Below are 226,437 nucleotides of genomic sequence, written 5' to 3'. Positions count from 1 at the left end.
CTATGGAACACGTTAGTCTGAAATTAAAGCAATAACATGTTTCCAAATTCAATGTTCAAACCATCAGATAACTGGAACTTCTGGGCTTCTTCCCTTGTAAAATAGCATGCAAGTTAAATCTGAAATGCCTGTATTTTATATAGACCACGTTTAAAATGCAAACATGTATAAAAATGCTATGATGTACAAGACTCTAGACAGCTATCCTTATGCTATGCATCAATTCCAGAAAACAACTGGAAATCCCTTGGAAAGTTTGATGTAATTACATCTGACTGTAAATCTTTGACTGTTTTAATATACTCAGGTGACCTAAATAACATTACATAGAAAAAAGAATGAATTTAAAGTAATTAAGAAAGACTATTTGTCTCAAGATCAGTTTCTCTGAGAAATTACTGCTCTGAAAAGTCCTGTATGCCTTGTTCTACAGCCATAATCTTTGTATTTCCACATTGTAAATACTCCATGGTAAATTGCAATGGAAGCTCGGCTTGGCTCAAGTTCTCCTGGCTCTGTGGTACTGCTTCTTGGTTAAGGAAATGGATTTCATTCTGTTTTTGTCATTCTATGCTTTAATTTACAGGTGATTTATGTGTCCTCTGCTAATTTAATGGTGACTTTTCTTCAATGTGAATTTCTGTCATGCTCAAACAACTAATTTACCTACACAAGAGATATGTTGCCAATTGTCCTTTCAAATGTCTCAACCAAACACTCTTTCAAGAGGTGTAAACGAAGATGGTGGAAAATCCTGTCAGCAATTCAAATGAGGTTTGCTTGAACTGAGTTGCTCCTTTCCTCTGGTGTTGTGCCAAGCAAGTTGTCTGAGCATGGCCTGAAGCTGCCCTTCCTAGATTGGCTGGCATTGACATGTGTTAGCTGGCTTCATGTGCTTTAGATGGGAGGTGAGAGCTCATTAAAGCGTTGAATTTATGATGCAGTAGTGATACAGCAGTGCAGATCAGCCATTATGTTCACGTGCAATAGTTGCCTATTCCTTTGCTATTTTCTCAGGGCTTCTGGAAGCAAGGGCACGTAGGAGTTAGTAACAGCCTGGATGAATTGTGGCCAGTTGCACTGATGTGCTTGAAAAGTGCCATTTGGTATATTATGGCCCAAATAAATCTGCCACTCAGTTTGTGAATTGCTCATGCAGAAATACATGTGGGACCTGCTTTTTGAAAGTAAAATTGTCGTGCCTCAAAATAATGCCCTGAGGCATGGGTTATTTGTGAAAATTGCTTGTAGAGGGTGTTCCTGAAGTTAGAGTTTAGATTCAATCTTTTGAAGTCACCCTTAATTCAAAATAGTTCTAAAAAACTGTAGAGGTGCTTTGTGGAATTAGGTAGCTACAGCAATATGAGTCTCCACCAAAACTGGGCAATCATTGTCCTCAAAATAGGTGTGTAAAAAAAGTACAGGCAGCAAGGTGAAGCTGGGGAATTATGACAAGGGGAGATGAAGAAGGCAGGACAGGGGCACTAACAGTTTGATCTTGAGAAACAGCACAGAGAAAAATCTGAAAGCCAGAAGAGGCCTGGGATTATGATAAAATTGACCATCTCAAATTCTTTGATTCTTTGTATATGAGGAAATACGATTCTATGCTTTTCTTAATAAATAAAAACATGCACTTGTATTCTCAATTTCTTCCTTTAACAAAGCATTCCATACACCAGCAAATTTTCTTTAAACTCTGAAATCAAAAAAGGTATGAGTTGCAGAAGCAGTCTTGTGGCAACTGCATTCAACAGCAGTGCTGGACTGACAAGCAGAGATAACATCTTAGCTAACCTCCAGATTCAGTCAGCCATAAGCACATTGTGAACCTTTTTTTTCTAACTACCAAGTTGATGCTATTTTTAAAAAAACCCACATACAGATTATTTTCAAATGAAGACATTTAAGTGTAGCATTTCATTAAAGAAAAAAGTGACAACATATACTTTAGCTTTCTATTTAATCTTAAATCACATAACTAGATTATTGCAATATTCTTTAAATTCAGAAGTCCCTTTCTCAAATGGCAGCGAAAATAGCTTTTCTCGTGACTGCTTAACTTCTAAGAAAGCTACTTTTTTTTGCTCTTTTATGTCAATCCTTCCCATGCACTGTCATCATTTTACCAGGGTAATAGTCTATTTTCTTTCCTTCTCTTTCCCTTTCTTCAGTATCTTCTGTAATTTTCTTCACTAAGGGAAAAGTTCTTGATTCTGCTGATCAGGGCACAACTGCTTGAGCAGAATAAGTTTTGGGAGACAGTTGTAAACTAAGACTAAAGAAATGATGGACAAATCCCACATACTTAAATTTCTATTTAGAGTGCGTAGGTATTGAAGTTGGGTTTTACTGTGCAGAGCAGTGGACAAATCCTTTGTCTATATTTACAGATACTTGCATTTGAGTAAGGTTGTGTAAAAAAAGGATAATATGAAAAAAAATTCAAAAATAGTTTGAAGGCTGGAGAAAAAAACCTTTTTGGCTCAAAAGTTCAATCATCGTAACTTAGAGGTGACATCATTACAGAATAAGCACATTTATGCAGGTATTCAAAGCAGTCTGTTACCATACATGGTGATCTAATGATCTCTTCTGGTGTGGAAAACACGACCTTACAGGAAAAGAGCTCAGCTTGAAGAGCGTGGGCCACCTTGCCTGTTTATTGCCAAGGAGTTCAGTATGGTCAGGGTCCCTGTGCAGTCTGCCCTACACCGAGTCTGGATGGACATTCATGAAAATAAAGAACTGGAAACAATCCCGAGAAAAAACATTTGTGGCTGCTTTCTTGCCTGAAGCTTTGGGTTTCTGAAGAGGCATAATAACCACTCCAGGAAGGTTAACTGTTTGGAGTTCAGGGAAAACTGTAGGATGTCTAACCTGCAACCCCAGACGTCAGGCTTGTCATCAGTTCAGAGCCAAGCTTCTGGGAGTTGTTCAGGAGGAAGGCAAACTGCCAGCTGGAAGGGGAGCTCAAGCCAATCAAGGGAGCTCTGTAGCACCTTAGACTTCACCATGCTGAACTTATCCTCTTGTAAGACAATGGGTTGAAATAATGAATAATAAAAATGTGCCTCTGCCAAAATTTTTCAGCATCCTTTAAATGTCTTTTTTTTTTGTACTTTTGTGAGATTCATTCCTGCTTCCAAAGTTTTCCTGCTGCTCTAGAATTGACAGCTGATGAAAAGCATAATTAGTATTAATTACTAAAGAAACACAAAGGAAGAAAGAATGAATCTCATCCTTACTGGACAGAATCAGCTCTGGTGGTTCAAGAGCCAAGGCACACAGAACAAGAACAGAGCTGCTGTTATTGAAAAGCTTCACTTAAGACCAAAGATGCCTTGTGTTCAGGCTGTCTTCAGCTGCTGTGTGGCAGTCTGAGGGCAGAATTAAAAACACAGCTATGCTTCAGGCAAGAGCTGCATCCCTCCTGATCTGTTCTGAAGCTGATGATGTGATGGAGGTGTAATGTTAGTTGCAAAGAAGCAAAGTGAGCATTAGCAACAGAGGAAAACTGTGAAAGGGAGAGCTTGAAAGACAAAGATGATGAATTGAAAACCAGTCAGTTTTATAAAACATTGTGCAAACTTTGCTTCATGTATGTTCCATATCCTCTGTGTTTTCTTCTGACCCCTTTGTCTGCCTTGCCTCTGTGTACTACAGTGCTAAGATAGCCAGTTTCTTCTCAGCCTGGAACCTCTGACACTGAGTTTGATGTAATTTCATTAAACACTGTTCCTGTGATTCTCTATAAACTTTGCATCTTCCATTCTAAGGTTCAGTGAGATGGCTGTAGCAGTGTTGTCGCTGTGGAGACAGGAGCACCAAGGTTTGAACAGAATTAGTAACCAGAAATATTGTGAAGATATGTGAGTAGTGCTGCTTCATATCTATGTTTGAGTATTACTCCTTTGTCTTCGGTTGCATTTCACCCATGGCCATCTACACATACTAGAATAGCTTCATTTCAGGAGTGTCCTTTTCCACAAAAATATCTCTTTCAATTAATCCTGTTTTATAAAGGTAGTGATAAAATCTTGCAGGATTTGAAATGTTCAGCCATATTAGCTCCTCCAGTGAGCATAATTGTCCCTCTTTCATTCATCAGAGCATCTCTCCTTACTGTAAGTTACTTTTTCTCAGTTGGTGGCATTATTTCTCTAGGACAGATTAAATGAAACAGTTGGTAGGTTGCAACATGGGGAAAAAAATAGCCAGCCTCACTATTGCTTCTATTTGATTTCAACAATGACATTTTTATACCTTTCACAATGGCTACTAGTTTGTTGTTTTTGTTTTTGTTTTTTTTTGTATGCTAATTAAATCAAGGCAGTAGAACTATTGTGTTAAAAATAGAGTAAATAGAAACATAAAAAACTATTCATTGTATATAAAGAGTAAATATAAGCTCTCAGAATTTCACAGCAGGTATCTTGCTGGGCTCTTTGTTATTTAATGTAACTTATGTACATATGAATAGGATTAGGACAGTCACATGCAGATTTAACAAATGATGGCTCTGAGCTGAATTAAAGGCATGAATTAATTTTCTTTTATCTCATGCATCATCAAATATTGCTGTCTACTGATTATCTATATAATACCTGTCACCTGATAGCAACCACGGTCGTTATGGTAATGTCAAGATTATAATTATAGTCCCTTCTGCAATGTAGTCATACTATGCTAAAAAAATCCTTGAGATGATAGTGTCCCATGCTTGGTATCAGCCCAAACACAAATACATTTTGAGACTGAGGGGAAGATATTTTGTTACTAAGTTATTAACGTTCAAGAATTATGTACTTACATGTACATACATGTGTATTTAATTACAAAATATGTAGCCTTTTGAACTATGGCTTTATTTCATTTCAGATAGACAAAACTTGTCAGAACTTCATATCCCTTCAGGAGCATCCCTTTAGCTGAGTTTGGGAATTTAGGAATGTTTTAAAAATGGAGTTATTGCTCAGAGAAATCTTCTTTGTTTGGCAGCATGTGTCAGAGCGGTAGATGAGCCCATACTCTTTTGTAGTAGAGCACGTGGTGCCCCAGGTGTTCTGGCTGCTCCTCCCAAAGTCTCTGTAGTGCCAGGAGCTGGTGAGCCCTAATGCGCAGAAGCTGATCTGGAGATCAGGACTCCTGGGAGACACAAGACTCCACAAGGTTGTGGGTGGAAGAGAGAATGTGGCTTCCCAGAGAATAAAATATGTCTGATTTCTGTAGAATGTATGGCACAACTCTGAGAAAAAAAAAAATTAAGTCATTATCTGATAGCTTATGCAAATTTTATTAATTCAGTTGGCCTAATTTATTTTCGATTTCAGAGACAATTTTAATTTAATTATAAAGAAAAAGTATTGACTCATAAGTATACAAATGTATAAACAATCTATTCCCAAATGTAAAAAAGGTTCTAGGAAAAGCATATTGAGGAATCTGTGTGAAAGCAAATTGTGGAGCAAATAATTCAGAATAAAAACGCACTACATGTAAAACTAAGAGTAATGTAGTCATTATCTCATTTAGTGCCATCTAACACTATAAATATTATGTTAACCTAATGAATAAAAAAGGTGATTATATGTTATTCTTATCTGTAATCTGAAAGCAATTGTGATCAACTTAATCAGGGTTGAATGGCCCATATAAGTTTATATCTGTAAATGAGATATCTATAGAAATACTGAAGTGTTCTTTTGTTTCTTATTCTTATCACTTACACAGTACTATACTGAAATACTATATTGAAATTTCTGTTAATTTATTTTGGGAACAAAGTTGGTGAACAGTTGTCATATAAATATTTGGTAATATTTTTACATCAATATTTGGTTTCAAACAGAAGTGTACAAAGCTGTTTATGTGCCAGCCATTCTTGGGCTGGCATAGGTACCTATTGTATAAATAATTTTATTCAGATAGTCTATGGACAAGCTTTTGGCAAGAATGTCCATAAAAACATTCAGTGATGCCAAGGCTGTCTGTAGCTGTTAACCAAGGGTGTCTGATGCTGGTGGAAGCTGTCACAGTACAGACAGCTGTGTCTGTCAGCTCTTTGGGAACAGGAAGGCAGCTGAGCTACAGCTGCTCTTTTACAGGGGCCAGCCAACATTCTGAGTTGTTCTCCCTTATACAAGGCCATTGCAAAAGGCCCCATCTCCTGCATCTCTCTAAGAGCTGCACATTTATACCATCTTTACATTCAGTAGCTCATTTATCCTCATCTCTTTGCAGACTTAAGGTGGTTTATGTGGAAAGGAATAAGACCAATGGAATCTTAATGAATTTGTTAATTATTTAGGGATTAAGGCCTTAATATACCCTGATCATTTAAGAAGTTTGGTTGATTAGTAGGATATAATGAAAAATCTTTATCTTGACATTAATTCTGAAATTAATATTTGAAGATTTAGCTGTTTTCCTGTTAGGTATTAACAGCATTAAACACTTGGCATTCCAGTAGCAAGAAGTTCATGTAATGGTGCCACTGGAGGAGCAAACCATACTCATGGGACACAGCAGGAAATATCTATCCATCCCTCCTGGTAGTAACAAGCACAGCAGTGAATTAGAAAGAAAGATTAAGCAAACTAGATTGGATCTTGTGTAGTCCAGCAGAAACTACCAAGGATAGGAGTCAGACCCAGACCTGCAAAAGACTTTTCCTGTTCTACCACTGCAGCTCTTGTTCTGAAGTTATACTCTATTTAAAGGGACTGGATTTGTTTTATGCTTGCATAGAGTTAGGTCCTGCATATATTGCAAAGGCAAATGAAACCCAGGCATCTTTGAGTGGATCTCAGATTACATGTGTGTGCAAGAAAGTCCATTACCCTCCCACCACATCATGTGAAGGGAAAGATACTTTTTCTAGCCTTTTTCCTTTCTAGTCATCTCAAGGAATGTTCCAAGTCTCTTCAAATTTTGCTCCTTTGAAAGCAGAGATTTTTCTGTAAGAAACAAATGCCTTCAGCAATGTGCAAGGATTTAGCCACGTTGTCTTTGCTGTCCTGTGAAGTGTGTATTAGTATTGGTATGGTGCCAGAGCTTTTCCAAAGGCATTGGTAGCTTGTCTAGAGCATCAGTAAGGATCTTGATTTTCCCATTTTGAAGGGAAGCAATAAGACCTTTGCCAAAGGAAAATACATGCTTTTTTCTCACTTTTGGATTATCAAAGAGGGGTTTATTGTCAGGCTGCCATAATTCAGCTGTATATCTAGATAAATAGCCAACTAACTTGACAATTCTATTAAGATTGCTCCCTGGCCCTTCTTTTGCTTCATCACTCAACTGTGTTCCACACATGGAATTACTGAGGTCAGGAAAAGAGAAGCTAGATGGCACTATGGTCCAAAGGGTCATGCGCTGCTGGTGAGCAGGGTGAAGCTGTGCGAGTTATCTGGTCTAAAAAGCCTCTAGAATTCAATAAATATCAGCAAAAACAGGGTCAGAATTTTTGGAGTGGAATTAGGGAGAGAACAATTACTTACCTTTTGTGTTTTATAGCACAAACAGACCTAAGCATATAAATATGAAAAAGAAAGCAGATGTAAAATGGCTTTAAGATTGCCTACACAGATAAAGCTGTGAGAAGTAGTTTATGCATCATTGCCTTAACATAACTGAAACATATTTGTGATTTTTAAACATATGCTCAGATATTTCTGTTTATATACATTATTATTTATGGAAGTAGATAAGCTATGTACCACATGTGTGCAATTACAGAAAATCAACATACTCATCTGATTTGGTCCAGCAACCTAGCAGGGAAAAATAATGCACCCTGAAGCACTCATTAAACCTTCCTTTAATGACTTTAAGGGTAGAGATAAAGGGGCCTACACTACCAAAGTATACATTTCATTCAAGCAAATATCTGGGCTAGTTATTGTAAGACACTAGTTAAGTTGTCTTTATATACATATATTTTCACTATTATATGTCAGTTTCTATAATCTCTACTTTTTACTATTTTTTAGTTAACAAATATATGTAATTCATCCATTTGAAACAAAAATCAGATAAGAATATATTAATATAGTTTTTATTAAAATTGCAAGGCAAACTAAAGCCTTTACCTAACCAGTAATTGCTACTTAAGAGCACAAGTAGGCAGTTTAAGCTTAAGAACTCCTTAGAAAAACATCAACGTTATTAAAACACAAAACAAATAAACAAAAACATCTGGAAGCTCTGGAAGTCTGCTCAAGTAGACAGTTTAAGCTTAAGAATTGCATAGGAGAATGTCAAAGTTGTTAAAACACAAAACAAATAAACAAAACATCTGTGAGCTTTGGAAATCTGGGGAGGTCTTAATTTATAATTACTTTAAAGTCTCAACATTTGAAAGTAAATAGAACCCTGTCAGAGAAACAACTTTGCATCTGTAGTAAAGCCAGCCTCTAGGCTTTTTCATTTATATCTTTTGCTTATGCAGTGAAGGGGTCTGCACTGCAGCATGCCATGTTTGAACCAAGGTCTTTTACTAAAGAAATAGTCCCTTTTTTTAGAGGAGTTCAATAGTTGAGGTGAGGTAGTGCTGTACAAATTACACAAATGTGCATCTGTCACGAAAGAGATACAAAAATTAACTGATTTAGTAGGATTTTATCATGGCAGAAGGTAGCAAAAAAATACCATATTGTTCCTTCAGAGTTCAGTATATCATTAATGTGACAGGAAAAGGTATGGATGAGCATGAAAATAATTTGGAAATGCTAGGAAAGCTTCAAGGTTAGTAGTTGCTAGGAAAACACTTGCAGAACTTCTGCAAGCAAAATCCAGCAAAGAAAGGATGAGCAAGATGACTTTAAAAGCTTAATATAATTACAGAATTTTAATGCTTACAAATTTGCAAGCCAGCATATGAACGTCAGCAAAGCAAATTCATAGAACTGTAAGCCTACAAGGACAGTGTTAAGGAACAAGCAGGTAAACAAATAGGGCAAAGAAGTTGGAACAAAGAGGAGAAAATGGGATCAGAAGAAATGGGAGAGCAAGACACCTCCTTGGAAGTGAAAATGAGATAATGGACATAGTCAACACTGTCAAGAAAACAGGAAGTTTATTGAAGAAGTTTCAGGAGAGGCTAGAAGAGAAGGAATCATCTGTGGACAGATGGGCACAGTGGACAGAGGGCACAGTGGAGGAAGTTCAGAAGTTTGTAGAAAGTGTGCAGAGAGGTAGGTGTGTATTAATTTGGGAAGTGGGATTGCAAATTTGAAGAACCTAGTGGAAGGCTATTAGAACAACCAGTAGTAGCAAAACAAATATCCTTTAGGTTAGCAAATAGCAAAAAAAATCAGTTACTTTTAACATGGCAATCTGTTTAAAAATAAGAAAAAAAAAGAAATTAATTTCACAGCAGTTTTTTTTTACATCTTCCTCCCATTTCAAAAAATACTGAATCTGCCAGCTCCTGCTTTATTGTGTATTTGGTGATTCTAAAGTCCTTTTTAACTCCTGTACTTAGTATTAGTATACTAGAAGGACGTACTTGAAGTTTAAATGGGGAAAATGATGCTTCCCAAGAGATGGAAAACATAAAGGGCCTCCATCAACAAAATGGTGAAGAGGTGGGATGTAGGAATAAAATTCAGAGGAAATGATAACCAAGTCTTTCCCTTCTATCACCAACATGTGAAAAATTCTCATTTCTGTTAACACCTTTCAGAGACAACACCTACTTGCTGCTCTGCCCATTTGCATTGAATACAGAGATTCTGTAGATTACCCAGGAAGGGGAGCACCATCCAGTGAGTGCTACCATTCCTCCAACTTATATTCAGACATGGCAGATCATGAGCCTTGTCCTAAGTTAACCATAGATTTCTGCTGCTTCATTTAAAAATGCCTTAATTTGTAATGTCTTTAGGAATCACACTTTTTTTCCTTAGTGGGGACTGGACCATGCAGTTTACCATTTGGTTCTGGAGAACTGACTACAGGTTTTGGCATTCAAAAACCTAAGAAATACAGGCGGGCTGATATAGTACTTGTAGAGCTGGGAGTTTTGCTTTGTGCTGCTTCAGCAACAAGGAGCAGGACTGTCTGACCTGGCAATGTTTCTGTGCTTTTCTTTTTTTTCTTTTTGTCATTCAAGTGCTTTCCCCCTAGAATTCAAGGAAACTCATATTTTGTTTTTTCTGATGATGTGTCAAATCCTTTTAAAATAGTGTGGATGTTGGCTGAACCTTCTGCAGGTTCAGTCTATAGTGGCTAAACTGAATGGAAGCCAAGGAGTTCTCTAATGTCTATTATAAGTCAAGGGTCATGTTGTATATGGAGCAAAATACATCTATAGTGACAGGAAGCAGAGTTTTCCCTATGTTTTAAATAAACAATAGCAAGTCCAAATTCTAGTTATTGGTGATAGGAAGATCTTTTTGTTCTGTGAGATTTCTGTTTCCTGTGACACTCTATAAGGTACATCTCCTTCACGTTTGCTGGCATTATTTGTGTTTTCTAAATGTGTGATACAGCACATTCTTAAAAATAACTGTCAACTTTGTATTTGTTTTCAAGAAAGTGCTGATACTAAATAAAGTACTAATTTTGGATTGCAGCAATAGCCATTCAATAGGCACAGTCAGCAAGAAATCCAGCATGACTGTTTTTGGATTTAGTGTCATAGGTTAACTGAAGATAGCATGAGTTGATAAATTTAATGTACTTTGAATCTGTGAATGTGTTTAAAAATATGTTCTAAACATTAATATTTTTAAGCTGCTTATCACTCATTGAAACTGCTTATTTTACTTCACTATCCTTGTATTAATTTATTCACAAGATGGTTCATCAAAGCAGTGTATTTTAAGGGCCATATGTTTATAAAATACTAAAAGTACCAGGATAGTTAAATTTTGGCTGGTGACTGTTCACAGGAAGTCCAAGCAGGGTCTATGAAATAGGCCTAGAGCCTTGTGAGACTTCTAGCAGAAGACAGACAGTACATGGAAGCATTAACATTTCTTAAAGTTGTTAATTGCTCTGAATAAATCAACAGTTATTTATTACAATTAAGATAATTTCTTGTAAATACCAGGAGTGCATTAGAAATATACAGCATTCTAATGGGATGTTGAATAGGCTCTTTTTTTTTACAGTGTATTGATTTGAAGAACAGATCAGAATTTCAGATGATTATTATGAATACATTTATACTGCAATAGTCACTTGAAAATCACTCCTCTGCCATAAAAATTACTTTCTGGTAAATTAATTTGTTTAACATCCTTGGAAGGTGCCAAGTCAGTTATGTTTATTTCAATCATCTGTAAGTATATGCTGCTGTATAGCATTGCAAAGTGCATGACAAACTCCCAGTGCTGGTTCAGCGTTTCCAGAGACACCCGAAGCTGGTTGCCCTAATTCAGGTGCACGGTGTCTCCCCAGCTGCCTGCTGAGGAAGGCAGGTGGAGCACACAGTAAGAGCTGAGGCTGAAAGACCATTTCTCTGCTTACCTCAGTTCGGGATTCAAACCCAAACCTGCGACTGCATTTGCAGTTAAGGGACAGATTGTGGAAAGACACACATCCTCCTTTTCATCTCCTGTTGCAACTGCTAATATTGCTGTAATAGTTTATGTGGAGTGACCCCTGTCTGCCTGCCCAAGCACTGAATGCAGCTTTCCCAAAGTTCCTCACCCACGAGCTGCCTTCCTTCCAGGACCCACGGTGTGGGGGAAGGACAGAGATTCCAGCTTGCCCCTCACTTTTTTTTTGCTTTTCTTCTCTCTGTTTTCTCTCTGAGTGTAAGGTTTGACTGGTACTGAAGTTCTAAGCTGCAGTATTTTTATTATCAGCAGGAATGTCTAAAAGCAACTTGCTCCAGCACAGGTGAGGACTAAAGAAAAAGATGAGAACGTTCATAACTGGTGTAACAAGCCAGAGGAAAGAGCCCTGCCTCCCTGTGCCTGGTCTGGCTGCAGCATTTGCTTGAAGCAGGAGTTAATTTGACCATGTACATTCCTTTTCTTTTTCCTTCAGTTCTAGTCAAGTCTTGTGAAATACAAGAGTTATTCCAACATAAGTTAAAGAAGGGACTAATATCTAACAGAGATTAAGTTTTTGCTGAGAAAGAATAGTTATAAGCAGGAAATTCTGGAACCATAAGGACCCCTACAGATCCTCACAAAATATGCAGAATGCAAGAAGATTTTTTCCATATTCATAAACATTGAACTCCATCCATGACTATGATATTAATTTTATATAAAATATTTTTAAGTAATAATGGTTGTGAAGGGGATTTCCACTTCCTCTTTTGCAAGGGTATTTCCACAGATTTCAAACCCTCATTAAACAGTGTCTGCTTTAGTACATACATACAAAACATGTTCAGAACTATTAAGATGTGATTGCTGTAGTAAAAGTTTGTTAGAGATTTTTTACACAAAACCTGTAAGCCTCTGGGTTCATTGCTGAATGATCTGCCAACTACAGGGATGGTTTCTTGCATTTTTATGCCGTCATTTACAATTCTTATTTAATGACAGTAAGGATTCTTTTAGCAAAACATTTAAACATGTATGAGGCTTCTATTACGTAGTTAACTGGAACTAATACCCTCTACTGATGTTATGTATATATTTCAGTATTTTGCACAACTAATAATCAGAAATACATACCTGTGAAGTAACATCTTTTTTTTTTTTTCAGTTTTGAGATTGTGTGATGTTCTGAGAGCCTGCGCTGAACTTTGTATCAAGAGTATTTTTTTAATCCTATCTTGTTTTGTTTCATTTCACGAATTCTACGTTTTATCCAATTTTTTTCTTTTTCCTTTATTCTCCTGGAGTAGGTTTCAGTTTCGATATATCAGAAATTTTTTTCTGAGTCCTAAGTAGGTGGGGGCATTCCAACAGATAACTGAAAGAAAGAATAGTAGGAAATCTTAATTAATTGTACTGATTTTGTACAAATGAAATAACTGAGTGACAGAGCAGGAACTAGGTGGGAAAAGAACAATAGTGTGAGCACACAATACTAAGTATTTGGAAGAAAGGAGTTGGAGAATTTAGCTAGTACTGGAAGTTACAGGACATGAAAGAGGTTAAATGCCTGCAAATATGTCTGTTATAAAATATCTTACAGTTCAAGTAGTTTTAATTATCAGGGCAACTGCAGACTACATTCAGTAGTTCCTGGAAGCATTAAGGGCTTGTGAAAATGTAGTCACCTGAGTGATCTTGCTAACTTTTTCCAGGTGCTGGTGAGGAAATGTTTGCAAAGGCATAAGAGAGGTGTTCAGCATACTGAATGAGAGATTGGCTGTAATTCAAAGTGTAAGAAACGGACTTTTGGAAAGGCATATTGGAAAGGAAATAAGAACATTTAGCATGTGATTTTGAGAGGACTGGAAAAAGTCCCAAGAGCAAGTATGGTGATAGGAAATGTGAGAACTGTCAGTGTAGAAGAGAGTCTTTAAAGAAAATAAAAGCAGTTTTGAGGTTACCCTCTGATTGACTGGGAAGACAAAATAAATATGCAAAGGAAAAGTGGGTGTGCTGAAACTAGTGTATAAAGATGCAGGTGATTTCATAATGAAGAAGATAGTCAATCTGAACTACTGAAAATACGATGAAAAACTAATGACCAGAAAGCAGAATTTCAAAATAACTCCTAATTTACTGATAGCTGAAAAGATGTTGAAAGAGGAGAGCGCAGGTACTTAAGAGATGATACTGCAAGAGAGGTTCAGAAATTTTATATACTTGCTGTGACTTTAAATGCTAGCATTTGTAATTGTTCTACCACGGGAGAATAGTCAGAGTTTTGTATTTTACATGTTTGTAAAGACAGAATGTCAGAACAAGTTACCTTATTCAGCACATTGTCTTCACCATTCTAGGTTATTGTTGTTTGCATGGACAAAAGTGCCCAACAGTTGCAGAGAACCAGAGGATGCTGGGCCCATGATAACCAAGAAGGAATTATAGACGTGTGATAGTGAAGGAGGAAATATTTTAAGTTCCTTTGAGTTGGAGAACAGTTTTGTCTATCTGGAGATCTAGATGCTTGTGAGAATATTGTGTAGATACTTTTCAAACAGTAGAATGTAAATTGTTTCAGTGCTTTGCACAGCTGTGCTTCCCCAGTTTTGACCTCACCAAAGAAACTTGGGGCATTTGCCATTGCAGTACTGCAAAACTTCTTGGCAGAGAGGGAGCTTCCTAAGGGTGCACTTGTCTTTGTAGCTATCTTCTCATAAGGTACAGAGGTTTTACATGTTTGTGCTCATTAGATATTTATACTGTGACTTCCTATTCTCCACTGCATCAGTGGAGACCACTGCCATACTTGGAAGGAATTTGCACAACATCAGACTGTCCAAGAGGAGAAGAACAAAAGGAAATTATTGTACATAAAATCATGTATATTGTAAACATGGTAAAAGGTAGGCTCTTATTTTTGTCACTGTATAATGTAGCCTATTGTTCATGGGACATCTAGCTGGCAATGATTGGTATCACAACTTGTTGCAGCAGAAGAGTCTAACGTGAGCTAAGTTTTGCCTCATAGCATAGATTCATCTGAGTTTGAACATGGAGATAACAGTAATCACAGAGTCATGAAGGTTGGAAAATATCTCCAAGATGAAATCTAACCTTTGGATATTCTGAAGCTTTTGAAATCTCCAGAGCATATACTTTTGTGTATTTATTGTAATCTTTTTATGGTGAAAAATATAAAGTTATCTGATATTAAAGAGGCCAAATATCAGTACTTTTTCCCTGTTGTAACTCCATACTACAGGTGTTACATCACACAAAATCCCCCACAGTTAGGAATCACTGTTGAATCTAAATTCTGCAGGAGGTTTTTCTCTCCATGGTCCAATTGTTGTTCTTTACTTGATGAGCTCTCTGGATGGATTTTTAATGGTTAATTTTAAGATTTTCTTTCAGGAGCCCAGAGGAGCCTGTGCTGTAGAGGGGCTCACAGCAGGCACTGCTGGCTGCTTGGGTTCAGGCACCTGGGTTCTCCACAGGTGCTGGGCTGTTAGCTGTGAGTCCCTCCTCATCCAAGCTTCATTATTCTCAGATTTATTGTTTTATAAGATGGCCTGTAACAGAACAGTTCTTTATCAGGCCCGTTTCTAAAAAATGAGTGCTTTCTTTGTGTAACCAAAGGACTCCACAGCTGTGCTGTTCCAGTTGCAGTCTCTGCTCAGGGGTGTCATTTCCCTTGAGCTGTCTGGAATTTAGGTTCACTTAGTATAGCAAAACATGGGAACTGCTGTCAAGGGAAATTGCTGTGAGGATCTTGGTCTTGCTTGGTGTTCTTTCCTTGTAGAAGTGGTTGTGGATGTGGAAAATGGCACAAAATGGATGTTACTTCTCATGTAAAAAAAAGTTTAGAAGCTGGGTATGGCCTAAGGCTGTTTTTTTCTGTAGCTCTGTTATTATGTCTTCTTTTTTTAGTCTGTAATCTCAAAGCATTTCCTCACAATCATGAGGATATTATAGCAATTCCTATTAGTAACAGGATTTAAAAACCTTCTCCTCCCTTGCAGCTTATTCAGAGGATAATAGATGTACTGAATTCAGTATGTGTTTATATTGTACCTAGGCCAACATACTTGACGTAGATCATCTGCAAGACAACTGCCACTGATTAATTTATTGCTGTTTTCTACCCACTTCTCTGGAGCACCTCAACTCTATTAACTTCGATTGCCTAAGTTAAGCACCTGAATTTTCAGAGTAATGAACATTCCTTACTACTTTAATTAGGCAAATGACAGTGTTCAGTAACTTTAGGTGAGACAAAATGGAGGTACAAAGAGTCTCCTTTACAGTCCAACGCCTCACTTGTTAACACAATCAATTTATCTCTTCTAGTATAGAAACAGAAGGTTTCCTGGGGGAAAAAATGTATGTGGGAACATACTAATATTCATATTCATATATTATATATAAATATAAATGTATATATATACATATATTAATATGCATATAACATATTCAGTTATATTCTTTCCCATTTTATAGCTTGTGGATTTGCAACCTTAATAGCAATTTTAAATAAAATATCTCATTGCAAAAACTTCTTTATAGCATGTCATACTGACAGAGACCATGTGAATGCAGCTCCAGCAGACCAGCTGTGCTGTTGAGCTGCAATGCAGATGCATTTAGGACTATCCTGGTGCAAGCAAGAGGTGAGACAGGTTTATTTGTTCTGAAGGATTGATGGAGGGTGTGTGTGGTATATACACCATACTTGGCTAATAATTCCATTTGGAAATAACTGAAGTTTTTGGTAAAAAAAAAAATTAAAAGTAAAAGATCACAGAGTTGTGAGTATTTTAAGGAACATCTTAAAATAAGGAATGTCAACTATATGTTTTTGGATACAGGATATTAAAAATTATTTTGTAAGGGTAGCATTTATACCATGACATCTACTGGGGACTTTGCTATGACCAGTCTGTTTTTCATGAAATTTGCTAAAATACTGGTGATAAAGTTTTCAAACTTTTCAAAGGTTGAATGGGCAAGAACTGTAAAATACATTTTCTGCTGTATTTGTCAAATATGGATGTACACAGGCATTAATGTGTGTAGTAAATAATCATGACTCAAAGCTTAACAGATTGAAAAAAAAATTAAAATATCAAAAGGGATGTCAAGTATTTTCAGATTTTATCTAGGACATGATCCTGTAGTGATTTTTAAGGATGTTAGTAGTATGGAAAATTTACACAATCAAGTGAAGTTAAGAGTGCAGACAATTTCAAAATAATCTAAATTGCCAGAGGTTATCTCAAAGCCAAAAACCCAAAAGCCAAAAAGCCTTTATGGGAAAAATACAATAATTCCCATCAATGTGCTTTATTTCATGAACTGTAAAGATAATGAGTGAGGACTGGTGAGGCTTTGTATTTTCTGATCAATTTTTTTTTAAATTTTTATTTTTTTTAGGAAGTGTGGAGGCTTCATGAATGTCTGAAAATTGGATCAGTGCAGTAATGTAGGAGTGCAGGTCTAAGTGGATTTCATGCTGTTGCAGCCTGGACTTTGAAAACTATTGCTTGAGATTTCAGGGAAGAACTAATACACTAAGCAAATGAAGAGATTCTAGAGAAATTCTAATTTTACATCTTTATTTAGAGAATTCGTATTTTACAAGAAAAAAAAAATCTGAGGTAATTTGAAAGTCTTCTAAGATCTTTGGCATAACCTGGAAGGGCAGTACTTCCTAAACATCTATTCTCCAGGTTTCTTAGAAACGTGATTCAGTCTCTTTTTATCCAAGAGAGAAAATGGGCTGGAACAGAGATATGCCTTGGAAGGGACCCTGAGATGGATTTTGTTTAATCAAATGATGTCAATACAGATTTGACTATGTAATTTTTTTTTGTTTCTACATATAGCTATTGATGTGGGAGTTTCTAAGAAAGTGTTTTGATCAATAGTCATCTTCTCTAGAACAAGTTTGGAAGTACAAAGCACTTCCATTTTATTAACAGTATTTGATCCGTGACTAATTGCTTTTATCCTGTGAAGCTGTGTTTCTGTAAATGTATCTTTATGGTTTTAATGAGTGCTTTTAAAGTCTATAACTAACCCTATAGCTATACGAACAAATTCTTCAAGAACTAAAAAATGAGTTTAGTTCAGTGGTTCAATTTTCCTTTTTTTGTGTGTGATTTTAAGGCTTTTAATTATTCCTGTAGGATCTCAGAAACATGAGGTATCCCACAGTGAAAATGAGAAGACAGGTTCTTATCTCAAGAAAGTTGACGCCAGGTTCTAGTTTGGCTTGTAACAGTGGTCAGTTTGGACAGACTTCACAGCTGGATGAAAGCTTAATTTCATTGACAGATTTACAAACAGGATGTAGGGGCTGTTATGAGATGAGCTGCATTAAAGCAAATCTTTTAGCATTTAGCATCAGTAGCTAGATTTTAAAAAACAGGAAACCATTTCAGGGTGGAGACTGCAGAAGCACCTAATGTTCTTTAACATAATTGTGTGAATGCCTGTGTTTCTGTAACCATAGGTTTCTGTAACGGAGTTGGAGTTTATTATTTCAGATGGAAGGTCCTCCCTCCCTTTGCTCCCTAAAAGGCTGCATGTAAAAAAATTTAGAGGGGAACTTCCACTGACCTATTGCATTGTATTGTTTTTTCCTAGCAAAGGCTGCTTTTCTCGGCAGTCATTCATAATTTTGAAGTCCTTCCAAAGGAAGGCAAGGCTCTTTGAATTGGTCTAAAAGAATCAAAATTCAATAGCTAGTGCTAATCCTTGCCAATAATTTTCTGAAGTTATTTGAAATTATGAACTTTGAATACCTATTTGGCACAATTTACAGGGCCCTCATTAAGAAAGACTGATGGATGTTGTATGGCCAAATCATTCTGGTCACACATTTCTCCACAGAGAAGCAAATAAGAAATTTCAGTGCCTCTCAACTGCCTCGATTTTCCCCTGAAATTAATACGATCTCTATTATTATTATCATTATTATTATTATTATTATTATCTCTGATGCTTTACTACATGACAATGCTGATAGACATTTATAAAAATATGACTAGAATATAAACTAAAAGACCCCAGCTATAATAATATTATAAGAAATTGAATGTTTTACACAAGGAGAAAAGTCAGCCAGGATATTGAAAGCAATTGGGTACCTGGATCAGGGAGATTAATTCTGTGTTCTGTTGGAGAACACACATGACAGTTATGTCAAAATCAAAAAAAGAAATGGGTGAATATTTATTGGTTTTCAATTAAAAATATTTTTCAACCATTTCTTAAAGAGAACTGAAATTGGGAATGACTTCCCTAATTGTTGGAATATGGATTTTATGTGCCCTGTAGGGAATACAGTACTTTTGAAGATTCATGTATGTTGTAGATGTCAGTGAACCCAATGGGAAGAATGATGATGTCTGACTCCAGTTCAGAAGGCTGAATGATTTCTTTATTATAATTATGTTATAATACATTAATATAGTATATAAAAGAGGATACTAAAAACTACATGCTACTTTCTCTAACTAGCCTATCTAACTAACTCACAACTTGTGACCTTCTCTCGACAGTCCAGACACAGGAGGATCTGATTGGCCATCAGGGCCAAACAATCCACCATGATCCAACCAAGCATTTGCTCTAGTTAAGCAATTCTCCAAACACATTGCACAAGAGAAAAAACAAGGACCAGAAATAGAAATTGTTTTCTCTTTCATTTCTCTCTGTGCACCTCAATGAAAAATCCTGAGAGAGAGAGAGAGAAATGTGCTTGGCACAGATGTAGTTCAGTATATAGATACATTTGAGTTGCCTAGAAGGATTCCAATAGAAGGAAGTCTTTTCTCTCCTTTTGCTACTACAGATAAGTCTTAAACTTTCCTGTGTAGTTCAATCACAATGTTTCAATTTCCTTTGAGCTTATTAGACAAGTCAAATGACAGTTTCCATCAGAAAGAGTAGTCCTCAGCCTCTACTTGTATGCATGCAAACAACTTGGTGATATTGGCATGCACCTGCAAATTGAGAAAAACATTTTTAAGTTAACTGAGATTTAAAAATATCTGAGATTATTTAAGCTATAAATTGCCTGTTGTGTGGAGAATAGGACTAATAAATTAATTGTTAAAATGAGTCTTAATCATGACAAAATAGATGCAGATATAGCATTTTTGTGGCACCAGAAAACAAATTTGTGTTTATGTACCTTTAATAAAGGTAGCGTACAGAAGACATTTTCAAGAGTAATCTGCAGTATATACATAAATCACTAAATAAGCCTTAAATTCCTTTTTTAAAAAAATGTCTTTTTATCTGCCTTTCTATAACTTATTTCAATTTAGGGTCAAATGTAAAGGTCACAGACTAAATACAGGCAGTTCAAATGCTATAAATATCACAGCATGGATGAAATGAGGAAGATTATTTTTTTAATTTGAAGATTAGCATGAACTGTGATTTAATAAGTAAGAATTCCTCTCATTTCCAGTTAATGTTTTGTATTTCCTTGATTTAAGTATGTTGTGATTCCGGAAACTGATACGGTCTGATTATATGATAATTTGTAGGTGGGAAACTTTTGTAAAGTTTCTTCCTGTCTTCAGAGATAAAATGTTCAAATTAGACAAATTTATATGCACCAGTATTTACCAGTGTTTATATGCATTGTTCATTCTGAATGGACATTGACTTCTAAAACAATTCTGTGGTTTTTCACTGTAGAAGGAATAATTGCAGAAAAGTGAGACAAGCTAAAGAAGGAAGTCATGCCTCAAATAAGGAGACATAATCTCAGCAAATAAGGACATTATTTAAAGAACTGCATGGTGAACTTTGCCAGTTATGAACAGTCTTCATCTTCTGCTGAAGCCACTGCTGTTGACTATTGCTGTAAGTTAGACATTGGGCCTACAGTAAAGGCAAATGTGGGAAATGATCTGTTCCTCAGGCAGATTTTGCCAGAGCACACTCTAGTCTTGCATTTCTGTTGTGAGAATGATGGGTATCTGTCCAGGTGGCCAGCTTTGGCAGGATAATAAATCGATGTTCTTTCTTTTCTGTCCCAGAGGAAGTGTGGAGGAGGGAAAACATCTTCCTTCCAGAGGATATTTGCCTTTGCCATAGTGATAGAAAAAGCTGATGAATAAATCAGCCAGAAAAAAAACAAAAACAAAACAAAAAAACAGAAGGGTCAGAAAACTTATGGCAAAGGAAAAAACAGTGAAAATACTGTATATGTCAGGATTCTGGTTGCCATTTCATAAACAACCTTCTTCCTATTTTTGTGTAATTTACTTTAACATCCTGTTTCTTTCTTTATCCCATGTGTGACTTTGGGATTTTGAAAAGGGCTGAAGCCTTAGAAAGGTTTTGTTTATTGTGTATTGGGAGAAGGTGGAGTTTTCTCTGCTAAAATCGAGAAATGTTTAAAGAGAGATAATAGATGCTACTATAATAAAAATGCCAACTTCCTGCCAAGAGGAGAATGGAAAGAAACATCACAGAAAGAAAAGTGATTTTGATTATATGTATTTACTATTTAATATATTTCATTTGAAACAACTTTGCATTTTGAGATCAATTTTGACATGATTTCCAAGCTGTTTTACAAAGCCAACCTCCACTCTTCAAGTAAGGATATGTATTCTTGTGATAAAGTTTGCAAAATTTTGTGCTGTGGCACAGACAGCCTTCTGAACTACATCCATGCTTTGCCCTTGAACCCTGGGCTGAGTGGCCCAGCATAGCAGGAGCTCTATAAGTTGTCCTGTTCCTCATGACTTCAGTTACACCAATCTGTGCTTGCAAAGAAGCAAGCAAAGCAGCTTCCTAGCCTTTCAGTCATTCCAGTTTGCAGTGTTAGTAAATGTGGTGCTTTCAGGGTTAAAAATCATTGAGTAAGTCATTACACAGCTGAAGAGGACAGTGCAAAATCTAATAGGGTATCTTGAAGATTCTCTGTTTGAGTCCCTTGAGCTTTAGACTAGGCCAGAAAGCAAACCTAAGAAGGTGATATGATTAATTTGGGGAAGTCTTATGGTTTACAGGTGGGTGCCAACAGGCAGCTCTGTGCCACTTGTAGTGCAAAGTCAGCCGGTGGTGACACAGCCAAACTGTGGTAACGGGACTGGCCTGGGAGCAGTGCACTGGCAGGCAGCAACAGCTGTGGGACAGTTCCAAACTTTGACAGAGGCTCTGTGCAATGCTGGGATGCTAAGAAGAGCTCAGTTGATAAAGTTCAGTGGCATTCTCGATTCATAAATGACAGAGATTATTTTGAAGTTGCAGGAGAAAAAGGTTTTGCAATAGTAGTGTGAGAGGAGAGTAAAGCCGCAGAGCTGGTTTTAGAGAGGCAGAACAGGTGATTCCTAGTTCTAATTGAAATAGTGTTAATACTATTCATTTCTATTTTTCTATGCTGTTTAGGCTGCAAGCTTTAGAAATACATCTGTAAACTTGTACTTCCAAATCTCAAATTTCTCAAATTTCATTTGCTCATCGGATTTTTCTTGTATTGAATTATGCTCCCAAATACACAGACCCAATGCAGAGACCATTTCTCTCTGAGTGATGTGTAAGCAATTGTATGACTTGTGCTTCCACCATTCTCAAGATTTTAACTTTTAATCTGCTTTTAGCCTGTGTCAGGGATGGGACCCTGGCTTGCAAAATTCTGACTCACCCACTGTAGGTATATTCTGTCCATCTCCATCTCTTTGTAACAACACACTCATGAGCACATCCAAACAGTATTTCAGTCCCAAAAGACTGGAAATGGGAAAATAGGAGTGAGATCTCAGGTACTAGCCAGCTTCTGGACTACTTTCCATGATTCCTACCCAGGTTTAGAGGAATATTGAATTAACTAGAAAAACATTCTTTGTCCTGCAAAAGCAGACCATTCTGTCAAATACTTTGGTGTACAGTTGTGTTTCTTTTAATATACGCTGGAAAAGATAATAAGCAAATAGTTCTAAATGTAAGGGAGAAACAGCAGCAGCACTTAATTATGAAAAAGTTTCCTTTTGGCAAAAGTAGTTAAAAAGTATAACCTCCAATGCAAAACATGTAATGTGTTTTGTAATATGTGGAAATAATAAGAGAATAGGAATATTCTCTATAATATTTTTTATCTTAACTCTATGTGCTACCACCACTTGTCCTTTTATTTGAGCTACTTCATAAGAAAAAATTTCTTGAAATACTTGAGATACTAAAGCAAGACTATTTAATAATGTTTTTCAGAATTTTCCTTAATACCTACTTCCCATATACCATTTTTTCTGGTTTTTGTTCTTTTATCTATTTGCATTAATTATTGTGTTTTGTGGAGCAATTGTGATTCCTGTTTTTTAAAGAAAGATTTTAAGTTTTAACATAGAAAGAACTTATGATATTTAAAAGAGATTGTTTTAATATTCTTTCAAATAGCCTCTTAATATGTGGACCTGGAAATTTTACAAATGAATTTGTGACAGAGTCTGACATTCATGCACACCTTGACTAGTAAGTTTCTCAGAGAAGAACCTGTGAAATTTATCTCTGTATAAAGCACCGTTACATTGGCAGGAATGGCAGATTTCATTTCTCTTTAACAGCACGAATTTAAAGCTGCCTTGGGCTCCTGGGTAGTTCCTGCATATTCATATGGGAAGCATCAAGCTGCTCTCACTGTTCCTGAACACTTCTGTGTGTTGTAAACCCAGACGTGACAATCCAGGCTACACTCGCTTTCCCTGCAGGCTCTTGACATTCCATGAGCTCCGAAGAGCTCTTTGAATAATGCAGAGATCTTGCTTTTGAGACACAGCCAGCAATTACAGCCAAGGTGAAACTGAAGTTCCAATCACATATCAAGTTAGGCTTGCACTGTGTTTAACCCTCAGTGACTTTAAGGAGTTACTATGAAATTGTTGCAACTGATGTTACTCCATAATCATGAGATTACCAAGAAGTCACAGATGACGTCTCACTTGGTTTTATGCCCTATTTCTTCTAATTAGATCCTGACAGGATTTCCAGTTATTCACAATGGTTTGCTTTACAGCTATGTGCCAGAAAAGTGCTATTTACACTCAAGTCCCATAGGTAACTGTGTTTGCCAGTCAAAACACTAATGTGGTTGTCTGAGTTTTTGCTTTAATTTTCTGTCTAAAACAGACCTGGAAGGATAAACTGAATCTTAAATGGCACATTATAGAAATCCTTATGAAAATGGCTTAGTGCCATGATATGAAATGCATTCATTGAAACATTAGATTTTGTTAGGAAGAGTAAGAAAATGAAAGATCAAGGTAAGTTTACAGGTGATTCACAAAACCAAAACTAACTTCACAAGGAATGTTGTGCAGGATTGTCATCTCCTCAATTATTCATCTTTATAACTGTCTGCAGCTTTAGTCTAAATTAGTAGCATTTATCAACTGTACAATCCTTTAAAAAACTTAGAAAGTAGTTGTTTCTTTTATTAAAAAAGGAATATAGTGAGCTAGTAGGAACTAGTAAAAAGTGCAGATTAATTTAGTAATTGCTTTCTTCCTGGGTAGGTATGGCGTTTTGAACATATACACTGCTTACTTTTCAATCTTGTGATAAATTTCTCTTCATTCTTGTAATCATTCTGTACTATAGACTTGACCTGAAAATATATCCTCCTTTAAGTTAAATGTGCAAATCTTGTAGTAATCTTTAAATATAATTTTTATTTATTAATTTTCCAATTAATGAATTAGAAAAATAAATTTAAAATAAATATTCCCATTAATAAATACAATATGCAGGATAAAGTGAAACAATTTTTATTAAATTGTCTGAGATCCTAAATTGTTGATAGACTATATTTGCTATGTAACAGCATATTTTGTGAAACCATGAGCTACAGCAGGATCCATATGCTGCCCTTAGAGGTAAAATTAAAATCTCTTCATGCCACAAAAATTCAATAGTCATGGCACAAGAGAGCTGAGAGTGCAAGAAAGCAAAGTCAGCAGCTGGATCTTGGTGCCATAGCAGGTGAATCAGTATAATAAATCACTTACAGGCTGATGGGTTTATATCAAACACTTTGAATCAATAAGAGAGAATTCCTAGAGTGCATTTCTTTTTAGTGGGAGATGTTTGTATTACATTCAGTCAAATAATCTAGGAGACTCGGTGTAAGATGATTTGCTTAAAATCTTAATGAATTCATCCGCATACATCTTGGGAAGTTCCTGTGCCTGGACCCTGATGGTCTTGCAGATCCACGTCACCATGCTGCTGAGATCCTGAGTACTGAAAGGCACTACAGAGGTAAGATTAATCTTGAGCTCATGAGCCTATGAGAACTTAACTGGTTGATCCTTGATCCACAGAAGGATTCAACACTACTTTTGAAACATTTATGTCTTCTTTATCTGTTGAAAATTGTGGATTGCACAGGATTGTTCCCTTTCCCATGCGGATGTCCCAGCTTCCAAGTGAAAGTCCTGGCAGTAGGTGCACGATCATCCCACTTAGTCAATGGTGATTTCATTCAGCTCCAGGTTTGCCTGGAGCTGAGCTCTTGAAAGAGAGCTGCCAATATCCATTCCTCATGGCATGGAGCTGACTATAGTAAGAAATTAAGTCAAACAATGCAACATTTTTCCCACCAAGAGGGTCATTAAGCCATCAGTTACTTATAATTTGGTATTCACATACAGTTCTTGGGAAATTTCAGGAGAGATCCTTGGCTAAGAAGTATCAGAATGTTGGAAGTCAGGTATTTCTCAAACTAATTCAGTACAGACTTTTATCCTGCCTGAGAGCAATTTCAAACATGTGACACATTTCTCAAGTTGTCTCTCTTATCACGAGAGAGTAACATGGTCTGTGATAAAAGGTGACACAGCTATGAAAGTCATTCTTGCTCAGTTGTCTATATCGGACTACAGGGACCGAGGCTTTGATGCCTAGCCAAGTAATTGTCTGGGAAGGGGAAATAAATTCCAGTAACTCTCATCTTTCTTACCCTTGCTTATTGAGAAAAATTCAGCTGCTTTTGGTTTTTATCACTTAGCCACTCCTACTTTGTCATATTCCTTTTGTGGAAGTGTTAATAAACAAAGCAGTTAAGATGATACCTAATTGTTTGGGGAAAAAAAAAGAAAAGAGAGAAATAGTCCAAGTGACAAAATAGCATGTTTTTTATTTAGGGTAGAGCACATTCAAGAGACCAAAGTGGGGTGCTAGGCCCTTAATAGAGTTGCAGCTGGTTTCAAGCATTACTTGATTTATCAGTATGTGTACAGGCACACAAACATACATATTTTGCTACTGAAAAATGCTTTCTCTTGAATACATGTCTTTTTGGCTTGATGGAAGTAAAAATTGGTTCATTCCCAGTTGTTTCTATTTGGAAGGTCAGTTTCTTCAGGACTTCAGTCCACTTCCAGAGAGGGGAAGGTGACAAAATCTAGGTAAAAGAGAGATTTCATTTGTGTGTATCTTTAAAAAAAAAAAAATAAACGGAGTGATCCCTGTAATTCTTACCTATATGAAAGATTTAAAAATTATGAATATTGAATCCTGCAAAGTTAATTCATTTAATTACTTTCTGACATCTGTGTAATACTTCTACCTGTTAGTGAGCCAGTCCACTCTGGGACAACAAAGATAACATTTCTATAACACAAGGCAGCAAAAACACCCAGCCAAGCACAGTATTTCTGAATATAAACCATTGTAAGAGAATAAAAAAGAATATATTCTGGAAGATAAATTGAAGGGTAGTCCATTAGTAGCAGGGCAGTTTTCAGTAGCCTGTGTAGGAGAATCCAAGTTCTGCATTTCTTGCAGGTGGAACGGTCTGGTTTAGATCTTGCTTTCATCATTCACCTTTTTCTTTCTTGGTCCATAGGGACATGCATGTACCTCATCACTGAAGAGCAGGAAGGATGCGGGAAAGAGGGAAGTGACTGATGAACAAGTGTATTGCAGAGCTGCTGTTGGTGAGTAACAAGAAAGCTTGGTCAAAAAGTTCTCCACCACTGTCTTGATAAACTTCTTCTGACCATATGAAATACAGGCTTTAATAAAGGACACAAGAAGATTTAATTGTATTAGAATTTCCTGTGGAATGTTGGGGGAATTTCCTCATATTCCTTCTTAAATGTTTTCATCTGACTTTACCTTGCCATATCCTAAATTCTAGCTATCATCTGCATTTTGACCCAAAGCCCACTCTATTTTTTCACTCTGTCCATTTTGAATGAGTTTTGTTTGGGGGTTTTTTGTTGTTTTCTCCAGTGAGAACAAATTATTTTTATATGCCTTGGTATATTCAGATCAAAATAAAAGTGAATCTGAAGTCTTACCTCAGAATTCCCAAAGAGATTTTGAATTCTCCAAAGCTTATATTTGAATTTTACTCTTGTTATACACTAGATAATATTTCAGGAGGGAAACTTCTTTTTACCTATGTCACTATGAAGACAACAGGAGCTCAGCTATCCAAACTAATAGTTTGGCTTCGAATACAGAATTTGGTACTTGAATTATGTGGATTTCAAGGCTATCCAACAGTTTCATTTTTAGATCCAGCACTATTAAAATCATACTTTCAGTTATTTAGAAATAAAGTTTGGAATTTCCACAGCATGTTTTTTGCCAGTAACAGAAGACTAAGATAAAAAGTAGGGACTTTTTTCTCTAGTGGCTTTTATTTATTATTAGATGAAATTTTTGTTCTTTCTGTGAAGTGGCCAATGCTTCTGAATAGAAGAAAATAAGAGAATAGCTATTCTGTAGTCTACTCAAGTTATCACACTTCTCTATTATTTTATCTGGCACCTTTGTGGATTCTGGTTGCCTTCAGACTAACCAGACAGGAAGTGTCCTAACTGAGAAGCTGGTGCCTGAGAAAGATAATGGAGGATGTAGATGCATTTCTTTTTGCATATGGTATTTAAGAAATTCCAGAAAAGGAAAAGAAGCAGATGATAAAACTTTCTTAAGATGTTTCTTTTTCTTTTTCTTCTTGCAATAGATGACAAGTTAGATGTGGAGTACAATTGTGAGGTGTGATGTGGGTTACAGGGTAATGCGTTGGTGTTCTTTTTGTAGTTAGGTACAAAGTTACAATTCCTGAAACAGACACAACCCTTTAAATAGATATGCATGTAGATCTCATCCTTCCCATCCGGAGATGAAAATTATAGGGAGTCAGTGATGCTCTCCTCCCCCTCTTGGCGCTATACAGAGGTTGTATTATTGTCAGGTGGTGAGAAAGCAGGTGGAGGGGGCCAGGAGAAGCAAAGTTTTGGGGAAGCTTTGGGAACCAAAAATGCAGGTGCTCTGAGGAAGAAGACAGTGCATAACCCATAGAGCAGGCTATTGAAGTTGCTGAGAACTGAAAATGTTGAGGCTGGCAGATAATTTTCTGCTTTATTAGCCATGTAATCAGCAGCCTTCATACATGACCTCCAGCTTCATGCTTTTTCAATTACTTTATCAAGATATGGCCATATTAAAGGCACTACCTTGCATGTGGTGCCTGAAGGGCATTCCTTCTTTGCTGATGTGAGTTTTGCCTCTGAGATTAGTTCTCATTTGAGTTACAGCACAGTCCTCTGTCTCTTTTTCTTGAGGCATGATCATCCTGCAGAGGTATCAGACACTCTTTGCGTGGGGTGGAAGTTTTTCATCCCAGCTGCTTCTGTAAAGCATCTGAAACTCTGAGGCTTTCTTTACTCAGAGCCCCAGTGCAAATCCCAAGAATATCTTTCCTGAGATGTGTGAGGGCTGCAGTTTGAATGGGGGACCTAAGTATGGACTTGCTGTAACACCTCTTTGATATGAGGCTAAAGAACTGTTGAGTCAGACTTTGCTGCATCCTATCACCGGAATGTCAGATCAGATGAGTTTCTTTGTACCTTCTTTTTTCTTGTATTTCTTCTGCCAAAAGGACAGAGGAGATTTCTCTCTCTTCACCATAGGTCCTTAGCCAAAAATCACAAAACCAGTGGTGAAGGTTTTAAGAATCCAGATTCTGCAAAAGGTTAGGTTTCCAGTTTCTCCTAATAGCCTCCATGAGACAGGAGGAAAAAATGCAGGAAAAAGTATATAAACATTGGATAACTAACATGTTGAATAACGTGCATTTTGTTCAAATAATTCATTAAGATTTCAATAACTTGTTATCTCTTTTGCTTAGAGGAAGCTAATATAGGTATTTAATAGGATTGCAGAAGTAGGAGTTAAAGCAAATGATTAGCAGAGTTCTGAAATGGTATCTTTTCTTAAATTCCAGACAAGTCTGATGTAAACTTTAGTTTCCTGAAGGACACTTGTATTTTCTTATGCCAGGCCGAAAATTGCATTCAGTATTTCCAAACTCCATTTTACAACACATAATGGTTTTATCTTTGTTTGTCCATCAAAGCCTTAGAAGTCTCTTTTGATTACTAGATGTACTGAAAAACATGTAGTTACATCCCAGTGCTTAATTCTTTCATTTTTTTTGCCTTTAGTAATATTCTTGTAATACTTGTTTCATTCCAGTCCTCATTACACTCTGCATGTGTCAAGATTTCTTCCAGTTGGTACTATAATACTTACCTCACTGTGGATGTAGATGCATCCTCTATTTTTACCTCCAGCATCCTCCTCTGTGCTGTTTGAATAAAAAATCAGATTATCTGAACTCTCAAGGTCAAGTGCTAAAACTTCTCAGCTGATCTCTGTTTGTTTACAGACAGAACAGACAGTTGTGAAAATAACCCTACTTGGTGCCCATCTTCCTATTTTGAGGTTGATGCTGAGGGTAGTAGGAGCAACAGAAATGTACATATTCTATTTAAAATACATAGAAGGTTTACACTTGAAGTTGTTTAAAGAGAAAGTTTTTTAAAACTTTTCAAATTTTTGGCAGATTTGTACTTCCTTTAGTAATATTTATTGGCTAACTCTGCTCTTACCTGCACCGTCTGAGTTGAATCTGTCTGATCACTCAGTATAGTAATCCCTCTGGTAAGGATCCAGCTCCAGTGAAGTTAATGGCAGCTGCCCAGTTTAATTTACTGAGACCAGGATCAGAGTTATTTCCTATTTCATGTTATCTGATGAAGGACTTGATTAAAACTTTTCCAGTATGCAGATATAGCCTCCTATGTTTAATTTTTTTCCGTTTAGAAACTGATTTCCCAGAAACAAGGAAATACTGCCCTTTCTCCTTCAGCTTAGCTTCTGATGATTATTTAAGCAGTCCAAGCAAAGAGTTTCATTTCTTGCTTTTCTCCGACTAGGATTTAAAAGTAATTATTTGCAACTTAAGTGAGAGAGTACACTTTCTGCAACAAGACCATTTTCTATGCATTAAAATCACATTGTGTAGATGTGTTATTTCCTATCCTGGATAGCTCTTGGATTTTTGGATTTGATAGCAGTACTTCCAGAACAGTACTCTGCTTGCATTTTGTGTGTTTTGTTCTTCCTCCTCCTTCTCCACCTCCTTCTCTGCCTTCTCCTTCTTCTCCTTTTCCTCCTCCTCTAACAAAAAAAAAAAACTTATGATGGTGATAATAAAAAAAAATATTATGGTAGAATCCACTGTAGCAATTTCATTGAATTTTAGTTTTAGTGACTTTTGGTTAGGCATTTCTAGATGCTTCAGATTTCCCTGTTTTATTGCCTTCCGGGTAATTCTTGGATTGTCTTGGGGTGGTTTTTTTAATTTGTTGTTGTTTTTGTTGTTGTTGTTGTTGTTGTTGTTGTTATCCCCAGCTCCCTCAGTGGCTCCTGGTGAGACCTGTGCTCCAGCCCCTTCCCCAGCTCCGCTGCCCTTCCCCGGCCTGGCTCCAGCCCCTCAGTGTCTCCCCTGAGGTGATGGGCCCACAGCTGGGCACAGCTCTCGAGGTGTGGCCTCACCAGTGCCGAGTACAGGGGCACAATCACTGCCCTGCTCCTGCTGGCCACACTATTCCTGATACAGGCCACGATGCCCCTGGCCTTCTTGGCCACCTGGGCACACGCTGGGTCACGTTCAGCTGCTGTCAACCAGCATCCCCAGGTCCTTTTGCCCTGGGCAGCTTTCCAGCCACTCTTCCCCAAGCCTGTAGTGCTGTAGCCTGTTGTGAGCTGAGAGCAGGACCTGACACCTCACTGTACTGAACCTCATCCAATTGGCCTCAGTGAATTTATCCAGCCTGTCCAGCCCCCTCTGTACTCTGTACCGGAGTTACTTAAGTAGTTGAATGAATAAAAAACTGAGATTTAGAAACCTTTATCCATTCTTTGCATTCACAGCATTTTCCAACTGAAAATTAAACACTGAAAACATTATTTTACTTTTTTTCCTAACATCGCTGCCATATTAGCCAGCAAGAGTTGTCCTCAGAAATATTCCAAACTGGATTTGTATATCCACTGTAAAGTGGCATTGGGAATATGAATTCATTCCATTAATTTGAAGAGTATGAGCCTGATTCAAGCTGATGAACTCAGATCTCCAGACTTCTGTTATCTGATCTTATTCTTCATTTTTAGAGATCAAAAATACTTAGGAACATGAGTAACAACACCTCTTAAACTGGTAGCACAGTTTTCAAAGGAAATACTGAGTCATGTAATGTTATTTACAGAGCTGAGCATTGTTAGAACTGTTCTGAAGACTCAATCCCAACAAAAATATTTTCACTAAAAGCAAAATTGAATAACTTTTTGTCTGAGATATAGTTGCATTCAATTACTTGAACTTACACACATTCTTTCATTTTATCAGTTGTTTGCAGGATCAGATGTGAAACAGATTTTTTCAAATGTAGTAGGCACTGTATTTACAAGTGTTACTATTAATTTTCCTGAGCTATCACAACAGCAGCAGAGGGCGCTGAGCCAACGGACACCGCCCAATATGGGTTTCTTCCTCCCTGCTCTGGACGGGGAAGTCCAGGGATTTCCCACTCTGCACCAAGGAGAGAGAGCCTTTATAAAGAGCAAGCTGGAGCTCTTGTAATAAACTGTTGCAGAGCAGCAAGATCTCACAGCGCTTCTTCACAGAAAACAGAAAGCAAACTTTTGAATTTACTTTCTTTACCCAGTAACAGCCATTACAAATGTTTAAAGAGATGGGAAGAACAAGCCAGGCTGTGCTAGTAATTCTGTGTGTGTTAAGGACTGGTAAGTTGGGGAAGGTGGGGGTTGGTGGTGCTTTTTTTATTTTTTTTAACTTTGTTAAGTGTAAACTGACCTAAAATTTGCTGTTTGATCTTTATTTCTCTTTTCTCCAATTACCTTTTCATTTCAGTGAATGCAACTGTCAATTAAGTAGCTCTGTCAAAATGTCAGGAAGCTTTTTTTTTGACATTTACTTTGAGCTTTTCTGTGCTCTGCAATGACTCAGTCGTTTTCCCCTACTGAGTTTGCTAAAAGACAGTCTAGGAGACAACTGCAGTATATCACTGGATGCTTGATTTTTTTACTCACTCCTGACAGTAGTAGGCAAGTTTGGTACTAAATGTCCTGTTGAAAGTGTTTCTGCTGTTGTCTTTGCTATCTACCTGCTACCTCTCCCCTCAAATGTTACAAAGTTTTAGAACCAGATCCACCTGACAAAAAAAATTATATTGTGTCAATGCATTTATTTAAATTTGGTTGATGCCATTTTATACATGAAAACTGTCAATCATCTGAGTCTGTATTGTCTTTGACAAAAATAGCAATGTTTATGGGGTGTTTTGAATATGTAAACCACTGTATGAGCTTTATTAGTTTAACTTCCACACAACCATAAAGTAAAGAAATGAAGCATAAAGACCCTCATGTCACAGTAGAACATGAGAAGAAATAGGAAGATAAAAGTTGAGAAAGCTGCTGATTTTATGTGTGTTTTCTCTTTTGTAGTTAAAGCTTTTGAAATGGAAATTATACCTGCTGAAAGAATTGTGGCACAGATTGGAAGCACACTCATGCTCACATGCAATACTACTGGCTGTGCATCACCAAGTTTTTCCTGGAGAACACAGATGGACAGCCCCCTTGGAGGAAAAGTCAGGAACCACAGGACATATTCTACATTGACTATGAATCCAGTTAGCATTGTGAATTCTCATTCTTATCTTTGTACTGTCATATGTGATGACAGAGAGAAAAAGGAGAAGAGTGTCAAAGTAGAACTTTACTGTAAGTAAAAATGTAAAATTCTCTTTAAATAGTACATATTGATAGAAAACCCGAGAGTTGTTTTAGATATTGTGGTTACCAGTTAACTTTTAATTCTAGGATAATGAGTGTTATAGCTCAACATATACTTCCTTTTGAGATTCCTTTATATGTCTGTTCAGGACACTTTCTTAGACCTTTTCTGCTTAGCTTTCTGCATTGAAGATTGTATGTACTAGTATTATTTATTCTTATTTTGGTAATTCTTGAAAGCCAAAACATACACTGCCTGAATGCATTCCCAGAGCTGGGGGAATAAAAATCAAAACTTTTGTAGTTTGCAGGAGAATAATTCAGATGTCTAAACCTACCAGCACAGAAAACAGGATAGCACTAGTGTATGGATTGCTCTGAATGCCTATAGTTAAGCAGCTGTATCACTGCCTAGGTGCCATGCTGAATCTTACTAATCTTTTGTGGTCATGTTTCAAAAATTGTAGAAATAAACTTCCTGTTAGTATATGAACTGCTTATAAAGGACCTGTAGGTCTTCAGATCAAGATATGTCTTGTAATAATGTTGATAGAATGTCATGTTCTGAGCACCTCTAAACTCAAGATATTTGGTGTCTGGATCTTGCTGTTATGTTGACCCTACTGTTCATGTCTGCTAGTCTAAAGAAATTGATTTTATTCTTTTAGCTTTCCCCAGTGATCCTATCATTGAGATCAGCCCATCCTTAGTTGCTGGAGAACCAGCCACTGTCATCTGTAAAATTCCTGATGTGTATCCTTCTGATCACCTGGAAGTTTTCCTAAAGAAAGATGAACATGTTCTTCATGAGAAATATTTTTTGGAAGATGACAGCACAAATACAGAGACAAAAACTGTGACATATACATTTCATCCCATGGCTGAAGATGCTGGGAAAGAGATCACCTGTGTGGCCAGGCTACCAATTGATGATATGGATTTTGAGCCCAAAGAAAGAACATCTTCTCAGAAACTTAATGCAAATTGTAAGTATTTTTGTACAAGGGCTTTGGCTAGTTTAGCTTTCAAAGTTGCAAGCAAAACACCTTACTAAGTCTGGAAAAATTGTCCCACTGTGCTACTGGGATACATATTTTTCATTTTCTTCTTGGTATTCTGTGACATGTACCTCTAGAAAAGCTAGTGTTAGATAGAGATGTGCATGTCATTCTTCATTTACATACTGATCTTGTCTTCTTTTTGTTCTCTTACAGTTGGTCCACAAAATACTGTCATTACTGCATCTCCAGGCAACTCAGCAATGGAAGGAGAATCTCTGAACCTCACTTGTGTGACTCAGAGTAACCCACCAGCACAAATAGTTTGGAGTAAATATTTGGCTGAAGAAAGCATTCAGCATCTGATAAAAAACAATGTTCTTTCTATTCCCCATGTCCATTTCAATGATTCAGGACTGTACATCTGTGAAGTAATTAATCTGGTAACTAATAAAACAGAGAAAGCAACTGTGGACATTATTATACAAGGTACAAATCTGTTTGAGTTTCACTTGTATTATCCAGTTCCTAACTGGCTGACCTCTGTTAGGTTGGAGGATGCTGAAACACTGAAAATTAGGAAAATACGGGGCTTTCCTTGCTACATATTCAGGATTCAGCTTCAGTTTAAGGCTGTTCCTCATGCACTGTAATTTTTCTTTCTATATTTAATTTTCAGCTAATTCTCTCAGTACTGCTGTTGTATGTGCACATTTCAATACATTTCCCCACAATGCAACACTAAAAGTCACAAAAGAGTCTGAGAAAGTGGTGGGGACACACACTGTTATTTCTGTAACACGCATACCAGTTTCACAGGGACATCAGTCTCCTCTTTGAACTAGTAGTTTTAGTCATTAGTATTAAATTTAATAGGCATTTAATGGTAAAACTGTTTTGGACATAATAATATTGTTGTAATATTTTGTGATTGATTGACTGCTACTGTTTTGACTGAGCCAAAAGTCTTAGATTGAGTCTGAGATCAAAACCAAAATAAACAGATTCTTGAGCTAGCAATTCCTGCTTTCTTAAAACCTTCTCCATCTTTTGTACCTTTGCATTACTCTAACAGCCTTTTCTTTTGTCATGCAGGTGCTCCAGTCATTACAAAACTCTCCATTGAACCTTCTACAACAGTTCAGGAAGGAGAAAATGTTTCCATACAATGTTCCGCTGAAAGTAACCCTCCTCCCAAGATTATTTTAAGGAGAAAATCTGACAATGCAGACATAGAGTCTTACAGTGCCAGGAGTATTCTTCATCTTCCATCTGTGATGTTCCAAAATGGAGGAGACTATGAATGTGTAGCAGAAAATAAGTTTGGGAACAGTAAAAGTGAAATCACACTTAATGTGAAATGTAAGTATGTGTAAAGTTTTCCTAGTCATTAAAAATAATTAGTTAGTTCTTCAGTGATAAATATAACCAAATTAAACAAAACCCTCTGAGAACAAAGAATCATCATAGTCCTCTGCTTTTCCCTAAGAAAGGAGCAGTGCTGATGAACAAAACAAAGTCATGAAATCTTTAATGTAATGACAGTCTTTAGTTCAGATTTGAATGAGTGAGAAACTGATCTACATGGTTAGAAGTATTTGGTTAGAATGTCTAGGCCATGGAGGGTTTGTACAGAAACTCTGATAACATGTGCTTTACTTTTGTTTTGAGAATGAAAACGAGATTAGCTTTGGGAGGGTGACAATCTGGTATCCAATAAGACATGTTGGATCCATCTCTAAAAAAATTCAGTGATGATTAACTATAGGACTCTTCCTTTCAGATGGACCAAAGAATACAATGATCACTGTTTTCCCTACTGCTGCTCTTAAAGAAGGAGAAACTGTGACAATGAAATGTACTAGTTCTGGTAATCCAGCTCCTGTGATCTCCTGGAAGAAAAAGAAGGCCACCGGAGAGTCTGAGAAAATTTCTAAAAATGCAACTATAACTATAGAGAACTTGAAAAGTCAAGATCTGGGGCTTTATGAATGTGAAGCTTATAATCAATTTGGCAAGGAAGAAAAAGCTGTGAAATTATATATTCAAGGTTTGTAGAACAAGACGGAAAACAAGTTTTTTGGTTTATGTATTTTAGGTCCAGATCTTCTTCTTGAAGAATGAGGTAATTGTGTCTTTGATGTCAATGGAGTTAAAAGGTGGCTCTAATGTCACTAAGTGATTTAGGAAGCTTTAAACAATGAAGCGTGAAGTCTGCCTGAATACAGATAGATTGTGAAAAGTTCTTTAGTCGATGGGGCTTCCATCACTCCTTCCAACTGCCAAGTGAATGCGTGAGGGAAAGAAGGCATGCAGTGCCTGGAAGGAAATATCCTTCTAAGCAGGCCTCAGTGGATATCTGCATAGGAAAGATTCAAGGAGACAGTACATGCTGAAGCTCCTCTATGGAAGCAGCTCCTTACTTCTTCCCTAAGCTTCAACTCTGTTTCCTGCTCTTACAAGCTGCATTTAAGCTACAAGAAATGCTGATTCCTCAGCTTAGATGGAATGATAGCAAAGTTTCATTTTCAATAGTAATAAGACTTCTCTGCTTTAGCTCTGCTGCTTCTGCCTATTGCATAGCAACAGTGTCTTGCTTAGGGATTGCTTCTGCCACCAATTCAGCTCTCTTCCCTGTTCTTTACTATTTTTATAGCTGCACCAAAGAATACACTTTTGATTTCCCCCTCAAGCAAAGCGAAACAAGGACAAAGTGTTACTATTCCTTGCATATCTGCAGATGTTGCATCTCTTAGGACTAGTCTGTAAAAGAAAGTTGGTGATGCGTTCACAACCCTTGAAACAGTAGATAGCAAATATACAACAGGCAGGGTTCAGCTAAGGGATACAGGAAAATACCATTAATGAACTGGGGGAGCAGTCTCAGCACATAGTACTTATGTCAAAGGTTAGTTAATATAACTGCTGTGCAGAGTTCATACTAGGATTTGTTTTACACAGAGTGACATCTTCAGTTTCATTAAGAATGAATTGTCTTTAAAAAACCTGACATGAGTTGCACAGGTTCTTGTCAAAGTGATAGGGTCTTAATGCTAATGAAAACTCCAAAATAGCAGATGCATAAAATAATTGCTTCTTCAAATTTTTCGTATTTCCACTTCATCTTTTGAAAACAGGATATAAAATTGAGGAACCTTGTGAAAAAGAAATAGAGTTCTAGGACTCCTTTCTTTACCTTTTCTATTTCTTTTCTGTTGAAAGGGGACATCAGCCTCTGGGTTTGTTGGTCTGTGCCCTTTCATGAACTCAAACAAACAAACCATGAATTTGAAATAAGAAAAGGAGTCTCCATATAATGTAAAACTTATGCAACATACTCTATCAATTGATAAAATGTTCTTTTTGCCAGCTGCTGTTGGCTTCAGTGGATAGCTGGTGACAGAGCAGTGTCTAAAGCTACAGGCTCAACTACTACAGTGGGCCCATTAACTGGATTAGAATTTTGCATGTAAAAGCTGCTGATGCCTCATGTGTTTTGCTTCTGTTTGTTGCTAAATCCTACCTTGAATTTCTTTTCAGTTCCTCTCCAAAATATTACTGTGTTAGTATATCCATCAGAAAATGTTCAAGAAGTAGAAAATACCACTGTTACATGTAGCACATACACTCTCAGAGATGGTCCTGAAAAAAAAAGCCCTTCAGGAGAAATTATTCTGCTGTCAGTGAATGGAAATTTTATACTCTGCAGTGTCACCAAAAATTTTACATGCATATATGTCCTTCATATTTTCATTAAGGTTGGAACATTACAGAGATTGAGACAGCTGTTGTATGTAGCTGGGTCTATTGCCTTAAACATATTTTGTTTGTAATTTTTAGTGAAATTTGTGTCAAGGTGAGCGCAACTAGTTAATAGCTGTGCCTTGCATGACAGTACTGTGGTTAACCTGAAAAAAAAAGCCTCACCCAAAATCAAACCAAACAACCTGGTCAGAATAAGCTGTATTTTAACCTCCTTTCAGTGTGCCTGTCATTGTCTCTCTTACCTGAGTTGGTGTGGTAGCTTTAAGGATAGGGCCACAAAAAGGTGATTCCCAGCTGCATTTCTGTCCACATGCATGGACAGTGAGACTAATCCAGGGAAGGTTGTGTTTCACAAAAAATATAAATATTTAGCTTTTAAAACATGGTCTTCCCCTTGAAGGATGAATTTCAGGAGGTTGAAACATACCCAACTGTTTGCTGGGTATAAGATGTGGTATTCCTCTTGCATTCTTGGTGAATTTCATGGTATTCTTCATTGTAGATGATATCAGATAGGTTTGAACTTGCATGGACCAATTCAAGACCAAGATAGTGGCTAGGAATTAAAGTATGTAATATGAAGTTCTAAAGAAAAAAATGTAAGGAAAACATAAAAAGTATTCTTGGTGCATGAAAATAGAAATATGTTTCAAATGAAGGTCATTAATAACACTGCTTTTACAGTGATGCCCATGTATCTGTTTCAAACAATATTAACACTTCTTTTTCTCCTTTTGTCTCTGTTTTCAGCAAGATTGGAAGAACCAGATCAGATGATACCATTGATTATTGCATTCTCATCTGTAGCAGCAGTAGCGGTACCTGCAGTTGCAATTTTGATCTATGTGTCAAGACAAGCAAAGATCAATGGATCCTACAGTCTTGTAAAAGCACTCAGGTTGAAAGTGTGATCATGTGAATACAAGTCTTTAGTTGATAATAAGCACATTTATTTATTGCTGTGACTGGTTCTACTCTTCAGTAACATATGGTAACAAACAAGTGACTTAAGAACAGCACAACGTGATAGCAAATGGGCTTATTTTCATGTTTTGATAAGTGTTTTGGTATTTAAATTAAAGGAAGAGCTAGAATCCTGAACTAGAAATTGGTAAATCATTTCTGTGTTGAAGCATTCTGAACGAAGAGTTCTGTGGAGAACTAGGTTTGTACATAGTGTATAATTTGTGTTATGAATATGTTCAACTAAATACCAGTTTGTAAAACTGAAGTCTAATTGCAACTGTACAGAGAAATTTTGTTAATTCAAATATATAAATCAATATTGCTTGAGCTGATCAGATGATTTTTATTTTGTATTATTCTGCAGCATGAATGTTTTTTAATATAATTTGTCTGGTTGTGGTAATGTTTGGAAAACATTCTCTTTTGACTGATATTGCCATAAATTCTGTACCTTCAGTGAAGTTACACAATCACTGGGCTATGCATTTCTAACAAATTTAAACTAATTTAAACCTTTCAGGCTCATTTGTAAAACATTTTATTTTAAATATTATTCAAAAAATGTCTGGGGTTATAATCTAGTAAGTTCTAGGAATGCTAACGTATTCTTGCTGGCTTCAATCATTCTCAGATCCATGTCAGAATTCCGTTATTTTGTGATGAGCCAAATCAGACCTTTCTTGTAAAATATAAACAGATTGTAAAAATGCTTTACAGATATCCACTGCAAAATAAAACTATGAGTAGATTTCTTTGACTAAATCCCCCTAGTGATGCATGTTTAAGATTATGCCAGAATACACATTACTGTGGAAGGAAGTTGTCCTTGGCAGCAGCAGTTGTGGGTGTCATGGGAAAGACACAAACAAGGCCAGCAGCCACAAGGCATAGGCAGGGGGCACAGGCAAAATCTGTGCACCTCAGCGAGTGAGTTGGTTCCTGAAGAAATGCCCTTCCCAAGCTTCTCACTGGAAATCTAAACCACATGCTTGACAATTTTCCTTTTAACAGAGAGCCGGTGTTTGCATGCTTTGCTCTGGTTAGTGCCTCTTTCACCACACACTTTCCAGAGCTGGCAAAATGGCTGTGAAAAAAGTGAACTTCTGGTGCAGAAGCAAAGATGGAGGGAAGGAGAGGTGGAATTTGATATTTTTCCTCCTTACCTCCCTTCTCCTGACGAGCAGTGGTGCTTTGACTGATCTGGGTGCTGATGTTCAGCACCAAAGGCAAAGTTGTGGGAGATGCAGGCTCTGTGGCTGAGATGTTGAATGCTGATGCACTGTGGCCTGATCCACTGTGCTAGGCAAGGAAGGTGGGCCTGGCTCCTCCAAGCTTGCACACAAGAAGCTCAAGCAGAGATATGTGAAAAGAATATGTTTTTACATTATACACATGGTGACAACTGCTGCCAACAGCAGTGCAAATGCAGGTGCTAGCTCTGGGATGAGGCTAGTTCTGGGATGAGGCAGTGGTGCACATCTTCCATATTTTTTCATAGTGTGTTCAGCAGTGTTTTGTGCACAGTAAATCAGTTCATCCAGTCTATCTAGATTGGAAAGGGAGGCTTGGAAAGTGGGGGTGTAGCAGAAAAATGGGAGAGCAGTGTGGACTTGGCTTGGAGAAATGTGAGCATGCAGTAGGAGGGTGAAGAAAAGATTGAAGACAGAGGAGGAGGAGAGCTTTGACAGGCCCATGACATAAATTTCTTGGAGGTGGTGCCAGGCATATTTATTCAGAATAATGTCAGGCCTGTCTCAGTGCTGTCTTGTGAATAAACCAGAAAGTATGATTTTTTTCCACTGTGCAAAACTTTGGTGCACACACATTTTGCCTAATCAGTGAGGTTCTGGTGTCTGTATTGCAGGAAGGACAGCTAGGAAAGATACAGGGAAGGAGGATTGGAAAACAGGGCAAATGAAAATGCCTGGGACTTTCCAGTTTGGAGAGAGAATGCTGAAGGAGGAGGGGTTCTGACTGATGTTTTCCAAATTGTGAAAGCAGTTGATAGCAAACAACAGATGCAAAACTGTTTGCTAAATTATGCAATACCAGAACTACAGGAAAAACTAAGGAGAAAGTGTTGTAATAAAAATAATAGAACGTTACTTTTTTACAGGGTGAATATTAATCTACTGAAAGCTGCTGCAGAAGGGTCAGGGGGATAACAGTATCAATTGGTTCAAAAGCAGAATGGAAAAAATAATGGGCTAAAGGTCTATAAAAAAAACCCAAAAGGGAGTAGACAGAAATGTACTGTACAACATTCCTTATTCAATGGCCATTGATGCTGAGCAATCCTCAGGATATATACCAGAGAAAGTGGCCAGTATATGACATCCTGAAATAGTGTCTTTCACTGCTGTAGACATCCTGGGGTTGGTGTGTTACTGGTGAGACCCACCAAGGTATGCCTTGCCTTCTTACTCCTCCTGTGAGCAGCCTTGGGCCAGATCTTGCAGAAGGGGCATAAAAGTGTGCTGGTTTTCCCCCTCCTGTGGATTGAAAAGATGAAAGATGAGTGGGAGAGAAATAGGAGCTACCTTGCAACAGAGCTTTGGTGCTTGAGTAGTCTTTACTGGAAATTCCTCCACAAGTTTCCAGTATTCTTGCAGCTGTTGGTTTTGTCAGTATTTCTGATACAGATAGAGATGTTAATGTCCACATGGCTTGTCTGCCCTCTCAGGACCTCCATTAAGGTATTAAGTGACTTAAGTCAATAGGAATTGCCCCTTGATTTCAACAGGGCCAACCTTCCCCCCAGAAATATTAAGTGAATGGATAGAATTTCTAGTGCCCCTTTTAGGAGAGGTTGCTCTTGTGTTGGCAGTGAGCTTCCCAGCAGTGAAATCACACAGGAGGTCTTGCCAGGGGATTTCCTGCCCTACAGTCTGACTCTCGGTATTTTCCAGGGAACTTCATGATATCAGTACAAGCTTGTCCTATGAAGGTTTAAAGTTCACAGTCAAATAACTTCTCTTTTTATTTAAAACTACAGAAGGAATATTGCTTCTCCTTATACAGTTTCTCATCAAGAAACTTGCAGAGCCTCTGCCCTGGCAAAAAGTCATGAACAGCAGCTCCAGCCCAGCAAGTGTTTTCAGAGCTGCCTGGAGGTCTAGGTAAGAATCCCTGCCACAGGGCTGTCTTTATGATTAAGAAAGTGGTCTGTAAAGCAAAGAGCTGACAGGCCCTCTCAGGCTTTCTCTATAAAGTCACTTCACATGTTATAGATTTGCATTTTCCCCTGTCAGATCTTTTCTCAAGCATAGCTTTGTCTTTTCCTCTTCAGGAGTTTAGCCCAAAAATAAAACTGGGCAATGCTCACATGAGTCCAGATTTTAACAGGTGGTTGCAAATTCTCACTCCCTGAAGTCAGTTCAGGATGTATTCTTTCATGAAAAGCTCAAACAGGAAAAGATATATATCTTAAATATCTCCATGAATGCTTTCAAATAATTTTTTAGGTATACTGTAGGGGACAGTTAATATATGCCATGAGAGAGGTGCTGTTATCTGCTGGAGGTAACACTGGTGGTTCTGCATTTGAAGGGGCAGGCTCCTCCCTGTTTTCTGGGACTAGCAGGGCCTGATCATGATATTTAAGGCCAAATGATGATCTGGTGTCTCTGAATGGGGCAGGCCATTCAGCTCCATGGACTTACTGCTGTGCTGGACCACATGATTTCTTTAATCAGTGTGTGCTCCCTGTAAGGGATCTGATCTGGAAGTTCCTCACAGACAGTATGCAATTGTCCTTGGTTATCAGTGGTGTATACATGGCCTACTTCCTAATCCAATTTTTCTCTCCTTTTACACCATTCTCCCCAAATGAAAATTGCATGCTGTAATCAAATCATCTCTTATTTCTTTGATAAACTAAAGACATAGGGCTGTTGGAAGCCTACATTTATCAGGCCTTTTCTACAGCAGTAAATAATCCTTGTAGTTTCTACTAAATCCCCTCTAGAACTACAAATACCTTTTAACATGAGGCAAAAAAACTTTGTTAAAGCAACTAGTCTGACTTTTACCTAGACCATTCAACTTAGCAATCAAAACCTGACAGAGTTTTTGACACTATACTCAGTTTGAAGATCACTTCACATTTAAGAAAGAAGTGAGAGAAGTGGTTATATCAGGGAAACTCCCTCTCTTGTTCCATTGTCTGTTGTGAAGCTCAACAGTCTTTAAGCCTCACAGTCTTTTGGGATCCACATGCTACATGAATATTATGTTACCAGAAATATGGAAATTCTTGTGAAAAGAGTGATGCTCCCAGGCATCTTAGTAGTATTTTGTTCCAAGTACCCACCAGGCACAAAAGCGGGGGACCTCCTGCCTGTCCCCTCTACCTGAGGATTCCTTCTGGTGCTGCTGAAGTACACAGAATAGCCAAATGTGTGGCTGTGAGATACAGGGCTGGGAAGTTCCCCTTGTTTATGAAGTCCTTGGTTCCTCTCAGTGGTTCTGCTATGTTTAAAGTTCGTTGCAAATGAAACAAGAAAAACAGTTTTTTGACAGGTTGAAAATTTACCCTTTAAGGGCACCTTTTACTTTTTACAATGCAAATAAATTGGGATATTTAAATCTGAAGATTATTTTTTTAAAAAGGCAAACATATATTTTATAAATAAATGTGATAGGGGGGTCTGGGACTCAGTGCTTATGTGACTTGAAGGAGGGCAACAATTACTTCTTTTTAATTGGAGTAATAAACACTACATCCATGTGTTAAAAGAGACAGGAGCATATGAAGAAAGTAAGATCATTTACTGTAATCCTCTTTGTTATGCGTGACTGTAAAAACTAAAATGTTCTGTCCTAATGCTGCTGGATTTTTCCTCTTAAATATTTTTCCTTTCCTTTTTGAATGAGAGGCATATATGGGACATCTGCTCTCAGCAGCTGAAATAAATGGTAGCATATGATGTTCCAACACAGATGTCATGTCTTGAACACTCCCACGTATTTCCAACTGTTATATTTCATGTTGTTCTTTCGTATTTATTGGAGATTTCCAGTGATGGAGACTATCAGTTTTTACAGTGATGTAACTTTGAGACACTGTTACTAGTTGAGCCACAGAGCCTCTTTGCTAGTCAAACCTGGTTAAACTAGCTTTTTGCTAGTCAAACCCAGATTAAACTACCTTTTTACATTCCCAGGCACTTGGTGTACAGGGCAGAAAACAGCACTTGAGCCTTTGGCACCACTGCTAACATGCAGCTGAATAGAGAACTTCAGAGCATAGGGCTGTGATATTTACTTGATTTTCAACTAATGTGCTCAAACAACAAAATATTACCACAAATGGTGCATTTATTTGCTTGTTTCAATATCAAAAATACATATAAAATGGAGTCAAAACACAACTGCATTCAGTTTTTTAAATGACATTGAAAATATATCTACTATTTCTTCTGTTGATTTCCTGTTCAACTAAAACTGAATATTTTATCTCTTCATTTATATCCAAGCATCAAAACAGATGAGTGAGGTAAGACAGCATGATTCTTCACTGTTGAATAATCATTCAGGCACTCATATCTGAAAACCATGCAGAAATAAATATTTTAGTGAGCTAATTTAGATTTTTGTAGATAAGCTCTGGGAAAAAGGAAAGAAAATTTCCTTCTTACAAACAAAATGAAGTTCCAGCACCACATTGTTGTTGAGGCTTTTGTTCTAGTTCATAATCACAATGGTCTTGGTGCTGATAACAGAGCAGGGATGGAGCAGATAGCAAGATTTTGTTTGTATTGATTAAAGATCACTTCTTTTGGGAAATTGTGACAATGGTGGCATAAGTCACTTTTCCCAAGTTGTCTGAGGGGAACTAAAAAGCAAGAACATAGCAGAATCAGGCTCTGCTTGCTTTGTCTGACAGCCAAAAAAGTGGTGTATGTGTAGAAGCAGATGAAGAAATTAAAAGAGTGCAGGATAATGTATTTCCACATCTAAAGGTAATTTTCTAGGCTAAAATTCTGTGTTCAAAACACAAATGTACTGAAATATCCCATTTATTTTATTGTATGTATAAACCTTTTGCCAGAACTTAATTCTTCCCTCTCTTGTTTTCTGTTTAGTAGTGTTTGTAATAGCAAGCAGTTGAAGATCACTCTTTACCTGTAGACTGTATGTGTGATTATTCCTGTTTTCCTTACTGTGTCTAGCTCACTGTTAATTCAATAAAATGAGAAGCTGTAAACCTCCAATATTCTCTTCTTCAAACATGAAAATCTACTTCATAAAAGCTGTTGTGCTTTTTAATTAGCAAAGTCCTCTTGCTGCAAAAATGAGAGACAGGTGAGTAGATGTGAGTTATGATCAAGGCACCTGTTCAGGCTTGGGCTTGATTTAATAGGGAAGAGCAGATAAATTCTTTGTGAGATTACTGCTGAATCACCCACAAGGTTTCTGCAGTCTTTTATGGATGCATATGCATAATTTTTGAATGAGACCAAATTAAGAAGGTAACAAGATAATTGTAGAAAGACTCAGTGAAAGGGAAATGATGTTCATTATGATGTAGAGCATAAGAATGACCACACTATGTCAAGCCAAGGCTTTTAACCAGCAGCAGGTAAAACTGAATGCCTAAAAATGCTGTAAAATCAACAAGCATGGTAATATGCTCTCTAAATGCACTCCCAGCCTCTAGCTCCTTTGAAGCTCAGAGTTTCCTGAGTCACAGTTTTCTTCACTGCATTTAGTAACATGCAAGGGGGTTGTTTTCTGTTCATTTTGTCACTTGAAATTATGTAAATCCATAGCATGCACAATATCCTTGTTTTCAAGAGAAGAAGTACTGCTTTGCTGATTTTGATATTTATGCTGTTATGTTTGGGAGCTTTTGAAATTTCTGCCTTACACTGTTTTGGTTTGTATCCTTTTCAAAATGGAAGAAAGTGGGAGAAAGTTTGAGCCATCTTTCAACACTGAGCTATCTAGATTTCTAGATAATGTCTGGGACACGAGAGAATGCAGTGTGAAGAACTCTGCACAGCATTGCCACAAGCTGTCAACAGCAGGAGAGAGGGATCTGGCAGTGATCCCACAACCTAGCTGGAGAGCTGAATGTTCAAGACATATTAAGAAGTAATTCTGCATACAATTTATATTGCCAATTACTGTATTTAACATGGTACAGGTGAGTAATAAATTGCTTTCATATTTGATGAACTCTCACTTAGATATTTAATATTCAAATACAATGAAGCAGGGGATGGCTGTGACAGCTATGTTCAGGACTAGCAGGAGCAAGGCCAGCCACCACACCTGCTCTTGTTCTTTGCAAACAAAGTGAAAGCCTTTCCAATCCACAAAAACCCTGGGAAAAATTTTGAGGTAGGTAGCTGGGATAGGAGAGACTAATGTTTTTGGTATGTAAAAAATCTGGACCAGAGAGTACTAATGAATTGCTGATGAATTGTTAAATGTCCACTCTTATTTTAATAAGAGTAATAATAAAGCATGGTAAAGACTATAAAACAGGTGAGAGAAATATTTGGATTCTTACTGAATTGGTAGAAAAGTTTTAAAAACTTCTAGAATTTTGTAAAAGAATGTTTACATAGGTATTGTTTCACTGTTAATGACAAAAAATTAATTTCAAGGTAGCATTTTGTGCGATTTATCAAAATGAATATGTGAAACAATAGGCCAATAGCATGAAGCACAGATGAAACAAGAGATTCTTTTGTTGGAGCCTCTGAAGAGTGTGTAATCAGAGCTCAAGTCTATGACACTTGAAAAGAAAAACTGTCAGTTCTGAACCACCAGATTAACATCCTTGCCTGTACTTAAAAGATGAATACCTCTTTTCAGTTATCTTTCCTGCAGTTGAACTGTCAAGAACAGACATCTTGAAAGCATGTTTTTTGAGTGTCTTAAAAGAGCCATCCTCGGGATGGAAGGAGTCAGAAGTCTGCAGTCTAAAGGAATGTAGCGCGGTGCACCTTCTAGGTCACCCTGAAATTATGGCCCAAATACAAATTGTACAAACAAGTATCTTAAATTTCATTTAATATGCTTGGCCAACCTAATTCTTGATAATTTGATTTCCAAACATTCAAGAGGTCACAAATAGACTGAGTTAAAGCATGACTTTTTCAAAAATACGTTGATGGCAGGTTTAAAAAGCAACGTATGAGAAATTTTGTGGCAAATGCAGTCCTATTTTTCTGTGCCATTTAATCTGTTTTGCAATTTGAAGTTTTTAAGATGCAGATATATCTAAGTACTGAGGCTAGGTAGAAGGGAGAAGTGTGTTTCTGGACTGACTGAAGCCTTTCAATATCCCTCCAGTCATCAGAGATTAGAGAGAACACAGAGCCGGTTCCTTCTCACAGGTGAACAGTAAAAAGACAAGGGGATATGGCCAAACATGTGACAAGGGAAGTTCCAGTTGTACGTGAGCAATGAATACATGGTGAGGGTGGTTCAGCAGCCAAAACAGGACCTCAGCAACTGTAGGACCTCTGCCCTTGGGGGTTTTTGCAATTCAGCTAGAAAAGACCATGATCAGTCTAACTGTAAAGTTTGCCCTGCTTTCAGTGAAACACAGGACTTGATGATCTCCTGTGATCATCCCTGCCTGAATTTTTCTGTAACTATCCATGATAGAGGCTTCTATGAGATACCATTGTTTTTTTGATAAGGAGCAATGTAATTCCTATACAAGATCAGATGAAATATGTTCAGACACTGATCTTTGGCAATAAGCAGCAACCAAAGTTTCACTGGAGGATGCAAGAAACATCCCTGAAGACAGATTTAGGATCAGCTGCTTCTACAGTATTAAGGTGGGTTTTTTTTCACCTGATATATATTGCCTAAATGCAGGTATAAGATTCAGTCTATCTTCCAAATCATGTCATAGTCATAAGTCTAAAAGTCCAGTCATTTCATGACTTCTTTTTAAGTGCTCTCCCAATTACTTCCTGTAGACAAGAGTTGCAAAGTTTAATAAGACACTTTGTAAACAGTATTTCCTTTGATAGGTTTAAAATACTTCTCCTTTTTGTCCTTTTGTTTCTGAATAATGTCATCCTCTCTAAAACCTCTAGTGTAGTGTCACCTTTCATAAGCATATATCAATGTAGTACTTTATATTCCAAATGAAGCTTCATCATTTACTTACCTTAAAGGAGCTATAATGTTTCTTGGATTGTTCTGCATCTCATTCCTTGCATTGCAATATTTTTGGGATATTGTTGTCTGAAGCTGACATGGCCTGGCTGATATTCATAGTTTCCAATCCTAATCACTCACAGCCAAAAAGAGGGTCTGCTTACAGAAAACTAATTTCTCACCCACCTCTCCCTTTTTTCTTTTCTTCTGGGTTCGTTTTTGATTGGATCAGATCCTGAATTGAAATTGCTATATGAACTTGTATTTATTTAGGCTAGTGCAGCCAAGGCAGAGGTGGTGACTATCAGGATGGAGACAGAGCCATCTCTTCCGCTCTTGCATCAGTTGAAAGTGTCTGTGACCAGTTGCTCCTGCTAGCTGACCTTTTTTAACCATAGAAGCACACTCAGCAGAGACTTCTACTGCACCTAGAGCAGTGATTTTTAATTGCCTGCTTATTAATAACTTCATCTAAATGGTCATTGTTCAACACGTCGGCAAAAACTTCCTGTGGAAAGGAAGTGGAAAGCAGTTGGCTGCTCTCTGGAAGTCTTTGATATTTATAAAGCCTGACCTGGATTTTCCAACTAAGTTGACTGAAAAATATTTTCCATTTCCCAGAGGAGTTTCAGTGTATTTGATAACCACATTTAGGATTTCCTTTAGAGTATCCTTGATTGAAAAGCATATGCAAGTAAACCTGTATCCCCAGAAAGAGTTTAAGATTTCCTTAACATTCTTTTAAGTGCAAAGACCTGCACTAAAGATTAATGAGACTGTCAGAGATCACACAGGATACAGCATTCAGCCCCTACAAAGGAAGATGTGATGATGGACTAGATCTCTCCCACAATTGCCCTGCAGTGCTTTGCAGCCATATCCCTTTTCAGCTTGTTGCAAATGGCATTTAGGATCAGCCATCCATAGATCACCAATATCACCAAAAGCCCATGAAAGCATAGATTTGCTCACCATGAAAAGTTCTAAGAAGCTTTGCTGTAAGGCAAGGTCAGAATGTTCTGATTTTAATAAATAAGCATTGAGTAAAAGAGGTTTTCACTTCTTGTTCAGTATTAGTTACAGAAAATACCTCTTCTGCTCCTTTCCTGTTTGAAAATTCTCACTTGTACATCTGCTCTGAATTACAGTTGTGTGACCATTTCAGTCACATCCCATGAACTCCAGTGCTTCCCTGTGTTACTGGTGTAACACCTCTTCAGTGACTTCCACGTCAGCAACTGTATTAGCCAAGAGCCCAGTTGGGTGAAACAACAGGACACCAGCACAAACCCAGGGCTTGTGAACCACCCACCACGGTGGTTCAGTGTCCACTGCCCCTGGAGAAGGGCTGCAGTCTGCAACCAGGACCTTTTGCTGAGGAACCCAGGGAGCAGATACAGTGCTGCAGGTGAATGGGTGCTCTGAGCTGCTTTCAGCAGTTTTGCTGTACAAGTGATATATATTGGTATGTCAGCATCTTTCCAGCATTGTTTTGAAACAGCAAGTTGGTTAAGAACACATTTTGTTCCTGTTGTCTTGTATTATCACTCACTTGCTCAACAACAAAAAAAATGCCAAAACCCCCAAAACTTTATGTCAAAATCTATGAGTTGAGCACATAAATCTGCAAATAGTTGCTGTTTATCTTCCTACTTTTCTTGTCATAAAGAAATTGCTTAGGAAATAACTTCCCATGATAGTCTAGACTCAGCTGCTTTACACACATATCTGTGTAACATCAACATTCGTGTTGGCCAACAGCAGTGCCTTTTTAGAGGAGCATAACTACAATGTGTTCTGCCAGCCATCCATGCAGCTTTTCATCCCCTGACCTGAATGTGGGTGTTTGTCACCACCACGGACACTACTGCTATTTGCTTCTAAGATGAAAGGGGAAATAATGTCTCTATCTGCATGCAGTTGTAAAGCTGTGCCAGAGTAGGTTTTGCTCTGCTTATTACTTCAGCTGAGGCAGAAGAGTGCTCTTCCTCATATGGTGGTAATTTTAGTGCGGGCTAGATAAAGCATACGTAGAAGTAAAATCCTGGGAAAGAGACTATTCTGAACTTTGAACACATTTTCTTTAATCTCTTATTTCTGGGCTTTTTGTGGATATTACGTATCTTGGTTTAACTGAAGGTCAGTTTATGCATTATGCATTATTGCATTTATGTGAGAAATTATGCATTATTTATGCATTATTGCATTTATGTGAGAAAAATCAGTCTTGTTCTTTTCCTGGATGAAGTTGGGAAACCTCAGGAATCTCATGCAAGCAATTTTGTGAAATTTCCATCCCAGCCTCCCAGCAGTTTAGATGAAGTCTTAGTCATATTCTGAAGAATATTCTGCCACTTAAACAAGGAGTACTAAAAGAAAAACACCCTTCTTTCAAGGATGTCTGTTGTCTATGGGCCAATAACTTATTTTGCTAAGGACTGAAAGGTAACTGCAAGCCCTCACAAATGTCCGTGTATACAATGGGGATCCATTTTTGCTAGAATGGTATTTGACTGACTTCACTTTTTAGCTTCCTTGAGCCAGAACTCCCAGATAATTCATGCTGCCTACACATTAAATCTCACTTTGTCTAAGTTGGGTGAGCCAAGAACTTACCAGGAGGAGTGACTCAGACATGGGGATAGCCTGGTTCCCATGAAAGTCTATCCCTCTAGGCTCTGAGAGTGCAGCTGGCTCCAGGAACTTGACCATAAACATAGGCTCAGCTACAACATTATATGCACGAGCTTAATTTGCCTCAGTTTCATGTGATTTAAATAACAAATTGTTTGATGCACAAAACCCCAACCGAGCTCTGTAGGAGCATGTGTCTCTCTTCTATTTATGCAGAAAAACCGTGAATCTGATAATCCAGCATTCCTTCTATTTCATAAGATGTCACGAACCACCATTTCTGCAGCTGTCTCTGCAGGCAGAGGCTGGTGCTGCATTTACTGGAACTGAGCCTCTGCACATTTGCACTGTAGGAGGGGCTTCCACACGTGGCCTTGAATGTTTTCTGCATCTCCAATTGTGCTTCTCAGGAAGTAAAGTGGTTTCACAAGGACCAAGGTTAGCTGGTGCCAGACTGTGCTGCTAATTCTGTAGTTTAACAATACTTTAACATTGTAATGCTTCTCTAAGTAGATGTGAATGTGAGAGGAAGGGGGGAAAGGGAAATGAGGAAACTGGAAAGCAAGAGAGAAGGTGAGAAATACACATAAAACAGGAAAGAAATTAACTTGAAAGCAGAACATGGAAAATAAAAATAGAAGCAGAAAGGGAAATTAAGAAAAAAAAAAGAAGCAAAAAAGACAATTTTAAAAAAACCCTGATTCTATTTGTCATAAGTACTTGGCTCAGCTGCAACTGAGTCTGCAAGATGGAGACACTGATAGCCTGCAGTGCAGGAAATGGGCATTGCTCACTTCTTCACAGGCTCACATGCTACAACGAATGAACGAAAGAAAGAAAGAGAAGCTTAGATAATTAGGGTAATTTAAACCTGCTAGGTGTCAGAAAATTTGTAATATGTCGTGAGATCCTATGGAAAATTGTGCACTTTTTGATGAGGTTTTCTTACTTTCTTCTGCTGAATTTTGTCCTTATTTCTCTTACCCATATTACACATCCAGGGAAGCAGTGGATCTCAGAAACAGCTTGTTTGTGATTTACTGGAAACACGAATTTCATGCACTCACATGTGGGAGAAGAAGCTTTAAGCAAAAATTGTTAGATTGTGGTGTCTGGCTCTGAGACAAATTTCTGGACAATGGGAGCCTTGGCTTGTGCTCCCAGGCTCACTGTGCAGCCCATGAGTAGTGGGGCAGGGAACCATCCAAACTGAGCCTAAGTGGTATGTGGGCAAGTTCAAACTTCTGTTCACCCTTCAGGAATGTCATTCCTTCTGTTTGTGATCCTGTATTGTGGGGGACCAACAGCCTTTTGATCAGAATGCTACAGTAGTCATTTAACAGTCAGAACAAGAGGTGTTTTCTTCTTTTCACAATATGTGTATTAAAGCATCTCCCAGGAAGTAAAAGACTCACATGTTAACTTCTTCCTCTGCCAGAATGGATCTAACTACCTTTCCCTCCAAACTGCAACATCACTAGCTGTCCAATTTGCTGTGGGACAGAGCCTCTCCTTTTATCATGCATGATAACCAGGATGACTGGGGTGTTCATATGGGAGAAACTTTCACTGGTTCTGTTTCAGGATCATTAAATAATCATTGGATAAAACACCTACTTTCTGTCTAAATATGAGCTTGGGCTTGACTCTTGACTAAATGGCAAAGCATTCTTTTACAGAGTACATATTAAATAATAAACAGGATACAGGAATCTGGCTTGCACTCAGAGGACATAAATCTTGTCCTGGAGGTCAACATCCTATGAGACGGAAGCAAACAAATCTATCTAAAAGCACAGTTTAAAAACTTTTTGTGCTGACTGACCAAACTATGTTAAAAGGAAGTTAGTTCACCATCACATTGACCTTTTCCTCTGTGAAGGTGGCTATCATTGATTCTGTTACATTAATTTCTCACTGCAAGCACAAAGGGTTAATATAGAAAGTATTTTAGTTTAGTATTTGGCTTTTGTACTATCTTAACCCATTCTAAAATAGTCTATTTCATTTTTACTAATTAAAGCTGTCTTCATCTATGCAGGTTTTACAACTGATTAAAAAAAAGGCAAGAAAAATAGATCCTCAATTTCAGAGGAGCTGAGCACACTGGGAAAATTGTACACTTCAGTGGGAATACAAAGAGCCACTTCTGGAATCAAGACTTCATACAGGTATGTAAATATTCTCAACTTTACCTGGCAGGAGGCTCTGTCCTATTGAAAGAGATAAACTTCTAAACCAGTTAACTGTTTTTCTCCAGAAGTCCATCAAGTTTGAAAATATTTTTCCAGTTGTAATTAATAAGGTGAAAGAAATCAGCACATTTAAATGTTTCCATGAGATGGCTGCATAGGTATTTTCCTTTCCCTTCAACAAAATCAGCAGCTTAAATGGATTTTTTGTAGTTGTTTTTTGAAATAATTCCATTTTAGAACTGAAAAAGAGATAAAGGAAAAAAAAAAACCACCAGAATTAAGAGGTATTTTCAAATGCTTTTGAAAGCAGAGACTTCTACATTTTGGAATGGAAAGAGGAAAAAAACCCAGCAATGGTAATATTAAGAATGTTTCAGCCAAGTACTCAACAGTGTGTAGCAAGACCACTGGTAAAACGGAGGAGCTGAAGTTCAAAGCCCAGAGCTATGATGTGGGGAATATGTGGGGATAAAAAGATGAAAAGTTTCAATATACAGAAGGCCCATGATTTGCTGGTCTTTACAAAATGTAATTAATTTTTAAGTCCTATTTTGAGTTCATCCAGTTCAGCTTAGTTTACAGAGTCTTTCTTTATAGTTTTACATCTGATAATTTGATTATGAAAATGAACTCTCCCACATAGCAGAGAATGCTAGCAATCCTATTCTGATAAGAGATATATATACAGCACCACCAAGTCACTTTAACATAAGGGGGCCATGTGCTTATCCTCATTTCTGATGACGAGTCCACTGTAGCTATCTAAGATTTGTCAGCACTTGTTGATATTCCCTGTTCTGTCAGGGTGAGTGCTTTCCAGTGCTGCTTCAGAGCACAACTTTGACTTACTTGGATATTCTGTGAATTTAATTGCTGTGAATTGAGACTCTTTCTTTGTGCTTGCAGCTTAGAATAGAGAGGTGCTGATAGAGGACCTTAATTTTAACCTATCTTTGATCAGGGAGAAAAGAAAAATCTAAGGAATCTTGAGAAACAGAGCAGGGGAAGAAAGGACGAACTTGTGTAAAAAGCAATGTAGATGGTAAATTTTCATGGCCAAAAGGTATATTGAGTGAGCATAAAACATTTGCTGTAAAGTATTTCTTAGCAAGCCATTTCAGCAAAGTAGAATTCAAAATCATAGTTGTCTGTGGAGAATTTGGGGGAGATGATGGTAGAACAAAAGTTATGGAAATTACATTTAGACTCACTGCTTACTCTCCCTTCCTTTCTTTCCAAATGATATAATCTAATAACCATTTTAATTTATGTCTATAGCCCAAGTTCCGTCTTCAGTTAAAAAATGTAAATTCCCATAGTCATGGTTTCATCATTATAAAAGCAAATGTTTCCTATTATATTACAATGAAGCCTTGATTGCTGTTTCTAAAACCCAGTATACTGGAATTTGTCTTAGTCTGCACAGACGTTTTCTGTACCATTCTGTTAAAAAGTGAATGCTTTACTCATCAGATTTTTTTAATGGAATGCAATACCAATATAAGAAAGAAGGAACAGAAGCCTGACTTTGTTCTGATGCTACAAACATTAATAGCTGAGAAAACATCATCTACTAGAGCATTTCTGGATTACAAGAGTTGGATAAACTTCAAGTCAGTTGGCGTTGTATAAATTAGAGGAGTGCAATGCATGTAGAATTCCATTTATAGAATGATTTTCATATGAAAAAAATCATTAAACCCTCTCAGAAATTGTCTTTTTATATAGGAATCATTTATCTGGTAATGAAAGTCTAAAGTAGCTAGAAAGATATTTCTGGAAGGAGAGAAAGAAAAATAACATTAGATGTTTACTGAGCTAATATTTGTTCTTTTAATGGATCTTTGAAAATTTTTATGGTGTGACATAAAATGTCTAAAATTCAATCCTAAAAAAGTTTTATGTGAAAAAAAAGATTCAGTTATTATTTGAAAGTGTGATTTTCAGATAAGAGTTCCTTGTTCTAGCAGATGTCCTATCATTATGGGATCCCAAATACTTTGGATTTGGAAAGCATTGCACAGAAAGCCTCCTGGCCAGAGAGACAGTTGGGTGGGACAAAAATTCAAAGTCACACAGCCTGCACTGGGACGTTCTCCATATGTGCACTCCACAAGAGCTTTTAGCTTTTAAGTGCACTTATCAGTAGGCTTCCTAAGCCTTGAACTTTGGTCTTCTGGGCAATAGAAAATCTGGGATTAAAAAAAAAATCTGGTTCTGCCCAAGTTTACGCAGGACTGCGTTCTCACTTGTTTTACCTGCCTTTATTGACTTTTCTGCAGTCAAATATTAGGGAAGCACTTTTCAGCTGACCTATTTTAATTCATTATTAGACAATGGTATTTCTATTCTCTCCAATCACCAACAGATTTGATGTCTGTTTTTGCAGTCACTTCTTTTGAATTAAAGATGTAGCTCTAATTCAAAATTTTCTTCATTGTTCCCATTCTAAAAATTTTGTGTTGGCAATTTTTTCCTGCACCTTTGTTTAGTGTCGTGTTTTATTTAACCTCTGGTTGATTTCAGCATTGTCACTTATAGATAACCTGTGCTGGAATATTTTAGAGAATTCTTCCACACTATGTTTGGATAATCATTAGTTGCTGGATAGGGATTTCAGGATCATAGGATGAGGTGGGAAGGGATCACAGGTGGGCTCTTCTCAAAACTGCTGCACAATGCAGGGTGAGGCCTGAGCTCAAGCTGGGTTAGTCAGGGCTCTGGCCAGCCTGAGCATCTCTCATTTCTGTTCCTTACCCTCTGCCACACACCATGGGCCTGACTCCATCTCCTCCCTCACCCCTGTGCTGGCCTTTTTCTGGTAGGTCTGAGCCCATTCCCTCCCCAGGCTGAGCGAGTCCCCTTCTCTCAGCCCCTCCTCACAGAGCTCCAGCCCCAGAGCAGCTTCACCACTGGTGTTCCCCTTGGATGGAGGGGCTCGAAACTGGATGCAGTGGTCCCAACATGGGCTAGAAAATAGTGAATATGTCACTAACATTTCAGTGACCAGAATGAAACGCCCAGGATCAGAAGAGGAACAGTCACCAGACAATCTAAGGGCATGAAAGGAGAAAAGGTTCAAAAATATCCTTTTTGAAAGGAACAGAATTCAGTCAGAACCAGAGTGCAGTATTTCCTGGAGAAAGTTTTGTAGCTGGCTGCATATGATGCCTGTATTATTTGTCTTGCAACTCCAGTCCCCACATACCTGAGTGCAGTGCCTCTGATCATTGCATTCATCCAAACACAATTCTCTTTCATGCAAGTACACCAGAGACACACAGTTGGAGAGGATTTATCCCATTTCCTTGGTACATAGAACTTCTGAGTCATTGCCACTGCTTGTTTGAGCAGTACTAAATGTAAGCATCTTAGTTGTATCTGTACACCCACACAGAAGTTTTTATATAAGATTCAAATGTGCCTCATTAACATAAGAAAACCCAGTGCATATTTGTGGAGCAGGTGCAAGCAATGTCTCATCTCTTCCTGAACAAAAGGTTAATACATTCTCACAAGTGACTTAATCCAGCCTTATAGTTAAAAAATTTGTGATTGTAAATGGATAAAAATGAAAGCTAAAAAGCTTCAAGTAATGCCCTGTAAATATCAGTTAATATTCAAAAAGGACAGGATGATTAAAAAAAAGAGAAGTTACACCAGTAACTACCAACAATAAATTTGCACACACTGTAATAATTTTAAGAATTATTTATGCTGTAAAATTTAAGCTTAAATACATACAGCATGTGCAATGTAGGAGTGTGAAGTAACAAGGTCTGCAGCTCGTGTTTTGACTTGTAGATTTAAAATCAAGTGAATTGAAAGTAAATGTAAGCCTGGAGGATTTAAGTTTTATGGTGCAGAACTCCATTGAAAAGGGAAGGCAGGAATCTGGTAGAATATGAATTATACCAGTAGTCCCAAATTAATTTTATGGTTTTTTATCATCTCAGTTCAAATTTGTTTGAGTATATAGGTAATGAAGATTAATTACGACATATAGAAAAAGAAGAGGAATTACAATAAGCATTTCCTGGTAAGAGGTTACCATGAGGTGACAGGATGTGAACTGGGCCTGGGTAACAAAATTCTGTGTGTGTGTATGTGTGTAGCAATGGGTAACAATTATATGGGGAATTTAATCCCATTGAGGAGTAAAACCTCCTAGTGGGTGATTCTCATCTAAAGATTTTCTAATCCCGAGGAGAAAAAGGTTGCATGTAAATCCTTGTCAAATCAGCTCCAGCTTCCTCCAGTGCAGGAAGCAAAGCAGGGATGGCTTAGGGGACAGCCCTCACAGTGACAAGGCAAGCAAGGAAGGGGCAGCTCTGCAACCTCTCCCCTGCCCACTGCTGGCCCTGAGGTTGGGTCACAAGGAGCAAGGGATGGGTGCTTGACCAGGCCTGCCAGAAAACCAGCAAGGACTGCCAGTTAGTAATGACAGCTGCTCTTTGTAACAGACCTCAAGAGCGGAGCTCAGGGAGCAGCAGCAAGAGGTGTCAGGGCTGCTGAGCTGTTCTTTATTGCATATTTACCAACAGGAGGTTTATTTCTGGTGATGCCTTAAGTTTTAGCTTTCATGTTTTCCAGATTCAGTACTGCATTAGTATATAACTCTAAACTTCATATGAAGTGTCAGCAAGTTCTCTTCAGAGTTTAGTGAAACAAAACAATCCTTTTCCAGCCTGAGAACCAAGGACAGCGCTGGAGCTTCAGGTCCAAAAGTATAAACAACAATGAATTGAGGAGAGCAGTGTGGGAGGATGGGACTTCATAACCTGAACTGTAATTGGACAATTAACCCCAATACATAAATGGACCAAAACATAAAAGTGTGAAAACTCATGGTCCATCTTGAGTGGAGCCACAGCTGGGCTCTTGTACTGCTGAAGGTGTAGCCTTTTTAATGAACACCTACTTTAATTCCTTTAACTCTGGCTAGCCTCTGTTCTAGGTATCCTCTCAAGGCATCGCTGGTAACCTGGGTTTGTCAATCTTTGTTAAATGTGTTGGCTGAGCATTTATCTGTTTTTCTATGTCTGGAAGACAAATTGCACTTCAATTTTTCATGGTATTGTTTTGTTCAACTGAATTTTGTTTTATTTAGTGACTTTTAAATTTTTTTTTTTAAACTTTCATTGGTAACAAAGTCTGCACATCTAAAAACCAAGTCAAGTATATTAATCTTTTGAATACTGAAAACAGGTAAAGGTCCATTCAAATGTGGTTTATAAGAGCTTCTTTTTCTTAAGCACAGATAGCAACTTCTTTGGGATTTTCTTTCAAGGTTTTTTTTTTAATACATTCAAAATTCTTCAAAAAGGAAACAGTGATATTCATTAACAGCACATACACAGCACAGCTGAGTAACTCAGAGAAGTGCTCTTCCAAGGATGTCGAGTCTGTGTCCCAAAAATACTTCAGCGGGTAACTATTGCCCCCTTCAGACTACTCCCAGTACCAGAGAAAAATAATTAGTTAGAAGTTAATAGCATTCCTTTGCACTAAGGGAAAAACCCTAAGAAGAAAGATATTGTTAAGTAGATAGTTGGTGAACTTTTTTGGATATTACCAAAGGTTTTTCCTGGTATTAGAAATGTACAGTAATGCATTAAGTAAGTAATTATCTTAATTAGTACAGCGAACAATACCTCAAGTTACATCTTTAGCAGTTAGATTCAGTAGTCACAACTGAGGAAAAAAAATCTTAGAGCAATGACTGCAGGATGGGCTGAGAAACTTGAAAATCAGTTCAAGCTTCCAGAGTGCATTTATACACTTTTGGTTAAGTGATTCCAACTCCGTGATTGGAGCCCATATGCAAACCAAATTGTGCCCTATTTCCCCTTTCACCTTCCTTCTACTCCAGAGAATGTTTTTGGAGCACAATCAACACCAGCCTGGTAGAAGTTCTTCTTTACTTAATCCCAAGATAGTGGATAACACACCTGGATTTTATATGCCTACATAAATTGTGTGTATTTACAGTGCTCCATGTCCATACACATAGGTACTGTGTGTCTATATGTGTGTTCAACAGCACCCTAATCTCAGCTGAAATTAAGTACTCCCTTCAAAAAGAACACCACCTCAGTGAAAATGTAGCCTCAGTTAGTATGCTAAGTGACAAGGACAGCTGTAGCTAGAAAATAAAATCATATCATGGACTTAATTCTTGGTGTCTGGGCTGTAATGTGGTACATTGATTTAGCTTGCCTGAGCATTGATTATAAAATAGATGAAAAAAAGAAGATTTAAAAGATTATCTTATGCATTGAGTCTTCTTTCTGTAGAGAGAAAAAAAAACTATGCTGCTGAAAAGTTATTTTGTATCCACCTTTCCCAAGCACAATCTGCTGAGATAACAGCAAATATGAATACCAGCCTGTTACAGCATGATACTGCTTTATTATTTAGCAAATGGCTAAGGAATAACAGCAATACAGATTTCATGGCGCATTTCATTCCATGTACCTCATAACATAAAGGTTTCCAGAGAACAAAACTTACAGTTTTTAAAAGTGAAAGAAATACTGAACTAAAATAGTTATTTTCTACTTAGGTAAACTTCAAAGCCTCTAACTGAAGCTCTTGCATACATACAGTATATGCTATTCGCTGTCCTGTTGCTACTCATTTTGCTGCAAATAGTAAAAAAAACCAAAATAAAGTTTTCATTTTTCACATGACAGATTTTCACCATACCAAGGAAAAGCTTGACATCAATCTTCAAGTTAAATCACTCTGATGTGACAGAAGGCTCCTCCTCTTCAGGCAGATTGTACATCCAATGAAGTGTAGTGCAATATATCACTGAGGTATGTTGAGTGTTGCTTTTGGCAGCTTGCTGCCTTTTCTTTCCTTTTGTTTTTTTTAACACTATAAGTTTGGGTTTATCATCCCCATTCCTTGGCACTCAATGATATAGGTATCATTACCAGGGTCTTCCTCTTCTGATTTTGTCACAGTAAATTTGGCCTAAAAGAGGATTAGAAATATATCACTAATTAAATTATCACATACAGTGGTTTAAATATTGAATATCTGATGTACAATAATTGTATTGCCACATGTTTATGTTTATTACAGCTTTGACAGATTTAATTCAAAAAACCATTTAAATAAACGTGGTAAAAATATCTAACCATTCTAAAAACCTCTAACTCTAGAGTATGCTCACTTTCTACAGGAAAACTCACAGGTAAATACTATAGCAATTGTTTTATCAGTGCCTGTCCTCCATGATCAAATTAAGCTCACACTGTCTGATGAACTGTACATTGCTAAGTTACTGGAAGAAAACTGAAAGGTAAAACTTCCTGAATGTTTGGACTCACCTTTGTTAGCTGCTCTGCAAAGTGTATAGCTGTTTGAGTATGAAGTGTAATTGGTCCACTTTTCACTCTAGACACTCCCTTTGCTAATGCCATAAAAATGATCAGCTGAAAGGGAGGGAAAGTAATTAAGTCATTCTTCAGATTCTAGGAACTTATTGATTTTAAAAAACCCAACTAAAACATGCAAAATGTCTGCAAATACAAAAATTTTGTCTTCCAAGTTTCATAAAAGTTCATGAAGCTGAGTTTGAAGAGTGATCCATGGCTCCAGAAATTTGGAGATTGCTACTGTAATGCCTATTACAGGAGGGCTACTTTTCCACAGTAGCCCCTGAATTCCTTGCCCTGAATTCCTGTTTAACTACATTTAACTTTGCTCTCCCCCACTGTATTGCCCCAAAATTCCCCCAAGTCATGTTAGACTCCAGATTAGTAGTTTACCTATATGGAGAGAAACTCAAGAAGAGGTACTTCAATTCTAACACTTCCTGATCACATATTCACCAGACAGACATCCAAAAACCTTTGACTTAAAAATATCACTATAATAAGAATACTGCAAGGTGTGATTAACTCTGTGCAGTTCCCATACACAGTGACTCTGGTTGTGGCTTGTTCCCATCAATGGTACTTGCATGCTTTGAAAAAAGTAGGCTGAGTCCTAGACCCAAACACTTATTATACTACATAATATTAATGTGTGCACATAATATTAATGTGTGCTAAGAGCTAGCATCATCCTAGCCCAAGATTCTTATCAGGCTAAGATAAGGCAGTGGAGGGCCTTCATTCTCAAAAGAAATTAGGGGAGCAAGATAAGTGGGAGCATGTCCTAGATATTCTCTACTATTCCCTTAGTATCATTCTATACATGTAAGGAGGGAGCTATTATCTCTGCACTACATGGAATGCCAAATAGAAACAAATTCCTGCCTCTTTCTTCCATACTTACTGAGTCTTAGAGAAAGGCAAAATCTGAGGGTGTTGGTGCAATGCTAAAATCATTCATGGTTCCTAAAAACAGTGTGTAATTTGCTAATTCTAGTGATGTTGTGACTACACATCTCTGAGATTACTAACATCTTGTTCCTTCCCTACTCAGATCTATATTGTTTACAAGTAGTGCATGCCTGTTCTTGCTACTTCAACTTCATGTAAACACATGTAGGAACCTTACTTGGTCTTGGAGAGAATCATCCACAGTTCCACCATGTTTAAGATTCTGAAGCAGCCTCTCAGCTGCTTCAATGCCAACCTTGTCAGCATTCTTTCCTAAGAGAGAAATCAGAAAGCTGAAAATTACTATTTAAAGTTTTAAAAGTACAAAAAAAAAAAAACAACCCAGAAAACAACCCTAGAAATCGTCAACTTTTCAGATCTTATTTTCTTTAAACCTAATGCTCTTGACTCAAATGTCTGCTTAAAAAACCCTTCCTATCTTATGCACATTTATAGTTCATACTTCCTAAGCAGTGGAAAGAAAGTAGCCTCATTTAATCATAAAAACATTTGATTCAAATAATTTAAAGTCAAGATCACTTCCATTCATTTTAATATAGACTCACTCTTGAGCAAAAACTTCAAATGTAAAACACAAAGTCTATGTTCCTAAAGTTCAGAAATACTTCCAGTGATTCTCCGTTCTGATACAAGTTAACAGTTCCGTAATTTTTGTAAATTTCCATTCACTATGTTTTAAATCTGCTAATTTCTGTTGTCCTTTATTTCTAAGAGCATATATTTAAACATTAAACATCAGAGCATCAGATCGTTAAACAGATGATACTTCAGATTCCTATTTGTTATTGGTATATTAAGTCTCAAAGAATTCATGGAATTCTTACCTCTCTTGCCAAGTGATGACCCAGCTAACAAACAACCTGTTGAGGTCTCTGCAACAATACTAAGCAGAAAAGCAAAAATAATTAAAATCAAAATCACTCATATTACAGTTTATTTTCCAGATATGTAATCAAGATCTAGCTAATTCACCTACAAGATTAGAGGTAACAATAGAAAGCTTGGACTCATCTTACATTATTCCACTTCCAGTCCCAACAGCTTGATCATCAGGTTCTCTGACAGGTTGAATGTTAATGTAAAGGTCTCTGATTTCTCTTCTGATGCATCTCACTGCTGCTGCTGACATGTCTTTTGCCAGCTAACAAGACAAGACATAAACCCAGTAACTAAATTATGTAATATAGCAATACTTTTTCTTCATAAATTCAATTATTACAGTTAATCCCTGAATAAAGGGGCTACTTTATTAATTAGAAAAACAAAGGATTGTTATAAACCCCTACAAGCAAGAACTGAATGTGATTTTTTTCTGAAAGTTTTTCTACAAACTTAAGGTAACATTAAATCCTGTACAAATGACAGTTATAGAAATGTATGTAGAAACTTCCATATCAATAGAAATTCAAGAACTTTTCTTCATTCATAAAGGAAAAAGATTTTATTTCAGTCTTCTTGCAAAACATTTGATTCTAAAAATAATGCACCTCAAAACCAAGTGCAAACCCCCCCACACAATTATTATGTACAGAATGTACTCTGTAAGAGAGAATACATAAAGTAACAATTTTACCTTACAAGCAAAGGGGGACATATGAAGTTTACCCCATTCCTGTGATCTAATCATAGCTATATTCATGGGTTTGGAGATTTTAAGACAAAAACAAACAGTCCACAGCTTTTCAAAAAGTAACTCAGCTTCTCCTCTTCCTTCCTCTACTAATTCCTAGCCTGTATGTGAGGAGGAACCTTAAGGAGATCCCAGCACTCAGAACAGGAAGAATAGAAGAAGGAGATATAAAGGAGCAAATTTCTCTCCTTTTTATTTTTGGCTAAACCTACCCTTAACTTGTTCTAATACCCTTAGTAATGGTTGAAAAACTTGTTGTAGACTGGCCTCCACCTATTACAGTGCTCATAAATTTATGAACAAGGGCCCTGATTTCAGATTTAAAATAATCCACATGAATATGAAAAATATGTAATTCAGATATAAGATATCCTTCAATATATGCCGAAGACTTTTGAATTGTCCTATGAAAGATGAGTATTGGTTCTCATTTCCTGTTTTAGCTTTACCCTGCTGTGCAATGAATGAATTTTAGGTATGTCCAATATAATATTCTACAGCCTGAATAATTAAAACCATTTAATAAGGTTACTTAGGTTGTGTAAGACTGCAAAAGACAGGAGAGTAGAGGAATGTTGAGCAGATTGCATGCAATTTTCTATAGCTATATAAAGTTGGATGCTACCAGAGCCATAATAAGCACTTACTTTGATAGGCAGTGCTCCAGCAACAAATGCCCTTCCATGAATCTTTGTCACTGTGCCACGTTCTGTTAAGTTTATTGGGCTCAGCTCTTTGACTGGAGACATCTGGACTACAACTTCACCACCCCCTTGAGGATAGTAGCCCCTGTTTAGAAACAGTCATTGGATATAATTAAATGCAATGATCACAAGGAGACCAAGAAAAGGGCCAGGGGGCTCTTCATATATTTCACTATACATTTTTATGTTCCTTGTTACTGTACATACAAATTTTCTTGATGTGTGCCTTAGAAACCCTTATAATGGAATTAGGCTCTTTAACAGTAATCCTTTGTAATTCACATCTTATTAACTTCCTAACCCCAACCTAACTGGCTCCTTGGAAAAAGCTCCGTGATGCACTGCCTGTTCAGCATGCGCTCCCCTCACGGGAGCCAACAGGAAACATTACACAGCAGCTGTAGACTCAGCAACGAAAAAAAAAGACAGCAAAGAATCCTATCCCATTCATCATATGGTGACAGTACACACAGGGGCAGCTAATGCAGATTAGTTCATGTATTATAAATTCACTGCTCAGTTTGATTGAGAGCCCCTTGTGTGTGCCTCTGCTCACACACAGCTTCAGTAAGGCCCAGTTCTGCTGCACGGCTCCACAACTCACCTCCTTTTTATGTCACAATTAAATGTGAAATTGAACTTTTCAACTATTGGCTTGAAAACCTGAAAAACAAACATATAAGAATTAATTCATTTTGCATGGATAATTTTCCACTATTTAATGAATTCTTAGAATAAAAAAAGAAAGCTCAACACAAAAATTTCAGTTGCATTATTAAAAAAAAAATAGCCAGTCTCATCCATATAGCTTATTTGACATTCCTTAAACTTCATTCTCAATGTCACTTTGTGTAAAAGGATTTTCTTACAGAAAAAGAAGAGTAATTCACAGCACTTCTAAAAAAAGAATACATTTTAAGTGAAATTTTCTGTAGTAACTAAAACCAAAGAGACTATTTGCCTTTTGGGAAATTCCATGAAACACTGGTTTCTCTCTACATGCACTTCACTAATAGTGTTATATTCCATGCCTAATTCCATAATCACAAATAGACTTGCAGTAAGAGCAACAGAGAACAGCAGTTACATTGCATGCATATTGAAGGAAGATGCACCAAGGCAAAGGAATTTCTCCCTACCATGACTGTGTAGTCTATCTGAGGAGCCATCTCCGCATTAGTCCCCCCTTTTAAATGAAGCTCTGATGGGGAGGCAGCAAACAGCACACAGGGCATTGCTACCTGCATCAGTAGGCACACACTCCTAAAAGCAATTGTAAGATACTCAAATGTCATCCATTCATAATCCACAGAATTGCATAGAATCATTATATATCAAAGGCAAATGACTCTCTAGAACATTTACTTTTGTATTTTATTTTTAAAATTATCTATAAACTTATTAGTCTTAAAAGATACTACTTTAAAACTTCATGTCCTTAGCAAGCCTAAGTATGAACATTTTCATTTCACAATAATTGCATCTTTAATAGTTCTGTTTGAAATAAAGTTATTTCTCTTCCTTAGTATATTGATGGGACCATGAAAACTGTGTTTAGGCAGCAGTAACACTTTAACACAAGGATGGAATATGTTCCCATTTCCAAAAGACCAATATGACATACTGTGCTACTATGAATATAAGTAAAACGTCAAAATTTACCTTATTATATGGCAATTATTTCAGACCTCATGCATGTGAGATACTTATCTCATTTAATGCATTTGGTCAGGTATGTAACGCACTAATCTGAGGAAATTGCACCTGAAGTTTTAAAGACATGGCCAACTGCTTTTTTCATAACATGAACCAAGCATTCAGTTTTTATGTAAATCATACTTTTAAACTCCACATATACTTCATGCATATCCTGCCTATACTATAGGTTCTTTGGTCACATAAATCTGGCTCAGGCCGCACATATCCTGAGTCATAAATGTTCTTTCCACTCCCCCCACCCGCAATCTATTGTGGTAATTTTAAAGTTATCAGAAGCTGGTGTACAAAGACATACCCTGCTGTTTTTGTATCTGCTATGTGGGTTCCACCTTTGATCTTCCCAGGAGTGAAGGTTATTTCTGTTGAGCCAATTTCTCCACCATTCAGCTTCCCATCACACAAATCTCGAATGATCTCCAATCCAGACAGATGTTGAGGTCTTAGAGTGACAATACACAGTTAAAGACACATACAAGTAGACTACATGCTCATGTTACATTAAAACAACCACTAAACACCAACTAAAAAACTACAACTCCAAATTTCGTATCAGACATGGATCAGAAATTCACTCTGGTTGCTACAGTACTTCTGAGTTCACAGGAGCCAAAGGAGCAGCATTCAGGCCATACTGGGATATGCAGGATTCTGGTATCCTTTCCACTAGAGTGGGCCCAAGAGATAGCTGAGATGCAAGAGCAGCCGCTTGTCCTAATGTGATAAATGCTTGGACAGAAATGCAGTGGGATAACGATGGCAATACTGGCTGAGCCAGAACCGGTTGCAGTGCTACAAGAGAGTTAACAGGTTTGCTATGTACTTGCCTTATGCTTGTTTCCATTTGTTAGGGTAATTTAAATAGGAAATACACCAACTGGTCTTAACAGTGGAAATACACTACACTGTAGCAACACTAGGATAAGCACTAACTGTTCTTAACACCGTACGCTCGGTAAGCTGTGTTTTGCTCAGGCATTACATGAGTGTGTTCCCTGTTTCAAACCGTGCTCCACTCAGCACCTGTGGAACCATTTCCGAGGCAGCGCCCGGGCCGCGCCCTCACCCGCCCCGCCTGCGGCCCGGGGCGGGACCCACGCTGGGGGAACCGGCGAGAGAACCGAGCCCGCTTCATGCCTTAGCGTTCCCCTCGCTCCTTGTGAGCCACAGACGGGATTTTCCAGTAAAAAGGCTCTTTTAAAGCAATGGAAACACAAATGTTTCAGACGAGAGCAGCCAAGGCCTTGCGCGGCCGTGCCCCAGCCCGGGAGGGCCCCACACGCCGTAAGTGACGGCTGAGCGCCCCGGGACCGCCCGGAGAGGGTCTCACCTGAGGCCGGGCTGGCTCCGCCCGGCGCGGATCCGGCGCACCCGCAGCGGCAGCCCCAGCAGGCAGCTCAGCGCCGTGGACACCCGCAGGATCTGCCCGCCCTGCACGGAGAAACGGCGCTCGTCAGGCGCTACGGCACTTCCCGGCCAGCCCGTACAGCTGACCGGGGCCAGGTAAGGCGCGGCCCGCTGGCGCTCACCCCCTCCATGATCCCGCCGTCTATCTCCACCCTGTCCCCGTCCATGGCTGGCGATGAGCGGTGTCTCCCGCAGAGGCCGCGCCAATGGGATCCCGCCGGGGCCCTAAACACGGCGAGCCCTCGGCGAAGCAGCCCCGGGGCCAGGAGCGCTTGACGGCGGCGGCGCGCCCGGGATGCTGCGGTACCGGTGCGGGGGGCGGGCGGCGGTGCCGGGCAGGCGCAGAGCGGAGGCGCCGCCCTGCCCGCCCGCCGGGGGTTGGTCGGGGCGGCTCCGCTGCGGGGAGGAGCAGCCGGCGGGCCCGGCACTCAGGCAGGGGGCCGGAGTAGGTCCATTGTCCCTGCGGTACTGACCGCGTCCCGCTGGAGGCAATGCCTTTCCCCTGTCCTGAGGGCTGGAGCGGTAACAACCGCGGCACCTGGGAGATCAGAGCTATGGCTACAGCGCTGCGGCCGGACTGCTGCCCTCCTAGTTACGAGCTAGTTTCCTCAGAATCACAGAATGAATTAGGTTGTAAAAGACCTCTGAGATTATCAAGCCTAGTCTATAAGCGAATACCACCATGCCAACCAGACCATGGCACTAATTACCATGTCCAGTCTTTTCCTTAAACACGTCTATTGTTGGTATAACCACCGCCTTCCTGGGCAGCCCGTTCCAATGTCTAATCACCCTTTCTGTGAAGAGAGTCTTCCTAATGTTCAACGTAAACCTTCCATGGTGAATCTTAAGACTATGCCCTGTCACTCGTCACCTGGGAGAAGAGGTCGACCCGCAGCTGGCTACAATCACCTTTCACGCAGAACCACAGACACGGGCGTGTTAGTCTGGCAGGCGCGCTCGGTACTTTATTACACGTGTATGGGGAACGGCCGGGCTCTTCGCGCTGCCCTTCCCGCTACTGCGGCCCGGGGAAGCCGCATGCCGCGCACCGCCACCCGCGGCTCTGGCCCGGGAGCCCCCGCACAGGGAGCGCTCTCGCCGGGCCCTCCCGTGGCTGTGTGGGCTCCGAGCGCCGCCCGCGCCCCGCCGCCCCCGCCCGCTCCTGGTTGGCTGTGGCGGCGCGGCCGCCGCCGGTTGGCTGTGCCGGGGGTGTGTGCGGGGCCGTTCCGCCCGGGGTAAGATGGCGGCCGTGACCGCGCTGAGGAGCAGCTGCCGAGCCGCGGGGCGCCTGGTAAGGGGAGCGGGGACCCCGCGGGCGGCGGCGCTCCCGGCCGGCCGGGGAGGGAGCGATAACTCGTGGCATCCCCGAGCCCTGTTCCAGCCGTCCGGCGGGCACACAGCGCGCACCGCGCCTCTGCAAACGCGACGCGCTCCCGGACCCGTCGCCTCGGCGGTGTCCGGGGCCGGGCAGCGCCTCAGCTCCCTCCCCGCCGTGCGCTCCCCGTGCTCCGCGCAGGTGACCGAGTCCCCGGCCGTGCCTGGGACCGCCCGCCCCGCGCTGCACAGGGACCCCCAGAAGTGGCACCCTCTGCCCCGCGCTGCCCGTGCCCATGCTCCCTGTGAAAGAAACGTCTGCCTTTCTGTAACAAGACAGTGACATCCTCCTCTTCTTTTGTTTCTAAGTCATCCCGTTATTGCTTTACCTATGCGTTGCTCTGCCATCACCGCTTCTCCGCCCACGCATCAGCTCCCTTTGCATACCGCATCTGCACGGAGACGGTGTGGATACACGCACAAAAAAAGGGAAACGTATTTCTTTGAATCCTAGGAGCCTTGATACTTGAAAAGTAGTTGAGATACCTTACCATAAGAAGTGAATCTACTTGGTTGCCTTTTTGAGATACTTACAATTTCATGGCCATAGACTTAGCTCATGCTTTCTTCTGTCTTGTACTATAGTCTTCTTGCTATTGTGAAGAGCGTTGGTTTCCTATTATGTCACCCCTATTTTGTGGGATGTTAGAGAAGAAATAATTTTTGAAATTTAGAGACAAAATTAAGGATCAGTTCCAGTTTCTAGTATGTTTTTCTCTTAATAATTCGTATTGTAATTTTAAAGCATAATGATGAGGAAGTTTTAAATGATACTTTTGTAATCCAGTTTTCAGCCAGTAACTTAGAAATATTTATAAATAATTTTACTAATTAAGAGCATTGAAAATAGCACTTTCTTTTGAGTTGTATTTCTAACCTTCTACTCTTAAATCCAGAGGGAGATTCTGGTAAGATGAAAACACTCATCTTATCTATGTGCATGCTGAACTACGAATTGGCTGGTTTATAGTGTGTGTTTCCTGCAAGCACGTTTTGAATCTGAGCCAGGGGCCTTTGTGTGAAGTGGCGGGAAAATGGCAGTTACCTGGACACTGGGACATGTGCCAGGTATTTAGATGAGGGATAGCATCGGATTAAAACACATTACCAGGGATGTTGCTTTAGTACATAGGTAACTATATACTTGGAAATATAGAATATGTATGCAAAACACATCCAGTGTGGGGAAATGTTCATTAAAATGACTCAGTGGGACAGATGTCAAGAGAGTTCAGCAGGGCAATATCCTTTAATGCAAAGTCATTGCCTGTGAGCATGAACTGTTCAATTTGACTTGGAAATTTAGTGTTACTCCATCAGGTAATCAGTTCTCTGCAGGCTGCTTAAAAATATTTTGGTTTGAGGCCAGCATACATTTTCATCAGTGGTAATTTAGAAAACTGGAGTTGGCTTGTTCTTAAGGAAACAACCAAAGCTGAACCAGAGAGGGAAGGCAGTTCTCCCCTGAGTGCACTCGGCTCCCCCCTTGGCTGGGGTCAGACCACGGCTCTGTCAGCCAGGCTGGTGTGGCCTCAGTCCCAGCGAGGGATTGAGTGGGCCCCCAGCTCCTTTTTGCCAGAGTCACTCTGCACACTGGAGACTTGCACAGGAAAGGTGTTACCTTGCTGTGGCAGTGTTGCCTTTAAATTGCTGTTTAGTTTAACAGTAGCTACATTAACAAGCTTAGTACTAGCAGTTATGTTTGGGGTTTACTGATAGATTTTTCCAGACATCAAAATATGGAGATGGGTATGCTATGGATATTAGAGCTAATTTTGGTTTTTATGTGCCATTTTTATTTCCTTGTTTGGCATTACACAAGTATTATGGTGATTAAATGCTGAAATTGTAAGCACAGTCTCCTTGTTTAATGGATTATAATTTTTTCCTTGTTGGTAAGGAACACTGCTCTGTGAAGAGATTGTGTTCTGTATTATTACTTTAACATACTAGCACGCAAGCTTTTTGGTAGAGAATGTGCAAAACTGAAAACCAGAAAGATTTTGGTTTAAAAAATGCAGTAGTTTTGAATTATTCCTTCAGATATAATATGAAGCAGCATGGTAACTCTTCAATAACAACACCAGTCTCTTTTTTTGGCAGTGACATTACTAATTCATTACCTGCATTGGTAACCAAAGGTTAAAAGTCACATGGAAATCATTGTGAAACTTCACATTTAGAAATAGTTCAGAGATTTGATGTGCTCCTTGTGATCATCTTCACAGGTAAATACTGAATGTTTTTCATTTAGGGTCATATAAAGAGAAGAGAGTTTTCGCAAGTTTGTGATAAAAAAGTTTAGTTTAACAATTTTTTTTCAGTAACATTTCAGTAGCCTTCAACTGGGAAGAAACCCAGAATTAAAAATAGAAGAAAAATAGGATTGTGAAGATGTACAGTGTATAACAGTTTTGTAATTAAATGTGAACTTTAAATGCATTCCTAAAGTACAACTTTTCATAGCTTAAAATTGCCATGTTACCTGATTGTTAAATATGGAAAATTGTTTAGAGGACTAATGAAAAGATTTTTCTATTTGCTTGTTATAGGAATTAGAAAAAATATTCTAGATCAGTAGGTACCATCTTAGTGGCAGGCAACTGAAAGGTAACTCAAATTATATAACTTTGTTGTGTCCATCATGATAGACTGTGTTGTATAAATATTTGTTCCTTAAAGAAGGAGGATATTGAATATAACTTGCAGTGCTGGGTTAAATAATACAGAAAATGAGTACATTGTCAGGTCAGAATAGTATGGCCTGCTGAATAATGTACTTTTTAAAAAGCGAAAAGTGATAGCAAATAGTTGAACAGTTTGGGGTGTGGGGAGGGAAACAAGAAGTTTCATATGCTCTGTAATTACTGAAAGGATTTTTTAAACAAGAAGTTAAAATGAACTTTCCCATGCAGGTATGCTGTTTTCTGGCTCCTCTAAGAAGATAATTTCTAAATTTTACAGTTTTGAGCTACTTGAGGTACTTTGAGCTACTTGAGGTACATTGTAGCACCTGAATTTTTTTCATATCTCTAAATTAGTTAGAGATAGTATCTACAGAGAAATTGTTATTTTTATAAATTTTACAGCACTCTTAAGGCAACATAACACCAGAATTACATGAAATTTAATAAATTTTACTGGATAAGAATGTGTCTGAACTAACTTTTGTTGAGATTAATAAAATACCTGTTTATGTCAATGCAAGCACTACCAGCTTTGCTTATGATCACAATCATGACTGATTACAAGAGGCTTTAAAGTTTAAAGTTTTGTCTAAAGAATCTTTCAGAAAATTCTGTAGACCCTTTAAAGTTGATTTCTGGATAAATACAATTGTAACCATAAAAGAAAACCATCTCATGGCCAGTTCTTACAAAATATCATTGAAGCTGATTTGAGATTACGTTTACTTGAAGATGATTGCCTCCTATATAGGAACAAAAATGAAAGGGCAACTCTGGGCCCTCTGGTGTGAATTTCCTTTCTGATTAGTACTTCAGATCAACCTCTGTTGGGATAAATATGCTGGTTTTCCATGCAGTCTAGGGAAACCTTCCAGCGTTCATCCTGGATAGGAATATTTCAGATGTCTGATATGGTTGATAGTGTGTGTGCTTTTTGTGTGCCTGTCCTGATTAAGCTAGCTCCTGAGAGAAACAATAGCAATGAATCACTCACCAAATCCTGTCATGATTTCTGTTAATTGGTTATGTCACTGTGGCTTTGATCTCCCCATGTGTTGTGTTAGTGAAAGAAGCTAAAAACTGGCGAAGCTTTGGCTAATGTAAAGGTTACTGTATGTTCAAGAATGTATTCAGGGTAATTGTGTTCCATAAGAACTTCTCTTCTATGGACTAGAATGAAACTATTTTAGTATGACTGTTACATGGGGAATATTAAATGAGCTCTCCCTCCATTGTATTAACCCTTGAGATTTTCTCCCCAGGTTTGCATTCATCGCGTTAGATCGTGCAGCAGCATTCGCTTTATAAAATCAAAGTATGTGTGCGTGTTTGACAAATCTGCCCTCAAGTTTAGTCATCAACAACGATTACTCAGAACATCTGCTGGTAATCCTTTTCATAATAAAATAATTTCTTTTATTTTGCTATTTTATGAGTGTTATGTTAGAGGTTTGCATATGGCTGGTATATAGATTATTTCTGATGCATTCAGATTTTTCTGTCTGGTAGCTTGTATTTAATATTAAACATGCTGTATTTTCTTATTGTCTGTTTCAAGTTTCATGTGGCCAAATTGTCCAGTTTAAGCTTTCTGACATTGGAGAAGGAATTACAGAGGTGACTGTAAAAGAATGGTAAGCTCTGCTTTCCTGGAAATACACTAAGAAATCAGCAGGTAGTTTAGCAGCTTTATCTGTATGATCAATGAGTTATGTGAGAATACTTTTTGGGTTACTAGTGAAGTTTCTCAGGTTTCATTTTGCACATTTTAAAACCTTGTACATACTGAGCTTTTTATTTTGTTTGTTTGCAGTCTCATATATTTGTGAGTGGAAAAATTGGAAGGAATGGGATGCACCTGTATATAGGCTTCTCCTTCACTGATTGATGTTTTTTGAGTTCAGGAGGCCTGTCTTTTGTTATGTTTACTTAGACTTACTTAGCTTTAGAAACTTTACTTAGCTTTAGAAACAAGTGGCTAGTCTAAAGAATCCACATAATTTTATCCTGAACCCCTCCTCTATTGCTTTTAGTAAAGGATTTGAACTTCTAAATTGTTTGTAAAAAGCCAGTGATGAAATCAAAGTGTACCATGAAGGAAGGCAGTGTTGAAAGGCCCTTTTTCTTTGTACAAATAACTCTCTTTGCATGGAAGACAGTGTTCCCTACTATCCATTTCCTTTCTGAAACTGATAGTGTATTGACAAGTTGAAACCAACAACTTCCTTGCATTCAGATTAAGCTGGGTTCATTCTTATTTTTAGGTGCTTTATAATCTGACAGGAAAACTCTGCTTCACTGAAATAAATGTAATATATGTGTCATGATATTCATAAACATTTTGTCATTTCACCCAACAAAGTGTTCTGTGGCAGTCAGACAAAATAGCAAACATATCCAGTATGTAGAATTTGTTTTCTCATCTGGAATGCACTTCCGTGTTGTGGGACGTATATTACTGAACTTACCAAAGGAATACACAGAACAGGTTTTTACACTGACTGTCTTTCCTCCCAGGTACATAAAGGAAGGTGACAGTGTGTCTCAGTTTGACAGCATCTGTGAGGTGCAGAGTGATAAAGCCTCTGTTACTATCACCAGTCGTTACGATGGCGTCATCAGAAAACTCCATTACAGCATAGATGATATTGCTTTTGTTGGAAAACCACTAGTGGACATTGAAATTGATGCTTCAAAAGGTATTGTAAGCCATTTTTTTTCTCATGCATATTTTATGTTTGTTGTCATAAAACAATCAGTGGCAGAGAAGCTTACTTTTTCCTCCTGAAAATCTTCAAAGATTTTTTCCCTTTATAAAGTCAAGAAATTTGAATAGAGAAAGCTATGATATTTATTAAAGTTTAAAATCTCTTAGACATTTCCTCTTGAATATTTAGCTTAAGCAGCAGCCTTTAGGAAGCTGTATTCCCATCCACATTATCTCAAAGTAAATTGTAAAAACTTCAGCTGTCACAGAATGGTTGAGGTTGGAATTTAACAAATGCCTATAATGTAGTAAAGTTAATTTTTTCTTTTTGTTTACAGGTGTTGCCTCAGAAGAAGATGTTGTTGAAACACCTCCTATGTCTCATGAAGAGCACACTCACCAAGAGATAAAAGGTCACAAAACATTAGCAACCCCTGCAGTTCGTCGCTTGGCCATGGAGAACAATGTAGGTTTGCTGAATAAGGTCCTGCTGCATTTTACCCAGCTTTTAGATGGCAGTTTGACTGACTAGAAGAGCACTGATGTAGAGGAAACACTTGTTTTCAAATACATTTTCTATGTGTGAGAACTGCTGTAAAAATGAAGAGGGTTGTGCTTTCTGATGATTATGGTGGATAGAAAAAGAATTACTGGGCTGAAAAGAGAGCTAGGAGGCTTTGGGCTGAAGACTGAGAAAACCTTTCTAGAATGAAAATAAGAAACTGTCAGAGGAGATTCCTGAGACTCTCTACAGAGAAAGTAGGAGGGAAAAATAAAAAAAACCACCTTGCTTTGCTTTTCAGATTTGTATTAGAGCAGGGGATACTAGGTGATGTTTTACATGCTTTTTTTCCCTATGAATATTCCATTGGTTTTGAAAGCTCATGATGCATTTTTAGGAGAGAATTAAGTGACAAATAGCTTTTCTCAAATTAATATTTTACTATTGATCCTGTGAGGTAATTAGGAGGTTAATGCTATTCATAATTCCTCCTTGAAGTATGCATTCAGATACCTAGTGGGACTTTTGGATGATTTGAACTATGTTGAATACCTAATGAACTATAGAAAGGAGCAGAAAACTGCAAATATGTTGGATCAGAAATGGGAATAATTTTTAACCATAGCTTGCAATATAAGGTATTTTTATGTTGCTGTAAAACTAAAGTGTCACTGCTTGTTATGTGATTTTCAGATTAAATTGAGTGAAGTTGTTGGGACAGGAAAGGATAATAGAATCCTTAAAGAAGATATACTCAACTACTTGGCCAAACAAACAGGAGCTATTTTGCCTCCATCACCAAAGGCTGAAATTGTCCCACCTCAGCGGAAAGCAGAGGCTGTGCCAGCTGCTCCAAAGGACAAAGCACGCAAAATCCCTGTACCTATTTCCAGACCCATTGCTTTTGCAGGAAAAGATAAAACTGAACCTGTAACAGGTAAATCATGAAATACAAAGTCTTGAGACCATGGTCACAGTAGACTACCAGTACCTGTTGCTCTGTGCTCTGTTAGTAGCTGGTTCCTTTTGATGGGAGTGTGTGTTTCATGTGGTTGTTATTCAGGTGAGCATTTAGGAAAACACTCTCTGTAAGAAGCATCTCTGCTGAAATTATTTTATGAAATATTTGCTCATGTTTTGGTTGGATGGAGTTGGGCTGCAAGTTGTACTTGCTCATTCTTCAAGTGTATGTTGAAACAGGTAGGAATTCTAAACATGGATTTGTCACGGGAGGAATCATTATGCAATTAGTGAATTAAATTCACTGCAAAAAGTGCAGTGAATTTAAGGGTTTATCAGTGCTGAGTAAAAGCATACTGCACTATTATGTGAGTAGCATTCACACCTGTTCTGGAGAACAGTGCCATAAAAGACACTGAGGTAACAAAAAATCACATTAAAAGGGGAAGATTAAAAGTTTTTTGCTTGTCTTCCAAGCAGTGTTTATTTGGAGAGGCTGGAAAGTGTAATGCAGATTATCATATTATGATTTCAAATTTATACATACATAGGAGAGAGATGCAGTAATATAATCTGAAATATTACAGTCATCGAAATTGAGTTCTATGAACTGAATAATTCAGCTCTTCACCCTGTTGTTCTTTGGTTATGCTTTGGTTTGGTGTTTGTATGTTGTGTCATTTGGTTAATGGAAACAGATGAAATTTCTATTAATATACTGTCCATAATTTCACAGAAGCTCATTTTGTTGGTTTAAGAAGGCAATGAATATTTTCCAGGTTTTCAGAAGGCTATGGTAAAGACTATGAGTGCAGCCCTAAAGATCCCCCACTTTGGTTATTCTGATGAGATTGATTTGACTCAACTCGTTCAGCTGCGAGAAGAGCTGAAACCTCTAGCTGAAATCCGTGGAGTTAAACTTTCCTTTATGCCTTTCTTCATAAAGGTGAGGCATGCAGCAGAGCCTTGTGTGGAGTACTTACAGAGGTTTTGCCAAAATCTGTTAAATGATTGTTTTAAGTTTGGAGCACCTCTCTTATCATCTGAGTTATGGCAGATCACAGGAAAACTCTTTTTTTGTTTATTGAGCCACTTATCAATTTACAATTGGAATTGCAGCTAGACTTATGTAATGTCATTGAAATTTTTTGAAATATTAATGGGAAAGGATAGAGTGCCTTCAGCATAATTTAATATGGAGGCTAATTTAAATAAAATTATATCCTTTTCTCCCCTCAAAGTTGTATGCAGGAGTTGCTTACTAAATACAGCACTTTCCATGTAAAAAAGATAAATAGGGAAAATGTGACTGAAGTGGCATTTTACGTAAAATACGTTTTATGTTGACAGCTTATATTAATGTCTGGTTAATGGTGTTTGAATTGCACAAAACAAGTTTTCAAAATTGTCTGTGTTTTTTGAGCTCATATGAAATGCATCATTGTTCTTGTTGGTGTTATTATTATAATTTTTGTATTGCTGATGAATCCCTTAGGTCACTGACTGTGTTCCCTTCTGTTGTTCAGAAAAGCAGGCACTTGCACTCATGTGCAGTGAATGTACAGACTAATCTGGTAATGCTATTGCACTCAGAGTGCTACCTCAACACTCATTCCATATTGTTATTAATCTAAATTTTCTCTTACTATTAGTTCTTTTCCATGGAGCTCTCTGCTTATAAAATATAAAGATCTATTTTGTTTTCTTTTGTTATATTTAACAGGCAGCCTCTCTGGGATTGCTGCAGTATCCCATTCTTAATGCTTCTTTGGATGAGAACTGTCAAAATGTCACATATAAGGTTTGTAAACGATGGATGAATGTTGTGAGCAGAAAGTGAAAAGTAATGTCTAACAGGGGCCTTTTAGAATGTCTGAGCTAATTATAAGAACTAAAATTATGGTGTTGTGCAGGATAATAATTTGTGTGTTCAGATTCTGAGATCTAGATTTGATTTATTGTTGATCTTATTTCAATAGTTTGTTAGGTAAGAGTCACTTTATTGTTCAGACTTGCCTCAAAAATGCATATTAATATATTAATTTCCTATTTTTCACCTGAATATGGGCCAAGCTTTTAAAATGAGAATATTTCAAATATAATACAACAATTTTTGGGTTTTTTTGTGCACAGTTGTTCAACTGTTCCAACACTCAAGCCTAATATATTAAAGTACAGTCTTGATAAAAGTTATATAGTTTTTATACAAGCTGCTGGATTGGTAATTCTGGGAAGCAAGTATCTATTTTCTTAAGTGATGTGTACTTGCACCTTGCAGTACATACTTTTTTTATGCTGTTTTATAAATATCTCTCAGAATCCTTATATTCCTTTCAAAAAATGAAAAGCAAGTGATCTCAGTGATAAGAGTGTTAGCTAAGGTCATCTGTAATGGAAATGGAACATGGGAGTCTCCCTTTGCAGAGAAACTGCATAGTTCATGATTGAAAATTTGTGGTGTTTTTAGATGACTATACACACACCAAATACCTTTGTTTCTTCTTTTTAATTTCTGTGTTCTCTTCAAAATATGCTATTTATGTTTTGTTACACATATGGCCATTCTAAAGTGCAGTGTTTTCAATGTGAAGTTGATTCCAGGACTTTGTATTCTCTGAAGGTGGAATTGTCAACATCAAGTTACAGTTTGCAGATGTGAGGCTAATTTAAATAAAATTATATCCTTTTCTCCCCTCAAAGTTGTATGCAGGAGTTGCTTACTAAATACAGCACTTTCCATGTAAAAAAGATAAATAGGGAAAATGTGACTGAAGTGGCTTTTTATGTAAAATACATTTTATGTTGACAGCTTATATTAATGTCTGGTTAATGGCACTTGCTACAGGCTTCACACAACATTGGAGTTGCAATGGACACAGAGCAAGGTTTAATTGTCCCAAATGTGAAAAATGTTCAAGTCTGCAGTGTGTTTGATATTGCTGTGGAATTAAATCGCCTCCAGTCCTTGGGCTCTGCAGGCCAACTGGGAACAAGTGACCTGACTGGGGGAACATTCACCCTTTCAAACATTGGCACAGTAAGTACAGGGAAAATGACAGCTGCTTCTGAAATGCAGCTTTACTGAAGTTTAATATGTGAAGAACAAAGTCTGTAGCAATTAATTCAAGAGGCAATCTGCTTAAAAAAAGTTGTTAAATAATATCCCTGCCTTTTTGTTTTCTAGATTGGTGGCACTTATGCCAAACCAGTGATACTACCTCCTGAAGTAGCTATTGGAGCACTTGGAAAGATACAGGTATATTAACTTTATCTCAGTGATGAGAGTGTTAGCTAAGGTCATCTTAATGGAAATGGAAAATGGAGTCTGCCTTTGTTGCAGAGAAAATGCATAGCTCATGACTGAAAAGTTTGTGGTGTTTTTAAATGACTATGCACACACCAAATGTTTAATTAGAAGTCTCTTACACCAAAGGTTCATATTTGTTTTCTAGAATCCTGTTATATTTCTCTCACATCTGTTTTTAGCCTTCAGGTTAGTAAGAAACAATATAAATACAGTTTTACAAGTTTTGCAACATGGTGATAGCAATTTTGCTATCAGCAGGGAGAAAACTTGAGAAATATTATGAAAATGAATTTTAATTTCATAAGCCAGGTAGCTGAATCCATACAGAATTTTGGATGCAAAGGCATTTTTATATTTTCTGAATCTCAGGCTTTAATTCTTTAGTACAGACGTTGGAGCTCAGTGCTGGAAATAAAATTAGTATTAAATGAAATTACTTCAATGTTCTTCCTCTGAGCATTTTTTAGAGGTGCTTTAAGGAAACTGCCACTTTGAGAACTAAGAGTGCAATAAACTATTCAGGAAGAAACTTTAGAGTCAGGAAAAGCTTTTACTACTTCAGTATTTCCATGATGGTGGAAATAGGCTCTGACTGTTTATTATGCAGGCTTGCAATATATTCTACTCCACAGCACAAACAGTAATGGAAAGGTCTTGATTTTTAGCATGGTGCTGCTGCTGTCTGTCTAATTCAGCAAAATGTTTTAATTTAGATCAACAAATTAGCAAGAACAAAAAAAGCAGATTTGCTAATATAAGTATTTAATTTAATTTGTCCTTCCTCTGATTTTTAGGTTCTTCCTCGGTTTAATAGCAAAGGTGAAGTAGTTAAAGCACAAATAATGAATGTGAGTTGGTCAGCTGATCATCGCATCATTGATGGAGCTACCATGGCCCGGTTTTCTAACTTGTGGAAATCTTACTTGGAGAACCCTGCTTTGATGCTGCTGGACCTTAAATAAATGAAACCATGGCTAGAATATGCCTTTAAACTGTGGATTGGACTGAATAGTTATAAAAGCTGTCTCTGCTAACATGTGCCCTTTGCTACGTGCATTATATAATAATGTTATGTGGTTGAAAGTTCTCAACAGCTGATATCAGTCTCAATTAGTTGTTGCTTCTTTCATTTTGTATTGCTGTAATTTCATCTACAGCAGACTGTCAAACTGAGTAGGTCACATATTCTGAATATGGTGGTGGTGGAATGTCTTTATTTTGCCTTTTATAATAAGAATGATTGTCAGGCTGGTGTGACTGAGTGCCACTGCTCTACACCTGCAGTATTTAGAATCTGAAGGGAAATATTGGAGGGGACTACTCATAGTTCTTCTATTTTGGACACATAAATTTATTTTAACAAATAATATCTGAATTCATAAAAGGGATTATGCAGAAATCATATACAAATAAAATGCCTTTAATGCTTCTTCCGTAAGATGTCCAGAGAGCTTTTTGTTGTTTAACTGAGTAAACCTCTTAAGTCTTTTGCTAGTCCACTTTTTCTGGCAATTACTTGCACAGGTACTCTTTATCAAACTATAAATGAAGAGGCCATATTTATTCAAATGCTTACTGACAACACTGATTGATAACTATCAAGGCCTTAATTCTCTCTAGAATATCCTATATTTTTAAAGGCTAAAAGTAGTTTCAGCCCTTAACGCTTTCCAGTTGTTTTTGATGCTTTCTGCATCTGTCTGTTAAAACGAAAGGAGAAAGAAAGAAAGAGAAAACAAAATAAAAAAGAAGGATCTTGTTTTATTATTCTGTCATTAGGTAAGCCTGACAGTAAGCTGCTGATGATCTAAAAGCTTGGATTCTGTTATTGATAATCAGATCCTAGAATCTGATAGATTTATCAGATTCTACAAAGAATGGATGTTAAAATATACTGTGAGATAAGGACTTCTTAAACTCAGATACAAGGCACATAATGAATAGGTTCAAGTTAATGCCTTTAGAACAGGAAACTTATGTGGCTTTAAGGTAAAATAAACAGATCATGAAGATTGCACTGCTGATTTAATGGGAGATATGAAGAAGACTGTTGGATACAAATACCTTCTAAACACATAAGTTTCACACAGACATGAGAAAAAACAGTTACATAGCCTTAAAAATGAATTTGCAATGCACAAAATGGACATTTTCTCCTTTTTTTAGATATGTCAAAAACAGGAGCATTCTTCAAAATGGTAGACCAAAGTTGTCTATTGCACTTAGCTGTGAAGATGTGAGACAGGCTACCAGAGGTAGAATCCCTGCTATCCATGATGCTGAGACTGAATAAGAGAAAAGCTGGTAATGTACAAAGGGGAGCGTGGTGCATCCATGTAAGGTGCTATTAATATTTCTATTGTGGTATAAGGGTCTTTTATATAAAAGTCATTTCTTGCAAAGTTTGACTGTTATATCATGCTTATCACTTATTTCATTTTTATCAGATTTATTTATTCCTAATAAAAAATGTAAAGCCACAAAATACTGGTTTTTCTATTTGTGAATTTTATGCAGGCAATCCTATATGGGTGACTCAAACTCTTTCTTCTTGCCTTAAAAAACCTCCTGTACTCAAGGCTACCAGAAGAACACAGCCTAATGCCTACTTTCCTACACGTATATTGTTGTGGTAAGGGTTTAGTCTAAAGGCTTAGGATATTTTTAAATGTGATGATCATTGAGGAAATAGAAGTGTATGAAAGAAAGCAATAAAATTACTTTGAAATACTTAAGACAGAATCAAGAAGACTGAAAGCTAAAGTACTTAGTGTCTTTTTAAGTAGGTAATGGTATTCATGTATTTAGTTGTTTGGGGATTGGAGAGGGTTCTTTGCTATAAAGTTCTGTGTGGTAGAGTTATAACCAAATTAATGATACTTTAAAAATTTCACCTTCACATTTTATACTCCAGTTCAATTGGTTAGAACTATCCAGTTTTATGGCTTCTGCCTCAAATAGTGACCTTGTAGCTATTGTTGTCTCTGTTCCCATTTGTTTGAAGTAAAAGATTCTGACAGACTTGTTCTCCTTTTATCTTCTCCAAAGGCTATTTGAAGAAATAGAATGTTAAATATGTTACATAATTGGAACCATGAGAAGGGGTGAGTAATAACCCCTCTGCACATCCTGGTAAAGATTACTTTTCTGTCTGAACTTTGAAAATTTGCAGTAAAATTCTTCAGCAAGAGAATTCTTCAGCATTGGCAAAAGTAATGAGTATAGTACTCAGTGATGTAATACCTTTTCTCATCTGTTTAGTAAGTGTTGCTGTTTAATAGCACTTTAAAGCTCAGTTAAAGAGAAACATTACTAAAGAAAGCAGTCATTTTTAATTCAATACTGGCCTTTATTTCTAATTGTCATTTTTAATTCAAAACAAACTTATTGTGTAGCATAACAATATTCCTTTGTTCTTCTTTGTTCACAATTTCTGATAATGGGAGTCCAGTTTAGGGGAGCCCAGTCACACTCAGCAAACTGGGAAGACTTCAACAGGGGTAAATGCTTAGGGGGGGTTGCAAAAGTGCCTCATGTGATGCCTTCTATTCTCAGCATAGGTTAAAATTAGAACTAGACTGACATTGCATTGGAGTCTGAGTGAGAGTTTTAAATGGCTTTGGTAATGCAGACAAGATTCATAATTTATCTCTGCTCTTGTCCAGAAAGCAATGAGTCACAGAAAATCCTTGGAAACACCAAATAATTAAGGTAAGTTGTTAAACTCTGATGCTTGGAGGTGAAGTTGGGAGAGCTGATTACTTGGGAGTGAATTTGCAGTTGTTTTACAGCTACGCTTGGGAATTCACTTCTGAATTGTTGGCTGTGATGGCAAGATTATTATGGTTTTTATTTTCTTGATGAATAACAAGATCTAAGAACAAGACCTTTTTGAGGGAATCCTGTTATATAATGAAATCCTGAAAATAGCCATATTTTTAGGTCCTTTGATATTTCATGGTTCTAAGGCAGTATTTGTTGAATGATATGCAAAAGAGAGTTGTCCAGAGTAAGCTTTACTAGAAATAAGTATTGGTTTGACTGTATAGTATGATACTGGGTTTGGTAGTACAACTATTAACAAATGTCTCTTTTCTGCATAATTTATATAAAAAAGATTTCTAGTTTTCTACCTAAAAGGTCCTGTAGTTCAAAAAATACCTTTAAACAACAAGAAATGATAGATTATTTAATCACTTGATCTCAACAGAAATATAATCTTGGAAAAAATCAGGCGATTTGAATTGTAACCACTAACTGGAGCAAAGAACCTCATGCATACATAGCATTACTGTTGCATGTTGAGATGGGGACTGGGAAGGGTAGTTACTGTGACCACTGAAAGAGAAGCTAATCCTTCAGACTAGTAAATGTGATCACATTTATGTGGGGGAGGGAAAAAGTATACAGTGCTATCTTTACAGGAAAAAATCCAGTTCCTCTGTAGGAGCCCAAAGGCCAGACTGCACTGCCACGCTGGGGTTAGTTACCATTTGTGTCACTTGTCAAATCCTGCCATTTATCCTTAACAAACAGAGAACACATAAGAGTCATAAATATTAATGTATTAGACCAGATTCTTCTTTATTGAAGCTTTATAATTTGATTTTGTGCTGTCTTTACAACAGGTGGCAATCCTGATGTTTTACATTTTATTCGCCTACACATTTTAACTTGATTTCAGTATAAGCAGACTTTACAAGTAAGTATATTAGCAAAAGACATAGTAAACATAAAATAGAATGATTGACAGTTTGAACACAAAAATAGTCACTAAGCAATTGTGGCTTATCCATGCCACACAAAATTATAACAGAAAAAAATTTGAAAGTAAAGATTGGTTCTAAAAGACAGACCTGCAGCAATTATTGTAGGGAAATATATGTATGAAAAGACATGAAATTCCTCTTTTGTTGTAACCTACTTGCTTGTTTGGAAGAAAGTTATCCTTACTTTCTTTAGTTTAAGGCATATATAGGACATGCCACTACAAGTATCAGTAAAAAGTTAGAAGGGGAGCATTCAGATCATCAGTGTTCAGAGTACACTGCTGCTGGTTTGAAGTTTAGCCCTGTAAGCTTATCTGAATATCAGTATCTTGGCTCCTGTAATGGCAATAAAAATGATTTTTAGAGGGATGCAGTTATTAGCATGAGTGAGTATCCTATTTTGCCTCTCTTCAGGACAATATGTATTAATTATCTCACTAAAGGATACACTATTTCTAAACTTTAGACTGAGTTTAATTTCACATGTGAATTCTGACACTCAGTAGGGATACACAAACATTCAAAGAGAAATCAGAAGAATTTAAATGCATTTTCCTAAAGGTAATGCATTGCTAACTATAAAATGCATTGTAATGAGTTAAGCTATGAAGAAAATGAATGCAAATAAAGTATACTAATTAATTCCCAGGAACAGTTCAGTTTCTATAAAGTGCAAAACTCCTTTTGTGACAAGTATTTCTATCAGGTAGGTGTCAGAATGCAGCTATCAGAATTGAACTGCCTTAGATTGCAGGTGACAGTTTAATGCCTTCCTGGGATGGGAACAAATGCTCAAATCTGCTTTTAATAATTATGGTCAACACTTAGCCTACCATTGAAGGAACTGAGAGAAGTTCACTGAATAAGTTGTTCACTGAATAAGAATGCAGAGATTGCAAAAATACCATTTCTTGCTATAATAAAATTTAACTAGGTGCAATGATCTATTCTTATAAAGAGAAAGCAGTGGATAAAATCCTGTCAGTTCTTTATATTAAGTCATTTGATAACATAGTGAAGTGGGTATTGCAGTATGTTATTTTACATGTCACTGTCTTCATCTGGTAACCCATACCTGAAGTGGTGCATTGAGCCTGAAATTCAGTCAGATTCCTGCAAGCAAATCTGAACATGTAAAGGATCATGGCTGAAACTGCAGTTTGCCTGGGAACATTCTCTGCTGTGAAGACACTCTGGGAAGTGAGAATACACAAGATAAATGAAGAATTACAGAAAGAAAAGGAATTCAGGCAGAGGTCTGCAGGAAGGTAGGTAAATTGTAACTCCTTAAGTGTGTGTAAAGCTAGTCGTATGTTACATTTCATTGGACTGTAATTGGTTTCTTCAAACTCATGCAGACTCTAATTCCTTAGTTGTTACTCCAGCAGGATTCCCAGTGATTAGAATTTTTCTAGTGTCTGTGATAAAAATATTAGTATATAGATTAAATTCCCTAAACTCAGATACTAAAATCCTCTGCTCTGTAAATATTCTAACCAGTGAAGATTTGTTATGCTTTCTTCTCCATTGAGGTATTAACAGGGTTGCTTGGTCTTCTGTCTGGCCAGCAATTTTATGAAATTTTAAGTGATTTAGGATTCTATTTTTGGTACTCTTAATTTATCAGATGTATTTGAAGTGGAACAACAAATTCAAAAGTTACTCATGGAGAATATAAGCAGAAAGAAAGAGAATGACCTTGTCATAATTCTTGTTTAAGTCCCCTTTGGAAAGCAAGCTAAAAGAAGCTGATTGATCTATTTTCTTGCACTTATATGAGGTAGACTGGAAGGCTTTCATTTTAGGAATCTGCTTGAAAATGTGCTTTAGAACTTAATTCCATATGACTTTATATTCTGTGGCCCTGCTGCAACATGGTGAAAGTGAATGATGTTCTCCTTCTGAATGTAAATTTGAAGATCCGTAAAATAGAATTCCTGTAAATTACCTCAGCCAAACATTAAGGGCTTTTCTTCTCTCCAACTGATAGTATGTTAACATCCAGATAAAATTAATGTTCTTTGACAATAAGGTGTTTGTCTCTTTTTCCAGAAAATAGATAGGATAGTAATTATTGGTTATATTCATTGTGGCAGCACTGGCAGATCTTTTTTCTCTTGTAGGCTACTGCTTGTCTGGGAGGAGAGAGCTGCTTTAGCAAAGCTCAAAGAAAAAGTTATTAATGAAGGTGGAAGAGCAATTTTAAGGATAGAGGAAGAAGAATGGAAGGTAGTGTTGATAGGAATGAATGCTGCTTGTGTTGAATGACTGATGCATTAGAAAACTAATATTTACAACTTTACGCTTACAGTGTATTTGTGTTTACTATTTGTGTTCTATTAACTGCTCACTGTGCTTTGCTAACAGTGAATTAGGACACACTGTTGTGAGTGTAAAAGAAAGCTGGGTGTTTTTTAGTCCTGAATATTAAGCATTACTCTGCAAAAGCAAAGCCCAAAAGACTTTTCTGCATTAGAAATTATTTTCTATAATAGAGTATTGCAGAGTATGATTTTCAGTATGTAAATTCTCATTTAACATTCACACACCAGAACTACTGAAATGTATCAAGATGAAAACCCTCTGTGTTTGGGTGCATGTTTATTTATTGTTTATTTTCTCTTTCTAAGAGTGAAAATGAGCCAGTAGATTCCCAGACACTATTACTGTTGTTTCTCATGTGCAGAGCTAATCTGCTGTTAATACTGGCAGAGTGAAATCAGTGCTCAGAGCCATGCAGAAATGCACTGACTAGCTCCTAGAAAGGGATGAGAATTAGTTTGTGTTGAGGTCAGTGAGAACATGGCAGCCAGACCCAGCCATACTCTGGTGGTCTGCAGGCCAGTGGTCCTTGTTCAGAGCTCTTTGCATAGAGACATTGTCGTCTTTTATCCCTCAGCTCTTCTGTTCTCAGCTGCTCACTGTTTTTATTAACAGAATAGGAAATAGAATTTAGATCGCCCTTTCTGTGCAACAGTCTGTTTAGAGCAGTTCCATCTTCACTTATATGGATTTTTTTTTTTTAAGAAAGAAATAAACAAAAACAAGCCTGAAACTTGTCAATGACAGTAGTGCAGGTATCTAAATCCTGGGAGCCAAAAGAGGGCAGGTTCAATCTGTGATCAGAATGACAACCCACACTGGTGTTCCCTTCAGGATCATGGAATCATGGACTATGCTGAGTTCATTGAGTTGAACTCCTGGCTTTGCACAGCACCATCTCTAAGAGTCACACCATGTGCCTGAGAACATTGTCCAAACACTTCTTGAACTCTGTCAGGCTTGGTGCTGTGACCACTGCCCTGGGGAGCCTGTTCCACTGCCCAACCACCCCCTGGGGGAAGAACCTTTTCCTAATATATTGATGTAAACCTTTATAAAATGTAAACCTTTTCCTAATATGTATGATATTAAAATCATATCAGTTATGCTTGCTACTTCTAGCATATTTTAGAAAACAGTTATCAGGATTCATTTTGTAACCTACATGTTACAGTATAGCTTAAGAAAAAGGACAGACTGTTAGTGTTTCAAATCAAACTTCTGCCTCAGCCCATATTCTAAGCTGAATTTCTTCTGGTTTGTATTTCCTGTTGTAGACATTACCTTCATGCTTATTGAAACTAATCCATCTCCAGGAATGGCAGCTTCACAGAACTAGTTTGCAGAAAATTCCTCAGTTTATTGGAAGATTTCACAGCCTTGTTGTTCTGGATCTATCCCGGAACTCAATTGAAAGTGTACCTAAAGAAATTGGTGAGCTGTGCTTTCTTTTATTTTAAGCTGCTTTTCTAAAAAAATTGATCTCGCACAAAAGTACCATTTTTGTGCCCTTTGCTTGTCTAACAATCCTATTGGGTAGTAAAAAAACAGATTATTTAAATCTCACAGTGAGATAGAGATCTCCAAACTGTAAATTCCCTGTAAACTAAATATGGGGCTGGATGGAAGAGACCTATCTCTATGAAAGGTCCCCATGACAAAAAAAGGACCTGCTTGTACAGCAGACATCAGAATGCAGCTAGCAAAGTGATACTGGAAAACAGACTTCATGTTCTGAGTCCATGGCAGGAGTAGCCTAGTCACAATTTTTTGGTTTTGGGTTTTTCCTTGGAGCACTCAACTAGATTGCAGTCCTGTACCAAAGAGTCCTGAGATGCTGGTATTTGCAGTTTGGTAATTTGCTTGTTTTGTTTTGTGAGAACACAGAGCATTTTTCTAACAGTAAAAGGATAAGGCAAAACAAATAATATTGTGCTTCAAGTAGAATAAACATGAACATTTCTCCTTTGTGCTCTCTGCAGGCCAGCTGACCAGCCTCCAAGAGCTGCTTCTCAGTTACAACAGAATAAAATCTATTCCTAAGGAAATAAGTAACTGCATCAGTCTGGAAAGATTGGAACTGGCTGTCAACAGAAGTATCTGTGATCTTCCTCCTCAGGTTTTGGCAGACTGTTTAGTTTTGTTTAATGCATATTTTGAATTTATCCAAAGCCAATTATCATTACGTGTTGCATTTCTGTTTTCAGATTTGCTGTGAAGCTGTGATTTCACAGTACTCCACACTGATGTGAACAACCTTTCCATGACTGGTCAAACTGAAGCCACATGTGAAGCACATACATACACCTGAGTTGCTGAAGCAGCCAGTCTTTATTTTGGCCAGATAAATGACTTGGCAGTGCATAGAGGGCAGTGACACACTCCATATCAATTTGTTTAGGCTTGATATCATCACTGATTTACCCCCCTAAGAATCTGATGCCTCAGCACAGAGAGGTTCCCTTTTATGGTTGAGAGTACAAATTCATACCATATGCCAGGAGACAGCTGTAAGCATCTTTACCAGAACAGATAGATCTGAAAAGGGGTTGTGTGATTTATACAACTGCCTTTGCAGAGGTGAACAATTGTTGTTCTCAAATGTTTAAAACAATTATGAGAGAATGAAAACAACTACTCACCTACTATTGAACTTCAATTGGAACAGACCAGAATGTGAGAGACCTGCATCTGTAACTATTAGTCTCTTAGATAGAGATGACAAGTATGTAACTATATTTACTTGTTTTAATTTATTTTAAAAAACCAGTCATGGCAATAGTTGACACCAATCAGTGTCTTGAAAACTGAGTGAGTCCAAATAGCAATAACATTGAATCTTCAAATGGAAATATACACTATTAACTGAAATGCAGAATTTACAAAATCTATGTGGATCCAGGTTGCAGGGTGTAATGTAGAAAGTCCATAGTTATGTCTGATGGAGACTGTGGTGATGTGAACATTGGGAAGCTTTGAGTACACTTGAGTGGCACTCAGTGTTTAAACAACTGCACCAGATCTGCTGTAAAACATCTTTGTACCACTTGAACATTGCAAAAGCACCTAAAGGCATGATTCATTCAAAGGACTTAGGTGCTGTGATACTGTGTTGCTTTTTTAGAATGTCTTTCCAGGGTAGTAGATGTCACAGGTATGGAAGGTGTCATGGTTCACTGTAAAATACAGTCCTTGCAATTTGATACATAAAAATCTAAATATTTTACTAACAAAAAATGGCATATTGCATGGAGTATGAAATTCTAAGGACAGTGCTGTCTTTAACATTCTCTTCCTTGAGGCTTGGGGCATATCTGTATTGTAGTCAGCAGTTATGGCACTCATTACTGGGTGGTAGGTAAAGTTCTGCTGCCTTATCAGTTCCCAACCTATCTACCTTCCAGGCAAAACTGTTACTGTCAGGTACGATCAGCTACTGGAACTCAAAACCATTCTGTGTTTACTGGCTCCAAAATGTGTTGTAATGTTTCTCAACATTACTAAATTACTGCTGTGCAGCTGCAGCAGCTACACCAAGTTGCATTAAATCTCCCCTTCTTTTCAGCTCAGTGATTTAAAGAAGCTGTCACACATAGATTTGTGCATGAATCAGTTTACTGCCATCCCTTCAGCTCTCCTCAACATGCCAAATCTAGAATGGTTAGATATGGGGGGAAACAAACTCCAGGAGCTTCCTGATGCAATTGACAGGTAAATACAGCTCAAAGCTCATCTTAGTCTCAATTCCACTGCATTGAAATTCTAATTAATAAACACTACTTCAAAAGATAATTTTTATGTTAACCTCACTCCAAAGTCAAGATTTTATCAGCCCTAATGTGATGTTTTGGATAAGCTGGAATAATCCATTTAATTAACAATAAATTCAGTATCAACTATAAGGTTAAATATTTATTGTCAATCACATTTTTGAACAGCGATTAGGTGATTATCTTGGATATGGGGTTTCCTTTGAGATTTGTTGCATTATGAGTCCTTTATGTGGCTGAAAAAATATTTTATAGTAACGACTAAGAGGATTATTTCTATCAATCTTGATTTACTGCACAAATACCTGTTTTTCAGAATGGAAAACCTCCACACTTTATGGCTCCAAAGGAATGAAATAAACTCTTTGCCAGAAACCATTGGTAATATGAAAAATCTTAGTACTCTTGTTCTTAGCAACAACAAACTTAAGGATATTCCAGCTTGTATGAAGGACATGACAAATCTGAGGTAAGAAAAAGCACCAGTAATATAATTGAAAATAACTAGAAAATACTTTTTCAAGCCCCCCTTGAGTTGTAGATCATAGAGTGATACTAAGGGTGAGGAAAAGGCATTACCACAGTTGTACAGATGGATACAATAAATCAGCATAATTACACAGATTCACAGCAGTTAAGGATCTGGTGAAGTAAGCTTGGTGTAGTGAAACTTAGTTAAAGAAGTAAATTATGATAGCTACAATCTCACATGAAAAGTAGACCATAATACATTTTCCCATTTCATAGCCCTCCCACTGTAAGTGCCCTTTGATATCACCCTCTAAAGGCAAGAGCTCGCAGAAAAATGTGGCAGGCGTTAAAATGACAAAAAGTAGAACTTTGCCATTGAGAATTCGAGCATTCAGAATTAAACAAAATTTATTAGGTTTAAGGACAGGGATGAAACTGTCATGTACTTGATATGAAAAATAAAAAATAATGTAAATTCTTAATTGGTAGAATTTGAATTACTTCTCAGTATACTGTGACAGAAACTTCCCTGTTGTTAGCATTTTCATTTGGATGATTGGATGCTGGCTGTTTTAGAGAAAGAATTCTAGTCTGCATAAACCATGCCTAGCCCAGGAAGACAATTCCTGTTCTCAGCTCTTTTGGAAGAACTTCCTTAACTAAATATGTACAAGCATAGGCCTAAGGATGGAACAAGAATAGAGACTGGCTCCTGCCTTGCAAAGCTGGGAGGAGCCACTTGCACTGTTCTCATCCGCTCACCTGTTTGTGAAAGCTCAATACATCTGACACTGGGGTCAGAAACTGAAGACAAAATGATGAGGACCACAATGTTTTTTCCCACCACAATCAGTTACTATTTTAAAGCATCTTCTTAGCTTACTTAATACTACTGATAGAGTGGTGAGTTTAGTATAACAAGAACTTTTAATTTCCTTTTGCTTAAAATAGCATTTGAGAAATCTTAATTCAGTTTCAAAAGAATTATTTTCTCTGGGCAAAACTTACTGCAAGATTAACTTTTTCTGGTGAATTCCTAGATTTGTCAACTTCAGAGACAACCCACTGGAGCTAGAGGTAACACTCCCTCCGTGTGAGAACACAGACGAGGAGGAGCAACAGGAAATGTTTGGCATTGACTTCATGCACATGTATATCCAGGAATCACTCAAGAAAGCAGGTATGGCTTTTTTATTAATTCTGGTCTCTCCACAATACAGCAAGGAAGAGAAGGATAAACTGGATAAATAAAATCGAGGATATGTATAAAAATGAAACATGAATAACCTTCTTAATAAATGAGTAACATGTAAAAAAAAAATCTGTAAATAGGGGCACTTTTAACAGGAGTTGGCACCGAAGGTTTCCAACAAACAGCATAGATTTTGGTAGGAACATACTGGAACCATGGAGCACTGTATTAAATGTGCCTGAGTTACCTACACCATGGATAAAAAGAAGCTGATGGCTGTCTTTTGTATTTGCAATTTAATCAGTTTACACAGTGAAGGTCTTCTAGCATCCTTTAATTTATGAAGCTCAACTTTTCCTATTTTTGGATGTTGTCCAGATGGTAGTTCCAGAGGAAGATTAAGGGGGAAATGTCTATGTTCCCAAGATACATCTTTTAGCAATGAACTATCAAAACCTGATAAACAGATGTTTCTCACAACTTGCTTTCCCTGACACAAAATACAGTCACTTAAACAAAACACCCCCAGTTTAATCCCATTTCTAAAACATGACAAAAATTTGCTGCTGTCTCCGGGGCAACAGTTTTAATGTTGCAGTAAGAGACCCAAATAAGCACTTTGGAACTGATTTTCAGTTGGCAGCTGTTACTTGCAGTGAGCGCTTCACTGCAGATATAAAATGTTCTCTCTGATCTTCATTCTATGTTTTGTGAAGGCTTAAAAAAATGAATGTAATGTTCTTGATTTAGAACACTAAGACAGTTTTTTTCTTATCAATATTTCATGAATGAATTATCAAATTATCAAAAATATATCAAGATGACACTTCAGACATAAGTTTTCTTTCTGAGTAGATTCTCTAGCAGCACAGGCTGATCAAAGTACTTAGGCCTACTTAAATATTTTAAGAAGAAATACAAAGCTATTCTGAACTTCGAAGTGAGAATAAAGTGTGTCAACTTCTCTTATTTTAACCTATTGTCTTTCAGGAAATGTGGAAAGTTGTACTTCTGATTCTCCTCCTGTCATGAATCCTAATGAATAAAGAATGTAACTGTGAATGGAAGAAAATATCAAGTACATTTCTTCACAGCAAAGAGGCTACAACAGGTTTCAAATATTCTTAGGGATTTTATTTTTCCACTGATGAAAACTGATTTGCGTATTTGTAATTCCCAGTGAAACTGGAAAGTATAAGACCTTTTCTTGGGTACAGGAAAGATGCTAAAAGTTTTTTTTTTTTTTTGTAAGAAATTAATTAGTTTTTTAAAAAAAAACCCAGATGAGTTTTAGAGAGTTTGGTTTTTTCCCTACCAATTCCAAATCTATCTCCTGTCATATAGTTGGCTCTGGTATCAAAGAAGGCTTTGGGACAGCTGTCAACAGGACATTCTCCAAGGACACAGCAGACTCTGTATAATACTGCAGTGCAGCCTTGTATCCTTGCTGCTGTAAATACTCCATCCGTCCGTGATCAATCAGCCGTTTGCAGAGGCAACCGATCTCCTTCCGCTCCTCAGCACTCAGTATCCTGCTTCCAGATAAAGGAAGGAAGCAATGACAAGCTGTCAGAAAACAGTTTTGGTAATTAACATTAGTAGTTAAGCTTAGAAAAATCACCAAAATCATTTTAAGTTCATTTCAGTCAGGTAAGAATGACTATTGAAATATTTTGAAATGTACATCCATGAAAATCCTATTTTTAAAGTAAAATATCTCTATAAGTTTAGTAATTAAATGTTTCTGCAAAATTAGTCCTTTTGAGGACCCAAAACAATTTGATGTGCCACTATACATAGCTTTTCTGCTGGAGTCCATTTGCTAGGAAAAAAAATCTACATACCCTTGTAAAGTATCAGAACCACTTGCTGTCCTGCTGAGTGTGTGCTCATGTTCTTCTGTGTCATTAGTTTGATCTTCACTGTCTTCACTTGTAGAAGTTTTGCTTGTGGTTTCTTGCATGCCACAAGTGGCCCAACTACTCATTCTCTGAAAATAATGGAATTCTACTGGTCCCAGTCCTACTGATTTAAAGAACTCTCTGCCTACATAATGTGTCCAGTCACACTTGTGATGGCAACACAGAGCAATAACAATTCCAGCTACAGGTTTACGGTCTTCTGTGGTGCTTTCATTACCAGCAGATTTGTGGGGAGCCAGCTCTGTCTGAGCAGCCCTGCAGCGTTTTGGTGCAGGCTCTTCATCTTCTCCATCACAGCAAGTGGTGTAACTTTCAACCAAGCATCTCAAAGCAAGATCTGAGAAGGAACAAATACATCCCCCACAACAAAAAATATCCATGACATTATTTATACAGGCTGTATCGTGGTTGGGAATATGCTTCCCACAAAGAAAAATAAAATTACACATCACAAAGTAAGCCAAAAAAGCAAGTTCAATGATAACTAAAAATTACAAACATGCTTTGAAAACATGAAAACCCTAAATGTGGTTTCCCTGGAGCTTCTAAGAGCTTATCCTCTGAAATATTTGTTCTGCAAAAGTGAATTTAAAATAGTTTGGTTAAAAAATTGGCATATTGTAGGAGAATCTCCTCTCTGTAAAACACGTGAGTATTTGCTCTAAAAGTTTGATATTTAGGACACAATCTATTAAATATGCACATGTACTTTTTAAATGCTTAACTTTGTCATCTTTGTCATGCTACATATAAAGGTGCCATATTTGAGATATCTTTCTCTACACAGTAGCCATATAACATTAGAAAAACTGTATTAGTTTAAAGTTATCAGGACAGAAACACAATCTTATTTGTGTTTGAGTTACATATTCAGACAGCCAATAAAATTTTAGAAAGAAAATTGTTTCAAAGAAGAAGCAAGTTTGCTAAAAAAGTACTCTCAAATATATGACCCATGCCACCACACACTGTTCTCTGTTCTAATCTATTAAAGCCAAGAAGGGCTTCACTTCTGCCTAAAGTATCCTTACATCTATTATCCTTTTACTATTCCACTGGAGTCTAGAGATATTTAGAATATAATTACTGTGTTCACCAAAAAAGGTTTAGAGGGCAAGAACAGCTTAAAAGGACAATTTGAAAGATCAGTGCATTCACAGTGTAAGGTTTATATCCTGACTTTCTGCAGTTCACACATCTGTAATTCATACCTGTTGCAGCACCACATAAATGCTTCCCAATTCCTACCACTGGTAGTTTTTTCTTCTCCAAAATAGGTACCTTATCTGGAGGGAAAAAAAAAAACAACCAACAAACCCCCATCCAATCCACAACTACCCCAGCACCTCTGTTTTTTCTGAATCATATAATTACAGCACACCTAGAAATAAATGTTTGCCATAACTAAAAATACATTGATTGGCACATTTTGTTAAGACAAATTAAAAGAATAGGATGCAGTGGCTGGGAAGCACATTTAACCATTTCAGCCTTTCTATACTGCCTGTAAAAGGTAAATATGACATTAATACATCTCCTGCTGACAGGTGCTCCCACGAATTCTGTAGTATTGATGGTGCATCACTTATGTGTAGAATTAAGCAAAACAAACAATGCAAGCATGTTTAATTCTGTAAGTGCTAAAAAACATTCAAAATGTATGTTTTGGTACTTTCTCACCTATAATGATATCCTATGAGTGTATAAAAAGTAGAAAACTTGAAGACTCCACTTGAGTATGTGTGTATCTATGTATATTCACACATGCCTGTGTGTACATATGTGTATACATACAGCATCAACATGTCCAAGCAACCACTGAGAATAATCTTCAGAACCAAGTACATTTAAGCATGTTACACACAAACTGACTGGAACCCCAATTCAAAATTTAAAAATAAGCCTCTATTTCAGAATGACATAGGCCAAGAAGGAACTTACTTAAACATAAGTGCTGAATGTCTACTTGAAGCCTCTCAAATATAGAATCTCTCCTTTTGTGTTTTCCATCCACCTGTTTAAACAGAACAAGAGATTGCATAGGGCTGGCCACTAATAACTGTAATTTTGCTCCAGGTATTAATGTTAGACTTTTTTTCTTGTGAAATCGACATCTGTGCATTTCCAACATTAAACATCAGGATTTTTTTCTAATAAATTTGCTATTGGTGAAGTATGGAATGTATAACTTGTAAAATTTAAATGTATTGAGGATAAAAAGTAAACACTAACAGCTTCAATGGCAATGGTTTAAAAATTATACTTTACTAATGTAACAATATCCTCTTACCTTGAATCTTGTGGTTGCCCTTTCCACAAGCAAAAACTGAACATTTTCAACATTCTCTAAGGCAATATCAACCCAATGAGACAGCTTTCCTCGCCCAGCTCCAAACTCAACAAAACACCTTCCTGGACCAAGTAAATGCAATTTTTCCATGTTACCTAAAATAGAAGCCTACAAACATCAAAAGATTATTTGTGAACCAAGAAAAATATATACCATGTGTTTTGTAAAGCCTTATAGAAAAATTATTCCTTCACTGAACTGCAGAAGACTTTTTTAAGCTTTCCTTTTATTTAGGGATTAGGGAGAAGATGATGTGTGTACAGAGGAAAGGGATTATATCTTCTGTTTTACCATATCAGATTTCCTCTGTGGGAAGCAACTGGAATTATGCACCCAGTCACTCAAATTTACAGCAGAACAATTCCATGTCCAAACTCCTCTATAGTTATTAGTAAATCAGATCAAACCTGTTGTTTCAGGTGTTTGAAAGCAGATTCCCCATTCTTTGGGTCACTTAAGGCTTCTTGTAAAGCTTGGTGGGAGAGTATTTGTTCCTTAAGATGAAGTTCCAGGCCTGGAGGCAAATGCAAAACTTTTAGGTATAGCTTTGAGTTTCCAAGGGTTCCTAGTTTGTAACAGATATAATTACAATTGTGCCATGAGCTCAGTTTGTAGCACTAATAAAACAGTCTGCTGGTAGTGCAAATCTATCATCATATGTTTATAACAGATATATTACCTGTAGTGATATCTGAGTGAGAAAAAAAAAAAGAAAAACAAAAGGAAGGAACACAGGATTGGAGTTTTATCATTCTTTCAATCTAGTTTACTTTTTGGAGTAAAATTTAGCTATTGGAGATCTGCCTGATAATTATTTTAGATGTATTTTATGGCACCTATCTCACATTTTTAAAGGTATCTAACAACAAAAATAACAATGAAATATTTAATCAATTCAATTTAAAACATCTTATTTTTAATATTTAGTATTAAGCTCACCATTGCTTGCTTTTTTCAGCTTGATAATTAAATTCTGCAGCTCTTCAAGAGATAAAGAAGATAGAGGACCCTTTTTAAGGAAAAAAAGTGACACCAATAAATGTGAGACCTTTGAAATTTTCTGTATCTTTGTAGTCATAAATTGCAACATGTAATGTAAGGACTGAACCTAAAACCAAATAATGTACTCACTTGTTTTTCTGGTATTTCTGCTACATCTTTTAAACCAGCATTAATATCTTGAACAAAGTAGACCTTAAAAAAAAAAAAGACAACCAAAAGAAAATAAGTTTTATTCAGTTAATTACCAGGCATCAAATAGCTAAATTCTTTAGTATTCTTATGGTAAGGTATGTAGCAATGGGAATCCACTGCAAAGTAAGAATTTCCAAGTAATTTTCCTTCCTATAGTCTGATCCTGAATCCCAGCCAGGAATGACTCTTCCGACACAGTGTTGCAAGATTGAACATGTTCATAAGAGTTAAGCAGCCAGGGCTTACTAGACAGATTCCAGAGACCATTTTCAGGTTTCCCAGGGAATACTAAAGGTGCAATTCTAATAAGACAGAGAGGCAGGCAACAAAGAAGCCATCCTCTGCTTTCTTGGAAGAGCTGTTTAAACACATGTCCTGTTGCTTCTCTCAGCAGCTGTCAGCCAAGCTTTCTGTGGCTCACTGCCAGCCTGACTGGAGTGGGCATTTGGCTGGGATACCCAGAGCAGGTTTTGCTTTCCCAGGACAAGCTCTCACCCAGCCTCTGAAATGAATGGCATTGTGAGAGCCTCTTCCCTGGCTGTGCTTCTGAGAAAAATGAATTCAACATTTTTATTTGTAACCAAGAACTGAGAAAGTGTACCAAATTACAATGAGAAGGGGCAGAGAATATGAGGGGACTGGAATGTGAGTTGCATTTCAGCAGTAGTGCTTTGCTAGACCTGCTGCCCTGCAGCTCACAGCTGCTGTCAGCACAGAAAATTCTCTGCAGGACTGTAATGTTTTAGGTCTTAAATCCGAGAGGGAGTGCTGAAATGACACTGCACTTACAGGCTTTGGCTTCTCTCTTGAGTTACATTTTTTTAAATGCTTTTGTAGTTGGTCTTCATATACAGTGCTAAAAGCCAAATGGAGAGAAAAGTAAGTATCATATGAATACTGACAAAGAAGGGGAAAAGCATTTACATACTCACTGTTTTGGATCAAGAGGGCACGGAATTCTTTTTCTGTCATTTTGTTCCTAGTTAGAAAAGTTTAAGAAAACACTTCAGCGTGCATTCAGTGTTGTGTTTTAAATAAGCTGTTTTGAGGGGCATCAGCTTCATAAAACATCTATTCAGAATGAGTTAGTTAATCGGAACAGAGAAACAGAGACGAGAACTGAATACTTGACTGGATCCTAAAATAATAAACCCCTAATGAAGGTCAGGGCTACTGCTGGGCTGAAGCGAGTGCCCGGCACAGAGGCTCAAGGGAGGCACAGGCGCTGCCACGAGAGCGGGGCCACCCCGCGCCCGCCCGCCCTCCCGGCCCGAGAAGGGTCCCTGCACCTCCTCGTGCCCGTGCTCGCCGCAGAAGCGCCTGCCGGGCGCCGGGATCATCCTGCAGAAGCGCCTCTTCCTCAGCACGAAGTGAGCGCAGCGCCCCGGCTCCGGCTCCGGCGCCGCCATCGCCGCTGCCGGCGGCCCCCGCGCCGCCATATTGCGGCCCCTCCCCGCGGGCCGGAGCAAGATGGCGGCGGAGCGGATCTTCGACCGGGCGGTGTCGGTGCGAGTGCGGGGCTGCGGCTGCGAGGAGCGGTGAGTGCGGGCCGGCTGCGCGGGAGCCTCTCTGCGCTCCTCAGAGGGGCGGCGAGCCACAGGCGCTTTCCTCCTGCCTGCTCTCAGCGCCGCTGGGCAGCGCTCTGCGGCGCTGCGCTTTGGCGTTGCTGGCCTCGGCACCCTCGGGGTGAGGGAGGGACCGGGTCTGGCGAGGCCTGGGGCAGCCGGCGAGGGCCGGGCGGTTGCCGTGGGTGCCTCGCCGAGGGAGTGAAGCCGGCGGGGTGCCGGCAGCGGGGCGAACTCGCACCGGGGGCGGAGGCGACCGGAGGGCCGGGCGGCTGCCGGGCCCGCGCGGTGTTTGGCGTCTCCCGGGCCTCAGCGTTGCCCTCCCGCCGCTCCCTCCGCACCGCGGCCTCAGGCCAGGGACCCGCGGGTTTGAGCCACCTGCGCGAGGGTGCGCACGGCGGTGGTGTCTGGGAAAGCCCAGACATTCCCTGTGTGAAGCGTCTCTTCAAAATAGGATGAATTTCGGCACTACGGATCCTGTCTGAGTTAGACAGTGTGAGAAGGCACGGAAAGGCTGATGTCTGTGGTGTGCGTTGTAATATAAGTGACTTAGTACTCGATAAGAAATCATTGAAGGCAAGGTAGCACTGTATAAATGATTATCAGGAGTTTGAGCAGTCGTTAATAAATTTCAACAGGCTTCTACAAAAGCTCTAGTTTCTGGACAAAATTTCAAAACTTCTGCCTCGCTATTTAAAGTCTGGTGGATAACAAGCAAGCAGTAAAAAAAAAAAACAGCTCTGCCTGAGGAGCTGCAGTGACTGAAACTCTTAATTTTAAGTGTAGTCATTGGTGGGAACTTTCTTAATGTTTCTGCCTAAATTTTTATTTTTGAGATGTCATTGATTCCTTTAATGAAGCTGTGAACACATGTTACTTGGAGAATGTTTTCTTGATTTATTACTTAGCTTCATGTTTTTGTACACAGGAGATTAAATGTTCGAGTGAATATTGAACTACTGTCAACTTCTAATCCTGTTCATAAAAAGGTTTGTAAATTAATCATATTTCTGTCATTCATTAGGTATTATCTGAATTTCATTTTATGCAAGTATAAGTAGAAAAAGGAAAAGCAAAGTGGGATTTTAGTGTTTGCTGTTTGACCTTTATTTTTTATACAATTTTTGGAGTAACTTAGTTGGTTTGGTATTGTGGTTTTCCACCCTTTCCCCCCATCCCCCCAGCCTTTTTTAGCCCTCTATTTTAGTTTGGCTGTTGATGGGTCTTAGCAAGCTTGCATATTAAATGTATTTGGAGATGCTCAGGGGAACATGAGTTGGAGCTTAGGAGTACCTTTAGTTCAAGGTTCTAAATTGGGAGTAAAAAAAAAATCTTTCTCAAGGAAAATGACAATGAGACCATTACTGGTCTCATTATTGGTCATACAACATCTCTTCTGTTGTATGTCTGATTTGTCACCAAAGTGTTCATCCTCCCAGCATGATGTTAAGATAGGTCATGGGTTGGTTATGGTGTTGTTGGGTAAAGATTTGTTTGTATAGGACCACAGCAGGTTTTGGTCAGATTCTGCTGCTGGTGGCAGTGAAAATGGTGTTTCCCTCTGAGCAGAAGCAGCTCAGTTAGAAGTGTGTGCTGACCTGTGTCAGGAGGAGCCTGCAAACTGGAAATGCAGTTGAGTCCATCAGGGAGTGAGCAGATCTTCCAATGCTTCATCAGCTAATGGGACATCACACCAAGCAGGCATTTTACCCCACCCATCAATCCACCCCAGCTTGGGCTAGCATTCATTTTAACTGTCTGTGTGTGTAAATCCCTGAGTTTGTGCATTTCCAGTTGAGAGTTTTGTTGTTGTTACTGGCACCTGAATTACTGAAAAAAGTTTCAGTTATGTTTGTGTACAGTGCAGTGTCACACTTCATTATGTTGGAACAGCTGACACATTTCTACTTTACTTTTGTACCTTTGCTAGGGGATATCCTTGCCACAGGGGTGAGCCTTGTTCCAGGAGCAGCTGCCTGAGCCCAGTGTACTGCAGAACCCCATCCCTGGAATTGAAGGCTTAATGCTTATGGAGAGGGCAGGTTTTCCAAAACACTGTGTACACCTCCAGTGAACAAATGAGTGTCTGTTTCAAAGCTAAGCAGCATAATCCTGCTGTTTGCCAGATGGGATTCAGCTGTATCCAGTCTGCACAGCTCTGTATTCAAGTGTAGAAAAGCAGCTGGTGGTTTCATAAACTTCAGGAGCAGTGTGCTCTGAAAGACTTCCAGTTATGGGAGTGATGTATTACTAAACCATGACAGTGGACTGCTAGTGCTACACTTATTTCATGAGGGGAAAAACAGAGCTAATAGCTTTTTCTCTGAAAAATGATGGCTACACACTGAATTTCAAAACCTTTGCTGCTCAAAGTTTAAGGTTTTAACTTGGTTTGTTTTCGTGAAAGAGTTTTCCTTGTTTTCCTGGTGTAATATTTGAAGTTGTGTTAAATGGTAATGTTTTGCATGTTCTGAATCAGTTCCACAATTATGTTGTATTTTTGACTAAACAATGAAAGCATTCAATACTGTTTGCAATGCTGGTTTAAAATATTTATAGTATTTTAATCTTATTTAAATGTACATCTTTTCAGGACTTAGCTGTTCAATTGACTGATGATACTGATCCTTTTTTCCTTTATAATCTTGTCATATCAGAGGAAGATTTTCAAAGGTAAGTGAAATTACAGTATTTTCTCTGTGAAACATTTCTAAATGGCAAAAAAAGAAAAAGGGAATATTTGCAGCTTCTAGTGGTCTATGTTATTAGAGTTGAGGTTTTGGCAGTTTTCACTTGTGGGGTTTTGGCAGTGTTTTGTCAATGTTGTTCTCTGACCAGTCACCAACCTGGTGAAACAGCCATGTTTCATGGAGGGTGACCAGCTCAGGTTACACAGAGGAACGCTGCAGGTATCTTCTGTTTATCCTAACTGCTTCTTACAGACTATTGTGTGTGTGGGCTAGTTCAGGAAATAATTACAAGAAGAAAGTCTTGTTTGCATGGACATGGTTTTACAGACCTGAGCTGTATCTTAGGGGTTTCTTGCATAATTGTACTGTTGGGTGTCATTTACTTGCTCAGAATTTGAGCAAATCATCAAATTTGGATTGCAGGCATGAAAATATGAACAGTTTGGTTTTCTGCTTTCTTTGGGTATTTATTTATTTTATTTTGCTTTGTTTTGGTGTGGTTTCTTTGTGTGGTTTTTTTTTTTGTTTGGGGTTTTGGTGGGGGGCAGGGGAGCGGTGGCTTTGGTGGTGTTTTTACAGAGGGAGGTGTGATCAGTGTGTGGATCAAAAGGCAAAAGCAAAGTAGTGCTTGCAGGAGTGTTTTGTTGCATGGAGGCACAGCTTTGTGCGTGCACTGCGGGATATTTCTGTCCGAGTTTGCTGTGGCTGTGGAGAAGGGGGCAGAGATGGGCGAGTGGGGGATCGAGGTCAGGGCAGGGGCTCCCCTCCTTGTCCTGTGCGTGTTCCCTGTGCCTGTCCCATCACTGCTCCACACTGTGCTGTCAGGGTGATGCCTACTCAAAGAATACATTTGTTCCACAGCAACTTCTGGTTTTTAATTAGTGGAGCCCATTTGCAAGAACTGTTGTGATCAGAAGTATCCTCTGGGGGTTATTATCCAAGATGTGCTCTAGGATGACCCTGCTCAAGCAGGGAGGTTGGACCAGCTGACCCACTGTGGTCCCTTCCAGCCTGACCACTTCTGTGATTTTGTGATATGAGGACATACTTCTGGTTGAAAATAATCAGAATTGGTTCTTTCTACTAGTGTAAACAAAATATTTCATAGGAAATAAATTACAGTTCTCTATATCGTTAATGTTTTTTTTCCTGTCTGTTCATATAGTTTGAAATCCCAGCAAGGTCTCTTGGTAGACTTCTCTGCCTTCCCGCAAAAATTTATAGATCTGCTTCAGCAATGCATTCAGGAGCAGAACAAAGATATCCCAAGGTAGGTCACAAGTGTGTGCCACGTTACTCTGTGTGTACCTGCTGAGTTCTTAAAATGCTTGTCAGTCACTCAGACTGAGAAGAGTCAGCAGAAAAGGATAATCTGACCTGCCCCGACCTGAATATGTTGGTGGATGTGGCAAAACCTGAATCTTCGGAGGAGAATTCTTACTTGAGCAAAAACTGGACAGCCTTTTATTGCACATATAAAAATATATTTTATTGAGAAATAGATTAGGATCTACAGGTAGTTTCAGGAAAAAAAAATGCTAAACATTTGATTATCTTGGTTTTTCCCTAGGTTTTTGCTGCAGTTAGTTTCCTCAGCACCTGCTCTAGATCACACACCTGTCTCTTTAAATATAGTGGAGACCAACCCTTTCAAACACCTTACTCATCTGTCTCTAAAATTCCTGCCAGGAACTGATGCAGAAATAAAGAAGTTTTTGGCCAACTGTTTGAAATGCCTTAAGGTAAAATGGAAGTTTATTGTAACTGCAACTAAGCCTCAATGCTGTATGTACTTAAGCATTTTTTTCATTCTGGGAAATTCAGAAGTATGTACCAAATAGGTAATTGCATGCAGCTACTTGGGTGCATGTTGTAAAGTCTGAATTGTTCCCATCACCCTGGCAATGAAAATGTGTTCTGTATATTCAGGCAGGCAGTGCCATTGGAGATGTTTTACACGCAGTGCACGTGGTGTGCAGCTGCTGAGTGCTCTGCTGCTGCACTCCCCTGCTCACAGCCTGTGCTGGTGGCCAGAGCAGCTGCAGGACTTACTGGAACCTTCAGTCTCTGTTCTGCACTTGGCTGTAGGCAAGCACAGGCTCCTGGTAATTGTGAGCCTTGTTGGGCTTCAAAGGACTAACAGCTGTAAAAAGCCAATTAAAATTGGAATGTTGATGCAGTTTGGTAGCATGCTAGGTTTCATTTTGTGAGAAATTAATGGTCTCATAGTTTGACTGTTGTCTGTTTCAGTTTCATTGCTTGACATTTGTCTCTCCTATTGTGCTGTCATGTTTCTAGGCAACTAATAAGCAATTTTAATAACATGGATTTACAGTATTTCAGTTGATCTCTTGTTTAGGTAACTCCTTTGTAAATATATCATGTAAATAAGGTACTATTTCCTTGCAGAAATTTAGTAAGAATTTAATTTGGGGTTTTTACATTGTGGGCTAATACCTTTTCTTTTGAATTTACTAATTATATCTTACTCAGTATGACACTTATTTAATAAGGTGATCTTTTCACAAATACAGTGAGTATATGGGTGCTTAGGCAGGCTGTGCTGATTAAATGGGAGCTAAATGCTACTTGTATTTTGGGAGCTAAGGATTTGACTTGATGTCAATTTGTACATAGGAGGATAAAATGATGTTGGAAGAAAAGCTTAAAAAAACTGAAGAGGATCTTACCAGGCAACTGAGCTACACTCAACAGGTAACAGAAAATTTTAACTTTTGTGTGTTGCACTTTTTTGATTTATGGAAAATGTCCCTTTTTGTAGGCTGGTTGATGAGTCACTACCTAGCCAAGATAACTGACTTGAGACTGAGTGAAGAGAATAGTGTACTGTAGCTTTTCAAGAGAGTGAGTAAAGCCTGCAGCTGAAGAATTAAATTGAAATCTTGCAGTACTCAAGCAGAATTTTACTTTATTTTGTGCAGAGGTCTGTGTATGCACACACAAATTGAATACTAAATATATGGTCATGTGAGGATAAATGATAAATATACTTCATATATTCCATGAATTGTTGGAAATTGTTTTATTTGGAAAAATTGTGAAACTATGGTAAATAAATTGGAAGTCTTGGACTTTAATTACTCCATTTTGGATTTTGCAGTCAGCAGTAGTAATTCTGTATTTCAAGAGAATGATTTGGGTCAGATTCTGCAATTATCAAGGTGACTTTTTTGACCATAATGAAACAGAATAATTCCATTAAAACTGTTAAGAATTATTTTTGGAATAGAATATTTGTTTGCCTCATGTCTGCAACTTCAGTTTGAGTTACTGGAATGTGTTTGCTGAATTGGAATGCAGAATTACAAATCAAAAAAAAAGGAAAAGATGCTGCTGAAGAACTTTATTTCTTTTTTTCCCCCTAACAGAGTGCTCTGTGTTACAAGGGTAGAGAGCATCAGCAGACTGTTTTTTCACTCTTAAATAGTGGTTGGAGAAAAAATGCAATTGGAAATTAAGATTCTTTTATCCACAGCATTAGAACAGTGCTGTTCAGCTTCTCAGTGCCTTACTTTTCTTGCTTACAAAATTAACATATTTCAGCATCTAGTGCTGAAATTTAGACTTTTAAAAATAATTCCATGTCCTTTTAGTAAGTAACAGTGAAGAGTCACTCGGTATTGGCTGAAATGCTTACATTTTTAAACTCTATGTGCTTTGTCAAACTTAAACAGAGCTTGTCAGAGAAGAGCCGGGAACTTGACAAACTGAAAAATGAATGGACATCCTACACTACAGCTCTGAGCAACAAACACTCGCAGGAGCTGACCAGTGAGAAGGAAAGAGCTCTCCAGGTACAATGGTTGGAAAGAATGAACAGGATTCTTGTATGGGAATAGTCAGAGTCATCAAATAACTGCTTCATTTCTTTGTTTCTCACAGGCACAAACTCAGTACCAACAACAGCATGAACAACAGAAAAAGGAATTGGAAAATTTGCATCAGAAAAGTATTCAGCAATTGCAGAACAGGCTCTCGGAACTCGAGGTCATCAATAAAGACCTAACAGAGAGGAGATACAAAGGAGACTCCACAGTCAGAGAACTGAAAGCAAAGCTTTCTGGATTAGAAGATGTACGGCTTCCCAATACCCAAAATTAAGCTTACTACTGCTAGAGCATTAACTGTGCCTGCCTGGGCACGTCATAGGAAATACAGCATATTAAGTTCATTTATTTCCTCTTTATTCCATATTATGCTTACTATTTAAATATGTCTGTTTAAATTACTGTTACGGTTTTCTTGAAGAATAAAAATCAATTCCTTCCCAACATTTAGGAATGTCAAAGAGCAAAGCAGGAGGTGCTGTCCCTGCGCCGGGAGAACACAACTCTGGATGCTGAGTGTCATGAAAAAGAGAAGCTCATTAATCAGCTGCAGACACGAGTTGCTGTCTTGGAACAGGAGATCAAAGATAAAGATCAGCTTGTCACCAGAACAAAAGAAGTCTTAGATGCAACACAGGAGCAAAAGGTTTTTTCACTATTTTTTTTAAACTTTCCTAATTGTGGTTTCCATAGAGTAGCTGCTGACCAGTTTTTATGAATACAGCCAGTCAACTTTCAAATGTAGTCAAGATTCCAAATTATGGCATCAAAAGTATATTGGGTTCAGATTTAATCCTGTGGTACTGGAGTAATAGTTCATGGTATTTTTGGTAGGGAAAAAAAGGATTAATCCAGATCCTATAAAATTTGACTGAAAAGCAGTGGCTGGTTCCTTTGTAAGGATAGTGCTCTAAGAATTATGAACATTCTACTTGAAATCATAAACAATGTGTATCCCAGCCTTATTATATTTTGTAACATTCTTTTCAAGGTGATACTGGAAGAGAGTATGGAGGAAAAACAGAGGCATGTTGAGAAACTGGAGACAACAATTAAGTCACTGTCAGCTGAGCTCCTTAAGGTTTGTTTGAACATGGTGTTTCCCTTGTCCAACATCTCCCTTCTTCTTAGGTGTTTATTTTTGTAATATATGCCTTGGGTTTTTTTAATAGGCTAATGAAATTATCAAGAAGTTACAAGGAGATTTGAAAACACTAATGAGTAAATTAAAATTGAAAAATACAGTAACAATTCAGCAAGAAAAACTGTTGGCAGAAAAAGAAGAGAAACTTCAAAAAGAGCAGAGGGAATCGCAGGAGATGGGACAATCCCTTCGAATGAAAGAGCAGGAGGTATTGATGGGTTAACCTTGTGTGCTGGAAATGCTATTGTATGGACTTTGCTGAGTTTTGTGGGCTTAACTTAATTACAGAAGTAAGGTCTTAAATCTTTCCATGCAATAGAATATACTGTTTTGCTTATTTAACATATTTATTTAAATGTGTCATAAACTTTCAGATTTTTAAATGTTAACCTCATTTGTAAAAGCCATCCATTTATAGAGAAAGCAACCAAAATTGTTTTAAGAGAACAAAGCAATGTAATGGATGAATCAGCACCTTTTAGAAGGCACATTCATGTGTAAGTTGGTGAAGGGAATAAGAGCAGGAACAGAGTGAACCTTTTTCTTCCATCCCATTAAACAGGACATTCTCCTGTTTAGAGTCCTTGCACTATTTAATCATAGAAAAATAAAGGTCAGAAAGGATACTGGCTGTCACTTTGTCAAAATCCTAGCTGAAAGTAGGGCTTCCTTTAAAAGAATTACTATGTTGCTTTTGTGACGAACTGAGTTCAAACTTCTTTAATTTTAGAATAACTTCATAAATGCTTTTTTTGTTGTTGTTTGTAGTTAGTAGTATAACACTCCTGATAGTGTTGCAATTATTATGGGAATTACAGGTTGGCAAGCTACAAGAGCAGCTAGAAAGCACAATACAAAAACTCGAAGAAAGTAAGCAGTTACTGAAAACCAATGAAAATGGTAAGTTTATACAGCTTGATTTCTCCCTCTGTAAAAATGACCCAGTGATCTCACTACTGCTGAAATTGATAGAAGCAATTTTTGGGGTTTTTCTGAAGAGCTGCCATTATTGTCATGAGTGGAAAACAAGCCTCTGGCTGTGTGGCCATGCAACAGCCAAGAGCTGCACATAGGGAAGCCTTCCCTTGGGGCTGGTGCATGGGGCTGTGGGGTGCTCAGAGGCCTGGAGGGGGAGGAAGGTTCATCAAATGGCTTTGCATGGTACTAGGGAGGAAAAACCCAGTGAGCTGTCACTTTTTGTGAGGAAGGGCTACTGGCCATTTCAAGCAGCTTGTAAGAGGGAGCAAATGGCTTGAGCTTTTTTTTCCTCTTTGCAGTTATCACATGGCTGAACAGACAGCTCAGTGAAGTTCAGATGGCAAAGAAGCTGGACAGTCCTGCCAGTGCACATGCTGGTGGGAAGGCTGCTGTTTCACCTCTCAGCATGGTAAGGTAGAGCTGTAAATAACAGGCTGAGGTGGGCATCAACTGCTAAAATGCAGGGCCTTCAAAGAGGAAAAAAAAAGTGCTTTCATCTTCTTCTGGCCTTACAGTTTTGGGTGGGTGTGGTTTGGCTTTGTTTGTTTGTTTGTTTTTCAACAATATAAAACCCTGTTTGGTGCTTCTTCTTGCCCTGGGCCTTGTAGGTGAGACTCTTCTAAGCTCTTGTTTACATAAAATACACAAAGCAATAACAGAATTAATTTTTGAAAAGATGAAGTGCAGAGTGAAGACAAAAAAAGAAGGCTTTTTTATGTTGAGAGGTTAAGTTAATAATTCCCTTTGTAAATGTTAAAACCCAAAGTGTACTATTTCAATACTCTAACTAGTGATTTTTAGAAACAGGAAAGTCAGGGGCTAAGGAGCGCTGCCTGCAGTCATTATTCATTGTTGAATACTGTAACTTGCTGCTTCTCAGCCTGTGCTGTACAGATCTCTGCTGTCACAGTGACAGCAGGCATTGATTGGCTGCTTGTTCACAGTGGAAGGACTGCTCATACAAAGAGGTCTCTGGATTTGTAGCTGGATATATTAAGTGCTTTAATCAATGACAGGGGGTGTGGCTTATTATGACCTGAGAGTGCTCACCTAATTGACTTTTTTAAAGTTATGTTTTCCTTAAGCATGTGAATCTTGGAAAAATGATATTTTCTTCCCATCAGGAAGACTCACATAAGTGTTGGCTTTGTAATGGCAGTTAGTTCTTCATTTTGGAATTTTTAATCTCTAGAGTTACTTATAAAGTTATGTTTCTCATTTATGGATGAGTTTCTATTTCTTTTACAGCCTGACCGACCAGCCTTTCATAGCTCAGGAATCAGTCATCCCATTTCTCCTCTCTATGCCTTCCAGAACTTTCTGGAACCAATACACAGCAAAAATGGAAATTCCCAATGTCCAGTATCAAAGGCAGGCACTTTTTTTTTGTTTGCTTAAGAATGTATAAAATTGTATAAAAAATTATTTTTGTATAAGATTTTATTTAAGTTGTATAAAATATCAAAGCACAACATTTTGACTATTTCTTAAAGTGCATAAATATTTCCTGTATTTACTCTTAGGCTCTCTGCCTTGAGCATTATGACTGTTACTCATAGCTAATGCTTGTCTTTAGGCTGTTTCTCACAGGCTTTGCTGCACAGCAGGGCCAGTGAGATGTAGAAAGAGGAATCTCTGGGAAATTGGCTCTGTGAATGCCCTCGGGAGAGGGGAATCTCAGATCTGGAGTAACTCTTAACCTGCAGCTCTTTATCTCTGCAGGTTCAGTTGAACTCACAGCTTTTGAAACCCAGTCGATGTTCGGATGCTCGCACAGTGCCTGCAGCAGGTCACACAGCAAACAAGGAGAAGTGAGTGTCAGCTACTGCAATTTAGTATTTTTGTTTTTTCATTTTATAAAGCCCTTTGTCATCTTGGTGTGTTTAGAACTGACTAAAGGTTCTAGTATTAGGCAGATCACAGAACCAGGCTTTCTTCATTACCATGATAATCAATTTTGTGTTGGTTTGTTGAAACCAAAGGAAGAGCTGTGCTTGCAGGAGTGGGCCCCAAGGAACAACAGTTCAGTGTTGCTCCTGCTGACAGATCTAAGCCATCAGTGCTGGGTCACTGAAAAAATTAGTTCTAGGCTGTTCTTAACCTGCTCAGTGATGGTTTAACTTTACATGCTAAAGGTCATGAAACACAGTAGTGCCACTTCTAGTGAAGGTCTTCCTGAGCAAGTCTGTAGCTGCCCTCATTGTAATGCACTGATGACAAACTGCATTTGCTTTAAATTTTAATTTGCCTTTCTGTTTCTAGTGGTGATCAGCTGGGGCTGGAATCAAAGTATTTAAAGAAAAAAGATGACAGCATTCCTTTACGAGGGCTTAGTCAAAACACACTTAACTCAGGTAAGTAGGAAACAGGTGTTTGAAATGTACTTGAAGGGCAGTGACAGCCATGGCTCAATGCAGTGTCCTGTGCTGTTTGCAGAGTACCTGAGACCGTACTTACCAGCCAAAGCACAGCCACCGCCAAAGGCTGCTGGAACACCAACCTCGGCCTATTTTCCTGGATCATAGACAGGGTTCTTACAGTAAGAGTCCTCTTTTAACCATTGGAGGGGAATTTTAAATGTCCTGCAATAGTGTGTTAGTGAAGTATCAATGTGAACTGACATACTTTTATGAGCCAGTTTTCTTTGAGGAAGGGACCTTGACTGACTTGGATGATGTGTCAAGGTGCTTGAGCCTAAGGAGAAGATAAAGCCTTAAGGAGCCCTAGTGGGAACAACACTGACATCACCAGGGCTGCGCAGAATTTTCTTAGTATATTGTTGACCTGTAAATCCTCCTAAAAACTCACCAAAGTGCTCTTTTTTGTAACTGGTGAAGTGTACATTCCCTGAGTGAGAGAATTACCTGAATTTCTATTTCTTGACTCCTTTTCAGAGAACAGATGAGGTGAAGGGAAAGCACACAAGAACTGTGCTGTGCTGTCCATTTTAGTAATGGTCAAGCTCACTAACTCTCCCTTACAGTTTAGCTTTAAAAACTTGCTTAATTTTGGAACCAGCTTATTTGAACTGCATATAGACTTACAAATAATCTCATACTAAAAATGCTAAATTGTTTCACTGAAGGTAGAAAATTAAAATTCTCAGTCTCGGTTCCCCTAACTTTTCTGTGAATCTCTCAGTATTACATTCCACAGGCCACCATGCAAAAAACATTAAAAGGTGAAGTAGCTGACTAGTTAACTGTTGACAAGTATCAACATCTTAAAGTTACTTTATTTTTATAAATCATACTTTACAACTTGTAAGACTATACAGAAATTTTAGATACTCTTACATCTACGTAGCTTGTTCTACTGTCTGGGTTCAACTGCTAGGATCATGTAATAACCCCTTGGGACTTGGTGTCCCCTGCAGAATGAGCATGCATGGACTTATGCCAGGCAAAGTACCCTTACAATGACTATTCCTTACTTTTGGTAAAGATATTTCAGTCCTTTTACCTTAGTTACTCAAGTGCACCCAGAGGATTGTACATTTCAGTGGTTGTTTTGCTGTGTGAGATGTGTACATTTGTTTATAAATTAGCACCCTGTTAATGTATAGTGTTTGGTTTTGTCATGTATACGTTTTTGTAGAAATATTAAATATTTTTTATCAAAAGCTCTGATTAGTTACTGCTTCAGGAGTAGTACTAACCAACATCTCCACTGTACTGAATTCCCAGCTGAGGTAAGCACCAGACCAGCTCTATTTTATTTACCTTTTTCTGCAGTTTTCCATGTTGCTCGTTGTTCCCCAGCCCAGCCCCGCAGAGCTCCTCTCTCCTGCTGTCCTTAGGTGCCAGTGCCTTCATCTCGAAGTGCAGAGGAGCTGCTGGCACAGGAGTGTGGCAGCATCTCCCAGGCCACTTAAATCCAAAGGAAGCCACATGTGCTGTGGGCCTGGGCAGCCCTGGCCAGGCTGGCTGTGCGCAACTGACTCGTTCCTTGGAGCCTGGATCTGTGCTTGTCCTGTTCCACTGGGTCCCCAGGAAACAAGGAGCAGCTGCAGGCAGCCTGTGCTGCTGGACAGCAGGGACCCTTCCACTGTGCTCAGGGCTGCTTTAGCTAATACACAAAGCTCCATGCTGGATCACTACTCCAGATGACTTTTTCCACCTGCTGAAGTATAACACACATGCAACTACTGAACTTCACTTAAGGTTTGAAGAGACATTCACAGTTATTTAAAAATTCATTAAAATAGTCAACTTTATTAACAGTATATTTACATTTTTTTTTCCTGTTCTTGGTCAACCATGGTGAATGTTCAAAGGTAAAAAAGCATTAAGCAATAACCACAAGATGAAAACATTTTAAACCTATACAATACTTTATACACAAATTTATACAAAGAAACACTTAAATAATACAACTGGACACAAAAATATACACTTTTAGAGAAATTCACATCAGTAATTGTATAAAGCTCTCTTCTGTACTAAGGGTCCTGAAAATTTAGGACTAAAACTTTAGCTCTGTAATGCAAAAGGGTTCTTGTGACAGTCCTCAAAGGCCACTATATAGCACATGACAGATTCAAGGCTATCAGCTTATAGAGTTCAGTCTGTGTATTCAAGTTTTGAGGTCCTTTATGATTACGCAAACATCAGAAATAGAGTGGTTTAATAAACGGTACAGAGGAAAGCAGAGGTTTAGAGCCAGTATTAAAATTTGTAGGCCCAAAACACCCACTTCGTATTTCAACAAATGTTTGATACGACTGTTTCTTCAAAAATAGAAAGAGTAAATGCACTTACATAAAAATAACTTTTACTGTTCAGCAAGCGTGCTCGTGTGATTTTTATATTAGTACAAACTTAAAAAAAACCTGCCATGTGACTTTTAAAAGAAATGATACCAATTCACCTCCCTACTTAAGTACATTTACATTAAGGCTTTGAATCAGCTGACCCAAGATTTTACAACATTAAAACGAATGGGTCCACATGGATGCCAGTCTGTCTCATTGAGACGTAGCATGACTAGAATTAAAGCTCACCACCGTAAGGAAACAGAAGGACACATGCTCATGCCTTGACTCTATTGTTTGTCTCTGAACTAAGAATGTAAGGTTTAGCAGTAACAGTATTTCATGGCAAGAGACAAGTATGTAACAGATTGTTTATAAAAGCAAGTAAGTTTTTAGTTCAATGGCAACATCTTTGGACAAAGTTCCTGTTTCAATTCCTACAGATTTCATGCAGAAAGATGCTTCTTAAGATTACCTTAAGAAATTACATTTTGATGGAGTTGGAATGTGTATCCCAGACTGCTGATGAAAGAAGAGTCCAAACAGTCTTCCTGGATTTTTGTCATACATTTGTATCTTGCAGTAATGGTTCTTTAGCTTCACCAGGAGCTTGTGGGCTGTGGGGATGGCCGTGGCTGCCACAGTGTTTCTTCCAGTTGCTGGATCTTACATTTAGGTTTGTGTGTTCAGGAATAAACAAGGCAACAAGTAGTGCCAACAGCACAGAGCATGCTCCAAATAAGAATGGGGGTCCAGGAATTATGGAGTTCTGAAAACAACAACAAAGCGTTAACGAGCCTTTCAACACACCGTAACAGCCTACAATTGCTAATTACCCACTTTCAAGAGCTGTTGCCTGACACACTAGTGAATACAGTGCAGGCTTTGAGAAGGAATGTGAAAGAACATTAATCTTAGGACAAGGGAGCACATGATTCTTATTAATCCTTGCCAACTTCCTTTTCTAGTACAAGTTCTTCCTACTGAGTTTCCCCAAAAACTTAATAAAAAAAAGCTCAGTAAAGGACAACAAAACAAAATAAAACATTCACCATTGCTATCCGTCCATCCTTCCCTCAAGGTATTCTCCTCACAAAGGTCACAGTTGTCTATGACTGTCAGCTGTAGCTATTTGAAAATTAAGCTGAACTAGTGCATGCAATTAAACAGATCAGTTGAACAGCCCTCCCGTAGAGGGACTTAGAAACCTCTTTCTACACCCTCCATTTACCATCAGCACAACAGAAAGTACCACTGCATCAAACTGGACAACTGATGAGCACAGGAGCCCTTCCTAACTTCTTTTGGAAGCAGTAAGTACAAAAGAAACGTACCTGTTGTAAATGGTATTGCGCAACCACACTACCTCCTGACGATGATTCGGGCATGGGCAGTTCATTCAGTTCAACGTGAAATATATAGAAAATAAAACCATAAAGCGCTGGTCCCAAACCGTTACACAGTCCTCGAATTCCTGTAATCATCCCTTGAACAACACCTGGGAAAAGTAAATCACATGTTCTTCTCTATTGATAGCTATATAATTAACTATTTCTAATGCCTTAATTGACTTGAAACTAATGCAGGCAGGAAAGTCCTAAAGGGTGTTGCACTATGGGTAGCAGTAAACAAGGGGCACAAAGAGCCTGTCATTATCATATATTCGAGTGGTTTTTCCATCAGCCTCTAGCAGAGGGCAGTGCCTGCCATGCTAAGCTAGTTCAGAGGCCAGGCTGTGCACACTGTCTCACACAGGAGAGAGAGCACTGTGTGCAACAGTAAGGAACAGTGCATTGAGTTTGCTGAATGTTCTGCAACTGTAAGACCTTGCTGAGTTTTCCCTCTGCAGCAGAAGTAATGGTACACACACAGTGCAACTCCCAAGCAACCTGGATTTAATGTGGTGCCCTAAGCTCAGGTATCTGGGCTGTCCTGCCAAGACTCAGCCTCGCTGATGAGCACTAAGCCTAGACCCCAGTATGTCTGTCTGCACAGTACTCCTCAACTAGAATTCCAAGAACCAGGAGCAAACCTACCCTGCTGGTCGGCATCAGCAGTTCGTGAGACCAGGGCGCTGACAGCTGGGAAAGTGATGCTGGACATGGCGGCCACAGCGCCGGCTGCCCACATCATCCTGCAAAACACACCCTGCAGTGACTGCTCTGGGGCTGCAGCTCTGCCCTGGGAGCGCAGGGACGCTGGATTGGCTATCCTGCACTCCCACCCTTCCAGAAGGGATTAAATGCAGACCAACCCTGCATCAGTCAAAGCAAAGTGAAATGTGCATACCATGGCTCTGACCCAAAGCCGTACCAGGCCAGCTGTAGGATTTGGAACCCCAGGCCCAGCAGGATGGTGTTCTTATTTCCAATGGACCGCATCAGTAAACTCAACACTATTGTCTAACAGAGAGGGCAAAAGTAAAATGTCAGAAAAATAACATTCTAAAGGTTAAACACAAGTAAGCCGATGAGTTAATGAATTAAAAAAAGCAATGCCTGAAAACATTTTATTCTCAAATTCAAATACATGCAGAGATATTATTTTAAAGTAGTGTTCTTCAAAAGCAGTATTTGCCTCTACCAAAAAAAAAAAAAAAACCCAAAAAAAACCCAGCAGTCATTTAGCAAGTTATAGGACTAAACCATCATCTCTTTTTTGATGCACAAAGGATTTAGTTTTCCCTTAATGAACCAAACACTTATTGTCAAGTGTTTTCATCTAAGTTAGAGTCTTAACCAATTTCTAGAGATCTAGAAAAAAAACAGACACAGAAAAGCTGAGTTGCATTTATGGGACCACAGAGTTCTCCATTCTCCACAGTGCTTCCTTCTTTTCAGCTTGCCAAATCAATGACACACAGAGCAATAACTCACCTGTGCAATAATGGAAAGAATCCCAAGAACTGCTATAAATGCTGCAACACTTTCAGATGAAAATCCCATTATCTATATTAAAAAAAGGCAATTTGATTATTAACCATAAACCATCTGTCATGATGTTACAAACCCCCGTGAGGGAACACACAATGCAGAAGACCAGTATTATTCACTTCCTCATCTTTCTTGCATTACATCAAACAAATAAATGAAAAAAAAAGGGGCATAAATAAAAAACAATTAAATTGTTCCCTAAAAAATAATACCAGTTTAAGATATTGAACCTCACAGTTCAAGAATAATGCAAATAATTACAAAACACAAGAAAATGTTTTATAACTCATTCATCACTTTCTTCTCTTTTTGTCTAAAGAGATAAACAGAACAACAAGGGAACTTACATCAGTTGCTGGGAGCTTCTAAATTACATGAGTTATCTGTATTTTCCATAGTAGTTCAATAATACTGAAAACTTTCTTAAATCCTGTAAATTTACTTTTGTTCAAATTCACACCAAAATGTTACGTTACCTGTCTGAGGTATAGGAAGAAGCTGGAATATTGGCCTGCCTCTGGGAGGTAGGAAAGAAAGACTGTTATGCAGATTAGCAGCACAATGGAGTCCTGGCCGACTTTCTTCAGGGACTACGGCAAGAAAAAAGAATTACAAAACATTCCACCTTCATTTCCAAAAAGCATCCCTAGCTGGGCTCTGAGAAGCCTGACAATTAAGGAAGTTGTTATGTGGCACCACCAAAGAACTCCCTGTAAGTTTAGCAAGATTGTCAGCAAAAGGATCACCAATGAAGCAAGGTCAAACTTGAAGAAATTAAAGGCTTTGTTTTGCAAGCCTGAACTATTGTAAATTCAGTCTCTTCCCTGTGTCCAAAGCTCAGTATCTACAAAGAACAAAATATTCCCTATTTAAGTAGCTTACTGCAAAGGGGTCGGCCTGTTCCCATGAAATGGGTGCTCCCCAGGACGCTGGCCTCATCTTCTCTGGCAGCGATTCGGGTACAGCAACAAGGATAAAACAAATGTCCAACAAGGCTATTGCTGTAGCCAGCACCACCACCAGGCTGTCGCCGTACGCTCGGCCAAGGTAGGCACCGATAGCAGGGCTGGTGACTAAACTTGCTGCAAAAGTTGCTGAAACCTGAAATAAATAACAGCTGGTAAGATTTTCAGTGAGACAAGTCAGCAGTGTTATTACCCACATTTCCTCTTTTTCAGAAACCTAAACATTATAATCACACAGTGATTAACAGCAACCTTTATCCTATGCCTATGTGGTAGCAGCTGTGTATTTTAGACAATCACAATTTTTTAAGAAAGATTTTCTGATAACTGGACAGCAATGTGAGGCTCACAGCACTCTTGCATGTACTGACATAATTATGAATAATTAACTGTAGATTCTGCTGATAGCTGTGGGAAGCAATGACCTGTATTTAACCTTCATATTAGTGAAATAGGCAATGTCATAGAGGGCATATTAAATGTAATATACTGGTTAATCCAACTCAGTAGTTGTCAGTTAATCAGCTGGCCTTGTGAAAGATACTAACTTAAACTGAAAGAACTTTCTCAACATATCTCAATCGCTGATGTGTACAGGCACAAAGAAACTATTTAGGTCTATATCCATTGCTTTCAGCTCTTCCTGCTAAATGGTAATGGATTCTGTAACTTAAGCACAACAAATAATTCTGCTAATCCCTAATAACACGAGGCTGTCAAGGCTCCTGGGACCCGGCAGGAGATAACAGAGAAACAGAGGTGAGTTGTAAGAACTTCAAACAGACAGGTAACTCAGCTATGTCCGTTCTGAACAGCAGCTGAGAAGAGTGACTGGAGACACAGGCAGGGGCAGTCAAGTATCACACAATGGCAGTTCCAGAACAAAAGGTGAGATTTCTGAAACGATGACAGAGTAGTACCAGTGTGGGCAACAATGCAGGAATAACTAAAGCTCCTCAAATTACATCATTAAGACTGTCAACAGCCGTTAAGACAGGCACAACAGCTTTTAACATGGTCATACTTTGTTTCATTTAGGAGCAGAATATTCAAGAGATACAAGACTGGATGACAGGAACAATTAAACAGAAAAAAACTGACTCCAAATTAAAATCAACTTGCCACAGAGGAAATAAAACCACAGCTTTGAAAAGCCTTACAAACTGAAGGGCTTAGTACTGAATACCACAGGAAGAGAGCCCAAACAATACATACCAAACCATAGGCCATGCTCCTCTCATGTTCTTGGGTTATGTCTGCTACATATGCAAAAACTACAGAAAATGTCACTGCAAAAACTCCAGACACAGAGATTACAGCGAAGTACCACCTAAGAACATGATAAAAAAAGATTAGAACAGCTAAATAGAAACAAAAAATCTATTCAATCCAAGTGCAGTTAAACAGTAAATCACCTTGTCCAACTTATCTTGACAATTTATTGAGATAATCTTGGATAAAGCCAATGTGACTGTGGCTTGATAGAACTCTTTAACACATATGTACACCAAGTACAAGCAGCATGATTTTGTAACACCTACAAAAAGCTGCTGTGATTAAGTACTACTGAGAAATGAGGTACTCAGCTAATAAACTTAACTGGTCTATGACCCAAAGCAAATTAGGAACCTCAGTATTTTGAGAACTTGGTCATTGAAAGGCCTCCACATTAGCCATATCTGTATGCTATAGACACTAGCACTTGGCATTTGAAACCTTAATGTACTCTTAGAAAACAAGCTCCTTCTGAAGAGAGATGAGCAGCCTGTGTGACCAGGGAGGAAACAGGAAAGACTGATGGAGCTGCCTGAGCAGCTGGCACTGGCCTGTGTCAGTGCAGGCTGTGCCACTGCTCCACCCTCAGGAGCAGCATGGGTCAGGAGTGAGCCCAGGTCTCTGACTCCTGCCCTAGGCGGGCAATGTTCCAGCCAGTTAATAGGTCACTAAGGTGCACCCAGCAGGAAAGCTGGTCGATTTTAGAAATTGAGAAACAAAAGTGTAAAAGTGCTGCAACATTGTACCTTACAAATGGTTACCTCATGCACCCACATTAGGTAAGGTTTTGATTTCAGTGTCGCTGGCTGGTAGCTGAGTGAGAAGTGTGGCCACAATCCAGACCAATACAGCTCACTGAACAGTGTTCTCCAGCTTTGGCAGATGTGCTGAACATAGGGCTTACAGCACACAGATCAAAATCAGCAGCTACTGAAATTCTGACCAAGGCCTTTGGCCTCATGGCAGCTGCATCAGGTTGACTGCACCCCCAGCTTTGCATAGAAATAATACAAAACCCTCAAACTTCCATGAAGCACAAAGAGCGTTTTATCAACAGTGCTACACACATAAGCATTAGATAGCAAACCACAGCCAATCTGGCATGAAACAACTTACTAACCATGGGCTGATCTTCATTAGTGGTATTGGTGCACAGGTGAAAAATACTGTTAGCAGCAAGAAGGACTTCCGTCCCCACACGTCAGACAGGGCACCTATGAGTGGGGCACTGAGGAACGACAATAAGCCCTAATGGAACAAAACGTGCAGTTAGAACGAAGGGGTCAGACTCGTGCTGACCACAGCACGGTCTGAGAGCAGCCCGGGCTCTGGTTTCATTCAAGCCAACGGCTACAGTGCAATGCACCAAAGGCAATGTGGCCAAGCATCACTGATCTTCTATCCCACGTCTGACTACATCAAACTTGAGATCTGTCGTCTCAGAGCTACACAAAATTCAAAATGCAGATGGATCCAGTCATACAAGCAGTTTCATGAACTGTGTTTTATAGTCTACTGCAGCAACAAACTCCAAGTGAAAAATTATCCACTTTCAGCACCGTATGCATCGTTTGGGATTAAGGAACTACTTTTTTATTTGATGAACCCAAACAGTAGATACAGATCTTACTAAAAGTAAAAAGATGCACATCTGCACTTTCAGCAGTAATTTATTCCCATTTTATTCATAATGTGAAAGCCATATTGAAAAACCTCTCAACTGTTTCTCTCAGTTGGCAGTTATTTCTACATTTCTCCCACCATTCACTTTAAATTGCACTTGTGATTAACTTCTGTCAACTTACCTTTACTCCTTGAATTAGACCATTCATTAGAAATGTATGTTTTGGGAAGGTTTCATGCAAAACCTGGAGAGGAAATATGAATACAGTCATTTACACAATATGAACTACAAATATTGCTCATGATACATCCAACTTTATGATGCACAGCAGGGTTTTTTTTTTTTTATTTTCATAGAATACAGAGGAAAAAATAGAAGAAAAAAGGGCAAACCACAAATAATGTGACTAATAATTAATTTGCATGGAAGGCATGTTGAGATTTCAGTGCCTGAAATATAAATAAACCACAAAGAACCTAGAAAATTATCTCTGACCAGATTCTCCAAATGCTACTGCTGGGGACTGGGGAGAGATAGAGGAGAGATGTCACCATCCTGAAGGGGCTCTCAAGTTTGGTGAGCAGAATCCAGAAATGCAGCTGTCTCAGTTTGATTTGTGTTTAGGTGAGAGGGATTCCATTCAGACGACGTGCAGTTCATACCCAAGACACTGTTGATGGGTAACATCAGCTTTTAGAGAAGCACCAAGACTGCTTTTAAAGTTGGAGTTGGAGATTTTTAAACCTTCACTCCTTTTAGTTTGTCATCATGTATCACTCACAAATTAAATCCAAATTAAAAGCAACCAACTATATGAAAAAGTACCTTGGTACAAACACATTGGTATGACTGTTTCACTAATCATGGGGATGCTTTGACTGGTGTAGCAGACTGGTGGAACTGGCTACTACATTTCAAGTATATTTTTGTCCTTACATTTGTAATATGCCAATGTCTTGAAAGAAAAGATAATTTCCTTACCACCTTACTGGTTCCAATCAGAAACTATTTACATGTAAGCTTGAGTGTTAGCAGACCTGCATGTAAACAGTTGTGCTACACCATTACACTGCTATAATGAAATAAATGAAATTTCTGATACCATCTAAAAATATAGAACTTTTCACTTGCACAAGAGAGCAGCTCAGTGATATGTAATTTTCATTTAATGTAATTTAGAAGATGCTCAGGGCCTTTGCAGTAATTGTCCCACCTCCCATACAGCGAGAAAAAGCTCCCGAGGATCACCTACCCCTAATGTGGGAGCTGTCAGGAGTCCCCAGGCAAAAAACTCCAAGAAGATCACAATAACAGCGTGGTAGACACTGGGTGAACCTATTCCTTGAGGCTGAAATAGGAGAAAAGACAGGTGATTAAAACATCTGATCATCTGTCAGAGTCATGAGAAATGCATCTGAACACTATAAACAGAACAATTAATAATGAAACAGAACTCAAAACTTGGGAATAGTTACCCAACTAACTGGTATGGAATTAAACTCTTTTTTTTTTAACCCTTTGATGCTAATGTCCTGAAGGGTCCTACTCTTACTCTGCAGAATCCTTCGCTGCCATCTCAAAAAATAAACCATTTACACTGCCAATCTGGGAAACAAGGATGCTACAGGGAAAAGACTCTTCTTCAGACAACTAGTTTATTTTCCTTGAGAAAAGTGATTAAATGTACACAAAGCCACATGGAACCAAGTTTCCATGCAGTGCTCACACTCAGCTATCCCCAAGTCTCACTGCCCAGCCTATCAAACAGCTCTTCTGTTACTAAAAGGCACCACTGCTCCATTCAAAACATAGCTCTAAACCAGGAAAGAAACTAAAATAGCGGACACCAGAAGCAAATCTCAGGAACAGCACTGATCACTTCCCAAATACTGAGTGCAGGCCTATCAGTTACAGTGTGCTTCAAATGCAGGAAGAGATGCAGATAAAAGATTTGACAAAAGGAACTTGAAATTCTCAGTGATTTGGTAGAATCAGAAGTAGCTTTTGAAGAGAACAAAAAGAGAATGGGTAGGAAAACCTGCTCATCTCGTAGACTCTCTAAATGCTGTCAAACAACATGCCACAGTTCAACATTTGCAAATTAAGGACAGGGTTCACTGATTATTCTCACATGAAAGCAGCATGAATAACTCCTCAGAAATTTCCTATGTGTTCTTTCAACTTAGAAGCGTTGCATTAACATCTACTTTGCTGGTTTTGTGCAAAGGTGAGTTACTAACAGAGTGGCCCTGATGTGACCAGACCTGGCATTTACACTGAGCACGCACACAGGCTAAGGACCTCAGCTGCTTCCCAAGAAGACTCACTGGGATTTATCAATGTGTGTAAGTAGCTGATGGAGGAGTAAACACAAGAGCCGGTCTCTTCTCAGAGGTGTCAGTGACAGGACTGCAGGCACATACTGAAATACAAGAAATTATACTTGAACCTCAAGAAAGCAACCCTTCTTGAAAAAGGCTGCTCAGTGAAGTGTGGAGTTGCCAACCTCCAAACCCCACTAGACACAGCCCTGAGCAAGCTGCTCCAGCTGACCCTGCCTGGGGTAAGAGACTGGAGTAGTTGGATTTGTGATGTTGGAGGTGCCTTCTAGCCTCAAATACTACACACTTTTAAGTTGCAGTTAGGTAATACTAGAGTCTTTCTTTTATTAGCGGATTTATGCAAGTCATACCTAGCTTTTCTTTCCAGATTCCAATATTTCCAACATAGAGAAAAGTCTTACTGAACAAATGTAGGAAATAAATACAGAAAACCTGACTGCCTACTCACTCCTATTGCTAAATAAGACCATAATTTTCAAAAGTAACCATAAAAGTCTGTAAAAGGTGAAATACAAAAGTACCTCAGCACTGTGCTATTTTTCTTTCCCAAGCCCTCTTCAGTAAATACAGACATACCATACTGATATTTCTGCTATTTTTTCTGCCTACTCTCCCAAGGATGTAAATTAACAGTCTTTGTAGGTATAGAGAGTGGCTATAATTATCCTCTCTTCCCACAATTCCTTTCCCTTTCCACCCACAATCCTTATTTTAGCTTTGGGTTAAAAATTTATCCAGTTCTGCACAAACTGCAAGTATCAATGTTAGCTGTTTGACTCAGTCTCATGAAATCAGGTTCACTCTGATAGCCCCAGATTCCTGTCACATTGCTGGCTCGTGACCCCCCGAGGCCTGACAGACAGTGAGGGAGGTGTCACAAACCATCCCACCCCTCCCAGCATGGCAGTCAAGAGCACCTCCATTGACAGCAAACACGAGTGACTCCAAGGCCATCTGTGCCTGTGCTGCCTTCATCCAGCTCTGGACAGCACCGAGACCGCCTGCACAAAGTGAAACAGCAGAATGAAAGCAGTGGCTGTTCTGCACAGGGGAACTGCTGCTGACTTCAGAGGCCTCAGATGGGTCACTACTGCCCTCTGCCATGTCACCCAGCTGTAAGGAACACCAACAGAGCTTTCCAACACACTGACAGAAGCAGAAGTGACATTTAGATCCCTACGATGCAACTTCCCTGCTTTCTTGTTGCTAGTGCTCACTTATCACAGGTACGGTTATTTGTTCTTATCTATGAAAAAAGAAGTCATTTAGTCACATTTAGATCATCACCTCTGTAGTCATTTTTAAAGGTGGTGGCTACTATCAAGTAGCAAGGATGCTTCTGAGGTGAGGTGAGAGAGCAAGGGAAGGATAAGCAGTTACACCGCAGCGTATTAAGGCACATTACAAGCATTTAGCCCACAAGGTTTCAGTCCCAGCCTGACACACTCTCGGAGCCCACAGGTGCAGTGCAGGTGCTGGGTGTCAAGCCCTGCCCCACCCTACAAACTGCCCCCTGTGCTTTCCTAACGGGCTAACACAGTGTAATGCAATGGCCTAAGTGCAACTGAAGCAGAAGGCCCCAGAACTGGAAAGAAAAGACACAGAGCCCTTGTGTGAACAAGCTGCAACTGAGATGTTCCAATCAGAGTAACAGCAACCCTCCTCTGTTACCAGCAGCCAGAGCAGAGTGTATTTGTGCTGCACAAACAGAGCTCCAAGAATGCCTTTTCCTCTGGTTATAGAGAAAATGCCTTTAATCGAACATTTTGTACTGCCAGTCATGCCAGTGATAAAAAGCCTACATGCCAGGAAAGCCTAAGAACACACATCTGACAGCAACAGAATAACCATCAAAGCAACAAAGATATCGCGTGTAAGACCACAGCTGCTGCTCCTCTGCTGGAAAGGAAAAAAGTACCAGATGAAGTCCTAATCTCTAGGTAATTTTATGACTGCTTCAAAAATGCATCATCGTACATAAGATGAATACATAAAGGAAGGAAAAATTTAAATTGTTGGGGAAAAAGTGCTGAAACAAAAGTTGTGGCTGCCCCACCTCTCCAAGTGTCCAGTGGCAGGCTAGATGAGATTTTGAGCAACCTGGTCTGTGGAAGGTATCCTTGCGATGGCAGGGGGTTGGAAATAGATGATGTTTAAGGTCTCTTCCAACCCCAAACCATTTGTGATTCTGTGAAACCACATCACTGGTGTTACTGCCTCTCCTTTGGTGAAATCTGACAACACACACTTGAGTACAACACACCATTACACATTCTTTCTGTGATACTAAAGCTACAAATAGAAAAACACAAAAATACCACCAAGCACCAACCCAAGCTCCTGCGCCACCCACTGCTTTGCCAAAGAGACCCAGACTGCAGTGGGAAGAGAGGCTTTGCAGAAACAATGGATGGGTTTTCCTTTTTGCTTGTTTGGTTTTTTTTTTTTTTTGTTTTCAATCAGAAACTCCTTCTGCCTGTGCCACTGCTTCATTAACCATCTGTACATTGATCCTAACTCACACAATTTTTTCTGATGTCAAACAGTTCCAAAATAAACCAATCAGGCTGGAAAGTTTGCACAAAGACGTTTAATTAATTACTGGTTTGCCAGTGGGAAACACTGAAGACACGGGGCCATTTTCAGATACCTGTTTCCCACAATGTCACACAGCACGCTGGGTAATGAATGAAGCAGCTGAGGACACTGAGCACTGAAGGCCAACTTAACATTCCAGCAAATATAAAAAAAAAAAAAAAATCTATGTATGAAGTTTCTGCTGTTGTTATAAAGAATACTCATATCAAACTTCATAACTTAAAAATATGTATTAAAACAAATAATTTCCCAAACATTTATTTGAAGGCAGAAAGTATCACAAGTGGAAGCCTTTGCTGCCTAACAACAATCTACATACCTTCATCTAATGTTTATGGCTCATTTTTACGTGTTTTCCAAAAATTAAATTAATACAGAACTCACGGGAGCTGGCACTCAGCTTTTGAAACTGGTGGCAGGCACCGAATGATGTACTAAAAGTATCACGGAATGCAGTTAATTGTAACATACTTTCTCCTCTCTCGGCGAAAGGAAGTTAAACTTGAGAGGTTAGGGACGCTTGGAAACACACTGTATCTTAATCAATGATACTCCTGAGAGAAATTATGAAGCACCATGTTCCCTGAGTAACAACATTTACTCTGCTTGTACTACTCAATCTAAAATACTTGCATTAAACATTTGTACAAGGTAATCTCATACATTTCTATCTTTACAAACAGCAGGAACACATCCTGGAAAACACCAACAACCAATACCAGATTTCATTTTGCTTCCTAACACTTCAGTAATCCACCCAGTTGGCCACTTCGATGAACAAGTATAGTGACTCTCACACCTGTCTCTTCTCCATTTTTGTTCCAAAAAGACAAACTGAAGGGCCATCAGCAATTTAGTCTGTCAAGATGTCTCTTTATTTGAAATAAAGGCACTCTATTTAGAACAGGGCACATCGAAGTTATATAGTGGAAAAAATCCAGGGGCAATGATACATTGGAAATAATGGCACTCATCAACAGAAAAAATAACCAACCAAAAACCACACCCAAACCAACTCCAAGCTCCAGCAGCCAAAACGGTTGACAACTTCCTTTCTTCTTCGAATTTATGCATTTACGAGGAAGCAAAACAGTGGGAAGAACTGCAAAACCTTTCTCCCAGGAGCCCTTTGCGGAACTGCTCAGGCGCTGGCGCCTGTCCCCGTCTCGGGCCCGTTCAGGCTGACCACGGGCACCGCGGGGACAGCGGTCCCTGCCCCGCCGGCAGCCCCGCACCCGCGCCGCGCTCCGCGGCCCTGGCCTTGCGCTGCCCCCGTAGCCGCCGCTCACGGGAGCCACGCTCGGCGAGGGTGGGCTCGCAGACGCTCCGCTCACCTCGGGCGGCCGTAACGACCCGCCGTGCCCCAGGCCGGGCGCCTGAGGCCGCACTCGCTCTCGCGACCCAAAACCCGGCCCACACGAGCAACAGACTGCGCTTACGGGCGGAGCAAAGCAGCCTGACACGCTCACAGGTGTTCTCGGGCAGGCGCTCCGCGGACATCGGCCCGGGCTGCCGAGCGCGGCTATCGGGGCTGCGGCGGCCGTGAGGGCACCGCGATCCGCACAGGCGCGGCCGCCCGAGGCCCGCGGGCCCACCGACCCCCGCCGGACCGGGCCCTACCCGTCCGGGGCCGGCCCCCGTACCACCACGGAGCCCGGGGCCCCCCGCCGCCGCCAGCCGTCCCCCGGGCCGCCCCGCGCCCCCGGCCTCACCGTCCCGCCGTCCTTAATGATGATCTTCTTGGCCAGCATGATGCTGCGGTTCACGGCGCGCTTCTTCTTCTTCCCCGCCTGGGTCATTTTACCATCGCACCCCGGGGGCGGCACCAGCGGCCCCTCCCGGCTCCCTTCAGGCCTCGGCTCCCTCCGTCCCGGCCGCCGCCACCCCTCACGCGCCCGCCGCCATCTTGCGCAGCCCCACCGCGCGCGCAGCCGGCGCTGCGCATCACGCGATCGCGCCATTGGCCGCGCGCCGCTCACGTGTGCAGGGCGCCCCCCGCCCTGCGCGCGCCGGGAAGTGCGGGCTGCGCCCGGAGCGCGGCGCCTTTGGGCGGCCCCACAGCCTCGGCCGCCCGGCACCCCCAGCCTGACAACGCCACGGGCTACAGCGCCGAGCGCGGCCCCGCGGTAGCCGCAGGTTCTCATCCGCCCCCCCAGGCATCGCCTGTCCCTCCCGAATCGAAACATCCGGCCCCGCTTCCTCCCTGCTGGAACTGCTGAGGCGCCCGGGAAAAAGGACCAAAGGAAGGCAGTTAGTACGGGATACACCTGACATTTCTAGAGCCAGAGTACACAAACAGATATAATCCACCCTAATGATCCAGCTTGGAGACAGATATCCTTCTTTCTTAATATCAAGCTTTAAACTTAACTTATGAAAGCTCTAACACCTTCAAACGGGCAGGTCATCCCAGGTTCTGATTTACAACAGCGCCTGCAAGTAACAAGATAACAGGGATCAGCTTCCGTAAACCACCATGCCAATTAGTGGAGAAAATCTTCTAGAAACATGCTGCTGGCATTATTAGGTTTTCTGCGGCTTATAAATTTATCTGCTGTTGATGTCTGGCATCACTAAGAAGCAACAACTGTCCATGCTATACCATTACATTCACGATACAGGCACAAGTCTCCATGGCTGTATCCATGTATCAGTCTGTTCTCTATGTTCTTAGTCCTCCGTCTTTCAGCCCTCTTGCTGCTTATTTCCATCTCCCCAGCTCCTGTGACATCCCCGTTTCCCCCAAAACCTCATCTACACAGGAGCAGCTTTTTGTCCCTACCAAGAGTGGAACTTATCCCTGAGGTACAGACCGGCACTGCAGCTCCCTCCGCGTTACCAAGCGGGTGTCAATCACTCACCACTTAAGATCGTGCGGGCTTAGGTTAAACCCTTAGCCTTAAGATCAAGCACCTCTTATCCCATCATAATGCACCTTTTTAAGGAGTTCAGAACTTGCCAACACATGGACCTACTCAGACCAATGGATCTAGACAAAGACAAGCCGACTCCAGCTCATGAAACAAAGAGTACATCTAGCGGGTCTGGGATGTTTGCTGTTAGCAGTCATTTGTTTCAAGTATCAGGGTGTCACATGAAGAATTTGCCAATTCTGTCCCACTTCTACTTGAAAAGGAGAGAGGTCCAAAAATGCTGGCATAGTTTCAAGTCTATTCCTCAGAGTGCTGTTAGATTTTGGTGGAAAGTCACACACAGACATGTAGGTGACATGTAAAGGACTCATGTAAAAAGTCAACACTACAATGTCAGCAAAGTCATTTGGTAACTAGGCTGACAAGATGGTTTTGTATCCACACCTTCATATTAGACCAACACCTGTTATTGATGTCATTATCTCAAAATAAATGCATTTAAGTATCAAGTTTGCTCATGCAGACAGAGCAGATGATTCAAATAATGAGAATGTAGAATAAACTTGCTGTTGCTGTCATGAAATTCAGCCAGCTACATATTTTCAAATATTAAACTCCACTCACCTACACAAGTCCCAATATAATCTGCTCTAACATTATTTAACTTATATATTAACATAACATTAACCTTAATATTTAACATTATTTAAGACAAACTCCTGAGGAAGAGAAACAAGAATTGTCTGTTACATTTAAACACCTGCAGTGTTCAACCTTATACTAAATAAATGCATACTACTACCTGCTAGATGTAGAAGACATTACCATCATTTTGGAAGAGGGATGAAAAAGGAGAGAGACCTTATCTCCCTAGGGTATTCCAAGGCACAGGCACATGATGGTTTCACTAGTTTCAGGTAAGATTCCTCAGGGAGTGCCTTTACACCAATCTTGAAGAACAATATCCCTAGATAAGGAATCATTAAATTGTTACCTAATGGCATAAAATTTTCAGTTTAAATCATGTTGCATGTTAATATTCAGAGCAGGGTAAAATTGACAAAAGAAACTGATAGAAATGAAGTGTCCTGAAAACTGCTGGTGAAATGACCCAGTTTTATTATATGAATCTGTAGAACGGGCAGAGAAACATGTTATCCATCATCTATAGAAATTGTTTGTGACCTCTGTTCAGGTCTTTGATATATTGTAAATTACAGCTTTTTGTAGCTCCTTACAGGGTTACAGTGTTTTACAACCACACCCCACACTGTAACTTAGTATTGATACTCAGGTGCTCCCTACCACCCCTGGTTCATCTGGAGTTTCAGGCCAGAAGAGTTTCACAAGAACACCGCAAGAAGTCATGACACAATGATCAAAAAGAAGCATGTCTCAGTCAAAATTAAACTGCTGGCAACATTCAGTAAGATGTATGTTAAAAGATACCATTAAAAAACATCCAATAGCCTTCCAGAATTTATAGAACATTATGCTAAAATTATATTGTGAAATAATAAACATTACTAAAATGTTGTTTTATTTCTGCAAAAATATGCATAAGGCAAGCCTCTCCTTTTAACAAAGTTCTCAAAGAGTTTTTAATCATATTCTTAATAAAGCCAATGCTTCATTTCAACCAGTTTATTACTATAGTAATTATCTACTCATATAGAAGAAAAAAAATTACAGTATTTTACCTCAACATGGATTAAAAGAAGGACTGTGTTAGGTCATGTAAGATGCATTCCAGTGTTCAGCAGTGTCATACCAAAAAAAAAAAAACTTTTTCCAAACTGGCTGGAAACACCATATATTAGAACTATATTCAGTGTAATCACACACAAATATCAACATATAAAGAACTAAGACTACCTAAAAAAAATTTGCTACAATGTTTGTATAATATATTTGGGCTCATATATTGACAATAAGGACAAAGTTTAAAAAAAAAAATCATACTCATGGCAGCAAATACAAATATATGCTTAGCATATAAGCAATTCTTACTGAGCTATAAATCACTAATGAAATGAATATGGCTAATTACAGTCAGAATGATGATGGAAGATTGCAGACAAGTTAATGTGCCATGTCTACTCTTGGATGCAAATGTGCAGCAGATATTCAAGAACAAGAACAAGCACTGAATGGCAAATCAGGACAGGTTATTTTTTCTTCTAGAAAGAGTTATAAATTCAGCTGAGAAATACTTATAAAAAGCCAAGAATTCAACTGAACAGAACTTTGGACAGTAACTGAAGCAGAAGATATGATTTAATCAATTCCACATATTTTGTTGCATTTTGCCCCAAATTTTTCTTTAGTAAAATGTCTTAATTCTAGATACCTAAAAACATACAATGAGCTTACCTGGAAAGAGCAGGACTCTCTTCCTGTGGAAAATAATCAGCATTAAAAATGAAAAGAACAATTAAAACAAAGGCAAAGAAACACTACTTGAACTTTCTCACAGTAATGCACCATCTTAGGTAATGACACATTATACATTTATGGTATAATACCATGTTATACATAAATGTTACCTTTCTAATACACAGAAAAAACCCTTACTGTTTTTTAATAACTCATTGTCACAAACATAGATTTCAGATATGAAAGGAATGAATAATCCTCAACACAATATCCAGCAAGAAACATTGTCACCAGGAGGAAAACGAGTAACAAATTCAAATTTGGAAAATGACCATCACTTAAATACAACAGAACATGCAGGGCTGATCAGGAAATACATTCAAATATGAAAGTTACTGACAACAAAAACCAGAAGAAATGCAATGTTTCATTTATCAATTAAAAAAAAAGAACAAAATATATTACAGTAATTTGAATTACAGCCACAAAAATAAGTTAGAAACACAAAAGAATTATGTACTACTAAGAGTCTCTAAGAGGCCTGTGTTCATGTACATGAAACACAAGCAAAATGAGACTGTTTTGTCTTTTTGAGGAAAAATAACACAATAGTTACTAAAACTTTGTAGTAAAAAACCAAAGGTGTTATACTATAGAAGTTGAATCTAGAACATTAATCTACCCTTTACTGAAACAAATAAAAAGGAAGGCTTTCTTAGAGTTTGTCTAAAAAAAATGAAATGGAATAAAACTATACAATTATCTGAATTCTTTGAGAAAATACATTTTTGGGCACTTGTGGATTGCTTAGAAATACAATGTTGAAAGAAAAGTTTATCTTACTTTATTAGACTCAAGTTTTTTCACCACTGAAGTGATCTATTTTGCTTTGAAGATAGTCCTAACTTTATTGTTATTTGACCATTTACCATGTATCCCAGATATTCTCAAATAAAACTACCAAATATCCAAGTATTCAATAAATACTAGTACACCCAATATATAAGTCTAGAAAGAAAAATCACATAATTTAAGTTATTACAAATAAATAGCTAGCTATAACTTCTATAACCTTATAAATATTTAAACAAAATTCTGCTGAATATAGGTTTGCCTCCTAAATATACAACTAAACCAACAAAACCATTGCCTAAAAGTCAGAAAATAGTTCAGAAAGACAAGTTTATTTTTGGGAAGTTAAGACTCCTACAGCATTTGCTTTTAGGGCAAACTCAAAGCACATTATCCACTACTTCCCAAAACTCTGTGCTAGCTATTGCTCTTTGGTTAGTTAATGAATTATAGACTTAAAGCTACTTAAAAAAAAATAAAAATCCAAATACAAAAGTATCTCTGTGAGAAAATGTGCATATGCTCCCTGGTGCAAAGGTTACAGAAATCAGTAAGCCCTCCTCAAATCCCTTCTGTTCTCACAAAACACGTGCTGCCTGCCCTTGTCCAGAGCCACACCTCAGAGAAGAGCCTTTCCTCTCTGTGAGGAAACACAGCTAAAAATGCAAATTAATTTTTCCTTTTCAGTAACAAGTCTGTGACGAGATCTATCCTTCTGCTGGAAAACAGAATTGGACTGTCAAGTGAAAGCATGGAAGTCATTGATTTAGAGACAGGAGTTACTGTTCCTTTACAGAAAGGAGCTACCGTTCCTTAGTACAGCAGGCAGTTTTCCAAAGCTGCATGGCATCCTATTCCAAAGCAAAGAGCACATACTCCTGGTCTTTCCTTTAAACATCCTGGCAAATATTGGCAGGTGCACCTGAAATATTAAAACCAGGCTACATGTCACAGAGCTCCAGCCACGTGGTAATTATTTGGCTTTTTTGGTCCCTTCCAACACAACCTTGTACAACCGGCTTTAAAGTGTTCTCAACTTGCTTTTTATGTTTTTTGGAGACTTTTCTTAGGAAAGTAAGCAATTCTATCACTTGAACACTCCCACTACTGTGATTCATGAAATCAAAAGTATTACTGTGTAGGGCCAAACTCCAGTTGAGAGATTACTACCAACACTTCCCACCTCATTTCAGAGCCGTGCAGTTCCCATTCTGTACGTGGCACCGCCGTGAGCCGCTGCTCTACACACATCTTACCTCAGGCTGCACTACAGGAGGAAATGGCTAAATGGGACTTTTCAAAGACTGTGCCACATTGAATGTCACACATAAAACATTTAATAGTAACACAGAATGCCCATTTAGATAGTTTTGATCGCCAAGTAGCAAAGCTACTGCAGTTACAACATGCTGGGACAGATTCACAGTTCACAAAGCTTAGCAAGCCCTAGGCAGAGCTCTGATATTTCTTTAATGTCTTGCTCTGAGAAGACAAACAAACAAAACGTTGATAAAATATGTAATTGCCAACAGAAGAAAGACACTATTTTTACTTGACTGACATAAGGGGAATTCTTCCTTTCCCATTTACAATACTTCACTAAGAAATCTCAGAGCACTCCTACAGAATCTCCTTGTCAATCAGATGAGGTACTTTGGTAAACATTTCAAAACACCCTTCTATTACACATTTTCTTTAGTACAAGACAGATGTGAGAAAGAGCATGGAGCGGGTGGTGGCAGGGAACAAAGGAATAAAGATGTTTTTACCACTTGCCACTCTACTGGTAAGGGACTTCTAAAATGTGTTTATATAAATGCACCAACACAGGTGACACATGAGTCACCCTACATTAACATCCACTGTGAACCTGAAAACCAATTAAGACAGTTTTTTTTGTTTATTAGTTCCAGATTTTTTTAGTGTTTCTGACTGTATGCAAATACTTAAGTGGAGTGTTCATAACAGTCTAATTGATCTAATTGCAGCAAGATTTCTTTGTGAAGTTTTTTTTTGTTTTAAACAGAATAACAGCATGCTTTTATATTTACCTATTGCACAATTAATTGTTTTTAAATTATATTTACTATTAAAATAATTCCACTACTAGAACAAATAGGTCCAGAGAACTCATTTTGGTCTGTTGGCCCAAGGACTCTCAGACCAAAATAATAATAATTAAAAAAACCCCACAAAAATCTAATTAAGCCATTACACAGAAATATATAGAAAAAGCCTGGAAGAGTTCATGAGTAAACAACACTTGTTTAAAAAACACCTCTGTAATAAAGTACAGTACAGTATACAGATGCCATACCATAATAACTCCAGATGGAGCTGTTACAGACAATGATAATGCCTTTAAAATGCTTATTGTGGGCTCTTTGTTTTTTGAAATCATGGTTTAAAAAATCTTCAGAGACTATTTAAAGCACAAAAACTACTTCTAAGGTTCTACCAAAAAGTTGATTTATAATCAGCTTAAAAAAAAAAAAGAATGAACATCACATCTGAGCAAGCACCCATCATAACCCTACTGCTGCTCCCAGGTTAGCACAGTAACCTCCAGCCCGTGTTCCCAGAGTTATTCCATCTGCTCCAACACTACAGGCTGATGAAGGCTGGAGTATTCCTCCCTTTGTACTTCAGTGAGAATGTTAACATTCTTACAATAATTTTATAGAAGCAACAGAATTATAATATTATCATTTAATAACAGATTTCTGTTATTAAATCAGCCTTCTAAAAATATAAAAATATTTGATATTGTGAAAGTGTCTTTCAATCATACTTCAGTTTTCAGTTTTAATAAGGAGTACCTAATTACAACCATTACTTTAGAACTATGACTTTCAGCTCGTTTCACGTAAATAAACAAACAGTTAAAAACATATTTGCTAAGATTAAATAGAATTGAATAGCAAAAACATACAATCTGACAATGTTGTCGTGTGCTCTTTCCAAGAGTGCATAGGACATATTTCTGCAGCAGTCAATACAGTAATTCTTTTGATGCAATCTCAGTCAAAGCTGTAAACATTCCTAATTGTTGTTTCTTGGAAACTTTTGGTTCCTTTCAAGTTTTTATTAGCAAGTTGCACTGGGCATTCCCCTGACATATCCCCCCCCCCCCCCCAATCAGTTGCAGACAGCATCATCCTTCACCTGTAACCCCTCTGGCTGTTCAGAACTACTCATCAGCATTTCTTCAATATATTCAGGGCAGTCATCCTTCCCTTGCAGTGCACAGTGACACTTCCCACATGCCAGTGCTAGCAAGGCCCCCAGTGCATGATCTCGAGAAGCAGGTTGATGAGGAAGTCTGCTATGCCTTAATGGGATTTCCTGCAGGTTTGGGATCATAACCGTATAGAAAAGTAGCTGCTATTACAAGGATGGCTCCGAGGAAAAAGACACTGAATAGAACAGGGATGAAAAAAAAAAAGTTTGTTTTAGTTGATGTTAATTTATTTATGCAACACAATCAAAAGAAAGGACATTTTTCCATGAGGAAAACAGGAAGATAAATTATATTTGTTGAATTGATAAAGAGCAAAATAATTTGTATGTATTTATTTGTATTGTATTTATTTTAGAGGGATGCAGAAAGTTGTTGATGTAAGAAACTTGCAACTACAAATTAATGTATCATTATACTAACATATTCTGAAAATTAAAATTACACTTTCACGGAACACTTTCCAAACGGAATCAGATCAATCTTTTTTTTCTTAAACTTCTACCTAAAGACAAGTGCAAAATGGAAGCAGGAGCTGAAGAAAAGCAGCTTCTGTGGTGGTTACCCACTCATTCTTATACTACATACATCATGTTGTTGGAGCTGTGTTTGCTTTGAAGCCCAAAGCTTATGTCAAAACAAATTACTGCTGCCCAAGAACCAGTTTGCGAGTCAGTAAAATCTAATTTTTGGCAGATACAGAAAGATTTGTCTCATGAAATCACAATAAAGGCATCTTTTCTATTATGACATTTTGGTCTTTCAAGTTGTTTTGATAGTTAAAGTCTGATACAAAATAACCAAAGCCAGCAGACAATCAGTACACATTTTAGAAAAGAATCTCTTCACTGACATGACAACATCAACAATTTCATCTTCTGAACCAAGTGCTAAAGAAACTGTGGCATATGACATGATAATCCTTCAGAGAAAACATTTAGCCTATTTTTGACACGGCCCCTTGCAACACATTCAAGCATTTAAGTACTTTACATCTATTACCCCTATCAAAACTGTTTGTTGATGTGACAGAAACAATTACACAGTTTCAGTTCAAATGCATTGTTAGCATAAGCAAGGTACTCCAGACTAAGTTTGATTAACTCAAGTTAGTCAAGTTTTATTAAATGGGATTGCTTCAAGTTCTACATACTGCTACTTGGCTGTATTTAATTTTCAACACGTTTGCAGAAGCTGTTAAGTTACTTATTAATTTTCCATTTGAGCACAGAGAAATTCTTAAAACATTTTCTGCATTTGTTTTAATGGAACAAATATAATCTACTTATAATTTATGTTCAATGTCTTCCACTTCTTAAGCCTAAACAGCTATTCCATTTCCTTTTTATTGAATGATTAAGTCCTGATAATACAGAATCACAGAATGGGTAGGGATAGAAGGGACCACAGTATTGCAAATATATATTTTTGGACAAAAAGATGTTTCTTTGTACCAGACTCAAAAGTCGTAAATATTATTCAAAATATTTTTACGTTATGAGTACATGTAACACATGCAAGGAGTGTTGGTCAGTGAAAAGCAAAATTCACACCTGGAAGTGGGATTATTAATTCTACACTCCATAGAGGAATGTGCACTGCCAAGACAAGCAGTGTTCTCAGCCATGCCATGTACCTACACCTGGAAGTGGGATTATTAATTCCTACACCTGGAAGTGGGATTATTAATTCTACACTCCTATTCCTACACCTGGAAGTGGGATTATTAATTCTACACTCCATAGAGGAATGTGCACTGCCAAGACAAGCAGTGTTCTCAGCCATGCCATGTACAAAGCCTGCAGCACACAGAGCCACCACGGTCTGATCCCCAGAGCATCAGGACACTGTACGGGGCCTAGAAGAATGGAGCAAGCAATTCTTTTTCTTTCTCGGCTGTTCTCACTACTAAATGTGGCATTGCCTTTAGAAACAGCTCTGCCTTTGGGCTTCTGGGTGCCCTTGGGCAACTCAGTGCTGCAGCATCACTTCCAGGTGTGCGTGACCACAGCCACCTGCGTTAGAGCGTGCGCTGCGGGCGATGAAGGCAGCACAGCGGCCACGTCCCCGCGCCAGCCCCTTGTGCCGGGCCCCGCAGCGCCAGGGCTGCGGTGCCCCCGCGGGGCCGCAGGGGGGCGCCCGGCCCGAGCAGCGGCCCCGGACAGCGGCAACAGCCGCGGGACCCCGAGCCAGCGGCTCCGCGCCCGCCCGAGGAACTCACTACGGGCTGAGGCTAAACTTTGGTGTGCAAGCTGGGCCTAGACATTCTGAAAGCGTGGCTTGGATGTGATGTGTGTTTTATTTATTTTCGCAATAGTTTTCATCTATTTTTTTTTTTAGTACACATAGAAAATAATTCTTACCTTGTAGGGACAAAATCTTGCAGCCAGAAATAGGAGATCAGTGTTGACAGTATAATGGAGAGAGAAGTTGCAAATCCCTTTAAAATGTTGTCTGCATATTTTATAACAGCAGCAATCACCAGCCCTCCAAGTGCCTGGAAAAATAGTGAGGTTTGGATTCATAAACTGATAATTTGACTGAGAGCATCTGTTTTAAAACCATGCACATACTTTAGGAAAAGCTTTTGTCTATGTTGAGGAGCAATACATTTATTTTCTATTAGGAAAGCATACTGTTGAAAGTAAATATTGGAGGAGTACTTCTTTCCCCATCAAAGAAATTGCTGATCACATTACCAACATTAAATGAGTTGAAATGCTTGTACTGTACATTTTTAGCCACATGGGGAAGGGCATATAGAGAGACAATTTTAAACATCACAAAATAAATAATGCTTACATCTTTTAATTTGCACAATACTTAATCACATACTTGCTACATGTTTTCCAGATTTTCATTTAGAGTATGATAATAATGATATATCAGACTTTCAACTGTAGAATTCTCAGCACCTTCAGTGACACCCATTAGTTTCCCCACTTATTTATAGAAGAGTAAATCTCTGAGTGCCTTCAGAGAAACATGCAACACAAGGTCTCACCTGTAGAACAACCACCACCCAAGTAAGTTTATTGTATCCTTGAAAAAATCCATTCTTTGACAGCTGTTCTCCGTCATAAATGTAAACACCCATCAGTCCAAATATGCTACCAAAAAATCCTGAAAGTAGAAGATTGGTTTAAAAGCTTCAGGTGAAAAACATACAAATGGGTTCCTTGTCCTTAAAGGCTGCTCATGTATTTCTGATTTTAAAATTGGACTGTCACTTGCAATACCATCACATCCCAACACAATCAGTTTGCTGTTCTCTTTTAAAAGTTATTCTCCACACTTGAAACAAGTTTTATTGTTTACATTAAGATATCCTTATATACTTATCTTCCATTGCTTTCTACTGGAATTGAATGATTTTTGTTTATGCATGTAGCAAAATTCACTTAAATGAAATTTCAGTTTTCCTAAAACTAGTCATGACTGAAGGCTGAAGCCACCCTATAACCTGGAGAGAAAAACAGGGAAAACACTCAGTGGAAGAGAAGGTCTCTGGCACAGCAGGAGCAGCAATTAGCTGTTTGCCAATTCAGACAAGGATCTTTGAAATGGGATTCTCCTAAGCCAGTCTCAAACACAATGAATTTTTACTAGTAGAGACTTAATGTCAAAAGCTGAATCTGAGGTGAGACTGTGGAGTTTTTAATTTGGTGAGTGCAGTGTTCTTCTATCAAATGTGAAGCTTTTCCTAATCCCTCAAGCATGATGTAATGTAAGCTACTCTGTGACTGATGTCTGCTCTAGTCCTGAGCAGGGAAGAGTCAACACTTTTTTTCTATTCCTGTGATTTTCATCACATTTCTCAGCATCTGAAAAGGGCAGAATTGTTTTGAACAAAATAACACCTTCTGTTTGATAAGAAATAATTCTTTTTGTTGGCAGAATTAAAAATGTATTTATCATTCAGATAATTTACTTGTATTTTCCAATTGATCTTTTAAAATAAAGAAATACAATAACCTATTAATACATCCCTAATGCTTTGGTGTGCATTAAAAACTGATTTTTAAAACAATTCTAATTTATTTCCCCATTATTTTCTATAGTTTTAATAATTCTCTATGGATATGAAAATGAAAACCTGTTTGGACATAGAGGTTTTTTGTTTGTGTTGTAAGAAAAGCTCTGTTTCAGAGCTCTTGCTTATGAATGCCTTGCTTCTGAATAATACAGTGTCTGAAGTGGGTGACTAACCTTGCACTTGAAGAAAGAAGACACCAATGTATTTTCTAAAACATGATCTCACATTTTACGTATTTTGTGAAAGCTGTACTGTAAAAGCTGTATTTATTTTGATATCTATTTAATACGTATTTTTTAACTGTATTTATGTATTTAAATAGTTTCTAAAAACTGAATGAAATATGACAACATTCTTTTTGAACTAAGAACAACCTCAATAATAAACACATTCTACTGAACTTCCTATTGAGGCATATTAAGCTCACTACAAGAGTAAATACAAAACTCAGGTGATCTGGTTCTCACTATAATCAGACATTTATGTTTTCACTGTCCTAGTCATTCATAACCTAAAAGAGTCAGCATTCAGACACAGACTGTTCTGATCTCCTTGTTTCACCAAGGATTACTGGAATACTCGATATATGACCAGGCCAACTATCAAACTAAGTGTACATACTTCTGCGTGCTATAGAAAAATATGAACAATATTTTAGAAGAGATTATTGGTTTTTCAACAATTATGAATTCTTACTGGAAATTATTTCAGGTATCTGTTGCCCATGAAAGCACTTTTAGCATGGAAACCAAGAGTAATAATAATAATAAGCTTTCCTTGGCAATGGATTTTATATTGCAGTTCCACTCAAAACACCAAATCTTACCTTAAATTCTGGACCAATCCCCAGCTAGCAACCCTTCTGTGCCCCCAATAATTCCCTAATATAACGTTTCCTGATGTATTCCCAACACTCTGTTCAGGAAACTTAGTTTGAATAGACACTGTTTCCATAAATACAAGCAGATAGTAAGGAGAGGTTTTGATTCCTTCTACTATACTCGGGTTTCAAAATACTATGGTAATGTAAAAATGTTTTAATGTATTCAAAATTAACTTTTGCTTTTTTAACTGAAACCACTTATAACTAAAACACAGTAGTAGGAAAATAAAGGAAAAAAAGATGGCTTATTTACCAAGTAACTAATTACAAAAGAAGCCATACCATCTCCTGTTCTTGTAGTACTGCACTACATTCTACCAGACTCACTACACAGCTCTGATCCACTAAATCATCTCATGACTTAACTTTACACTGAGGATTTGATCCCTAGTCTATTCTAAGGTGGTGGGAAGGTCAAATTCTGCTCAATGCACTCACTCAAATATGCCATAAATAGTTATTGCCTACAGGTGAAGACTAGAAGGGTTCCATTAGAGAAACAAGGACAACAATAAGTTTTGTCCATGTTGTAAAACAGGAACAAAAGGGTATTGTTGATGTCATGTTTCCAACCCTCTAAACTGGACAAGATTGCTTTGAAGGTAGGGAAAACTCAGTCAGGAACACAGATCAACTCTGTCACCTTTAATATCTAGGGTCTGGAAGGCCCAAGACTGCTTTGGGAATAGAAGGTGGTTTCTCACTGATAGGTGCACAGTAGCTACAGCTATTCAAATAGTTAAGATGAACTGGTCTTATTGCATATGCTTCTCCTCAGTGATTATGCACACAAAAGAAACTGACCTTTCGTATTGAAATAGCAGTAAACAATCACCTCAATTTTGTTCACAAACAAAGCGGATTTTATAGCTTGCACTTTTAATACAAAAAGCTGCCTATCCAGGCACAAGAGAAAAAAATATTTTAATTTTAAAACATCTCAAAACACTGACTTGGAAATGTATTTTGTTTTAATATTCCTATATTCTCTAAAAAATAGTAAAAAAAAATTCAATTGACAGTTTCTGCACTAATGTACAGATACTCTATTAACAAAGTAAATCGAGAACTAGACTGAAATCAGAAAGTAACTGCTATAATTCCCTCTAGCATAGTTTGGCTTTAGATTTTAAAATAACATATATGCAGCATACTAAAATGTTGGTGGTATTTTTTATTTATACATTTATTTTGCACAATTATCTTAATGCTTCAGAATGTAATATCTCTAACAGATGATTAAACTTACCAAGCTGAATGTTTCTGATCCACACAGACTGCTTAGTTTCCTTTAAAATTTTCTCAAAATAAACTCCAGCAAATCCACTAGAAAAGCACGCTATGAGAACTGCAATCAGGCCTACAAACTGTGATCCTGCTGAGTGCTCCTTAGCAGGTGTTGCTTGAGAGTCTGAAGGCCACTGGATGTAAAAATAATTACACAAAATTCACTGATGAAATCAAGTCATGAGCCTCTACAAAATGCAAATTTGTTTTCCACCAACAGTAACAGTTACTAAATACAGACAACCACATACTTGAAAAGTTTTGTATTTTGCACCATAAATACTTTTAAAGGACTGCAACGCTACAATTTTTTTCCTACATATTTGTAAGGAGTAAAATTATGCCTGAACTGGGAGAATACTCATCAATTTAAACAGCTGCAGGATTTATGTTTTATAAGCAAGAACTGGTTTTGAATCCCAGTGTGACTTATTATGGTCATTCTCTGCCACCAACTTGTGCCACCCTACCTTACAAATATAAACACCGTTAGAAAACTACTTACACCAGCTGTCTTTAAGATAGGATGAATTGTCTTTTTCATGTGCCCCTCTTTGGTGATTCTGCAGACCAGTTAAATCTTGCAATGTGTCTAAGGCTAACTGAATGAAATGCAATGGACAAACTTTATGAGGAGTCTGTTAAATACTCTGAGAGTGTTTTGTTCTCATTTTTCATTACTGAATTTAATCACCATATCTTTTTTCAATTCCTTACGTTTTAAAATAAAGATTTCTAGGATATACTAGAATCTGCAAATAATTCTTAGAATAGCCTCTTATCCCATGATCCTGCCCTCTGAAAACTATGAACTCTGGTACCTCCACTATTGAGAACTGAGGCCAATTTGCTTTTTGAAATTAGTCCAAAGTAAATTTGCCACGCTGAATCCACATGACAAAGTGAACACAGCCTGTACTGGCAGAGATGATATGTGAATTCCTAATGCCTGAAGAAACATGCTAATAAAATCTGCTATCATTATTACTTGCAGGTTGCTCCAGAGGCCCTGTCACATTCTACAGTAGAGCACTGGGTTGCAAAAGAGGTGTTATCTTCTGCCTTTGAACCATTTCTGGTGTCCTCCAGACCTGTCCAGTTGTGATTCGTAGCTCCTGACTATACTCTGGTGCTCATGTGCAGCTGGCAGAATCAGAAAGCTGGATAATCAGTATAGAAATCCATGTTTCTTGAACAAACACATTAAAACCCACAAAACACCTGCTAATATTTACCTGCACAAATGCCACTCCTGTCATCAATATTACAAGTGACAGCCACTGGTATACACCCAGTTTCTTGCTCAACATGGACACAGAAAACAATGCTGTGGTGAGAATCTTCAGTTGATATGTAACCTAGAAGAACCAGGAACAGTTACTACTACTATGCCACAATTCATGGGGTTTTTTTTTGAAACTTACAGAGAATTCCAAATATGCAATACCTGGTATGTGGCTGCATCTAGGTTTGACAATGCTACATATAGCAAGTTGTTCTGAAGAGTGTAAATTCCTGAAGGAATAGCAAGTTTAAGAGTTTCCATGGGTTTGTTAAGGATTTCATCACGTAGCACTCTGTTCAGAGTCCGTAAATTGCATTCTACCCAAAGAAACAGTAAAAGAAATAAACATTCACTAAAAGGAAAGGAGTGGAAAAAGGAGAAATAGCAATGTTCTGTTCTTAAACTGTTTCCCCTTTTTATAGCTATCACTACGCCAAGACCTGAAAATACCATCTATGTTTGCTTCACTTTCACAGGCCTTGTATATGTAAGGAAATATGGCTGCAAGTGTCTTCCTGCAGCCTGGGATATCAGAATGAAAAAAAGTATTCAAAATACTTTGAGTTAAACTTGCTGAAACTGTATCAATAATTTAAGATAATATATCAAAGAGTACCACCTAAAAAGTGCATATTTAGAATCCTACAGTCATCAATATTTATGCATAGACTGACATTTTTAAGCTGTTGAAAATCAAACAGAAACCAGTTTTAAATAAATTCAGTTTTAAATATACAAAATAAGAACTGGAGTAAATGCGAATATAGTTTTCTTTTTCTTAGCTTAAAACTATGATTCTTCCTGTAACAATGAAATTGCTTCTTCCCTTCTGCGTCTGCTGTTTATCACAGGTTTCTAAATTATCATTCGTGCTTTGGACACACTTAAAGCTTTTCATTTTTTCCTGCTTCTACATATAGATTTCTTAAAATGCCTGAGCAAACACAAACTTTGAGATGTTAGCATAAAATTCATTCCTGCACTCCTCAGTATCCATTCTCTTAAGCAAATATGCAGTATGATTATTGTCTTTCCAAGACTATTTCTTACACAAGGAGAAGGGAAATGCTTTGTTGTATGCCTGTACTCACATGGCTGCTTTGCAGTTGCCACTACAATACAGCATATTGATTAGGAAAATTACTTGGTGCAAAATTTGACACATACTGCTGTCTTTGTAGACTAATAGAACACAGGCCAAAATCTTCAGAAGTTCAGCAATAACTACTGCAGTAGAGGATAAGTAACGAGGTCCTTCTTCTTTCAGTGTCCGAGAATAGCGCATGGTCAACACTAAACTTGTGGTCTGAAAAACCAGGATGCCCAAGGAAAGGTACTTTAAATTGGCAGACATTTCTTGACTTTTTCCTTTCTGAAACAGAAAAAAAGGAACAAACCCAAAGGTAATATTGCAGATATTGGGAATCACCGATTTCTTTATGTAGGTGAAGGCTCAGAAGGTATTTTCAAGGTGAAGGTGTTTTCAAGGTGAAAGCTGTGGTACAGCAGAATTCCCAGTACTCCTGCTGCAGTGAGCTGTTCCCAGACTGAAGAGATTTTCCCACTCTTCCACCTCTCCCAAGCCTGTCAGGTTCCAGTCTCTGCTTTGCCAGGTGTGTCTCCGTGCCAGCAAAAGAAGGGTGAGGGTGGGGCTGCTTTAAATGAGAATGAGAAGTATGCCTAGCAATGAAGGGAAAGGAGAGTTGTGGGAAAGCAGAGCTGGAGAGGAAGACATGGGACGGAGAAGCTTTAGGGGAGGTAGTACTAAAGCTGTCCTGCTGATTATCCTGCCCAGAAAAAAGTTAATTGAATATAGATGACTAGGTGACTGCAACTGCTTTCTCAGGCTGCACTGACTACCACAAACTTCATGTTAGTAAAGCTGTACCATCCTCATCTCTACCAGGAACTTTTACCAAGTTGATGCAGTTTTCTTTGCAATTTGTCACCAGTTTAAAGGATTAACTTAGTGCAGAAGACTAATAGAGACAGTAATTTTCATTTTGCAAGCACAAAATATGACAAGGAGATTTAGAAGAAGCTTGCTGCTACTCAGACCATCACGTAATTTTTGATATGCTTCATATAAAGAGATTTCATACACAGAAACTAATGTTCTGTATAAAATATTATCTTCCACTTCCTTCATTGCCCAGTTATTCAAAAACAGAGCCATTTTTATAATGTCAAAGTTAAATCAATAACTAGAAGTTTACAACTATTTTTACAAGCAGGAGAAGAGTAACAAGCCAAGACAATGCATGTGGTTCTCAATTTCAGAAGTGCAGACATAGCCCACTTGCTGGGTGCATATGGCAGAGCTGTCCTCATGTTTTACACTGGCAGATGTAAAACACAACTTCTGACTCATTAGCTACGCAGCTCTGTCCACACTGCTCAAAGATGTGCTGGTACCTCTAAGTATTTGTGGCTAGAACTGAAGCAGTTTCTTGCTAACTGCATTTCTCTAGCTCATTTCATTGCTGGTTTTGTAGACATTTGGAGAGCTACACTCTTCAAGTATTTCTGATTTGTCCTTATCTTGTCTCTAAACACAGATTTTCTCCAGTGAAATATTCAAAGTCAAATTATTACCTATACAACACTGGCACTTAAAAGACATTGCAGTAACCTGCAAACAGGAGTGGATTATCAACAGCCACAAAGATATGACGTACACACTTGTATCCTACGCAATAAAATTGTACATCTCGAAAATCAGGCTGTTGTAAAAATATTTGTAAAAGCATATTGGCAAATAAGGAAAAAAAAGATGCCAGGATGCAGAAACTTAAGGAAGAAACACACAAGGTTTCAGTAAGGAATCTTAACAGGAGAACAACAACTTTAATGAATAAATTTGCTACAGATGAGAACAAGTAGGAGAAAAAGAACAGTTCCTGCAAAGTGATGAAGAAGTGACATGCACATTCAGAGATCATGCTTCTGGAGAAGTACCAGAAACACTAAGACAGAGGGAAAAAAAAGGTAAAGAAAAAGAAACCTACTGAGAGAAGACACAGAACTGAATTTCACTAAAAAGGCTTGCCTATGACACTAGAGAAAACTGACATTTATGTGAGCCAACTTCAACAAACAATTTCTTTCACTGTTCCCATCTACCTAATTTCTTAGTATTCAGACCTGAAAAACTGGAAATAAAGAATAACATATTGTTAAGACAAAAAACACTGAATTTCATGAAAGCACACCTACAGATAAATAAGTCCTTAGAACTTTAAGTTGTAGGTTTTTAAACTTTTTTTGTTTTGTTTTTGTTTTTAGTTTTCAAAATGCTTCTAAGCAAAATACAGCTAATGGGAACACACATTTCCCTCCTGACTCGGACCCAAATTTCTGCATGCTGTCAGCCTGTGAAATGACAAAGGGTTTTACAAATGTTAAAAATCATCAGATATCAATTCTGTGACCTTCAAAGCAGGTCATAACATTAAAAATAATGTTCACTTTTTTTTTTTTTTTTGTAAAATACAACCATCTATTTATGAAGCAGCTTCAAATGTAATTTTAAAAGTAAATCACTAGTATGTTGTTAATGAGCAAGTAGCAAAGCAATCAGCATGAAAATAAACCAACAAGCACAACACTTTAATAAGCCCATAAGCAAAGCCATAAAGAATCCATACCACATCATTAACTTCCGTCTTGTCTTCCTCAGAAGTCATGATAAAAAAAAAAAACTTTCCCCAGACAATGTATCTCAGAAAGGCACCAGTAGCAGGAAATATTTCCTTACTGTAAGTCACTAATGCATTTCAGAGTTCCAAAAGTGCACATATAATGGAACCTAAGTGTCCAGCATGATAGCTGAAATAAGGATATTTTTTAAAAGTTGTCCTGTCAGTGGTCAACAAGACAAGCTTGTAGACAGCAAATGTGTGAAGTTTCATGCTGTACTTACAAGCTGGTTCACCGAGCAGGAACTAGAGTTCTGAAACGTACACATGCCAATAATACAACCACGCTCTCCTAAGCACACAGAACACCTCATCAGCTCTCCTGGTCCCTTCTCTTTTAAAAGACCGGCTTATCAGCTCACGGACCTCTTGTGCAAACTGGGAACAATCCACAAAAGGAGCAAAATATTGAACTTTAGAGAGCTGGACTGTCTTCAACTGCAGTCTCATAACACCTTTAGATTTACAGGTGACTGTCAGAGGTGTAAGAGCTCACTTGTAGCCATGAGCTCCTGCTACCCTCACAGCAACAGCCTGTGCAGTCCCAGAACAAATGAACTATTGCCTTCAGTAACAACCCACACCTGGATTGTCTTAAATCAACAATGATATTGAAGTTCCCACTGCATTTCCTGTACAGAGCTATAACTTATTTTTCTTACTGGGCTTTGGATGCACTACTTGGTATTCTGCAGGATGCATCTGTTTGAAAAGTCAGATTTAGGTTTGCTAATTCAAGGACTGGAAGTTGAGTGGTGACATGAACTCTTTCTTTTGAACTGTACCTTACACCAGGGTGTGCTAAGGACCTGCTGTTTCCTGACTATAATACTAAGAAACTCATCTCAAAGCCTGGCTCGTTACTCTTCTCTTCTGTTAATCTATGTGAAAAAAAAAAACCAGTCCCTTCTGCGTCATTTCTTCAGTGTGCCATGGACACACCCTGCAGCCACAAGGAAGGCAGCCCGACACAGGAGCCAACACACAGGAAGCCAAGGTGGGATTTACAGCCACGTAACATCTGGATTCAGTACACACAGCTGCGTAAAACTTGGATTCTATGTGAAGAGCTGTTCTCCTTGCAAGTAAAAAGGAAAAGAATCCTGGAAAGGTTTTCAGAACACAAATCAAAGCAAAGCAATCTATACAGGAAGTAATACTTTCATCTCAAAGTACCATACTGCCCAAAATCTGAAGATTAACTCCTCAAAGGTAGCAGATTTTTTAAAGTGGAAAATCACATATTTCCAGCTCATAATATTAATTCAAAAATAAATACATTTATGACTTGCAGATTTTCATCTCCCTTTGTAATACCTCCAACCCAGGCTAAAACTTAATATTTTACATTTTATTTTTATTTCATCCCTACACTTTCCCTCCTAAAACACTGGTAAATTCTAATATTTGCAGATGAAATTAGGCCATAATCAATTTGACTTAATGAACAGCACACCAAAACTCCTTGATACTAATCAGAGTTTACTACAGAGCAATAAGATTATGGAACTTTTCTTAACCTTAAGATTTGCTCTTTTAAAGATCTGCTGGTATAAACTTCTAAAGTTTTCAGCTGATAAGTATCTACTGTTGCAAAATCCTGCGCAAAATTAAGGATTAGTTTATGAACTGATTTCTATTCTTAAGTTTGTAGAAGGACTCAAAATCTTTGTAGAAACACTCAAAATCAGAATTACAGGGAGTATCAGAGAAACTTATAGGAAAAACTCCAAGCACCCAACATTATCTGAAGAAGTAGATGAAAGACAAGAAGAAAATTAACAGTAAATTCCAGCAAGTCTTACAACAAAAAAGTAAATTAAATTCACCAAAAGATTTGACAAAAATAACCTCTACTGGCAAGTATTTCTTTACTCCTCTATACTCTGTAACAAGTAAAGTTTAATTAAAAAAAAAAGAAAAATAAAGTAACTAGTATCATGCTCCAAATCTTCACAGTGATGTCATTATGTGAATTAAATTCCTTCCAGTCTAACTGTGAAATGTTTCCACTGCTGACAGTTTTTTAGAGTAAAAAAGCCAAGTTACAGGAGTTATTTTTCTTTGGTCTTATTCTGTTTTATGACTAATCAGTTTAACATTGCTCAACCAACAAAAGGCATTTGTGTATCAGTTAAAATGCAAAGCCCAACACAGAAGTAGAGAACCAGCCTCTCAAAACTGCCAAAGGCAAAGTTTAAATTTTTTGTGCTACTACATCAAATTCTCCACATGGGATCTGCTGGAAAATAAACACTGATTGAGTCTGCCTCTGTGCCATTCCAGTGGTACATGTATGGACACACCTCCTGAGCATTGCTTTGAAATCAGGATAAGAGATTAAAGAAACAGGATGGTGTTCTCATATTTCTCCAATGAAATATGAACCTAGTGCTGATGCCACACCTATACAAATACAATAAACTGTCAACAAAGGAAAAGCCCAGTTGGAAGGTGGAGTAAGAGATAACTCACAGAACCTGAAGAACCTATCTTTATAAAAGTTCTATGTTTTACTTACTTTCTACACGCATTGCCCTCTTCCCTGTGCTGGGTAACACACAAGTAACATGTCATTTTCTGCAACACAACTACATTCCTCCGAGAAAGTTCTATTCCATAAATATTCTTGGTTTTTTTGGAGTGAATATAGCTTTGTATTTATCAGAAGTAGTATATAATACAGCATACACTTTAAGTATAGAAATAAGTGGAAGGAAGGAACCTCATGGAGTTCAGCAAGGCCAAGTGCAAGGGCCTGGGCTGGGCTAATTCAGGAACAGGCTGCCCGGAGAACTGGAGAAACTCCATTACTGTAAGTGTTCAAGGCCAGGTTGGATGGGCTTTGAGAAACGTGTCTGTGGAAGGTGTCCCTGCTCATGGCAGAGAGTCAGAAACAGATGACCCTTAAGGTCCCTTCCAACCCAAACCATTCTATGATTTTATGACAAATATCCCACATGGTACAGAGGGCGCATAGACCTCTCCAAATCTAGTTAAGTGCTGCTGAACTGCGTTCTGAAGTAGATTTTACATACACACAAACAACTGCCATATTTGGACTGCTAAAATTTGACAATACATTTCTTTATCCCCTCACCACCACAAGCTGAAATCTGTCAGGCCACTGTAATTGTAGTAATACATGTCCTAAATATTTTGTATTTCTCACTTTAAAACGTCACTACTATGTTTTCCATTTTCCTCATACTGTGAACAGGTTTCTTGGTTGTTCCCTCCCATAAGCTATCTACAATTGTCAGCTATTCCTCCCCAAATACCTGGCACTTTGCAACTAAATCACTGCAATTAACTTCTTCATTTTAAAACTTACCTTGCTCTTTCTTTTGTTTTCCAGTTTGTTACTCATTTTTCTTGCTGGAGACATTATAAAGTGCACTAAGTCCACTATGAAAAAAAACAAAACTGTGCTTCTCTTGGAGCTTGTACAATTCTTCACAAGTGTGGTTAAAAGCAAATCCTCTAGCAAAGTCTGTTCCTTACTCTTTGAGAAGAAACTGAGGAACAAAGATTTTTTTCCATATGCAAGTTTCCTTCAGGCAGTATTTCCAATTTCTCAATTTACATTAAAAAAAAATCTTAACTAGTGAAAAGAATCAAAAACATAACTGCATTCAAACAGTATTTTTAAGACAAGGTGATCAAGTAGAACACAGTAGATAACTGGAGGACCTTGCTCCTGCAACGTCATCTTGCTCCCTAGGCACAACCGTATCTCGTGTGCTGGTTTTGGCTGGGGTAGAGTTCATTTTCTTCACAGCAGCTGGAAGGGAGACGTGTTTGGGATTTGTGCTGAAAAGTGCTGATAACACAGGGACGTTTTCACTATTGTTGAGCAGGGATTACACTTTTTTACCTCCCACCCCACCAGTGAGGAGGCTGGGAATGCACAAGTTGGGAGGAGCACAGCCAGGAAAGCTGACCTCAAGAGACACAGGGATATATCCCAGACCATATGGAGTCACACTCAGTACATAAAGCTGAGAGAAGAAGAAAGAAGGGGGAGGTTCAGAGTGATGGTGTCACTGTTCCACATGATGGAGCCCTGCTTTCCTGGAGATGGCTGAACACCTGCCTTCCCATGGAATGTGGTAAAAGAATTCTTTGGTTTGCTTTGCTTGCAAGTGCAGCTTTTGCTTTACCTACTAAACTGTCTATATCTCAACCCACAGTTTTTCTCACTTTTACCTTTCTGACTGCCTGCCCCATCCCACCAGGGGGGTGAGCAAGTGCCTGTGTGGTGCTTAGTTGCCAGCTGGGGTCAAAACACAACTCTTGGCCATTTTAAAACCGTGCAGATGGTTTTCAAAACTGGCAAGTGCACCTAGGTTCAGAGCAGTTACACATTAAATGGTAATTGTTAAAGATCAACCAACGATTTCTTCTCAACTTTGCTCCAAAACCTTGGCTTCTGCCAAAGATAATGGAGGCTGTATCAGTGATTCACTGGCCATATATATCAGTCAACCAGGAAATTCCATCATTGCCAAGTTTAACAAAGGGAATGCAATTACATATTAACTATTAACTAAAGTCTCATTTCAGAGAATGCTATAAATTCCTTGGGATTCAGGCAAGGTTTTCTTACATGACAGAAAACTGAGCAGAAAGGGAAAGTTGGTGAGTTACTTTATGAGCTCCCAAAGATTTTCTGTTTGTTTCTTTCTTTTGTGGGGAAAAAAAAAATAGCATTCTAATCTATGTATCAGGCAGGAAGAGTAAAGCATCTTAAAATGTGGGATCTGTGGCTAAGTGCTCTTTAAGCCCACCACCCTCATCCTTTACACAGAACCTAAGAATCCAGAGATCATATTTTTTTGACTGATGAAAATTTGGTTTGATGAATATTATACAAATCACACATTGAGTATAAATATTCTGTATTCTGGAAATTCAGGCCCTCATTGAGCTAAATGTCAACACTGGCATTTCTTGTAAGATGAAGACTTCAACTCTGCCTAGCAGTGCAATAGTTTTATATTGACATAACAGTCATTAAGCCAAACTCTGCCTGCCAGCACAGAAATTTGATACAAGCTGTCTGAACTGCACCTCGTTTTCACACAGTACATACACTGTGTTCACTATATAGATCACAGTATAGACAGATCCCAGCAGCCACATTCAGACTCTGCAAGCAAGGAGCCATTCAGTTCTCAGTTTCAGTTCAAATGCCCACCCCTCCTCAAGCACACAGGAGTGCAATGCCATGAACCAAAGGACTGCTGGAATGCAGTTCTTGCAGATGTATCAAGCCAACGAAGGAGCTTGATTTAAGGTGCTGAAAGACTGAACAGTGAATCCAGCTGGGGTTCAGCTGTAGCTTACACTTATGCTATTTATGAATTACCTATCAAGTCTGGGTGCTCAAGGCAACACAGTGTGTCAAATACCTCACTCAAGGTGACCTACTTGGAGTAGAGTAACACAAACTAGATCCTCCGGGGAAAATCAATCTGTAGGTACAGCAGCATGCTAGTAATTACAAATAAAATGGGACAATTGAACTGCGCTGAAGAGGTATAAATGTAAGACAAGGTTGAGAAATCCAGTGGCAAAATCCTGAACTCCTAACTCCAGAACCATCTGATATTATCATGCCAGATCCTGAGAAGTACAGATGTTAAGAATCTCTCCTCCCCTCTAGAGACATCCTCCACTGATGTGATCCAGCTGTGCAGCCTCCTGAGTTCCAGCAAGGGCACGTAGCCTGCACAAGCAGCTCCAACACGGTGGGAACTGAAGTAACCGGTGAAAAATAAGCCCAGGCAGTGAACAATTCAAGGACAATGTGAGAGGAATAACCGTGTCTAGGTATGTGTTGTGCTCCCTTTAACACTGCCAAATCAGGAACTGGTTTAAGGGGACATGTGACTTGAGTTCCTGCCTTTTTCTCACTGTTGCACCCGGATAAGGAATTGGGCTGTGTAGGCATCCTGTAGGATTGCTGGAGGCAGAGTTACTCCTATCAATACATGGCTCTAAAGAAAGCAAATTTATACTTACTAGAACCAGTCTTTCCCCAAACCAGTATTTTTGCTACACATACTACTTCTACCAACCAGAACATCATGCATCCCAAACCAACGGATACTTATCACCATTTTCAACCACAAGTTCTTCTTACAGTGCCTAACACTGTACAAGGGAATAATGAACTCCAGTTTCCAAAGGGAGAGATTATTGTAAATCATTTTCTCCGCAACTGTCACCTCCCTCAAACTCACCCTGCAGCCTGTAGCTCAACTCAGTGAGCACACTGATAAGTCAAGTGCAGTGCCTATGGAGAGAGGCAACCCTACAGATTTTGAGAAAAGCAGTCCATCACCTAATGTTAATTCCAAGACCCACTTTGTCATTCTGCACATATGGTCTTTAAAAAGCAAAGGTTGTCTTATATCCCAATCCTCCTGTGTAGAGACCACCATGAAAAAGAAAACTTCCCACTGTGGTGCTCACTCAGTTTTAGAAAGGTTTGTTGCATACATTCTTTATGTCCCAAATAACACATTCCTCTTTCGCTCAAAGCTGTATCAGTCTTCTTCACCCAATCATTACCTTAAAATATATTAACTGGAATCCAAGTCTTCCTCCCTCTGGTCTAAAACACAGTTTATAGGATTTAATAAAATGAAACAACTTCGGGTACCTTCTGATATTTACCTTTTATCTTTCAGTTTATTCCATAATATACATTATTACATTTGTTATCTCTCTGTCCTCTGAGTTTCTGCTTAATCCATAAGTGCTGCACTGCTAGAGCATTTCTCATTTCAAAAAACTTGGTATAAAATTATGATAACGATGCAAATACTCGTAAAATGCATTTCTGTGAACTTTACATGCAGCACCACATCACGCATAGTGAGCATCTCCTCAGCAGAGCACCAGCAAGGGAGTCACAACCTCAGCAGCACTGACACAGCTCTGGCCAGATCCGTGCCCCTTCCCAACTTCACACACGGCCGCTTCCCCACAGCAACTTCAACTTCACCCTCTCCTCCCTCTTGCCCAAACCGCTCCATTTCCAGACATTTCTCTCGGTGTCTCTTCAATCCCACCCTTTCCCTCCCCAGCCTGCTCCCACAGCCCTGCTTCCCGCCCCCTCCACTAACCCCAGAGGTCTCCCCCCCCTCCCCGGCACAGGCCTCCCTCCGGCGCCCCCCTCACGCACAGCCCCGCTCCGCTCCGCGCGGGGCGGCCCCGGCCGGGCTCCGCTCCCACCTGCGCGCCCGCCCGGCGGCCCCGCTCACCGCCGGCCCAGCTCGGCTCGCTCCGGCTCCCGGTGCTTCCGGGAGCCGCGGTCCCGTCCCGCAAAGGCTCCGGCTGCAGCCGAGCCCCGCCCGCTCCGTTCCCAGGGCCGCGGCTGCAGCGAGAGCCGGGCGCGGGCGGGCGCGGGCAGGGCCCGGCGGGGCGGCCGTGTGGGGGCAGCGGCGCGGGGCACGGGCGGCTCCCGGAGCCCGCAGTCCCTGCGGCCCGGGGCGCGGCCCGGACCGTGTTCCGCCCAAACGGAGAGCGGGGAACTTCGCCAGCCGCTGACACGAGCGTTTTGTATAAACCCATCACAAATTTATTAGAGAATGGTAGGGCTGGTTCGAGTTAAGGTACGGACCTCTCAAACAGAACATTACTGTGTTGTCCGAAGAAACAAATTGTCCTCTGAATTTTGAAGATCGTATATAGGCATAACTTGGTGTTTCAGTTGCAGGTTGATTTACCGATGGTTGGCAAAGGGTAGTGCAGCACATCAAAACCGGGTGAAATCCTGGCCCCGCGGAAGTTGGTAGGAGAGCTTGAATGGAAACCTCTCCCACCAATTCCAATTGTAAACCATGACAGAAAAGCACGCTACTAATAATGGTAATTTTAATAGCAGGCACACGTTCAGTAACACATTCATTAGAAGTATACTTTAGGTGAATGCGCTTTGTTAACACCAAACAGAAGGTGGCTCTGAGAGCTCCAGAAGAGTTTGCTGCAAGGTGTGGAACTGCTGCTGAACTCACAAACGGGCCCTGGTATTTCAGCGAGCACACTGATGTACCTGCTTGTAGATGCACTCACGAAATGAAACTTTCAGATACACGAGGTATCACAGGTTGAACTAAATACTTGAAAAAAGGAAGCCAAGATGGTATCACTTTTATGAATTTATTTTTTTTTTCTATTCCTTCCAAGGAAAAAGGCTTTCTTTTTCAGCAGATTTTAGTTTATCAGCCTAATCTGTGCCTCATATGCTTCTCTACAGAACTCTAGGTATTTGCAGTTGGTTTGACTGGAATTTGTAGTGTCTTTGCTCTGAGCTGTTTCATTTTTCTAATGAATAAAATGAAAACATTTGAAAAATGAAAAAAATTGGTCCTGTGGATTTTTTGGTTTTTTTTTGCTTTGCAATCTCCATATTGAATTTGCATTCGATTACAAAAGACTAAAACCAATATTCTGATACTAGTTCAGCATCTTTCCTTCTGTCCCATGGAGAACTGCTTATCAGAAGTTTACATTAGCCTTACCTTACGCCATGATTACCAGGCACAGTGCTCAGTTTGCATATAGAGCAATTTATTTCACCTTGTCCACTTTGGTTAATAACCAAATATTTCCCTAAGTATTCATTTGTCACACCAATCATTTCAGGTAGGTGTTCATTGCATTCCCTAAATCCTATAGGTAGGGTACCATATGCTCTCTTAAAATGATGCCTAAAACACTGACACAACTACTGATAACTACTAATGACTAAAACCAGAGGTAAACTAATGAGGGGCATGACATATCAGCTAGACATGCAACATAATAGCCAAGTAGCATCTGCCAATTTGACTTAATGGTATTTTTTTTTCTTACATTAAGTAATCTAATAATACAGATTATAATCTGTGTTTAGGATGTCAAGTAACACTTCAGAAGTTCATATAGACCATTTTGATACAGCAGCAGAGAGAGCAAAGGCACTCAATACACTGAATAACATCAGGAGTTGGGGAGTAGATTGTTTCCCAGCAGAGCTCTATAAAAAAAAAAAAAAGAGAAATTTGATAAAACCATTCCTAAATAGTTCTCTTTATTGCTATTATAAAAGCATTGAAATTTTCAGAGAAATAATTTTCTATTAGCCCCATCTATTATGCAGACACTTCTGATGTCAAAAGACCATGTACCGCATTTATATCAGCATGTATTTTTCAATGGTAGTCAGAGTCAAAAGTAGAAAACACCTATGTGATCCCACTTTTCTTCTTTTTTGTTAAGACTATTTCATTTATTATGTTGCACATGTGTTCTCAAACATTTATTCAGATGCAGGAAATTTGACAGATTTCAGTTTTCTGTGATATTTATAGGAAGAAACCAGTAGAAACTACAGAGGAAAAGTTCTTACCACTTGACTGCCGCCTGAGTAAGGTGATTGCTGAAAACAAACAAACAAATTTATAGAGGGGTTCCCAGCCAATGGTTTTGAATACAGTTTTTTCCTTGATCAACAAGATTTTAATAGCTTAACCCACAGCATGGTTTTAAGTTGTTCAAGAGGAAGGTTGAAGTAATACTAACACAGATTCTCTTCAGACCAAGTCATCCCAAAATTTCTCTACCCACCACCCATGTTCTTTGTTTACAAGTAAAAAAGATTAAAGTGCTGTGATGAAAGTATTCTTACCGGTTTCCCAGAGTAAGTGCTTCCTGAGCCAGAGCCACCCTGTGAAACAATTATGAACCATTTAATTTTGTCATACCAGGCTGCATGAACAGCATCCAAAGAGCACACAGCAATCTTGAAAATGCCCTGGATATTAGTGGGTCTGATAGTGATTTTGATTTTACCATTTTCACTGCACTTTCCCCCCTATTTTAATTGAATGGTCTCAAACAAACACAGCTATGTCCTTTTCATTGCATGAACAGTTTCAGAGGAATGGGTCAAAGCAATGTGTCTTGTCTGAACTACAGAGTTGGAAACTGAAACAATTACCCTGATATTTAAATACATCATTCTTATTAGAATGACCCAAGAATGTTCCTATGAGTAAGTAACAGAGTATATCAAAACTTTGCTATGGGAGGAATAAATGCTGCCTCATCCTAATGTTCAAGCTTGAGCAAAATATTCCAATTTTTATTGGTAATTTTCCTCATACATTTACCATTGTAACATAATTTAAAATTTCATCCTCATTGTTGTTACCTATCTTAAAACCCAATATCCCCATTTCTAATTTGGTTGCAGAATACTGAAAGAAGGATATCCTTACTGGCTTTCCTTGATGACTGCCTCCTGAGGAAGAGGAACCCTGAAAAAAGATACCTGTTTTTTACTCTAAGTCTAATTGTGCTTAAATAGTCTTGCTATCTGTAATTAAAGACCACAGAAGAATGAAAGCTCTTTTGTATCCAGTCATCCAAAAATCCCAGGCAAAACTTTATCTGAAATACATGTATTTAACATTTTCTGTTGTATTGGAATGTTGTATTGGACAATTTAATACAAAATTCTCAAGAAAAAGGAACTGATTTATAGTTGTGTTTAGTGTATGGAATAGGAAAAACAATAAGGTCCAATTAAACCATAATTCTCCTGGTATCAGTCTATGGTTACATTTGGGGAAAAAAAGACATCACCAACAAAAAAAATGCAAATTATAAGAGGCCTTTACTCTGTAGCCCCTACTTAAAGAAAACTCTAATAAGAAAGGTAGTTGAAAATAAAAGTAGATACAGAAAAATTAGATGTTCTGAAAGCATCTTATTCAGTTTTCTGGTGAAGTGGTTCTGCTTATTTGAATGGCATTGCCAACAGGAAATGTTACAATCACTAAGTCTTTAAGAAATACCATCAAATACATACAAAAGATGTCTCACCTTTAGGATTCATGTATTAGAAAATGTAACATTTATGATCACTTTTTAATAACAAGTACATCTTTTCTATAAGATATAAGCTAAAACATTTTTATCAACTGCCATTGAATGGCAAGAGTGAGGTCCAAATTACATAGTAAAAAGAGTAGTCTGAAATGATAGAAGTTGAAAATATGCATAGTTAAATGGCAACTATTATTTCCTTTAAAAAGGAAAAGTGCTTTCTTCAAAGCAAGACAGAAATACTTAAGACAAACACATACTAAATCAATGAAAAGCTGAACTCTGAGCACAAAGTGTATCATTATTATTATAAATGTAAAGATAAATAGCTGTTCAGAAGTTCCTTACACACACAGATCCAATGGCCTCATTCTGTGATTACTAGAAGTTCAGCTACACAGTAAAGTGCTGTCTCAAAACTGCAAAAATAAATTTTGTGTTTGCCTTTGTTGAGAGTATCCCAGATAAGTAAATCATGTGCCACTCTTTGCATATTAAAGTAAAACTCTAACTGTCTAGTCCACAACTAACTTGGTATTGGGTTGTTTTAGCAGGTGTGTAAGAAGAGAGAAAGGTGAATTTGAATGTTTTGTACTTACTGGTTTACCGTGTTGTTTGCCTCCAGAAGGATATGAGCCCTGCAAGAAGTCAATCAGACTTGTATTAATTAAATGTAAAATCTTCTCTCACTGTCTTGAGACAGTTTTTGCAGTGCTTAGGACAAGCTTATTTGGGTGTTCTTTGAAGAAAGAAAAGCTTAAAATTTACACTCTGTACTACACACCACAACAATGGTAATTTGAATCAAGAAAGCAGTGTTATGAAATACAGCCTGGCAACTATAGTATGTTCAAAGGAATATTTTACACAGAGCAGTAACTCATTGTAACCAAATCTTTTATTCACCTTACTGAGGAAACTTTGATCCATATTACCTCCACTGTTTAAACTTAATAAAATGGCCAAATTAATGTATCTGTCAGCATCAAGTAACTGACCTGATCTAGAAAGTATGTTAGGAAAGAGTTTGAAGTGATGGGATGGAAAGAGAATACTCACCTGCCCACCATATTGGCTGCCTCCGGAGGGATAAGATCCCTATTAAAAAAAAATCACAGAAAATTAACAGCAGTTACTTTTTGTTTTTCTGTGCAGAATGAAACATCACAGGACTTTTGAGAGGAGATCTCAGTCATAATCTAGAAAGTATATTAATCTAAAAAGATGCGGTGAAAGACTTCTGATCTAATGCCTCTAAGTTCTTCAACAGCTGAAAGCAGTAAATTGGGCAGTTACAAAACACCTTCTGAGACTGTTCTGTTCCATAAAAAAATGGATCAAAAGTGCCTTACATATGGCTCTATTCAAGAGAAAAAAAAATTACTTTATTTGTGATTTTCTACTATATCAGACATGTTTAGAGAGCACCATGTGTATTATTGTAAAAACATTGTTAATATTACCAAATAGGTAGTTTGGGGAAAAAAAAATATTTGCAGCTGTTAAGAATCCTCTCCATTCTACATGAGATTATCTTTTTAATAGAGTGATACTGAACACCAGTGCTTGCCAGTGGAGTAAAAAGCAATTAATTTTTTTAATATGGTAGAGTGAGACATTGCAAACACAGTAATACTAATGAAAACTAAGCTCCATCTTTTGAGTTAGACATGCATTTCATCTGTCAGCTATTTGCACTAGTGACTTTTCTGAATCAGTGGCAAACACTCTGCATAAGGTATATGCTTAACAGGAAGAGTCTTGAGGTGACTATAAAGAGGAAAGTAGTGTTATTGTGTGCAACACACTTGAATTTATATTTTTAAGCATTATCTATTGGTTTATTCTGTACCAACCAAATTTTCCAAGTACTTACTGTAAATATTAAAATAATCACTTGAAATAAGAGGCATTCTGAGGTAAAACAACTAAAACTATGATCTATGGAGTTTCTTTATGTGGAAATTTGTTCATGCTACTCCATTTTGAGCAGACTCCAGCTACTGACAGTCCCTGTTTTCAAATATTTATTAGGAGTAAAATGGCCCTAAAAACCTGTCAATATATGTACTGCATGATATTTTTTCAGCTGACAAATTGCAAATAGAAGTAAGATCTTGAAAACAAAGAAAATTTGCTTGCCTGTCCACCATACTGATTGCTTCCAGGATATGAACCCTATAAAAAGAATGCAAATTTTTTATAATTTTTTTTTTAATAGTAACAAATTTTTAAATGGCAAAAAAAGATCCTGGACCTAATATAATATAAACGGTACTCATGACACTGATTAACTGGAAGAACTTTACACAGTTAGTAATGCAGTGGCAAATGACTAATTATCCACACATCATATTGGTGGTTTATGTAGTGAGATGAACCCTGTGAATGATTCTTCAGTAATTTTTTAAGGTAAGAAAGCTTCCATAACTACAAAGTAAAACCTTGGCTCTTGTATATGGAAGGATATAACTGAAATGCCAAGAGTGATTGAATAAAAGCCCCCTGCACTCTCTGGAATTATTGTACCTATCTCTCTGACTAAACTGAACTCAATATTTAATGGCTGCTGGCAAATGTGACAACTGAGCCATGTTTATTCCTGAGGAACTAATCTGTGTAAATGTTAGAGACAAACTGCCTACCTGTCCACCATGGTAGTTGGTTCCTGCGAAATAGCCCTGCATTCAACAGAAACAGCAATGTTTACTCTGTATTAGCTTCTGTGTCACACAGAGGAAATCCAAGAGAACACACTGACTTATTGCAATGATCGAGTCATTTACACTGCTTACTATTGTTCTGATTCATCTTGATTTATATGTCAAGGAATATATATGTGTATATATATAATGTGTATATAAGTGAGTATTATTATTATTATTCTTATATAATTTCTATTTATATAAAGTCTAATTTATGTGTTGTTTTCAACACTTCTGATTCTCAGAATTGGCATATATACCATGGGTTATATACTTGGGCATGTCATTTTTCTTGATTATGCAGACCAATAAAGAGAAGTAGTGATCCAAGCAATTTTGACTTTACTGAAAAAAAAAAAACAGGTAACTGAACCCTCCTTCAGAAGTAAATTAACTTGATCTCAGCAAAACAGTGTGGGGGGTGGATTTTGTATGTTTGGGGGTTTTTGGCTTTTTTTTCAGGAATTCACAAAGAAATAGGAAATATACTAATTAGACAGAAAAATGGAAATAGCTTTAACTTTTCCAAATTTGTTTCTCTGCTCCATTGTGAAAGCATTTGGAGCCAAGATTTTAATCTAAGTTTCACTAGTTCAATCATACTGTTAATAACTATCATAAGAGCAAAGTCCAAAACCCCACAGGTACACCATGAGATATTTGTGAAACAGATTCTTAGAAAAGTCCCAGGCCTCTCTTACAAACTGAGTAGCTAGTTTTGAATACAATACTATGGTTGCAAGTCACTTAATATTTTTGCCTTTAGCACATTCAAAATTGCTCATTTTAGCATAATGTGGAAAAAGATTTCACCATAGAACTTCAGAATTATTTCAAGTGTAGTTCCTTGGGAATTTTCCAGTATGTGTACATACTATGAGAAAATATAGATAAAGACAAGCAATACTTACTGAACCTCCACCGGGGCACACACACCCACCCTGTACAAAACACAACCAAACTTACTTTCCTGGGTCTGTGATTGGAATAGGCCTCTGAATTAGTAAATCAGACTCATATTCTGCTACTCTAAGAAAATGGACTATAAATCACTGCTCATCAACTTATCAAGCTCCATTTAAAAAGGCAGTTTCTTTATCTCTCCCCTGCCCTTTTAGGCTGTGCACTTACTGATCAAATTTTTAAATAGAATCTTCTAAGTTCTCATTTAAAATTTACAGTAAAAACCTACTCACAAAAGGATAAATTAAAAATTCTTAATAGTAATACAGGTTATATTTTATTTTCCCTTGAGGATACCAGAGCAACTAGAATTTCCCCAGGGAACTGATCAGAATTCAAGAAGGATTTGGACAATACTCTCAGGGATGTGTTGTCATTCTTGGGGTGTCCTGCACACGGCCAGGAGTTGGACTGGATAATCCTGATGGATCCTTCCAACTCAGCATACTCTATGATCCTATGGATACATGCAGTATCTTCACTCTTTAGATGACTTCCAGTGGAGGCCTATTAGGTAACTTCTACTCTGATAAAACTTAGAGGGGGCCAGGTGTTCACTATTCAGTGTCTCACTTTCCAAATTCAGTCTGGATAAAATGTGTGACTGGAACTGTGTGACAGTTTTTGTGAAGGAAAGTTACACAAAGCAATTTGTGAGTATATGACACTAGCAGTACTGAACAGTGCAGAGAAAGAAAACATACCTGTCCACCAGACTGTCTGACTCCTGAAGAAAAGCCCTGGAAGAAACGAGTTACTTAATTACTTCTGTGTTACTCAGTAACATTTTCACTTGTTCTCTGTGGTTCTCAGTCTTTCAAATTTCTTCCATTTAAACATAACAGAAAAAAATTGGCTTCTTAAACTGTGATAGGTTGAAGAAACATTTCCATGCAGTGTCACAGGCCCCTGCATCATTTGCTCTTAACATGATCTGATATACCAGACAGACTCATACTTAGCAATCCTGCTTCAGTCTGGCTTAAAGCTATTCTATCTCAGAATGTTCCTTTTTTGCAAAAAATACCGGACTGTTTTCCTGATGAACTGTGTATCCAAACTGCAAGTACCATGAAAGTAGAAGTTTTACCTGTCCACTATACTGGCTGCTTCCTGAAGAAGCTATACCCTAAAGAAATGAAAAACACATTTGTATTTGTTGCACATTCTTTAGCTTATGACCTGTCACAGAAAAACACATTTTTATTTGTCTTCCTTGGATTTAAGTGCCACAGAGACATGAACATTTACTATATAACCATACTGAAATCCACTGAAAGCCTTTACAGTGGCTGCTGTTAAAACAGAACAATGAAGTTCTCAAAGTCAGCTTCAGGCAGGTGTGAGTAGTGCTCTGCCTTGGACTCTGTGCTTACAACAGCCTTCCATACTTTGCTTATGTGAGTGGCCTGACACAGCAGAGTCAGATATTCATCTATTCTGCCTAAACACTGTTTCTCTGTAAGACACTCCTTTAAAATTTCCTGATTTTCACAAAAAAAAAAAAAAAAAAAGGCAAACAATGAAGAAAACCACCTATAAACAGAAAAACAATTCTCACCTGTCCTCCATAAGGTCTGCCTCCTGAGAAAGATGGACCCTGTAGTAAAGGTGCAAATTATTTCTCAAATCAAAAAGCTTCTTTAAGAGCTTTTTAAAGAAACACAATTTTTTTCCTCAGTTGCACAATGAAAAAATGACAGGAAGATAAACACTCAGCCTATTGCTTTATGTGTCACTCCATATTAGAGGCTATACCTCCAGGCAGCACTAGAACTCTGTCATCTTTCATTTCAAAGGGGCATGAGGAGTCTTAGTAACTCCTCACCTTCTCCCCTCTTCCTATTTTAAATCATACTGCTTTTCAGATATCAACTCTGATACTGCATTTTGCTGAAGGAAATGAGGTAGAGGAGGGATGAGTCTGCTTCCTTATTGTTAGAGCTAAGAAACCTTGACAGCACAGGGTAGGTTAGAGGGTAAAACAAGGCCAGAACTGCATTTAATATAAGAGAAGCAGCAGATCTCCATAGTTTTTTATTGCTTCATAACATATATCTTTAGATACCTATCTGTTATCAGATAAATAGACTTTTCACAAAATATTTTTCAGTCAATTTTAAAGTACCAAGTTTTGGTGCAGAACAAGAAAAGATTCTCACCTGTCCTCCATACTGGCTGCCTCCTGAAGAAGGTGAACCCTGAACAAAAAAGAATTAAATAATCTCTATATCCATGTCATAGTACTCCTTTAAACCATGGTCCATATGAAGGAGTACCCAGTTTCCTTCACTCCAGAACTGGGAGTGGACTGAACCAGACTGTGCCAAAATGGCTGAGGTTCAGCTGCATTTACCACGATGCATCAGAAATTCCATCTTAAAAACTCTTCTGTGGCTTGGGATCCCATACATTTATAACCATTATATACTTAGTAACAAATTAGATAAAAAATGGACAGAAGCCCCCAAACCAAACCCCAATCTCCTTAAAATGTTCTTTTACCCAGAGAACTGCCAAATCTCTTTGCTAAAGTAGTAAATGCTGTAAGGGAAGGATATTCACCTGTCCACCATATTGGCTGCCTCCTGAAGAAGGTGAACCCTGAAAATAAACAAAAAATGAAAACTGTAATCTTGTTACACCTGTTTCATAGACTCATTGAATCATTTCATGAGGCTTTAAAAATTCTGGTTAGCTTCATAAAGTATTGATTTATTTCAGAGAGACCTGATATCTAGTCCTGCAAATTTCAATTGAGTCAACCATGTATTTTACATACTATTTTTTCTTAGTCTTAGATCATGATCTTCATCTGAACTTGTTTTGTTTAATTACAGTAGCATCAGAACACTACAGAGAAAGATTTACTAAAAAGATTTTAGATTAAAGCTAAGATAGAATCAGTCAGGTGGACAATAAATAAACTACAAAAATGGGGACTATTAATGCTTACTTGTCCACCATACTGGCTGCCTCCATAAGAAGATGACTCCTGAAAAAAATTGATAATTAGTTATTTCTGAATACCTAATTCATGGAAAGAAGTGGCAAAGACACCTATATTTTGAGTTATTTGAATGTTTGTCTGTAATTATCCCAAAATAAACTCTGCTTTTTTGTCTTCCTTGAATTCACAATACTACTACAGAGTATAGACCACTGTCAATTTTCTTGATATATTAAATTGAGATCCTTAATATAAGTCAAATATTTATGAAAACATATAAAATATTAAAGTAAGAACTTACATGTCCTCCATACTGGCTAGCTCCAGAGGAATATGAATCCTGTAAAGAATACCAGATGAGTGAATTACCTGCAGTAGGATTTCCTTAAATCAAAACATGACTCTGCCAGGACAACAGGAGGAAGAGAGCAAGGTAAGAGTGAAGACAGGTGAGCAGGACTTTCAGAATGCTTTAATAACTAGGATTTAAGTTGAGCAAGTAAATTTGAGATCCTTAGCAAGGGTGGGAGGCAAAGACATAGTGCTTTGTTTGTGTGACATGTTGGGAAGGTTAAAGTGCCATTCTTTCCTGTTCTTTTTCTGCTCACTTCTGGAGAATGACTTCTTTTTATTTGGAAAGCTGAATGCTGGGCCAGAGCTAACAGTAAAATATTGAGGACTACCAAACAGGACACTGAAAACCATACTAAGAAAATTTACTGAAACCTCATAACCTCATACAATAAGAGGTCTCTTTAAAGAGGGGAGATTGGATTTTTTTTTCATAACGGAATTAGGTCAAATAGGAATAAAAATGGAAGCATTTTGATTCATTCTTTCTTCATACTTTTTGTTTGTTTGGTTTTTGTTTGTTTGTTTGTTTTGAGCTTCATTTTGCAAATTTCATAAAGCCAGGGCACTATTTGCTAAAAAATCAATTGGTATAATTTTTAGGACATATCTAACTCAATGCTGAATTTCATTTGCTGGGCTTTTGTTCTTTTTACCCAGTTCCTATATAAAAATTGAATTTAACTGGATGAATTAACAATCATTTTCAGAAGTGGCAAAATGCCTCTCCTTTTGGAATGAATGGTTACCTGGCTGTTGTACTGGCTGCCTCCAGAAGAAGATGAGTCCTAGGGAAAAATGCAAACACCAATTATTTTGCTCTAGAAGAAGTCTTTTGTAGCAAAACTTCTTGAAAGATAGTAATATGTAAATACTAATACTAAAGTTTCTCACAGTAAATTATCTAACAGGAACAAAATCATATAAATCCATGTCCTTGGGGGATATTCTTATATAATTCCAAGGAAGCCAATGGAATTGACTCTCAAAGTAAATATTTATACTGTTATCTACCTGTGTTTGTAACAACATTTTTCATTGTAAGACTTCTCTTTGAATGAAAATTATTTCAAATGGAAAGAGAAACTGGGATCGCTGCATGAATGTCCTGTGTGCATTTTTTAGTTACAAATAAAAAGAATGTCACTTGAGACAATAACCTGCTTTGGTTGCAATTAAAAATTGTAACCAAATACATTTTCACAAGTGTATGATTTCTATTAGGCACTGATTCTTTTTATCCTCTCTAGCCATTATATTGATAAGTAAACAGAGGACACACTTAAAAGCTGATGAATATTTCTTACATTTGCAGACGAATCACTTCTGACTGAAGTAGGGGATCCACCCTATAAAGGAAAAAAAATAAAAGAAAAATTAGTCTTTGTCTTTGGTCATAAACTATAAATGAAACAAAACCTTAGAATATCTGTTCCATGCTATGTCAAAGAAAGAATATCGCAGCCTGAAATTAGTTACACTTATACTTCACTTACTTTTATCAATTTGCCAATAGAGAAAATAGGCCCTTTTTTGGCCCAGAAGACCATAAATCATGAAGTATCATATTATATCTGCCTATAATTCATTGCCTAGGAAATAAGAGTATTTCCAAGGTGCAGGAATGTCCTTTACATGCTACATGTTGATTGTCCGCATATAGTTTGCTTTGAAAACAGGGATTACCCTATTTCATAGTCCTTAAATAATTTCATATGGATTTAAAAGCACAAGTGAGAAGTTGCTCCATTTTTTATTTTGTTTATGTTTTAAATTTTATAAACATTGTTTTTTGATACAAATTTTTATGATTGGCCGTTTTATAGACTGGATATTATTTTAGCTTTCTTTCATGATAGGTCCTTTGTCAATTAATTCTGCTGTTTAATGCAATTTTTTGGGGGCTTTTTGAGAAGAGATACACATCTCTGTAAATACTGTATAGCAGCTGACATCACTGCTCAGAAATGTAACTCACTGCCAGCTTTGGAGCTTCCTGGCTTTTATCAGAAATAATGTGGCCAGCAAGCAGCACTAGGGAAGTGATTGTCCCCCTACACTGATGGGGCACTGATGAAGCTGCCACCTTGAATCCTTGTTCACTTTTGGGCCCCTCACTAAAAGAAGGACCTTGAGGTGTGGGATTGTGTCCAAAAATGGCAAAGGGGCTGGGGAAGGGTCTGGAGCACAAGGTTTGTGAGGAGCAGCTGAAGGTACTGGGGTTGTTTAACCTGGACAAAAGGAGGCTCAGGTGGGACCTTATTGCTCTCTACAACTCCCTGAAAGGAGGATGTAGCCAGGTGGGGGTTGGTCCCTTCTTTCAAGTGACAAGCAATAGAACAAGAGGAAATGGCCTCAAACTGCTCCAGGGGAGCCTCACATTGGATTTTAGGAAACAATTTCTTCACTGAAAGGATTATCAAGCACTAGAGAGGTTGCTGAGGAAGGGGCTGAGTCACCAGCCCCAGAGGTATTGAAAAGACATGTACATGGGGCTCTTAGAGACATGGCTAAGTGGTGACCTTGGCAGTGCTGAGTTAATGGTTGGACCCGAGGCATTCTCCAACCTAAATGATTCAATGATTCTGTAACACTGAATCTTGGCATAATAAGAAATAACTCCTGCCACACCAGAACCATCTAAGTCACCAAAGGAACAATGAATGTAAAATTAAGAGTACATTAAAATGATTAAGTTGGAAATAAATAAGATCTCACATAAATTTCCAGTTAAATAGTTTAGTAAAAGAAAATGTATAATGAACAAGTAGCACTTACAGGACTTCCCCCAGAACAATCACATCCACCCTGTAAAGAATGCAGAAATTATTCAAGATGTCAAGAGCACAGGACTGAAATGGGTCCTAGTTACAACTCAAATTACTTCTACCATCCCAGGCATGCAAACCATAAAGCTACATTTTAACTGCCCAGCTTCTAGAACTGAGTCTATTTCATCCTATGCAACTATTTCTGCACTTATTGCTCTGATGGGGCAACAAAATGCTAATTTTTCTATCTTAAAAATAATACTCAGCAAAAGGATGAATACAAAATTCTGTGTAGTACCACAGAAAGCAATTTTTTTTTCTAAATAGGCAAGAGTACCTAGAGTACATTTAGTGTTGTTTCATGTTACAGATGATACAGAAAACAGGTGATTTCTACTCTGATAAAACTAACTGAGAGGTGGCCAGAAGTTCACCATTCAGTGCCTCACTTTTTCACTTTTTCAATATGCATGAGCATTGTTTAATACCAAAGCAGGTGGAGAAGCTGAGATACACATGTGCCAAACAGTCACTGCTGGCTACTCTGGCTTGCAGGATGTCCAATTGACAACAGAAAACAATGGGTTGCTGAGGCTTTGGGCAAAAAGGACAGTGGTGAAGGAAAACAGTTCTTGGAAAGATGAGAGAAATAAATTAGAGTGCCTGACACTAGCCCAGCTGAAGACTGTGGAGAAAGAAATTCATACCTGTCCACCAGACTGGCTGCCTCCTGAGGAAGGTGAACCCTGTAAACATTACATTCTTGTTTAAAATTTTTTCTGTGACACATGCATTTAAGTACAAAGATAGTAATGTCTTTTACTCTTTTAACTGTGTTTGAAAAGATCTGTTTGGTTGAAAATGCAATTTTATCTATAGAAAGATTAATGAGGGTGAAATAAACCACAGGGTAGTCTGGAAACTTAGGTATTGCCAATCTGGTAATATTTTCTTGAAATACATACACTGGGGGGAAAACCCTTCACAATAACAATGAAGAAGAAAAATTTCCCACCTGCCCACCATACTGGCTGCTTCCAGATGAGGATGAGTCCTGAAAAAAAATAAAAATCACTTACTTTATATTTAAAATATATAAATTAATGCCAAATATTTATTACTTTCATTTTTCCTGGTGTTAAAACATCAGTTAATACATGATTTGTATTTTGATTACACTTGATTATGCTTGCATTTGGAATTTTACATAGAATTATGTAAGGAAGAATGAACCTATCTTTTTCATTCACAGATTAAAAATTGCTGTAATACAATATGAGGCCTCAAACTTCTGTATGACTGATACTTCAGGTCAAAAATACAAAGATTTAGTATTTACCTGTCCACTGGAGTAGCTACCACTTTGAGAAGATGAGCCCTGCAAAAAGAAGACCCAATTTATTTTTGTTTGAAATGGCTTCTGGTGAACAAGACTGTTGTACACACACAATTTTTAATTTTTTTTATTTAAACAGTTTGCAATTTGATTTCACATGACATGATGCCAGATGTCATGAGAAATTCTAGGAAATTAATGGTTTGGTGTCATTTACTCATTGGGATATTTTTTAAATAGCACAGCCATTTTGAAAGACAACTGCAAATAATAAATAAAATAGATGCTTACATGTCCACCTGACTGGCTGCCTCCTGGGGAATAAAAATCCTGGAAAAATGTATTTAAAATGAAATTACATGAAAAAAACAAACCCAAAAAACTGGAAAGATCAGAGTGGAAGAAAAACACTCCTCCTCACTTCTGCACATGTCTTAATTTTCTGTTATGGGTTGTTCAAGAAAAACAAAAAAAATCTACTGTCTTTCTATATAAAACAGCAAATGCCCTTCATGACTGTTCATAGTTGCTCTTTTGGTGGAAGATATTCTCTAGGATACAACAGCTGAAAGAGTTAAATCTCCAACAAAATATTTTCTCAGTCAGTGTAATTAGAATAAATACAATATGTGCCATGTCAAAATGATAGGGAAATGGAAGCCTTCATAAGTAAGTCATACAGCACAACAAGCAAAGAATTGCACTTAGAATAAGTGCTGGAAAAATCATGGTATTGAAGCTCTTTGCAGTCAATCAATGGTTTAAAAAGTGCAAGGACTTGAACAAGTAAATTGTGTTATCACATTTGTGATGTGAGTTTGAGATTCAAGAGCACACCTCAGCATCAGCTGGGATTTCTAGCAGTACTTAAACTCTTTAACCATGTCCTCATTCCTGCTGTGCTTGAGGGCTTTCTGTCCCACACTGGAACTGCCTCGGGGTTTCCACAGGAGATGTAATTTAGGTGTTGCCAAGCACTGGGGCTGGCACCTGGCACTACATAAAGGAAGGATTGCTTACCCGTTCACTCTGGCGGCTACCAGATGGTGAGGAGGAATCCTAAAAAATATCAGAATCTAGTTATTGCCATGGCAAATATTATTATTTCTTTCTAAGCAAGGGTGGGAAGAAAAGGAAGGTACTGCTTGTGGGAAGGTTGAAGATGTAGGCTGTAGGATAAGCAGTCTACAAATTCTTTCTCTGCTCATTTCTGGAGAATGTAATTTCCTTATTTTGAAAACTGAATCCTGATATAGTTAAATAAAGGAATGAGGTCACATCTCAATCTATTTTATTTCCTCCAGAATGTTTCAGGGGAAAACATCAACATTTGCAAAGTTGTCTTGATTTTTCAAAGACCAAGATGTGGTACACATCTGTTGCTACATCATAGTTTCTTTCAGAGGGATTTTTGGACCCTCTGCAGTATCATATTTTAGCTTTCTTGAATAGCCATAAGAAGATTTGGTTCAGAAACTGCACTGAAGCTATTGACGCAGTATACTTGTGACTAAAGTGCACATCTGAATTTGTAATTATTTTCAGAGAGCAATTTTCTACTAACCAGGACCCTGGAAAAGACTTTAAAATAGTAAAGTTTTATAAATTGCTTTAGCAGAGTTAATAGAATATATACTTTAGTCATCTTAAGAAAAGCAGGCAGTTTTTACCACACTACATTAAAACAAACCATTCCTATGCAGTATGTAGATGGAGGAACTTGAATCATATGTCTGGCATTGGAAAAACAAAAGAAATGTAGTGCAAATTGGAGATTGAAAGAGGGAAGTAGTGATAGACAAATATTGAGTTTTGATGGAAATTGTGAAATAAAAAGAGCTTTCTTTGTAATTGCTACTTCTAACAACAAATTCAAAAAATGTTTGATTGCTAGAAGTTGGAACTATTGTAACTGCAATTTTAATTTGTAAAGTTCTTATCATGTATAGCACAATCACGTGCCATCAGATAATGTAAAGGTCCATGTAAACACCTAGATACTTTAAAAGTAGTCAATGAAGATAGTGATATTTTTGAGAAGAAATGCTTACACTGTCTTCAGTTTCACTGCCTCCTATGGAAGGTGAATCCTGTAAAATAATGGAAAAACATTTATTTTCATGTAAAAATGACTCTTACATGTTCTTAATTGTGGGGAATATAAAATAGAAGAATAAAACTAACTAAGCGCTTAGAATCTAAAATTTTACCTAAACTACGGAATGTGCAAGAAAAGAAAAAATATTTCACTTTACCTGTTGCTTAAGCAGAAGTGGCTGGAAAAAAAACTTCCTTGCAAACATGCATTTTTATAAGAAAATTTGCAAAGTTATCATTCTTTATATTAAAAAATCCCATTATTTAAACTTTCAACAGCTTCTCCATAAGTAAGGTAGGTAAAGTAAATGCACAAAATATTTTTCTTTTGAATGAACTAATGCATGAACAATAAAGTTGTTAAAGCATTGAATAGTCACAGAGCTAGTCACAGTTAAAAACAGCATACATAGTGCCTCATGCTCTCTACATTATGGAAACATTTTGAGTTGTTACAAAGGTAAAGAGAAACAAAAGTTAAAAGAGCATTTTCGTGGTCATGGTCACTTAAAAATAACCGAAGCATAGAATCCAGTACACATAAGAACCAACACAGCAAGCTTAAGCTTTTGATGTAGGAGACAAATAACATTTACCTGGCCATAACTCTCAGAACCACTATATACAGAAGATCCACCCTGTTCAGAAAAAATAAATAATTTTCATATTACAAACAGCCTTTATTTTTTCTGCTTACTGTAGGGATCTTCTTCTGGCAGATTTAAAAAACATGATTATTTACTGTTAAGCAACTCAGAGTTATGTCCCTGTAAAATACTAATGATATGTATTTTTTAAGTCAAATTCTAATTCCACTTTTGAAGAGACCTTTATCTCAGGTAACTCAAAGCTAGCATTGTTGAGAAGAATAACCCTTAAATGTTGGAGGCAGTTCACCTTTTACTGCCCTGTAAACTTTCAGGCTACTAAGCTAAAAGTATATACAAATTTACTCATTCCTTAAATAAAAGATCACTTTCACTAGAATATATTGAGAGCTGAAATACAGATATAGCTGCATATTTACTTCACCCAGGGTATTGGCCCTCAGCAACATTTACACAAAGAAGAGCAGAGTATTTACCTGACCGTAGGATTCACTGCTGCCATCGTAAGCAGAAGACCCCCCCTGAAGAGAAAATGAAAAAGCTGATTAATTTGATTATCCCAAGAAAGTGTTTTCCATCTTTCAGAAACATAATAGGAGGATAACAAAAGAAATCTGTTATCTCTACAATGAAGAAAGAGAACCTACCTGTCCGTAAGATCCACCAGAATAGTAGGAAGGCCCTCCCTGCAGAGAAAACATAAACATTTACTGTTTTGTAGTTGAAAGTTCTCTCAAGGAATACTTTTAGGCTGTTCCTCAGCGGGCACAGTGACCAGAATATTTACCTGGTTATCAGAGTAAGAACTGTGGGAAGAACCTGGGCCACCCTGAAAGAAAAACACAGACCAGCTATTTTCTTGCAGGTGAGAGTTTAAATACCTGCACATCTGGTTCTCATTTTATCCTTTCTCCCGATTTTGAGCTGATTTTTATATGCCTAAGTAAAACTCAAGGCCATTGCTTTTAAAGTGGAAGAAATCTTCTGGTAGCAATTTTCTTGGCTTGCTGAAACTTGAATTCTGAAAAGAAACTGCTGAGACCCTTCTGTACTGCTCTTTGTTGAGCTTCACATCGCCAGGTTACATCAGGGTTGATTAACTTTTTCTGTTCTAAGGGGTAACTGTCAGGTCTGTAATTTAGTATGTCATAGCACCCATAATACTGGGAGTGAAGGAACCAGGAGGATGGGAGTCTGTATTGTCCTGGTGAGGGAGGAAGAACTACTACCTGTCCATAGGATCCTCCAGGATAGTAGAAAGGCCCTCCCTGTGCAGAAGACAGAATGGGTTACTGGTTTATATCTGGCTACTCCTTCAGGGAAGGTTTTAGATGGAGTCTCTGAATAGGACATTTTATCTGAATGTTTACCTGGTTACCAGAATAAGTGTTGTATGAAGAACCTGGGGCTCTCTGAAATGAAAACACAGACTAGCTATTTGCTTGCAAACAGGATGGTATAAATACTAATGTATCTAAATCTCAATCCAGGCCAGTACTCTTAAACAAGAAGGGGTTTCTTATCACTAATTTTTTGGTTAGATGAAAGATCATTCCATGGAAGTTGGAAGCACAATCTAGTCTTTTTCTCTGACAGACTTCATGTTGTAAGGTACAGACAGCTGATACAATTATTAGGTGTTATGATAGACTCAACTCTTGGGTGTTATATTTCACAGCAGCCACTACATGGGTAATCTAGGAATGAAGATAAAAGAAATCTATTATCTCTACAATGAAGAAAGAGAACCTACCTGTCCATAAGATCCACCAGAATAGTAGGAAGGCCCTCCCTGCAGAGAAAACATAAACATTTACTGTTTTGTAGTTGAATGTTCTCTCAAACAATACTTTTAGGCTGTTCCTCAGCGGGCACAGTGACCAGAATATTTACCTGGTTATCAGAGTAAGAACTGTGGGAAGAACCTGGGCCACCCTGAAAGAAAAACATAGACCAGCTATTTTCTTGCAGGTGAGAGTTTAAATACCTGCACATCTGATTCTCACTTTACCCTTTCTCCCAGTTTTGAGCTAATTTTTATGTGCCTAAATAAATCTCAAGGCCATTGCTTTTAAAGTGGAAGAAATCTTCTGGTAACAATTTTCTTGGCTTGCTGAAACTTGAATTCTGAAAAGAAACTGCTGAGACCCTTCTGTACTGCTCTCTGTTGAGCTTCACATCACCAGGTTACATCAGGGTTGATTAACTTTTTCTGTTCTAAGGGGTAACTGTCAGGTCTGTAATTTAATATGTCATAGCACCCATAATACTGGGAGTGAAGGAACCAGGAGGATGGGAGTCTGTATTGTCCTGGTGAGGGAGGAAGAACTACTACCTGTCCATAGGATCCTCCAGGATAGTAGAAAGGCCCTCCCTGTGCAGAAGACAGAATGGGTTACTGGTTTGTATCTGGCTACTCCTTCAGGGAAGGTTTTAGATGGAGTCTCTGAATAGGGCATTTTATCTGAATGTTTACCTGGTTACCAGAATAAGTGTTGTATGAAGAACCTGGGGCTCCCTGAAATGAAAACACAGACTAGCTATTTGCTTGCAAACAGACATTTACATAAACGAGTCTACTGTGAATTTCTATTCTTTCAAATAAAACTTTACAGCAACCACTAAAAGAGAATGCTGGTTCATACATTTTTTTAGAGATAAGGAAACCTGTAGCAGGTTCTGTTATTTCCTGTTCAGCTTGAAAGATTTGAAAATTGTACTAACATTTAGTTTTACTTTTTCTAATCTCAGAATCCCATGTCATACCTTGGAGATCCATGTTTTTATAGATGATCATGACCTTGATGACATTTTTAAAAACTGCCAGAATACTGGAGTTTCAAAGTGTAAAAAGTGTTTTGGAGAGCATATTTTTCAGCTCACCACTTAAAGGAAAAGACTATTTACCAGTTCCTGACATTCACTATAACTGTCACTTCCCCCTTATATAAAAAACAGGGGAAGTATTATTCTATGGTTAGGTTGCTTCCTCTGAGACTATTTGCAGACAAAGATCTTGTCTTTAAATGAAACTTGGAGAAAAAGCAGAATAATTACAGTGTGAGGAATTTGGGGTTCCACATACATAAACCCATTTTTCCTCTGAAACAAGATGGTTTAAAGATGTATAGCTCTGACTCTTAATTTATAATATTCCAGGTTTGAAGAGACTTTTGTGTAACTCACAGCTTTTAAATCTAGAAGAAAGCTTTTTGCAAGAATTTTTCTCTTCTACTGAAGAATCTTCAAGGAATCAGAATAAACTGAGTTGGAAGGGACCCAAGAGGATTATCAGGTTAAACTCCTAATCCTGCACAGGACCAGCCCCAGGAGTCACACCATGTGCCTGAGAGCATTGTCCAAACACTTCTTGAACTCTGTCAGGCTTGGTGCTGTGACCACTGCACTAGGAAGTCGATCACACTCTCTTTTATGTAAGATTTATGAGTGGTAGTTTATTTGTACATATACACCTACCAGAGCTTGCTTTTTTACTATTATTAGAATGCAACCTGTCATGGACAATCTGTTTACATGCTACTGTAAGAACTGTAGCTGCCACATGTAGAGGGCCCTGGACAGAGAATGAAAACAAGACCATAAAAGCAAAGATCAAATCTACTGTTACATAATTAATCATAAATTAATTTGATCAGCTGATATGATTGCAAATTGGAAAGTAAGTCTCTTGTGTATCAAAGTTGACACAACTGCAGTGAGAACTGGTTTTCTAATCTGTTCTATTTTGATATCTTATTTTCTTCATGATGAAAATTTCTTGTTGATAGCAACTAAATACACTCTCCTCAACCAAACTGGCTAGATTTATGTTAAAAACTTTTTTTTTTTTTTGCAACAATTAAAGCATGCAAAGCAAAAAGTTTAGTAGAATGAAAAAAACTTGCATAAAGATCTCCACCTTTTTCCTTATAAATAGATTATTGTACGGTCACATGACAAATAATTTTTTTTTCCTCAATGATGTTTCAGTATTATTTATTTTAATGGACTAGTTTATATTTTAAAGCATGTAAACCATGATTGCTGCTTAGCCCCAGTTATATGAAAGAGGTGGTATTGTATCAAACCAGTATTGTTGCTATATATTAAGTTAATGAGTTTAAGTTCAGAAAGCAGTAATTTCTTTATACATTTAGTTTGTTTAAATAGCATGGGGGTTTTTACAGAAAGAATAATTCACAAAATGCTTCTTATTGAAATTGAAAACTAAAAAAAAATACTACACCATTCAAATGGGTTTATATAAATACAGCTTCAATAAAAGATTCAGAAATATGTATCCTGATACAAGACAGGTTACTTTAAAATCCAAGGTGATTTTAAAAGCCAGAAGCCTGGTAGAGCTAGTCTATAATGCCCACATAAGCACATTCCTGGGCCTTTTTCCTGGCCCAGAGGCATTGCCTAAGAGAAAGGTTTATCCAGTGCAACTGACATTGAAATTTCAGTTATTCTCTTTACAGGCAAGAAGAGTTTAAATGTTGATTTAAGAGATTACATTTTGAAATATTTATCAAATTCTGTCACAGTATTTTATTGCACCAGTGAGAAAGACAAGGAAACTAAGCTGGATGCAACTAAGTACTGTGGTTACTACAAGGTATATTGACTGGGTTTTGAACACAATGAATAATTGGCGCATAATAGTCAAGTGACAGAGCATGTGGATCACCAAGAACAGTTACAGAAAATTAGTGGTCAAATGGTAATTATGCAGTTAAGTGGAACTAATTTTTTCATTTAATTGTATATAGTTTTACTCATACTAAGGAAATCACCATTAATGTTTACTGTTAACCCAATGTCCATATTTACAAGACAATTAATTCAAAATACTCCATTATGTAGAAGGAAGTATAAACTCAGAACTATAATTACCTGTGTGTGACCTCTGCTTCCATCAGGACAAATGCAACCACCCTACAAATTAAAAAAAAAAAAAAAAGGAAACAATTATTGCTTTGTGGAAATTTAAAATAAAATCTTATTTCAGATGCAAAACTGTCCAGGGAAGAAAGTCTGTGGGACTACAGAGAAGGTATGAACTTTGGTATACCTAGAACAAATGAGGGGAGAGCACAGATGTGAGCTGTTCATGTTTGCTTTGGAAGTCAGACTGATAGTGCATCTCCCAGTGGGATGTCCCAATGGCAGATGCCTCAGCAAGAGAGAATTCTAGGGTAGGAGTATCCCATTGTGCTATGACCAGTAAAACACATTTTATGTTGAAACAGTTCTAAAAAGTGATTTCAGAGAGCCATTTCTGATAAATTGAATATAAATAGGGACATTTCATTTACAAATTAATGGATAACATCACCAATCTTCCATGTAAAACTACTTAAACTCTGATTTCTGAATTTAATTAGTTTAATTAATAGGAAGCTATCTGAACAAGACTAGTCATAAATAAGGAAAATCCTGACCTGATTATTTGATCCACCAGTTGCAATAAATGATCCACCCTGTGAAGAAAACAATTATATTTTATTAAAGCATTTTATTAGAATCCAAAGTATAAAACTATGTAGTGAGAAACACTATTACAAACTCTATTACTTCACTGCACCAATTAACCTAACCTGTTGAATTTTTGTGAAAATATAAATTAGGATGAAACCTAATTAAGTGACTTGATACAATTTGCAGGGAATGAGCATTAGGGAAACTAATTAAGAAAACTGTTACCTTCCAGAGCTCAGAGATCTGTCTGCAACATTGAATTAACCTCCAAACTCTCTGAGACAGATGACTCTGCTACTGTTAAATCTACATAATATTGGGTGTAGCATGATTTCAGACCCCTGGGATGGATACCAATCCAAGATACTAAGAAAAACAGAACAAGGTGCCACTCTGGATCAGTTAAATTTCACATAATTCTCTACAATAAACACTGCTGCAGCAGTACATAATCTGACAGAATATGAAAGTTGGACCTACTTTTGTAACAGAAGTACATAATCCCTAAAATGTACCTTCTTACCAAATGCAAAATGAAACAATTATATATATGGCCATTACAATGAACAATGCAAGAATGTTTCTAAAACAAGAATCTGAAAATATATAGTTTGTGGTTTTCAAATTAATTTTACAAAATGTCATATAAAGAAACACCTGCAATTCTTACCTGCTTAGTGGAAAGAAGGAATAGAAGAAACTATATTTTCTGAGCCTAATATCACTATTTACAACTGTGTAAAATTATAACATTCTGGGGAAAATGCTGTCAAATCAAAATAGCATCCTTCAGCACAAAAAGTAACTGGAACCTAACTTTCAAAATGAAATATAATTTATCAGAAATCCCCTTGATATCATGCAGTTGACACTACATTATTACCTGCATGTCAGAGTGGCTGCTATTTGAAGGAGAAGATGCATTCTGTGAAGAAAAAAAAAAAAAAAAAGCATATCTGTAAGGGTAATAAAATAAAACACACAGTTCTATTTGGAAAGAAATACCTAACCCTAAAGAGAATTAGTTGGTTTTTGTGGGCACTAAATCCTTTTATTTTTGTAGGTAATACACAAGGAGCTATAAGCTTACTACTATCAGCAGTTGTTTAGAAAAGGGGACAGGAATGGTTTACCTGGACATCATAGGCTCTTCTGCTTAAAACATGTGATGTGTCCTGTAAAAAAATAGTAACATTTACAATGAGGAGATGAAAATTCTATGATCAGTGATAGGTCCTTTTTTCTTTCCATATTATTTGTTTATAAGAGCACCAGACCCGTTATTGTGTACCTTGAGTAGGAATGCATTATTATAAAATGAAAAGCTATTTGCACATAATGTTTATAAGGCTACTACTGAGTCTGACTTGCAACGATACAGTACAGATATCTGTATGTCCTATTATGACCATAATAAAATAGGAAATGTTATTATTCCTTACTTATTATTCTATCTTTTCTTCAGCTAAAATGTTAGCTGTCCTTTCTTTGTATGATACTAATTTAATTTTAACTTTAGCTTGGACCAACTCTGTATGTGCTTAATGAAGAACAAGAATTTGAGCTGCCTGATACTTCAAAGCATGCTTTTCATGTCTCTTTTTTTTTTTTTTTTTCATATATACACTTTCTTTAAAGAGATTCATCCAAAGAGCAAATACCCAAGTAATTTTATCTTACTTTTCCCTTATGTAAGAGGATACTACTATAAACATGACTAGGGCAAAATTAGGTATAATTAAGACAGATTAGGTATAGTTAGGACTAAAATCCTACAAGCAGGCAAAAAGTAAAAGAGAAAAGGTGTTACTTACTCGAGCAACAACTTTCTTCTTTGTACAACCAGAACGCTGCAAAGGAGCCACAAGCTTGTTAGTACTTTATAGCTGTAATTATCTACATAAAATACTTTAACAAAAATCTACTACTTGTCAGGGTGATGTTTGGAAAAGGAAGATGTCCGGAGATTTTGTTTTATGAGCAGTAAGATTCTTCAAAAGCATATTCTTTGTCTGTTTTCAGTTTATCTCTTTCAACGGAAGTTCCTGCTTAGGGGAGTCTCCCTCAGCTGAACCACTGTAGTTTAATGTACAATCTGTATATGGATCCTTTCTCTCTTTTTTTTTTTTAGTGTTCCCCATCCTTCTTTGTGAGAAAGTTTAGATGCCAACTCTTTTACAAAGCAGTCCAGCCATACAGACTGGGTAGAGATGACCAAGGGATTACTAACATATTTTGTGTACAAAGGAGGAAGTGAGGAGGCTCCTAACCAGGGCTTGCTGATGAAGGAATTTTTTTTCAGAATATTTTGAATTGGACCTGGTGCAATGAATTCAAGGTAAATACAAGCCAAAACAAAAGATGTTTTCAGAAGGCCTCTGTACAGTCTAGAATACATTTGGTGCAGTACTTAAGTACTATAGAGGGAAAATAGGGACAACAATGAAGCAGAATAGTGAATGGCTGAGAACTGAAAAGGCTGATGACAGGTTACTCTAGATGGCAGTAAGACAGAAGGAGGCTGTGACAGATGGAAAAAAGCTTTTCTAGGAACAGAAACAAGTAGAGAAAATGTAATATATTTACACATAAATTATTTACACAACAGTGTATTTGCTTGGTCACAATCTATTCATGTTAATCACCGTTTCTGCTTGTAGGACAGATGGAAAGTTTTGACAGAGAGAGTAATACTGGGTAATATCAGGCACAAATGTTACTTTAGCACAGCAGCACGTAAGTGACATTAAATCTGAATGAGCGAGAAAAGCCTGAGATGGCTACATGCCTCATGTACACAGGTGATAATTCCCAAATTATCCAGTCAAAGTGGATATATTATGAAGAAAATGTATTAGTATATATTCTTAGAAGTATTGTGCCATTTGAAGTAATTGTGCAGCAGCCTGGAGTACAGAGAAATAATTAACTTTTTGAAGGGTATTATAAAGCAATCATATACTAAAGGTCCACAGATCTAATATAGAAGTGTTCAGTTACAAACATTGTCATTAATAATTAGAATTTGAACATTACAGAACAAACAAAGTACTTACCTGACTATTGACACTGTAGGTAGATTCATTCTGGAAAAGAATACATTATTTCCCTTTAAAAATAATTATTTAAATAAAGCAAGCTTAAAGAAAATTAATTGTTTCTGATACTGCATGCAGACATAACAAAAATCACTTATTCCTCCCATTCTCCACAGCTTTGTCTAAATTGGTTTGGAATTCTACCATTACAGTCTAAAAAACATTGTAATAACAACCTTAGATTAGTACAAATGTAACATGAAATGCAGTGGAATATCTGTCACTTCTTCATGCATTCACTGTATGTACTTAAAGATTTTCTTATAGTTTTTTTTTTTAATTAATGTAAAAATGTACCCTAAGATTTTGAGGAAAATATCTGTTACTGCAAAGCCATTGAAGTATTTTTATTCATATTTCATTTCATCCAGTTAAATGAATTTAGAAGCATTAACTGTATCTGTAAACATATATATGACAATTTTCAGCAAGAGAAGAGGCAGTTGCTGAAACAGCTGTTAGTGTAGAAACTCAGCATTCTTTCTGGATCATTCTGCTCCAAAGACTGCATCTAGCAGAGAAATATTTTCTCATCTACTTGAAAAATGTTGTGATGAAAATATATTAGAGGAAGCATACTCACATCATCACAAGCATTGGGATTATTATCATATGAGGAATCTTGTGAATCCTAGAAGGACATCAGATAGCAGTTATTTCCTCAGAAAAAATGAATTGCTAAAAATACACTTTCATGTTTACTCTACAAGACAGAAGAGATGACCATGCAAAGAAGAAGCTGAGTTAAATTAAATTAGGATCTTTATAGCAAAAAAAGGAGCCAAATACATAGCTGCAATAGTGGCTGACAGGGAATGTCCCAATCCACAGTAAAGAAAAAAAAAACCCAACAAAACAAACCCAAACCACGAAGAGCACAGAAACAATTATGTTTTATTAGATCTTTGAGTTGATAGAGGGACTACAGAGTTGATTGAGGGACTACAAATCTTATGTACCTAGGAGAAAGAAAGAATTACTTACTTGATTATCATAATAGGTGTCTGAGGATGATCCACCCTTTAAAACAAACAAAAAACCCAATCAAAATTGGAGGAAGTTAGAATATAGAAAACCTGATTTTGAGCAGAAGCTAAAGTTTATATGAAGTGATGTATAAGTAGTGAAATAGAGTATTACTTACTTGGCCACCACCATAGTTTTGCGAGTAGGATCCATCCTATAAAACAAATAAATATAAACTCTACTTCAGAAGAAATTATGATTTGGTTCAGAGGCTGTAAAGCTGGAATAAACTATTGCCTAGGATTCCTTTGAACAAATACAATTTTCAAGATATCTGGATAAATTATCAAACATTATAAAAATTCTCACCAGGAGAAAATCAAGGTCTACCTACCTGGTTGTCACCATAATATTGAGAGGATGATGATCCACTCTGCTAAAAAAAAGCAACAACAAAATAATTGGCATTTACATTACCCTATTGCTGATCAGATATTGATCAGTTGTCACAGAAGTTAAAACCATCATAAAACCTTGGTGGGAGGCAATACTCACTTGGCTACCACCATTGTTTTGTGAGGAGTATGAATCACCCTGTGAAAACAAAACAGCAATAGTCATAATGCTGGAGAGCTGAATTTTATCTGAGTGAATACAGCTATCCTAGGTTGCTGAGTTCTGTGGAAATTCTGATAAAAAGTATGTTTGCAGAGAATGAGTTACAGACTGGACATGGAGAAACTCTGCAAGAATCTATATCCCCATGTGTAAGGAAACTGTGGATTAGAATTGCTTTAAACATTTTTACCAATGGATAATAAAGATCTACCTACCTGACCACCCTGTGATCCACCCTGTAAATCAAACAAAAAGGCTTTAGACACTCACTCTTTGGCCATGGAATATTTTTGCTGAAAGCTATGATACTTGCTTAGGAAGAGTAAGAAGTAGAGGCAGATATGCAATATGGATATAATTTTTAATGTAATAAGCACAGATTGCCAGTAATGCAATGGTAAATACTAGATGAGACATAAATCAAGGAACCTCAAACATTTAACTTTAAGTAATGTCTAGGGCACAGATGAGCTCCATTCTGAACACTTTCTAGAGAATGTATGGGGGTTTTTTTCTCCTGTAGAAAACCTAATTTATACAAATGGAATGAATTTGTACAAATTCTCCTGGTAGCATTATTATACAGGAAGCTGTGACCTGTGAGATACAGTAGCTTTAAGGAAAAGGTTTTAAATAAAAAACTCAGTATGTTTCAATGTGCTCTCTTTAGAAGAGGAATGTAACTCCTTCCAGTGAAATCAGAAGAGACATTTGTAGAAGTATTAGCATCAAAAGTACACAATAAGAATAGTGAAATACTGAATTATTTAAGTGACTGGGATATTTGCCATTCACTAAAATGGAACTGAGGCTTCATTCAGAACAAAGAAAAATGAAATGAAAAGTATAATTTTTCAATGTTCTAGAAGATTTTAGAACAAAATTTAAGCATTTTCTTTAGTCTTAAAAATAAATAAGCTCCCTTAAAAAATAAAAGCTGTTATAAAATATATACCTATTATATATATAAAACTATCAAGTTATAATAAATTACATACAATGCATTGTATAGTCTCACCACATAATAACAATACATTGTAGCAACATCTATGTTGTTTGCATATTTATAAATATAGTGTATATTTATATTGCTAAAACACAGTGTTTGTTGAAGAAATCTATCCAATTTTTCCATTTCTTGTGAAAACTCAAGAAGAATAAAAAAAAGTATTATGAATAAAAAGGAAATAATCTGTTCCCATTTTCTGCCTAATTTTTAACATCACAGAGATGACTTCTTTAAACATAGCTGATATCTTTTAGGATAGTGGTTTGTAGAGCTCCAACACTTAAACCTACAACAAATACACATGTAGCTATCTATAGTTCACTACACAAACTTTTTTTCAGGGACTTCAAGTGAAGTCCTAAAATATTTTCTGGCTTTTGATAGGAAAAGAGAGGCTGGTGAGCTCCAGCCCTGATTTAAGTCATGCCAGTTAAGCAACTCTGCAGCAGACTTCTTCTTTCCAGAATCTGGTCTTAATGTCCTATAGAATTAGACATTTCAAAACATAATGCTAGGAAAAAGGGGCAAAAATACTCAAAAGTCCTTCTGATACTCCTGTGTATAGGAAGATAGTGAGTTCTAATCTCAGAATTTGTAAGACTACATGAATTTGTGCAATATGAATCTGAATTTGGAACTGATTGAGTTAGTGGCAAAAGTAATTTCAGATGCATCTTGAAATAAGAGAAGAGAGCTGAATTACCTGGTGGCAGGGATTGCTATCATAGGAGACACCCTGTCAAAAACCAACCAAACAAAAAGGTAAATGCCATTTTTCTTGCAAAGTAATTAGTTTCCTTAAAATTTCCTATATGAGAATTAGTGTAACAAAATTCAACATAAAACTTTACAGAGGGTGAGTTTGATTTTATTTAGCCTTTTAAGTGTGTGGCTTTACCTTCTGTCACTCTCATACCCCCATACAAACATTGAGACACTTGCACACATATGATCAAAGGAATACTTGTGAGCCACGTGGAAAGAGGTAGGTTGGTAATTGATGTCTGTCTGTATCATCCCTTGCTTGGAAAAGATGAACTGTTGGTGGGGTTTTTTTGGAAGTAACTGTTACTGTTGGGTGACCATCTATCTAAATGTGGCCATCAATCTCTTGCTAGATTCACCACCATGGATTTTAGGCAAGGTTTCTGTTCAGAGTCATTCATTTGCCTGTTTTGGGTATATTTTGTGATAACAGGATGAGGAACAGTACACAGAAAGGGTTCTACCCTGGTTGTCACCCTCCCATTATTACAGTACAGGTCTTCTCTTGATAAGTCAACCTGTGATACAGTTTAGTGCAAATAACACATTCTTCAGTGTTTATCACTTTCATTGCTGGTAATGGTGTCCTTGTACTGCTTCTTATGATGCTTTTGGAGGCATTTCCATTCATGCCTAACTTACATTAATCCTAATATTTCTGATAAATACTGCTTAAAATGTCTGTATCTGTGATTATGTTTCATTCTGGTTGCTTTGCTTAATATATTTATTTAAATGTAGATTTACTGTTGGCCTCATCCATGATCCTTTCCCTGGGATCTCATCACTGAATACATTGTTTTTACACCATTGTAGACATAGACAAGTTGAAATGGAACCAGGATGAAAACTACAAATTTAATTATTGCTCCATTTGAGCCACTCTCTATTCCTGTTCTTTTCTATAGAAAATAAATGGACCAACATCCAAAAATTCCCAAGCGAAGACTTTATATAATTAATGAGTCAACAGATTAATCACTTGTTTGTTTTCCATGTGTAACTCTGAATGACAGCAGCCACTTCATATTGGTTACAATGGCCAACAATAGCAGCCTTTCTTGACCTCTGTGATAGGTAAGTTCATGTAACAATGAAAACAATAGATTTCAAACTACAAAAATTAAAAAAATTATTAAAAACTTGTTAGTATTGCAAAGAAAGCTGAGTTTAGTTTTCAAATAGTTTGGAGAAAAATCTTACTTGTCCACAGCCACTGCTGCCAAAATAAGCTGCAGATCCACCCTGCTGGGGAAAAGAGAAAGAGCAGCTCATGATCCAAATATTCTCATTCTCTTTTCTCATTTCAAACACAGATATAAATTTTCAAGGGCTTCAGCTGCCAGGCTGCTTCAAAGATAGAAGACCAGCTATATCCAACAGTGAATTATTGGGTGAAATACTGAGTATGTTGAATACTAAAGTGCATCAGAAAGCTGATAGCTGAATGTACTACTTTCTACAGGGAAAAGTGCTGCTTCAGGGAGCCTATTGCTGCCAGAGCCATATGAAAAAAAAGTTAATAGGACGTAATTCTAAAGAGATACAATATTATTTCAAGTTAGAAACCACTGGATTCTCAATGCATATATGGGAACATCACATACACGCTGTATAATGACTAATGACTGACTGATGCTTACCTGTCCATTGGGACTGCCACCTTGAGGCTGAGAGCCCTGTAAGAAAGGCACAGAGTCATTTGTAAAAAGAGCTGCATAAGTGTAGCCCCAGCACAGCAGAAGCAGAATCCCAGAATACCAGAGAGAAAAAGGCCATTTCCATTAAAGGTTCCTCTCTACTCTGTTCCTTTTCCCCTCATGGTATTTCAGTGGCACAAACCAAATCAAGGACCACTCAGAAACATGGAGAAGGAAAAAAAACACCCATGCCCCAAAGCCCATTTACAGGACAGGCTCCTACAGAAAAGCTCAACACATTTCAGCAACAAAGTCTCACCTGGCCATAGGACTGGCTGCCTTGGTAACCCTTTAAATAAAGAGAAGATAATTACCACCTTGACAAGGAGGTTTCTTTATAGAAATATAGAATTATGATAATTTATGGAAATAACAGCTGCATGTAGGATTCCCTAAAAGATTCTTCCTGTACCAGAGGACACAGAGCACTATGCTAACAGCTGTGCATCTGTGCAACACATGGTCTTATTCTCAGCAGAAGCTGTGGCCCAAATTGGGGCACAGACTGCCGAGGGAAACATCACTCTCAAAAGTCTTCCAGTCTTGCCAGTCACAGGGAGATCAGTGAAGAACTTTCTACAGGACAGCCAGTTTGCTTACCTGGCCATAGGAGCTGCTGCTGCTGCCTGAGAAACTTGGTCCACCCTAAGACAAGGACACCATTTGGTTACTTCCCTTTCAGTAAGGGGTCCAGCCTGCCTTAGCAAACAGCAAGAGCTACGTCCTAAAGCCATGCAGGGCAGAATGCAGAGCCAGGCATCTCCTGGCTCTCCTGAGGGTGCTGAGTGTGATGGTTCCACACACTGGGATTCCAGATCAACGAGTAGCACTTGCATACATGTTGAATGTGAATAGACACTTTCAGAGAAAATGTCCTTTAAAGTTCAGATTCTGAGGGTTTGCTAAGTGCCTTTATAGTGCCATTTCTGAAATGCTCTATTCTGACTGATGCTTACCTGGCCATAGGAACTGCCACCTTGAGGTTGGTAACCCTGTGTGAAATTAATGATTTATTCACAGTTACTTTATTTGTGAAGCAGTTGCCTCTCTAATACCTATTTTGGGGGTAAGAAAACAGAATAAGAGAATGTACAGACTCTACTGCTTAACTAGACTTATTTTGGTATTTCTTATTCTGGAGCAATAGGTGATCACACTGTGTTTATTGAATGACAGTTATAGAGTAGTTTTACAACTGTCTCAGACAGTGTTCCAATCTTAGGAGAGTTTTTCAGGAAGAGACACAACATTTTCTTATTATGTTTATTTTTCTTTCTTTTTTTTAGACACTGGGCTTGGATGGCTAATGCTGAATATTGGCTATTGCTGACTAGGTGAATATTGATTTAATATATTTTTATTTTCCATTGGCCCCAGTTGAATAATTACCTTCCTCTGAGAGAAAATTAGGGTGAGAAATATTTTTTTTTAAATTAAGACAATCTTATAAAAAATATAGTGCCATAAAAGGGAAACAAAGCAATGCATTTCAAAGTAGCAGGTCAAATGAATTAGCCAAGGATGACTGTATTAAAAAAAAATTCTCAGTAATATAAAGTTATGTGATTATAATTTGCTGTTGCAATCTGCCTTTAATATAATCTCAAAAAAGTGCTATTGTTCCATGTACATGCAGAGCTGTGCCATAGCTGCCTGGCAGGGTTATGAAGACAGGGATTACCAAAAATTATTTGAAGCATGCTGTCTATTTTTGCTATCTGACATAGAGATCCTATCAAAACTCATAGCTATCTTAGGGCTGCTTTCTTGTACATAAAAATTATGAAGGGCAGTAGATATTCATTAGTTGCAGGCTCGAAGCTAAATTCTTCATTCAGCTGAGAATCTGACTCAAGGTTCTTTAATTTCTCAATGCTACTTCCCTGCTGACAGCAAAGCACTGACAATAAATTTGTATTATACCATCAATTGGAATGAGAAAAGCATCAAGTAGACTATTTCTACCAAAATTTATAAAGTTCCACACCTATGGAAAAGATAACATAGCAGCAGAAATCTAGGATTCCTGTATATATCCATGAAAAACACAATGGTCAAATTCAAAACAAAATATTATAAATGGATTCAGAATACATTGGTTAAGAATTCAATGTGAATTGAAGAAAGAATATTTTAAAATTTGTTAACTTTTCAGGGCAATGGCACTTCACTTTCTCAAATGTTCTATTCCAATTAACATTTACCTGTCCATAGGAACTGCCACCTTGAGGTTGAGAGCCCTGTAAGAAAGGCACAGAGTCATTTGTAAAAAGAGCTGCATAAGTGTAGCCCCAGCACAGCAGAAGCAGAATCCCAGAATACCAGAGAGAAAAAGGCCATTTCCATTAAAGGTTCCTCTCTACTCTGTTCCTTTTCCCCTCATGGTATTTCAGTGGCACAAACCAAATCAAGGACCACTCAGAAACATGGAGAAGGAAAAAAAACACCCATGCCCCAAAGCCCATTTACAGGACAGGCTCCTACAGGAAAGCTCAACACATTTCAGCAACAAAGTCTCACCTGGCCATAGGACTGGCTGCCTTGGTAAACCTTTAAATAAAGAGAAGATAATTACCACCTTGACAAGGAGGTTTCTTTATAGAAATATAGAATTATGATAATTTATGGAAATAACAGCTGCACAAACCAAATCAAGGACCACTCAGAAACATGGAGAAGGAAAAAAAACACCCATGCCCCAAAGCCCATTTACAGGACAGGCTCCTACAGAAAAGCTCAACACATTTCAGCAACAAAGTCTCACCTGGCCATAGGACTGGCTGCCTTGGTAACCCTTTAAATAAAGAGAAGATAATTACCACCTTGACAAGGAGGTTTCTTTATAGAAATATAGAATTATGATAATTTATGGAAATAACAGCTGCATGTAGGATTCCCTAAAAGATTCTTCCTGTACCAGAGGACACAGAGCACTATGCTAACAGCTGTGCATCTGTGCAACACATGGTCTTATTCTCAGCAGAAGCTGTGGCCCAAATTGGGGCACAGACTGCCGAGGGAAACATCACTCTCAAAAGTCTTCCAGTCTTGCCAGTCACAGGGAGATCAGTGAAGAACTTTCTACAGGACAGCCAGTTTGCTTACCTGGCCATAGGAGCTGCTGCTGCTGCCTGAGAAACTTGGTCCACCCTAAGACAAGGACACCATTTGGTTACTTCCCTTTCAGTAAGGGGTCCAGCCTGCCTTAGCAACAGCAAGAGCTACGTCCTAAAGCCATGCAGGGCAGAATGCAGAGCCAGGCATCTCCTGGCTCTCCTGAGGGTGCTGAGTGTGATGGTTCCACACACTGGGATTCCAGATCAGCGAGTAGCACTTGCATACATGTTGAATGTGAATAGACACTTTCAGAGAAAATGTCCTTTAAAGTTCAGATTCTGAGGGTTTGCTAAGTGCCTTTATAGTGCCATTTCTGAAATGCTCTATTCTGACTGATGCTTACCTGGCCATAGGAACTGCCACCTTGAGGTCTGTAGCCCTGTAAGGAAGGTAAAAAGTCATTTGTAAACAAAGCTATATTTTCTTAGTACAACAACAACAGAAAAGTCCATTTCCTCTTAAAGTTCTTCTGTACTATGTTCTTTTTTCCTTCATGGCATTTCAGTGGTACAAACCAAACTCATGGACCACTCAAAAACATCAAGAAGGTAAAAAACCAAGAGAGCCTCCTACAGAAAAGCTCAACATATTTCAGCAAAACATCTCACCTGACCATAGGACTGGGTGCCTTGGGAACCCTTTAAATAAAGAGAAGATAATTACCACCTTGACAAGGAGCCTTTTTTAAAGAGCATGATGTTTACTGAAATACAGCTGTGTGGGGATTTCTCAAAAAGCACCAAGGACACAGAGCAGTATGCTAACAGCCCTGCAATAGATTTTCCTATTCATCAGAAGCCATGACTGCCAACCTTGTGCATATTGAATACTCGTGATGTTGAGTAGTGGCCTCCCTGTGGCCCTGATCCCTAAAAGTTATACCTACCCTTTTGAAAGAGTTTTCTGGTTGCATGTAATGCTACAGAGAATATTGACAGACTTGCATCCCTCCTACCGCCAGACCCCAAGAAAAGGGAGATCTAAAGAGCCCTCATACTTGAGTCCCTACCATGAATATTCTCAAGTTTTAGTTTGCAATAATTTACGATGCCACTGTGTGAGTGTTTTCTAAAATTCCCTCACTTTTTTATTTTTTTTTTCCACACAAGTAGCTTTATCTTCATGCTTGCTTAAAGCCATCTCCAGCATGGCTTTAAGGAATGCTGGAAGACATTGCACATAGTTCCATGATTATGATTTTTCATCATTCTTGATATGGCTCAGCAACTACCCTTTACAACTTTTGGAACTTGAGGTCTGATATGCATGGGCTCTGAATCTATCAGTATGGGGCTGGTGGTGTGGTAATGAGCCTAGAATTGCTTCCTCTCAGGGCCTTGACCGTTATGCTCCGAGTGGAATACACTCATTTCATGTCAACCCATCAGACTTGGAAATGCTTTTGTGAGCATCACAAACAAAATCGTTTGAACACCAATATCAGATGGTATTTTCATGAGCAAAAGCCTGGGAAATAGAAATACCTGCACCTGTGAAATTCATTTTTAAATGCAGAAAATAATTTATTTGTAAGTTCTGCTGGCCCTGTTTTAGGGAAGTCTATAGGAATATTTATAACACTTTAAAAGTTTACTTACCTGCATATAAGTACTGCTGCTAGTTTGCTGTTTTTGTCCACTCTACACAGGAACAAAAAAGAAAGGTTATTTATTTTTAAGAGGAATTGCTTATGCACTAAGCCTTTTCAAGAAGCAATTCTGTCCTATCTAATAGACAATTTGAAAGCTACAAAGAGTTCATTACACCTTTTCTTACTTTATGCCATCTCCATGTGCTACAAAATGTATATAAAAATCCTACACAAATGAAGTATTAAAAGTATTTATATATCTTAAAATAATTTTCTTCATGAAAATTAATTGTATAATACATATTTGTGTCATATTGTGGTATTTGAAATGAGTTAAAATAATTCTGCTTTTCAATTGTACCTCACAAATAGCCTTAAACCCATATCTATTTGTATTCACATTATGAATGATTTTTTTTCTTTCATAAGCTTTTGACAAAGGCTTTGCCAAAGCAAAAATTGAAAAATCCACAGTTAAAATTTAACATAAGGAAAAGCCACTACAAAAATATTTTGATTCCCAGAAAATATGTGTATTATGAGAAGAATAAAATATTTTTTTGTATTTACACATTGAAAATAGTTAGCCTGTGTAATCAAAACACTGTACACTGTACTGTAAAGTCAGAAATAAAATAACAAGGAAATCTTACTCTTTTCTTTGCCAGCATTCATCTCTAGTCATGGAAGAAAACAATGCTATACATTTTGAAAGCAATGGTTTTGAAAAGACAAGTTTCAGCTGGGGTAACCTGCTACTGATCTTTCAATGAAAGTGAGAATTTGTTGTCATAGTCTGATGGACTGGCATCTAATGGACTGACTAGCCATTAACAGTGGGATGGATGTGAAAATGACAAAGAACCCAGAGAAATATGTCTGAATTATATTCGTAGTACTTAATAAGCATGCTCTTAATGAGACTTGATTGCAATCAATTTTCTAAGTGCCTGGTTATCAAGAAGCAACATTACAAATACAACAGTTTACCTAGGCATTAACAGCAGGATTTTAAAAATGTAATTCTGAACTGGGTGTTTCCCTTAGAAAAATGGACTGTTCAAATGAAAATGGAACTGTGCAGGTTCCAATTTATATTTGATTTTATACTAAGTAACATTCAAGCTTTAGTTCTAGAATTCTATCCTTCTTCCTGAGCAGTCTGAGATGGTCAAATTTTGCCAATTTTGAGAGCACAATGGAATTTGCATACAGAGCTTTTAAAATTTTTTACATGTAGAAAACAGCTGCAACAGTCTTTATTCAGCAACCAGCTAAGATATCCCCTTTGCTGTAGTCATGGAAATGCCCTTCCACTACTGTAGTTTGTGGACATCTAAGATATCTCTAAGTTATCCACACTTCTTTGTTCCCTAAGAGAGGAATTATTACTTAGTATACTAAGACAAATCTTCATTTAAAACTCAAATATATTGGAGAAGAAATGTCTACCTGTACTATGATCCTTGTAGCAGAGCTTCCCAAACTCTGAAAAAAAATCCAGAAACAAAGAAACATAATATAGCAGATTTAATTGTTTAATGCAATGCACTTAAACAGAAAATACTAAGTTGAACTATTTAGTTTGTGAGAATAAAGGGAAAGGTTGTATGTGTGATGTGCTGTGTACCAGTTCTTAACATCCGACATGAAGCTAGTTTATTCTCAGTTCTGAGGGTCTGGGGAGGCAGACTGACTCTACTAAGTCATTTTCTACTCTCACATCTTCTGTGGAGAGCAGCAGAGCGCAGGTTGTGTGCACCACCTTTCTGCACTAGCAGTCAGCTTGGGTTTTCCAAATGTGGGGAGGGAAGCTGGGATACCATCACTCCTCTAACCTGTCTCACTGTCACCTGCACTGCACATACAAATCCACTTCCTCATCCAGGCATTTTTGTGCTGAATTCTGAGGCATGAGGGACAAATGTAAAAGAGTAGCACACACCATTGTGAGACAACTGGTTTGATCCCATAAGAACTATAATGATATTATAGGAATCAAAAGAAAAAATATTCTTACCTGAGGGAAGGTGTGACGCTGCAAAGAAACAGAAAAATCTTTCATTATTTTGTACAAGGGCTTGCCCAAACAGAATATTACAGCAGAGAAAGGGAAAAAGGGCCCATATATTTCAGATGCAAATGGAATGTGAAAGAATTATATAAAAAGGATGGCATAGAATAAATGCATCTTAACCTTTATTCAACTTAGAACAGCATGTTCTATTAGAAATTCAACATATCTATAACATTACATTATAAAAGCTCACTTCAAGCACCTGAAGGCTAAACTTAGTTTCAGTTCCAGAAAGTTCCAGAGTGGAAATGTTATAATTTAAAAAGGAGAATGGAGGTAAACTTAGAGAAGAAAATTGCAACAGAAACAGAAAATCAAAACTATTCAGGAACACATAGACTGCATATATGGAGAGACCTGGTGTCTGCAGCTAATCTATTGTCTCTGCAAGTATTAATAGCAATCACAGAACCACAAGGTTTTTACCTGTCTTATTAAAACACACCTTCCCTGAAGGTAACTATACACATAGGGTAAATCCTGCCTGCCAAAAAATTGTCTCCAGGAATATTTCTGAAAATTAAAAATGTTGATACTTGAAAGCTTTTTGGGTCAAAGTTATTTGTATTTGTATGTGTATTGTAGAGAAAAACAGCTTACCACAGGTGGAAAAGGGTTGCTGTTGGCAACGACCACTACCTATGGAGAAACCAGAGGAAGCTGTTTACTCACCCTAAAGATTATTTAAATATTGCTAAATATGTCAGAAAAAGGAAGAACACTAAAATGTGTAAATTTATAAACTCTGGCAATAATGGTATGGAAGATCCATTTTATAAAATGGCATTTTTATAAAAAACAATTGATGCACATTACCAAGCAAATAATGATATATATTTAGACATAGTTTGCACAAGAGTATAAGCAGATGAAAGATTTGCCTCAAACCATATAATGACTCAGCTGTAGAGGCAGAAGCAGGATTTCATGTCTTGTACCATAACTACTGGCTTGTACTGTGTGCCCTTTTTTGATCCTCAACTTTCCACCCCAAACTAGAACATCAATTTATTTTGTCTTTATTCAGTATTATGCTAAGAAATAAGAAAATACTTGATATTGAGTTCATTCAAAAACACCCTGAAATAAGCCAAATGCAATAATTGTATCTTCTCCTGTGTTAATGTTCTCTCATTAGAAGCTCTCCCAGCCTCTAAGAACCAAACCAAATCAAATAATATAAATCAATCTGGGTAAAAACCTTGAAAAGTCTTGACTGAAACAACAGGAGTTATGCCAAGTTATAACTGTAAGAATATTTTCCCTTTGAACAGGAGTGCTTACCTTCTTACTGGAATCTGAACTGCTTGAAGGGACAGACTGTAAAGAATACAGAATTCATTTGTTGCTTAGGTAAATGTATGGCAAATTAATTACAGCACTATTCTCCACAAGAATATTATACTAACATGATACCCATGAAGTACCAAACAAAGGAAAAGTCTGAAGAAAATTAATGTATTGGCAGTTAATAAATAAACAACTGCAATGAATCAACTGGTTTATTTTTTTTTAAAGCCCAATTATTTGCTAGTTTTAGAGTCCTGTATAAAAGCTGCAAATGTTTCATCAAATTGGAAGTTTGTTTGTAGGAAAAAAATCTATCTGTAGGAAAAAAAAATTAGGCTCTTCTACCTTCATCCAAAAAACCAAACCAATTTCCAGAACCCATATGCTCAATTTAAAAGACCTACTATTGCAATAGAATCTGGAAAAACTGGGATATGTCATAACAGAAGAAATTATTTAAATGAAGCATAAAATTGCATAAACAACAGCCAAAACCCAAATCCCAATCTTTTAATTCTTAGTAACCATCAAACAAAGCACTGAATTTTGGAAAAGCATAGTAAAAGTAACTGGTGTCCATTTATAGAATAAATATAATCAATTTTTGTTGGAAAATAGAAGTAGGGATACAGCAACAAACACCAAATACGTAATTAATTTCATGAAGTTATTTCCAGGTATGATCATTACTAAATAATTTGAAGACAGTTTTCCTTTATCCCCTTCCACAAATTTAATTATTGTTTAGCAAATTTGGGCATAACTGCTTATCTTTTGAATAACTTAGGAAGCTAAAAACATGTTGGATAACACAGTTACCTGGCCATAAGTAAGACCACTGGTGGATAAGGATGCACTCTGAAATAAAAATATAAATCAGGTATTTATTTATAAAATAATTTGCTAATTATTAATTTGTTTTCACATGAAAAAGAAATAAATGAGATGGACAATACAAATTTCTCTACTAATTAAAGAATTAATATGCAAAGATTGTAAAGAACCCCTAATAATATTCCAAAATATGCAATATCCAAAGACAATAATTTTCCCTGATAAAAAGCATTGTGCAGTAAGAATTCTGACATTTTAGTAGGGAAACAAATTAAAAGTTTCTAATAGGTGATATTATGTATCACCTATGTGTACATACACACCTCGAAGCATAAATTATTAGGCTTTGAACTGGCAGTGTAACACCTTTTAATTTTGGGGTTTAATTTCAGAACAATATCTCAAGCTAACAGTATTTTCCTGAATATATTTAGGAAGACTTCAATAGCTCTACAGAACACAATCAAATGCAATTTTCAATAAGGAGATGAGTTAAGAAGCACAGTAGGAGACAATCAGTAAAAACATATATAACCAGCTTACATCTCTGCAGGCTTGTTGGCTATATGCACCAGCAGCACCTCCCTGAGACAAAAAATAAACCAGTTATTTCTCATCAGTATTTTCTATTTGTAGCAGAGACTCCCACATGAACATTCATTAAATAATGCCATTTAAAGCTGGGAGTTGCTATGAATATAGTTATGCTGGGAACAAAAAAGAGAATGTAAAAATAGTGCTTACAGGGGCACATCCACTCTTGCTTATTGTGTAGACTACTCCACCCTGAAATAAAAACAGAAGTCAATTATTTCCATATAAAAAACTCAAATGGTCAAGAGAGAAAAAACCCAATGCAATGCTATTTATGGCATGAAAAGCTGTGCAGCTGACCATGTGTATGTGCAAGCAAGGGATAAGCAAGTAAAGAGGTTACCAGTTCACTGGCACTGCCTGTAATGATTCTAATTTAGTGTGAGACATCATCTGTATTTCATATAAGTTTCATCAGCTTTGTTACTGGTCATGAAATCTTTCAAAATGTTACTGAATGGCTTGTATTTTATAAAAAAATTAATAACTTCAAGTAGTTATATGACAAGATGAGAAACACAACTCTTAGAAAAGAATATTTATTATATATTAAAAAATACAAGGAAGAAAACCAGTTTTTAGCATATGTATCAAAATAATTTGTATTTCTCGGTATCTGGTAATTCATTACAAGCAGTAAAGATTGAAGAAATGGAATATTATCAGATAATTCACTAATAAATATAACCACTAGTAAGTAGTAAGAAATATGTCCTCGGTAACATCAGTTCAAGAAACTGGAGACATACCAGAAAGTATCTAAGAGTTAAAGAGAAAATAGGCATATTAATGGTAGTGAAGATAATCAACTAAAAACCAAGTATACATTGCTGTGATTAATGAAGTGAAAGTGGTGACAATGCAGACATGTATACTCCAGAAATTTTAAAAGGCTAACTAGATAGTGATAGCCCCAAATTTTCAACTGCAAATATAGTCCAGTGTTAAAAGCAATACAGCCATTAAACTGGAGCAAGCTATTGTGTTCAAGAGAGTGGAGTTGTTGAACTCAGCCCAGGTACAAACACACTGTTTGCTGGATAAACACCTCTGCCATTCTGGGTTAACCAGCAGAGAAGATATTTCAGTACAGTACTAAATCACCTCACATTACAGAATTTTTGTCATTCAAGTTTACTGAAGGAAAATACACAAATGCTGGAATTTAGGACTCATACCTGACTGCCTGAATAGCTGTTCTGAGAGGAACCAGAAGGTCCAACCTGAAAAGAAACCAGACTGGTATTTATTATCTTGCTGAAAAATTATTTTAAATAAATGATTTTTAGGAAAGAAAGTTCTACTTGGTGGGAAAAGGAAGAACCCACAAAGTAGTTTTCTATTACTTCATTCCACCGATACTATTAAAATTATTTCAGAGATCTTTCAAGACAAATAATCAAAACCATGCCAATCCAGCTGTTATAAATAACATAATTCTGCTGCTTGCATCTTTTTGTATCTGACCTCACACAGTTGATGACCATCATTCTGGAGGAGATCTACACCACCACAATCATTAAAAAGCAGATGAAAACTTTTTACTAATATGGCTATGTAATCATAGTTGCTGTAAAAAAGCAAAGAAGGAAAAGAGGCTTCTTCACTGAGCTGCCAGTGAAAATTTTCAAAGGAAAAAAAAATCAAAGATCTATATTTTATATCTATATCATGATTTGCAGAAGGCAAGTAAATAAGTGATCTTGAAGAGCAAGAAAATACTAAGAACAAAGAGTGAAAAGAGAAAAAGGAAAACTTCTATTTATAGAGCTACTACAGATTAGCAGAGAGAACCTGCAGAAGGAAACGGTAACAAGGCTGACAACCCTTTAGACAGTTTTGGATTTTTAATCAACAAAGATTAACAAAAAGAAAATGAAATTGCGTTGTAAGGGGGATAAAGACATGTCTAGAAGTAACTTTTGACTAGGCCTTGAGATCTTGGGCAGTTAGCAGCATGTCAATGTCTTTGGAGAAGGAATATTTACCATGATGCATCGGCCTGTTGAGTAAGTCCCTCCACGCTGCAAGAGAATACAGGTTCCAGTTACTGTTTATTGACTGGTACTACTTTAAGTGAAAATAAGAATTAAACTGAAATAAACTGAATTCACATTGATGGTCTGAGTGAAGAAATCAAGGGTTTAATTGCTGACAATACACATTTTAACAATCTCATCTGCAAACTGATGTTAACTAATTCAAAATAAAAATACATTCAAAACTGAATAAAAAAAATGAAAGCATAAATGACATTTTGCTAGGAAAGTAATTTGAATGGTATAGTAGAATCTTCATGCCACAAGCATGAAACAACTTGACCTGTAGGAGAAGAATTCTGAAACTGAGGTAACTGGAAGATGGGAAATTGAAGAAAAATTGCTCTTACCTTGCTACATTCTAATTCTATCATAAGCTGTAGGGAAAAAAACAGAAGAGGAAGCATTACCAAATTATTCACAGAAAAAAAAAAGCAGCTTATTATAGGAAACAGAAAATACACTTGGTGAAGTGAGAGATTTAAGACAGGTGTTCACTCTTGGTTACATCACAAGTTCACATAAATCACTGCTGCAGTCCTGTACAGTAGATTTGAGGAGACTTTCTTTACTTGAGCTGCCAAAGTTTACTGTGTTTCATAGAAACATAATTCTTGGCAAAAAAATGTTACCAACTCCTTTCAAGAATATGCTACAGTTACAGTTCCCAGGGGCTGAGGCAGCAGTTTAGAAAGCACAGTACATCAGAAGTACAGTACAGTTCTATAACCAATTCTATTTTCTTTTTTTTTTTTGCTTTAAGACATGGATTGTTTTGATAAATAGATTATTACTTTCCTCATTTCTGTAGGAGAAAAACAGTATTAACTTTATTTTTTCATCATTTTTATAAAAGGATTAGGCAGTTAAATTAAAATTATTGAAAACATCTGATCATTTTGACTTAGTTAATGAATAAATGACAACAAGTGTATATCTTGTATTAAGCCAAAGATACTTTAATTACTGTACTAATTTCTATCATTCAAATACACAATAACATACCTTCCTTTTACTTTTTCCTGTCGCATTAACTGACTCAGAATGCGTAGGTGTGAGAGATTTGCTTTGAATTCCAACCCAAAAGTTCTCAAGATTTTGAACAACAGTTGCACTAGAGAGAAAACAAAATAATTTATTTTTTATCAATATACTTCAATATAAAATACTAAAAAACTCTTGTCCCCCTTTGCCCCCAGCTAAGAATATCCACTGTGTTCTGGTTTTAAGTGTATACAGGACAAGTTCCACAGAATACTTTTCCTTGTAGTGGCTTGTATTATCACCCAGCATAACTTTGAAGATAACTAAAACAGATGCTGAGAACAAGCAGAAGAGGGATAGACACTGTTTGAAGAAGCACTGACACCAGTGAGGAGCATTGGCTCAAATGTCCATAGGAATTGTCCCACATAGTCTGACAATCTGCATCATGACGGTGAACTGATTCTCATGGCAATAACGAGTGGAAGCAATTGCAGTTTTGGGTTCTTTTGCCTGTTCTTGGTCTTCCTCAACGTTTAATGAAGCAAGGCAAAGATGGCCCTATCATAAATCCGCACTTCAAACAATGCAAACTATCAAATATTTAGGTATTTTCCAATATACTTCAAGCATGCATTTGTTAGAATGGGTGGTGTTTTACAAGGTTCACATCTGCAAGAAACGTAGCATTAAAAGTAAGCTAAATATGTCTTCCCCTGTTTTTAGAAATCACTTAATAGGTCATACACTAATTTTAAAATTTATATTAGAAGAATTTGCATCAAGTTACTATTCTGCCACTGTTCAAAATGAAGAAAGGTATGAATTTTATTTTTTCAGGGAAGGAGTTACATTCATATTTTGTTGCTGTTGTAATTAAAGAATTCAAATTGTAAAAAATAGCTACTCAAAGATCCATTAATAACATTATGCTTAATGGAATTATTTAAGTATATTAAAGTCTTTAGGGCATTAACTTTTACAACTATATCTTGAAATGGAAATAATTTAATGAATATAGTGTGAAGTTATGGCAAACTATGAAAAAACTATGTTGGACAAGAATATCTCAAACAGCAACACAGGTCTATCTCAATATAGAAAGAAAATTTCAAGGCAAAAAAAAAAAAAGAAAAACAAATATTTACATAAATTGAAGCTCTCTAACATCATGTGGAGCAATCCATGTTGTTGTAACTTTCTGTTTCACATCTGAATTAGCATTAATTACTGCTGAATTCTGCAATTAAAAAGAAATACAAATAATTATATAAAATGTAAGAGTGACTTTTAGCTATATTATTACAGAAACTACAACAGGTAACACTGCTACAAAGAGCCAGGGAATTTCTACATTAGGTTCATAAAGGATAGATGGAGTTCTTGAGAAAACCTGACCTTTTAAACTCTACTGATGAAATAGCTTTGCTGTATAAAAATGACCCCTACTTCTATTGTTTAAAAGAAACCCAGGCTTCAGTAAATATTCCAAAGACTACACACATACCGTCATGTTATGACATTCCAAGCCTTTAGTGTTTGGGTCTGTAATCTTAAAAGTACCAACAGGAACATCTCCATCTATTTCTCGAGCTTGTAGATTAAATCCTTTAAACCCAGCATCTCCAAGTGCTTCTAGAGTTACTGTGAAAAGAGGCATTTTGAGAAATGTAAATTTCATATACCACTAAAACTGCCTAAATGTTTACCATGCAATTTGCTTCACTCCAAGGCACAAGATTGCATTGTGCAGAATTCTGCGCAGTGCAGAAATTACTTTAAGCCCTGTACCATTCTAAGAAAAACCATTTTAAACACCTTTCTTTATTATAAGGGGAATGACAATAAAGGTAAAGGAGAAAATTTGGAAAGGCGCTTCTCTGTAAAGTAACATGAAATTTATTTACTAACAATTTCAAAAGGAATTCTGCTCTACTAAATGAGCAGTGGCCCTGCTAACAAAAAGGTTATTTATTTTCTGCCTAATCAGGCCTACAAAGTAAAAAATGCTACAGGAGAAAGAGAATTGCATTTCTTTCTACCTCTGTTTTAAAAGAAAAGATTCGTTTTTGCATAAGGCTGAAATGCAGAAACATTTTTTTATGTGTTAGAACTGGAAAGATAGAAAACAGTTTGGCTTCCATGTTCTACATTAAATATGAAAAGTTAATAATTATATGAGTTAATCAATATTACTCAAATTTTGTTACTGAAGGAGCTCAGAAAAATATGGTAGAGAACAGTTTCATGATTTTTGTTTCATACTGAAATTAGATTTCAAAAGACATAACCAGATTTGCTATGATCTATTATAACTTTTCTCTGCTAATTCCATTAGTAGAGAATGGAATGAGAATAATGGTTTATGAACAGAGATATCTGACATCATTAAAAACAAGGGCAGATTAAGTGGGAAAGACACAAAAATCAAGGCAAAGACCAATCAATCATACTTTGATAATTTAGTATTTCCAAACATCTGCATACACAATTAGCCTTCCAATTTGTCATCAACTTTCAGTCCTAATTCACGAATTTCCCCAGATGTCCCAGAAGCAATGAGATGGAGCCCTTGAATGCAGGGCTAAATGCAGCAGGGATGACCTGTAGGAGTGGCACATGGCATGTCCCAGTGAAACTGCAGCAGACTCAATGGAAGGGGTCCTAATGTGGCTCCCTGAGACCATGTACTGGGTGCTTACAGTGGGCAGCACGAAAAAAGACTGCTAAAAAAGCCATCATTAGGGAAAAAAAGGGACAAAAAAGGCAAGGTTAGTAGCATTTGGGATTCAATATTTTTGTCATGATAAATCTCATTAACTTGCTGAACAGTCTGCAAATACTTAAATCCACTCTCCGATTTTCTGTCAATAGTATTTGAAATATTTGAAGAGTATTTAAAGAGCCCTCCCATCCTTGAAGGAGCTCTTCACGTGTTTTCCCAAGAAGGGCAGCAGTAACAGGACTCTAAGGCTTCTCCATTCTTCTCCCTATACATCATTCTCCATGGAAGTACATCCATGCTACTAGGTCAAAGTAAAACAGAATCCCAGCTAGAGAGTAACTACTTGTGAATAATGCTTTTTTTCAGCTACTGAGATCCAACAGACATGTGACAGGTCACAACTCTCTTCCACTTCCATGCCTCTTCTAGCATGAATGGCTAGAAAAAGAAGCATTCACAAGTTACTTGAAGTGTGACAGCACCATGAGATGGCATCATAGTGTGAAGAAACAGGGCTGTCAAGGTGCTCCATCCAGAGAGCAATTTGGGATTAGGAAAATAAAAAGGGAGTTTAAGCCACAATTGCTCCACCTCCTGCAATGTGATAAAATCTGGGATGCAGCTCTTAGATGAGTGACTCAAAATGTATCACTCTTAAGTAGTCTCATACTGCGTCCTGAATTTTTATTTTCCTGTAGGATGACAGCATGTGAAGAACTAATGAGTAGGATCCCTTTGTATTGCAGACGCTTGATTCAACAGCAAATAATCAAATACAAAGTTAAAGAGCAACTAATTATTAGTCCAGTTCGGCCAGCTGTCCCACTCAATTTTAATTGTGTCACAAAAATTACAGCATAAAGTTAAGATATATTTATTACATAAAGAAAAAAGAAAGAAAGAATGCATTTTCAGTTATACAGGTATGTACATACAGATATAAAACATAAAAAATAATAATATCTCAGGTATACATGAACAAGATTGAAGTTTAAAAATAAATTATCTAGACTGAGAGGGAAATGGGAAGATTTTTATGAAGATTGGTAATTCTGGAAGACACAGATAAAGATTTTATATCATTCAGATTGTTTACCTTGGACTTCATTTCCTGGCTCAAAATTATCAAAAGATACAGCAATAATATATGGTGGTGCAGATGTCTGTGGTTCAGCTTCATAATTTGGTAACAGAGAATCACAATCAATTGAGGTATTTGTCTGTGGAAAACCAAGGATTCCAGGCAAAAATATCCCACAGAACAAAAAAACAAAGCAGGAGTGTCTCCTCATCTGTGGAACAAAAAGACAACACAGATCATAGTAACTTCTCTTAAGTAGTTGCCTTGTTTGGCAAATATCTGCTTTTCTCCAGGACAGGAAACAAAGCAAGCCTAGAAAGCTGCTCTTTCTTTACATTCATGTATTTTGAAGAAAAAGAATTACAATCAAATACTTATATACACTGACAGAAAAGTGCAATAAGAGACACAAATATTATAATTAAAAAATACTGAATTATTAATGGAAGTTTAAATTTTCAGATTACATGTCAGCAATCCATTAACAGCCATGTCTGTTGCATTACACCTTTGAACTAGAAAAGTCCTTAAAACAATGTCCCTCATTGTTGCACCAGCAGATTTAGCTCAGCTCCTTGGCTATGCAAGAACTCAGAGGGAATCCTTGCTCTCTCAAATTGTAGCTATAACCATGATTAGCATGCTCTTCTTTGACTGCTTTCCCTACTCTCACTTCCAAGGGACGGTCAAGAAATCTAGTTAAATGCCCCAGAGTACTCTTAAAGATTTTCAGAGTATTTGTTTCCTGAAGGATTTAACAAAAGATTTCTGCAAAGTCCTCTGGAACTTCTAAACATTTAAAAAATACTAAATTACCACTGCATACATCCTATTAGTAAACAATAACTATAACCAGCAAAGAAACTATAACCAGTACAGAAATTCAGAAAAAATAACTAAGAGACAAGACTGAAGTCCAATCTTCCAGGACTTGAAGAAAAAATGTATTTTCTTTATCATTCAATGCTTGCAATGATGGTAAACTGTTTCCAAGAAAGAAAGGAAACATTTCCCAAAAGAATTCTCAGGTGTTTAATATCCGATTTTTCAGCCCATGATCAAAATCTAAATATTCAACTAGCACTACATACTTAAAAGGCCATTACATCTTATGAACAACTCACTCTTCCAGCTACAAAATTGCTGATACAACTGTTCAATCTCCAGAAGTATTTAATAATGCTATTTTACATGCTGTCTGCTACAGGATTGCCTCATGTGACGCAACAGACAGTAACAGAAAGAATGGAGATATTTACTTGAGATTTTTTTTAAAGCATTTGAAACACAATGTAAGAGATAGGTTCAATTTGTACCATCTACCTGTTTATCTTAATTCATGCATAACTGTGTAAGATCATTTGGTTTTGTATGTGCGAATGAAATAAGTAACAGAAGCATCTGGAAGTGGGGGAAAACCACACAACTCTGAATATTCATGTACTTAACTCTGAACTTCAACAACTTTTTAAAAAGCCATTGAGTCAACAAATAATAAAACAGGTGACAGGGAAATGTTGAAAGATTTCCAAGTAGGATGATGAATGTTTGCATGGTGTCACAACTACTCAGAGCACCAAGCAGGAAAGTGATAGATGCAAGTTATCGTGTCTTTAAAGCAGATGAAGACTGTTCCTCTCCAAAGCCTCATCAAAGTGTTGCTCTAATGGGATCCTGGTAAGCATCATGTTTTGGTATCAGCATGCTGGGTGCGGCTATCCAATCTCTTGTGACGATTTTGACGTGGCCCACCTCTAATTAAGTTTTAAATACAGCATGTGAGTGCTATTATATCAATAGATGCGGTAAACAGTGATTTAATATCAACACAGAACCAGTCTGTGTGTTGTTGAAATCTCTCTCTCTGACTCATGGAGAGATAGAAAAAAAAAGTCTGTTTCTAATTAGATGTTTCATTTCAAAGCGCGAAGTCCTAGTTTAGCTAGGATTGGAAAATTGTCTGGAACTGCACTCTGCCATGAAAGATGGCCAGTCTGAAATCTTTCCTCTTTTTCTTGCTAGAAAAGAGCCAGAAATACAAGTACAACGAGTTGAAACACGGCTGAGATGCCTTCTCTTTGCATCAGCTCTCTGATTTAATAGTTCAAGAGGTATTCTATGAGCCTCATCACGTCATCTTTTGGAACTAGCTTTCAGATGAGAAAGAGAGATATTAGCATTTTAAAAAATTCCAAGTCCAGACTTGAGGCAGAAAACTTCCATGGGCTCTGAGTTCCAATACATACTCCATGCAATCATGTTACCTTGCATCACATATTTTACATTTTCTCCATGAAAAATGTAAAGAAACAAAATTTAAATATTTATAAAATAGAAGCATGGGGAATTCGGGCAAATAAATGTTATTTGCAGACATGTTATTGGATATAATGATGAAAAATTTGTTATTGGATATAATGATGAAAAATTAATTATACCCTCAGTTCCTTCCTCTGATGGAAAAATTATAATTATTTTTTTATCACAGATTCAAACCTTTCTCCCTGTGAGTCTATGTGGCCCCCACCTTTCCAACACCTGAGCTGCTACCTTAAGAATCCTCTTCCGTATTTAGTCTAATATGTCTTCAGGCCAACAATTAAGTCCCTGCTAGTTAGCTACTGCATTCAAAGTCTACTGGACTCAGGAAGAGGCACTTTGGTGGTTTGCTCCTCCGAAGCCTTGGGCAAACTTCTGAATAGAGACAAAAGTTGCTTTAAAAGCTTTTAAATACAGAGCATTTAATGAATATGATAAATACCGTTCCATAATTTGAAAAACACAGTCCTTGCAAGTCCATCCTGCCAACATTTTAAGACTAGCTCCTGTATGCACCTTTCTATTCCCATTCTTTATGAGTATTTTTCTCCTCCTCCTAGACACTCTTGATGAGCATCACAGACTTATTCTTTAGCCCTTGAGAATAAGCATCACCAGTCAGTGTGCACCCTGTCCACCACATCCCCACCAACACACCTTATCGACCAAGTGCCGGTGCGTGGGCATCCTCCGGTCCCTCTGTGGTCAGTGCGGAGGAGCTGCAGCCGGGCAGTGCCGGTGCCCCAGGAAGATGAGACAGAGGAGGTGGAAGGCTCGGCCAATCCGTGCCAAGGCGGGAGCCAGCGCGGCCAATCAGGGCTGGCTGTGCTCTGCCCTGGAAACTGGGACACCACAGGTGGGACTGTCCTGCCCAGAGCTGGCGGTGACAACGCCCTCCTCACAGGTGAGTCACACCCCTCTGACCTTTATCGAGGCATCTGGCACAGGCAGGGCTTCTGAAGGCTGGTACCCTAAACCAGTATGTTGACTAAAATCAAAAGAATTATGCTACACAAAAACCCCTTACTAATATTACATAACAATTCCAGTAAAATATTCTATATTAGTCCTATTAATCTGTTACCACAGAGTATTCTGCTGCTGCTTTTTCACAGTTGGAAAAGACTTGGAAAATTCTAATGATTGTCATACTTCCAAGCATTTTCTCAGAGCAAAGAGTTAATGAGGCTGTTTCTTCTCATGCACTTTGTGGGAATAATCTGAAGTTATTGCAATTGACCTGCACTCAAAACTAACATTTCTTTTACTCTTCAGAAGATTTTCACAAGGTCTCTACTGGAGACTGGGAGAAGTCCAGAAGCTGAATGACATATAGAATAGAATATTTTCAGTTGGATGGGATCTACAATTATTTGTCTATTTCATGCCTTTCTAAATGCCTCTAAAACACTGACAGGCCTGGGGCTTTGACTACCTCCCTAGGAAACCTGTTACAGTGCATGACCAACCTCTCAGTAAAGAAATGCTTCCTAATGTCCACTCTGAACCTCCCCCAGAACAGCTTTGAACCATTCCCACACATCCTGTACTGGACACCAGGGAGAAGACATCAGCACCTCCCTCTCCACTTCTCCTTCTCAGGAAGTTGTGGAGGTCAATGAGGTCACCCCTCAGCCTCCTTTTCTCCGAACTAGACAAGCCTAAAATTCTTTAGTGCTCATAACAGGACATTCTTTTCAGCCCTTTCACCAACTTTGTTGACCTCCTCTGGACATTTTCAAAGACCTTAGCAATATGACAGACATTCCTATTTAACCAAGAAATTCTGTGAATCTATGAGTCTTTGGTTAATGGAAATCCTTTAACCAAAGACTATTTATAAGAGCCTTCTTCAATTCCTTAATGTTCATGCATTTGAAATTTATTTAAATTCAAAATGCTCATACCATTTTAAGAAAATTAGCTATTTTTAAGATTCAGTGCATTTAACTAACTGTATTCTCTTTCAGTTAATTACCTTTAATTAATGAGTAGCATTTTGTTTATATTGTTCCATTATGAAATGCATTATTTCCTATCTGCTGGTGTCCATTTGGAAGGAGATCATAATCTTTCTTCTCATACTATACCACCAAACTTACCATTAATACCAATGTTATAAATAGCAATGCAAAATCATGCTGCACACCACAAATGCAATAGCATAGCAGTAACACCATCAAATAAATTACACAGTAAAGGAATGACAAGTGCTCACACCAGAAACACATAACCAAAGAGATGGGATCTTGCAAATGCATAATGCAAGACCTCCCTCACAACCAGCTAGAAGATACTGAGAGGTAACCAGAGGGATTAGAACATTTCTCCAGGCTACTTTGAGCAGCAGTGAGCACTCCATGAATATTTGATTTGACAGTCAGATAGATAAATGTCAGGCAGTGAATTGCTGTAATCTTGGTAATATGGTTATAAAGAAGCACAGATAACACAAGCAATATGGTTTTGTTGGCTGTAGCACTAATAAAATACTACTGTGAATAAGCTGGTAAAGACTCAGACCATTAGTTTACAATGTGAGAGTTGTAAACGTGCGTCCCTCTTACACAACGCTCTGCTTGCGGTTTATTACAAAGGAACAGTATTCCCACTGAATCAAACATAGGAGACTGATTCAGTATTAATTCAGCTGTACTCTAAAATGCCAGTTTAAAAAATAAAGTCTTTTTCAGGTCCACACACTTGAAAGGACAATTTTGAGATCATAATTTAAATACCAGTTGAACAAGTGGTAAGCTCCCGACTCTAGTGAAACCATGATTACGAAGTTTGCTATGTACTGAAACTCCTGTGCAGAACAACACTACACTGTGTGCACATGGAATTCCCTGGTACTTGGAATGCCTTCAATGCAAATTCCCGTGGGAATATTAGCCTCTTTTTTTAGATCTCTGATTGTATGTAGCCCATATGGAGTTACCTGGTCTTTCTTTAAAATAATCATGTTAGATTTGTCCCACAGACAGTGGGCCAATTCATTTTAGGAAGAAGCCAGGGAGCATGGCAGAGAGGCCATTGTCCAGAACACTGTAAGGAAGGGGATATCCACAGGCGGTGGGTGAAAATTTTAAAAGGTACATGATGGACCCAGGGGAAGCCAACTACTCACATAAGCAAAAGACTGTCTTCTTGAATAAAGGACTGCAAACCCTGGCAGACTTTCCAGTACTACCTTGTTTCTACTAAAAGCTGTTTAAAACAAATCAGAGTAAGCAGCCCACTTCCTTCTTCCTCACTGACATCAGGACCTCCAACCACTTTCATGACCCCCAACAGTTTTCTGCTTGCTCTCTGCAACAACTGAGCTAAAGATTATTTTTAATCTGGCAGTTTACATTGCAACTGGAAAGGTTAGAAAGCCTAAAAAACCTTCAGCTAAAGCCAACAGACATATATAAATAACATGGTAAAATAGGTGATGTTATTTTCATCAGGATCTGGTATCCTACTCAAACTGCTTTGATGTTTCCCATAGGCAATAGATACACTCCTGAGTCTTGGCCTGGGCAGGAGAAATGGCAAACTCTTTGCTCAGATGCCTCACATGTGCTGGACACAATGAATGTTGCAACAGTAGCCACTCCAAAATGATTTCAGAGAAAATGTACATAGTAAGTGCTCTTACAGATATGAAGAGCTGAGTTTATAACAATCTATGTCTTTGTTAAGTACTCCAAACTGACTCTATCGAACAGTAAAAGTGAGTGGGGAGGGAAAGAAACTTCATTTCTTCCAAACACTATTTTTCAGAGTTCTGAAAAAAAATCACAACTATTTCTGAACATCCTTGACTCCCCTTAAGTGCCAAGTGCCTTCCCAAGCTCTCCCAGTTTTTTCCTTTGTTTCTTCCTTGCTTAAACAGGGAAGGTCAAGAATAATCCCTACAAATGACAGAAATGAAATTTATTCTCCTGACATCTATTTTGACCATCTGAGAAATTTCTGTAGTATTCCACATTTCATCTCCAAATGAAAGTGGCTTTCTCAGTGTACAGTATTAGTGTAATAAGAGGATGTAATAATTGTATACTTTTTGTGTATAACTCCAGAGTACTCAACAGAAGTTATTTTCAAAAACATTCTAGTCTAAATTTAGTGGTAAGGATTCTTAACAGCTATGTGAATAATGATTAAATGAAAAGACGGATTTATTTAATCTTCCTTCATAACCAGCATGTCTCCTGCCTTATACTAGCATGTCAATATTTACATCCTGTTTCCCAGGACTTAAGGTATTGCCACATTTTTTATTTATAAAGGAACATTTTCCTTCCTATGCTCAATAAACAGATTCCCATCTTGAAAAATAGACCAACATATCATATAGTAATAGTACATATTGCTCAGAATAACTCTAGATATAAATATGGTGCTATTCTTCAAAAAAATTATATTGAAAAATTTGTAAAACCAACTCAAATTTGCATAGTATATTTTGCTCTCCGAAGGAAATATGTTAAATGTCTTCTTGATTAACATTCAACTCTCTGATAATTCAGCAAACCACATTTTTCTAGGGGAAAAAAGATATAAAAATTATCCTTTCCTACATATTAAAAATTTTCAACTCCTTGTTGTCTTTAATTTCTTGTCTTCACTCATGTTAGCACTTTTCCTGTCTGATTTAAATCCTGCCAACCTTTGTGTAAAAAAGAAGTAATTCTATAAATAACAAAATGGTTCACACCCTGAAAGTCCTAGATAGATGAAGTCACTGGGAGCCTTACATGAGAATTAGTGAGCAAAAAGCAGGTTTGCCTTGACTTGACATAAGAGTAGAAAGGGAGTGATCAAATGGATTACTTCTACCAAACCTTTTGTGTCTCAGTAGATGTGAGGGTGAACAAGACTGTGCAGAGCAGATGGATACCATGCACTTACGTGCTGCTCAGGAGAAACACCTGACATGACCAGCACATACAGAGCAATGACATATGAACATTGCATCACGTTATCTCATGCATTGTGCAAGCTAACAAGTGGTATTGTCCCTATGTGCTTTTAAGGTGAGTGCTGCCTGGGTGTGGCTGCAAACATATGCAACACTTCATATAAGCCACAATGACTACCATTTGTTAGTGATTTACCAGACTCTATATTCAGATTTAAGTAAACCTAAACATGTTAATGGAATGGAAGAAATTATAGTAGAGGGATCCTGCTTCCAAGATATGCAGTCCACGAGAAAACTGAAGCCTTAATATTAACAATGAAAATTCACTGTTTTCCCAGTCATGGAGAAGATAAATGGTCTCTCTTATATGCATTACCTACTAGTATTACTGAAAAATTCTCTTTGACTGTAATTTGTATTTATAGATCCAGAATACTTCAAGTACAACTGAAATATGTTTACAGGCTATTTCTAAGTCCCTGTGGCCTAGAGAATTATGCACAGTGGGGTTAAGGCAGTACACATCTTTGCCTGTATGATCCACTGGTGAGTGAGCAGCTGGGGTTCAGACATGTAAGTTCAGCTTTAGAGTTTCTGCCAATCCAACAGTACTGGTCAAAAGCAGCGTAGATATAAGATATAAAATTGGATTGTATAAACTCCCTTTGCTGGTGGTTGCCCAGACATTGAAAAATGTTGGCTGCTTAGGCTAACTGAATTTTGACTAATTTGGAGTGACATCATTACATGGCTGTAACAGATACCCATGAGACCTGCACCACTGTGTGATCAAAAAAGGCATGTATCTGTTATTAATAAGCATAGAGCTGCAGCTTCTAAGAGTTTCTTTCAATCTCTCAGGCCAAGTGAGAGATGTCCTTGCTAGTGAACATTCCTTTGGAATTCAAAATCAACTTTAAACACTTGCTATTAACTCCTTCAAAAGTGTGACTAAAGGTTAAGTAGAGTACTTATCTTTGTGTCAATCTATATATGTTGTTCCTAGGTAAGAGAATGTGACTGTAGATTTGGGTAGTCCCAGTTTCATCATTTACAGAAGCCAAAAATCTGTCATTCTAGAAAGAATCATACTTTTTATGGGAAGAGAGGTTGTTTAATTTAGCCTAACTACATGTGCACAACTACTGGAGAGCAGAAAGGAAGCAGAGCAAAGAGGAAGGTGTGATGGGCTCATGTGGCTTCCAATAATATCCAATTCCCAAGAAATAGCCCGTTAATAATATATTTTCCAGGACAGGATCAACAAGGCCTTTGATATTGTACAGGTTTCCAGCAACAAATAGTAACACTTCCACTGCATTCTTCCTGTTTGTCTCTGAGCACACCCTGCAAACAGCAACGAAGTAATCCCCACAGCTCCCTGTGAGGCAGGGAAGTATTACTGTTTACACCCAATCCTGCAGATGAGGAAACCAAGTCACGGAGGGATTAAGTGACTCGGCCAAGGTCATATAGAAAGTCTGCTGCCACTCATGGTATGCATCAGTCCTTGTCAGCACTCAGTGACACTCCCTGAAAAGTTCACTCAACTCCTTTCTCTGCATAGGCCAGCATCTTTAAGATTTCATAAGTATCATCTTCCACCCTGACCTTGACTGGAAGAACAAAATTCATCAGCCCAGCTCAGAGCCAGGCTGAGCATGATCCCAGCTTTCTTACTTTTTGATTAGGGCTCTTGATTATCTACAAGATTGTACTTTATTTTCACCTCTGCCAGAAATTCCTCCTAAGGGACTCCTCTAATTTAAATCAGTAGGTGGGCTGGATAATATCCATACAATAAATACATGCAGTAATTATTTTCAAAGATTCATATATATTTCTCTTAGGACACAAACTTTCCCATTTCTACTCCTGCATTTAAAACCCTCTACCGTCCTTTGCTATACAATATAAATCAGCTCAAAATTTCATAAATTCATGCCATACAATGTGGATATATCTATATATATATATATACACACGTACAGATAGCATATTACCTTCTGTATAGACAGTATTACACTATATGTAAGTATCTAGTAAAAAATAACAAGAATAATCTAAAAAAGTAAAAACACACATCCTAAAGTGTTTCACTTTTACAGTAGCTTTCCAAACAAAATCTCTGATGTATTTTATGTGTAAGCACTAATGTGATGAATTTCACATCTTATTTCCTTGTGTTTGTGTATCAGAACAGTTAGTGGACTTAATAGGGATTTCTTTTAGGTGAGAAACTTAAATGAACTTCATGACCCATACAGTGAACAATGCTTTTTGCTCAGTTTAAACAGGAATACTGAGATGCAGCCACATCCAAATCAAGAAGCCCAGGGATGAATCAGCACATTTAAGGCATGATAGAAGATCAAACAAAACCATTTCTTCTATGCTGTTCATACCAAGTTTCTAGTGCTATATCAAACCACTGAGGTCCTCCTTCCCCTCTCTCACCCTTTTCAAATTGAGATCTAGGATTTTTGCATTCTAGTGTTTCTAATTAAAACAAATCCTATGCCAATAATAGCATAGTTGTTCCATTATATTGCTGGAAAAGCAGCAGAGCTGCTCTTTTCTTTTACTTATTCAATAACTGAGCCTCTTCATTCATTCATTTATAGTGCTGCTCCAAAACCAGGAGTGTCTTTTATTTGAGGAAAAAAGGAATAATTTTGAAAGTGAAAAAATAGGCATGAGAACTGGAAGAGCTGCCATCTCTTCCTTGTTCTGTCACAAATTTCCTGTATGACTCTAACAAGTCATTAATTTCTATATGCCTCATCTAGAAAATGAGATAATGACATTTAACTATTTCATTGGGAGGCTTAATGGTTGTGAAATTTGCTGAGCTTCTTGGATGGAAAGAAGCTGTTGTCAGAGTAAACAGTAATAGCGTGATTATGTTTGCTGGGAAGGTTATAGGAGAGTCACTTTGTAACAATATCACAATTCTGCATTACATAGTCAAGATTGGCCAAGCAAGTGAGTCACTTAGTGAGAAATTTGTGTTTTCCTTTGTTTGTGGTATCTGTGCGTACTGTCTGAACCCCAAAATCAAGATGAATTTTTAATGATCTGTAAGTCTGTGGAAAGAGATAATGTCTCTAGAAAATAAAACATCCTTTCTCTACTGTTAGAATCTAATTGCAAACATCAGACTACAAAAGATTTAGAAAAATGCCTATGGGCTTTAAAATTTGCTATGGATTAGTACAACCCACCATTTGACAGATCAGTCATAGACAGTAGCACATAAATTGATTCTTTGTTGATTTCCCCTCTGATATTCTAGAAAGCGAAGGGACTTGAACTAATGTGTCTGACATTCACATACTCTTAGATGGGAATACGTCTGTGGAGTCTGAATGCATTTGTGAAAAAATATCTAATTCATACAGTCAGTGGCAACCACAGCAGCTTAGGATCTCTAAAAAGCCCCACATAACCTTTTTGGAGCACCCCTGTGGATGTAGGTATCTAATGTTAGATACACACACTCAGCAGTTCTAATTTCCCAGAACTTCACCTCTCCCTAGTGTCCCATCATCTCTCTTCTTCTCATCTGTATTTGCTGGGATTTGGATTTTTTTAGGTTTATATTACTTTTACTGAGAAGATGATGGGGTATCAAATATGCTTCTAAATTGCTTTTGGTCATGAAAAATGTGATGACTATCTCTACAACCTCAAACAATTCATGCTAACAAAATGATTGGTAACATATTTTTAGGCAACAACTTGAAACTAATGCTTCTGCTGCCACCACAACAATCCTCATTTCATTTGTGATAAGGGTTTATACTGGTCACCTAAATTTTCTGTGATGTTTTAATGTTGGTATAATGTCAGTGACCATGTGTATTTTCCCCCTTCAAATTAAAACATCGCCTGAAGGAGATATATCTGTTTATATATACTGATTGTAAATAGCTGATATCCCACAAATGAAAAATCTTGATATCCACAGCAAGTGCCTTGAGTACAGGAAATAACAAGCCACCTTTTTACTTGAAAAAGAAACTTAATCAAGCACTCCCTTTCATCAAATACATGTTACTAAATACCAAGGAAGAACAAAAGCATTGTACAGTTGAGAACATAGTATGTGAGAGACAGAGAAAGCTATTCTTGTATCATTGTCTACAGAAGATATCTCCAAAGGTAAAGCATAGCATTCATGGGATTATAGGTGTGTATTAAAATCATAGCAGAAATAAAGTCCAATCATAGTGGCACAACAAACTGTAGCACTGGTCCATTCAAATCAGAATGCTTTAGAAATTGAACTGAATTTTCTTTAGGAAATATTATCTGTGTGCAGGAGAGCCACAGTTCAGGAAAAAAAAATGAGATCTTGGAACAATTGTGATGTTTACATGCTCGGTCAAACACAGGGCAAGTAGCTAGATAAACAGCATTTAGGATTTCAGCACGCCATTTTGCAATGGTGTACTGAAATCTGTCCACAGCAGCACAGCCAAATAAGGATCCTCTCATACCTGTCACATTTCATGGTGTCATATCTTAAAGATCAGGACATTCCACAATATCACACTGGTGCCTAATGAACTACTGTGTCATTGGAAAGTAAATAATTCTGAGTAGGGCCAAAAGGTGTAATTTAAATAGATTTGTAGCTAGTTGCACTTTTCAGTTCTATCACCAAGTGAGTTGGTTCACATCAATACAAGCAAAACAGAAGGCCAATTATGATATATATGTGTCCAGAGCTCTTACAGTGAGTGAGCAGCTTAAAATATTCATTCTGCAACTAGTATATTAGGAAACACACATGATCTAATTAGTCAATATCCCTAAAGGAAGAAAAAATTCCATCTACTATAGCAAATTTCAAAAACTCAATCATAAATGAGTTGAAATAGGAATATATAGCACATATTGAAAGTGAATGTTTCTGCTTGGTAGTGTCTGAATAATGGTAATGCTGTTAGTATCAGTACTTTAAATCAATGACAAATTATAAACTATTATGGTAAGATTAGAAGTTAGATGCAGGAATACCTGAACAGACTGCTCCAATTCTCTTACTCTTTTCCACCTGGTTTTGTGGGATGGAAGGGTTTGTGTTCAGTAAACCCTTTGCAACAAGAAAAATCTTAGTACCTATATCTACTAAGATGCTCAATTCAGACTCTTGCAAGTCAAATAATAGAAGATATGCTACAGGAGACAGCATTAAATCTCTGAAAACTTTCAGGTTAATTTATTCTAAATTTTAAAACAATAAGATCACCTGTTTTGCAGATAGCCAAAAAACAGATGAACTGGGGCAAGGCCTGTCCTACCCCTAAAACTGATAGTCCATTAAAGCTGAGACTTTTTTTCTAGCATGTGCTTATACTCCAGAATCTCTAGTTTTAAAATTACACCAGGGCATTTAAGTCTCAAATATTTGCTTTTAGCAAAAGGAATGCAGTAACTACTGTGTCTAAGATGATCTCGCTAACAGGTCTGGACAGGTCTACACTTGCTTAAAACAATACAGAGATTTATAGCTGAGAATGAGCCCTACTTTTAACTGAGAAGCAGTGTCTGCCAGCAGGACCTAACACTCAGCGGAGAAAAATGTGAGCTTGGCATGACTAAGGTAGGCATTAGAAGATGTACAGCTGGGAGTGGATGAACTGGAATGGGCAAGGTCGAGAGTATTAAAATTTGGCCTATTTCTTCTAATGAAATGCTCACAGAAGGATTGTACAGGGACGAGCTACCATATAGTTGATATGCAAAAAACAGAAGTAAACCACTCTTCAAAAAAAGTGTTAGGAAGAAGGTGTATGTAAATTTCATGCAAATTAGGAATTAAAAAAAATACAAGAAAATGGGGGTAGGTATTTAAAACATTGAAGGAAGAAGTTACAGTTTACTTATTTTTCCCTGAATCCTGCTTTTGAAATTTGTTTGGCTAGATGAGTGGATAAAGATATAATTCTGTGTATTGAGGCCAGCCAGCTCATTCTCAAACTCCCCAGGTGATTATCTTTCCATCCAATTCAAACTGTGTGAAATGATAAAGGACATACCATACCATGCAGCTACAGAAATTATCATACCAAGACTGCAGAGCTCTTAAATTGGACAAACTCTCGTGCCTTGCTAAGAAGGCAGAAGCATATAAATATGGAAATGAGAAAAAAAAAAAAAAAGGCGGAGAAAAGAGCCAGCAAAGTTAAATATTTTATGGGACTGGAGTGAGTTCCCAAAGTAATAGCTGCAAACAATACGTATTTTCCACCTTTACATTGGCAAAGCTTCAGGTTTGAGTGACCTGAAAGTAGCTCTAAAGGACTGAGAACACTGCTAGACAGTACCTTCATGTGCAGCTCTTTCCCTGTCAGCTTTTTGTAAGAGCAATTAGAGGTCTTTGAAAGTCATAAGCTTTCAATTTTCTCCCCACGTAAAACTCCATGCAGAGTTACAAGAGAAAGGCAGAGATGACCAAAAAAATGATCAGTGGCCTAGCTATCCTCTGAATCAAATTTGCCCTTTTTTCCTAGCTCAGTATTAAATCTTTAAGAGCAACAAGAGAAAGTTTATAATTTCAGAGCATAAAAATTAACTTCCATCATAATTCATGTTTGTAATATATGGCATTAGTAAGTACAGAGTAGAGAAATTCACTCTTCATTATTCATATATATAATAAACCTCAAATTGTAATGTCTAGGTGCTTAGCTGCAAGGTACCTGAAATTTTATACATTTATAATTTATATTCCAGAAAAGTTTAAGTGATGTTTAATTGTAGAGGGCCACTTTGTTGGAAGGGTTCAACACAAAGTTCAAAGGCTGACACTGACCTGGAGCCCTAGAGAAATGGGAATGCCCTTAATTTATTATGAATTAATATTGTCACTAGTGGAGACACATCACACATTTTTCTGGCCTCTTGGTTAATGGTAACCTTGATTCCAATTCCCTCTTGTGGAAACACAAGCTAGTTGGACACACACATGTCTCAGAGTGCTGTGGCAGCTGATTGCAGATGATGTGGAGATGAGAAACAATTAACAGAAATTCTGGGCAAATTCATTTTGGGACATGCAACTGATAGGCTTTTGCCCCACACAAAAAAAGGAAAATATTGTCAGCATTTTAAGTACTGAGAACAAGGATTATTATTTTTCCACTCCCGTAGGTTTGTTTGGTTGAATTTGCAATCCTGGATTCTCAATGCTTTTGGTTTTCTAGCTAAAGGGGAGACTGTTGCTGTAGAGCTTCCTCACACCAACATTGTGGTTGGACCAAAATCCAATGATCCCCATGGCTTTGGCTTAGGATGTCAGCCAAGCTGCTGCTATTGATCTGCAATGACACTTGTGGAAATGAAAAACTGAAATTCCTGTAAGCAGTTGAGAGAGACATTTCCCATAATGAAAAAAAAAAAACAACTTATTAGAACTGCTCATGTATTCTAAAAATGTAACTAATAATAAATTAGAGCAGTGTTTTGACTTATTGCTGGAACAGGAACTGTGTGTTCAAATGCCTTCAAGACACAAACTTCTAGGTGTGTTCATTTTAGTCAGTCCCTTTTGACCACCCTCTTGTGTATCAGAAACCTTGTGAAATTGTTTCTTTAATTTTTGCAATACAAGACTGAGAAACACAGGTTGCAGCATTACTAAAGTAGACCCTTTTCACTATGGTGAAGTTTAGAACAGTGCAACCATGAGTTTATTACTGCAACATGGGAGAAGGTTTAATCCACATTGTCCTACAGAAATAGGGGTCCAGTAAGGTGAATTTCTGTCTAAACAAACACACATGGGATAATCTCCAAAATCAGGATAAAAGGAAAAAAAAAAGGGAGATCTCTGAAAATTGTGTCTATTTATGGCTCAGTCTCCAGTATTTAACAACCACAGAAACTCAGCAAATAAAATGGAAAGTGTAGCATTAATGGCACTCTGATTTCAACCCAGCCACAGCTATTTATTTTGAGAGAGAATATGGAAAGAGAAGGGAGGGTTTTGTGAGGGAGCCAAAGGAGTGCTTCATATTTCATCATATCCTGTTTTCAACAGTTTCATTAGACTTACCCTACAATTAATTTTTGGAGCAGATCTTGCAGCACCCTAAGGATATCTGCTCTTTCCTGGCTTTGTGCTGTAGAATCTCACACTGATAATTCTCAACCATAAACTATTTTCAACTTCATCAACAGTCTGTAAAGCAAATTATTTGCTGCATTCCAAAGTTCTAGATGACACATGAGTCTTGACTTGGAATGTTGGGGAGTTTGTAACACATCTTAGTAATCTGATCTTCTTTCTATTTGATCAACTATGATTTATTGATATTATTTTGTAGTTTAGAATGAGAAAAAATTGAATTTTTCAAAAATTGTTTACTTGACATGCAGAAAACCAGTGGATCATACAAAACTGAAGTGCTAATGAAGAATGAAAATTAAAAGCATAGCATATACTATATGAGGGCCTAATGTAATTTTCATTTACAAGGCTAAAACTATCTGTAGAGCATGTTCAGTGTATTGGAAAGACTAGAGGCAAATTAATAAGCACAGAATCAGCTATTTCTTACACTATTTTTCCTAACAAAAGTGTTTATTAATAAAAGTATTTGATAATGAAAGGTTGAATTTAATGTTAGAGAAAATGTATCATCTGAGCTGAAGTTTAAAGTAGCTTTCTTTTTGTGGTGTTGGATGAAAACCAATAGGTTCCTAAAAATGAAGCTTGGGAATCAGTAACAGCAATGTCACTTATAGTACCAGAGGACAATGGTAATTACACTTTCCACTTGTAAGCATATCAAAATTATGCTTAGTGTTATGAAAACAGGAGGGTGTCTGCTTCAATCTCTTTGCTAATCTAGATGAAGGACCCTTCTTTGCTCAGAAATGGTGTGACAGGAGAGGTGTGGATACGCAAGGAAGACTATTTATTTATATGGCTTGGGAAACACCAAGTTAGGTGTGCCAGGCTTGAGCAACACCTATTATCATTTCTGCAGATAGCTTACTGCACTGAAATCAGTCCTGTGATAATTATTGCACGATTTGATTAGGTGGCATTGCATCAGAACTCCATCTTCTACTTTATATCCAAACCATTTTCGCAGTTCCAAAAGAAGATTAATCCCAAAGCACTTGATAGTAGTAGGATGGGAGAAAATGTACTTTCAGAAAATGATAAGGAAGAACATGAATGACTCAGGAAGAGGCAGGTGGCACTGATCAGTGACACAACTCATGATAGGCTTATTCTTTAATGATAACATATGAGAAGTCTGGTGCATACCAATATCTGAATTTGGATAGGTTGGTAACTGAAAATAACAATAATTGTTTTGTCTCCATTTATTCATCTTTTTTTTCCAAGTGTCAGAAGAAAAAACTTGCTTAGGTGGCTTAACTAGCTAATTTATATAATCAAAGATTTCTCAATGATTTGGAACAAGAGCCATTTCTTGGATGTGAGCTATTTGCACATATTAGGCATGAGCACTGTGTAGCACAGCTCAATTTACTATAGCTGGTGGTGAATAATTTCCTTATATCTTCATCTTGTGAGCTACTTCTAGACCATCCAACAGAATATTATTATGCAACAAATCATGTACTCATACTAACTTGTTTTCAAAACTGATGTATAAAATGGTTATTCAGGAACTAAAATTTCCATCTGCATCTTTAGCAAGCAAGTTATGTTTGACTTATGAAAATAAGCCAAATGTAACTCAAATATACAACCTTTTTTAAAAAAATTATAGTAATTACTATTGGCTTACTTCTAGAACTTATGGTACTTGAAATTATGTATAAGACTAAAAATTCTGACTTATCATTTTTAAAAGATGACCACTTAAGTGATCTTTTCTGCAAAATGCAAATCTTGTCATACAGATGCAGCAATTGGAACCACAGAGAAAAGAATAACTGAAGAAAATGCTTTTATTATGGCCTCCTTTCTCAGAGAACTATTTCATTCTCACCACAATAACAATGACTTTTTAGAAAAAAATATAGAAACAATAACAATTACAACAGATTAGTTATTGAAAGACAGCATCCAGAAAAAGTCTGCTCCCACATTACATTTCTTGGAAAAAATTCTGTCATTGTTGCCTGGTTACTTCTGACAAACTACTTATGCTAGCTTAATTGCTGGTTAAAAAATATAAAAATAAACCAGTAGAATATTTAGCCTTATAAATCAAAGAGATAGGTAAATATGTACCTACTCTACTCCTAAAGGCATCAGTATCTTAACTTAAGCTTAATTAAATAAGAATTTAGTAAAGAGCTATTGATAATTGAAGTAGAAAAACATGAATGTGATCACATAAAAGGACACTCCTTTTCCCTCCAACCTGAGAAGTTCCTAAAGGTGAAGAAATTACCTAAAATTGAAAAAGTCTCCCTACCTTGGACTGGATGTAGGAAACATGTTTTGTAAATTTGACTGTAGATTAAAAATCCAAATACCAAAGACTGAGCAAAAATATTTTGAAAACTTTGTCCAACAAACCAAACAAATGTGTCACTGTCAACTAATACTTCTAACAAAAATTCAGTGAGTAAATTTTCCATCTGAGATGGAATCTGAGAATGTAAACTGTAATCCAGAGTAGATGACTGATAAGCTCCATCACAGGCAGCCCTCCTGATTCTAAGCAAGATCTGTCTGCACCTATGTAAATGCTTTAGTCTAGACCAGGAGTACATTTCACATCACTCCTGAAGCACTTATATTCATGAATTTCACAAAATCTATCTTATTCCCTGTTTTTTTAAGGTACTTTGCAGATGTCCTTCTAGTGCATCTAGCCTTGGCAATAACCATAATGTGCCAAGTTCTGCCTGATCCACCAGGTCCTTAATTATGCCAAGTCAGTATCCCTCACTAGCTGTTCACACTCTTCTATTGAGAGATAGTTGTCATATGCTATCAAGAAGGACTCTTCTATTTGTAAGTTAAATAAATTCCTGGTGACAATCTATTTTTACATTTTGTGTAAATGTAAATGACTGTTAAAATATTTTAGAGTCTGGAAGTTGCTTCACTCATTCATCTAAAATACCTTACTTTCATGACCTGAACACGAAGATTTAGTGAAAGACACTTAGTAAAAGATTTCTCTTGTGTTTCTTTGCAGCAGCTACTGATGAGCTACAGTGAGTGGGTAACATGGAGATGCTGCATGTATCTATTGGATTAAATTCCTACTAGACTGACTAATTTATTTCACTTGATAATGAATTATCATTTCCATCACTTTCACTCTTTAAATTTGTCAAAATAAAAAGACACTTACTACATAAATAAGAAAATGTTTGCAAGAAGATTTAAGCTTACTGGAAAATGGGTTATGTTTGCTTATGGTATCATAATCCACACAAGAGCACCTTCTTGGGGCTTCCAGAGAAAGCCTTAATATAGATATATTAATTTTCTGATAGACACTTGGAAAGCCCAAGAGAAGCCCACAAAGAAACTGTTTAACTGTGGCCTTTCTCAGTAGAAGGAGTTGATGCTTATTGTTAAGTATTTACAGGTCTCCTCTAGCTGTGCCAGAACTGGGACATGTGTCTTGGCACTGAGGACTTGTCAGTCAATCAGAGTCTAAATAGTTCCAGAGGTATTCCCTGACTGTTTCCCAAGCCCTTCCTTTCACTCTTCATAGCAGTGAGAAGTTACCACAGAATGTGCTCTCATTTCACCTGGGTTGCACAGTTTTCCCTTTCAAATGCAGAAGGAGGTGAATTCCCATTCCTTCGGCAGTTAACACTATAAGGAATAGTCAGGTAACAATTTTTGTTCAGTATTTATAACTTTTTTTCATGGTGAATTTGAAATATACTACAAGGAAAAAAACAATTCACTTTCTATAAATAGTCAGATCCTAGCAGCTGGAACAATGTCTCCCTTTTATTTCAAAATAATAAACATTGCTGGAATCATATCTGAAATAATTACAAGTGCAGTATATTTAGAACATCTACGTTTTCAGGCACTTCTCTACTCACCATTCTGCAATTGTTTGATTGGGATAGAGTTTAATAATCCTTCCGAACACAATCCCCACAATGCCCACAATTTCATTATCAAAATAAAAGAACCTGGCTTCTGTTTGGGATTTCCATTGCATGGTAATAGATAGTAGAAATAGAAGTACAGTAATAGAATGTGTAACAGACAAAGACTCAGAGCAACTAATGTAATACATGCTTTAGTAGTGCAAGTAGCTCTAGTTTGCAAAGACTGCTCACTACAGTTAGCAGAATAAGAGAAAATGGATCTAGATGCTGAAGACCAAGCATGTCTTCAGAGGCTTTTTGACCTACATATTTATTCATTCCTAATGCATTTCCTACAACATCACTGGCTATTCCATCAGACTGAACATGCTTTTCTTGTGTGAGCTGTGGCTTGTACCAAATTCCTATTGGCAAAGTTAATTTGTAAACCTTCATACTCTTCTGGCAAGACTTTCAATCCTGAAGCTTGATTTACCAGGCCAAAATTTTAATTCCTATAGACCAAGCCAGAAAACTTTTATTCCTATAGACCATAATTTTAACTAAGCTACTAAATTGTTTTTTTTTCTCAGGTAGTCAAGAATCAGGTTCTTTAGTCTCCCTTTTTCAAGATAAGGCAAAATGTTAACAATGTTAACAATGATATGTGACTTCCTAGATAAAGTAATAACATGAGAATACACACAACTCCTAGTATTTTGAAGAAGAGAATCTGTTTTGGAGGACAACGGGAATGGAATATACTAAATCCTGTCATTGTTTCTGTGTCACATAACCCTGGATATAAAGTGCACACAAAGACCTGAACATAGAAGAAAATGCAGAAATTAACTGAAGAGAACATAACAACAAAGAGCTGCAAACAGGTGAGGGATGAATATCTAAAAATGCCTGTTTACAGGGAATCATGACTTACTGGGTACCTTTTTGTGCAATGGAAAAAGGGAGTCCCTGGTGTGTTACCAAGCCAAGCAATTTACAAATCAGTAAAGTGCACGTGCGCTATACAGATAAATGCTGCTGCCCTCAAGACAACATATTTTTCTGAAATAAAGAAATAAGCTTCAGACTAGTACTATTCCCTTCCATATACTAGTCATGAAGATGCTTTGAACTTAGACTTTACTACATTACAGATGACTAGCTCTTTAACTAAGGAAAAGATCATGTGTTTTTGAAGTGGTCGCTCTTGTCCTTGCATTTGATTTTCCCCTTGTCTTTTGTATTATTCATGATGTTAAGTCTAAATGTAAGATGATCACCTTTTAGAGGCAAGGACCAAGTATTAAATCTTTGAAGCACAATGAATCCTAATTAGGTATAATCAATAATAATTATAGCTGTGTAATGGAAAATAGGAAGGTGAGGAAAAGGAAATGGCTGAGATCATAATAATTACTTTCTATTAGGACTGGCAGAGAAAACCAATGTGAGAAGCTGGTCACCTGAGAAAACAGATACCTATTTATTTGGGTTTTCCTTGGAGTTGAAATAGCTAAGTTAAAGTATACAAATATACACTAAACATGATTTATAAGTTTAACAAACTCTGGAAGCAGAGTGCACTACGTGTATCTCTGAGGGGGTTGCTGTGGTAACCTCTTTGGAACGCAGCAATTACTGCCTACCTGGCAAATTGGAAGTGTGACATTCCTCTGCTACTAACTCCTCCATTTAGCCAGAGGTCAGGGAGGAGAAGCAGGTGACTCTCACGGAGGGAACAGTCAGAGCCACAGAGCTTTCTACCAGAAGGTCAAAGATGCACTAGGTGTTAAGCTCACAATATAAAACAGGGAATATATGGAATATGTGGAATGTGAAAGCCCTGTTACATCCATGAGATACAAAATAACTTGGACAAAACCAGAAACTGAGCTCCATGACATTTCTGATCTAATGTTTTATGTTCCTACAGAGTGCAGGTCTAGGTCACTCCTGGTCTTCAGCGGGATTTTTTTGTTAGGATGGCTCCACAGAGAAGCTGCTGACCATCAAGGCTTTATGGGTACAGAGCTCCTCACTGCTGGGCTAGACCTGTAGAGACTGGGTGTACAGAGAGCCAGGGTAACCAGGTACTGTGTAACATGTCCCACAAATTAAATTATAAGTCCTCTAATTTTTGCTCTGCACTAAGAATCTACCGCCCTGACTTCTTAGGGCCATCAGATCACTACAGTCAGGGGACTTCTGCTTATGAGGACTTTCTTGGATTCATCCAGTCTGATGTTCCATCTACTAAGTAAATTCCTTACAGAACGCATTATTTTTTGTGATACATTTGAACACAATTATGATACATAATCTTCCTTATGGAGAAGTATTAATTTACTATAATCCATTATTATAAAGACCTTCAAGCTTAGTATGATGCTATCCTCAGTATGAAAGACAGGCCATTTATTAACATCTTATCACCCTTTCACAAAAGAATAGCATCCTTATAGCAACTGTAATTATAGATATACAGCAATATAAATATCCTTAATGCATCTTTTAATTAGGTTTAGTAAGTGAAAATATTTGGGAGAGTCAACAAAAGGTCAGTTGTCTAAGGACCACTTTGCAGTGATTCACCATTCTGTAGTGATTCATGAAGCACTGAGTGAGGATTTCTACAGCCACTCAAGAAAATACATTATCCCAGGTGCTACAGCCATGGTCACTGCTGAAGCACAAATGTGCCTTTGCAGCTCTGCTGTAAAAGGGTTAAACATCCACACCACAAAGGTGCTTGAAATAGTTCCAAATATGATTTCAAGCAAAGTAATACAACTGAGAATGAAGAAAGAACTGCAAAACAGCATAGGAAAAGGATAAAATGGAAAATGGAAACCCATCCCAAGTCAGAAGTACCTGAGGAAGAATATACATCTCATAGATAGGTAGTCCACAGTATTTAGCAGTGGAGCTAGATAATTTCCACTTCAAATATAAGATTCACAGAAACAAGAGGGTTTTTTAGGTTTTTTTTTTACTGTTTCCAATGCCTTTTCTATTGATGTGAAAGTAAAACAAAGGTAGGAGTGTGTAGCTTCCAGCAACAGTAATAGAAATGTGTTTTTTTTAGAGTAGTAGATAAACCTGTGGTCTTCACATCCAAAAATATAATTATGGATTTTTTTTTAAATCAACCTGCATAGAAGTAATATATAGACACAACTTTCATTAATTAGTTCCTATATGCCATGTAATTTTCTGCAGAACATGGCATGGTGAATAACACCTCTAAAGGCATTCAATGAATATTTGAGCTGTTCCATTGTATAAAACCATATGATGATCCAACGAAAGCACTATTCTGAAAACTTTTGTGACACATTTAAGCACTTAATCTGCAGACCATGCTTGAAACAGAGCCCAGAAGGCTGTTGTGTACAGCTAGGTCAGACATCAGCATAGGCTGTGAGGTTTCCTGAAGGGTAAACATGTGCTGTGACAGATGTGAGAACAAAGGAACTGTAAATTGTAGGAGATTAGTATTTACTTTTTATAAACTAAATATTTAACTACAGGTAGTGCAATCTAAAGGCACATGCACCAGCAGACCTGCAGGCCTGCTGCAAAGCTTGGTGACATTTGGCATGGTGTGAAGTGCTGTATAATCTCTGGCACACATAGAGTGGGATTACAGATCAAGCACATACAGGTGGATCCTGACGACAGGGCAGACAGAAGCAGCTCCTGAGGATAGCAGTGCTCAGACAAAACATCAGTGTTACTGGAGCACTGTGGGAGTGACCTAAGCAGGCAGAATTAACACTCTACAGGTGGGAAACTAATTCTGGACTTCCTGTGTTTAAATGTCTGTGCTCTGCTGAGCTCCCCGCTGTCTAAAATGATGACCCATTACCAGTTACTCCTCATCCATATGTCAACAACAGGAGGGTTTTTTCTTTTAATGGTACCCCCAGCAATGGAAGCAGCATTTAGAAATCACATGCAACAGTGGCAGCAAAGTCAATGGTTCTTAGCTTAGAAGACAGGTTCAGCTAAGTAGGATTTGGGTTAGCAGCATTCTATTTTCAGCAGACAATAGTTACTGATTATTTGTGAGGGTAGTGAAAATGACCAAGCAAGAAACAAAGATCAAAACTTTCCAAAAAGAAGTGTGTCTACCAGGTAGTACTACCTGCCATCCACTTTCCACATGTTCTGAAGCTACCAAAAGTTCTGCGAGTACAGTAATTACAATTTTCCAAGAAAGTAAGAGAAGGGCACAGAGATACCTACATACTATGCCAATGACCCTTCAGCTAATTCAGAGCAATCCTTAAATTTTGAGCACAGGAAACATACAAGTGTGAGTGGGGTGTACTAATCCCTGTCACAACCATTTAGCATCCTATTTCAAAGCATCCTCATGTCAGTTTCCTGAAAAGAAATTTAACATAACATGGTATTTAACAAAGCATTAATAGTGAAAAATGCTAAAGATGAAGTATCCTTGACTTCTACTGCTTCCCCCATGTTTGAAAATATATATACATCAAACAGATATGTGTTGAAAGAGTGTATTTATTGGCAGTACATTGAGTATATAATTATAGCAAATTAAATAGAGTACGCTGAGAATTAAATTTATGAGACAAAAGATACTATTACAGCAATTATTATTCTGAGTTACCTTCTGTATATGACATCAAAAGACTTTAAAATGTTACATTCAAGCACATAAAACCTTTGAGTCTGATGTAGTACTCACGTTTCCAGGGATTTTGATGACCTCTGGGTGAAATTCACACTAGCATTTTAGCTATGCTGAAGAAGGGTGAAAGATAGAGAAATTGAGTCCACTTTAAGAGACCATAGTGAACTGGCTGAAGAGGTGGAAATAGGGCTGACAAAATAATGCCAATTTTTCATTTCAGCCAAGTGAAAAATGTTTTTTCAGCCTCTACAGGAGTTCTCCTCCCCATGAGATTTCAATGTTTAAAAAGTTTCTAGTGATCAGAAGTGAAAACCAGGTGATACTTGAAATAAGGGTGGAAATTTATCTGTGGTTACAACTAGTTCCTCAAGCTGCTCTTCCCTTCAGTAGTCAGAGCTCCTGGTCAGGGCAGTGCTGCGTTTTGGTGTAACAGCAGTAGAGCCCTGTGGCTGTGCTGTCTGCACCACTGAAACACAGGGTCATACAGACAAGCCAGGAGGCCCAGACTGAGGTAAACTGCAGCCTCCCCCTCTCCATCATTTTTGCTGTCCTACAGCATGCAGACACACCAGACATCACAACTTCCTCTCTTTCCTACTTCCTCCCTTTGAAACACTCCACAGGTGAGGAAACATCCTCCTTATCTCCTTTGGGTGTTCACTTAGAAGTCCTTCTCCCCTTCTGTCATAACCTGTCCTCAACCATCACCCCATTTCTGACATTCCTGAAGGATTTACTGACCACCAAGCAGTAGGGTTGCTCTTCAGACAGTCAAACATTAAGTTAAAATTCAAACACTGGGGTTCTGCCCTCCAAGAGATTCTTTTTGAAAGAGCTATACTGCAGCTGTCTCTCTAAAGAAATATTGAAGTGCTTTATAATTTGAATGGCAGTAGACACACCCACTCGCCACAATTAAATGGAGCCTTTTATGTTAAATGAAATCAGGGAGAAGAATAGGAAGCAAGATGACATTTAACATCAATGTTTAGTTTAGAGCAATTACTTCATAACCAGTAAAAAGAATCTGCTGAATTTTGGAAGAAATGCTTAATTACCTAACTGAAGGGTTCTTATCTCAGCTACTAAAATAATAAACATTCACTTTTTAAATATTATAACTTTCTGACTTCTCTGCTCAATCTTCCAGTACAGACAAAACATACTTTCTAATAACACAGGTACAAATTTCCAAATCCTAGTGATTTTAAGGAATTTTTGTAAGGTCTTATTTGAAAACATGATGGAAATAACCAGAGGAACACCTGCCTACTACTACCACTATCACCCCCTGCCCCCTGATCCTCAACTGGGTTTTATTTGCTTTTAATATTCCTGAAGAGAATCTTTTCACCATTTTGATAAATCCAAAGTACAAAATTTTACCAGATTTTTGGGACTACAGCAGAATTTAAAGTATGTTTTGTTAGACTCCAGCAAAGGTACTTGCAAGGAAGGCAAAACATCTCTCGGCATGAGGGGGAAACTGCTTCAAGGAAACTATTGTGACAATGAACCCCAGCACAGTACAGACTCCCTACCCTGGAATAAACAACTGTATTCCATTGCTACATCTGATTTATGCTTTTGACTGCTGTTTGCAAAGGTGTATAAACTGTCTAAAGACAAAATTATGCAAAAAATAAGCCTGTAATTATTCAAGGCATAGAAATTAAATTACTCTAGATTTACTCTGATCCAGGTGATAGCATCTGGTTCTTAAATTTAACTGAATGGTTCCTGGAGGCCTTGGAAAAGCTCTGCAGTAACCTAACTCTTCCAAACATGAATCTGGCCCTCCAGAGGCCTGCAGCGAGACCTCCAGCAGTACTAGCCAGATAGCCATTACAAGAAAACAAAACCAGCTCTTGAACAGCTGTCCCAGTAGGTCTGATTACAGGCTTTACAAATTACAAAATTATCTTGAACATGTGGGTGCTCCCATCCGGCTTCAGTGAGTGGAATAACTGCTAGAAAATGCAGCCCGTTAAACACACAATGAATGCCACTAAAAAATATCCGTGTAACAACATACTTAAGTTAAAATACCCCCAATTATACTGAAAGATTGCCCAGGCAGAATTATTTTCAGTTTTCACATTAAAATTTTGTGCATAAACAAAGTATTTAAGGAAACGGAAAAAAATTGCCAGCAATTACAGAAACATTAAATGAACTATGATGCAAATAATAAATAAATGCCTAACATACACCTGGTTTCATATCCTAGCATTTCCCATTTTTTAGAAGATAAATAGATTCTTGAACTTTGCAATAAAACAGAGACATAGATTACTGGATTTAATACTGAAATATTCCTTAGCTCCAGTTACCCTTTAAGAAATCAAGCTGTCACTAAACCATCAAAGATGCATTCCTTTCCCACTTCTCCCGCATGAGGATATATTAATGAAACATTTTCTAAACATTTAACAACTTGTTATGATTTTGACGCGCGGGAATGGAGACTTGAGCGGTTAAACGCCAGCACAGCGAGTGTAGCTGAGCAGAAACGCAGAGCCCTGAAGGGAGTGGGGGAGCTGAATGGCCCGGCCTGGGCCGGAGACAGCAGGGCCACAGGGGCCAACTGGCGCCACCCTCTGCTGCCACGCTGGAAATGTTAATTTGGATCTACAGTAAAGAGCTGCACTATTCTTACCCCATCCATCATCCCCAGCTCCCTACTGAGGTGTTCACCTCCAGCCCATCGTGCTAGTCCCTGGATTACCATACGTACAAGTAAGATCCCTTCTAACATGTCATCCCTGACACTTTAATCCGTCAGTCATATCCACAAAATTTGTACACTAACTAACCTCAAAATCCTACCCCAAGTTCTCCTTAGGTATAATACTGCAACACATCTTGGCAACACTTAACCTACTACTGCCCTCCAACGACTGCTCTTGCTAAGACACTATTACCTCATTATTTAGCTGCTCTTTAGGGTGTGCACAAGCATCTGGGAGCCTTACTCCTGCATTTGGAACTGATTTCTCATTGCATACTATTAAAACAGGTTCCCCTCTCCAGGTCTAGGCTGCATCTAGGACCCTTATAGACAATGGCCATAAGATCAATTACAAAGAAATTTAAAAAACAGCCCCTGAATGTATCCCACAAAAGAACAGATTATTCAGCTTTCTCAAATTATGTGGTTGTGACTCTAAAAAGCACCTTAAAAAAGACTCCCACTATTATAATTTAATCCTACTCTAGAGCATCTTGCTTTAAAATAATTGTAATTTTAAGTCTGTAAATCATGAAACTGCAAGTATCTCTCTTTAGAACTGATTTGAAGACATCATCTTATATTTCGCACCACCACACAAAATTAAGCTCCAGTTTATTTGCCATTTATTTGAACTTAGAAATACAGAACTCTAAAAAAACTTACCTCCTTTAGTATCTGGAGTCCACATCATCCAAATTAAGACCCTTGCCAGGCTGCAGCATAATTCTCTTCTTTCATGGCCAGTTTTCATTCTCATTGCAAAAAGGCACTAGATGAAGCACAGTCTCTCTGTCTGAAGTTGTACTGAGATATTGCTGTGGCACACAAAGGGAAGGGAACTGCTCATGGAGCTCACAGATTGCATAAGTTTATGTGAATTGAAGTGAACAAGTTTATTATTTGTCAAATATAGTCAGTGGTACTGAACTTTGTGTAATATGCTGAGATTATTATTCATAGGGTGAACAGCTGCCTGTGGCCAAAAGGATGCAAACAGAAGAGACACACAGCAGAGATTAAGATTTCTGAGAGAACGGGTTCAAGGAGGCAGTACACAATGAGACAAACGTGTCACAGGCCAAGAGCCTGAACAGCTCAGATGGCTCAGACTGCCACCTGACTAGCCAGAGTCTGCTTTCAATATTATTCTCAGGTTCACTTTCGTACCACCACACATTAATTCTACTTCAGAATCTGACCCTGTAAAAAACAGCTATCGCTAAAACAATTAACAGTCAATTTAGTGCCTCGTTCAGCTGCTCATGCTCTGAAATCAACACTCCCCATTAAAAATGGCCATTGGTCCACTGGTTACCCGCACTTTGATGTAAAATTCAGAACTGGGAAAGCTCTGTTTTAATTTAGTCAGTAACTTCTGAGAAATACCAAGTGCACAGGCAAATCTGGCACAACTTGAATAGACCTGATCTCTCCCTTGTACCGCTACATTAAACAACAGGTGTACAAGCTCCCAGGTTTGCACAAACCCCCAGATGCTCACCCGCAAGTACATTTTCCTTGTTACTGTTTCCAGGCACATTCAAAAAGGAAAACAAGCTGTCAGCTGGGGCAGGTTCCCCAGTTTTGCCGAGGAGAGTGCGGCTGAGCCGCCCGCAGCCGGCGGTGTGCTCGGAGCCGTCCCGCCGCTGAGGGCCCCGGCCGGGCTGAGGCCCCCGCCCCAGCCGCCCCTGCTGGCGAGATCGGCGGGCTCTTGAGGGGCCCTGCCTCACCTCACACAGCAACGCGGGCAGAGCTGCAGTGTCCTGACTGCAGGAGCTTCGCCAGTTTCCATCTGCAAGCTCCAGAGCAGCTTTCAAAAGAAACCTGCCAGTCACCAATAACATTTCATCCATCTGTTCCTCGACTGAGCTGCTTGAGGTGCCATGAGGGCTGAGGTGGCAGCGCTGACCTTACCAACACCCTCCAACACCTCAGTGACTTGTCATTTCTACATTTCCTTACCCAGTTTTCAATAGAATATTTATTTAAAGTATATACAATAGAATGATAAACTACTTCCTAAAGAAAATGCTTGAATAGAGAATTAGGAAAAAATCCCATTTTTATAAAGCATGGAATGAAATGGGGACATTGCAAAACATATATATGTATATATATGTACAGAACATATATATGTATATATATGTACAGAACATATATATGTATACCAGGCACCTGTGCTGTGAGACTTTGATTTTACAAAGCAGAGGTGAAAAGTGGAAG

The 226,437-nt window shown here is 37.8% G+C and overlaps 9 protein-coding genes and 1 long non-coding RNA gene across 28 annotated transcripts; 5 read left to right on the top strand and 5 right to left on the bottom strand.

Moving 5' to 3' along the window:
- Nucleotides 1-24,741: 24,741 nt before the first annotated feature.
- VCAM1 (vascular cell adhesion molecule 1) lies at nt 24,742-39,142 on the top strand. Of its 3 annotated transcripts, none has more exons than XM_053950488.1 (8): nt 24,742-24,791; nt 26,380-26,470; nt 32,361-32,639; nt 33,320-33,637; nt 33,866-34,138; nt 34,745-35,011; nt 35,433-35,699; nt 38,165-39,142. In XM_053950488.1, exons 3-8 carry the CDS (start codon nt 32,375-32,377, stop codon nt 38,323-38,325), a joined length of 1,551 nt encoding a protein of 516 aa, XP_053806463.1. In that variant the 5' UTR covers nt 24,742-24,791; nt 26,380-26,470; nt 32,361-32,374; the 3' UTR covers nt 38,326-39,142. The 3 variants fall into 3 exon arrangements, with proteins under 3 accessions (XP_053806463.1, XP_053806464.1, XP_053806462.1); XM_053950489.1 differs by lacking the exon at nt 24,742-24,791 and adding an exon at nt 25,881-25,939; XM_053950487.1 differs by lacking the exons at nt 24,742-24,791; nt 26,380-26,470 and adding an exon at nt 31,448-31,637.
- Nucleotides 39,143-58,732: 19,590 nt separating this feature from the next.
- RTCA (RNA 3'-terminal phosphate cyclase) lies at nt 58,733-66,486 on the bottom strand. Its single transcript, XM_053951056.1, has 11 exons — nt 66,281-66,486; nt 66,082-66,182; nt 65,050-65,193; nt 64,175-64,298; nt 63,640-63,698; nt 62,979-63,120; nt 61,718-61,842; nt 61,526-61,584; nt 60,859-60,953; nt 59,682-59,786; nt 58,733-59,322 (listed from the first exon to the last, which is right to left on the bottom strand). The coding sequence occupies exons 1-11, from the start codon at nt 66,323-66,325 to the stop codon at nt 59,224-59,226; spliced, it is 1,098 nt and encodes a 365-aa protein (XP_053807031.1). The 5' UTR covers nt 66,326-66,486; the 3' UTR covers nt 58,733-59,223.
- Nucleotides 66,487-67,396: 910 nt separating this feature from the next.
- DBT (dihydrolipoamide branched chain transacylase E2) lies at nt 67,397-80,185 on the top strand. Of its 3 annotated transcripts, XM_053951068.1 has the most exons (12): nt 69,651-69,763; nt 70,451-70,515; nt 71,485-71,608; nt 71,781-71,856; nt 72,740-72,921; nt 73,268-73,395; nt 74,125-74,368; nt 75,171-75,337; nt 76,115-76,192; nt 77,237-77,428; nt 77,576-77,647; nt 78,493-80,185. In XM_053951068.1, exons 2-12 carry the CDS (start codon nt 70,453-70,455, stop codon nt 78,658-78,660), a joined length of 1,494 nt encoding a protein of 497 aa, XP_053807043.1. In that variant the 5' UTR covers nt 69,651-69,763; nt 70,451-70,452; the 3' UTR covers nt 78,661-80,185. The 3 variants fall into 3 exon arrangements, with proteins under 3 accessions (XP_053807045.1, XP_053807043.1, XP_053807044.1); XM_053951070.1 differs by lacking the exons at nt 69,651-69,763; nt 70,451-70,515 and adding an exon at nt 67,397-67,452; XM_053951069.1 differs by lacking the exon at nt 69,651-69,763 and having other exon boundaries at nt 70,438-70,515.
- A 1,178-nt stretch (nt 80,186-81,363) lies between these two features.
- On the top strand, nt 81,364-91,297 carry LRRC39 (leucine rich repeat containing 39). The gene is made up of 10 exons (XM_053950291.1): nt 81,364-81,409; nt 82,327-82,400; nt 83,549-83,735; nt 84,591-84,696; nt 86,067-86,223; nt 86,772-86,908; nt 88,355-88,500; nt 88,876-89,028; nt 90,071-90,210; nt 91,213-91,297. Exons 3-10 carry the CDS (start codon nt 83,611-83,613, stop codon nt 91,266-91,268), a joined length of 1,020 nt encoding a protein of 339 aa, XP_053806266.1. The 5' UTR covers nt 81,364-81,409; nt 82,327-82,400; nt 83,549-83,610; the 3' UTR covers nt 91,269-91,297.
- Nucleotides 91,298-91,338: 41 nt separating this feature from the next.
- TRMT13 (tRNA methyltransferase 13 homolog) lies at nt 91,339-97,127 on the bottom strand. 2 transcript variants are annotated; one of them, XM_053950285.1, is made up of 11 exons: nt 96,978-97,127; nt 96,621-96,667; nt 96,478-96,544; nt 95,626-95,688; nt 95,434-95,503; nt 94,902-95,008; nt 94,435-94,602; nt 94,086-94,158; nt 93,356-93,430; nt 92,067-92,481; nt 91,339-91,754 (listed from the first exon to the last, which is right to left on the bottom strand). In XM_053950285.1, exons 1-11 carry the CDS (start codon nt 97,125-97,127, stop codon nt 91,559-91,561), a joined length of 1,431 nt encoding a protein of 476 aa, XP_053806260.1. In that variant the 3' UTR covers nt 91,339-91,558. The 2 variants fall into 2 exon arrangements, with proteins under 2 accessions (XP_053806260.1, XP_053806259.1); XM_053950284.1 differs by having other exon boundaries at nt 91,702-91,788.
- Nucleotides 97,128-97,147: 20 nt separating this feature from the next.
- On the top strand, nt 97,148-110,129 carry SASS6 (SAS-6 centriolar assembly protein). Of its 2 annotated transcripts, XM_053950282.1 has the most exons (18): nt 97,148-97,226; nt 98,182-98,242; nt 99,847-99,926; nt 101,109-101,213; nt 101,514-101,685; nt 102,581-102,658; nt 103,639-103,758; nt 103,847-104,038; nt 104,243-104,437; nt 104,783-104,872; nt 104,964-105,143; nt 105,754-105,835; nt 106,213-106,322; nt 107,162-107,284; nt 107,636-107,724; nt 108,176-108,267; nt 108,350-108,452; nt 109,648-110,129. In XM_053950282.1, exons 1-17 carry the CDS (start codon nt 97,159-97,161, stop codon nt 108,436-108,438), a joined length of 1,926 nt encoding a protein of 641 aa, XP_053806257.1. In that variant the 5' UTR covers nt 97,148-97,158; the 3' UTR covers nt 108,439-108,452; nt 109,648-110,129. The 2 variants fall into 2 exon arrangements, with proteins under 2 accessions (XP_053806257.1, XP_053806256.1); XM_053950281.1 differs by having other exon boundaries at nt 108,350-110,129.
- On the bottom strand, nt 110,108-124,344 carry MFSD14A (major facilitator superfamily domain containing 14A). The gene is made up of 12 exons (XM_053950283.1): nt 124,116-124,344; nt 118,716-118,811; nt 117,645-117,707; nt 116,960-117,087; nt 115,780-115,894; nt 114,482-114,700; nt 114,076-114,189; nt 113,543-113,614; nt 112,956-113,068; nt 112,703-112,800; nt 112,001-112,164; nt 110,108-111,435 (listed from the first exon to the last, which is right to left on the bottom strand). Exons 1-12 carry the CDS (start codon nt 124,200-124,202, stop codon nt 111,229-111,231), a joined length of 1,476 nt encoding a protein of 491 aa, XP_053806258.1. The 5' UTR covers nt 124,203-124,344; the 3' UTR covers nt 110,108-111,228.
- A 5,481-nt stretch (nt 124,345-129,825) lies between these two features.
- Nucleotides 129,826-150,272, bottom strand: SLC35A3 (solute carrier family 35 member A3). 4 transcript variants are annotated; one of them, XM_053950287.1, is made up of 8 exons: nt 150,206-150,272; nt 140,401-140,605; nt 139,396-139,550; nt 139,184-139,306; nt 137,911-138,082; nt 134,747-134,865; nt 134,106-134,239; nt 129,826-131,920 (listed from the first exon to the last, which is right to left on the bottom strand). In XM_053950287.1, exons 2-8 carry the CDS (start codon nt 140,585-140,587, stop codon nt 131,830-131,832), a joined length of 981 nt encoding a protein of 326 aa, XP_053806262.1. In that variant the 5' UTR covers nt 140,588-140,605; nt 150,206-150,272; the 3' UTR covers nt 129,826-131,829. The 4 variants fall into 4 exon arrangements, with proteins under 4 accessions (XP_053806262.1, XP_053806265.1, XP_053806263.1 ...); XM_053950290.1 differs by having other exon boundaries at nt 150,177-150,243; XM_053950288.1 differs by lacking the exon at nt 150,206-150,272 and adding an exon at nt 150,127-150,199.
- On the top strand, nt 146,734-153,244 carry LOC128792129 (uncharacterized). Its single transcript, XR_008432320.1, has 3 exons — nt 146,734-147,043; nt 148,600-148,766; nt 153,181-153,244. It is a non-coding gene; the product is annotated as an uncharacterized LOC128792129 (long non-coding RNA).
- On the bottom strand, nt 150,802-225,832 carry LOC128792122 (hornerin-like). Of its 10 annotated transcripts, none has more exons than XM_053950270.1 (76): nt 225,716-225,832; nt 224,878-225,029; nt 197,584-197,779; nt 195,270-195,406; nt 194,911-195,002; nt 193,784-193,892; nt 193,129-193,155; nt 192,728-192,763; nt 191,918-191,962; nt 190,890-190,931; nt 190,689-190,730; nt 190,131-190,169; nt 189,306-189,341; nt 188,622-188,660; nt 187,965-187,982; nt 187,397-187,432; nt 185,952-185,993; nt 184,962-184,991; nt 184,697-184,732; nt 184,342-184,386; nt 184,001-184,030; nt 183,757-183,786; nt 183,441-183,476; nt 182,193-182,228; nt 181,837-181,881; nt 181,496-181,525; nt 181,180-181,215; nt 180,740-180,784; nt 179,475-179,507; nt 177,978-177,998; nt 177,700-177,738; nt 177,539-177,580; nt 177,323-177,358; nt 177,163-177,198; nt 176,762-176,809; nt 176,137-176,166; nt 174,895-174,930; nt 174,214-174,255; nt 173,964-174,005; nt 173,044-173,082; nt 172,496-172,537; nt 170,073-170,114; nt 169,932-169,970; nt 169,490-169,531; nt 169,350-169,388; nt 168,967-169,008; nt 168,826-168,864; nt 168,384-168,425; nt 168,244-168,282; nt 168,073-168,117; nt 167,585-167,626; nt 166,943-166,981; nt 165,912-165,950; nt 165,183-165,221; nt 164,895-164,933; nt 164,571-164,609; nt 164,263-164,301; nt 163,563-163,592; nt 162,092-162,133; nt 161,534-161,572; nt 160,735-160,773; nt 160,440-160,478; nt 160,049-160,087; nt 159,646-159,684; nt 159,045-159,083; nt 158,574-158,612; nt 158,188-158,223; nt 157,432-157,461; nt 156,461-156,496; nt 155,958-155,993; nt 154,875-154,913; nt 154,415-154,453; nt 153,206-153,244; nt 152,614-152,652; nt 152,335-152,364; nt 150,802-151,962 (listed from the first exon to the last, which is right to left on the bottom strand). In XM_053950270.1, exons 3-76 carry the CDS (start codon nt 197,777-197,779, stop codon nt 151,864-151,866), a joined length of 3,234 nt encoding a protein of 1,077 aa, XP_053806245.1. In that variant the 5' UTR covers nt 224,878-225,029; nt 225,716-225,832; the 3' UTR covers nt 150,802-151,863. The 10 variants fall into 10 exon arrangements, with proteins under 10 accessions (XP_053806245.1, XP_053806246.1, XP_053806247.1 ...); XM_053950271.1 differs by having other exon boundaries at nt 177,539-177,577; XM_053950272.1 differs by having other exon boundaries at nt 180,740-180,781.
- Nucleotides 225,833-226,437: the final 605 nt, after the last annotated feature.

The sequence above is a fragment of the Vidua chalybeata genome, chromosome 9 (genome assembly GCF_026979565.1).
Source record: "Vidua chalybeata isolate OUT-0048 chromosome 9, bVidCha1 merged haplotype, whole genome shotgun sequence".
Taxonomy (NCBI): domain Eukaryota; kingdom Metazoa; phylum Chordata; class Aves; order Passeriformes; family Viduidae; genus Vidua; species Vidua chalybeata.
The sequence above is the reverse complement of the archived record's forward strand: the minus strand, read 5'-3'. Positions and strand labels throughout refer to the sequence as shown.

Bases quoted from the DNA above. Each gene is read 5' to 3' on its own strand.
- SLC35A3 (XM_053950286.1), bottom strand. From the start codon at position 146,319: ATGTCTCCAGCAAGAAAAATGAGTAACAAACTGGAAAACAAAAGAAAG. The intron at 138,083-139,183 runs GTAAATATTAGC...TTTTACATCCAG, and splicing joins CAGGAGTGGCATTTGTGCAG to TGGCCTTCAGACTCTCAAGC. The intron at 134,866-137,910 runs GTAAGTTTAATC...TTCTACTTTCAG, and splicing joins GATCAGAAACATTCAGCTTG to GATTTTTTGGTAGCATATTT.
- LOC128792122 (XM_053950270.1), bottom strand. From the start codon at position 197,779: ATGAGGAGACACTCCTGCTTTGTTTTTTTGTTCTGTGGGATATTTTTG. The intron at 154,914-155,957 runs GCAAGCAAATTT...TTTTTTTAATAG, and splicing joins GCAATCAGTATGGTGGACAG to GGATCTTATCCCTCCGGAGG. The intron at 151,963-152,334 runs GTAAGAACTTTT...TTTTTTTTATAG, and splicing joins ACTCAGGCGGCAGTCAAGTG to AGCTCTGCTGGGAAACAATC.
- TRMT13 (XM_053950285.1), bottom strand. From the start codon at position 97,127: ATGGCGGCGCGGGGGCCGCCGGCAGCGGCGATGGCGGCGCCGGAGCCG. The intron at 95,689-96,477 runs GTAAGTGCAGTG...TTTTTTTTTAAG, and splicing joins CAAGAGAGAAGCCAAAGCCT to GTCTACTTTGTTCAAGATAT. The intron at 94,159-94,434 runs GTAAGAGGATAT...CTGTTTAAACAG, and splicing joins GGGCAACCACAAGATTCAAG to GTGGATGGAAAACACAAAAG.
- VCAM1 (XM_053950487.1), top strand. From the start codon at position 31,574: ATGTTTAAAGAGATGGGAAGAACAAGCCAGGCTGTGCTAGTAATTCTG. The intron at 34,139-34,744 runs GTACAAATCTGT...TTTGTCATGCAG, and splicing joins TGTGGACATTATTATACAAG to GTGCTCCAGTCATTACAAAA. The intron at 35,700-38,164 runs GTTTGTAGAACA...CTCTGTTTTCAG, and splicing joins TGTGAAATTATATATTCAAG to CAAGATTGGAAGAACCAGAT.
- LRRC39 (XM_053950291.1), top strand. From the start codon at position 83,611: ATGGCTGAAACTGCAGTTTGCCTGGGAACATTCTCTGCTGTGAAGACA. The intron at 83,736-84,590 runs GTAGGTAAATTG...TTTCTCTTGTAG, and splicing joins AGGCAGAGGTCTGCAGGAAG to GCTACTGCTTGTCTGGGAGG. The intron at 84,697-86,066 runs GTAGTGTTGATA...TTCCTGTTGTAG, and splicing joins TAGAGGAAGAAGAATGGAAG to ACATTACCTTCATGCTTATT.
- SASS6 (XM_053950282.1), top strand. From the start codon at position 97,159: ATGGCGGCGGAGCGGATCTTCGACCGGGCGGTGTCGGTGCGAGTGCGG. The intron at 101,686-102,580 runs GTAAAATGGAAG...ATTTGTACATAG, and splicing joins ACTGTTTGAAATGCCTTAAG to GAGGATAAAATGATGTTGGA. The intron at 104,438-104,782 runs GTTTTTTCACTA...ATTCTTTTCAAG, and splicing joins ATGCAACACAGGAGCAAAAG to GTGATACTGGAAGAGAGTAT.
- RTCA (XM_053951056.1), bottom strand. From the start codon at position 66,325: ATGGACGGGGACAGGGTGGAGATAGACGGCGGGATCATGGAGGGG. The intron at 65,194-66,081 runs GTGAGACCCTCT...TGTCACTCTAAG, and splicing joins CGGAGCCAGCCCGGCCTCAG to ACCTCAACATCTGTCTGGAT. The intron at 59,787-60,858 runs GTAAGGTTCCTA...CCTCCCTTTCAG, and splicing joins ATGATTCTCTCCAAGACCAA to CTGATCATTTTTATGGCATT.
- DBT (XM_053951068.1), top strand. From the start codon at position 70,453: ATGCTGTTTTCTGGCTCCTCTAAGAAGATAATTTCTAAATTTTACAGT. The intron at 71,857-72,739 runs GTAAGCTCTGCT...CTTTCCTCCCAG, and splicing joins GAGGTGACTGTAAAAGAATG to GTACATAAAGGAAGGTGACA. The intron at 76,193-77,236 runs GTTTGTAAACGA...CACTTGCTACAG, and splicing joins GTCAAAATGTCACATATAAG to GCTTCACACAACATTGGAGT.
- MFSD14A (XM_053950283.1), bottom strand. From the start codon at position 124,202: ATGACCCAGGCGGGGAAGAAGAAGAAGCGCGCCGTGAACCGCAGCATC. The intron at 112,801-112,955 runs GTATGCACATTT...TGTGTTTTGCAG, and splicing joins GGCTTTGGGTCAGAGCCATG to GATGATGTGGGCAGCCGGCG. The intron at 112,165-112,702 runs GTAGGTTTGCTC...TACTTTTCCCAG, and splicing joins TGCTGATGCCGACCAGCAGG to GTGTTGTTCAAGGGATGATT.